General features: G+C 38.6%; 11 protein-coding genes and 2 long non-coding RNA genes across 32 annotated transcripts; 5 read left to right on the top strand and 8 right to left on the bottom strand.

The window, feature by feature from the left end:
• The first annotated feature begins 1,792 nt into the window (after positions 1 to 1,792).
• On the top strand, positions 1,793 to 15,000 carry LOC101163348 (uncharacterized). Of its 2 annotated transcripts, none has more exons than XM_078930582.1 (32): positions 1,793 to 1,945; positions 3,217 to 3,278; positions 3,772 to 3,822; positions 4,546 to 4,611; positions 5,455 to 5,523; positions 5,633 to 5,703; positions 5,791 to 5,897; positions 6,066 to 6,096; positions 6,172 to 6,209; positions 6,285 to 6,415; positions 6,494 to 6,572; positions 6,999 to 7,078; positions 7,349 to 7,390; positions 7,480 to 7,550; positions 7,647 to 7,678; positions 7,771 to 7,810; positions 8,867 to 8,901; positions 8,993 to 9,117; positions 9,197 to 9,317; positions 9,417 to 9,631; positions 9,766 to 9,967; positions 10,686 to 10,842; positions 11,240 to 11,401; positions 11,542 to 11,664; positions 12,516 to 12,561; positions 12,648 to 12,751; positions 12,844 to 12,968; positions 13,088 to 13,459; positions 13,552 to 13,835; positions 14,083 to 14,184; positions 14,361 to 14,510; positions 14,617 to 15,000. In XM_078930582.1, the coding sequence occupies exons 1-32, from the start codon at positions 1,881 to 1,883 to the stop codon at positions 14,715 to 14,717; spliced, it is 3,459 nt and encodes a 1,152-aa protein (XP_078786708.1). In that variant the 5' UTR covers positions 1,793 to 1,880; the 3' UTR covers positions 14,718 to 15,000. The 2 variants fall into 2 exon arrangements, with proteins under 2 accessions (XP_078786708.1, XP_011481790.1); XM_011483488.4 differs by having other exon boundaries at positions 4,546 to 4,617.
• Positions 15,001 to 16,925: 1,925 nt separating this feature from the next.
• sms (spermine synthase) lies at positions 16,926 to 25,173 on the bottom strand. Of its 2 annotated transcripts, none has more exons than XM_023962611.2 (11): positions 24,838 to 25,173; positions 23,314 to 23,434; positions 21,218 to 21,305; positions 20,225 to 20,289; positions 19,961 to 20,136; positions 19,685 to 19,839; positions 19,366 to 19,455; positions 18,967 to 19,081; positions 18,769 to 18,848; positions 17,910 to 18,025; positions 16,926 to 17,822 (listed from the first exon to the last, which is right to left on the bottom strand). In XM_023962611.2, exons 1-11 carry the CDS (start codon positions 24,881 to 24,883, stop codon positions 17,792 to 17,794), a joined length of 1,083 nt encoding a protein of 360 aa, XP_023818379.1. In that variant the 5' UTR covers positions 24,884 to 25,173; the 3' UTR covers positions 16,926 to 17,791. The 2 variants fall into 2 exon arrangements, with proteins under 2 accessions (XP_023818379.1, XP_023818378.1); XM_023962610.2 differs by having other exon boundaries at positions 24,820 to 25,167.
• A 2,961-nt stretch (positions 25,174 to 28,134) lies between these two features.
• Positions 28,135 to 31,893, bottom strand: LOC105355618 (uncharacterized). The gene is made up of 5 exons (XM_011483491.3): positions 31,693 to 31,893; positions 30,815 to 31,073; positions 30,502 to 30,535; positions 29,870 to 30,041; positions 28,135 to 29,783 (listed from the first exon to the last, which is right to left on the bottom strand). Exons 1-5 carry the CDS (start codon positions 31,793 to 31,795, stop codon positions 29,443 to 29,445), a joined length of 909 nt encoding a protein of 302 aa, XP_011481793.1. The 5' UTR covers positions 31,796 to 31,893; the 3' UTR covers positions 28,135 to 29,442.
• Positions 31,894 to 32,126: 233 nt separating this feature from the next.
• LOC101167142 (ryanodine receptor 1) lies at positions 32,127 to 87,958 on the bottom strand. Of its 7 annotated transcripts, none has more exons than XM_011483492.4 (107): positions 87,757 to 87,958; positions 82,004 to 82,123; positions 81,818 to 81,916; positions 81,651 to 81,671; positions 80,026 to 80,100; positions 79,840 to 79,918; positions 79,633 to 79,745; positions 79,449 to 79,548; positions 79,272 to 79,368; positions 78,194 to 78,268; positions 77,960 to 78,116; positions 77,719 to 77,883; positions 77,508 to 77,629; positions 77,220 to 77,406; positions 77,001 to 77,136; positions 76,443 to 76,538; positions 76,173 to 76,291; positions 75,968 to 76,101; positions 75,194 to 75,435; positions 74,921 to 75,113; positions 74,619 to 74,835; positions 74,366 to 74,470; positions 74,190 to 74,293; positions 74,025 to 74,108; positions 73,778 to 73,937; positions 73,518 to 73,665; positions 72,698 to 72,903; positions 72,445 to 72,619; positions 72,157 to 72,365; positions 71,701 to 72,059; positions 71,493 to 71,622; positions 69,988 to 70,148; positions 69,706 to 69,868; positions 69,537 to 69,623; positions 69,208 to 69,434; positions 68,693 to 69,131; positions 68,081 to 68,620; positions 67,504 to 67,704; positions 67,287 to 67,398; positions 67,034 to 67,177; positions 66,648 to 66,921; positions 66,442 to 66,556; positions 66,236 to 66,368; positions 66,057 to 66,151; positions 65,848 to 65,983; positions 65,574 to 65,760; positions 65,147 to 65,258; positions 64,940 to 65,060; positions 64,638 to 64,807; positions 64,323 to 64,543; positions 64,153 to 64,243; positions 63,931 to 64,071; positions 63,679 to 63,842; positions 63,513 to 63,591; positions 63,246 to 63,335; positions 63,025 to 63,165; positions 62,855 to 62,932; positions 62,714 to 62,789; positions 62,503 to 62,626; positions 62,082 to 62,197; positions 61,327 to 61,394; positions 61,106 to 61,227; positions 60,917 to 60,966; positions 60,678 to 60,738; positions 60,468 to 60,594; positions 60,263 to 60,374; positions 60,100 to 60,181; positions 59,888 to 60,018; positions 59,494 to 59,814; positions 59,171 to 59,411; positions 57,692 to 57,779; positions 57,514 to 57,606; positions 57,068 to 57,082; positions 54,395 to 54,565; positions 54,244 to 54,303; positions 54,029 to 54,163; positions 53,714 to 53,826; positions 53,540 to 53,636; positions 53,348 to 53,457; positions 53,211 to 53,262; positions 53,028 to 53,120; positions 48,174 to 48,273; positions 48,021 to 48,100; positions 47,860 to 47,936; positions 47,679 to 47,752; positions 46,070 to 46,087; positions 44,571 to 44,651; positions 44,397 to 44,485; positions 43,647 to 43,775; positions 43,464 to 43,568; positions 39,424 to 39,505; positions 38,028 to 39,337; positions 37,825 to 37,907; positions 36,198 to 36,357; positions 36,013 to 36,099; positions 35,631 to 35,903; positions 35,429 to 35,559; positions 35,281 to 35,323; positions 35,073 to 35,206; positions 34,922 to 34,982; positions 34,700 to 34,846; positions 34,493 to 34,627; positions 34,259 to 34,415; positions 34,115 to 34,179; positions 32,999 to 33,099; positions 32,875 to 32,926; positions 32,127 to 32,783 (listed from the first exon to the last, which is right to left on the bottom strand). In XM_011483492.4, exons 1-107 carry the CDS (start codon positions 87,802 to 87,804, stop codon positions 32,688 to 32,690), a joined length of 15,225 nt encoding a protein of 5,074 aa, XP_011481794.1. In that variant the 5' UTR covers positions 87,805 to 87,958; the 3' UTR covers positions 32,127 to 32,687. The 7 variants fall into 7 exon arrangements, with proteins under 7 accessions (XP_011481794.1, XP_020564539.1, XP_020564540.1 ...); XM_020708880.3 differs by having other exon boundaries at positions 53,046 to 53,120; XM_020708881.3 differs by lacking the exon at positions 46,070 to 46,087.
• LOC144983633 (uncharacterized) lies at positions 81,840 to 85,266 on the top strand. The gene is made up of 3 exons (XR_013647367.1): positions 81,840 to 81,974; positions 82,088 to 82,163; positions 85,062 to 85,266. It is a non-coding gene; the product is annotated as an uncharacterized LOC144983633 (long non-coding RNA).
• A 927-nt stretch (positions 87,959 to 88,885) lies between the features above and the next one.
• Positions 88,886 to 98,169, top strand: nfrkb (nuclear factor related to kappaB binding protein). Of its 4 annotated transcripts, none has more exons than XM_078930581.1 (26): positions 88,886 to 89,004; positions 89,759 to 89,903; positions 90,010 to 90,211; positions 90,347 to 90,474; positions 90,551 to 90,722; positions 91,025 to 91,129; positions 91,204 to 91,277; positions 91,357 to 91,438; positions 91,515 to 91,710; positions 91,946 to 92,057; positions 92,145 to 92,271; positions 92,366 to 92,443; positions 92,519 to 92,595; positions 92,693 to 92,739; positions 92,834 to 92,894; positions 92,977 to 93,151; positions 93,229 to 93,335; positions 93,471 to 93,594; positions 93,682 to 93,761; positions 93,904 to 94,097; positions 94,183 to 94,453; positions 94,547 to 94,726; positions 95,832 to 96,548; positions 97,037 to 97,143; positions 97,288 to 97,423; positions 97,597 to 98,169. In XM_078930581.1, exons 2-26 carry the CDS (start codon positions 89,778 to 89,780, stop codon positions 97,735 to 97,737), a joined length of 3,819 nt encoding a protein of 1,272 aa, XP_078786707.1. In that variant the 5' UTR covers positions 88,886 to 89,004; positions 89,759 to 89,777; the 3' UTR covers positions 97,738 to 98,169. The 4 variants fall into 4 exon arrangements, with proteins under 4 accessions (XP_078786707.1, XP_011481796.1, XP_004076478.1 ...); XM_011483494.4 differs by having other exon boundaries at positions 97,285 to 97,423; XM_004076430.5 differs by having other exon boundaries at positions 93,901 to 94,097.
• tmem45b (transmembrane protein 45B) lies at positions 98,160 to 104,173 on the bottom strand. 2 transcript variants are annotated; one of them, XM_020708877.3, is made up of 7 exons: positions 104,034 to 104,158; positions 102,097 to 102,215; positions 101,579 to 101,776; positions 101,284 to 101,496; positions 100,996 to 101,180; positions 100,151 to 100,293; positions 98,160 to 98,416 (listed from the first exon to the last, which is right to left on the bottom strand). In XM_020708877.3, exons 3-7 carry the CDS (start codon positions 101,766 to 101,768, stop codon positions 98,305 to 98,307), a joined length of 843 nt encoding a protein of 280 aa, XP_020564536.1. In that variant the 5' UTR covers positions 101,769 to 101,776; positions 102,097 to 102,215; positions 104,034 to 104,158; the 3' UTR covers positions 98,160 to 98,304. The 2 variants fall into 2 exon arrangements, with proteins under 2 accessions (XP_020564536.1, XP_004076411.1); XM_004076363.5 differs by lacking the exon at positions 102,097 to 102,215 and having other exon boundaries at positions 104,034 to 104,173.
• Positions 104,174 to 104,910: 737 nt separating this feature from the next.
• On the bottom strand, positions 104,911 to 106,251 carry gng8 (guanine nucleotide binding protein (G protein), gamma 8). The gene is made up of 3 exons (XM_023962405.2): positions 106,113 to 106,251; positions 105,407 to 105,546; positions 104,911 to 105,174 (listed from the first exon to the last, which is right to left on the bottom strand). The coding sequence occupies exons 2-3, from the start codon at positions 105,488 to 105,490 to the stop codon at positions 105,046 to 105,048; spliced, it is 213 nt and encodes a 70-aa protein (XP_023818173.1). The 5' UTR covers positions 105,491 to 105,546; positions 106,113 to 106,251; the 3' UTR covers positions 104,911 to 105,045.
• A 3,828-nt stretch (positions 106,252 to 110,079) lies between these two features.
• brd8a (bromodomain containing 8a) lies at positions 110,080 to 118,594 on the top strand. 2 transcript variants are annotated; one of them, XM_023962318.2, is made up of 20 exons: positions 110,080 to 110,419; positions 110,607 to 110,703; positions 112,058 to 112,127; positions 112,222 to 112,271; positions 112,376 to 112,498; positions 112,575 to 112,655; positions 112,965 to 113,029; positions 113,144 to 113,286; positions 113,887 to 114,078; positions 114,220 to 114,310; positions 114,425 to 114,562; positions 114,743 to 114,891; positions 115,721 to 116,153; positions 116,232 to 116,275; positions 116,410 to 116,672; positions 116,817 to 116,909; positions 116,980 to 117,048; positions 117,127 to 117,409; positions 117,772 to 117,816; positions 117,932 to 118,594. In XM_023962318.2, exons 1-20 carry the CDS (start codon positions 110,401 to 110,403, stop codon positions 117,989 to 117,991), a joined length of 2,508 nt encoding a protein of 835 aa, XP_023818086.1. In that variant the 5' UTR covers positions 110,080 to 110,400; the 3' UTR covers positions 117,992 to 118,594. The 2 variants fall into 2 exon arrangements, with proteins under 2 accessions (XP_023818086.1, XP_078786704.1); XM_078930578.1 differs by having other exon boundaries at positions 110,088 to 110,419; positions 112,376 to 112,502; positions 112,579 to 112,655.
• Positions 118,595 to 119,611: 1,017 nt separating this feature from the next.
• dnajc18 (DnaJ (Hsp40) homolog, subfamily C, member 18) lies at positions 119,612 to 128,940 on the bottom strand. Of its 2 annotated transcripts, none has more exons than XM_078930579.1 (9): positions 128,780 to 128,940; positions 128,378 to 128,615; positions 124,851 to 125,019; positions 123,736 to 123,881; positions 122,691 to 122,897; positions 122,410 to 122,525; positions 122,068 to 122,177; positions 121,803 to 121,975; positions 119,612 to 121,000 (listed from the first exon to the last, which is right to left on the bottom strand). In XM_078930579.1, exons 2-9 carry the CDS (start codon positions 128,502 to 128,504, stop codon positions 120,876 to 120,878), a joined length of 1,173 nt encoding a protein of 390 aa, XP_078786705.1. In that variant the 5' UTR covers positions 128,505 to 128,615; positions 128,780 to 128,940; the 3' UTR covers positions 119,612 to 120,875. The 2 variants fall into 2 exon arrangements, with proteins under 2 accessions (XP_078786705.1, XP_078786706.1); XM_078930580.1 differs by having other exon boundaries at positions 128,785 to 128,922.
• A 1,498-nt stretch (positions 128,941 to 130,438) lies between these two features.
• On the bottom strand, positions 130,439 to 159,491 carry ppp3ca (protein phosphatase 3, catalytic subunit, alpha isozyme). 2 transcript variants are annotated; one of them, XM_004076366.5, is made up of 14 exons: positions 159,044 to 159,491; positions 153,388 to 153,588; positions 149,199 to 149,323; positions 148,986 to 149,097; positions 148,322 to 148,467; positions 148,095 to 148,234; positions 141,779 to 141,856; positions 139,858 to 139,952; positions 138,800 to 138,925; positions 138,634 to 138,711; positions 138,233 to 138,317; positions 136,505 to 136,602; positions 135,667 to 135,717; positions 130,439 to 133,158 (listed from the first exon to the last, which is right to left on the bottom strand). In XM_004076366.5, exons 1-14 carry the CDS (start codon positions 159,096 to 159,098, stop codon positions 132,980 to 132,982), a joined length of 1,569 nt encoding a protein of 522 aa, XP_004076414.2. In that variant the 5' UTR covers positions 159,099 to 159,491; the 3' UTR covers positions 130,439 to 132,979. The 2 variants fall into 2 exon arrangements, with proteins under 2 accessions (XP_004076414.2, XP_011481800.2); XM_011483498.4 differs by lacking the exon at positions 135,667 to 135,717.
• A 9,283-nt stretch (positions 159,492 to 168,774) lies between these two features.
• Positions 168,775 to 197,879, top strand: cxxc5a (CXXC finger protein 5a). 5 transcript variants are annotated; one of them, XM_078931324.1, is made up of 4 exons: positions 168,775 to 168,912; positions 168,978 to 169,156; positions 179,068 to 180,066; positions 196,512 to 197,879. In XM_078931324.1, exons 3-4 carry the CDS (start codon positions 179,272 to 179,274, stop codon positions 196,551 to 196,553), a joined length of 837 nt encoding a protein of 278 aa, XP_078787450.1. In that variant the 5' UTR covers positions 168,775 to 168,912; positions 168,978 to 169,156; positions 179,068 to 179,271; the 3' UTR covers positions 196,554 to 197,879. The 5 variants fall into 5 exon arrangements, with proteins under 5 accessions (XP_078787450.1, XP_020564532.1, XP_078787451.1 ...); XM_020708873.3 differs by having other exon boundaries at positions 196,509 to 197,879; XM_078931325.1 differs by lacking the exon at positions 168,978 to 169,156 and having other exon boundaries at positions 168,802 to 168,912.
• An 8,713-nt stretch (positions 197,880 to 206,592) lies between these two features.
• On the bottom strand, positions 206,593 to 220,531 carry LOC144983640 (uncharacterized). The gene is made up of 4 exons (XR_013647382.1): positions 219,388 to 220,531; positions 217,196 to 217,265; positions 212,538 to 212,611; positions 206,593 to 207,111 (listed from the first exon to the last, which is right to left on the bottom strand). It is a non-coding gene; the product is annotated as an uncharacterized LOC144983640 (long non-coding RNA).
• Between the last annotated feature and the right edge of the window lie 5,656 nt (positions 220,532 to 226,187).

Below are 226,187 nucleotides of genomic sequence, written 5' to 3'. Positions count from 1 at the left end.
TTTTAGTTTCTCTCTGTGAAAGTTAGCATTGTTCAAAAGCTGCTCTACGCTAAAACAAATATAGAAAAAAGAAAAATTTCAAAATAAAAGGTGTATTTTATAAATGTAAAATTTAAGAGTTGACATCTAAAAGGGCCTAAAAATATTTAGTTGAATACATTTATTTAAAAAATGAGGGAAAGTAGGAATTATAAATCTAGAATGGTTTTGTTTCTCAGGTTGAATCCTGACCTGCTTGAGAACAAAATATACAAAGTTTGCTTGTTGAGACTAACAGAGCTGCCTTCAAACACAGCTGTGAGGACATCAGTGTAGACACAGAACAACAAGTCTATCTGTATTTTTACAATGATGCTAAAAAAGGTGAGTATTTTTTATGCATGATTGAGAGACTGGCCTGCAAAGAAAAGCAGCAGACAGACAAAAATGACAAACTGTTACATTTCTAGACTACAAAAGGAAGGATCACTTTATTTGTCATTGTCACATGTAGAATGAAATTAAAAGTGCCTCCTGGTCAGTGCAACATTCATATATATATATATATATATATATATATATATATATATATATATATATATATATATATATATATATATATATATATATTTATATATATATATATATATATATATATATATATATATATATATATATATATATATATATATATATATATGTTTTAAAAATAATAAATAATATTTAAAAAACTACTAACTATTTAAAAAACTGTTTTAAAAAATTGTTTTAAAAAACAGAGAACTGTTTTGTTACGACACCTATTGTCTATCTTTGCTAACCAATCTACATCAGTTCAGTCTAAACAAAGACGACTACAAGATCTATCATCACAGACATTATTGTCTTCAAAGTTAGGAAATGTTCAAGCATTACTTCCTGACTGTCTGCAGTTTATATTATGTAACATGGGTTGTGAAGGCGCATGCAATGCAAACTGAATTCAAATAAAAAGATTATAGGATTTTGACAAACTGGATGTATCTTTAAACTTTTGATCTACACAAATTTGAATGCATAACATAGCCTAAATTTAACAGGCATTTGCTTTCCTTGTGTTTTTTTTTCTTTTCATTTTGAATTAAAACCCTTCAATCCCTGCTGGGGGTTTTTGACACATGGTTTTAAAAGGTACAATTTTGGCTTAAAAAACTGATGTTGTAATTCAAAATCTTTATAAATGTATGAATTGTGAAACCAAACATTATTCTCTTGCTTATGTACATAGAAAACATGTTGAGTAAGGTTTTAAAATATAGATTTAAAAAAAAAAGTAAGTCAGTCAGTAAAAAAAAAAGAAAAGATCTGCAGTGTGGAACTTAAACATTCATGAACAATAGGGTTATGATTTGAAAGATATGAAGCAGCCGGAGTTTTCCCAGACAATAGCCAGGACTCAATGCCTGTTTGAGCTTGTTGTCCTGGAAACGTGTGTCATGTCAATCATCAAAAGGAACTGGCAAGGTTAGGACACACCCTGAGGCACACCTTAACTGCTAAGCAAAAATAGAAACACATTTCTGAATTTTGCAACACCAACATAAAACTTTAGGGAATAAGAAAAAAGTACATTTTCAGGGTGTAACAGAGACCCACTTCCTCCGATCAGGTGTTAAAAACCTTTCTTTTCAGGTTGTGGTGGATTGTTGGACACCAAATTCTTCAGGACATTTGTCAAATCTGAGATGAATGTGAGTGACGTCCTTGTGTTTGGAGTGACGTTTGAGGGGCGTGCCACATGCGGCAGCTCTTGATTGCCTAAAAAGAAAAACCCAAAGTGAACTTCAACACACAGCTGCAGCAACAGCCTTAAACAGACAGAAGCATGTACATGTAGTTTTGTTTGGACCACATGAGAAGTTATGAGAGCTCCAGGAATGACTTTCTTCAATGGTTCATGTCAACACATGCTGGCGCCTGTGATCAGGTAAAGGAGTTGGATTTGTACCTCTTTGGTTGCCGGATTTTACCTCTGAAGAAGCTAATGGAAAACAGAAGCCACTGTTGTGAACCAAGTTTAGATACGTGCATAAATTTGCTCTGTTTTTGCAGTTCTTCACTTTCAAAGACTATCTAATTTGATGATAAAAATTATTGAAACAACTTTGACTTAATTACTCATTTAATTAAAGTGTATGGATGCTTTTAAAAAGGACACATCAACTTTGCATTTCAGTGATTTTTCTGCCACCATGATGACTTGGGCTGAACGTCATTTTGTGATAAAGTGTCTGTTATTTGGCTCTTGTTCCTTCATAACTTTAACAAGGATGATAGAAATGAATGAACAAATGAATTCATAGTAACAATTGCTACAAAACTCGGTTTTTCCCAAGACTGAAGCATAAAGAAACATCCAATAAATGCAGAACAACAGTTAAAATGGTTTTGTTATTTACCGGCATTTCAAATCAAACATCAGTTATATAATATTGATCAAACTAGATTAAAATGAAACAGAACACACATTCAGGCTGGAAGGAACTGTATAAGATTTCTCTTGTTAAAGCTGTTATGCCAAAGGTCTCTCATGTTAGATATGTAGTTAGGCTACTAGTAAAGCTTTTATTTTATCCTATTTTTTTCCGCAAGAGATAGTCTTTTTTTATTCTGAGATGGGTAAATCACTGTAGTTTTGCCTATTTCTATATGTGATAGCATCTTTGACCTAACAGTGCCTCTCTCTTATTTTCCCCTTGGTGTCATGACTCATATACTAACTTTCTTTTTACCACATGATCTTATATTTAGATGGTATGGATGCAATTTTTTTAAACACCCCTGAAGAAGAAGCTTGTGTAAATGACAAATGAATGAGTAAAGAACTGAATTCATGTTTTTGTTTTTGTTTAACCCAACTGGAAAAGAACCAATTATATAACATCCTTTGGTGAATAAGTAGAATTTGTTTAGGACAAGACTAAATTAAACTTCAAAAATGTATTTGCTAATATGAAAATTAGAATGTGCAAATCAGGCCAAATGTCCCGCTTTTGTAATTGAAAGAAATTTTGTATTTAAGGCTGTCATTACATTATACAATCAAAAAACAAAAGGATGAATTGGCAAAGCAAGCAACTGTTTTTGCATTTTCCAGGGAAATCTTCAGCTCATTGATTTACACGCACGGCATTACAGTGTATCCTTCAATGCAGTCAGTTTCAAAAAGGGAGAATAACTTAATTAATTGTATTACAGAACAAAGCAGCTGGGTTTCTTTAACAGATGGGTTCTCTGCCTGCTTGCCATCCTTTGGACAGGTAAGCTTTGACATCAACTGGAAAACTTTACACTTCTTTGTTGAAAGGCTAGGAAGGATGTTGATGTAATCCAGCCAAACAAAACTAAATGCATCTCTTGACACTCTCGTGGAGACAGTCACCCACACACACACACAAATGAGTTGAGTTTCTTTATTTTTAATTTCTCCCAGAACCTGTTAGTCTGGTCTTGCAGTTTCAGAAGGCTGAAGCCGTGTGACTTACTTTACAAAGGAAAACAGAATTATGGACAGTAGTTGATCTGACATTTAATAATACATTTCACATTTGCTAAAGGGAATTTCAACAACATAAAATTTTGCTTTCTTCAGTAATGTTCAATTTCTATTTGCTGTGCCAAAGCCACATGTGCTGCAGAGAAACCTTATAAAGTCTGATTGCATATCTGTTATTTTCAATAACTGCTCAGGTCATATCCTTAAAGAGCAAAACATTCCAGTTTAGAGTTGTTCTATCTTTTAAATATTTCCAGTTTCCACGGCTCAGAGCCCTTCGACCCCCAAAACACCAACAGGAAATGCAGGTAAATGATTCACAAAATCATGTCACTTTCTAATAATGTTGACTTCTTTTTTCCCTCGTATAGAGTGGCTGGCAAAAATTCACCTTTTCACTTACAAAAAAATAGTAACAGTTACACACACAGTGTGTAATGAAATCAGATTTTCAGTCAATCCCATCAGCATACAGGTGAACATTTCTGCCCCCCTTCTCCCCTGTCCACCAACCTCAGCCTCATTTTTTGTCTTGATCATATTTAGAATCCTTATAACATGCAGGTCACTGCCTTCAATCAAAATGCTAATTTTATCTTTCTTTTTTTCCAAAAAGCATAAATAATTCTGCTATCTGCGCAGCTTTGAGTTATGCAGATCTTACAGACATAAACAAAGCAAAAATAAAAAATAAAAAAAGATTTAGATCAGCCAGACAGATTACCTGTTACCAGTAAAAGCTTCATCTTCTCTAAGGATTTTGAGGAAAATGAAGGCCAAAAACAAATATCAGGCTAAAGTACCTCTATTTAAAAGTCAAAGTACTAGTTGTCACGCCCCTAAAAATCTTTGCTTTAAAGGAAAACGGATCAAATTTGTTTCACCAGAAGTAGACCAGCCCTTCACCATTTCAGACTGATTGCTTTTTAATCCTCACCAGCTAAATTATTTTCAGACCACATGTTAAATAAAAATGATAGAACGGTGAAAACTTTCAACAACAGTGTTTTCCTGTTTGTCTTTTTTATCAGGTCACAGCCCCACCTCACCATTTTCTACTTCACCACCACCTCGTTCAACAATAAGAGCGTCTTTAGGTACCAGTAAGTGCCTCACAGAATCCTCTCATTTGTTGGTAATTTATTGCAGTATTTTACTGATGTTGCATGTTCCACATGTTTCCATGTCCTCCTAAAGGTCATGAGATTTTTCTCATTATAAAAATTCAGAACAAAGTTAAAGGAAAAAGCATTTGAATTCAAGGGGTTCGCATATTGAACTAAATCATCAATTATATTCAAAGAAGAGCTTCTACAAAAATTCAACTAATGACTTTATTTAACTACTGTCGTGTAGAAAAGTAAAAAAAGATAATACTTATAAATTCCTAAGCTTTGATGGTATTCTCAACTATGTTTTGATGTTTACATACTCCAAATTATTTTAAGTGACAATGTGTGTTGTAGACGTACTTTTTGCTCTTTTGTTGAATGGATGCATGTAACAGGGGCAGAAAAATACCTTTTTTCTTCATTCTGTTCCCTTTCATTTCCACCGCATAACATGTCTTGCATTGATTTTAACGTAAACGTTTTTTGTGAAGATGAAATAAAATAAAAAAACGTATAATAATAAAATGAGTTTACCCACTCACATTGCCAAAAATCACATCACAAGTCAAAAATCCTTCCTTTTAAAAAAACATTTCAATATGTTTTACCAGACAGACCAGCTTTCTGTGTTTTTTTACACATTTTCTAAAAAGCTCAAAAGATTTCTTGTTAAAAGACAAAAAGAGACTTGGTAAAAAAAAATACATATATATCTGTTTTTAACTCTCACCAGTTAAATAATTTTAACCTCCAAGTTACAAATGAAGATTATTTTTTAATGAAAGGGTGAAAACTTTTTAACAACAGTGTGTTTTTCCTCTTTTTCAGGGGAAAGCTCCATTTCTCCAACTTTTGGCACTTCTCCTCCCCATCCCACAACAGTAGGTCTCCCACCAGGTAAATGGTTCAGGAAATCATTTGGTCAATTTATTTTATTTGTTCTTCAGCCCATTGTATAAGCTTCATTACTGATTGTACTCATAAACTGATGTTCATTCTCTGCTAGGTGTTTCTTACTTCATCAGCATCACTGTGAAGGCAGTTGGACCCAAGAATGAAACGGAAATTACTGGCTTGGTGTGTGTTGCTGCTATTTAACAATCAGAATATGAGCTGTATCATGTACATAAATTGAGCGTCTGATTGATTTGGTGTCTTTCTTAGCTGAGGGATATTTTCCAGAGCAACCTTCAGAAGTGCATCCTCCCAGAACCTCCAAGCACAGCCGCCGCTGTTATTACAACTTCATCCTCTTCAAACCCAACACAAAAGTCAGTGCTACTTGATGCTTTGCAGATTTTTGTGAGCAAATTTCAATGCAGAAAAACTGCATGTTAGCAATAAAAAATTTGCAATTGAAAGTTTTCCCTTCAATTATGTACTTTAGTAAATCATTTGCAAAAGTGAAATCTAAACGTTAACAGTAATTTCTGTTTTAGGTGGGAAGGAAATAATACTTCTTTATTTCAAGTAAGTTAATTATCATATTTTTCCATTTGATAGTTTGAACAGAAGCATTGTTTAACCTACTTCGATTTTCAACAGGGAGTGGAAGTGTCATGTCTTCCTAAAACGTCATTTACGTGAGTGAAATACCTTTTTTAGTGTTTGCCATTGTTGTAGACGAGTACGTCACTAAAACAATTCTTGTGCTTTAGAAATAGCACATGCACTGCGACACTACGGCTAAATCAGACGGTGCCGCCATGTTGCATCCTCCGAACACTTTGTACCGCCACTAAAAACTCAACAGACATCTCTCTGGTGGGAAACAAGGCAGAGAGACTTAGTAAGTATACAGTTTCTCTCACAAGTTACACACTTGGTAGGTTGCTGCTTCAAAACAACTGTCTGTGCTCCTAAACAGGCCCTCTTCAGACTGTGTGCAGCACTCCTCAAATGGATCAAACCAGCTGCAGTTATTCTGGCTCAAACCAAACCAATTGGTAAGGTGCTCTGTCATGGTTTTATTTTTGTATGCAAAAAGGGAGCAGGCGGAGGCAGGAAAAAAAAACCTAACACTTTCTGTCATTAGCTGTCTTATATGCAAATCCATGCATTGGTTTTAAATAAACTGCTATAGACAAAAGCCACAGATTTGTGTCTAAATAGTCCAAGAAAAATTGCACTTTTTAATCTTTGCTTAGTTCTTTCCACAACAGCTTTTATGTTTTATTGTTGTTTTTTTCATAGTTGCTTAGAAGCTTAGTGGAGGCAAAATTTGTTTAATTGTTTCTTTAATTTATATCAGAATTTTAATTTTTTATTTTATTTTATTATTAAGCCTTTTCAGTGGAAATACATAACTTGCAAAGCTGGAAATACAAGACGTTGATCCACATAAACATTTTGGCATGTCAATCTTTCAATAGCGAGGAATTTGTCCCTGCAAATGAGGTTCCACAAAACAACTCAACCATCTGTGGAACTGCGAAGCCCCAGAACCACACAGGTAGTCTCAAACCAATACATTTAATTAACACTAGTCATTGCACCTCTCAATTTAGCAAACTTCCTTTCCGTCTATATATTTTTTAGTTCTCTACCTTTTTTTGGCATCATTCTGTATGCTTTTTGCCAGATCAATTCAGAGGGAACAGAATGTTTACAACATGTTAAATATATGAACGAATTATGTTAATTCCGGAAGTTAAACAAAGATATTATGTTCAAGAATTCGAAACACAAAAATAAAATATGTTTGTTCTTTGACTTTATGCAGGAAACTTCAGCTGTGACTGTTCTGCTTACTGCAATGGATCAGGTCAGTGTTTTATCAACCAATTAACTATCTGAGAATGTGTAGTTTTACTTTGAAAACCTCTAATCAGATAATTTTGTTTCTGCTTTTAGATGCATTCTACATGTTTTTTGTCTCAGTTGAAAATCCAAACATAAACTGTTCACAAGGCTACAACACACTGGTAACATCTCAGTCACTCTCAGACCAGTTGTCAGTTATGTTACACCTGTTTGTTTTTACAGTAATACATTTTGTACTTTTTTTTTTTTTTTTACAGATTTCTGAGTTAAATGAAACTTGTTTCACAAAGTGAGTTTGGATTTATGACAATCATGGAAAAATAACAGTCAGTGGAAAGATTATTGTGTCAAATTGGAAATAAACTCCTTTTTTATTTTCAGTGAAACATGTCGACCATTTGTAAATGGATCCCAATACAAGGTATCAAGACAAGAATCACACAGCTTCTTTTGTAACCCTTCATGCTGTATGTTGCTAATTTGCAACAAATCACTGCAAAAACACAAAATCTCAAGTATTTTTGCCTGATTTTTAGTTTAAATATCTTATTGGACTTGATTTAAAACAAAATTAATTTACTTGTAAATTTTCAAAAAGAAGATCTTAATGAACATCGTTTTGTTTTTAAAACATCTTATTTTAAGGAATATCTTTTTTTTTAAGTTTGTTTTTATCGTTACTTTACACGATATTTCTAATATATTTGTACGTGATAAGTGCTCTAGAGATTTAGGGAAACCTGGAAGTTTTATTTGATTCACTAGATTTTGTACTTTTAAATGTGCAATTTTTGTCCTTTTTTTTAGGATTAATATAGTCTGTGATGTAGTGCTTAAAAGGGAATATTTTTGGGCGAAAAAAGTATAAATATGTAGGTTTTACATACTTTAAACATATAAAACGTTTTTGAGAAATACACACTAATTTAAGAAATTAATATTTCCAATTACCAGAGCAAAATACCTGTTATGAGTCTTTATGGCAAATTTTCAGATTGTATTTTGTTTTAAAAAGGGGAGAACAACACAACTTCTGTTACAAAATCTTATAAAATGATTAGTTCTATTAAATTCCAAGTTCCATTGGCAGATGTTTTTACTTATAACATGGAACATAAATAACTTTTTTGAGAAGAACATTTTTCAAGTGTACCATGAAATCCATGAAGATACACTGACAACGTATTTTACATAATTGGAAATAAATTCAGGCATGAAAGGGATAATAGTTATATAGTTTAGATAATAGTTTCTGTAAGAAAATGTTGTAAAATTGGACTTTATTGCCTGAAACAATAATTTTACTGTATCGTATCTAAAATTGTGTTTTTATTCAATACTTTGTGAGATTAAAATATATTGGAGAATAACTAATTTGAATGCTTCACTGTATGTTACATCTAATATTAAAAAGTACTTGTTAATTTGACTGTTTTTAAAGTTACTCTTGCAGCTAAACCGTTTTTTTTCTCTGCAGGGTGCCAATGTGGCTTGTGAGGTCCCAGCAAACAGGTGAGTCTCTTGTTTTTTCCCACTGTACTTTCATTGAGATTAAATATTTTAAAAATATTCAACTCATTTTTTTGCTTTTTTCACCCAAAAGCCAACTCTGCAGAGTGATTTTAGGATTTACCAGTGAAGTCCCACTATGTTCCTTGCAGACCGCTGTAAAAACAGTATCTCAGTCCCTACAACAAATCAAATTTGATGGGATGATCAGACGAGCAGGTGTGTATGTCACGAAAAACAAAGAAATAATTCTTTAAGAGACAAGGTTCTCAATGGTGTTTTGTCTTTTGTTATACAGCAATTTGTGGAAACTTCACGATAGAGGATGATCTGCCAAACCCCCAATTTACCTGGGCTAACACGTCCTCAAAACCTGTCAACTTTTGTGAAACAATAAATGAATATAATATCAGTACATGGTTAGTGTTGCTTTCCCTTGTTTTACAAAAACTTTGAACCCGGTTGCAAAATCAAAAGTAGTTTAACCAACATCCCTTTGTGTTCCCTTTTTATTGCAGTGAAAACAAAACAAATGTCATTGAGGAGCTGGATGAGTGGTGCTCCAACACAGGAAGTGGAGGTTCTTCATCATCAAATACTACAACAACACAACCTACTTCCACCGTAACCCAAAAACCCACGACTGCTGCTAATGTCACCCAGACAACTACGACAACAGTAACCACAAGCAACACCAGCACTTCCACAGTGACTACGGCCACCACAAACTCAGGTAACTGAGGTTTGCTGTAAATATCCAGAACAGATTACTATTAAATTAATTAAAGAGTTAGGAAAAAACAAAGACGGATACAATTTTACTCTTTCACTATGGAATGATTTGAATTTTGGTTTGTTTGATTGCAGCTGAAAATCTAGCTGCAGCACTGCTTAAACGGACAGAGAACATATCTAATCTGACATCCAGCGACATAGATCAGCTGGTGTCGGATCTGGAAAACCTGCTGTCAGGTCCAAACATCAGCCTGACTCTGGGAAACATCTCTGTATTCATTGTCAACAACCTCCTGGGCGCTTCACCTGAGAAGCTGTCAAACTCTTCCAGAAGGTAGCTCACTTGCTTCTTTACCTTTACACAATAGAAGAACCTGGTTCAAATACTGGCAGCATCCTTCTATGAAGTTCTGTGTGGAGTTTGCATGTTCTCCTAGTGTACAGTATGTGTGGCTTTTCTGCAGGCACTCAGACTTTCTCCCACAGTCCAAAAACATGCTTCATAGTTTGATTGGTGAAATTGTTCCCAGTTGTGAATGTGAGTGTGTGGTTGTGCAACCACGCAATAGACTAGTGACCTAAAAAGGTTGTACCCCTGCCTTTGACTAAGATAGGATAGGCTCCAGCAACCCTGTGACCCCAACAGGGATTTGGCAGGTTTGGAAAATGGATAGATGGATGGATAAATACCTTTCTACCATCTGGAAAACTGGAAAATAATCAACACTTGAATTCTATGTAAACAAGTACGTTCTTCTGCGTTCAAAACTCATTTGTGTGTCAAAACGAACATTTGTACGACTGTTTTCGAGCTCTGCGTACAAACAATGCGGTCACTGAACATGCGTTGAGAGTTAAACCAGGTCAAATTGTGACCAATTAGGGACTCAGATTTGTTAATGACGTATATTGATATACCGGTACTTAATTCATGGAAGTACCAAGGCTGCTTTATTTACGCTGCACCTTTCACACACAAAAGCTTTACAAGGATGTCCAAAGCTTTGTGCAAATCTTTCACAGTATTGCTTTTTTCTCTTTGACCTGATTAGGATCATCCGGATTGTTGACACTGTGGGTTTTAAGCTGGTTCTTGGAGCAAACTCTAAAAGTCTGCTTGCTCCATCAATTGCTCTGTCTGTTACACCAGCCGATGGCACAAACTTCCAAGAGACCTCTTTCTCCATAACAGATCCCAATAACGTTCAGGTGAGAGTTTCTAATTTTATTCAGGTTTTTAGGAACGAGTGCTTTAATTTTCAGAAAAATCCTTCTTATTCTTTAAAGCTGATGCAACATTTATTTTATTTTATTTTGGGGGGGGGGGGGGGGGGGTGTTATAATTTTTAAGTAAAAAAAAATAAACACACTAAAGGATTAAGCCATATGACCCATTTCTGTTTGTAAAAAAGTGCAGTGAGGTGAATGAGGTCATAAATTCTGGCTGCCAACCTACTTAACTTGTTCACAATGACAGACTTCTGCACATGATTTGAGTCCATGTCTGGATTGCACTTATTGTTTGTGTAACACTAACGACAGATGTCAGCTGCCCCAAATAAAAATCTGTTTGTTAAGCGTGTCTGTTTGTTCATGTGTGCTGCAGGTCCGTCAGCTGTCGAGGGTGTTGAGGTTGGGGGCTGACTCCTCCGGACCACAGGGCTCTGTCAGTCTGCCCCCCTTTCTCACTCAGAACCTGACAACTGAAGAACAGAGGCTCGTGTCCAGAGTCCATTACAATTTCTATCAGAAGAACACACTGTTTCAGGTGTTTATGTTAATTTATCATCAGTTTCTGCCAAAGCATGGAGTCACTTTCAGAAAGTCACTACAGAAATAGCTTTAATTTTGCATGATTTGATGTTATGAACTAACATTTTGCTTTTTGTGCTGTCTATGAACACACAGGACCAGTCATTGGGAGATCGTAAACTCAACAGTGGTATCCTCGGAGCAAGTGTGGGCAATATTTCAGTCAGTGGATTAAGACAAAATGTCACAATTTTCCTGAGACACACTGAACCTGTTCCAGTAAGTCTGCTTTGTAGACAAATTTTGTCCTATTTTCTTTTCTTTTAAAAAGTCACTGAAGCATGTATTCTAGTACAGGACTCAAATTCATCATTTCAAGGATGCCTTTATTTTTGACTGTATATGAAAACAAGACTGACTTAGTGTAAAGTCACAAGTAGAAAATAGTTTACTTCCAGATTCAATGAAATTAAATCAATTCAGTCGCCACATTTTTGTGATATATGGACGCTGCCATGTTGGAGCCAGACATCACCGGTTACCAGTGATTGGTCTGAGTCAGTTTGAGTCAACATTTCTGTGGCAATGAAGCAGAGGGACAATTGTTTGAAGGCCACAGCCCTACCACTTGAAAGCATGCAGGCTCAGGAGAATCTGTTAATCAAACGTTTTGACGTAAGAAGACATACTTTTATTGAGGCATCTGATTGGCTTGTTATAACTTAAATAACCTGCATTACACACAAAAAGAAAACGAGAAAAAAAAACCAAGATTAGTAAGAGAAAAATGTAGCAGGGCTGGTTATTCTGACAAATAGAATGACTGAGTAATAACTGGCTTCTTTGCTAATTTTGGCTTCTTGGAACCAGCAGATACTTCCTTTTTTGGAACACGGGGGGGCACTCAGTTCTCTTACAGTTAATAGTCCATGACAAAATTGAAAATAGATGTCATGCATGATGTCAAAAATGTTTTAGGCTTATTTCCCAATTTATCTTCCAAAACCAAAAATGACTCTACAGTACTTTGACATATTTTCTTTTTAAATCAAAAAGTTGAACAATAATATTGCAGAATTTGTTTGCACACTTCAAACTAAGATAAACTTGAGTCTTTTTCCTCATTGCAGGCTAATTTTGTGGCAACATGTGTTTTCTGGGATTTTACACTAAACAGTAAGTTTTCTTTCAACTGGTATTCAGTAAATATGAACAAGTCAATGTGTAAACACTTATGATTGAACTTTGTCATCTACCTGCAGGTCAATCAGGCGGTTGGAATTCAAATGGTTGCTTTGTTCAAAACACGACAAAGGATAACACAACTTGCAGCTGCAACCATTTGACCAGTTTTGCTATCCTGCTGGTAATGATCATCCATCACATTCTTGTAATTCATTTTTACTTTTGGTGTTTTTGAAAGGAAACAAACACTGTTTTCCATATTTTCTCCAACAGGACCTCTCTAGACAAAATTCAATCAGTGCTGTTCAGAACACCATCCTCACCTTCATCACATACATTGGATGTGGAATTTCTGCCGTCTTCTTGGCCTTCACTCTCCTCACCTACCTGCTCTTTGAGTGAGTTGGTGTGTTGTGGTTTTGTTTGAAGTCACAATGTTCAGATCTGATGTAAAGTTGCATATCATCTACATAAAAGCATCACGGTTTTGATCCTTCTGAACTATTTGATTTTACAGGAAATTACGCAAAGACATACCATCCAAAATCCTGATCCACTTGTGCTTTGCTCTGCTGCTGCTCAACCTGGTGTTCCTGGTGGACGCGTGGCTGGCGCTCTACACAGACGCAGTGGGCCTATGCACTTCCACTGCCTGGTTTCTTCACTACTTCCTGCTGGCGTCCTTCACTTGGATGGGACTGGAAGGCGTCCACATGTACATGGCTCTTGTGAAAGTCTTCAACAGCCACATACGACACTACTTGCTAAAGTTTTCAGCAGTTGGATGGGGTGTTCCCATGGTTGTTGTTATTATTGTCATCGCAATTGATGTCGAGAACTACGGTCAAGTGTCTTATGGCAAATATACAGACGGCACTAGTGATGAATTGTGAGTCCTCAGACTTTCTCACTGAAAAAACATAATTTAATCATAAATACAATCTCACTAATGCATTAATATCTTCCATACTGTTTTCCCAGCTGCTGGTTGAAGAACGACATTGCTTTCTACGTAGCCGTGGTGGCCTACTTCTGTGTTATTTTCATCTTTAACTTTTCCATGATGATCATCGTCCTGGTCCAACTGCAGCGGATAAAAAGGCAGAACCCTCAAAACAACCAGCACCGCTCCACACTGCAGGATTTGCGGAGCGTCACAGGAATTACTTTCCTGCTAGGCCTCACTTGGGGCTTTGCCTTTTTCGCCTGGGGTCCTGTCAACCTGGCCTTCATGTATCTCTTTGCCATTTTTAACTCCCTGCAAGGTGAGGGGGATATAAATCAGTAATTACAGGAAAAAAAGAAGGTTAAAAGTTATATACTCTGGTTTGTTACACCACAAGAAAATTGTTTTGGTTAATTATTTTAGTAAAAATGACCATTTGAACTTATTTGTGCAAGAATTTCCCTTTGATGCATCAGCTGTTCCATCTATTTCACATCCTTTATTGCTTGTTGCTTAGGTTTGTGTCTATTTTAAATTTAAATAAAAAAAAAACTCTTATTTTTCAGGTTTCTTTATTTTTGTGTTCCACTGTGCAATGAAGGAAAGTGTGAGGAGGCAGTGGAGCGCCCACCTCTGCTGTGGGAAACTGAGGCATTCAGAAAACTCAGGTGAAACATTTTCGCTTCACATTAAATGATTCCAGTCTTACAAACAAGTTATCATGTAACTTTATAAATGCTTCTGTTATGTGTACTCCTGCCCTTTCAAAGCATTTCTCTTCCATGATAGTAAATATGATTTGTACCTTTTTAAGTTTTAAAAAATTTTCCATTTCTCCTTACAGAGTGGAGCCACAGTGCCACAAAGAAGAATGTCAGGAACCTCTCCACATCCAAAATAGCGTCTTTTCACTCCTCAAAATTGTCACGTGTCCAAGGCTCGCCCATGTCTTCTCGCTTGGTCAGCAAAGCTTCAGACCAGACAAATGGCATCAGTAAGTGGAAGGGGAGGCACCCCCAGTGACATCCCTTCAAAAGATCCAAGCATAATTGACTCACTTTATGATTTGATGAGGTATTCACAACAGTGTTGCATTGCAGGCAGTCCATTCGATGACCACATTATCACAGCTGATGAAGATCCAAGCATGGATGTTGTCCTCAATGAAATCAACAGGCAATACAGAAACCAAGACTCATGATGGACAATCAGGAAAACCATCTGACCAAAGGGCTGTCCTTCAAAATAAATGTAAATTAAATTACTTGTATGTTTGCTAAATGATAATTGATTGAGTTTCTATGTCCGTCATGTACTACCCCAACACAATGTAAGGAGAAGGAGGGCAGAAAGCTTATTTTGTACAAAATCAAAGTTGTTTTTCTCAAAATGCAAATTTATCTACATTGATGACTTTGTACAGTTTTGTTACCAATGTTTTTTTTTATACACAAAAAATAAAGTATTTATGGAGTTTGTAAGATATTTTCTACATGTTGGACACTTTTAGATTAAGATAGTTTAGTAAAGACAGTTTGATCTACCATTTGTGTTGTCTTATCCTCTCTAAACGTGGTTCATTATCAAGTTAACTGAGGCCCTCGTTTTTAACAGACCAGGACCTGCTTGTTTGGTTTGTGACCTTTAACACCTGCTCAAGGAAACAAATTATTTGTTTCAAAGTGCCCTTGGGCAAGACACTGAACCCCCACATGGCTCCTTGTGGTCTGGATGTCATAGCATGGCAGCTCTGCCACCATTAGCGTGTGAATGTGTGTGCATTGGTGAATGGAACTGGTAACTGTAAAGCACTTTTGACCTTAACGAATGTAGAAAAGCATGGGTATGCACCATTTACCACCTTGACAGGTCTCATATATACAAAAGCTTCTCATTTGGGGACATTATTTTTAATGAAAACCAAAGGGGAACTAATGAGGAACTCACTGTATCCTTGTTCTGCATAGTTGTTCCAAAAAGTGAAAAATCTGGAAATGACTTATGGTGACAATCCAGTTTGTTATTAAAGAAGTTGGTTGTGTGTAGCTGAAAATTGTTCTTCTGAAAATGTGTTTAGATGGGGCATTTAGGAAACTAACTCACCTATTCCATGCCTGACACAGAGTAAAAGCCAGACATCAGCTGCTCTAAATAAATAAATGCTGTCCATTCCTTTAAAAGTTTAAAGACTGGTTGCAGATTAATCTCTGAATATTTATTTGGTTAAACTGATCTTTGCTTCATAACAGCTTCAGTCGTTCAATGTCTGAATGTTTTTGCAAGGTGATGGTGCGTCATCTTCTGGCTGGAAGTAGTATTGCATGTCAGTTTGAGCTTTTTTTGCAACCCTTTTGCTATCCTAGGCACTTTAACGTTGGGAGTTGGGTCATCTAGACCCACTAGACCAGGGGTGTCAAACTAATTTTCACTGAGGGCCAAATCAGCATAGCGGCTGTCCTCAAAGGGCCAGATCTAACTTATACATGTCAATAAATGTAATGGAAAAAAAAAACATCTTTGCTTGTTACTCTAGCATAAATTCTTTTACATTTGATTCTGTCAGGTTAGGTTATATGGACAGTGTTTAAGTCCTAATGTATAGTTGGTCAATCTGATATTTCAAGTCCAATTCCCCCTAGATATGAATAAATACACACACATTTTTATTTTAAGAATTTGAAAGCTTTTATGCTCTCGTGGGCCACAGAAAATGACATGGAGGGCCAATTTTGGCCCCTGGGCCTTGAGTTTGACACATGTGCACTAGACAGTGCTCTGAACCTGTTTTCTTCAATGATTTGTGATCTTCACTGGTGTCCATGGATTACATGAAATCTTCCCACCTTTGTCATGGTAGGGAGAACACATCATTCTAATCTTGGACATCCTGCTCCTGTACAATAAAATGATCCAAGATAATACCTGGAAAACTGGAAAGAGGCAAGATCTCCAGATATAACAAATGTCCATTAAAAAAAACGTGTTCTGCATTGTTACAGCTAAGGATTTCCTTAACTGAAGCCCACATATTTAGAGGATTAGCTCAAATACTAGCTGGGGTCTTAATGGATAAATATAAATGACTGAAACTCAGATTAGCAAAAAAAAAAAAGTTAAAATATGGTCTTTTCTAATAAAAAACAAAATATACATTAAAAATGTATACCTAAAAACTAATTCTTAGTAATCAAAGTATTTATTTGCCTGATGTACTCACGAGTTACTTTTAATGATCTTTTATTTCTTTTTTTTGTCTTGCAAGTGTGAGTTTAGCCTTTAGTGTAGCAATCGTTTGTTATCGTTTGATTGTAATACAAATAAAAATATTTTAAACTTCACACAGTAAATTGGCACATGAACATTTTCCATATGAAATTTGTTTTACGCAGTAAAGTCCAACACTTCAACCTTTTCTACTTAGGACAGTTTTATTTCAGATGTTCACAAAACTTGAAGTAGAACAGAACAGCATTTAGTGAAACTTTAATGAATAAATAAATGTCCTGCAGGGTCTTTCAATTGTGCTGGTATCTGTATACATAAGCAAGCTTCATTCACCGTCCTTTACATGCACCTAATTCAATCACAACATCAGGAGGAATCAAAGGTGCCAAGAAAAAAAGAACATAAAAACCACACAAGGACATGTGTGGCCTTACTGTGTCTGATGTTTCCCTTTTTTTAATTTTAATTTTTTTTTTTTTATGGACTTGAACACTTTAAGCCTCAGACGGCAGGATCACACCACCTCAGGACAATCCTGGAACAGGAAGCTCACATTTTGGTAGCAGTAACAAAAATCAAGCTTAAAAGCATCACGTCAGGTAAACCTAAAAGCTCAACATGAAGAGAAAAGAAAAAGCAGTCACAGATCTAGAGTAAATTAAGCTACAACATATCATCAGTGTTTCAAATCAGTGTATCAACATTAACAGTTTCTTCAAAGCACAAGCAAATGAACATATAAAATATAGACAAAATTGAAATACACTTTTAAAGCAACAAATTTAAAACACAACTAAAACATCGGGAAGAAGAGGAAGAGGCAGTCTGAGTATGGATTTTGGAGTAGAGAGGGCATGGAGCCCGCTAAAACGAGAACCAGGTTAAAAGGAAGAGAATGGACAAGTCAGAACTAAATCTTTTTAGCTTACATTTTTTGTGTTGACATGACCATCAACATCTTTGGAACTACAGGAGACATTTAAAAAAAAAAAAAAATCCTTCCACGCGTTTACATTTCAGCTGCTGGAAAAATCCTCAGAACGAAAGTCTTTACTTCTTCCATGCTGTGTAGAAAACCCATCTGATTCAATAAGATGAAGGAACACACGCATCCAAAAAACAAGTATCATTTGTACCAATAAACATGTGGGGCTTATTTAAAGGATACTGCTCCAGGTAGGAGGGCACACACACCACCTGTTTATGGAAGTCCACGGGACATGAGAGTTTTCCCAGCTGCTCCTCGTACAGACTCAGTGCTTCAGTCAGATTTGCACTATTACCCTGAGTACCGGTGATTGAGGACACCAGAGTTAAAGTCAGAACGAACACGCTATTAGGCTTCTTGCTTTAGTCAAAACTGAAGATAAAAATAAAAAAAAACTTGAGAGCGGGCTCAGGAGTTCGACTTGAGACCACATACTTTCATTGAGGCAGAGACTGACCAGTTTATAACATGAATAACATGCAAGTACAGAAAAATATCTTGACAAAAATAAGGATTAAAAAGAATGGTTATTCTGACAAATATAATGACTGAATACTAGCTGTTTATTTCTCAAAAGAAGTCCATGGTTTATTTTTTTTTCGAACCAGCAGGTACTTCCTGTTTGGAACACGAAGGGGGAGGAGTCACTGAGTCCAGTTCTCATGTACAGTCAGTGGGTACAGCTCAAATTAGAGTCTGCTCTGTGAAGCCCCGCCCACCTCTACCACACTGCCCCAAGTAACCACCAGAAGGCAGCAGAGTATAGGCAGTAAAAGTCTGGTCAGAACAAATCCTTTTTTTTTTAATAATAAATTGTTAATGTTTTTAGGAAAAACGAAGCAGCTACTAATTTTGTAATATTTTGATGTAATAAAGGTGTTAATTCATTTTTAAGTAGGTAGTTTATTCACCGATTGAGGTTCAACTAAAAATGTGTCATTAGAATTCTTTATTCAGCACGTATATAATGTTTTAAAATAAAATGAGGAACATAATAAGGACAAAAGATGAGAAGCAAAAAATGAATTATTTTTCTCACCTGTGTGAAATATTTTCCCTTTGGATGTAGGACACGAATTGACAGGTCTAAAATGAGACGAAGGAACTCCCATGTAGAATCTAGATATACACACACAAAAAAAAAGTCAACAAACATGTCTTTCTAATATACAAATGTGATACAATGACAACTGATTTAAAAAAATAAATAAATAAATAAATAAATAAATAAAACAACCTTCCTCTGGCGATGTGGATATTGGGATTGCAGTGAGGTCATTTATTACGTAATCAAATGTCCTGCCTTCCCGGACATATTTCTTTAGCAGGGGAACACAGTCTTCAATAAATATCTGTAATTCAAGAACATGACAAGTTGCAGCTTCCTTATTCTTTATAGAGATGTTGAAAAATCCCACACGAACAAAAAAAAACAACAAAAGACTTAAAGCTTGATTAAAACAGAGTTTAACGCGATTCCCTTTTTGTTTGCATTTAAATTCAATTCAGTTTTATTTATGTAGCCCAATGTTAAAACACAGGTGTCTCAAGGGGCTAAATTTTTTTATTTATTTTCAAACTGTGCTATAATTACAAAATACATCACAAGTGCAAACAAATAATAACTAAGCGTTACCTGATAGCAGTCTCCCCTCAAGGTGTCCAGGATGTTTCCACAGGTTTTTCTCATGTGCGTCTTGCACCCATCTATCACCTTCTGGTCAATGTAAACGCTTAGTTAGGGAAAAGGTTTTTAGGTTTAGATAATTGGAAACATTTTAGAAACTGTCATTACCCAGTACACTGTGTGAAGCAACAGACTTCAGCACGACTATGAAACGCTAAGAAGAAAACACCAATTATTTGATTTATAAAACTGGCCACCGATATAAAGTTACACTGAATTAGAGGATCACAAACATTAGTATCACTTGACCCGACGCCATGAAGGATATCTCCACCATAGTGATCATCTTTGGCTTATGTTTGACCAACTCAGCAAGGATCCCTCCGTCTCCTCCTCCTAATATCAGAACCTCTTTCCCAGCATAATTCTCTTTCCCGTTCCCTGTAATAGCCTGGGTGTAGGCATAATCACTCTCTGCCAGATCTGTAAGAAAAAAAAACATTTTGCATTCAATTACTAATTGATTTCAATTACTATTAATTTTATATCATTTTTTCCCCTACATTTTTCGTCCTTTGTTTACTGACATGTTGTAAACACTTACTGACGTCGCCATCCAGCACTAGGATGTTTCCATACTGCTTCGAGTGCAATATCTTTATGTTTTGGTATGGAGAATCTTCTTCGTACACCACCTTGTCGATATCGTACTCCACCAGTCTGCCATCAGCTGTCGGCCAGTATCTGTCGACTTCTGCTCCTCGCACCAGAGGTGGCAGCCTGCAAAGAAACGGCAAACAACGTTATAGATGTTTGTGCAGCACAACATCCAAAAGTCTGAGCACAAAGAGGCAATAATTGAACTTACTTTTTAGTCCTTGCTATGTTTCCATTCAAAATCACTTTTAACTTCTTTTCCAGAGAATTCAAAAGCTGGGAGATGGAAGCAAACAGAAAACAACTAAGGTCAACACATATGAGAGATGTCTGCAGAATTTATTTTACCTGTGCTTTCCAAGCAAATACTGATGCATTGTTTTCATTCATCTAAAAAACTGATTTTCTAAATGATGCACATGTAGAACAAGACATTTTAGCAGTCTCTTCTAGCAACACTCAGACACAGTTTGCTGTAAAGACCATTTGTTTGGTCTATGTGACATTGGGGGTATTTGGGCAACCAAAGAAATGTTCAGGTGGGTCACTTCCTTTTAATTCCATCATGACAGCAGGTGGGGTAGATGCAGTGTTGACATACCGTAACACGATTGAAGCAAAGAAAAGCAGCCTTGCGTCTATATGAAAAACAATACTCTAGTAATGTGTTGCATAAACCTGGTTTTCTCCATATCAGAATCATGGAATTCAGAATTCATGTTGATGGCGTAAACCAGGGGTGTCAAACTCCAGGCCTCGAGGGCCGACCTCCTGCTGGTTTTTCAGAAATCCTGCCTCATCTGCTGTTGATTACCTGGATCAGGTGTGTTTAGCCAATAAGGAGCTTCAATGGCAGGTTGGTTAGAAAACATGCAGGACATGTGTCTGACGGTTCAGGCTTTCACGTTGTCCGTTATGATAAAGTGCACCTCGTCAGGAATTATCCACTTAGTGACAGCCAGTGTAAACCACGACTCTTACTGACACAAAAACTTTAGCTTGGTTTCAATTGATCTCATACAGTAAAATAACACGCATAAAAAGCTATTATGCTGGTTCTTTTGTATGTTTTTATTAGAAAAAAATAGTTAATAAACACAATTGTCTATTATTAATAACTGTAATGTTGCATCACAAGTCTTTCATATGTAAAATATACCCTGTGGAGCTGCATGTTAGAAATTTGAACTATTCACCGACTTACATTGTCTAACTGTGCAGCATTATCCTCTTCATAGCACTGCAGATCAATGGTCACCAAGCCATGGGAGTGCACACGCAGAATGACAAGTCTGGAGGAGAAGCAGGAACAAAGTGATGCAAAGTACCAGCCTGGCCTAAGCTATTTAAATAGACAGCAAAGCATTTTGGGAGTGAACCAAAGTTAAAAAAAACAAAAAACCTTCAGCTCAGGACACAGGAATAATGAGGCCATGTAAAATAACAGCACTCTAACAACACAACAGTAAATCACTGTGGGTCAATCGGAAGTGTGGGCTCAAATATATTGAAAGAGTGTATCGAGGCCACGTGTCTGCACACGACACCGTAAACAAGTAAAACAACATTATTTTTAAGCTTTGCAAAGAAATGATGACAAAAAAGAAAAAAAACAGCAAGGTAGCAGTTTATCAGACAACTGTTTGTTGTGTAAGCAACACACACACACTCCTACGATCGCCCTACTTTGAAAAGAGGGATCACTTCAAGGACAAACTGCAGAGAATAGCAGCATGGAATGAAGCCTTCCATGCATGTGCAGCATGCAGAGATAGTGTTATTAAAAGTCAGTCAATGACTTCACTGTAGATCAACTGTATAGTTGACTTTGCTCCTTGAGTGATAATAATAATAACATTTAAAAAACTGTTTAGTTTAAAGGAGAAGCAGCTTCAGTTTCATTCTGTCTGTCTGTCTGTCCTCCAGCTACAGCACAGCCAGAGGGGCTGTGACACAAAACCAAGACAAGTTACTGACTGAACTCATTCTTGAAAGGTTGGAACAAAAACAATTGGACAGACTTTAGTCACCATGGAGACTTCATCTGCGTTTCCTGAGCTGTGATTCAACCCACAGACAGCTGCAATTACACAGATTATGTTAATAAAGTTGCTACGTAGATTCCTTCTACAAAGTTAGACTGGTCCAGAGCAGGCTAACTTCTAAACACGTCAATCCTATTTCCCTGCTACTTTGGTGCATCACTTTAGCAAGTATGTTGGAATACTAGAGGCAATGTCCTTGTTTGATTAATCTTAAACAAATAATAAAAGGGTTTTCAGAGCAAAAACATGTGCAAAGGCAAACTAAAAAGAAGAAAGAACACAAAGTTTAAAAAGGAAACTATTTTGAAGATAACGCAAGAATTTGCAAGTGTTCTTTTTTTTATTCTAAATACCACATAAGAAACCCAGAGAATGACAAATGAGCAGTTTTTGGATTTTTCATCAATAAAAAGCCTGGAATGTCTCTGTCACTGCAGCAGAGGTGATGGACACTTGTCCCTTGTCATTTTTACAAGTTTTTTACAAGTTTTAACAATAAAATGACATAAAAAGTTTCTAATCTTTTCTGAAGATCCACTGATGAAAATCGTTTTTTTGGTGTTTTTATCACGTCCTTATGACATTGTTTTGATGATGAAGGACATGTATTAAAAAAATCAGGCATTTCTAAGTATTCCTTTGATCAAATTGTTGTGGATCAGACAAAAGAAAGACATTTTAAAAAATGTTTGTTTTTGACATAAAAACAAAAAAATGCTCGGTGGGCCACAAGCTCCCCGCAACAAGGAGGGGGGGGGGGGGGGTGTCCACGCCAACGTTCCCCCTCCCTACTCAGAGGTGATTTCCCATCAAAGAACTGCAGCTAAGCAGAAACTATGTCCTCAAAAGAACAGCAAAGGTCTTTTTAATTTGGTGCTACAAACTGCATATTCATAACTAAAGAGCATTGGGAAGGCTTTTACAATAGATACTGACTTAAAGATCATCTCGGTCTTTTCTAACATGTTACGTCATCATACTGTGCGACATAGGAAGCTGAGGCTGCTGTTTTCTGGTAGAGGAGTCTCCAGGACATGCTCTGCTCATTTAAAACTGCACTTCTGCATTTGATACACCTGACAGGGCTGCAGAACTAATGGCTCCAATAAGCCCCCCCGGACTATACATTACTTTTTAGGACTTGTAACCTACTTTAGATGCTTAAATGCTGCAATACATTCATAGCACTGATAAATATATCATAGTTTATGCATTAGAAATCACTGTGACATACAAAAGAGTGTTTCTTTCTCACCGGCCATTCTTCCCAACAAATGTTGCAAGGTACCCGTGCCCATTTGTGTCATGAATGGTCTCCGCCAACTCCTGCTCATGGAAGATGGACAGCAGACCAGGAACTACCGAGGCACACTCAACTGGAGAAAAAAGAAAAAGGACATTAATGCAGCAAAAGGCTCATTCACAGATTTGTTTTTGATTTTAATTTAAAAGAGGCATTAAAAAAAAAAGAACAAAAACTTTTCAAAGTGACATTTTAGTTTAGAGGAAAAACTGAATATACATCATAATTTATGGTTGCAGATACAATTCATAGGCGGATTTGGTTCATTTTGATTGATCTAATTGACTGACCTAAATGGTCCTGTATGGCCACGTCATTGCAAACTTCAAAGTATTTCCACACATTGGACTGTAGTGATGGCTCCAATTAGTATTTTCCAATATCGATAGTCGATATTTAATTTTGAATTTTTTTTTACCTGATTTGATTCAATTAACAACTTGTCTCTGATAAATCTGGTTGGATCGTAGAAATAATAATCAATTTACCAATTAAGCCGATTAATCATTATACTCCTACTATTACCTCAAAGTACTATATTAGAGTCACAGTGTTTTCAATAAAGGATGTTACAGGGAAAGTCAGTCCTCATTAGCAGCCAATTCCCTCCTAAACCCTGAATGTTTTTGTTCAAAGGTGCACCTTTGATTCAGATTTTTTCTTCTCTCTAGTTATTTTAAACTTAACCTTCAATTTGTTTTAAATCAAAATACCTCAATTATTACTCTTAAACATAAGTTAACGTAATCGCTCTTTTGCAGATAGAACATGACACAATGAGACTATTAAGTATTAGGATTGTCACATGAGTGAGGTTCAATAGATTGCCTGAAAGGCAGTGGGAGGAAGCAAACGTATAAAACTGTTAAAAAGGCTTTAATGCAGATGATGTAGTCATAATGCCCAAAACTCAGATATTTTTCACCTTTAGTAACGTTTTGACATGTTAAACCTAAACACTTTTATATTCTTCTTATTGTTTGTTAGGAACATGGTTAAAAACAGCAATTTCAAAGTTTGTTTTTCCAGTTTATGGCTCAGCCGTTGAGAACTAACCTGCAATTCCACTTTAAACTAAAATAAACTACAAAAATGGCCGCGAGTGCACTACTAGTACTTCCTATGCGACAGACTTGAATTGAACATGCTTTATTCACACCATTAGCTAGACAGGTACTGAGCATTCTGAGCCGCACTCCAAACAACGTTAATATCTACAATAAAAGCATTTAAATGATATTGTAAAATGCATTTAATGTCACTTCGAATATTTAAATCGTAGTTTGAAAAGTGTTTAGAGTACATTCTGAAAGCACGCGCCACACTGTACTGTTTTGTGAAGGGCATTAGACTAGCAGGTAAATGCTAGCAGGCTAGACCGTTAGCAGCAAGCATGCAGAACTGATGAAGAAGGGGGGGCTCAAATAATAACAATAAAAAGATCCGGTAGTGACGCACTTTCTGTGGCTGTCCTACCTGCCGTGGAGAGGTTAAAATCGAGAGTGTAATGTCGCACTGCCATATCGTACTGCAACCGACATCCATGCCTGGAAAACCGGCTGCGAATATTTAACGGCAGAGACAGAGGGAGGGCCCTGCTACTGCCGCAGCTTCAGTAACTCACTCCGCGGACCGAAGAGGAGGGCTGGACCGCCGCGAACGGGACTTTCACTGGCTGCGGCTCGCTGGAAGGCGGGGACAAGCTCGACTCCAATCGCCGCGCATGGTCTGTGGGAAATTCGGTGAGAACAGCAGTTAGAAAGTCAGAGCGAAGCCAAATAAACACTAAAATATGTTGCCACTCCGTTCTGTGTTTTTCCAGTTGCACGTGTTTCACAGTTGACCCATTTCTCGAAAACACTCCAAATCAAGTTAAAAACGAATCACAAAGGGCCTATTACTGTTATTGTTGTTTGGTCTTATTTGTGTGTTTGATATTAGCAATTGTTTTATTTATTGTGCAACTGAATGTGAATTTGTGTAAATTAAAAAAATGGGCAATATAGTTTATTTTGGAAAAATAAATTTAGTATACTAAAAGTAGTACTTAAATAGGGGCTAGCTAGCTCATTTGGCTGAGGCCGTGTCACACAGCCAGTATGTTCATTTTGTGCATTTTCCACGTATAATAATTCACTTTATTTCAGACTCGGGTGCGGTCCATAGAAGAAGATACAAATACAACATACATAAAAATTAAAAAGAGTATAATCGCTGTTTCCAGTGTTTCCTCAAGGCGAAAGTGTAGCGGCAGCAGCATCTTTTGGGATCAGTCAGAGACATGATAATTCAATTCTTAGATTTGTCCAGGCGTTCCATGAGGCTGTATGTAAGCTTACATAGTAGTGATTCACAGGTGGGGATGTGAGCATCCACAAACAGCTGACTGGCTCTGTACCACCTGGGCACCTGTAGCAGAAGCCTAAAAGCATCGTTATAGGCCACTAAGAATTTACGGAATTTCCCACGCCCATAGTTCCACCAAAGAGCAGCCATATACAGAGGAGTGCAGTAAACTCTGAACAGGGAACACTTCACTTGAAGAGAACACATACTGAATTTTCTCATCAGCATATTTGCCTGAGCATAGAGATTACAGTACTGTAACCTCTATGCTCTGAATCCCTCCAATCATCAGTAAGAAGTGTCCAGCGTATCCTTTTCCAGTTTATTAAATATTTTATGTTCTGTCACATGCAAACTTTCTGTGTGGAGTTTGCATGTTCTCCCCGTGCATGCGTGGGTTCTCTCCGGGGTCTCCGGCTTCCTCCCACCATCCAAAAACATGCTTCATAGGTTAATTGGCAACTCTAAATTGACCATAGGTGTGAGTGTGGGAGTGAATGGGTGTGTGAGTGAGGACATACCCTGCAACAAACTGGCGACTTGTTCAGGGTGTCCCCCCTGCCTTCGCCCACAAGTGGCCGGGATAGGCTCCGGCAGCCCCGTGACCCCGAAAGGGATAAAACGGTATAGAAAATGAATGAATGAATGTTCTGTCACTATGCCTGGTCTCCTGCATTTTGGGTCCTCCACCACCAGTTCCTGACAATACTATTTTACATGTATTTTACATTTACCTATACGCAAGTACTACATAAATATTGCACAGTTGTGCATGATTTTTAGGTGGCTTTCCACAACTGTTCCATATATGTCTAATGGACTTTTCCCGGATGTACCACCGATGTATAACTGGTATATTGTGTATACGGCGCACGCCGTGTTAAAATTACCTAAGTGATGCACGATTCACCAATGAATTGCATATAAACAGCGCAATAATCATGCATGCCTCGGGTTCTATGTTGATTTATGTGTTCTTTGCGTGGTTTATTTGTATTCCGTGGTTTTAACGTGGTTCATTTGTGATGCATCTGTGAAATTTTCTTGTAAAGACCACAACTTTTCTCTGTTTTTCCACATATATTCACGTCTGACCAATTTTCATCCGTGCAATATGCGCAAAATATGTGTATGTAATGACTGTGTGACATAGTCTTTATGGACTGGTACATGGGAAACCACAGTTTGATACCCAGGGGGTGCCAAAAACTTCATCCAGTGTGGCTCCTTAGGCAAGACCCTTCGCGCAACTGCCTAACTGTTTGGCCACAAGGAGTCCCGGGTCTGAATACCTCTGTACCAGTCCCCAGCTTGGATAAATACAGCCTTGTCTCAGGAAAGCTGTAAAAATCCGGCGTAAAAATCTCTGCCAAAACCACCTGTGCGAATCAATGAAAAAGCAGATTTGCTGTGGCGACCCCTGAAGGGATATGCCGAAAGGTGAACACACTAACAACACTTAAATAGACTACTTTCTGCTGAGTGTTTCTGCAATCTTACTTGTTTCAGTTTCCCAGCAGTTTAGCTAATATGTTCTTTTCTGTTCTTTGCTTTACTTTTATGCTGTTCAATATTTGTGTTTCTGCCTGAATGCATTTAAAACGCCATTGTAAGGAAATCACCTCAACCAAGCCTGGACTGCGGAGCACTTTTAGTGCTTTTTTTCACTCACCAAGGGCTTTAAACATACCAAAGAAAGCGGGAAGTTAGTTGTAATTAGGGGTTTAAGGGGAAACCATAGTCTACAACAGGGGTGGCGAACAAATTTGACACCAAGAGCCACATTTTTTCACTGTGAAAGTCAAAGAGCCACACCACACACTGACCTGCCAAGACGTACACACACAAACACGCAATTAAAGCCGTATTATTTTCCATAACACACTCCTCTCCCCACAACAGAACAGCAAGTATTGTACTTGTGTTTATTTCAAGGAAAGTGTCCACCCTTAATACACACATCAAATGCAGCTTAGCCAGAGTTAACACAGCAACTACCCTGGAGGTCAGATACCCCCTCCACAGACACTGGCACCTCTCTCTCATCTCATACACACACACCCACACACAAACAAACTCTCTCTCTCTCTTTCTCTTTCTCTATCTCATTCTTTTCTCTGCATCTCTCTGACACACACTACTACTCAGTGACGGGCGGTGAGGTTGATGCTGGTGAGGCACTGACTCCTCTGAAGTCAGATTTACGATGATAAAAACTGAATATTTCATCATTCATCCACCAGTTTTTAACTGGTAATTCTTTGTATATCAACATTCCCCTTTCAATGACCCTTACACCAACAAATACACAAACATCTGGACAGAGCATCCTTCTGGTGTCCAAGTGATAAATGTTCACAACAAACACATTAAATACATTACATTTCAGTTGTGTGCAACTTAAATACATTTTTACCTTCATTAGAATTTCTTGCTTTTTATGTTTTTTTTTATTTAAAATTGAATGACTGAATTTTTACATCAAAAGCAAATAATTTATTTAATGTTAATACATTGCAATGACTCAGTTCATTCTTCAGCATAGTAAGCAAACAAGTAACCATTAAACATAAACAGCTTTAAAGAAGCTATAATATGTCATTCCTTGTTTTTGTTTTGTTTTTTTTCTTCTATAAAATTATGATCATACAGGACGAGTTCACAAAAAACATAAATGCATCACATCAATTACACAAACAACACACCTACATCAAAACATCTCTTTTACAAAATGACAAAAGGTTGAATTTAACTAGAAAATGATTCATTACATTTACACAAATAATTACAAAAGACGATGTTCATAAGTTCATAGATTTGAACAATAAACCTTGTTTTCTTGCAGTGACATGCTTTTGTCAGAAGAAAGTGCTGCAGAATTTACCCCAATCCACTTTCTACAGCATCTCTGCATGTTTTCCAGTATTTACATCCCAATTCTTTTAATATGTTTGTGTTTATCAATGTAAGCGTCTGCTTCCAGATCAAACACAGCTAGAAAATGTCCTCCTCCTGGTTTGTATCTACACTAAAGAGGCTTAAAACAAAATTTTGGTTCGTATAAAACTTGGATTTACATGACAGAAACAGAACTAAAAAATTTAAATAAGCTTTGGGGTTTATTACACAGGGAGATCACCGTGGACATTTCCTGCAGATCTCTTTAAATTCAATCAGATTTGCACAATATGTATAACACTTCTTAAAAGTATGCAATGTGCCAATAATTACAGTACTCCGCATGACATGCATTTTCACTGTTTAAGTTCAAAAGAAGCCAGCCTCATGTAAGCTCATTCCAAATTAAGTTACAAACTTAAATGTTTTTTTTCTCTGCTAAGGTATTGCAAAAGTTTAATTAATCAATCTGCACTATTATCAAAAAGATTGAAATTTAAATTGAAATAATAATCAATAAAATGATGCAGTAATGATATGCAGTGCATGTCCAAGCAATCCGAAATCTGCACTATCTAACATTATGAAATCCAGAGTGAAAAGCAGATCCCACATGATATTTTCAGATTCCTGTTAGTATTTTCTGCCACTGTACTTCTTAAGCCCAACTGCAACTTTGGGTTTACAGTTTGCTATTAAGCAGAGAGCATGTTGATATGAAAGCTGCAATATGCTTTGATTCAGTGAAATCTCAGGAAAACATTCAAGTTGTATGAAGCTTTAGATGTGTGCTGTTCAAGGGAACCCACGTGCAGACCGTTTTAGCAAGAAGAGTAATTAAAAAGTAAATCCACCACAATCAAAAGCATCAAAATCAGAGTCTGCCACTTCAAAGTCAAAGCTGTTGAAGTGAGGAGACTCCAGCGCGGGGCCTCCGAAGTGGTATGCTCCTGCTGCCCCCGAACCAGAGAAATCTGCACTGAGAGGCATGTCAGCTTTGACCTCCAAATGAGTGGATGAACACGCACCGAGGTAACCCATGGCAGAGGAGGCAGCTGCTCCTCCCATTAGTAGGTAAATTGCCCTCATCGCCTGGGCATTACTGCTGGTGCCGTGACGCAGACACCCCACGGACTGTGTGCGTCCTTGGCAATTCTTTGCACTGGGAAAATTCCTGCCTGGTGGGTTGAGCAGTTTGGAGACAAACAATAAATCAGATCCATTTTTAATATAGATAACAATGTTTAAAAGCTCTAAAAGCCACCTTTGTCCCGAGGAGAAGCATTAGATGTAAGACATGGAGAGGAGAACTCTGTGTCACTGACAGGCGGGGTTGGTGGATCTTTTTCCAGGATTTGCTCTGACACCAGATCGTGAAGTGCAATGGTCGGCGGCCGGAGCTGATGCCTCTTACACATACTGAGAGGTGATGATGTCTGTTGAGATAAAAATTAATAAATACTGAGAAATAAATGAAATATTCTATTCTGAAGGGAGAACACTGCTTTTATTTAATATAATTTACACTTTTGGTCAGTTTATGTAAAAAACTTAACAACTGTTAAGTAAAAAAATAAAAAGAAGTTTCATCACCAAATAAAGGAGATTTTGAAAGAAATTTTGAAAAAAAACTGCATTTCATCAAATTGAATTGCAAATCAAGTTGTATGCCAAAATTAAATTGATGCAACATTTTAGCAATGGTAATGGAATTCAAACTAAGATTTTTATCATTTATTTCTAATAACATCCTTCAGCTTCAATATATTAATATATTTTTCAATTACTTTTCTTTAACTGCAGTTATTTGTAATATTTTTAATGACAATTATCCACAAGAATGTAATGATAAACCTTACAGTTTCACAGACTGTAATTAACATGTAAGTTACATACCTGTTTAACTTTTTTCAGAACATTCAGCCACTGACTAAAAGAAAAAACAAAACAAAGGAATTGGTTCAGAACTATCAAACACTAATAAACATATGCATGAATTGTATGAAAATCAAACATATGAGAGATTTACTAGACTGGAATGAACATAAATCATGATGTGTTTTTGCAGCATTGATTTAGGATAAACTGTGACAGACATGAGATTTCCTATGAGGCAAAAGAGAAATGGCAAACACGTCTAAAATAATGCTACAATATGGGTAGAAAATGTGGTTGGATTAAACGTAACAAAAGAGAAATATAATCTGACCAGCAGTCTGAAGGGGTTTCAGCCAGCAGCAACAGGTACTTATTCTGTGGAAGGATCAGGGCAAAGCAGCAGTCCCTGGATGCCCCTGAGGGTAATTTAGGCAAATCCAGGATCTCCTTGCCCTGCACAATTGCCTCACAATTGCTTTGCAACTGAATCATTTGGTGAGGGAGAGATAATGCATCATGGCACAAAAGTAGTTTGCCCTCAGCTGTCAAGTGCAGAAACTGTTTTTTCCATTGTTTGAAAATGAATCCACCTGGAAAAGAAGAGCTGGTTTGAGGACTGATGCTCAGAGCATACTGATGGCATTAGGCATGGTTTTGTTGGTTGTGGGAGCAGTATGAGCTATGTACATGCAGATTAAAGAACGAACAGTGTCATTTAATCATCCCGGAAGATTAGATTAGAGGCGGTCAGATGGTGGGAAGATCAAGAGGCTGCGATCAATCAGCGCCTATATAGAGAGGAATTTATCCAGCAAACTTTCTAAGCATTTATTTTCCTATTTTCACTTTCAGCTCACATAAAAAGTTATATATTATTAAAATTTTAAATGATAAATTATAATAATATTTTTATTGCTTTGTTTTCTTTCACACAATTGAAATGTTCCTTTTCATGATCAAAATGCAAACTAATAAATATTAATAATAATCTCACATTTTTATTAGATTTCTTAACATAATTCTATCTAGATTTTCTGCCTGATTGTCACTTTTTTAAAATGCTGAATATTAAACTGCTTACAAACAAAAAGATCAGAATTTATTGAACCTTAACATGCAGTTTTTTGTGAACACATGCACAGATTTCAAAACTTTTTTAAGTAAACATATTTGCCAAAATAATCCACTGTATCATATGTCCACACTCACCATACATCCTGAGCATGCCACGGTGAATCCCAGAGATATTCATGTTTGTGCTGATGCAGGTTTGGACCCCGACGTTAGAGTGCTGGATGCTCACAGAGCACATGAGGCTGAATGTGAGTTCTAATGCCCATCCCTAATCCCTGGTCAGCTGGGATGTTCCAGAGCTGTGCATCAGCAGCTTGCTTTGGAAATAGGCTGTGATGTTCCAAACTGCAGCTTGGAAATGACTTGGCAACAACAATTTGTGTTGCTGTGTAAAGTTAATCCAGTTTTACATGCTCAAAATTGAAGCCAGTTTGAAAATGTTTTCCCCAAGCAAGCTGTGACTTCTATTATACAGAAAAGGTACACTGAGCACATGGTGAATGGTCAGAAGCTTTTGAAAAAATAAATAAAGAGACACATCACTTTTATACATCACAAGATGGACAAAATGGTTCAAGACTTTATTTATTGAAGAAGAACATCATTTAAAATCAAACAAGGATTACATCAAATAAACCACACGACTGGTATAACAGTCAGAACAAAACAAAATTATTGTAAATTGAAACAAAATAGAAAAAAGAAAAAAATAGACAACTACGTAATACCAGCCATTAACCGTCTTCCAGAATATAATGTAAAACGTGCATTATTATACTGTTTTAGTTTTTTTCTTAATTTATAAAAGATAAACCTTAAATTAACTTTTATATACTCAGACAAACATTCCTTTTATCTTTTGTGAAGTGCTGAGTTACCTTTTTTAACATCAGATTGAATTCATCTGATCATTTACCTAAAAACAACCCCTTTTTATTATAGTTTTTATAAAGCCATATATTTAAATGACCTGAAAGGGATCTCAGTCTAAGGATGATAGTTCTCAGCAAACACATTTTAATTGATCATTTATGAAAATCAGAGAGCACTTTTTAGACAAAATCAGGGTTTTAGAGAGCTGGGATTCAACAGTCGCTATTTGAGTCCTCATTGGGGAAAGACCTGCAGGGCTATGAGAGCAGATCTTCATACTGTTTTCTAAAACAATCTCCAGCAGGAAAGAAGTCCCAGCATCGCTCCTGGTACATCTTCCACACGTATGACTCCTGAAGCAAAGTATTAAAAGAAAAATGTCAGAGCTGGATAGACGGAGGGATGGATGGAACCATATATAATCACATCTCTCCTCACACTGACCTGCCCAGTATGCTCTGTCTCATCTTTGTTTATCAAATACATCAGGAAAAACCTGAAAATCAGAAGAATTGTGTTTTTTCTTCTTACCTTATTTTTAAAAGCATGCACCTAAATATCTACTTACAAGTAATTGGCAAGGTTGTGTTCATCAAAAGTGTGGGTCTCAAAGCCATGCGGCGTCGTGTCAAAGTAGTCACTTCCGATGCCACATATGAAGCACTTTGTCTGCATAGAAATCAGCAGTAAAGATTACAGTATTTCCCCGTATTCGCAGGAGTAAGGGACAAGAGACACCTGCGAATCCACAAATACGGAGAACCACCCCCCAACCCATGGCTGAAAACCCTTCTGAAACATTTCTAATGCTTTGTAAAACGTTTTTTTAAAGAAAATTGGACTATCGCTCAACATGATGTTTTTTTTTTATTCAGAGCAATTGACCGTACCATAGCGTACTTTAAAAGCACATTAGGAGTGTCACTCTGTCAATCTGTGCCTTAAAACCAGGAGTTGTGCTTCCCCCTTCATCAGTTAAGTGCGAGAAATCATCTTCTTCCAGAAGAGTACACCAGATCAGGATGATAATTATTCTCCGCAATTATCTTCCTCAGCGCTTCAGGATTTTTTCTGGCTGCTTGAGTCAGCCAATGCCATTTCTCCATGCAGGGGCACAAACTTTGGTCGTAGCAATTCAGGAATTGGTGGAAATAGCTGTTAAATATTCCTTAGCAACCAGCAAGGAAGCTGATGGGCCGGAGTGCTCTTCATTTCTGCTCCCCTCCTCCCCCACAGCACCTCCTTCAGACACAAAAGTCTCATTTAAGTTTCTTGAGTTGTCTGAGCTTTTGTGATGAACGAGAGGAGTCACGTGACTGAAAAGATCTGCAAATCCTCGAAACCGCGAATGGTGAAACAGGAATAAGTGGGGGAACTCTGTAAACCATTTTAACAACCTCACAAATTTACAGCTTAACCTTTCAAACCCGGAAATGTCGCTGGCAAAACATAAATAACACACACTCTTTGACCTAACATAACTCTTCGACCATTGATTCAATCAATGTGAACTAGTTGATTCTGAAATGGAGAAATTTTGGCTTTGGAGCGTTTGCAAAGCTGTTGTTCTCTGCGATAGAATCAGCTGATTGTGTAAACTGTTGAAGAGTTATCGTGGTCAAAAGAATGTCAACACTGGAGCTAAAGCTCTGCTCTTTAAAGAGTAACAATGTTACATTTTTACCTCCATATCCTCCTTAACCTGCTCCTGTTGGTCTCTGAGCTCTCCAAAGGCATCAATGATCAAACCTGCAGTTAGTGTGCAGCCCAATTTAGGAAAATGACACCAACATTTGAGTTACGTATTGAAAAACAGTTCCATCCTTACCCTGAATAATGGCTAACAGGATGACAATGACGAAGAAGAAAAAAGTGATATCAAAGACAACTCGATAAAGCTCATATTCGTCTCCAGCGGGATCCTCTATCTCATCACCAATGCCTCCACCTGCTCTCACGCCCACATACATGTGGAACAGGTAGCACTTGAAGCAAGGAAGAAAGACAAATGAATTAAACATTTCCAGGGAGATGATGCAGATATGAAAATGTTTGTACATACGGTCATCATGTCGTCACATTTCATGTCGGGTTCATCCTCGTCTTCGCTCTTGTTGTAAAACTTGCGGAAGAAATTGAAAGCGACCACAGTGTAAAGGTACACTACCACAGCCAACAAGCCCACTGTCATCATGAGCTACAGACAGACAGATGAAGAATCAGAAAACTGAAACTGAAGGCAGGATGAAAAATGTCTGTCCAAACTTGCCTGTTTGCCATTGTGAGTGACTGAGGACAAGATTGTACGAAGAGTCTTGACTCCCATAGCAATATCCAGAAGGTGACACGCAAAAAAGAAGTTGTTGTAATGGCCAAGCAAAGACATCACCAGGTACCAGCACAGATACAAGAAAGTCTACAAAAACAATATTACGGTTCAGTAGAGCATATTATGTTGTCCAGAATATTATAAATATCAAAAATGTCTTACACCGTCTGTAAACACAACCCCAAATTTCCAGATCTGGTACTTGATGTCAATGGAGATCACCCTAAAACATGGATTTTATTAAATGCAGTTTAGATTTTAGAAACAGTCTTGAGGGGCCTTCCTAAATTTTGTCTAATGAACTGTACTTTACCATGCAAACACAGAGTTGTCTGGCTCCCCCTGTTTCTTTTCATGTTGTTGACTCACATCCAAGGAGGCTAAGTCAACCCCTAGAAGCTCAGCGATTCTTTCTCGTCCATAGATATCTCCATACTTGTCTAGAACCTGAACAAGAACATAAAGATGACTAGTCTAAACCTTTCCAGATTCCACAGCGTAGACAATCAAGCTTATCTTACCTTGCGTTTCACAAATTTATCCCAATAGTTGTTAGGAAATGAGCTGCAAAGAAAAGAAGACACATTTACAACAAAAACATGATTTTTCATGATCTTTTAAAAAAAAACAGTTTGGAGAAATCCGATTTCTGAATGTCTAGGCCCGCACGGTGTATTGAGAACTAGTCGATCCCACTGGCCCTTAATGTCGTCATCCTCAGGTTGCTCAGTGATGTAAAGGCCGTCAAACTCCAGCTTTCTAGCAAGCTCTTTCTCCCTCTTGAAGATCACCAGTGGAATCTAAATAAAGTAAGTGCAAACACAGCTAAGTGACCATGTTTAAAAAGCAAATGACCATGATCTCCTCATACCTTCAGACAGTTGTAGCCAATGATGCAGATGAAGGAAATCACAGTGTGCAAAACAGCGAGGAAGGCCAACGTGGGCTGCATATATCCAGTGCTTTCTTCCAAGTAGAAATAAACTGGGACATCTTCTTCCTCCTCGTCTCCTCCTTCATTCATTCCAGATCCTTCAGTTTCCTCTCCATAATCTTCAAACAAGCCTGATCCTCCAAACAGCCCACTGCCCTCTGAGAATCCAGATCCCTCAAGTTCCTCCCCTTCAGGGGGAGTTTCAGACACCTTCAAAAAAAAAACAAGGAATGCAGAGCATCACCATGGAGTACATCTCAGCAACAAGATTTTCCTATGACAAAAACATGTAGGTCAAAAGCAAAAAAAACCTCTTTACTTTGTAGAATAGGAGAATGAAGTTCAGGGCAAATGCAAGAAACAGAGCCAGAAAACGCAGGTTGTAGAAGTTTCTGGATAGATAGTTCTACAGTGAAGAAATAACAGTTATGTGATATCTCAACATAAATTCTACTTAAGTAGGCCATAAATTTCTATGCAAACAAAGAATGAAAAATTTGTAACCATAAATTTGTTTCTCTGGGTTTCCAGCTCAGTCCAGATTTGAAATCCTCCTTCCCGTCTCAGCTTCTTTTCTTTTTTCGCTGCTGTTTTTTTCGTTGGTTTGGGTTCCTCTGTTTCCTTGCTTGGTGATTCCTTCTCTGGTTTCTCTCCGTTTTCAACACTAAAAACCAAACACACCTCAAAAACACTGGATCTATGCACATTTCAGCTCTCATGAAAACACAGATCTTGGTGAAGCAATTTACTGTATCTAGAAAAAACCTGCATCAATTTGCATTCGTGTGAAAGCAAATTTAATGGCAAACAAAGTAATTACTTAAAATGTGCTTGTGTGTTCTTCCAAATAACACACTTTAAAAGCAATCATTACAATTGTCTAACAGTATTCACACTTGACCCTATTAGAGATGGACCTGCAACAGACAACACACATTCACTACAGATTTTATCGTTGTAAACTTGAACAAAACTAATAAGGGGCAATAAAATAGAAATCCTAACTCAATAAAACAGTTTAAAATTGAAAAAGCAACCCTGTGTGATATTGGCATACAACCAATGAACAGAGACATGAAAGGATGTGAGAATAAGCTTAATCTAAAATATGAAAATGTTGTGCGTAAACACTATAAGTCTGAAAAAATATCAATGGAAAATTAGCTGCCAAGTGTACAATAACTTTATTAATAATTACAAAATGCACTTATCTCATTTAACCTCTTTTTACGGTTTTGTCTTGTATCACAGAAATCTGTGTTGCACCAAAACACACTCTAAACAATAGGGCTCAGCAAAAAAGATCTGTTAGAGACACTGATAGGTAAACTTGTGTAAAGATTCTGACTTCATTATGTATAACAGGCCTCAAAATAGCAGCTTCAGGATAGTAGAAGATGCAACAAATTTTACTCATAAGATTTAAAAACACTAAAGTCTTAGACCGTCATTCAGATTTCGAATCCATCTTCAGAACCTGCTGAAGACCTTTCAGGGAAACAGGATTGCTAGAGTCAACACAGCCATAGGTGAAGGTGGGGACACCATCATTTACAATTTAGAGATTCTATGAGATAAAAAAAAAAACCTCCTTTATTCAGATCTATACTCATTTCATTTAGGTAGATCAAAAGCTGTAGTAAATAAGCAAAACACACAGAAACTATTCCCCTGAGGCATAACAGCTACCAAAAAGGCTGCAAGAAGTATTCCTGAACAATACTGTGAACACTTAAGAAAAAAATTCGGACTGCCTGCTTTGATTCTACCAGGTGGATCCATTGATCAGAAGAAGTGAGAATGGTAGAAAAGGGCTACACAGTGGCATAGTGGCACTCTTCCCTCACAGCATGAAGGCCCCGGGACCACTTTGCGTCTTCCTCATGCATTTGTGGGTTTTCTTCGGGCACTGGTTTTTCTTCCATAGTCCATAACCATGCTTCATAGATTGATTGGCATCTGTAGATTGTACATGAGTGTGTCTGTGTGACTGCCCACATGGTCATAGTGTACCACCTTGCCTTCACCCAAGAGTAACTGGGTTGGCGCCAGCAATCCTGTGATCCTGAAAGGGATTCATCAGGTTCTAAAGATGGATGGATGGACTTGTGATGATGAGCTCAAAACATACTCAGCCTTTTCAGGTTCTGGTGGAACTTCTTCTGCAGGGGGTGGCTCTGCTGGTTTCTGGCTCGCATCAGTCTCTTCTGGTCCCTGTTGCAAGTTTTTATTTATAGGATATTGACACCTATTTACTTTTAACTCAGACTGAAATCCCTGAATAATATAAAAACAAAAATCGTGCAACACTAACACATTAATTTCCAAACTCACCATTTTCCTTTTAGTTATGGGAGTTCCCTCTGGAGTGGGAGGCTCAACGGGTGTTTCTACCCCCATATCTCCAAGGCCACCAGGAGCATCCATACCCGGCATCCTTCCACCTTCATTTTCTTGAGTATCCTCCTCTTCTTCTTCACCACTCCCTGGCTCACCGGGGTCACTTACCCCTCCAGTGTCTTGTTCTTCACCTGTTCTGAGCTCTCCTGGTCCATCCCCATGTACATCGTCCTGGGTAGGATCTGGCATGCTTGCTAGAATCTCTGTGACCGTGATATTTTTAGCCCCTTCGACCAACCCCCCTCCAAACAGAGCTTGCCAAATGATCATGAAGAAGCCTTTGCACACATTGTAAATAAAGTGCAGAATACTCATCAGGATGGTCCAGAAAAAAATGGAAACAGCCACAATAATCTCTTTGAAGGTCATCTTTCTAATTCTCCTGTACTGTCTGCGAAGGTTACGGAAGGTGAAAATATTGAGGAAGCTCAACATGCTGTTAATAAAATCAACAAAGGCAGAGGTGGATTCATGTTGCCCCTCTTCACCGTTACCGTCCTCTTCGCCTCCTCCACCTGGTCCTCCCTCACCTACACCCTCATCACCTTCATCGTCCTCTTCCCCCTTTCCTTCCTCCTCTTGTTCAGAAATCTGAGAAGCAATATTCATCTCAAAGATGGTGTCTTCGCAGAAATTAACAAACATCTCCATCTTCTCTGACTCACCACCCTCATTAACAACGTCAAATATGAATTGCCGTTTGGATTCTCTAACTTGAGGCATTTCCCACTGTCTGCGGTTGACTTCACTGATTTCAAAATAGATGCGTTCGATCTTTCTGCTGGCGCCCATTATCTCAATACGCCCAAGGAAAGGGCGGAAGTAGTTGAGCACACTTTCTGCTTGACCCAGAAAGTTCTGCAGCCTGGTGTCGTGAGGGACATGCTCAGACAGGTTGGTGAGCAGCACTGCAATATTGAATCCAATGTCCTTTGCAGGTTCTTGGTAACGACTGGCGAACTCCTCATAGTTGATCATGTCATTCTCATCTGCTTCTGAGCAGGACAAAAGAAACTGGATCTCTGAGGGAGAGTATTGCTTCTGACTATCCATGGCCTTTTGGAAGTCCTTTTTGGAAATCAACCCCCGGGGGTCTGTTATGTAATCACGGAAAGCATCAGAAGCTACAATGTCCTTCAGCTTTAGGAACATGTCAAAGAATTTGAGAATCATTTCTACGTTGCTGGAGGACTCCACCAACATATCCACCATCTGGCGTGCGATTGTACCATTTACAATATTTCCTAAAGAAATATATATTAATATTTAATAAATGTAATGACTTAAAGGTTTACTTGTTGAATAATTGTTCTTAAATGTACTACTTTACCTTCCAACAGTGACAGCAACATAACAACCATGTCTTTTTGGAGGTCAAGAAGTTCCTTTAATAAGACAATTTGACTGGAATCCTGTAAACAAAAACAAATTTAATTAAAAATTTCACAGACTTGTTGCTGCCAGTCTTATGTCAGTTCTTAATTGGGATGAAGCAGCCCATTTAAAATGCTTCAGCACAATTCTATCATGGAGCCCTCACATTCACACCAGACCCTTAGTCAGTATTGCCTTTGTATAAATAAAAATAAAAAAATAAAAAGCATAGAAAAACAGGTTAGGGCAATTAATTGTAATGATTGTTTAGAAGTATGTATCTAATATTACCAAAAATATTCAGAATGTCTAAACAAAGATTAAAAATATGTTATTTCTATTCTAGGAAGGGCAGAGTTCACCAGCTGATTCAGCAAAACAATGCAAGTTCTTCCTGAAAACACTGTCTGATTAAATATGTCGAGGCTGCCTGTAGAGCCGGCAGTTACATAACAAGGCAAAAGCTTTTTATTTGAGGAGAAGATTGGATTATTGCCACTGTGGTACAAAAGCTGGTGAGGGGCGAGATTTATGTCCCAGTAAGTGATTGGTGAGGACATTGAAAAGGGAGGAAATTTTCAGAGAAAAAAACAATAGTTTATGAAGACTGATGAGGTGCAAAGCATGCTTACAACTATTAGCGCACTGTAAAGTTCAATAATTGATAATAGTTAAAATCTACTCATCGGTTTTCCTATTTTTTCAGGTTAATGTATGTGAAAAAATCTTCAGCTCAGTTTTATTTTAATTGTTGTTTTTAATGCAGGAGTGTTTATGATAAACAGGAGCAATGTATTTTCCTGCTTTTGGTGCAAATTCCAGTACCTCTACATTTGATGAGGTTCCAAGAAAAAAGTGAGACAAATGATTGTGACCTGAAGTTTACTCTTAATACACCAGATTTACAAAGTAATGGATTGGTGTGTTTACAAAAATCTACTTTGTGTGTCTTTCTTATTGCAAATTTTTGAAATTTAAAGATTGGAAGAAGTCCACTTTTATAATAATTCCCCCATACTTAAACACAATAAATTAGTTATGGCAATACCAATGGACAATATAGAACATTCAAAGACTTATACTCCATAAAATATTTTGCTATTATTTCTTTGTTATAATAGTTTTAAATGTTTCTAATGTGTAATTTTACAGCTTAATTTATTGTCAGTGATTATTCCTAAACAATATGACTTGAGAAATGTATTCAATTTTTATATCATTTAAGTGGATGTGATATTATCTCCATAATGTTGATGTCACGGTTTCTCTTTCTTTGCCTTTGTGCTTTGTTTCCTTTTGGTTTTGGCATGTTTTCAGTTCACTTCCTGTTTTATTTTGAAAGGTTCCTGTGTTAGACATTGGTTGTGAGTTTTACTTTGGTTCTCCTCTGTCCTGATTGTTTCCACCTGTGCCTCGTTGTCTTGCTTGTATTTAAGTCCTGTCCTTCCCTTCCTCCTGTGCTGGTCCATAGTCTGTTATTGTATTGATCCCCTGTCTCTGCGTGGTTTTGATGTTTCCCCTTTTCGAGCTTTCTAGCCTTTCGAGTTTGCCTGCCAGTTGCAGTGGTTTTGTTTTTTTTTAGTTTCATTTAGTTATTAAACTCCTTTGTTACTGGAACTCCTGCCTCCTCTCCTCTCTGCACCTGGGTACGTCCCTCAACCCCCTGCCGTAACAGTTGACCCAACATAATTGCTTTTGTTTTATTCAAGTTAATAGACCTTTTATTCAGATTCATCCATAGTTTTAATTTCATTAGTTCATCACTCATTACATTTATGAGATCTGTTTATCACAAGAATAGAATATATTTGTATAATCTAAGAATAGAATGGAAGCCATCGACTGGGGTATGCTAGCTATATCATTTACATATGAATTGAATGGTTTAGAGCCCAATACTGATCCCCGAGGGACCCCACACAATACCCAGGCACCTTGATTCAAAGGCAGAATGTGAATTCTTCCCTCATCCATACATTTGGCCCTCCAAACGGAGAGTTGCAGAAAAATAATGTCTCCTAATAAATGAATGAGTGTTGGTATTAAAAGTGTTCGGCCTGCAATAAGTGTTCAGGGGCCTGACACTAATGATGATGTCACACTACGGTAGCCCCACTTGACAAATTACATAGCGTCCAGATCTGCTCAGGCTCTACATATTTTCGTTTTACGTTTCCTTTTGTAACCTAAAGCTCTTTTCCCTCATAAGTTGTGTCTGACGTTATTCTTTGTAATGTTTATAGAGAAATTTTGCCACAACCCACTTTGTAAAAAGATCGGTGGCTGTTAGAATGAACTGGCTGCTCTGGCTGAACTGACCCTCATCCCAGCCGCTTCACACTCGGCCGCAAACCGCCCCAATGCACGCTGGAGGTCCCGGCTTGATGAAGCCAACGAGGAAATTCTGTGGTCCCCAAACCAGATCCCCTCCGGCCCCTGGCTGCGCCTAGAAATTCTGTCCATAAAAACTATGAACAGAACCGGTGATAAAGGGCAGCCCTGCCGGAGTCCAACGTGGACCAGGAACAGGTCTGACTTACTGCTGGCTATGCGAACCAAGCCCCTTGCTCTGGTCATACAGACAAAAAGTCATTACTTACATTTAGATGTAAACTTCTGTTCTCCAGAGCACACCTACATGAAGTAAATAATTTCTCCTCCTTTCACACTATTTTGGACACCCCTATCCCTACAAATGCACTTACAATTGGAGGGATAGGGAGAAGCTGGAGGGGTAGGGGAAGAATTTGGATTCGGCCAAATTCTCCTATTTGAACAAACTGCTGTTTCTCTGTTAGATGGCATTTTTTTCCAATTACAAGCTTTGATAGTGATAAGCAGCCTCTTCTGGTCTCACCTTTTAAGAAAAGGGTGTTTATTTTGGAGGTTAAATGCTTAAAGCAATTGCTTACTTGCAAATATTAATACAAGTTTCATTTCGGGCCTGTATAATTAATTTTTTAAAGATTCTAATGAGCAAAACTTAAAATCAACGCATGCTTTTTATTTATTGATTGCTACTGATGTATTCTGTCATTACTGGTACTTTTGTCAGTTTTAGCTCGTTTCAGTGACCACTGAGTTTCTATCATTGAGGGATTGTGCAGATATGCCCAGTTATGGAGCATGGATAGTGGAAGCTCTGATGATCAGGAAAACTCAGAGTCAGGGCATGGTAACACAAATGCCCCCTTGTTTGAGCAAAAGTGAAAGGGGTAAAATCAAGCTTTTGAGGGCACACGTTATTGGAGAACCTCCCTCTTGTCAATACAGCTCTGCTGCAATGCAGCCAAAGCTGAAGCCAAACATTATTTTGTGGTCTGATGACAAACCAAGGATCTCAGTGTACTCCTTATCTGAAAGATTCCAGCATCAAGGTCAGTTTTTGTTTCAATGATTCTCAGGGTTCTCAATGTCTCACAACACTTCTGGCAGACATTTTCTCACAATCGGACGGGATAGAAAAACGGCAGAGCTTTAATAGATTCACCAGTGTTCTGATTAACTCTGCTATTGGGTCAATAGCTACAACATTAATTACTTCAGCCTTAAGCTAGCCAATAGTATTGAATATTCCACAACTAATGACTATACTGGGATATTAGAAAGCTGCTGTCAGTTTGTGCCTTGATGGAAAATGACCAAATTCATTTGTTTCTATACAATTTAGAAAAGGTTATTTCCTGGTTAGACAAACATCTATTGGGACTTGAAGATTATGGAAGTTTCAAACGTCACATTTATACTTAGTAACAAGCCACAAAATGATAAGACACAGAAAGCTGAAGTGTAACTTGGGAAAAAGGATTTATCGGGAAAGCACTCAACTCCAAAGAGCATTAAGTATTTTTTTTCTCATGTTTTAACTCTGATTCTCTAACTCTCCAAAACACAGCAAATGAGAACTGAAAGCCTTAGAGTCTGACACAAAAATATTACAGAGTCCAAGGAATTGAACGTAATTAATCTGATGAATTAACTCAACTGAGTGAGTACCTGTGCCAGCTTCATCATCATATGTGCAAAGACATGAAGGAAGCCGACGATAGCATCCCACAGTCTGCTGTGGGCCAGAGACTGCTGGTTGCCAGTGCAGGGGCCCTGAAGAAGGAAGAAGAATGCAAAACCACATAAATACCTAATACCAACCAAATTTAAATGAAATTGCTCTTACTTTACCTGTATATATTCAGTTAAACTGTTGAAAATCTGCTTTGCCACGGTCATAGCTTTAGAGAAATTCTTTTTGCCTGGATCATCAATTACATCTTTGCCAGAGTAATACCAGTAAAAATCACTGATAGATTCCTTAAAAAGGGATACAAAAGAAAATGTTAAAAACTCTTGTCATTGCTAAATTTGTTTTTGAGTATTAACGTTACGGTAAATTAACAGATTTGGACATCGAAAGCAGCGAAAATGAAAAATGTGACAAATGTTGCAGTTTTTGTATTCCTAAGTTTATTCGCAAAGGTTTTCATTACTTTGCCCTGAAGGCACATTTGAGTTTTGAATTGGGAAAAATGGTGAAGCTACATTTTATGCAGCTGGCAAAAATCCAAAATCCAAAAATCCTAATTGTTAATTGAACTGGTAAAATTCTTTATTTTGATCTCGCAAATGCACATTTTACATTGCAATTTGAGTAATTACAGTGTTTGTACTTATGTATCATACGATGTTTTGTTTAAATTAAAATGTTTGGACAGCATATTTTATGTAATCCTTCGCAATGGACGCTTAAAATTTCAAAGCAAACACAGCCCTCTGTTTTTCTGCATTAAAGCTCTTATCAACTAATCGAATTTGACAAAAAAAACCACAGAGCAAGTCCTTCCTCCAATGAACTAACACTTGTTAAAATCCATAAGAATTTTTTTCATGAAGTTCAAATCATATGCATGAACATGTGTGAATGTGATTGTGCACCTGGAGTCGTAGGAGGTAATCTACAGTGCAAATGATGACATTGATGGTGGTCGTGCTTCCTGTTTGTGTCCGCAAGTAGTTCTGAAAATCTGCAACAAAAAGAAAATGGGACATTTGTTGTCCATCTTACTGCTGTGAACTCAGTCATTTCTACAGAAAATCCAGGATTCTCACCGTTATTGTGCCCTTCACAGAGCAGCTGCAAGAAACGGAAAAGGTCGCAGGTGAACTCATCATCTGCCATAACTTTTTCATCTGAAAAAAGTCAGCAATATAACATCAGTGCAAAATTAAGCCCAACTTTCTCCACATTAAACAGGGAAACATGTCTTAATTGTATTTATTGAAAGTTTAGCGGGGAAAAGGCAGAGTGAGGATCATAAATACTATGCATTTTTCAACTTACTGTCATTTCTGAAACAGATTTAGTAACAAAATACCATTTTCTTACTCCTAATGTGTTGTTTAAATATGAATAGTTAATAAATGACACAACACTAAATTACAAAATATTAACCTAGTGATACAATAGATGTGGTTGAAGAATTGTTTGACAGTCAAATTCTAAAACACAAGTAAGAGAAGCCATGATTGCATGCATGTGTGAACAAGCTGACATCACTTATTGACATACAGCCACATTGAAAACAAAGACCAAAAAAAGCATTGCTACAAACACAAACATATAAAAAGAGAAGGGTATGCTGTATTCAGGTGTGGACTGATCAAATGGAAATTACAAAAAAGAGAAATAAAAGATGTGTTATCAAATACACGACTGAAACCAGACCTAAAAAAGTTGAAACTACTGTTTGGAACTGGTAATGTTACTTTATTTAGTGCAGCTGGTATCATCCTCTTAAGTAAAATTATAAGACAGAACACTGTCATGACTTTCCTATTTGTAATTTATTCTTAAACATTATGTTTTAGGAATAAATTGTTTAGTGTTATTAAATACCAGCTCAGTGGCCTTGTGGCCCTGTAACTGGAAGGTCGTGGGTTCAAACCCAGGCCGAGTCATACCAAAGACTCGGCCTTTGGGAGCCGAGTGGGAATGGGAAAAAATGGGACCCTGCTTGGCACTCAGAATTAAGGGGTTGGATTGGGGGGTTAAGCCACTAAATGGTTGTGTCTGCAGCTCACCGCTCTATTGGGTCAAATGTGGAGAACAAATTTTGCACACCTAGGTGACAGATTGTGGGATATTAACTAACTTTAACTAAATGATCATCTACAACTGAATACGCACAGAAACTAGTGAGGTAACACATTTCCTGTTAAATAAGAGAGATTGGCTCATTGTCCACCAAAAATGCTGAATGGAATTCACTGTGTGATAAAGTAGAGTCAAGAAAAACATTTAATTTTAGATCATAAAAGATGTCAAACTGAGAGTAGCACAGCAGGAGCAACAGAAAATATTCTATATTGCTCAGAACCAAAAAGCCTTTTAAGAACTAGAAATGAAAATCCTGAACTTTATCACAGATTCCATTCTTTGCATTTTTTTAAATGAAAACTGCACACATGCTACATGAATGTGACCGATGGACAAAGACATCCAATCATCTCATGTAAAATCCAAACGTTAGAATAAAACAGTGATGAAGGCAGAGGACAGAAAGAGGAATGAGAGAACAGAGAGGCTGATGGAGAGAAACATGATTTACCCCGATCTAGGTTCAAGTCTGAGGACCATAAATGGAGGGACAAGGGGAGAGGTGGCAGTGATCGTGGGGAAAGGAGAAAGGATCAGTGTGGTGACAACAGTTGAGGACTAAGAGATGAGGAGGGGAGATTAACAACATTCCATGGCAAATTCATTCAAGTAGAACTTTAAATGAACCTACAGAATTAGATGGTGTTTGGTGAAGTCCAATAGGCAAGTCAAACTACTTAACATTCAAAGTGAAAAACCTGAGCCAATATAAGTTACAATACAAGTACAAAAAATGGGTTTCTTTGACACTTTTTCAGGCGTTAATAATTCTTCATGTTAGAAATCGAATCATTCAAAGATGGAAAAAAATTAAACTATAACCATGGTTGTAAGCATTCAGAGAAAATAATAATGAATTTTCATTAAAAATGTCTTATTATATCTGTTTATAATAAAATATCAGTCTGCACTTACTTAGTTTTTCTATGCTCTGGATTACTACTTTGAACCCTTGATATTCTCTGCACTCACCAGTGTGTTTGCCAATCCCTTTGGTTGTTTACATTGACGTAAGAATGATGCAAAACCCCTTTTTAGTAAAGCTTTCCTTCAAAATTTCAAAAAGATTTTCAGCTTTAAAATTTTTGGTTTGAAACGAACATAACAAGAAATGTGACTCTTATTTTTTTTATGTTACTTAGAATAAATCCTTGGAATGATATACTTAAGCTGAGGTCTGCCTGTTTTCAAATACATTTTTCACATTGTTTTGACCTTGTCTCATACATTTTTTTACCCATATACATTTGATCTACAACAGTTTTATTGGAAAATTTGTGTTTTTTGCCATTAAAAATAACTAAATTTCCTCTTCATTTTTGTTTTTTTTGTTCCATTTCAGGTTCATGGTGGAATTATTGTGTAATATAATAAAAAACATCTGAAAAAAATAGGCTGGGGTTTTACTAATAAGATGGATGCCGAATGTTGCCACAAAAACTGTTTCAAAGTTCAAAGATTTCAGTTGCGTAGTAAAAATATTAGAACAAATTTTAAAGAAAACACTTGATAATTTAATTTCTTTAGCAGTACGATTAAAAAGGTTTATGTCTTATTTTATTATCTTTACAGGAAATTACTGATTAAAAGAAAAAAGAAATTCAAGTAAACATGTAAGTTTATGCAATTTTTATTTAGCATTTCATATTGACAGTTGCATTCTGGGAATGCCATATTGGCTTTTTTTTTCTCCCCTTAGTCTCCATACAATAACCAAGCACTAACAATTGTCTGACATTTCTCCCTGGAGTTACACTCTGTGAAACTGTGAGATTTGTCATTTAAATTTGCTGCAGAGAAAATGTTACCCAGTGCCTCAGCTAACCTTTAGCATTAAAGGTTAACCTGGAGGTTTCAAATTGTTTCTGAGCATGTCTGCAGCTCACTGGTCTATAAGGAGGTGAGTGAAAAGTAAAAATGTGTCTTTCAAATTTTCGTGTTCACATTTTAGACACAGGGGGCAGCATTTTGTCCACTTGAGTTGCTGCAGTGCAGTAAAATCCTTTAAATCTATGTTGTGTGGAAAAAAAAGGACAGTTATGAATTGGGACCAGACTTACTAGTTCCTTCCTCAGAAACCATCCCGAGCCCCTCAGCTTTGTTCTGCCTTTCAAAGGCATTAAGATCCAGGACGCTTTTTTCAAAACACAAACACACAATTATTGCGGCTTTCTATGCTTTACCACACAAAAACCTAAAAGTGTTTCCAAGTATGTTTGTTTCAACTGAATCAAAACTGACCAGCACGTCTGCATCAAAGCCTGTATACTCAGAAAGAAACCCACATCCTTCTTGTCCTTCAAGTATTCCAACATTTTCTGACAATAAAAAAATAATATTGCTTTTTTTCATGGTTGTTTAACTGGCAAAATAAAGGATGTATTTGATCGAGAAATACTTACACGCTGAACCTCGCTATTTCCACCATTTAGAATGGAAATGCCCAGTTTAAGCGTTGTAGAAACCATTGGACCTGTTTCACCTGCAGGAGACATGAAACCATCAACCCACTGCATTTGAGCATTTTATTGGCCTCTGATAAAAAGCAAGACTACCTTTGCAGGCACTAATCATTTGCAGTACCATCTCTGCAGCTCCACGATTATGCAGCCTGGACTGCTGGTACAGGAGCCTCTGCTTTTCCATTTCTTTCTCCTGTTTTTCACATGAACAGCATCAGTTTTTGGTCTTGTTGTATTTGTGATAGAATTTAAATTGATGGAACAGACTCTGCTGATCAGATTTCAGCTAAAAGAAAGAAAAAGCCTAATGACAAAAGACATAGAAAGTTCTTAAAAGTTCTTGGATGGCAGTTTAGCTCAGGCAGTAGAGCAGACGACCGAAGGGTTGGTGGATTAATCCCCGCTCTCCCCAGCCAGCTGTCACCCCCCAAGCCTGGCCTGTCTGCAGCTCACCGCTCCCCCCAGGGGATGGGTCAAAATGTGGAGAAGAATTTCCCCATTGTGGGATAAATAAAGTATCCATTTTTTTTTTAAAGAAGTCCATTCCATAAATTCACATTCTCAGTTTTTTTTCATATTATTTGACTTCAAATCCCTAAGCTTAAACCTATTTAAACCTAATTTTTGAAATGGCATCCTTTGTCAAAAAGGCTTATTGGATAATACACATAGATAAGTAAAAACATGTCATGCACTTACCGTATATTTTACAATAAATATTCAGACAGAAAAATGCTCTTATTTTTACATAAAATTTTTGAAAAATTTCCACTCTGCATGCATTTACAAACCTAGGATATAGTTGTAAAATAAAAAGAGCCTATCCGATTATTGTACATTTCACCTCACTCCCATTAGTCATGGAGTTATAACACTACTTCTTCACGTTTGCTGTCTGGAGCAAGCGTTGGACTACAGGAAACAGCCTCCATGTCTTTTGAGTTTTAGTTTCCAAAGTATCTTAACTGCAGCACTCCTGCAACTAAGACAGTTTGGCAGGAAAATGCTAAAATAAAAAAAATAAAAATTCATTAAACACTAAATGTTTATCCCAAACTTTTAAGATTTCAATGAAATCCTCTATAGGGTGATCAAAGGTAGTTTGTTCATTTGGTGGATCCTTTTTAATTCAGCCATACAACATATAGGGTAGAAGCATCCCAAATAATAAACAGCATAAAAAAAAACAAAATATCTTGCCCACCTCCCTCCCTCCACACACCCACCCTTTGTCCCTCCCTCCCACTCTCACATGTTTTGCCGTGCTCTACCCACTATGTGTCATGCAACCGTACCTCAGTCTAGTGCCGCTGTAACTTCAATGTGAAATGATCATGAATTAAGCATGTGTGCAAGCTGGCTTTTAAAAATAAGCCTATTCCTTTTAGGGTTGCACCTTCTGCCCTGGCTTTCACTGTAGTCTTTCAGTTTGCTATGTGAGTGGGGGGGGGGGGGGTGGGGGGGGCAACATTGATCAGCATTCAGTTAATACAGACTAGAGGCGATGAAGGTGACAGAGCGACATGCAGTCGTGGGGAAAGACAAAGACTGACAGAAACCACGACGAAAAGTGTTTGGCTGAAAATGGATCAAGAAAAATTCAAAAGGATGCTGTCTTCACAAGTAAATAAAGAGTCCTTTGTTTAACAGCCTGGTGGTGATTTGTAATTTTCACCTGTGATTTTATCGTTGACCCCACTTTAAATCAGAGGAGCAGTGTGGAGCAAACCAGAACCTTTCATCTGCATCTTTTTCCTCCTAACGCACCACAAAGCAACAACTTTGAGGTTTGCTTTAAAGCACTCACTAATTAAAACATAGATTTTTAGCTTTACTAAGAGTATATTCAGATTGGAAAAATCATTGGTCCGGACCGAGTCCACTTGGTTTGGTCTGGGTCGACTCCTGTTTGGTCTGTATTGCCAACCGGGCATTTCTGATTCAAACCAAAGCTTGTAAAGAAAAGCATGTTACGAACAATCTCTTCAATCATTGGCCAGGAATTACAAGGTCAGAGCAAAGCAACAAGAGAAAGAATACGGGAAGTCCTGTGCTTTGTAATCATTATTAGTTCATTTATTCAAAATGTATATTTCGCTGACCAGTCTTGAACATCTTGAACATCACCGCAGGTACGACGCTTGTTTGTAAATGTCGTACTGAGGAAGACGACGGCTATGATAAGTGTCTATGACGTATAGATTGTCAGAAAAATGGTGTGAAAAGCAACGTTTATCATGTTAAAAGTTGCTCTATGAGCCTGCATTCCTCCGACTAAATTTCAATGAGCTGCTGTTTCTCATCGCTGCCTCACGTTTCTCTGCGGCTCTCTGTTTACATCATAATGCTCAACTACAGTGGCTGTTTTGGTACAGTTGTTCCGCTCTGAGCACGGAGTATTTTCAGACTGAGGAAACTCAGAGTGAACCCGAGGTCAGTCTGATTGGAAATTAAGTGAGACCCCCTCGAAAATGGGTCAGAGAGCGGTTGGAAGGTTTAAAGTCCCCCTCCGATAAAAATCATGTTTTTAAGGTTTTTTGCATTTCCAAGAATTAACCCTACATAGCAAATGGTAAATCTGAACCCCTTAAATGCCTCACAAAAAATATATATTTTTAAAATTTCTATAACTGTTGTCAACCTTGACAATGGGAATTATCCTGAAGCTACCATTTTAAACTGCCTTTTCATTTTTTCAAAGCTTTTGTTTAAAATTGTTTCCCCAGTTTGGAAACAAAACAACAAACAAAAAATAATTAAAGGGCCTATACCAGATAAAATAAATTGTTTGAGCTTTTAAGTTTTCCTTTGAAAGGAAACCCCAAAGTGGTATTTTGATCCGTTGAGACATTTCTGAGTATTCTTCTTAAAACCCTTAAAACCCTCTGAGCTCCAGCCCCTCCCATCCCACAAGCGAGTGGGTCCTCACGAGCTGATGTAGACATGTGAGAACACACGGAGCTAGCGGTGATCAGCAAAAACGCTTTCCTTTTATACGCACAATATGCACATCCACATTAGCAAAAGTTTGAAAGGTGGTTTGTTCTTGTGGGCGAAAGACGCAGACCCACTGCCGGGTCAACCGGGTTAACTTTGAAAAATCATTATTTTGTGTGCCAAAGGTAATATTTTATCATATACATAAATGTTGAATACAATGAAAGGCTTAAGAGTCGCATGGTGTAGGCCCTTTAAAGGAAACCTCTACGAGCAACTGTACCAGATAGGTGCAGCTTGAAAAAATTGGTGAGTGATTAAATAGACTTTTCATAAATTGCTGTTTGTTCCTCCTCCTTGTGTTTGGTAGTTGCAAACAATATGTGCACATTGTTTTGTTGCACATTAAAATGCTGTAATTATCACAATGGTTGAAAAAGACAAAACAGAAAGCTAGAACAATAAGTAATTGTCATGCATGTGCACATACATGTAACATTTATGTATCATCTACACCTCTGCTTGCAGAGCTGTCAATTCTCCATATTTGTACTTAATAAATGCGCAACAAGAACAAAAAGCACCAGTACTGTTAACTTTCAGCGTAATGATAGCCTCAGCTGGAACGTGGAAAGCACTGGGACTAAAGGAGGATGCTAATAGTCTCCTCTGCTTTATCTGCAACAGATACAAAGATTTACAGATGTAGCATGCTACACTGACTTATATTTGAAACAGTATTTAGAAATTAAAGCAACTTTGAACCAAAATTCATCAGGTGCCAGAAAATGACAGCAATTCTTTTTCCTCTTGAATGCACATGGGAAGTTCTTTAATACCACCAAAGAAGCTTATATAATCCTTAATCTAAAGACCTCCAGTATATTTTTATTTTTTGAGGCCATTCTATAAAAAAAGTATGCATGTCATTTTGGAAATGCATAAGATTGGCTCATTCTTGTCCTAAATAACAGTTTGTATGCTGGAAAAAAGTGTCTTTTTGTAGAGTACAGTAAGTACAGTGTATTTAGAAACTTGACATAAAAATATCCATTAAAGGCCTAAGGGGGAGTAACTGGTGATGCCTCTTAAAGCATACTATAAATAATGGCCTTTGTTCTCTGCTTGTTCGTACTGAGTGGAATTAGATTTTCTAAAAAGCCACATTTTTTTGCTGACGTTTGGATTTTATGACACCATCTCAATTTGAGCTGTTTATTTGGCTAGGTTGATTGCAGCTTTAAAGAATAATTGTTAGTATTGCAGTCCATATGTTTAGACTCAATCCAGATTAACAGTTAAAACATAGAAATCAACGCCTTGAAGACCCACTCCAATGAAAATGGTGTTTTTGTTGTTTTTATCATGTTTTTCTGATGTTGGCGGACATACATAAGAAAAATTAAGCTTAAAATTGCATTTCTGAGTATTTCTTTATTCAAATCCTTGTGAATCAAGAGCAGAAAAAAAATGCTGTTTGAAAAAGAGCAAATTTGTGAAAATACGCTGGACAGGCCACATCCTCCTTGCTCTGAGCTCTCAGCAACGAGGAGGGGGAAGGATGGACTGGGCTGTTTCCTGTCAACGATCGCTACTACTGAACTCCTGCTTCTCTGCAGAAGCTATGTCCTAGAAAATGATTTTGATTTTGGCTTAAAACGGCATAATCATAATTAAAATATCTCAAAAGATTATCAGAGTGGGGCTTTTAGGCCATTTAAAACTTGATCGTTAACTGAGATAGTGAAAATAATATAAAGTCCCATTTGGAAAATAAGTTTTTGCATCTGGATTGGAGTTTTCAGTTTCAAAGCAGCAGAAACTGTTACTCAAAAAAACACAACATACAGCATACAAACAGCAGGGACAAGACAGGAAGAGGTGATGAGACACAACACAGACGAGGAGAGATGTGGTTTGAATGTGAGGCTCTAATGATGAGGCCACTCAATGCGTCGAGAGCTACCGCTCCACTGTGTTCCTGGTCCCCTGCCCCTGGCCGCCCATTACCAGTTCTGACTGTCGCACCTCAAAGGGCAACTCATCTTCAGAGTTTTCCATCATATCCTCTCCCCCTTCATCTTCATCACCAATGTGGCAACTCTAAAAACACAGGAAAAAAACATAAATGCAATCAAATAAACAGTCTGTCAACAGTTAAAACAACATTTGTAATCCTTTGTGATGCCTCACCTTTGCCATAATGTCTGCATATGCCATATAGAGATGGTCTGTGTCAAGTTTACTAGAATAGAAACAAAAACTTGATTAGTTATGTTTTTTGCACACCCATTCAGCGAGAGCTCTGAACGGGGCTGCTGCAGCCTCACCTCTTTTCAGTCAAAGCCGTACGACTGAAGTGTAGAATCAGCTGATGAAGGGGATCCGGCTTTGTTTCCTTCTCCTCCTCCTCATCTCCTTCCTCTTGCTCCATTGCTTTCTGGAGTAAATGGGAAATTGACAGGTGAGAGACAGGGAGAAAACACAAATAGATCCAGATGACGGGATTGCTCATCACTCACAGATAAGTCATCTATCATTCTGTCTTCAAATGAGAATCCCTCAGTGTGAAGCCAGTTACGCTTGTATCCCTCCAGAAACATGTTGGAGGCTCTGTGTCTGCGAGGACCAGATTTTTTAAAAAGAAACTAGCAACACAGTATATGCTGCATCAAACTTAGAGGCATTTTCATCACCTTGCAATGTTGTACAGGGGTGTCATCCTAAAGCAGGCGACCACGGCTCTGCGTCTCTGCTTGGACAGAAGCTTGTGCCACACCATCTTTTTGGACTTGAAAGGATGCTCTGTCTAAAAAATTGAGATAATTTCCTCTGTAACTGTCAGGTCTTTTAAAGAGTTAATTCTACTTTTACTTCATATTTGACAAATCAAAGTGGTGAAATTAAAGTGAAAGAAAATGATAGAATCAACAAAAATAGTTAATGGAATGGATTCAGGGGGGGAAAAATAAAAATGCAAAATGCTCTTTTTCCTGAAATCAGGTTCTCACCACTTCAAGGTGATAGAGTACAGCAGAAACCTCCTGTACTCTCTTCACAACCTTCATAGGAGCATCAGCATCTTCAGCCTTCCCTGCCATCTCTTTGTAAAGAGCCATTTGCCAGCGCATAGACGGATTGTCAACCTTCCAACAACAAAAGGAGCTTCAGAATTTTTCAAATCACAAACGCCAGCCAAAATGACAAGTACGAAAACCTCAGACACCTTGCCCTGAAGATGTAGGTTGTTCTGTAAAAACTCCCTTACTTCTTCATCAGTGTCTCTCTGCAAAGAAAATATAGGCAAGCATTACCAGTCCAAAAACAAATTCACTACATATGATTAATGGAATAATGTAAAAAATAGTTAAAACTACCAAAGAGTATCGGATTTTTGCCAAGTTAATGAGCTCTTGGTCGGCAGGAGAGCACATGTTGAGGCCTATGGGGAGCATCTTTTTCAAGGCAGCAACAATGAGTGATGTCTGGACAGAATAGCGATCGCCTCGTCTCTTTTTCTTTGTTCGTTCCGTATCTGAACCTCCACCCTGTGAACACAGATGACAAACAACAAGCATTCAAAGCATCCCATCAAATTTTGAAGCTGCAGCAACTTGGGTTTTACAAATTCTTCACTGTAATAGTAAATTTTTTATATTGTGTTTTGGTTGACTTTGGTGTGGGGTTGTCCAGTACACAATTTAAACAATTCAGGGTAAAATAAGTGTATTGAAACCCATAAAAGTTGCATGATTAACCACAACTACTGAGCAGCTAGCTAACCTTAGAGGTATTTCAAAACTGTCCAGTGCTGCGATCTGTTCTAATAACTCTGAAACCTGAAAAATAATTATTATTTAATAAATATTATACAGATGGGTATGAAAAGTTAATGAGAGCCTTCATTAAGAAATATTATTCGCTCACTCTCATTTGTCCATTGTACAGTCACTGCACTTTTTGCTCTCTGAGCTCAGAGTGATAAGTAAAGGCCACAGTGAGGGCAAATAAGAGGTATAGCTGCCTTAGAGAAAGCAAAGCTGCAAGGAATGGGTTTGTAAAAGGGCAAATTAGTAGTAATTTAATAAAACCATGCAACAGAAAATATGTCATCCAGATGAGACTTCAATAAATGGGTTTTACAAACAGAACAATTATCCAAAACAATTTTTCTTTCATGGTAAATAAAACGTGTTACAAGATGTAGGTAAGGAGCAAAACTCTTTTGGTTAGACCCATTAGCTGCAAGCTGACACGATAGAAAAAAGAAAAAAACTGCCCTCCCCATCTAAATTCCTTCTAGTTTAATAACAGGTTTTTTTTATTATTTCTTTTTCTTTTTTTAAATAACCTCCCAAATGTCAACTTATCTAACTGCAATTAAGCATCCATCTCTGTGATTATGTATTATCTATGCTATGTTTTGTACACTAATATGTTGGTTTACAGATTAAAGACCCACTCCAATGAAAATTGTGTTTTTAACATGTTCTTGTAGCATTTTTTCTGATAATGGAGGACATAAAAAAGAAAATTAACATTTAAACTGTGTTTCTGAGTAATTTTAATTAAATTGAGAATCATAGGAAAAAAATGCTATTTATAATAGCTTGTAGTTTTTGCATAAAATCTGCAATCAGCAGGCCACAAGCTCCATTCTGATGCATCCACTTGTAAACAGATCGATCCATCTAGGCCACATTTTTTCTTTCCTTGTCTAAGGTGGCTCAAAACTCGGCATCTGGCTGGATAGTTCCAATATTACTCATGATTTTTGTAAGCTAACAGGAGAGTGTGTTTAAAGGGATGATTAAGACAAATTATGACAAGTTCACTCTGCGGCAACAACTCAGAGGTGAATTTTTAATGAACTACTGCCGCCCTGCAGAAACTATGTCCTAAAAAATGACTAATTTTTTTTTATTTTGTCTACAAACAGCATAATCATGATTAAAAGGCCACTGGGAACACTTTTACAATAGATTAAAAGATGATTGTAGTGGGACTTTAAGGAGACTATAATCAACATGTCACTTAAAAGAGAACTTGTGCTGAAGGCTGTCGAATTCTATGACATTATCATGGTCTGCTGGGTTCATCAGAAGGATTGTTGTTTTTTTGAGAAAACTATTCTCCAAATTTAAATTTGAGGTTTAATCATTGATATAGGAAAGATAACCGACTAAGAAGGTGATACTCTGAGCACTTTATGTGTGACTTGGGGTCTCATTGTTATTCACAGCTGCCAGTCTATTAATAACAAATTCTTTCCCATGTGTGTTCATGTTATGGGAGAAGTTTAAAGGGTGCAAAGCTGTTTGGGGAATTTACAATTGCCAGTTAATATATAGGTTAGACTCGGGATACAATATTGAGAAATTTCTTTTGATTAAATGTCAAACTGTGTGTTAGTGTGGAAAGTTTAAGGAAAGTAAACCATGATGTGTCATGGGATTTAAAAAAAGAACAGCACAGAGAAAGCCTACACCTCCTAGTGGAGAAAAGCTACATTACAAAACTTACAGGTCACCTCCCTCCCCTCCCCTCCATGGAAATAAAAAAAAAAGTAAGACAAAGTAAAATACTTGTACATCTATGATTAAAAAAGAGCAAATGCAGTGAAAGCATGATGGCACTGAGCTCTCACTGCCACGTTGGGCTTTATGTAAAGCTCAGTGTCATGAGCCCAACTCTACAGCTGTGTACTTTCATCAAGCGCCTCCAGACTCCCCCCCTCACACACTGGCAGGACTGGGTTTGGCTTATACACCTGGCCTCCCCATTTGTCCATTGATGCTTTGTGCAAATAAAAGCAGTATCAAAACCCTATCAATATGTTTTCCACAAGATTGTGTTTAGACGTGCTACAAAGCATTTCAAGCATTTCTGCACAAGATTTAGAGCTCATATTTATATATATATTTGTGTGTCTATACATTAGGGTATATTTGGATCAGATGTGCCAGTGTGCTGGGGGGGTTGATGAAAAGTTCCCCCAAAGTGAGGTGCCATGCGATCAGCACAGCGGTCGTGCAGAAACAAATTCTAACCTCTGTGTCCCCGCCCTGGAAACCCAGCAGCAACCCAACAGAAGAAGACAGTGGACAGTCAGAGAGAGAATATAGTTAAACAAAACTGCTTCTTTTTCCTCCAAAAACTGGAATTCAAGTCAAACCTCAGACAGTCACGACAATTTAAACCAAGGCCATTGAACAAGAGATCCGGAAAGGTATGTTTGAAAAAACAAGAAGCCAAATTTTCAAAGGCAGTTTAGTCCTATTTTTGCTAATACAGATAAAAAAGAACATGTATTTTGATATTTTTAAACCTTTATTTATATATAAACAATTTACTAAAAAGCAAGAGGATTTCTAATCAAACAAAAATGAATAAAAGCAAAGAAGAATTTCTGGGACATAAGTTTGTCCTGAAGACCTAAAGATAGTAATCAGAGATGTAACGGTACACTGGCGTTTGGCCCGTTTGCACGTCTTACCTTGCTCATTTTGCTCTTGCTGTCAGCAGTGAGGAATGACATGTTATTAATTTCATTCATCACCACAAAGTTCTGCTCCTCCCGCTTGAAGTTCTGTCGAGCGCAAATTAAGAGGTGTCAGAAAAAGAAAGACTGCCTTTCTTCAGTTGTCTTTAAAAAGCAAAATGGAGAAGCTCACATGAGACTTGGACCAGAAAATGAAAACCTCTCCGACCATTCTGAAGAGTTCTTCTGCATCTGGGTCAGGACATGTCAGCCACCTCGCCCTGATGCAGAGAAAGTACTTTAAAAAATGTTCCAACTCATTACCTAAACATTTAAAATGAGTTATTGGCTGAAGAAATTTAACATGACATTGTCTCTCAAAAATCCTTGATTTGAAATTCCAAGAAAAATTGATTTCAAAGGTCATATATGTAAGTTGGGCTTCTGTGACTTTTTCATGTGAAGGGTCATAGTATAATTTTTATTTATTTATGTATTTATTTATTTATTTATTATGACAATATTTATCATAAAAACAAAATATATATGCACCAGTATAATCAGAACAGCATGGTTTCTATGTGTTTTATTGTTATTACAATAATCTATAAGTATTTCAATGTGCATTAGTGACAGTGGTGATGTCCTATATTCTATTCATGAAGTAGTCAACAATTTAGTTATGGTTGTACACCCACCAATGCTAGCTACCACAAGCTTTCCATCTCTGTCATTGGTGTTGATAAGTGTTCTTTTTTTAATTAAATGTCCCCATGGACCACCTCAAGCAAATACAAAAACAAACTTTGATCATGAACTCTTCAAAATAAAAGTGTCCCATGTGAACACAGAGCAAAGTGATTGAAGGATCTTTCACATTGCACTCCTTCAGATCCTGCACTGCACTTCACCTAAATTCTTTTTTCTTTATCTGAATTGCATGGCTCATTCCAGAAAGGATTTACCTTAGTCGCAAGCTTTTCCATGGGAAAAATCAATTGAATATATTTTAAGACTCACTCTGATGAAAATCATGCTTATGATTTTTTTGTGGCTAAAAACAGCAGCATTTTTCTGATGATGGAGGACATTTTAAGCTCAAAATTACATTTTTGTGTATTTCTTTATTCTAATATTTGTGAATCAAGTGAAAATGGAAAAATGACAGTAGAAAAGGATTGTATTTGGGATCTAGAAAATACGCTGGGTGGGCCACAAGCTCCCTGCTCTGAGCTCTTAGCAACAGGAAGGGTGGGGGGCGCGGGGTTGTTGCACACCAATGCTCCTTGAAAATGACGGGTTTTTTTGGGCTAAAAACAGCACAATCATTATTACCCAAGGAAGGCTGTTACAATAGATCAAAAGATGATCGGAGTGCGGCTGTAACCCTTGTGCTATCCTAGGCACTTTAACATTGGGAGTTGAGTCATCTAGACCCACTAGACAGCGCGCTGAACCTTTTTTCTTCAATGATTTGTGAACCTCACTGGTGTCCATGGATAACATGAAATCTTTCCACCTTTGTCATGGTAGGGAGAACACGTCAATGTAAGGGTGGGGTCATCTAAGATAGCACAAGGGTTAAGTTAAGAATATCCACCAGTATGGAAATATTTGGATTAATTTGGTTTTATTAGAAAAGAACAGAAAACAAAAACCCATTCTATTGTACCTGTTATTGTCCACGTAACGAATCAGTAGAGGATAGAGAGCATACAAGTCTCTACAGAGGACAGCAAACTCATCTCGTATGGTGCCATCCTCCTCGTCACCTTCTGTCTTCCCCTCCATGCGTAAATGGTCCTCCTCTGCCACCACCTTTGAGGTGCGCTTCTTCAGCTTTTCCATTGTTGGAATAAAGTGGGATTTAAGCATTTCTGGCTTTGCCCTGCTGACTATAGGCTGTGAAAAGACTGCATATACAGACATATAACAATTTTACCAGGAAAAAAATATATAAATGTGTCATGAAAAAGAAAATTAAAAAGTGCTCACCTGCCAGCCTCTTCATCCACGATGCCTCATCAATACCCAGGTTGTTGACTACGATCTTCATGATGCTGCCCAACAGTTGATTAAGATGTTCGGATGTCACCTCGGTGCAGAGTTGACCCTCCATTTCAGGAAAGTTTTCAAACCCTCTCTCCCACCAGCGCGGCAGATAATTACACAGCATAGGCAAAGTGATCTCAATGACATGTGGCATCTCAGTGTAGCGAGCCCCCGACTCTGCCAAGTCTCCAATTTCTTTAAGGAGAGCATCAAGCTCTGGAATGTCTAGACATAATTCTTGGACCTCGTTGGGAAGGCCCAGGACTTAGGATAGAGAAAGAACTAGAATCAAAACTTTGCTGGAAGTTACTATCAGAAAAAAAGGTTTTGAACTCACTAGCTCTCTCTCGAGGTGTCTTTGTTGTGTAAACAGAGAAAGCATTATATTTGTTTAGATGGGGTTCCAAGTAAGCCACTGGCATGGCTGCTGCAAGATGAGCGAGACACTCTCCCAAAGCTGGTCTCTGCCTGAAAACATCAAGAAAAGAGCAAATGTCCTCACGTTCTGAATACTTAAAGAACTAAAACAGCCTGTAATTCTGGAAATACCTTTCTACGTGTGGGTTCTTGACAGTCCCTAAAGAGTAGATGCTACACATAATGCGATAGCAGGACATCTGCAGATCATCCACTGAGACAAAACTAGAAGTGTCAGACAAAATGATTCAATCCAGAAAATAGCACAAACCTATATATCACAGAGAGAACTCACATATAACATCATCTCCAAACTGGTGTTGGGCAATATGATCAAACAGGGAAGTGAGCACGGGGAGGAGGGCGATGGTTGTGTAGTTGATGTTCTGAGAAACGCCTTTCACTTGCTTTAGAGAAGCAGAAAACAATGATAGTCTCTTGGTTGATCAAATCAGTATGCAATCAACTTTATTAATGGAAATATCTCAAACATTATAAACCTGGTTTCCTTTGGATACTTTGCCCAGTTTAAGATTTTCTACCATCTTCTCTATATCATCAGCTGCACTTTCAAAGAAGGACCGCAGACCTGCTTTTACAATCTCAGGCCCTGACTTCATGACCGTCCTAAAGGAAAAACCGTACACCTTATGTAAAACCGAAAGAAAACCAAGTGTGGAATCATGCTGTTAATTTTTGTCATACTAAACCTTGCATCCAGTGACCGAGCCAGTATATGAAGACAGTTAACGATAGCCGAAGCGTCTGTTCCTGCACACAGAAATACAGCTTTTCTAAAGACAAACCACCAAACACTTTATGTTCTGCTTTGGTCTACGTTGTCATTTTTCTTTTATTCACAAGCAAAGATTTTGCTCTAAAGGAAAGTATGACAGATGCAAAGAAGGTAAAGATTCCGAATCAGTATCCTTAAGAATAGGGACCTTACCAAAGAGAGAAACTCTGTGCCTCACCAACGCAGACATTTTACAGAAGATACTGTGAGGACGAGAAAAGGAAACAGGTGGAAAGAAAAGGGCAAAGCCAGGAAAAAAAGAAAGAGTTTCATTTCTGGAGGAATGAGGTGCATTTAGAAAAATACACCCACTCTGTGCTTTGCACCACAAAGAGTGTTCACCTTGCAATCATCTCCTTCTCTTTATTGGAGGAGTGACCCCCACTACCCAGAACCTTTGCAGGTGTTGATAAGAAGTAGAGGCAGTGGTTTTTAAAATACTGGTTGATCAGGGGCATCAAGATCTATAATAGAAACATTTAATTAACTCAATACAGCAAGAAAGTTGAGCTGTTTTTTTTCTTAAGAGTTTTCAACATGAGAACTCCACCTTGCAGACTCACCTTAGCAAAGAATTTGATCTCTTGTTCATGTGGAGACTTTTCCACTCGTCCACTGCTGACCACAGCCTCTGCAAGTCACATTGTACAAAAAATGTTTCATGGATACTTGGAGTTCTCAGCCTTTTATACATTCAAAGCCTTAGTCACAACCGCCCTCACAGGTGGATACGGGTTGTCTGTGAGGGAAAATGGGCAACAGTACCAGGCACACAGGTGACCCACAAGAAAAAACAAGGTCATACAGAAAATGTGCATGTGCTGCAGGTGAATACCTATACAACACACAAGGTTTTTTCAACCCCAAATCCTGCGCACTACACAAGGAGCTTATTAGTGCTGTTCATGAGATAAGTGCACACTTTTTGTGGGCTATTTTGCACTGACTATAAGAAATAGACAGAGCTTAGTTAATGTGGACATCCCAATAACATACTAACAACAAGAGTGTGGCATAAGAGCATTGTACCACGACCAACTCTAGCCTTACGAATACTTCACAATACCTTTACCTCACGCATGACAATTGCACATTCCATTTTTATGATGTCCCATAGGGTGGCCACACAAGTCTCAAGGATACTGCAAGATACTGTACCTGAGCTCCCCTTAAGATGCAGCCGCTCCTGTCTACAGCCCTCCATGAACGCAAACAACCCTAAAACCTGCAGCACCTGTACACGTCAACCCCCTGAACGCATGCATGTGTCAAAGGCCTAAGCAACAGTATTTCTTTTCCAATAGTTTTACAATGTTACCAAGATGAGCGATGAACTCTTGAGCAATTTCCATCCATTTCAACAGCTTCCGCAGGAACCCATAAGCAAACCTCTTCTCTATGGATGATATTTCTGACTCCATGTCTTTCAAGCCCCTGAGGAGAAAACAAATCAAATGTTTGAAATTCTTTTATTTAAATACTTGCTTAGTGTGTACATGTGGTTGATACTGGTTGACACTTTAACCCTGAAGAGATTTTTATAAAATAAATGACTTTATGATATATAGATATATATATTTGTTTTCATTTTTAGGAGTCATCTATAACTTTAGTTGAAAACTTTCATCTTTTTTTTTTTTTGTACGTTAAAAGTTGTTTCAATGTCTAACATCTGTTCAATTGGTCCACCTCACCGATATAAAAACAGGAATGGCATTTAAAAAAGTCTGGAATTTTACCGAGTGACAGCATATCCATTAAGCTGCAGGAACTTGAGCAACTCATAGGCCTTTTCTCTGTCTCGTGCCTTCTCTTTTGCTGTCAGTGTATCATAGGGAACCAGAAGAGGGTGTGTTCCTCCACCTTCCAACAAAACATTCAATCAGAAGCATTTAAAAAAAAGACTAATCTTTTGTTATCCATATTTCTTCAGGCATAAATATACTTCACCCTTGGCCTGCAGCTCCAACTTCTTCTTACGCCCCCATGTATTATGATAGTTTTCTGCAAGTTGCTCTGCCATTGACTACAAACAGATGTGAATGTTAAAAAACTAAAGAAAACTGAAAGTTTAAATTTATAGGGGCACACCTGCAGGTCTCTGGAGAGAGCCATGTGTGAGATGTCAATGGGCTGAGGACTGTAGCCATGGCTGGGGTCATATGTTGCCTGGAACATAAAAAAAAACAATATTTAATATGTTATAAAAAGTGCCGACATGTCACTTAAAATTAGTGATTTTTTTTTTTTATTGTTGGCACCTGAGCAGTTTGAGAGATTTTTCGAGCTGTTGCTTTCTTCTTCTCTGACTCCTCTTCCTCTCTAGCTTTTTCAATGTTCCATTCCCATGCCAGCATGGCCTTAATTGACTCTTTGATTGGCCAGCGGTAGATCTCTTTGTCCTTGTTGTCAAACACTCAGTTTCAGTAGAAAGAATTAAAATGACATAAAAGCATCAAGTCTTGGCTTTCAGTGAACTCACCTTCTCTGAAAAGGTTTTGTATGGTCTGAGCATGGGATGAGTTTTTGCATTTTCATCTAACACCTCCCCGTATGACCAGTTGTTCTGAATCTATAAAAAACACAAATTTACAACAGAAAAAAGAACTATTTGTGCAGATATTGTTCCTTTTTTACTTCACTGTCAACATAGATATAGTTTTTTGAAACATTTGTGTTTTAAAATAAACCAAAATGAATGCGTAAATTAATCAGAAATTAGTAAAATGTTATGAAAAACTAGATGTACCTTTTCAAAAGCCCATTTGTCATGTGTGTATTCAGCATACTTGTTGATGAATGGATCCAGCCTTTCTGGGATAATTGTGCTGTGGTTGGAAGAAGAACCTTAAGTAAGCTTTAACATTAAATTAGCAAGCATCCGTTGATGTTTTTAAGGAGACATATTTTCTCACTTTGTGGCATCGATTGGTTTTGGATCAAAGTTTCCCTCAGCATCTACCGATGCCTTTTTCTCCGTTTTAGGGCAGTAGCTGGCATCCACATAATCTGGAGGGATGGCTCCGGCGATGGCACAGATGCATGGCATTGAAATTTTGAATATTTCAGCATCAAATTTCTGGAATTATGACATAATAGTGTTACAAAATGTACATACATTAACTTTAGGGTTCAGAAAATATTTTTTTAATTCAATGAGAGTCCACCTTGTGAGCCAGTGACTCAAAAATCCCCCAGAAAAGTTTGCGGGTCAGATGCAGTTCCTCTTCTGAGGCAACTCCAAAGTTGGCCCAACCATTAGGGAGGCAATAATATTTCCAGCAACGCTCATAGTGATTGGTTAGAAGCTGCAAGAAAGTAAATCATTTACATTATTATTTAAAATTAAGCATAAATAAAAAGAAAGTTGACATAAAACTGTTTCCTACTTTGAGAGGCATTTTGGCATATTCATTAAGGATGGGCACATCAAACACCAGCCGTCTCAGCAGGTGCTGAAGCATGGATGGACGCAGATGCCTTAAGGGAAAGGTAGATCATGCTTACAAACCTGGCACAATAATATCACCAGACAGGCTCTTAATGGAATTCATTTTACTTGCACAAAGCCATGAGGCATTCTTCAATGATGTCTCTCTGAGCCTTTGTAAAGGCTCGCCCTCGAGACAGCCGATAGATGGTGTGGAGCATTGAGTCAATCATAATGGCTCTGTGGTCACTGCCAGCAAAAAGGGGCGCACACTTTGTGATGAGAGGCAACACAGCAGAACACAGGTATCGGTTCAAAGCCAGAGCCATCTCTGTGGTGCTGAAAGCAGCCTGTGGGTAAAAATATCCAAACACTTTGGAGAAAATCTCTAAAATACTGGTTCCTTATGGTTTCACATTACAGAAACTGGTGTATTTTGCTTACCGTGTCGAGAGAGGAAGCAGCCCTCATGTCTGGCAAAAAGCCCACCTCAAGCACATGGAGCAGGAAGTCCTGGTTGTCAATGCCATAAACTCTGTCCAGGAACAACACCATGGGAGCCTTGTGATCTGGCACAAAACTAGCTGACATCTTTGGCTCGATAATACTGTTGTCTATGCACGACGTGAAGAAAATATAGATGAAAAATCATCAAAAGGATGCAAATCAGTAGAAGAAACTTGTATAAAAGTCTAAAAATATTAATTAGGATTAAAAGAAAACTCTAACAGCCACTGCCTGCTTACCTTTCCCAAACGAAGGAATCTGCAGAGGAAGACTGACAACTCCCACCAAATCCTCAATGGGAACAAGAGATCTCAGGATGGCTCTGATTCTTAGGGCTTCTCCTTTGCCAGCTTGAATCAACTTTACGAGAAGAAAAATGACCATGAAATCAGAGTTGGTAATTCCAGCATATCACTTTCTGTTACTTCTCACTGCAAACTGCCTACATGCATCTCCGGGGCACAGCGGCCCAGCAGGTCTATAAGAGCAGAGTAGAAGGACATGATGGCATTTCCCAGGTGCACCCTGTTCTCCTCGTGTTGCTCCTCTCCTCCAAACCTACAATGATAAACAAACATCCCTATAAACTTACAACTGGACAAACAACAAAACTGTTAAAAAATCCACAGTTTTATTGAATAATTTCAGTTCTCAAATTTTCCAACTTAACTTGTACCATGGAACTTTCAGTAACTTAATATCCAGTTTGCATGTGTCACCAGAAATATTATATTTAAAGCAATAAATATTTCTTGTGAACATAAGCATCACATGTCTGCTAGTTTGATGTGTAAAACTTAAAGCATAAAAACTTTTAACTGGCACTGTGTTTTCTGTAATCAAAGTGAAAAAGGAATAGTTCTATGTGCTTACATGGGAAAACGTCTGTCTTTCTTTACACTGGGACCATCCCTTGCAGGGTCCTCTGATATTTTGATGGCTTCTTCTATGGCAGCCAGGAGTCCATTTCCACCCTCCCCCCTCAGAGCTGGACCAAAGCACTCAGGTCGGCGGATGAGAAGACGTACGACCACGTTGGCATTCTCTTCCACGCTTTCCCCTGAGGAGCAAAGACAACAATGGATTTAAAAACTCCCAAATCTTTGTATAGTAATGAATTACAGCAAGTTGAAAATTTGAATCTGACCGTTTACAAATACAGCAAAACGAAGAAAGTCAAGGTATTTTTCTCCACCACAGGGATTCCAGCCAATGTCAGGGTAGCCTTTAGACAGCAGCATGGGACAGCTCTGAAGTCCACAACCAGCCAAATACTTCACCACCTAGAAAAAATATCACCGCCTATCAAGTTTTAAGTCAAAAATATTAACTTGATAGGTGGTATTTTTATTTTACCATTTCTAAGTCTTGCTCCTGGAGAGCCAGTGCGAGTTCATTATTGTCGATGCAAGAGGCCGCCGCCACATCCAGAGGAGTGGAGCCTCTCATTCCTAAACACACACACTTCATTACAGATTAGTTCTAATAAGAGAAAGTTCTTGAAAAATGAAGCAGAATTAAACCAAGACAATCACCAAGACCAATGCCACTGTTCTGCAGAAGGTAGCTGAGGTGATCAAACATCGAGCGCTGGTTCTGACGACTAATGCGACAGAAATAGCAGAGAAAGCGACAGCAGTTTGTCACCACTCGAGGGAATCTGATCTCCTATTAAAAAACAAACTGTGTAAGTCTAAATTCTAATTTTTTTGTCATTATTTTCAACTGCATATACATTTACCTTTGAGTCCCCTCCGCCCAGCACATTAACCATGACTTCCATCACAGTTTCATGCATGCCCAGAGCTCGCATCAGGTTGGGGTGCTGATAGAAAACTCTGTTGCTCATAATGTTCCTTAAAAAGACAGAGAGTGCAGTGGAGCTGTGTCACACATATTCATCACACAATAGTTTAAAGAAAATACTATCAACTAAAAAAAACCAACCCAATGCTTTGAATTATGAGCCTCTCCTCTTCTGGACCCATCTGCACAATAAGCAGTGACCGGATCTGACCCAAGCATTCCAGCAGGTCCATGGTGTCCTGAATGGACACTTGATTGATGGTGTAAGCCTTGGGAAGGGCACGCATGAGCTCACCCAGCCCATCATACTGTCTGTGAAGGAGGCTGAACATCATACGCACAAGCTCTGGGTTCTGGATAAATGACTCTTGAGCCCAGTGGATCATGGTATGGGAAATCAGCTCCTGTAATGTGCCTGGTACAAAAAGACAGACGATGAAGCATTAAACTTGTAGTCATTAGTAACTTTGCCATGTGGTGTAAAGTGAAGGAAGGTTGTCAGTGAAATGCTAAAATAAGAGGCTCACTTGGTTTTTTGTCTTCCTGGGTTTCAGGCTCTATCTCCACCTTCTTTTCTCTGAATTTCTTTACTTTTTCCAGCAAGTGAAGCAAACGTCCACGGACAGAGTTGTCCACTACCTCCTCCTCCTCTTCCTCTTCAATGTGAACACCTAAAAGAATAAAAAAAAAGAGGTCTGAGACCTTAATTTGCTTAATTTTACAGACTAGAATATGTCAGTTTTAACAGAATTTGATTTTATATTAACGAAAAAAACAGACCACAGTGCAACAGTATGGCATTGTGAAAAATTAACAAGGATTCCCGGACGTCATCAGGGACTGGAGGTTCATCATCCTCTGTGCAATTTTTAAAGTTCATGAGCATGTTGACCTATAATGCAATAGTGAAATGAGGAGCAATCAACAATGAGCAACTAACTGAACATATTTGGTCAAAATGCATCACTCTTTAGAAGGATGCGGGTGTGTGTAGTACCTGCTCCTGAGGTGGTGAGCGAAATTCTCTCGTCTTGCGTGCAGTCTCGGCAGCAGTCATGGTGAAGGCCAGCATGAGCTCATTGTAGCGCTGCCTCTGGTTAGTCTGTATCTGATTGACAAACTTGTCGGAAAAGGCAATAATGGCCTCTACTCTGTGGCGAAGCTCGCAGTCACAGAAATACTGCAGAAGAGTGCACATCTGGCAACACAAAAACACTTGATCATTCGTCATATTCTATACATAACAAGTTTTCAAGTCATTTTTAATTTTCAAATGGGTTGTTTAGATTTAGAGTAGCATGATGGTTGCACCACAAGCATGTTTAAAACTCGAAAAGTTAGTGAAACAGTAGATTACACGGAGAAGAAGTATTCAAGATGAAAAATGAATTACTTTAATGCACGTATCTTGTTCTATGACTTCACAGACACGCTCCCCTTTCACTCCCGTTTAATTTTTATAACTAAAAGTACAGCAATCATTTATTTATTGACTACAAAGTTTGAGAGAATCACAAATGCCTGCATTAGAATAAATGTGTTTTGTCCTTCACCAAAAAAGTAACTGGTCGTACCTGTAGTTTGACAGACTCTGGTAACTTCATCTGGAAAAGGCCCTGTTCTAAATGTTCATCCTTAGCCTCCCCAGTGGTTTCAACAGGCTTCATCTCCTTTTCTGTTTCTTCTGCTCCTTTCTCACCATTCAGTTTGTCAGTTGGATCTTCAACTTCATGGTGTGAGACATCAAATGCTGCCTCGTCTTCCTCATCATCCATTTCTTCTTCCTCTTCGCCCAAACCATAATTTTCAAATTCCTCTTCTACATAAGTCTCCTGCTTTTCCTCTTTGACCTCTGGCACCCTTTGCGGCTCCTTTTCTTCGGTTTCCTCAGCAGACTCCTCCTGCTTCTTGGGATTAAAGACATTGGGCTCAATCATTTTCAGGATGTGTGTCACGTCGTCATCGTCAAACACCCCCATTATAAGGAGGGTGCTGATGAGTTTCAATATAGGAACGAAATGAAACTCAACACTGCCTCCCACGGGATCTCTCATGGCTTGACTCCCATCTTGCACTGCTTCAATCAACATATTGAGAGCTTTGATTTTTAGCACCTAGAAATACAAAAAAATGTCAGTAAATTCTGTTGGACTGGAAAATTGTCTGTAAAGGAGTTACAGACTTACCTGTAAGGGAATTATTGGACTAAGAGTGTAAATGTCTGGATTTGTTCCCACAAACCCAACAGGGGAGAAATGAAGTTGTGGGCGGAGACATGTGGTAAGGCCAACTCCTGGGAGAGCATGAGATTTGGCAGTGTACAGAGTGATACTACGTGTTTCACTAGTCATGGGAACTATGAATTCCTTGTTTGTTCCCAAGCGGTTCCGTTTTGCAGACTCAAGGTGCATGCTGATAAGCAAGTCATAGAAACCACTCCTCATTGGGCCAGGTAGGTAGGTGTTCTCTATGGCATAGAAAAGCTGTGATTCATCCACGTAGCTGCACAATGCATGCGCCACACGGTTGTTCCCCAAAGCGCACACTGAGCCGTACAGCTTGAGAGTATGATAGTGGAACTTAAGTAAGTCCATTCTTTCAGAGAGCTCCAGGATGTCAATGCATCTATACAAAAAGGAACTATTAGATTTTCGCAAAAAACAAAAACGTCTCTTGAATTAAAGAATTACACTGCTTCTACCTGTTTTCTTCTGGGATGTGGAGGGCCATCATGGTGAGAGGATCCTGACACTGCACCATCCAGCCGAGGCGCTCACTAACACGGCCAGTCTCCGGAGCCAAGAAATGGTTGGGCATTCGGCTCCAGATAACTGGAGTTAGCATCTGGACATCCAGTCGTGGAGGACATTGAGGTACAATATTTTTGCGTTCACTCCGGAACATAGCAGCTGAAATTGGCATGATGTTCTGGCATGAGAAGAAAGACAGGAAAACATACAGTTATCATTGCTGCACAGCTTGTGCAAAAACGATCAGTGCTAGAAACTAAAGTAATTCATGATATCTGACCTTTAGCTTGCCAAGTTCAAACTGGACCATATTCTGATTGGAAGGCAAAACAAAGACAGCTGGGAAGAGTTTCGTGTTTGGCTCCACCTGAAAGAAACAAGCACTGTTACTTTAAATGAACAGGACTTCATAAGTGATAGAATTAGTAGCTGGCTAAGAAGGGTGTCACCTGATAAAATGTGTTTATCTCTTTTCCATTTGCTGTGAAAGTCATGAGCCCTGTGTCCAAGTCAACAAGACATCCAATGACAAAGTCTTCCTGACTGACACGGGTCTGCTGGGAGCCGCTGAACTCCCCTGCCCACACCATGTAGCAGTTGCTGCGCTTGATGCTAAAGAACACACCAATAGATCAAGAATTGGAGCACCATAGCTGTTTTGGAGTCAGAATATCATTTTTTTAAGAGAACTTGAGATTTCTTGTCCTCTACCACACAAACAAGCAACATACCTATCATGAATGTTTCCTTTATCGTCACCAACAGTGACAGTGACATTTCTCACTTTGCTGAGGTCAAAGTGAAGATCATACTGATGATAGTCAGGAGTGATCCAGCCTACCCACACACCCCCTGGTTCTTGACCTGCGAAGATCCTCACCGAGTAATAATACTGGAAAACAAAGATGGATGGGAGAGATTAAAATTGCATAAAGATTTTCCACCTCAACTAATCAATGTGAAAAATTACGACCACAACCAAGCAAACTATACTTTAAAGTAAGGATGGGTATCGTTGAGGTTTTAACGGTACTACTACTCTTATTAATACTGCTTATCGATCCGGTATTTTAACGATACTCTTATTGATACTTTTTGAGGACGAAAAATAAATAAATATATAACAAATTAAGAACATAAAGTGTTTTATTTCCTCATTATGCAACAACATTGTTTTTTTAACAAAACATTTTACTTTACACATTTTTCCAACTTGAAAAGTAAAATACATGAAAAACTAAGTTATTTACAGAAAAATGAACAGCAACGTTTTGACACATTGCTGTCATGATGCAAATATAAAACAAATTAAATAAACTGTTTACTCTAAAATAAAATACACTTGCACAGGGCAACATGGTGGAGTATTCAGGTAGATTACAGAAAGTTGCACGTTCCTCTTTTTTGTTTTTGAAAGTTCTGCATTTTGTGCGTGATTTGAACTATAACAAACACATTCATCTTTGCTATTAATTTGCTTTTTCTGTGAGTCCTGTGTTCAAACTTCAAGGGCTTCTGGGGGAATTTCCATTGTAATCATTTCTATTATAAACTGCATGCGTTCTTGAGTACGTGACGCGACCGCCTGCCGGAGAATTTTGTTTTTGGGGGGTCCCGACACCGCGACTCTTGCTGCTTCATCACAGAGGTGATCAAAAATCCCACACCGTCACAGCTCTACTCTAGAGCGGTTTTATAACACAGAATCAATCACTGTTCTTCTGGTGGAAACCTTTTATTACTGTTCTCCTTCACTCCGTAACACCAAACATGAACATGAACGCACCCCCAATAGTTGTGCACACTCTCACTCACTCTCGCACGGCGCTCCTTCCTCTTACACACGCAGCGTGCTGACACACATACACCAACTCATTCTACAACACCTATATAGTTAGTTAATTAGTGGGATAGTTAGTAGTTACTGTTATCTGTTAATAAAGAATACTGCTTTGTAATTATGAATGGATTTTGTGTTCGGCGGCAGTGGTCACCGTCACACAGCGACTTCTGCTGCTTCATCACCCACACCATCACAGCTCTAGTTTATATCTTGTGGGACACAGAAAAAATGTGACTTCTCCACCGATAGCAGAACCGTTGAGGTCGGATCTTCCTGATACTGGGGTCTTGAAGAATGTTGCCCCAGGGCTCATTCAATACCGGGGCTCTGTATCCATCCCTACATTAAAGGCACATTATTCCAAACAACAGCAAATCTAAGTAGCAGCCCTACTGTTGTTGTGTTGAGGATGATGTCCATGTCATCCCTGTCGTCTGGTACAACATCCTCCATTAAGCGGGGCAAGGTGGGAACAACAGGCGGTGGTGTGATTAATGCAGCCTTCTTTGCCTTGAAAAGGAATCTAAATAACAACAACATTTAAGCCTCAGAGCTTTGAAAGATTACAACGTTTCCTTCATCGTTATGAGTAACTACATACCCTCTCTTCTTGCTTTTCTCAGTAGAAGCATCCTTCTCATTCTCTCCATTCTTGAAGGCAGGGGTTTCCTTGGGCACAGATGGCTCTTTTTTTTCCTCCTCTTGCTCTTTGCGAGATGCTGACTTCTTGAGTATCTCAAAGTCAGAGTCTGGGTCTACCTCTAAAACTTCATCTTCTGGCACTGTCAAGGCACGGGTCAGAAGTGTTGTACCAGCAGGGACTTTAAAGGTTTCATGGAACTCAATTGGCATGCTGAGTCGTAGAAACAGCAGATCTGTGTTGGCATTCTGAGACCCAAATGTTTTGTGGGTCACCTTGAGACAAGGAGGGGTGTCCACTGTTCCATCAACACGTGACACCTAGAGATGAAAACAACAGATCAACGGTCAAATTAAAAACATAAAGCTTCTGGAAGAAGAAATGAAGAAAGCACTATGAGAACAAATGCATAAATACCTCAATATGAGGATGATCGGTTGGTGTAATGATAAATTGGGGAAGGCTTTTGCTAAACCACATAGTAATATCTCTTTTCATGTTGATAGCAAAAGGTTCAAATCCTTCTTGCAAACCGCAGATGGTAAAATAACGCAAACTGCTGACATTCTGTCCCAGGTTAATTCTACCAACCTGGGACATGCCCAGACTGCACACGGGAATGAAACCTAGTAATATTTAGCACAAATGTAAGAGAAAATAATCCAGATTGGGCCTTTAACAATGAACGATGCTTTAAACACATACCTTCTCCTATCTCAATATCTTTAAAAGCCATCTCTGAGCCAGAATCGCTGATAAGCATTTCTCCGTTGAGTGTAAACATGATGTTCATCTCCACAAGGTCAATCATACATCCAACCACATCACCTGACTGCCACTGGCGGCCAAATGGCTCATTTCCCACATGCCAACGCTGAGCCTGTAAAGATAATGGTTAAAAAAATTGGATTGCAAGCCTCTGAGGTCAGCAAGTTTACAGATTATCTCTGTTTCTCACCTTGAAGCCATTGAAGACGTAGGCCAACTCATCTGCACCGAGTTCAGTGTGTGCGCAAACACTTGGCCTAGCCCAGCCCACTCTCATTTCTCCCACAGTCACAGCTTCAAATTCAAAGTACCACTTTCCCTGCGTAACAGCAAACGACTTTTCTGCTCTGAACAGTCTGATTTTATCCTCTCGAGAGTTGCCTGCTCCATGCCCACCTATATGATAGAAAACAGTGATGAAACCCTAAAAAAACATGGATTTAATCAATAAATAAGAAAATCACTTTTTCAGCTTTGCTCATGTTTGTAGCAGTTGGTTTTAGGAGATAGGCTCACGAGTTTTTCTGTGAGTTTCGTGATGTTTTAAATCTATACTATACGTTGATGAAGCCATCTATTTTCTGAGTACAAAAATACTGCAAGATGTCAAGTTGAGTGCAAACCAAAAAAGGAAAACTGAGTAATCTCATTCTGATCCAGGTTTGTGATGTCACAAAACCCTACAAATGGTAATGCTTCCTTTTACAGTTCAGTACTTACAGGGTATTTAAGTCGTACTTATAGGGTACTTTTGTCGTACCTACTGGGTACTTTCATGGTACTTGCTTTATATCTAGTTCGACAGTTAAATCTCCATAGTTAACAACCAAAACAAGTCATGCGTTAATTCTTATGGTCTTGTGTGTTTGTGCGTATGTTTTTTTAATTGGAATTATATTGTTACTTTAAATGTATGTAACAAAAGACTTTATTTTCACAATGTGTTCTATCTATTCGCCAATGGTGGTTAAATAATGGTGCCTTCTGTTGGTTCATTGGTGCAAACATACTGCTCTCCTGGTCGGGTGGCTCTATGTTGTAACCGTAACCAATGAGAGTGCGAACTGCTGCACAGACTGTCTCTCTGTTGGTCTTCTTAGTCTTTTCATCCAGCAGGTTGTAGGGCACCAAACGTGGATTGCGCTTGTTCATAATGTCCTGAAGAAAGTGCAGTAACAAACACTGAATGCACCATATATCAGAAAACACTTTACGTTTATTTATAGTATCACCTAGATCCCAGATGGTTCTATCAAACCAAATATGGTACCTGACCAATACTGTAAGTCCAGCCCTGGCGGACTCTGTCTCTTGCCCACACATTGTGTCCGTTTTCTGCCAGTCTCTCCACCAGAGTGTTTTGATTGGGGGTTAGCTTGACATGATTCAGGTCCAGAGGTGCTGGCTTGTACCCATTACTCTGCATGTACCTAAAAATTGTGTTTTATGATAGAATTTGACCTACAGCACAAATATTATCAGGAGAAATAATGTAAAGAAGTAATATTTTTTCTCACGTTTTGGGAAGCTTGGTCCTTTTCAAGTTTTCCTCTGCTTTCTCATCTCCCATACCGACATGACAGCCAAGAGCCAGCAGAGTCCTTGGTAAGAAACAACACAAAAAGAGGTTCTAAATGATTAACATCAATGGCCAATCCTGTTATATAAGGACTTAGACATACTTCAGTGTCTCCCCTGACATTGCTAAATTATAGTTCTTTTCTGGTTCAGGCAAACTCTGAAAATCCACCAGGCAGGGGTGGAGCTTCTTGTTGTCATCACGAAACTACAAAGCAAAACAGAAAATAAAAATTGTACACTGTTTGTAGAAAAGATGGGGAGCACTGAATACACCCACTGGTCCAAATGTCCATCCTTGTTCAATACGGGTAACAGCCCACAACTCGTGGCTGTTTTCTGCAAGTTTTTCTCTGATGCGCTCCAGATGTGGAGGAAGAACAATCTGAAAGACAGAATTAATTCGGTGTGGGTAGAAACTTAATACTAACAACTTATTATTCATCCAAGGTTTCACGATACTTTTTTTTGCCATCATCCCAATTATTTGTTCCTTTTCTGAGACATAAGTCTATGAAAAAATTAGGGTTTACCTGTATTGTGTCCACAGGGCAAGGGGTGAAGGCTGTGTGTGAAAGGGACTGAGTTGGCCCGAGCAGATTGCGGATGCCATTAAAGTCATGCTTATATTCCTTGATGGGCTCAATCCGCAAACGGTCTCTGGGCAAGACTGCTTCATAGCATGGAGCATAGCCTGGAGGTGGGAGGAATTTAAAATCCCCATGGCGTCCTCCAAGGAGAAATCGCAGCCTTGCATATGAAGGGGAAAAAGTGACATCAGTGATTTATTAACAAAAAAAGGAAGGCGGTTCTTGTGTAAGATAACCAGTCCTACTTGATGCCTGCAGAGAAGCTGACCACTGGGAAGAACAGACCGTCCAGGTTGAAGTTTTCAAACATTCCCTGAACCGGCTGTCCATTAATCCGGAAGGAGATACTGGGAACGCTCAAATCCAAACAGCAGCTGACTACATCGTCTGCCGCAAGAGTGTGCTGACTGTGAGAAGCAACCAGACGGGGAACACGCCCTGCATCCATGTATCCAGAAACCAAAAAGCTTCAGTAGGAGAAAACAAATATAAAAGCACTGAAGTCAAAGTGCATTTACCTGACCACAGATGAAGTCCATCAAAACTGTAGGAATGGAGGTCATCCCCAACCCCATTGCCCCCCCAGCCTTCTCCACCCCCAGGATAAGGACTGTAACCTTCAGTCAGTGCCCAGCCAACTCGTAGATGGTACGGCTGAGCAGTGAGGAAGGGCTCTATGTGATCCACCATGACCTCAAAATACCACTTCTTGTACTGAGTGGATCCTTCACAGGTTCCGAGGAAAATGTTGGGTCTCATGCTAAAAGAAACAAACAAAATGTAAACACAAACATAAACAAAAAGTCTATCCTGTCCCGTTACAATTAGGAAAGACCCACTGACTTCAAGAAGCCAAAATTCCTAATACTCAGTCCTGATATTTGTCAGAATAACCATTTTGCTCTGTTACCATTTTTTTGTACATATTCCATAATCCTAATTCTTGCCTCAATAAAAGCAGGTGGTCTCACGTCGAAGGGGTCGAAACATTTGATTGAAAGATTTTTTCTGAGCCCACTTTCAAGTGGTAGCGGTATGAACTTCCAACAAGTTCACTTCTGATTGGCAAGAGCAGTTGCCATAGATATGATGACTCAGATGGACTTGGACTTATCCCCACTTACTGACGTCTTCTGGTGGCATCCATGTTGCATAAAAAATAGCGACTGAAATGACTTAATTTTATTGGAGCTGGAAGTAAGCCGTTTTCTGTGAGTGATGTCACTCTCAGTCTAGTTCTCATTTGGAGTCAATGGGATGAATGGAGCGTCTACGCTTCAAAATAAACCTACCTAGTTACATAGTTGATGATACTGGTCTGCAGGAGGAGATCGCGACCTGGGAGGAGATTCTCCGTGATGAGATTCTGGTTGGATCTTACAGCAACACCGTTACACACACAGAGAGAGCACAACACATCCAAGACCTAACAACAACAAGCATCCATGAAGATCAGAAAACTTCAACTGCATAATCAAATGCTTGTTCTTATCTGACCTTGTGGTTGCGCCCATGCTTGTCCAAAAGAGAAATGATTGATTTGATGTGATTCTCCTGGATAATGTTTAGAACCTCTGGACTTTCAATGAGAACACAATATAAAACTTCCAGGATTCCTGTTTCAGAAAACACAGCATAAAGTGTAAAAACATACTCCTCATTGTTTGTATTTAAAATGCCCCTTGAGAACATCCGTTCCACTGTCATATTTAAATGGACTCTTTAACACTGAAGAGGCAAACAGAGAAGAGGCAAAGTCGCACAGACCTGACGAGGCTTCCAAACGATCCAGTTTACTAACAAGCCAGTCCAGGTTGTCACAGAAAAGAGCACAGTTTGCTCGATTTCCTCTGATCAGAGAGGCTTCATGATAGAAGATGAGGAGTAAAGATCAATAATGTAACAACATAAATTGTGATGATGCAACTCAGAAAAGGTTAAAGACCCACTCCGATGAAAGTAGTGTTTTGGGTGTTTTTAACATGCCATTTTTCTGATGATGGAGGACATATTTAAAGAAAATTAAGCTTAAAATTGCATTTCTGAGCATCTCTTTATTCAAATCTCTGTGAATCCTGAGCAAACGAAAAAATGCTGTTGGAAAAGGAATTTTTTTGTGACAGAATATACGCTGTGTGGGCTAAAAGCTCCCTGCTCCGAGCTCTCTGCAACTGGGAGGGGTAGAGGGGGTGGGGTTACACCAAAACAGCATTATCAGAATTAAAAGACTACTGGAAGCACTTTTAAAAAAGTTTAAATGAGGATCAGAGTGGGTCTTAAACTCATAAGAAACACAAATGTAGTTATATAAACAACTGAACGTACCTAACAATTCATAGAGCAAGTTAACGATCTCTTTCCATGACTCAGCAGCTTCTTCTCCAGCATACTCTGAGAAGTGGGCAGCTGTGTTGTACACATTGAGCCGATCAATACAGTCAAGAACCAAAGTAATCATTCCCTTAAAAAGCAATAAAAAAAACTCTTAAACTACATCCAGCATTGTTTTTCATGAAGAGTATGTTCTAATTTTCGCCAACCAACCTCCTCCTGGAAAAGGTTCTGTCTGTTCTTGAGGGAACGAAGTTTGAACTGTTTATCTTCATGCTCCAGTTCCTCCTCTGGGGGACGAAAGTAAAATATGAGGTCCTGCAGTGAAAGTGCAACAGCGTCCATAGGTAGAGATGGGGCATTGGCTGATTTATTTTTCCCACTGAGTGCATCCAGACCCCTGGAGACATGAAAACAAAAGCGAGGACAAAACAACTGAACAATGAAGGTTTCAAAAAGAAAAATGTGATATTCATCAAAAACTATAACACTGAAAAATACTTGATGAACTGGTTAAAGAGGCCCGTTGTGCTGTAAATCATTCTTGCAGCTTGAGATTCTTCAGTCTGAGATCTGGCAACTGTGAGGGCGTCATCCATGTGACCTTCTTTATGGAGTATGGCCTACAGATTCAATACAGATGTCCGAATGAATTTAAGCTGAAAGTTAACACTCACATGCATACTTTAAGAAGTGCATTATTTTTCTGAACCTTTCGCTTTAGGGGCCCCAAGCGCGCAGACTTGGCATCAACAGCTGCATATGTAAGCCAAAGGCCCGTTGAAACATGTTGAACAAAGCACATGGACTCTCCATACTTAATCTCAGGTGTCCCCATGCCTTCCACATCCCTCTTCTGTGTTACTTCAATTTTCTCCTGGAGTTTTACACAAATTGCATGTTAATTGCTGTTTATGTTGTGCAAAATGTCATTAAAAATACACGATGATGACCTTAGAAATCCTGAAGCAGAAGGCTGACATCTTGGAAACAGCTTTCTCAGGGTCCACCAGCAGAAGTCCTTTCTCCTCGTCCAGACACAGGTACCTGCCTGTTGTTATGTGGCGTATCCGGAAAGATTGGCCCCATTTGATGTGACCTCCGCTCCAACTATCATATGGCAGAAATTTAAAAATCTTTGTCATTCATAACATTAAGGGTGGCAAGGAAAGGATCATGACACTCACGCAATGCGCAGAGGCTCGAGTCTCCATAAGGACCGAGCGTGACTGCACACAGCTCCACCTTCATACTGAACAACTCTGAAAAAATAGAATGAAAAAAATAAAATAGATGTAAGTTCGGTATAACAAAAACATGTTATTTTTGATTATTTTAATAGGATGGGCAATTGATTTTGTCCCTATGCATGACTTTATTTTGTAAAGTTTTGCTAAATCAAAGACCCAAATCACAGCAGTGATGCAGCCTCTGGATGTTTCTCCCTATAGTTTTGAGTCATGTTACAATTAATTTACCTCAGGGCTGTGCTAATAAAAGCAAAAGAAGCATAGCCCATTAAGAAAGGTGGCAAAAGTCCTGATCTGTATTTTTTTAGATTCTGGTTGGACAATGTTTTTGGTAGATCTCCTCATTTGAATTAAAGCCAATCTTAATGTGTGTGGAGTAGGCAACATGTCACAAAGATATGGCAACTGCAAGTATTTTCAGACCAGGATGGTTCAGGAAAACTCTGTGTGAATGGGTACAGGTATTTGAAAAAATTAAAGGAGTAAAATCCTCAGCAATATTGTGTTTGGTCTCCTTTCAACCTGCACTCTAAGCAACTGATCTAAACTGCCTGGAATTGTAGCACAATTCTATCACCTGCTTATATGAAAAGAGGATTGCCTGAAAAGAAAAATGGCCACAAAAAAAAGATAAATGCCTTAGAAGGAATCACCTAATGCCAGTATCAAGAAAATCAACAAAAGTCATTGGTGTACCAACAATCTTATTTGTAATGCTTGTAAAGCAGCAGTGGTGTGTGCTGAAGTTTTTCTGCAATGAAGAAAAACAAAGGCGCCATTACTGCACATCAGTTACAAGGCCACATGTGTTTTTAGCATTTCAAATACTGGCAAAAAAGCTGAAATAGCAAGAAGTTTCTTTTTATTCTCCCCAGCAGTGTTGACAAAGCATTCAGATCAGTTATTTTGATGAGGACTAAAGTTCTCTAGAAAACACTACTAGGAAAACAAAACTGGACAAGGATAAAACTGAGAAGAATCGAATTGCCCATGTGCTAATCGAGAAACCAGTTACCTGCGCTGGTCGTCTCCTTGGTCAGCTCCTGGGATGGCCAGGCACTCATCCATGTGACCATGAAACAGCCTGAGCACGTACCCTCCAGTAAGGAACCCTGTAAGACAGTTGCATTTTTAGACTTTTAATTAATTCTTAATTATTTATGTATAAATTTAGCAACAACAATCAATGGACCTTCAGCTAGTTCACATCCAGACATGACAGGAGTCATGGTCCACAGGGTTTGCATGAAGGAGGCGTCCACCATCAAGTCACCACTTGCATATGATAGATGCTAAATATGAAGCAGAGGATAAAACAGGTTTGAATGGGTAATTAAAAGAAATCTCTAAAAATATTGCTGTGTTGTTATTGTTACCAGGTATCGCTCTGAAGAAACACTGACGAGAATGAGGTCATCTCCAACCCTGACCTTCTCGCCTTCAGACCTTTGCTTGGAGGCTGGATGTATTGTCCACCAGCAGGCTTCTCCTAGAATGGCCACGTGGATTAAGAACAGGTTTGTATGCATCTGCCTGTCTGTGCCAAATGTGTCAGAGAGTAAAAGGTAAAAATTTGGAATCACCTGTAGAGTCTTCCTGCAACCCAACATCAAAAGCCAATTTATCTGTCAGCGAGCGCGAAGTCGTCAGACAGCTCAGGTACTGTGAAGGCAGGAACAAGTTCAAGGGTGTAAAAATCATTTATAGTTGATTATGGTCAAAGGACATTGAAAAAAAAAAGTTGTCAGTGTGAATATAACTTTGCGCACCATGCTAGAGTGGGTGTGCTTCAGGAGGATGGCATGTCCGTATAATAGGGTTCGATGCCCCCCTCCCTGTGACGACTGGTGAAAAACATCAAGGTAGTCAAATGTTAATTAAAACATGGGAAAAATGTGCATTAAAAATGTTTTCCACAGGTTTACTGACTGTAAGACTGAAAAATTGTTGTTGGTTTTTTTTTTTTGTTTTGTTTTTTTGCTTATGAATTTTGGCATCATATGTGAGTTGTTGTTTTTTTTATCACAAACTCCCAGTCTTTAAGATAGTATTTCTTTATTTCCAATAAATTAAAAAGTATAAATATAATATAATTTATCATACACACTGTATACACTCATTGGCCACTTAATTAGGTACACCTAGTACTGAGTTTGACCCCTTTTTGCCTTCTGAACTGCCTAAATCCTTGGTGGTATTGAATCAAAAAAGCAATAGAAACATTCCTCAGAGAGTTTGGTCCCTTATTGACATGACAGTATCACACAGTTGCGGCAGATTTGTCGGCTGCACATCCATGATGCGAATCTCCTGTTCCACCACATCCAAAAGGTGCTCTATTGGGTTGAGATCTGGTGACTGTGGAGGCCATTTGAGGACAGTGAACTCATTGTCATGTTCAAGAAACCAATCTGAGATGATTCCAGCTTTATGACATGGCGTGTTATCCTGCTGGAAGCAGCCATCAGAAGATGGTACACTGTGGTCTTAAAGGGATGAACATGGTCAGCAACAATACTCAGGTAGGCTGTGGCGTTGTAACACTGCTCAATTGGTACTAAGTGGCCCAAAATATGCAAAGAAAATATCCCCTACACCATTACATCACCACTACCAGCCTGAACCGTTAAGACAAGGCAAAATGGATCCATGCTTTCATGCTGTTGATGCTAAATTTTGACCCTACCATCTGAATGTCACAGCAGAAATGGAGATTCATCAGACCAGTATACGTTTTTCTAATCTTCTATTGTCCAGTTTAGGTGATTCTGTGTGAATCGTAGCCTTGATTTCCTGTTCTTAGCTGACAGGAGTGGCGGCCTATCTTGTCCCATATGGCTCAAAGCTGGACGTGTTGTACGTTCAGAGATGCTCTTTGGCAGACCTCGGTCACTGTTACTGTTGCCTTTCTATCAGCTGGAACCAGTCTGGTCATTCACCTCTGACCTCTGGCATCAATAAGGCATTTCTACCCACAGAACTACCGATCATTGGATATTTTTTTTATCTTTTTTGGACAATTCTCTATAAACCCTAGAGACGGTTATGGGTGAAAATCCCAGTAGATCAGCAGTTTCTGAAATCCTCAGACCAGTCTGTCTGGCACCAACAACCAGGACATACACAGCCACTTAAATCACCTTTCTTCCTTACTCTGATGCTCAATTTGAACTACAGTAGATGGTCTTGACCATGTCTACATGCCTAAATTCATCTAGTTGCTGCCATGTGATTGGCTGTGTAGACATTTGAGTTAACGAGCAGTTGGACAGGTGTAGCTAATAAAGGGGCCAGTGATTACAATTTTACAATTTGCAAAAGCATAGCTATTTTTGTGCTAAGTGCTGTAAGACAAAAAGTGGACTGAAATGTGTGATTTAGCAAGAAAACTTACCCATTTATCCAAATCAACTGCCTTCATTTTGCACATTAAAAGAGGGATACAAGCAAAAAAGGAGAAAAAAGAAAGGTTCATCTTAGTTATCAAATCAACTTACTCTTCCTACTTAAAAATTGTTCATTTTAAACACCAGAATTGTATCTACTCAGGTTTTCCTCTACCTCATCTACAGAAGAGTTGGATAGCATCTCCTGCAAGGCTCTAACAGACAGAGATTGCTCCAAAATGAAGCAGCAGATAGCGAGGTCTGGAGGAACATTCTGAAACACGGGATGGTGCAAGTCAACCAGTGATCAGAGACAATGGAAATCCTCAAAGGTGACAGATGACATATGCCTTTCAGTAACCTGAGCGTTGGAGGTGGTTTCAAGGAAGCACAGCCGATTCCCGAAGCCTTCACATGACAGACACACTTTGATCTGTTCTTTAAGAATGGATGCTGTGCACTGGAGCACCACCTGATCGTCCTGAAGAAACAACACAAGCCACAAGTTAGAAGAAAGAATGGTTAGTATGCGAACATAAAGAAGCACATAAAAATACAACGCTGACTTGAATTATTTCATCGAACCTATCATACATTTTCAACATTAGTGTGCTGGAAACAAAGTTCATCAAAAAAAAGTCTCAGTGAGAAATTTTTTGTAGCTCTTTCAGGATCTCACTTTTTATTTTAGCAAAAAATGCTAATTTAGTTCTTTTTTTAAAGCAACAAGTCTTGTTTTTAAACATTTATGTCTATTTTTACATATATTTTATTTAGGAACAATACATCCACCAGTAAAACCAGCCTTCATGACTGGAGCGGTTCTCTTCATTCACCATTGGATTTTTGCATCATCAGTCTGAAAAGAATTGAATTAAAACAGTTCTTTTCATGTATTTGTGCCACAACTTTACATGTATTCATTTCAAATTGGGCTTTTAGTTAATCACCAAATGGGTTTAGCCTCATGAGCCAAATAGGTGATTCCTCAGAGTGAATTTTAATTACATGAAACCGATCCTAAATAGAATGAAATGTGTTCGTAAACCAACACAGTGTTGCCCATCTGCTTCAAATGTATAACTCTAACATGTTAGAGTTCACAAATTAGACTTTAGCTCAGAGGTAGATAATAGATTGCAAATCATTTTTGGTGCCCTTTACATTGCAACACACAAGGACGTATTTCCATAGTTGGTTAGCTTCATTAGCTGTCCAATATGACACTGAATAGTGGTCACTTTGCGTAAATGCCACTACATTTATAAGCATAGCCTTTTTGTCTTTGTACAAACCTTTTAACTGGCAGTTCAACCAAATGGTGGAACAAAATTTTAAAAACAATAATTGTGTGTATTCACCCAAGGCAATGAGCATTTGTTCAAAGTAGGAAGAGACCGGAACAAGACTTATCAACTTTCTGCAAAGATTAATTAGCAGAAATTGTAATGATTGCACACTGTTTGAATTTTTTGGCCTGTTTTTGGACGTGACTCTATAGTTTAGCCCTGTGCCTGGACCTGGATTATTGTGCTTCAGCCTGAACATATCAGCAGTATTGGATTCTCTGGCTGGTTTGACCCTGACTAATTGTGGATCATCACTATCAGTCTTCCTCCCTCTCATCCTCTCCCTCTGGACCTTGTTGTTTCTTTGCCTCTTGGAGCCACTAGTCCCTCATCTCCATGTAAGATACATTTCAGTCACCCTGCATAGTTTACTGTTCTTCCTATTCCAATCTGACTCCTCTTGAGCTTCTGGTTAGTCTGCCATCTGCTGATTGGACTACCCTCCCACCATGCTCCTGTCTCTCATCTAGATGTTCTGTATTCACCTGAAGTTCAGTTCAGAAACTACAACAGGAAGTAAAAACAAGTCTTATGGAGATTACAAAGGAAGTTTTCATTTCCATTATTGCAAAATTTAAACAATGACATTATGTTGGTGTTTTTCAGAAATAAATGCCTTATCTCCACGGGGGGGGGGGGGGGGGGTGTTCTACGGCACTTTAATCAACAGAGCCATGTTTTGATTTTAAATCAAATCAAATCAAACTTTGTTTATAAAGTAGCGCTTCTCCTGCATTTGCGCAGCTCGAAGCGCTTTAACATTAAAAACAGAAAACACACAATATTACAGTAAAAGCCCAACTTATCCTTCACCCTTTCTACTCCCCTCTGTTAAAACACAGGACCCATGGCCCCCACGTATAAAGAATAATGACTATGTAACTTTAAATAAAATAAATAAATAAACAAGCAAACAAACAAACAAGTAAGGCTTGTTTGATGCTTGAAGATACTTTTAACAGTTTTTAAAATGTCTTAACGTTCTTGCGCCTTCTTATTTATCCAATCTTTTAGTAAGGTATGAACCGTCGCGGACCCAGAGATCCTCTGGCACTGGTCTTCTAACCATTCCGACTATAGAAACCAAAACATACGGAGAAGCATCTTTTCAACACTATGGACCCCGTTTGTGGAACAGTCTGCCAGAACCGCAGAGAGCATTAAAGTTTTTAAGAAAAGGCTAAAGACCCATCTTTTTAACCTGGCTTTTAGCTAATTTTTTACTACCACTATTTATTTATTTATTTATTTGTTTTATTCATTTATTTTTATTTATCTATTTTATCCTGTTTTATGAACTTACACTAGATTTTAATGTGTTATTTTAATTTTAATTTACCTTATTTCAATGGTTTATTGTTTATTGATTTTATCAATATGTTTTCTTTTTCATTCTCTTTTTTATTTTTATTTTTTTTTATTTTCCGGTGCTTCCTCAGTTGGGACCTCTCATTCTGGGTCGGCTGCTGTTCAGCCACTGCGGCTCTGGATGTGGACCTGCATCACCTCTTTGCCGTGGTGGAGCGGTCCCCGCCTGTGATGCTGCATTTGGCTGGTCATGCGGCTATTCACAGAGAGGGAGGTTCCAATTATCAGCGTTTCCAACATCTTGTTTTCGTGCTCAGCCTATTTATTATTTCTCATTTCTCATTGTCTTTCCATATCAGTTAGGGGGTGGGAGATGTGAAAGAAGCAGGGGGTTGTGTAGGTACAAGGAGGGAGGCCCTGTTTTATTTTTATTAATACATTTTTGTGCTTGTTTTTATATTATTAATTTTGTTTTGTTTTAATGTAAAGCACTTTGTGTTTTACTTTTATCTGAAAAGTGCTTTATAAGTAAAGATTGATTGATTGGTTGATTGATTGATTGATTGATTGATTGATTGATTGATTGATTGATTGATTGATTGATTGATTGATTGATTGATTGATTGATTGATTGATTGATTGATTGATTTTTCTGCATGCGGAATGACTGCACAGGCCTGTTACTATTCATCCCTGTCTCTCGGTTCTAATCTTGTTGTCTATGTCATTCCAAGCCTCCGCCCCCTTTGCTCTCTATTTCAGGCTCCTGCACCTGCTGCTCACACATCCCTTTCTGGAAAGCTACAGGAATTTAAGAATTGACGGCCAAAAGCATTCCTACCATTTCAATGACAGCATTGTTAGTTATCCTGCTGAGCTGAGGAGTGGTTAGGATGATACTCATGAGACACACCAGCTCATAGATTCAAAACATGAACAGTTTTTTTTTGTAGTCTAAAGAACAAAGTGTCATCAGAGCCTGTAAAGTTCTTTACATGTGGTTTTAAGCATCACATCAGACAGTTGGGCTTTGAGCCTTTTGGTCAACCCTGCTTAAAACTGGAATCTTGCTGTTTGAAAAAAGTAATGTGTTACTGAAGCAACAGCAAGAAGGAAGAAGAGGCAGCTGCTCAGGAACAGCTGCCATGGTGACACATCACATATTTGACATTGCATTGTCTGACAGTTATCACTGAAAATAGCTTTAAGTAAATCATCATTAAGATTGTAGCTGTTCTACATGTGTTCATCTGACAGGAACCCTGTGTGTAATATTTGTTTGTGGAGACTTATTTATCAGGCTGTACTCAAAAGCAAAACTAAGTATGGTAGTCCAGCATGGTCTTATTAAGGATCATCATGTCTTAAACAAACATTTTTGACAGTCAGGAATGAGGAAACAACATATTTCAGTTGCTATGCTCCCAGAAAGTTGGTAAGCATCCTCAAAAATATGATCCAATCCGCCATTTAAGTGGAAAAACAGAAGGAACGTGTTTGCTTGTTGCTTGTCTTTTTTTCCACATTTTTACTCATTGTTATCAGCTTCTGTATTACTGATTTGTAGCAGTCATTTTTTCTGCCCATCTCCTGTATCCACAGCTGCAATGTTGTCCTGAAGAATGCAATCTGCAAATTTAAATGACTATTTATGTCTTTCACACATCTGTGTTTATAATGAATGACGATTTATTTAACCACAGTGGTTCTTGAGCAGTTCCATCTCAAAGTATAGTTTTTGTTTTCTCTTTCTTTCTGTTTGTTTCAATTGAATCTGTTGTCACAAAAGCATTTAAAACTGCAACTGCCGCTGCCACAAAGAATGCATGAAAGACCAATGTAGCTAGCAACTGAACAACTAATTTTTTTAAATGGTTCAAAGATCGTAAATGTAATATTTTTGAAATAATTGTTTTGGTATATTCAAAGAAGATCAGTTGAAGAGATCTTGTGAAACAATAAAAGTTGCCTCTATAAAAGGCTACTGAAGCCCATTGCTTTCAAAGACTTGTTTTACTAAATTGCCACAATTATTTTTTTTAAAAGCAAACAACTGTCTTTGCAGGCTGTAAAAGGAAAATTAAAAATAGAGAAGAGTGATTTAACTTTTTCTCATCACTGCTCCCTGCTGGTGTAAATGATGAACAATTAAGAGAATCCTCAATACTGTGATTTCAAACTTCAAGGCCTTGCCAGGTTTTCGTCCCACCACACATGTTATGATCACATCTTCTAATCTTCCCTGTGTTTTATCACAGAGTCTGGTGGTACTGAGACTAAGCTGAGGGGAGGTTCAAGTTAAAATGACTTGAAAATAGCCTCTAAGGTGAAACATTCAAGCAGTGAGGTTCTTGCATGGACTGGAGTAAGCAGCTGCTGAAATGATCCAAGCTTTGCAACTGTTAATCCTCTCGCTGTAAATTTAGAACTGTGTGGAGTTCAAGGGGAGCAGACACAGACTAGTGCATGTCTCACACATACGTATATAAAGCCACAGCTGACGCTTGTTTTTCAATTTTAGTATTAAAATTAAAGCTGTGGAATTTAACTTTTTTTTGTCATTTATTCATATAAATATTTTCAATCAACACATTTAATCAAACATGTGTTGATCATTTTAAATGATAATGGGAAGATGTCTTCAGATAATTAGTGTCTTAGACTTCAGAAAAGACTCGAGTGACATGAGTCTAAATAAAAAAGCTGTTGCATTAACACTGAGCTTGCACAGAAAGAGTCTTATATTACAGCCATGTGTTTACAAGGCCACAATGTCCTTTGACAGACTATGACAAAAAGAAAACCTGACGGCTCAGCAGCCAACGAGCTTTAGTTTCAAATAGTTAAGTGGATTTGTTTTTTTGAGAAATACTTCTCGTAAAGATGAAAAGGTATCCTGCTTTTGCTAATAAAATATTCAGTAATATTTAAAGAGAACCATGATCATAATGAGTCATTCATCTTGGGTCTACACCAACAAACTGCCTTTTCGTTCGTAGTTAGGTGTTTAATTTTTTTTTTTTAAATCAATTTCTTAATTCTAAAGGATCTAAAGGATTCTAAAGGATCAATTATTTTAAAGCTGAGCGGAGGGTTTTAACCCGTTAAATAATGTACACAAAAAGCACTGACCTAGGGTTTATTTAAATTAACACTTAGTTTTAAAAAAAATGAGGAAATTATATATTAATATAAGTATATTGATATATATATATATATTTGAGTGTTTTCCAACACTTATTGCAAATGAATTTTGCCTTTGTGACAACAAAGTCATATATCAAATGCTGCCAAGTTATAAATAGGGAACAGTGCTGACAAAAACCCAACACCCGTCCTTGTCTGTTAGAGGTTGACCTAAAAAAAAGAACTCTAAATGCTTTAATTTTCAAAGCACCCACTCTTCTCCATTGTTGAGTGCAGAAGTTGTTGGGAAATCTTTAACAGCATCACTTACTGTTCGCAGGAATTGGATCTCCTCTTCTCCATCAGCTCCTTCTGCCATTCTTCACAGCTGTCAAAGAAAAAACCTCAAGAGAAAAGGGAAACAGATTTGTTCACAGTTTGATGATTCCAGGGTCCTTTTCCATCTGCACCATGACGCTGGTTTCTGAGGGGATAGGATGTATCTCCAGCCTCCCCTTCCAAAGCTGTGATATGAGGCAGGAGGATGAACTGTTCATGTGTACAGCTGTTCATTACGGCATCATCAAGAGGTGGAGCAAGCTGACAAAACAAAAGCAGCAACTCGAATGGTTCTTTCCCCTCTAATGTTAGAAGAAGTTTCACCTGAAAAGATTAAGCAAGTGCGTGAAGGCAATGAGGAGGTCGGTGGACAAATCAAGGAGGAGGGTGGTTGACTTGAATGAAGAGAACACAGAGCTGTGATTCAGTTGTGATGATGTATTAAGGGAGCAGCAAAAACACAAGGAAGGACAAGATTTAGAAAAAAATAAAGACTTGCAAAAAAAATAGGTACAAAAAATGAAATTGAATCAATCAAATCAATCAAATTTCCTCAAAGCACTGTAATATCAAGAGAAACTGGGTCTAATGACTCCAACTTAAGAATGGAATACTAAACACCTAAAGAAGGTTTATCATTTTTTCAAAAAAAGGAAAATGCTACTATTAAGGCCACCGTAACAGAAGAAAAATAAACAAATATATTAGAAAACAGTTGTAAAATTGTGAGAAAAAAATTCAACAACTAGTAATTTTACATAGAAAAAGTCTAGCGTGTTCAAAAATAAAACTCTAAATCTAGCTTTTATGATGTTTCAACAAAAAAACAACCAAACAGTACCTGTTTTATTTCTTTTACAGAAAATTCAGGTAGATTCGATGGACAACACATTCAAGACTCAATTATTTTTTCTTTCAATTTTCAAGAAATCACAAAAAAAATGCAATTTTAATACATTTACAGTTTTATTCTCTTTAAAAGTTTGACTATTTCTTCATAATTTAATGACATTTTTAACATAACATAACATAATTTTATTACTTTACCAAGAAAGAAGTAATAAAAAAGGGGAGATGGGGGACTGAAGTAGCATTTTTTTTAAGCGCCGTTCCTTTTTCTGCCTGTAGGGGGCAGAACACGATGTGGACATATTTGCAGTAGAAGAAGAAATGTGTGCGTCCCCAAAAAGGTTCCTCCTGATTAAAAAGAAAAAAAGGAACATTTGTGAACAACTGCAAGGTAAGACCTCTAAGCTGTTTGTACTCGCAGTTTTTACTAACTATTCGCATTTTACTATGTACTAAATTCTGTTTTAGTGCAAATATGAAACGTTTTAATGTTTATTGTAGTTATATTTTAGCTAAAGAGCTAACAGCTAGCTAACATAGGTTATCGCCGTTGGTTGCAATCAATAGCAGTAAAATTATTTCCTCAAACAATTTAAACTCACTTAGCACCTGATGCTCATAGTTAAATTTCCCTGTCGGTGCATGCTTACTATAATTGAAATATGTGGGGTTTAAAAAAAAAACAACAACAAGCGGAATGAACACGAAAAAGTTATTAGTTAACTCGAGAAAATAAAGTGTATAATAATTAAACAAAATTAATATCGTGCATTAAGCGAAATAACAAGGCAGACATAGCGGTACTGGTTACTGCCTTCACGTTTGCTGTCAAAAACATTAAAGTCCGTATTTGATATGATGACATTTTCCTTTATCACCGCCCACTGCTCAGTTTATTGACATGCTGCAAAGAGTGGTTGTTTAATTTAGAAGTAGACATGGTGGTCTAGCAAATACCAAAAAGCCCTCTAGAGTTTTGTGCTTTGCGAAGATATTCTGTTACATATCTTGATTTTTTTTTCTGGTGAGTCTGATTTACTTTTTGACTATATACCCAAATTTGCTGACAAAATTCCCCTTTCACATAATAAATAAAGCCTTTTCCCACATCATCATAGGCTTCATTGTGTGTTTGTAATCTAAAGGTTGGCTTTAGGTAGAAGAATGGATTCACTTTCTCAAATGATGACTGGTCACCTTGATCCAAAAGAGGGGAATGATGGGGTGATCACAGAGGAGTGCATGCTTGGAAACTGCAGGGTGAGCCTTCCAGAGGATCTCCTTGAAGATGTGAGTTTTCTTAGAAACCCTACTTATTCTTTTGAAATCAAAAACCTATTGGATAATAATTCACCAAGGTCACTCTTTTTTATTTATCTTCTCCTGTTTTCTGCAGCCTGATATTTTTTTCTCTGTGTTGAGTAAAAACACGTGGAACGAAGTACTCACAGATTCTCAGAGACAACACTTGCGACACTTTTTGCCACAGTTCCCTGACAACAACCCTGAAGAGCAGGACAGCACCATCGCTGATCTGTTCAACAACAGAAATTTTCATTTTGGAAATCCTCTACATCTTGCACAAAAGCTGTTCAGAGGTGATTTCTGAGCCTCATTGCAGACAAGTCACAAATGAAATAGATCAGATTAAAGTCTTTTTGTGTGTGCACACCTCAGTGCACGACTTTTTAATCATGAAAGGATTTTTTAAAATATATTATAACCCTGTACAGATGGTTACTTCAATCCTGAGGTGGTGAAGTACAGACAACTATGTGCCAAGTCTCAGAAGAAACGCCACCTGCACGCCCTTCAGCAGTATTACCACAAACTGTTGAAGCAGATTCTTGTCTCCAGAAAGGTAGTTTGCTTTCCTGATTGATACTAAATTTGCCATCCAGTTTCTTGCTCAGTATCGGCATCTCTTTTTGTTTTAGGAGCTGCTGGATTTTGCCGTTCAGAATGGTTTGGACTTTCCACCAAAAAGAAGGCTGCCAAATAAGACGCAAGCTGAAATGAGGGAGACGAGGGTGAGAAGAAGATGGAGCCACATACTTAAAGAGGTCAAAACAGAGTGTGGAGACAGCATTGTATCCTCTGACGATGAAGGTCAGTCTTTTCTGTTAATTATGTAGCACTCTTTTTTTTTTTCCTCTTACAATTGCTGCGATTAAAAGTTGGTTTATTAATTAGTCTGAAAGATAAGGAGTTTTGAACTCCATAGGAAATAGTGATTTAAAAAGAACAACAACAAAACAAACCTGTCATATCAGACTAAAAGCCAGGAATTGACAAAAGAGAACTTAAACTTTTTTGAGATTCCGATCCCTAAATTTGTTTTTAAAAATTTCCGCTTTTAATTGTTTCATTCATATATCAAGCTTTTGTATTCTTGCCTTTTTCACCTGCAGAAATGGCGTTATGGACCCAGACTCCTCAGTCGCCTTCCTCTCCGTCTTCCACCGTGTCGCTCAGAGTTCTTCCCACCCTCTCCACCCAAGACATGAAGACCTCTGGTCAGTGACAGGTTCTGCAGTAACGTGTGAGCTGAAGAAACTTCGTCCCTTTATTTTTATATTTTTTGTTGCAGAAAAAGTAGAACTGAGCCAACTGGACTTGAAAGTCATGTTGCAAAATCATTGCGAGAAAAGAAAGCGCCAGCCTGTAAGTTATACCAGCAAAAGAGAAAAAAAAGAGATATGGCTGCCTTTGTACCTGGTTTTCAATAGATATTTTTTTTCAGGACCACCCTGACCTGATTACCTCTGATATCCAGCTGAGAGACATCCTTTCCAGATCGAACATTGGTCGAAAAGGGACCATGCGTAAGTAGAAAGCGTCTTGGCTTTTTTTATTTATTTTTTAATCACAAAAAGATTATGTTCCTTGTTTCTTTTTCAGCACTTTTTGATCTGTCTCTGCCCAAGAAGAAGATAAGAGATGAGAAGCGGAGGAAAAAGTTGAGAACAATAAAAACGGAGGCTGAAGATCCCTGTGAAAGTCTGCCCCTTTCAGAAGCCCTTTCAGCCCCACCAGCACACATCAGTGGCTCTCTGCCAGAAGCCCCCTGCACGCCACAAGCCATCATCAAGGAGGAGTATGACTTAACTGCATGTTGTAGCATATAATCACCACTTGGGGCGCCCTCATAAACAATGTAAAACAATTCTCTTGACTGGAAATGAGACATTAAAGGTCTAGCTTCATTTTTTTTTTTTTAGGTTTTATAGTCCTTATTGTGGCAAAATGAGCTGTTTATTTTATCCTCATTGTGTGAGAGAGATGCAAACTGGTTACCATGTGACACCATTAACCCCCCAATGTTGTTGCAGGGTTGTGGAGGACTGCCAGAGCAGCCCTGGAGCTGTGGAGGAAATAACTACGAGTTTCTTTAGCTTGTTGGAAAGCATCTTTAGAACAGAGGGTCTTGCCAGCACGTTAATGGTAGGTACTGTTGTTTGTAGTTTGTTTCACACAAGCAACATTTTTTGTCATGCACACTCTACAACACACGTGTTGTGACTTTGGCAGTTGGAGGAGAAGGTTCAAATGTGGCAAATGTGTCCAGCCAGCTCCCACAATCCCTGGTTTTCCTTTGCTTCATGCTGGTCTGACCTGGTTCTTCAAGCACTGCAGTTTCTAGCAGGAGAGACTAAAGGTAGCCAGCAGTAGTCACTCCCACAAAAAACGTATGGGGATCAAATAATCATCCATCTATTATTCTTTCCCCTGGCAATGTTGTCAATGATCAGATGGCATGATGGCGCTCCCGAGTGGATTTTTTCCCTTTGTGGAATTTGTTGATGAATGTCAGCAGTGGAGATGGATCGGTAAGAGGGTTCTGCTGTTGAAATAAGTGACACATAGTTTTCTGTAGACATAATTATGCTTCTGGTTTATTTTAGGACCCACTCAGGATACAGAGAAGGACCTCGGTGCACTCTGTCAGTTATGGCTGGACTCTAAAGATTTTGTTGTCAAAGTAATTTATTTTTTTTTCTTCCTTTTTTTTGGGAAGGGGAAGGGTAAAGCTTTGCCTAACAGTTTGTACAATGTGATATTTATGCTTGTTCTTACAGACAGAAAGTGAAGACATTTCAGAAATGATGTCTCCAATACCAAAACTGTAAGCTTTGCTATTCTAAAGCAAATGTAGAGAATTACTTGCACGTTTAGCCTTTTAAGTATTTGTTGGGAGTTTGATGTATTTTCTTGCATAGATCTACTGATTATGTCGTGAGGCCGAGTACTGGAGATGAGAGACAGGTGTTTCAAATTCAGGTGTGTTTGTGCTGCATCGCTATGGCATTTTGCTGTTTTATTTTGACACACGCTCCAAGTTTCTGCTCTTTTGCTGTTTTAGGAGCAGCAGCGATACAACGAGCCACACAAAGCCTTCACCTTCAGGATGCACGGCTTTGAATCGGTGGTGGGTCCTGTTAAAGGCGTGTTCGATAAGGAGATGTCTCTCAACAAAGCCAGAGAGCACACCCTGCTTCGCTCAGACCGCCCACCATACGTCACCATTCTCTCTCTGGGTTAGACATTCACTTATTTTCTGATTGGTGCTTTAGCAGAACACCGACTTCTATGCTCTCTGGACTCTGTTTTTCAGTGCGGGACGCAGCAGCCAGGCTACCCAATGGAGAAGGAACAAGGGCGGAAATCTGCGAGCTTCTGAAAGACTCGCAGTTTCTTGCCCCAGATGTCACAAGTGCACAGGTGGGAAGGTTTTCCATTGGCTAAAACATTCATTTAAGTAGAATATGGAAATGTCTTCTTTGCAAAGGAAGAATTAGCTTTTACGTGTCTTATATTTTTCTTATCCTACCGAGCTCTTTTTTTTTTCTCTTTTAGGTGAACACAGTTGTGAGTGGGGCGCTGGACAGACTTCATTATGAGAAAGACCCCTGTGTGAAGTACGACATTGGTCGCAAACTGTGGATTTACCTGCATCGCCATCGCAGTCAGGAGGAGTTTGGTGAGCAAAGAGCTTCAAAGAAGATTCTTGACTCTCTTAAAGTGTAAACACGTGACTTAATTCTTTCATTATGTTTCTTTAATTCAGAGAGAATCCATCAGGCTCAAGCCGCAGCTGCAAAAGCAAGAAAAGCTCTTCAACAGAAGCCTAAACCAGCTTCAAAGCCTGTACGCTCTCTTTTCAGATACATAAAACCGCTTTACTACAGCTTTTTTAGTGGTTAAGAAACCTGTGTCAGTTATTTGGAATGACAGATTATCCCTTTTAGCTTGGAGTGTCGAATAGCTCATTTTAATTTTGTTTTAGAAGTCTGGAAGCAAAGATGGAGGTGGAAAAACCCCTGGAAGTGTAGAGCCAGGGCAGGATGTGAGCTCTAACCCCATGTCTCCCATCTCTGCAACTCTCACCCCAAACACACCTGGGACACCCAAGTCCCCTCTACCCTTCACAGCCTCCACACCCACAAAGACCGGAGTCCCGGACGCAGTCAAAACCAGCCCAGGGTCAGCGCGATGCAGCAAGCAAAATCTAATTTTTTTATCTATCTGGTTTAAACTAAATGCCTGTTTGTTTGTTTTTCTCTTGTAGAGTTCTGCTTGTGTCCCCTCCATCACTGCCTCAGCTTGGAACCATCTTACCCACAAGTCAGGCTTGTCCTCCGGCCTCACAGCCGGTTTCGTCCCAGCACACGGCCCGGATAGTAAGTCACCTGGCTGCCAGCTCCCTCCCACAGGTGCGGGTTGTTGCTGCTCAGCCTGCTCTGGCGCCTTCAGCTGCAAGCCAGCAGACCACTCTGGTGCACCAGACCCCACACCAGATCCGGGTGCCTGTGTCTGTGGCGGCCAAGGGCATTTCACAGGTACCCTGAACGCCATCTGACATTCCCATGTTTGTTTAGCATGTTTCAAGCGTGTTGCTCTTTCTGTGCTGCGGTTGTTGTTTGAACAAACAGGCAGTGGTTTCTGTGCCTTTACGAAGTCAGTCCGGTACCAGTCCAGTGCAGGTTCCAACCACTTTGTCCATGTCAGCTGTAACCGTAACAAAACCTCAAACTGGATCTCCTGGCAGCCCTGCTAACAAACCAGCATCTCCAGCGGTGCTGCAGGGAGTCACCAGCTCCAACATCAAACAGGTGAGGCTTTCTCAGTGTTAGAAAATCCTTACAGGGCTTTACATTTGCTGAACTTGGTAATATTGTGTAGCTTTTTAACTTTATAGGATGTCAAATAAAAGCTCTTTATCAATAAGCCCTACTTTTTCCTGCAGGCTATTGCTTTAAACTGATTTATGGAATTTCATGCCATATTTCTCTTAACTCTATCTTGAATGGTTACCAGACTCTTGACTTGTCAGAGACTGACCTCACAACTTGGCCTAGTGTTTAAAGGTTAAAGAAGGTCAATTCTGGATGTTTTCTCTCCAAAACAGAATTTAAATAGAACCACCCAGATTAATGACTTTAAAATAAACTTCGAGACCGAACACCATGGTTCTAATTTGAACCGCGTCACAGCTTTATTGAAAGCAGGAAAAACAAGACCCAGCATTATTACCACTACCTCTGTGTTCTCCACTGTTGACAGTTAGGATGACTTCTGCAGCGTTTTGGCCTCCATTCTGTCTGCTTTAAAGACCCACTCTGTGACAAATTGTTTGTTTTTTTAACACATTCTTGTTGCATTTTTCTAATGATAGAGGACATCGTTGTGAATCGCATTTGAAAAAGGTGCGATGTAGAAAATACGCTGGGTGAGCCTCAAGCTCCCAACTCTGCTCCGCTTAGCAATAGGGAGGGATAGAGGGGCGGGGTTGCTTCATGCCGACAGTCCAGCCCACAACTCAGTGACCAATGTCTGAACTCCTGCTACCCTGCAGAAATGATCTCCTAGAAAACGACACAGGTCTTTTAATTTTGGCTAAAAACGGCACAATAATAATTAAAAGACCACTGGAAACGCTTTGAATATAGATCACAAGATGACCAGAGCGGGTCTTTAGGCTAATCCAGATCCAATCTGGACGTCTGTCGGCGTGTAGACCGATACCCTAAAACAGTTTGGCCAGCAAATATTTTACTTAACTTAATTTAGAAATGTTTAACATGTCTTCAAGGAGTCTAAATCAAACTGTTGATTTAAGATAACTTTTAATGTGTAGTTATGAAAGGGAATACGTCAGATTTTTATTCCTTTAAGTCAGTCTCAATAATTGTCTGATTACAATTTTTTTTTCTCCAGGTTTCCATCACCGGACAGCTGGGAATGAAAACTCCAGGCAGTGCTGGAATTCCAATAACTGCCACAAACCTGCGCATCCAGGGTAAAGATGTCCTGCGTCTTCCACCCTCCTCCATCACCACAGATGCCAAAGGGCAGACTGTGCTGCGGATCACCCCGGACATGATGGCCACTCTCGCCAAATCGCCAGTCGCCACCGTCAAACTCACTTCTGATTTCCTGGGCTCTGCCTCTGCGGGCAGCAAGAGCATATCGGCCACTCTCCACGTGACGCCTCCCCACCTTTCACCTTCCTCCGCCTCGAGTGCTCCCCCCTGCATGGGGGAGACCCAAACCACCAAAGCGGGCCCCATTTCCTCCACCGTGCTGAAGGCTGCGGGAGACACGGCTATTCGTTTGATGCCCACATTAGCCGTCAACGTGGCCGACCAGAAATCTCGAACTTTCTCCTCAGACAAGAGTGCCACTATCCGGATCATGCCAGGCCTCGGGGTTATACCACAAAAGCAGGGTCAGACTATCACGATGACCACCTCCACCGGCAACAAACCTCTGCCAGTGCCCACCTGTGCCAATGTGGTCACAATGGCTGCCGGTGTGGCGACTGTTACTAAGAGCATCACCGTAGCGCCTGGAGTATCTGCCGCCCCCCTGACGCTTGCAACAGCAACTGCAGCGGTGCGACAGGTTCCTGGAGCTGTGGTCACGACACAAGCGGTAAGCAGCCAAAGTTTACTAAACCAGCAGACCTCTCAACAAGAAATGTTTGATTTTAGGGAGACTCTAGTTTAAAGACCCACTCTGAGTTTGCCTTTATTCAAATAATGATGAATCAGGAGATGAAGACAAGAAACGCTGTTTTAAAAATAGCTCATCTGTGATGCAGAAAAAGTTCTTCCTGCTCTGAGCTCTCAGCTACATGGGAGGGGAATGGGGGCGGGGGTACTTTGTGCCAATGGTCCCACCCACAACTCAGAGTTGAATTTTTAATGAACCCCTGCTGCTTTGCAGAAACTATGTTCTATAACAACACAGTTTTTTTCATTTTGGCTAAAAATGGCATCCTCATACTTAAAAGACAACTTTGAAAATAGATCAAAATATGGTTGTAGTGGTTCTTTCCATTTTGTACTTGTTCTTGAAGTAAGATGTGACATGCACATGTGAAGGTCACTTTACGGATGAACTGGCCTGTTTCACTGCAGGGAAAGTTACCAGCACGCATCACTGTGCCTCTCTCTGTCCTCAACCAACCGCTGAAGACCAAGAGCGTCGTAACGACACCAATCGTGAAAGGAAGCATTAATACAAAGTAAGTGCTATGAGATTGATGTGATTAAAAACTTCTTAGAAAGATATCATAAAAAATAATTGAATTTTCACATAATTTTCCCCAGTCATAAGCTGTACTTGGAAACATATTTGCTTTTCTAAATCTTTTTGTCTATTTCAGCAGTATCAGTAGCTTGGGCAGAAACATCATCCTGACCACGATGCCTGCAGGCACCAAGCTCATAGCTGGAAACAAACCGGTCAGTTTTGTCACAGCTCAACAGTTCCAGCAGCTTCAGCAGCAAGGACAGGCCACACAGGTTTGTACATGACGCCGATGTGAGATAAAGACATAAACATAAACAACTTGCCTGTTTCATTATAACAATATTCATATTTTTTTCTGTAGGTTTTTGTTACATCACTCAGCCAAATCGTTCTGTTTTTTGACTGAAATGCAAACTTGTAACTGTGCTTTTTTTTTTTTTTTAAGGTTCGGATTCAAACAATCCCGACTCAGCAGCTCCAGCAGCACATAGCCACCGGATCTCCGAAATCTCTGTCAACAGTTGTTGTCACGACAGCCCCTTCCCACAAACCCGCACCTGATCCCCCACCTGCCCCCCAGAACTGATTTCCTTTCATCATTCAGCCTGGTGCTTTTAGAGTTCTTGTTTTAGCTGTAGTGTTTTTGACTAAAACTGGAGTTTTCAAGTTATTTTCAGGAAAGATTTCCGGCAGCAAACGTCGTTTCCAGGATGTTCCATCAGTCTAAGGTTCAGGAAGAATCCGAATTTGTTCAGGTGTATTATGAAACTCTTGAGTTTTACTTTAATTGTAATTATTAACTGGAACTTTGTAAATATTAAACTGTTAAATTAGCCTTTAATATAACAATAGGACTTTGCTATCTTGTATTTTGCTGCAATAAGTTGAAGATCTGTTCTCTTTTAATGGTCTGACCAATTTGTTTCACTTAAAGTGTCAGGTTTATTTTCGTTTGAGTCTGAATTCTTGTTTTTCTTTCATTTGCATTTCAATAATTGCAAATATACATTCAATGTGATTTATGATTTATTGTGGTTTTATTAAGAAAAAATGTAAATAATATCGTGCAAATTGGCAGACGTCACACAGATGCAGCAGGAGTTTGGGGACAAGCAGAGTTAAACCAGCTTTCAGTACAGCTGAACAAAGAACTTCACTCTTCTTCAGATTCTTCCAGCAGAGCTTTCTCTGAGTTTGTTTTGGAGAACGTGTTTCTCATTCCAATTTCGATGTCTCCCCTCCTATCCGAAAATCGTGTCAAAGTGCTGTAAGAACAAGAAAAAAAATTAAATCAAGTTCTTTTTTTTATGACAAAAACAGATTCAAGATGATTGAAAATTTAAAATGATCAAAGAACAAGACAAATCTTATATAAATATTGATTTTAGGTTAAATAAAATCATAAGTAGACATTTATAACATTCTGTGCTGTGAGAGGTTTTTACTATAGGAAAGTCTTCAATTGAAACAGTTTGTTCTATGTGGAACACACATTTGGTTTAATTACCTTTCTAGACTCAGTGATGCAATGGATCTAATGGAGTCATGCATAGGTTCTGAGGTTAATGATCCATCAGAATCATCAATATTTAAAAAAACATCTGTTGAATGTCATGACAAAAATAACTGTTGCTGAAACAAGGCTTTGGTATATTTGGAAAAATCCAAGCCCTAAGGGTCACACATTACAATAGATCAAAAAATTACCCATGTTTTATTTAACATATGAGATGTTAAAATGTTGCAATCAGCTAGTATTTACTGTAATAATACTTATAAATGACCTTATTTTTCCAATAAGGTCGTAAATTTAAGCTGTCTTACATCTGAATGGACACTGGATGAACTATGAGGTTTTATTTCTAGATATGATCAACCTGACGGGATGGAGAAGTGATCACAAGGAACTAGAGTGCAATATATCAACTCTGTAAAATGCTGAGTTCTATAACTTAGTACTTTATAGGATGGAGGAAGAAGTTGGCCACAAATAAGTTCATAAAAAAGATTAAGAAGAACAAAGTCCAAGATGGAATATTTAGCCGACCAGATATCACAGGAACGACAGTCAAGAAAATTCCTCAACGCATTGACACTGCAAGTAAAGGACAGGAGGAGGAGGAGGACTAGAAAGTCTCAATCTATGGGGTCATGTTCTCAGAAATGTCATTTTGGCAGACTGGAGAAGTGGCTAAAGCAGAGTTCCCCAACTCTGGTCCTCAAGATCTTCCACCCTACCTGGTATTCAGTTCTTCTTCCCCTCTTGTTGCTGATTCAGATGATTCAGTTTGTTGTTTTTTTTGTTTCAATTCTGATTGACTCAATTGACACACCTCATCAGCAGCAAGAATTGCAGGGAAAACTGGAAATAGGTGGGGTGGCAGATTTCAAGGACCAGGGTTGGGCAGCCCTGTCCTTAAGTTAAAAGAAAGGTGAGATGTCTCTGGAAAGCGTAGAATGAAAGATCCCAAAGAACTGAGCACAAAATTCCAGCTAAGATGGAAGAAGAAGAAGACAGTGCTGATGCAGCAGTGTAACATCGTTAAGAAACAGAACATGAAAGAATGGAAAATTTAAAAACAAGATGTGACAACTAGTCCCTTACAAAGGTCTGTGGTAAAGAACAGAACACCACTAGATTCACAGGAAAAGAGGATTTTGCTGTTTTTTTATGTTTTCTGCTAAATTCTATTTAGTTTTTTTCCAAAAATGTCTTAAGACACTGTGCATTCGTTTAGAGAATAGTTTTTGTGCTTATGTCAGAGGAACTCATTAAATTGCTGCATTCCAGTACTGGTTGAACTTGCTTTCTTTCTGAGACCTTCATTGAGAATGTCTTCATAAAATTTGTCTTTACATTCAGCAGGTAATCTATAGTGTTGGACGTTACAAAGAAGTTTCGTTGTATATTAAAAATGTCATACAGAGCTTGTTGCATGCATGCCACTCTGGAAAAACATTATGTTTAAACTTACAAATCTGAGAAATTCGATACTTACAACCAAACTAGGAAAGAAGTGCTGGCAACTAGAAGCAGGGCCATGGCTAGATGCCAGCAGAAGCACATGGTTACAAACATGATGTTGCCATGTTCGTTTAAATCCCAATCTGGTCCACTCAAGGGGTAAAGCACAAATCCAATCTGAAATGACAAAGTGTCAAGAAAGAAATTAAAAAACAAATCAAAAATTGTAACTTTTTTTATATAGGATACTTAAGGAAAATATTTGCTGGTCTTTCCTATTATCTATCACATTTAGAAGAAATAATTAATTATTAAATTATTAATTAAAAAAGATATAGGAACAGCAGCATTGAAGCTTCTCTGTGTTTCAAAGAGTTTTTCTGATGGACTCGCAGAAGAACTGTGACTGGGGGGGCAATAAAATACTCTATAAGTAGCAGAAAGCTGCAACCAAAAGAATGCAAGTGTGTTTTAGTGATCTTCCTCTTTACCATTTCCATTTCTTTTCATTTTCTTTATAAATGTATTTTCATTAGGGGATAAATTCTAGCAAATATCATAAATAAATTCAGCAACGTTGGACTGTTTATCAACCCAAATGCGACTATTACATAACTTCATCGCTAGCAGGTTTTAACCATCTCTCCATGTTGTCACTTTCTCTACTCTAAACGAATTCTAGTGAGTAAAAAGATTTGTTTGGTAGACAAAGCATATGAAACAGGAGGGGGAATCCTCCAGGTAACCATGGAAACTTCCTTACTTGACAAAATGACAATTGTGTGAAATCTGATCAGTCATCTGCTTCTGAAAAAGTGTAGTAGTGTGAACCAAAAATATATATTTTTTACAATAACAAAATTTGACTATGGAGATCACCTGGTAGAACCATGAGCCCTGCAGGATGAAGAAGCACGCTCCGAACAGCTCCAGAAGGATGTTGTCTTTTATGAACAACTCCAGCATGATGCTGGCTGACCCAGCGAAGACAGGAAACAGCAGCAGGGAGTGGATGTGAGCATCCAGGGGGGGTCTGGCATGCACATGAAAGTAGAAGAGAAATCCTGCAGGAAGAGACGGCAGTCAAACACACATCATGACTCGAGTTTACTGATAAAGCACTATGATAGAAAGATGTTAAAAGTGCTTAAGGTTTGTTCCTCCCACCTTCAACAAATAGAGCCAAGGAGAGAGCTACTCTGTCGATACGAGCTGGCACCAGTTTGGATGAAGTGCTGAGAAGCATGGCTATTCCAGAAATCCCAAAGAACAGATACATGGAGCTGTGCTGCCAGTTCATCAGCTTGACCCAGGACTTGTTTTCCTTATCATACAGATGTGCGTGCGGCCCATCCACCACAAACTGCTCCACCATAATACCTAAAACAGGACAGCAGTAGGCACATAAAGGAGGCAGGCACCAAGCTGAGATGATGCGGAGAGATTAGAAAGGAGAGCTGACCAACAAATGACGCAAAGACTTGCAGTCCTCCCTCGAAATAGTTTATCCTTTTAAAAAGAGGCGGCAAGATCTGCCTTGCTTTGGGCTGGCTCTTCCTCCAGTTGTGAAAAAGGACGTATTTGACCGTCAAGCAAAAGCCATAGAACAGGAAGAAACTGCCAGGAATGGCGTGCCCTCCAAAGTTGGCCATTGTTTGGCCTAAAAACAAAAGGAGACACAGCATGGCTTAGTCATACCATAAATACAAAGCCTGTCCCTCAGACTGGTTCTTCATAGCTTTCAGTTTAAAGTACAGAATCATAACTTAAGTTTACGTCCTTTATGTAAAGACTCATGCAAGAAAACCAGATGAGAATTTGTACATTCCTGGGATGCAGCCTGCATAATATACATGAATCAATTTTAGGTCAGGGAATCAGATTGTTCAAAATGATTGCTTACACCCCTAGTTACAATGTTATACTCCCTGACGCACAGCACGAAACAGCCTTGCTGCATTATTTCTTTGTTAGTGGTACCTTTGTTTGGTATGCGAAGTGAGTTGACATGTTATCCCTTTAGCGGTTTTCCGATGTGCAGCTCTAAGAAACTCCTTCTGAACAGAAATCCCGCCCCACGCTGCACTAAAAAAAAAATTCTAAAAAAAACAGACGCGCAGATTAGAAGAAATGTGCGCATTTCAGTTTGCAAAAGAAGGCGGTTGCCTTTTCCTCTATTTACTTTAAAGAAAAGCGTGAACCAATATACTGGCGTGGCGGGAGGGCTGCTCTCTGGCAGGTCTGGGCCTTTCACTCTCCGTGGTCCTGTGCCCCCCTGCGCTCTGGCGCTGGGGACCCCTGTGCAGGTCCTTTTGGCCTTGGTCTTGGGGGCTGATGTTGGGTAGCCCAACGGGCGGATTCCCCACGATCTGCTTTCCTGCGCTGGGGTCTGGAGGACCCTGGCTGTCACTGTTGCTTTAGCAGGGGTCTTGGTGTGGGGGTGACGAGTACTCCCCCTCTGTTTTACGTTTTTTATTTTTTACATTGCATCATGATGTAATTGGATCATTCCAACATCCACCACAGTAGTCACTCACCTGAGCACAAGTGCCACCTCACCTTTGCACAAATAGTATGCCTGACAGAATCATATCTGCTTGACGTGTTTGTGTGTTTGTTTGTTTTTATGTATAAATATGTGCGTGTGAGCTGTATAGGCGATGTGTATGTGTTGACATACATGCGTTGGAAGATTTTTGGAGCCAACAGTATGTTTGTAATATCTGAGTGTGTCTGTGGACAGGCTCCACGCTGTTGACATACACATGTTTTTCCTCATCTTTCTTCTTTACTATTATCCCCCATCTCAAACATCCTCTCTCCTTTTTTTCTTCTTTTTTTTCCCGTTCGGCCCAACAAGAAATGTATAAAAACACAATTAATATAGTAAATTGTAGCCTCAAATACAAAAAATGAGTTTATACAAATACACACCTCTTGTGTAAAAAAGATTCATAAGATTCATTTAAAAATGAATGAATGAAAATGAAATGAAATAAATAAATAAATAAGAATAACCAATATTGACTATGACTCATTTCAGAAACCACAAATTACCGTATATGAAATTCATTGTTGTTAAAAAGAATCGTTACACCTCCAGTGTCAAACATGTTGGTCTTTGTATCCACCTGCCAGATTTTTTTTCCCTCAATACAGCCCACAATCTCATTTGAGTTGTAAATGTGGCATTCAAATTCAAACTGGTCTGTTTGGTTAGTAAAGATACAAGGAGGGGAGAAAATGACATTTCAGGAAAAACACGTGACTAAAATATATAAAATTCCGTGAAATAAAATGGGAGGGGGGGAATCAATTGAAGCCATTTAAAATTGGATCGTTATATTTTTGTGTTACAGTCAATGTTGTGGTCAAATTTATTGTTGTTTTGAAGGCTGGGTGTAATAAAGCTCCGTTGAACATTACTTTTGGTCTGTTAGACTAGTTTTTCCTGACTGGGCCAGTTTGACTTCACGTGAAGCTCGTTTCCTCGAGACAAATTAAAGTCTGGACTTGTTTCAGGAACTTTCTTTTTGTCGCGCTTTCAGTTATACAAGGATTTGCTTCTGAAACGTGAACACACCGGGCCGCTCTCCTCTAACGCCGCAGCGCACGCGCACAACGCCTGATGACGTAGCGCCGCTCAAAAGCAAATCCAAAAACATTATAAATAATGAGCGACTTAAGTCTAAGAAATTTACCAAATAATAGTTGCGCTTGCAATAAAACGTCTCAAAATAAATTTCCTGAATAAAATCACTTAATATATATATTTATTTTTCTTTTATGCAGCAACTTTTCCTCCTTTCATATTTCACTCAACAACACACTTTCCAACATACCGGCAAAGGTGTTTGTTAGCAGATATTCCCTGTTAGGGTAGAGTTTCTGCAGAGACAAACATGAAAATAACTTACACTCTTGGTTGGTGCTTTCCCCCAAAGGATACCTGTGTGGTTATTAGCAGACAGGTGCCTCACAGGAGCTCCGTTCTCTGTGTAAACCTGCACACCTGTCGTGCGCTCCTCTAACCTGCACAGTGTCAGCACAAAGCCACACCCATCCATCTGTGACCGTTTGAGGCCAATCCCTCTGGGCAGGGGTGGAGAACACGCGGCTCTTTGCCTATTACCATATTTTCTACATACTGCATTTTCACGACCCTATGACTGTGGTGCGGTACGCCTAATGCGGTGGCGGCAGCGGGGGAAAAATCTGCGCCACTATTGGGTTACTATTATCTGTTATATCACAGTTTGTAGCGGCCTGGAACTTGTGAATCGCCGTCCCTGCAGCTGCACGCTCCTGTCTTCGAGAGGGAGCTGCGTGCGTGCGTGCGTGAGGAGGAAAGGGGAAGAAGATAAATGAATCCATGGTTCGCAAGAGGAGGAAGCTGTAAAAGGCGCAGCTGAAATAAAGCGAGGTGGCCCGAGACTGACTTGACTGAAGGCAGTTTGGGGAACTGGCAGAAAGAAGACACTCACTCTCAGATCTGACCTTTTTCTTATATCAGTTTTTTTAATTTGAATTAATAAAACACAGGTTGCAGATCACAAATATTCCGCTTATCAATATATATAAAAAAAAAAGACCTTAAAGCACAGACACCTGGCTGGAAAACACAGTTTATTACATTTTTTCTTTAAAAATAAGAACTGCAAAATGTAAAATGCTTTTGTAATTGTCCACAAGCCTTTAAGCATAAAAGGCTTTTATATGCTATTTGGTTAATAAGTAAACTGTGTGCACAAGTACAGGCAGCAGTGCTGTTTAAATAAACTTTGCACCCTTGTTTAATAAAGCTTTATTGCCGTCTCTACCTTTTCTCTTGTATGGATCGACTCAAAAGTACCGCCTTGATTTGCACTGAAACCTAAAAAAAAAAGAAGTTATTTTTGTGCTACATGTCCACTTTGGGGGTCTGAGGGGTCACAGAATGACACAGAAAAGCTTCTTTTCTCGAAAAGGGTTTTCTGAGGAAGGTACTGGTGTCACCAGTGGGTCCTCTTTGGCGTGAGATTCACAGTAGGCCATCAGCTCAGCTGCGGCTTTAGACACCTGCACAAAAAATGTGTTTTTTTGGGACAGAGAAGGTATTGGAAGTGAAGAATACGTAAATCATGCACACTTTTAAGAATTTCTCTATAGACAGGATGCTGGATAAAGAGGGGTTTTTTTATTATTTAAATCCATATACAATTATAGAAACTAGCACAGCCAAAAAAAAACTATTGTTCATGCTGACTTTTTTTTTTACTCTACTTTGCATTTCCGTCATGCGATGACTCACCATCATCCTCTCTATGTTGACCTCAAGTTTCAGTTGCTCCACTGTCTTCCTAGCATCTGCAATCTTGGCCATATTGTTGGACATCCTGCTTTGTCCTGCCACTAATGTCAGTCAGCCTGCAGCAAGCTAGACTGGATTTTCTGGTGCAGAAAAACAAAAACAACAAAGAGCCCGACTTAATGAGCAACATATCATTAAAAGGATCTTCAACACTGGTTGGAGTCTGTTTCAATTTGCTTGTTAATTCTGCTCCCTGGGTCTCAGCTGCAGGTGGTGCAGGGAAGGTCTCAAAGGAGGAGGGCAGAGGAGCGGAGGCAGAGCAGCCTTCCCTGGGGAGGGCGGGGGAATCCGCCTACCCAGAGAGAATGCACAATTTGCACGGACTCTCTACTTTCAATACAAGCGATACACCAGATAATTAAAGTTAAGTCGGTGCTATGTTTGCATCATTCTGTCTATGCAGCTGCAAAAACATCTACAAGATCCTTTTGACTGTAAGACTCCTTTAATGAGACTATTTCTTTACTTTGCCAGTTTCTGGTCAACAGATCCCCCCACCATCCTCACACTTCTGTGTGCCAGTGCAATACATTTGTGACATATGGTGATAAAATCAGCACACAGACAACAGAGATTTACAATCTGATGCAACTCCCATTTGCACCAAAAATAAACTGTTCAATCTGTCAAGATTTCCTCTACTCACCGCAAAAAAGGGTCTGACCAGCACTGGACTCTTGGAGTAAAAGTAGGTCTGTTTTCAGGAAGGTCTGCCGTTCCAACTTACTGTAACAAACAACGTGAGGAAAAGATGAGGAGGAAGGCTGGAAGAGGTTCCCTCCTTCAGATAATTACTGGCTCTGCCTCCAGGATGGGCTCTGTGCAGCAGTAAAGGGCAACATGTGGTGTGACCTTCAGCTGTTTGGTCTTTATTAGACCTTCACTTACGATTATACAGGAAATTATGTATATATATATATATATATATATATATATATATATATATATATATATATATATATATATATATATATATATATATATATAAACAATGCACAAATTGTGTGGCATTAAAAGTCAAACTCAATAGGAATGGAAAAATGAAAGAATCAGATCAGCGTGCATCTGAATGCTGCTCATGTAGTTTACATAGAAGTGAAGGATTACTAAAATAACCAAACTTTGCAAATTTATATGTTGATTCATTATTAATATATTAATATTTAATAGTTTGATTTTAAAATCAAGTTTTTTGGGCAAGTAAATTTCAGGAGGTTATATTTCATTAAAAAACTCCATGTCTTCTTTACTGTAATGCTTAGAAAATGTATTTTTTCTTTTTGCAATCTAGCATTAATTCACAATATATACATAATAAATATTTTGAATATAATGATCAGAAACATGTTAAAGGTAATCAGATAAAAACAGAAAATGTCCGTGTTAATTTGTGCGATAAATGATTCCGTTTTTGTAAGGGTGTGAGTTTTCCTTCTGCAATCGTGTCCTTTTTAAGGCTCCTGCAGTTTCCTGTAGGGATGCTGTGAGTTCTCAGAGCTGCGGGGGGTAAAGTGGCGTGGAGTTAAATGTCAAGTCCCTAATTAACATTTGATCCTCTGTAATAATCGGTTTCTTTACATGGGAAACACTTGACTGCATAAAAAGAAAAGCTACTTAAAACAACAACAACAAACTAAAGGCAACCTCTGTTGCCAAGACCACAACTTTTTAATCATAACTTTGAAATTGATTTCTCAAACTTTAAGATAGTACAGTATATTTTTCTTTCATTGATATCACTTTAATGTCACATGACAGAATAAAAAAAATGTCAACCCAAGAAGAATTATTGCATATAAAAAAACAAAAAATAGTGCACTGTCTGTTATATCATTATGTTTATATGCAAAGTGCTAAAGTCTAATGTAGCTTCTTTAAAAAAAAATCAAAAATATATACAAGTGTTAGCTAGTAAGTGATAAATCTGTGCAAATGGAGACAAATTTGCCGTTTTAGCCTGCTTAACTCTATTGATTGAGTTCTGCTAAGGGGGAACTCACTTGGTATGTATGTTTTTTCCTTCACAGCAAGTTACGTACATAGCAAGGAACTTTCCACTTCCACCACAGATCAACTTGATGCTGCTGAGCAAGTCCACTGGAAGGTGGGCGTTCCAGGGCACCACAGTGGAGAAAATACAGACGATCACTAGTGGACGGTCAGATGCCAACAATCCTCCAGCCAGACATCTATGTCACTAACCACTGTCCTTCTAAATAAATGCTGGGAGAGATGATTCTTTAATTAAAACTGCTTCACTGCTTTGATTTAGTTTATTTTGTTGTTGCTGTTGTGACAGTACACTATGTCACACACAATTCTTTCACACAACACCCAAAACTGCACAAAATGCAAGACAACTGATGGTCCAAATGTCAACACAACAAACAAAGCACAAGTCATACAGTGGGAATAATTCAACTAAAACATAAAAAAATTAAGAGCTTAAAAATTGAAGGGCTCAAAAAGGCGTCCATAGCAGAACCTCCAAATTGGAGACTGATATTGTGCCTGATGCTGGCGAGGCTTAGAATGATTTAATTCTCCAAAGTGTTAAGACATAGAATAAAACTATAAATAGGATTTCTCAAAAGAGCTGGGAGAGTGTTAACTCCTACACCAACAAACATCTCACTTGCACTGCACCTCGTGGTCTTTTTAATAAAAATACACAAATGCATTTAGCACTAACTGCAAAGCAAAGGATTGGAAGGGGCAGCGAGAAGAAAAAACATTACTTTTTTATATTACTTTATGTAGCTTTCTTAAACCCAGTTTGCATACTTAGTTTAAAAAAAATCTAAGGACATAATTCATAAAAGATATAACAAAAATACAACTTTTCAGATGATTTTCAAGATTTTTAAAGTTTGCAAAATGCATATTTTTTAAACAGAAAAATATCTGTGCAACCTTTATAGACATTCTGTTAAGCACTCCAAAGTTTTACACAGTAGCAGAAGAACACACTTGATTCAAAGTTGTTTGAGGAATATAATGTTTCATGTTTAATTTTCAATGATTTCCAGCTTCAGAAGTTAAGACAAACAACTTTTGCAGAGCCTCTGGCACTGTTCTATTTTGAAACCTTAAACATGTCAGGTTGAAGGAAGAACAATGCCTTTCCTGCAGCTATAGTGTTTTTGTTACATCATGACAGGATCCCCATGTTGGCACGCTCGTGCTGGAAAATTAGTAAATAAAAATAAAAAGTTTCCATTCCACAATTTTACAGCAACACACCTGCATCTCAAATTGTGATTTCTATCCAGTTTGTACAGTTTTCAAGCAGTAATAGAGCTGTTTTAAATAATTTTTTTAAGAAAAGAAAAAATAACTGTATACATTGTTAAATAGAAAAATAAGATACATATTCACCAATCTTAACCTGCTCTGCAGCCCCGGTACGGTAGAGGGATGAGATGACAGGAGGATAGGTCAGCCAACTGTTAATTTTATTTCATCTAGACTGTCGTCTGGAACCTTTAACACTATTTGGTCCAGTTTCTTATAAACTAAAACCCAGCGACTGCCACAAACTCCCACCTCAGTTTAGAAAGAAACACTTTGTTCATGTGTATTTTTACAAAAAGTAGCTTTCAAATATCTACAATAACATTTTTCTATATATAACACTTTTAACTGTTTATTTTTGACTGCTGGACAAGCAAGTTCCTTTCACAATATAATACACCATGTGGTCAAATAAGATCCTCCTGCTGCAGCAGATTTACTAAAATTAAAAATGTAAGAAAGTCAGTTTACATGGAATTTTCTATCTTTACGACTTTGAAGCTCCTTGATCCCTTTTCTCCTTTTTACTATTAAATATAAACATGACAACATTGGTGTAGAATCCAAATATGACCTAATCTATACAGGTACATGCTATTATAGACATTAAGAACTTTGAACAGCAGCTTGAACATATGCTTTCAGCTTCTCTAATATTAAACCTTAAATCCTCATTTAGCTCAGTTATCTGACATGTTAAACATCTAAACAGAAACGAAAAACCAAATAAACTTTTGAAAAATGAATAACCATAGCTAAATCCATTATTTATTCAAATTGTTCGCATTTTTCTTCAAAGCTAATGAGCAACATGTGACTCCAGAGCCTCAGGTTGCAGACCCCGTAAGCCATATCTTAGCCCAAACAAATGAGATCATGTCATGCAAATATGTGAGTGTGTGTCTAGTATATCATAGTGGATGTTTTAGTTTGCTGCATCACACTAAACAGAAAACCAGTTGTTCTACTTTGCAGTGGTTGAACACTTAGTCATAGGTGAATGATGAATGGATCAGCACCATCAAACACACATGATGAACTTATACTTTTTGTATTGATTAAAATTAGTTTTTCCTTATATTTGCTTGCAGTGACATTTATTTTTTTAAATGTAAAGTAAAACATAAAAGCAAATAATGTATTTTTATTTAATGCATATAGAAATTTTTTACAAATTAGTTTACTTATTTTATTTTCTCACAAGACTAATATTGCCGTACTTGTGTAAAAATGTCTGTAAAACTCAGTCTTGTCTGATATTGTCAGATCTGTTGAGGGTTAACTGTGATTCGGTCTAAAGTGGAGCCGCCTGCAGTCTCGGACGATCGGAACCGAGGTAGGCGGGCAGAGGAGTTCGCAGCAAGGAGGAGGAACCACCATCATGTGAGGCTAACGCCGGGCTCCTCTGAGGTCGCCCGTGGCCCAGAAATAGGGGGTGGGGGGGAGTCGGTTCCGATGGAACCATAAGCCTTCGTGCTGACTCGGACCGACGCAGCTGGTCAGAACTCAAACAGAGCAGCGATGATCCGTCGCGTTCGCTGACGACGCGCTGGAAACCGAACCGACTCTCGCTCCGCAGCGTCGGCCGTTTCCGACTTTTCTGTCCAGGAGGATGAGCGCCGCGGCGGGATGACGGCAGGATGGCGAGCGGGGCTGGAAGTGAGTATTCCGGGTTGGCTGCCGTCCTCGCAGGGAGAACATGTGCGCGCTGGTCTGCAGGCAGCTGCGGAGCGGGACGCACGCGTGCGAGGCCGCCCCGCAGCAGCAGCAGCAGCAGCAGCAGCAGGCCGTCAATCCAGCTTTGTTTAATGCAAACTAAGTGTGGTTCTTTGTGCCACATCTGCAGAACACAAGCTGCTGGTGATTGGACCTACAGAACCATGGACTGTGAGGGAGAAGCTGTGTTTGGCCACTTCAGTCATGAAGAGTGGCGACCAGAACTGGTGATGAACACCTCCCCTTCATCTGAGAGCTTAGTCATGTCGGGTAGAAATGTATTCAGGTGGATTAACACCTCCAGCTATATTCTCTTGACAATAAAAGCCTTAGGGGTGTAAGGACTCAGTTTAACAACAATTCAATTCATATCATAATTTTTTATTGCTGGTACCATTCCTAGTCGATATTGGTTCATTTTGAACAATCTGATTCACTCCCCTAACATTGATCCAGAACATCTTTAGCCAAAACTTCAACCAGTGACTCAGAGATAAATACCTACTAATGATGTTTTTCAGATTCCTTGTATTTCTTGTAAGATAATAAAGTGTAAATTAAATATGTGTTCAAACAAACAAACAAGTAAACAAGAATCAATGGCAAATCCATTCACATTTTAGTTTCATAAAGTTCAGCCCAATATATTGTTTTCCACATCACAATAATACAAATGAAACATTATTAGAACACTCTTCTACACTGTATTGTCATTTCTTTGCTAAATTCAAAGTGTTTCAACACATTGGACTGGAATGATGGTTTGATCGTTTTTTTCTGACATCACATGTGTGTTGTCTCCTGTGATGGAACCTGGTCGTCTTTACGTTATAGTAAAAAACAAACCTACTTTGCGTCAATCCAAATGGGAATTTCCAACATAATTATAATCAATTTATTTCCTTTTCAAACGATTAAATAATGACATAGGTAAATTAAATTAAAACGTTGCCCCAGATTGAAACGTATGAATAAAACATGATTTATTGCTTCATCAATTAGATAAAACATTGTTACAACCCTTCTTCCAACTGAACTGTACTGTCCTAATATTAGTGTGCTTGTTGAATAATATCATAAATGATGATATAATATAGTAAAACTGAGCTTCAACCCCCCCCAAAAAACAAAAGTATATTAGTTTTCACTGAAAAAATGCTACATAAATGATCAAATTCAGGTTCTTATAAAGGAATTTCTTGTTTTTATTGTGTGTGCTGAATGGCCATACTTTTATAAACAATTTTTACATCTTTGTTCAATTTAAGTAATTAGTTATTTGAAAACAGTTTTTTTCAAAGCCAAACAAAGAGGTTTTGGAATAAATCAGAATTTCCATTATTGTCATTGTATGCACAACCAAAATTGTGATGGCCTCCAAGTGTGTAAAAGAATAAATAAAAAATAAAATACATATTAAATAGGAAATATCAAATGCAAAAATAATATGTAAAGTCAAAATATGCACATCTATTGCCTTTTTCTGAAGCAAATGTTGCACGTTTGCCATGATACGTAAAATAAAAAGACATGAATAGATCACTGTCTTTACTGTTCTCACAAGAGCCTTCATCTCAACAGGGTTTCCGTCAGTCGAGCCATCAAACCGTTCGCAGAACCTGGTCGACCACCTGACTGGTTCTCTCAGAAGGTATGTCAAAATCTGACTTCACACCCAGAAAAAACAAGAAAAACATCCTCCTTGCTGTCTTGACCCATCATGCTTTGTTCTTGGATCCTCACAGCACTGCGCCTCCAAGTACTCAGAGCTCCTGGAAACAACTGAGGCACCAAAGTGAGCAAATATGAAACTTTAGTCTAAATTTGGGCTTTTTAGGGTTTATAAATGGCTATAAGGGATTGAACAGCAGCATGAGTGAACGTGTCTGTTACCCTCAGGAGGAAGCGTGGTGAGAAAGGTGAGGTGGTGGAGACGATTGAGGATGTGATCGTGCGCAGACTGACGGCTGAGAGGATCGAAGAGCTAAAGAGGTTTATCAAAGAAACACAGGAAAAGCACAGGCAAGTTCTGAACGAAGAAAAACCTGCTATCAAATCCAAAAGATGGCTTTCACAGCAGGAAATGTTGTTTTTCCAGGGAGCTAAAGAGGGAAGCTGAACTTATTCAGGCTGGACATCTAGATTCTAAACTGGAGGAGCTGTGGCATGAAATTCTGCGGTAAGATAAAAAAAAGATAATTCACATAAAAGATGTCAAAATGTCCTTGTTATTGTATGCCAATCAAAACCCTGCTATGCTAAAGTTAAACTATTCATTTACTAGAAATGAAAAACAATAAAAAACCTTGTCTTAAATGAAACCCCTTTTCCTCAAATATAAATTTAATTGGTTTGCTAATAATAATAAAAAAAACTATTAGACTATATGAAAGTGTCTAGAGATTTATTGACACTCTGTACCCCTGAATCAGTAACAATTTCAGATTTAAAAAAATCTTGATAGGATAAATATTTCTTTGAATTTCAGGAAAAAGAAGCAAGAGGAGGAAGAAGCTGAGTTAAATAGAAAAAACACAGATGCTGCATTTCAGGGTACCTCTTTCAGTTTCTATTTTAGTCTGAAAAAATAAGACTTTTCTAATTTAAGACAAAAACAAGTGATAGATAAGGAAATCCTCACCATGCTGCTGCTCCTCCATCTTCCAGCCAGACAGGTGGCAAAGAGCATGCCGAAGCGGACGTCCAGTGTCACCATGAACTCCCCCTCGGCCTGTGGCTCCCCAAGCCAGGAGCTCCCCCCAGGGGACCCAGCAGAGTCCCTGACCCTAGATGCTACATCCACTAATAAGGTCTGAAAGTGCCTATAGAAAACTGCACACGAATCCTGCTTTTTTGAGTGTCATTAGAGAAAGTTCAATTTTTGAGAGAATTGCAAAACAGATCAAACTGGCAACAAAAGAAGAACTTGTTACTCAGGATATCTGAACACATTTTAGTTAATTGGAAGTTCTTTCTCTTTTCACATCACCTTAAATTATCAGAAGTATGCTCAAATATAGGTATTCGTTTTCTATTTTTCCTTAAGGATTAACAAAGCATTAGTTAGTTGACTTGAAAAATACATCTTTCTAAGATACTTTATTCATTACTGGAATCTAATCTAATTTTTGGATAGAAATATAATAAACCTGAGGGAACCACATACAATATTTAAACATTTCATTTAGAATGTGTTTTTCCCCTTTTAAATCCTCTTTTAATCTGAGTCTTGGCATTTTCAGATGTCTTCAGTTCATGTTTTAACTACAAAAACTCTTTTGAACCAATATAATGTGTATATTCTGTTTTTTTTAAGTCATTGTTTTTTTTTATTAAAGAGTAAAACCCACTTAAGGCGCAAAAAAGACACAGCAGCCAAAGCCGTCCTTGGTTTCTCCTTGTGTCTGTAGGCTCCAGGAGCAGTCAGGTTTATGACACTTGCTGAGACCTCCGGACCTGAGAATGACCTCCTCGTCCAGGGAGATCTCCTGGACAACTCCACCCAGAAGCAGCTCTTCAGCCAGAAAGCTACACCGTCACTTTCTCCACTCCTGTCAGAATTACTGAAGAAAGGAAACATCTTGGCCACTAATTCCAGACTGGTATGTTGAAACTGAAAGTCACATGTACCTCTGTCTAAATTTACTACTGCTTCTACTACTGATGATGATAGTTTTGCATTGACTTAACTGCTAATGAGGCATGAGAAGATCAAAACTGATGCAAAAAAATCACGATTTCAGGTTGTGGAGGGCAATATGTCTGCAGGTCACATGACCGGATCACATGACCCACAGCTGACTCCAACGTGTCAACATCTTTCCCAGGCTACAGGTACACAGAGCATTGAGGAAAACCGAAGAAAACTTTATTGTTCTGGGTAATCACTGAATTTTCGCAGCTGTGGTTAGTTCACTCACCATTCTTCGTCTTTGCTTTGGGCGGCAGGGGCTCCGATGTTGTCCCGCCTCCTGGAGGCAGGCCCCTCCCAGTTTTCTCCCTCAGACGGTTTTATGACGAGTGCAGGATCCGCTAGTAGTGCTGCTGTTTCTGCTGCCTGCCCTGATCCTGTCCCAGCAAGTTCAGGTCTGTCCCCTCCACCCTGTGCAGTCCTTCAACAAATTCCCTGGTCAAATGATGCTGTTTTTCCTCGGGGTTAAAAATGATATTTGAGATGACATTGATATTTTTGCTCTGCGACATGCAAGTGGAGATGTTTGCAGATGCATCATTCGTGGTTTCAAAATACATTTTTGGCTGTGTTAGAGGCAGATGTGACGCCGCAGTCGTACCACGCCGTCCCTGCACAGCAGACAGGGGCAGAGGTCAGTGAAGAAGATGTGACCTTGTCCTACCTGGGAGATGAACTGGACATGAAGACAGTGGGGGACATTATTGCCATCATTGAAGAAAAGGTAAAGGGAAAAAAAAAAAGAGTATATAGTCAAGAACTGCTTTCCCATCCTTTGGTAGTTTGTGGATTTATGTACCAAAATTGCTCAGTTTAACAAAAATGATCACTTTGTTAAGAAGGAAAAAAAAGTGTGTATCAGGTTTTGATCATACATCTTTTGTTCTGCTTAGGTCCTAAAAAATGTTATTTTACAATCAGAATTACATCAAAAACTTCAATTTTAGTACTGGGGACCACTGCAGAATTCCTAAATCTGCTTGATCTCATTTTGATTTTTTTTTTACAATTTAATTGTATTTGATTAAACATGGATTTTATTTCAATTTTAAATGGATTTTCTTTTTATTCTGTTGTTGAAAGCCCCGCTGCGATCATTTTTTAAAAATCTTTTTTTAAAGCGTTCCCAGTGGTTTTTTAATTATGATGATGCTGTTTTTAGCCAAAATCAATAAACCTGTGCCGTTTCCTAGGACATAGTTTCTGCAGAGCTACAAGAGTTCATTAGAAATTTGCCTCAGATTTGTGGGCGTGACTGTTGGTGAGGAGCAACCCCCCCTCCCCTCTGTGCTGCCCGTCTACATTTCTGCATCATAAATAAGCTCTTTTTCTAACGGCTTTTTTTTCCTCTGCTCTTTATTTAAAACAGTTTTAAAAAAGAAATACTCAGAAATGTAACAGTGAGCTTGATTTTCTCTAATTTATGTCCTCCGTCAACTGAAAAATGCTACAAGAACATGTTAAAACCACCAAAAACACAATTTTTCATCGGAGTGTGTTTTTAAATTGTTTCCTCTGAAAGCACCATTCAGTTCAAAGTCATCTCCTTCCAGGCAAACGAGGCTGCAGAGGCTTTGGACGCAGCAGCGGTTGAGGCCGCCCTGTCTCTCTGTGAGGAGAATGGCCATGCCCTGCCTGCAGGCTGGGACTCTGGCCCCTTTCAGCCCAGAGAGTCCCAAGACGCGGAGACAGCAGCAGCATTGCAGCCCTCGTCTCTTTACTGCAGCATGGAGGCGGGCTCGGAAGCATCACTGATCTGCAACAGTAAGAACAACTGTCTGGCCGGGTTCCCTTTAGAACTGCGGAGCCCTCCTCCAGTCCCTTTATCCTCGTGCAACTCAAAGACTTTGGAACGCTGCCAGAGTTCACCCTCCATGCATTCTGAGGCACAGACACCACAACGAAGGGACACAAAGGAACCGGCACCAGAAGATAGTACTGTGAAATGTGAAAGCTATAGCGAGGCACCAGAAAATAACGACAGAGGTACTCGCAATCAGCTTAGAAATATATATATATATTTTAAATCAAATTGTTTTTTAATTAACTTCTTGTTATCATTAGACTCCAAAAAAGAAGACAGCCCTTCAGTGAAAGGACAACAAAAGGTATCACACTACACAATGGAAAAAATAGACACTAAGACTTCGTTTGTTGTGCTATATGGAAGAGTTTGCAGCTTCAGGGCAGTTCTGCAGTGTGATGTGTGCATTAATCTGCTCTGCTTTTCTTCCATTCACAGGAGGCAGAGGATAGAAAGGATGCTAGAAATGAGGAAAACGCTCCAGAGACTAAAGCAGAGAGCAGTGTGGAGGAGCCAGAGGTATGTGGAGAAGAGGAGGGTTATGGGATTGAGGGGTTCTTGTCAGAACCAGATGGGGACTTGGAGCTACAACCTGCAGCTAGTGAGAGTGAGGATGGATGCAGCCTCCACACTGCGTCCTCATCTCTGCAGCTCCACGCAGTCGCAGACTCCATCCCCAGCAGCCCCGCTTCGTCACAGTTGTGAGTGACACAAACTCAGACAGGAAAGACTGTCATGTGTGTCAGATGATGCTGAAAGGTGCCTCCTAGAGGGAGCTGCAGGTTCTGCTGCCTCACAACTTTTGCGTTTCTTCTACTCCCTTCTTTTGTGGCTTCATCGTGCAGCTCTGTGTGCAGCGAGGATCTGGAAGCTCTGCAGGCTCACAGGATCTGGAAGAAAGCAATTATGCTTGTGTGGCGTGCAGCGGCCAATCACAGGTCAGAAAATAGTTCTACACACCACCAAGCCGAGCAGAATCTTTTAACCCTTCTACTCGCACCTCTGCAGGTATGCAAATGTCTTCCTGCAGCCTGTAACGGATGAAATTGCACCTGGATATCATAGGATTGTCCACAGGTAAACACCGGTGTCATGCTTTGAAGGAAAAACAATGGAGCAGACTCATCAGCTCCACCTTCTCCTCCACCTTCACAGGCCCATGGACCTGGCCACCCTAAAAAAGAACATTGAAACCGGTTTGATCCGGACCACGGCCGAGTTCCAGAGGGATATCATGCTGATGTTCCAGAACGCTGTCATGTACAACGGCCTGGATCACGACGTGTACCACATGGCTCTGGAGATGCAGCGGGACGTGATGGAGCAGATCCAACAGTTTCTGGCCACTCAGCTCATCATGGAGACTTCGGAGTCTGGCATCAGCTCTAAGAGCTTGAGGGGCCGCGAGAGCACCCACAAACAAGACTCCACTGACAAGGTGATTGGTTAGAACTTTACATAAAGACGAGATGAGATTAAAAGAACATCAACAGATTTAAACTTTTTTTTTTCATTAAAGCAGCATTATATTGTTCTGAAAATGTTTTTGTGCCAACAGTATTATTAAAACTATTATTTTGTCTTGAATCTAAAAAATGCTTTTTTGGGAACAAATACTTCAAAATTGAATTTAAAAAGTAAAGAAAATTGACTAGTTGCACTCACTACTTTATATATATAAATATATATATATATATTTTAATTTTTCACCTGAACTTTTTCATCTGCTTCATTTATGCAGTGAAAGTGTTTTTAGCAGTTTTTTCAAAAGCAGAGGTGATATTTCCTCTCCTGTTACAGGATACCGTGTCCATGTCTTCACCTGCCTTCCTGCTCTCCCTTTTTGTAAGTATTCATCCAGTTACTAAACTGCATCCTTTTTATTTTTATGTAAGCCTGCTGTAAAAGCGACTGCTGCTCACTGATAGCACTGGGGTGTCATTTCTTCCTCTGCTTGCAGGATGGAGGCACCAGGGGGCGCCGTAGTGCCATACAAGCTGATCTCAAGATGAAGAAATAAATGTTTGTCTGATTCTTTTCCTCTCATCCCTGCATAAAAGGGCCTTCACCCTGCTCTCCGTATTGACTTAAAGCCTGTGGCGATGAGAGCCTCATTACCTCAGAGACGGTCACCCACAGGTGTGGATTACACGTCTAATCCTCAAATTACTGCTGGCAGTTGTGAATTGCTCCAAGCTTTCCTAAATGAAACTGCAGGCCCCTTTGACTAACCAGGCTGCACATGGCCGCACACTAAAGTTTGGAGTCAACGACTCGTGCTGGAGATGTACCCAAGCTCTCGACTTTTGCTGGACTTACTGACGGTTAGTTTTTCCTTTTGTTTTTCTTTCTTGGGATTTGAGCCTAAGATGAAAGGTCACATTTTATTTCCAAGCACTCATCGTCATAGTTGGTGTTCAACTATTCAATTTTTATCATATCTTAACTGATGTTTTTAAATATGGATGTATCATGTGAGCTCACTTGTTTTAGTCCTACTTACGTAGAGATTTTTGAAGTTATGTTAGTGCTTTTGACAAACTGTGATCTTTTTTTTTGTGAAGTCATTGCAAGTACAATAAAACTATAAAGTGATTCTTTACAACAGCCAACCTATTACAAATGTCTCAGCTGAGTGGTTACTTCTTTCTTGTACTTTTAGAAACTTTCAAAGATGTTTTCAGGCGGAGTTTGGTTCCACATCTGTGGAATCGTTCTCACAAATTTCCATGTGCAAGAAGAGGACTCCGCTATGAAAGAGCAATGAGGAGGAAGAATATTGTGGGTGTTGTGTAAACATGCCTCATAAATAAAACTGACTCATAACTTGGGACCTGACCAAAGACTTTCCAACTGTTAACTGTTTGTTGCTTTTGCCATGTTCTCCTTCCATTGTCCTGTTTACAGTAAATACACTTGATCATGTTCTCCTACTGAATGTTCTGGTTCTGAAGAATCCAGATAACAGATTTTTCTGTGTTGAATAATGAAAAGAAAGTAGGGGATTATGTTCGTTGGACACGAACATAACAGGCTGCAAAAGTAATCAACCACAAAGGCAGAAAATAAAAGTAAATACAAAATTGCATGAAGCAAAAAGCTTTAAACAAGAACTGAATCGGGAATACAGGGCCACTTTTACGGACTGTACCACTTTTGTTAAAGGTGATTGAGGCAACACAAATTTTAGTAACACAATATTGGCTTGGAAGATTTTTATAATGCGCCTTTGTAAATGTGGACTATTTATAGATCATCGACAAATGAATCGTGATGCATAATAGAGAGTCGGCATGGCGATCAATGACCAGAGCTGCATAGCTGCATTATCTAATATGGATCGAGACGAACCACAGTAAAGCTTTGGTCTCCATGCTGTGGGTTCTTATTGAAGCTAATAATTTGATGTGCAGCTGTATTTTTAAATTAAACTTTTATTTTTTCAGTTGTGGAAGTTTCCACCAATTATTTGAATAAGACCATAATCTAAATAACATTGAAGTTTAAGTTTTTGGTCAAATAAGAACAAATTTGAGTACCATCCTATATATTTGAGTATAATTCGAGTAGATTTGACTTTATAAATATGTGCAGAATGTTTTTTTGCTGACCAGGCCACAAGAAGCAAAGAGGCCAACTGTTCTCTGGTTACATCTTTAATTTTGTAGTACTTTTTGGCTGAAAGCTCCAGTCCATAGAGATTCCTTCCACAACCCTGATTTCTTTTTGTTAATCACAGTACAAAATTGACACGATATGCAGCTGGACAGTGTGTCGCTGTTTCCACTCATTTACAATGATACTGCATGTATTTACCAAGTTGTCTGCTTAAACAAACATGAATTTAGTTGTGTTTTAGCAAGCAGCTGTAACAAGAACAGAGGGAAATATTAACACAAAAATGTAACTCATAAACCTGAATATTCCATGAATTTGAGGACGGCTAAGGCAGTTTGGCATGACAGCAGGTAACGAAAGAATTGATGACAGCAGAGGGTCGACACAGATAAGATATTATAAAGTCAGCTTTCTATTTTTTAATGGGAAAAGAGCCATAATTCCAACCCCTTGACATTTATTCCAGCTTAGATTTTAGGAGCCTTCTCCAAAAGTGGGGGGAAAAAATACAATTAAGATGAAAAAAGGAAGCTTGTGCATGGCTTACATGAGAAGGTTTAGCATGTAAGTCCCAATACCCTGATGCAGATTTAAGCTCAAAATATGGCATAAATATTGAAGGGTGAATGCAAATTTGTTTTTAAAATGTCCTTAAAAAAGGAGGAGAAAAACCCGACAGATACCTGAGCAGTGGTTCAGGGAGCTGCAGCTGTCCTATGGTACACACAGCCTGAAAAAGTGGTCATAGGGTTTGAGACACTGCAGGTCAAGTTTCCACGTTTTTCTACTTTGAAGTTGGAGTAAAAATTCATCAAACAGAACCAACCTTCTATGATTTGTCCAGCTCTTCAGCTTAAGTCACTTTTTCCTACAGAAAAATATCGAGCCAAGACGTTTAACTAACATTCACTCTTTTAAACTACTAAATAAATACATCTAAAGACAAAGTAATTACATGAAAAACATAAATAAACTACAAACCAAAACCCATTAAACGTTGAGAACATACGTGTGCCTTTGTGACCCCAAAGGGAGACTGTGTAAGTCATGCCATTTCTATAAGAAAGTTTCAAGGCTCAGAGACGTCAAAACGTACAGCCACGCCACGCCGCGCCTGCATGTGGCGCTTTTCTCAAAGCCACGCCTGGCAGCCAACATGCAGCTGTTCTCCGCCTTCTGAGAAGAGAAGGCTCGCTCCTGTACCCAAAGAGACTTCCTTACAAAGTGGACGGATTGGATAAAAGAACACACTTGGCTAAAGAACAGCAGCTCGTTCCAAACAGACTTCATTTGACTCTCAGTCGCCCAACCAATCGGTGCAGTTTGTCACAGTTGTCCAGCCTCATTGACTCCGCCTTCTGCTTTAAGCGCTCATCCCGGTACAGCTGTCCCAGGTTCGCCAGGTCCGACTCTGAAAAGCGATTAAGTGGATTCAAATCTCTACTCTGACTTCCTCAGTCAAAACAATAAAACATGCAAACATTTGGAAAAATAACTTTCTGGGAGAAGGATGTGCAGCTACATATCATCAAACAATGAACATATCTCTGTCCAAACCGTTGGTATTTTACACAAATTTCCAAATGACCAAACGAAATTGTGGGATTGCTCTTCAGCAGCTTTGCTTAAATATTCCGTGGTTTACGAAAGTCTTTGTTTTGATAAAAGCCTTCCATATTAAGCCAAACTTGCAAACACACAAAGCTACACTTTTTTCCCCTAGAGGTTAAAAGCATCTTTTCAAAGCTCTTTGTGTGTCGGCAATCTAAAGTTTAAGGGATTAAAACACTGGACTGCATTTGTGTGACTCTCTTTTGTGTTAATATTTGATATAAAAAACACTCCGGTGAAAATCATGTTTTTAGTGTTTTTAACATGTTCTTGAGGCTTTTTTGTTTTTTTTTAATATGGAGGATATATATCAAGAGTAATAAGCTCAAAATTGCATTTCTGAGTAGTTTTTATTCAAATCGTGAATCAGAAGAAGAAAAAGATCCTATTTGTTATGTAGAAAATACGCTGGTTGGACTAGCCAGCCTTGTAGATCATGTCCTTTTTTAAAAAACATTTTAAGTTTGGTTTTTGGTCACTTTACTGTAGAATTATAGCAAGAAAGCTCACCCTAGGTGAAATGATTTTTAAAAATTGTTTTACCACATCTATAAAAGAATTTAAAGTACAATTTTGCAAGTTTTAGTAACATGAAAGCTCACTTTGCTGCTTCTCCTTCCAACAGCTGTTCTGCAGGTGCTCAATGTAGTCACTTTCAATGGATTTCTCCAGCTCCTCCAGTGCAGAGCCACGGTACTCCTTCTCAAAGCTCTTATCCACGTAGTATGGCACGCCCATATGCTGCGTTTCTCTGGACACCACCAGCCCCATGGACCTGTCATCGAAACACTCAGACCGTCAAACCACGGAGAAACCTGAGAGTTTACTGAAATGGTTTGGGGACAGAAAAACACTGTTTCCGCTCACGGCTTGTAGAACAGACTGTAGGGCGGATTGGTGGCCATCATTTGAGTGAACACTGATATGAGGATTAACATCAGCACTGGCAGAAGCTGCAGAAGAGCAGTGAAGGTGTTCTGTGGGAAGATAAAGCCAGCAATGATTATAAATAATCTAATACTGCATGTAGGCTGGTTCCACTCTTCTGTTTTTATCTGAGATGAAATTTTTCTGCACCATTAATGTACAAAGGTAAAAAAAAAAAGAAAGAAAAAAAGACAGGCATCCACAAATTTCAGTTTCTTCCCTGATTTTACAAGATCAATTATGATTCAACTCCTTGGATTTTGAGGGGGTCTTTTTATTGACCTGACTCTGGTTCTCTTCCACCACCTCCTCACGCCTCTCTTGATGAGGACGTCGACGGCGAGGCTGACAGAACTGGGCGTAGGAAGCTCCCCGGTTAGTGTAGACATGAACGTTTCCTGTAGAGTCAAAAAGGAGTCAATACTCCTACAACTTTGACTATACCACAGGAAAATTTGAAAAAACAAAACAGAGATTCTCTTTCATCCGTTTTCAAGTCACTAAAGAGAAGTTTTTATTTACTTAAATCTTCTGGTGCACCTGCATCATGGAAGGGTTCGTACCTGTGGGAAACCGTCCCCCAAAGAAAATGTTGAAGAGCTCCTCAGGGGAAATGTCGGCCTCAAAGTCTCGGTTGAAGCTTCGGTAGTGTCCGGGACGAGTGTGGCCCGAGTGCTGGGACGGGGTCGAGGCTGCAGATGCATCTCCAAATTGATCGTATTGCTGCCTTTTCTCTGCATTGCTCAGTACAGCGTATGCATTACCTATTGCTGCGGGGGAAAAACACACACAGGAAGCACTTAGCTGTAGCAGACATAGACAGCTGCGGTTATAACAGCAGTCAAGTGAGTTCTTTTCAATGATAGAGCAAAGTGAAGAGTGTTACATTAGCTCTAAGCGACATTTTTCTTTTTAGCATGTGCTTGCTGCACCTCTAAATGATTTAATGCTTTTCCTGCAGGAAAAACAAAGATCAGAGTTTGGCAATTTTAAAAAATTTAAAGTGGATTTTACAATCGGAACTAGGAAAACACCAACTCTGACTGCAGACCAAATGTTTTCTGCAACTAATTTAAACCAATGTTTTGAAAAATAAAAATTTCTGTGTGATTTTTGGTGTGGGCAGAACTAGTTCCCCTCCCCATTACTGAGAGCTCAGAGCAGGGAGCTGGTCGCCCCCCAGTGTATTTTCTATGTCACATATAAGCTCTTTTTCAAACAACATTTTACTGTTTCATCCTGATTCACAACGATTCAGATTTGGAAATATTCAGAAATGCAATTAATTTTCTTTATATGTCCAAAACCTTTTGGTAAACATAAAAAAGTTGATTCTTTTTAAGATGAGTTTCCTATTAGAAACAGGTTTCTGAAATCTAAGATCATACCCAGGTGATAAATGTGGTGATAGTGTCATGGTGAGGGATTCTTTTGCAACAGAGAGGGCAGTAAAAGTAGGTGTAGATATTTTTCTCTCCCAAAGATAAGCATTTTCATTATAAACTGCAATTCATCTTTTCTTTGTCTATTTCCATGAGTTGGTTAGGTGTGGCACTAAAGCTCACACAACATTCAGTCAAGACACTTTCTCTACTTCATCAGTTATACCTTTAAAGGCATCTGTAGCTCCTGGTGCAAAGTTCTTGTCTGGATGAAACTTCAGCGCCAGCTTCCTGTATGCTTTCTTCAAATCTTCATCGCTGGCATTTTTGCTAATGCCGAGGATTTCATAAAAGTCTTTACAATTCTTTATCCTAAAATTGCAAGACACGTTGGCTGTCAAAACTCAAGCTTGGACAAGAAGGCAGACAAAAGCACTGCATTTTATTTTGTTTAAGTTCACATGAATTCTGAATTTCAGGCATGAGAAATAAATAAAACACAGCAGCAAATAAACACAAATACTTGGACCACTAAGTGTTTTTTTTTTTTTTTTAAACTTGTTCTGTCCAACAGCTGAGCAAACAGATTAGAGCTGAAGGCTTTTTGTGTTGGACAGGTTTTACTATCACAAAAAGAGGTTATATAGCTTCGAGAAACCACTAAGTGTTACTTTTTAGAGTATAAGAAAGACTGCATGAATGTAAAAATCACAAATCCAACCTTAAAGCAGGAAAAGATATAAAAAGAGTGAATAACAAGAGCAATGTTAACGGATGGTTCCTGATTTATTCCTTAGCTTCACTTTAAGGACCTCGATAAAAGCAGCTGTTTTGCCAGTTTATCTGCAGATGGAGCATTCAGATGTGTGTTAACAGCATACCAAAAGGATTAAACAACATTAGCAGAGATTGTACAAAAGCAATTAATAGGGAAGCCTTCTAAATAAAATTTTGACAAAAACTGTTATAGAATTCCCAAGGAAATTCTTGGCAAGGTCAGATCTTATCAAGGACTGAGAAAGAGGGGAAAAAAGCCACACAACAGAGCAATTATGTAAAAAACTGTAGAACATTTACAACAGTATAAGGACTAAGGGGAACTAAGCTTCTGCCATGTTCACAGAAAACACAAATCTGGAAGGAACCAAATGTTGCAGTTCCGTAAATGCCCACTAGGGGCTGGTTTAGCAATTTCCCCATAAACTCTTGTGTTAAAAAGTCTGTACTGTACATTTGCTTCTAAATCTGCTCCATCTTGGGCCAAACCTAGTTTGCGGTGTGATACAAACGGACATATGATGTAGCTGGGATTTTAGAGTTGTAATGGATTAGTGACTGCACCTGAGAACACCCTGGCGTTGATCCTCAGTATACGTCTTCTTTTCATCACTATTTATGCTCCTCTGCTCCTGGTCGTCCATGTCCTCGTCTCTCCAGCCTGATGGAGGGGGTACATGGCTTGTTTCAGGTGGGGCGCAGCTTCCATTTCTCAGGATGGCATCTATCAGAACTATAAAACACAAAAACAGAGTGTGATTAATAGAGCTGTGACGGTGTTGGATTTTTCATCACCGCGGTGATGAACCACCAGGGGGCGCGGTGTCGCGGTTAACCGCAGCCCCCCCCAAAAAAAATAATCCCCCGGCGGCCGCATCATAAATACTAACAATTACAACGTAGTATTCTTTATTATAAAATAACAGTAACAACTAACTACTACCCAACTAATGAACTAACTATATATCAAACCCATATAGGTGTTGTGGATTGACTGTGACTGTGTGGGTCAGCGCTGCATGTAGGAGGAAGGTGCGTGTTGATCCCTCTGCAGCGGACCGTTCTCTAGCTGCACGCGAGCCTTCACCTGTGCTCTTTGGTACACACATCTTCTCAGAATATTAAATATTGCCCAGTAATAAACAGACTGCAGACACTTTGTCACTTTTCCGGTAGCCATGAAGAACACGGGGCAGGAGGCTCCGCCTTTGTTTATACAGACACGTAACGTTACGCTGCAAAAAATAGTTCCCAAACAAAACATGTAGTGTTATTCATGGAAATCTAACAGTGCGTGTTCATGTTTGGAGTGAAGGTGAACCCTAATAACCCCCCCCACACACACACACAAAATCCTCTGGCGGGCGGCCGTGCAGCTTGAAACGGAAATGACTACAATGTAAATTAACAATTAGAACGCAGTAAATTTGTCATATTTCCTCGCGAGACGAAAACGTCTGTTGTAGAATGAGTTTGTGTGCTTCTGAAAGCGCGCTCCTGTGTGTAAAAGGGAGCCGCGTGGCACATGCAGCGCGGAGGCACTGAGAGCGCGCGCCTATGAGAGAGAGCAGTGGGAGAGAAGGAGAAAACAGTCTGAAAGAAAGAAGGAAAGTCTGAACACAGGACTAGCAGAAAAAGTCAATTATCAGGAAAGATGAATGTGTTTAATGTGTTTATTATAGCTCCATTCACGCGCCATATGCAAAACTTAACAAAAAACAAAAAACGTGCGGTGATGCGGTGATGGGGCCATCACACCGCGGTGATGCGGTGATGCGGTTATCGTCACAGCCCTAGCGATTAACAGATCATCCAGGAGCACAATAGAACCTACTAGTGTAGTATGGCGTGAACAAGGGGGGCGCAATTCATCACAATCAAAAGAAAGTCTGGGTAAATCATAGGCCATTACAAAAGAAATGCATAAATAAATTGCCAATCATCATCCTCAGCGTAAGAAAAGACCAACTGATTGGCATGCAGAACCGCCAATCCAACATCCTCAGATACATATGTGACTGTAATTTAACTTTTAGCTGTGGATGTAGCTGATAATGTGCCTTATGTTGTCTTTCAACAGGCCAAAGGCCAATCACTTAAAAAGAATCTCAAACAAAACACACACAGAATGTTTCTAGCACACCGTGCGATGCAACGCCGTTGAGATGACAACCATGAACACACAGGTAAAATTCAACAAGCCGGCAAAGAAAAATGACAGAAGAACTTTTGATCATGTTGTAATCTTTCATATTCGTCTGAATTCATCAATTTATTTAAAGAATAATTGTCTGATTCACTTTAAAATCTGCTTTTGATAATAGGTCTGGGTATTGAAGTTTAACATGAACATTACAAATGATTTCATAATAAAGGATTTTACTCATTTGGAGCCTGCTGTTTCAAAGGTAAATGGTAGGAGGTAAATATACGTCTGTAGTGCTTTTCTACCTTCCCAAGGCACTTTACAGTCACAGTCCCATTCACACACACATTCACACACTGCTGCTCCGCTGCTGAACACTAGCGCCACCGGAGGCAAGGTGGGTTCAGTGTCTTGCCCAAGGACACTTCAGCACGTAGGCGGGCAAGGCGGGAATCGAACCTGCAATATTCCGATCAGGGGTCGACCGCCCTCACACTGCACCACGGCCCCCCGTAGTAGTTCGCAAGCAAATAATGTGGGTACCCCTGGCGTGGCCAGTCCTGTTTTTTGATCCAATCGTTTTCTACAACATAGTTTCAGCAGAGTGACAGGAGTTCATCAGGAATTTGTCTCCAAGTTGTGTTGGTGCACAGCAAGCTCACCGACACATCCCATGATCCATCTGTCCTCTGCTAGCTTACAGCCCCTCACTCCCCCAACCAAAGACTAGCGATTCAACAAAAATGGCGAGCAATATCGGAGCTATCCCGCCGTACAGTTTAGAGCCAGATACCAGCTCAGATAAAGAAAATAAAGACGTACATGGATCTAGTTGTCTGAAAGTGGATGCATCAGAATGTTGCAGAGCAGGAAGCTTGTGGTAGTAGCATCTACGTAAAAACCAACAAGCATCTTCACGTCTGCTCCTGATTCACAACAGTTTGAATAAAGAAATACTCAGAAACACAATTTTAAGCTTAATTTTCTTTATTTACAAGTCCTTCATGAGAAAACTGCCACAAGAATATGTTAAAAACAATATTTTTATGTCTAGGACTAGTGTAGCAGAATTATAAGGGATTTAAATAATAAAATGTATTAAATTATATTATTAAGGCTGCACGATATGAAAAAAAACTTGTGATTCGCGATATTAATGATCAAAATTGCAATGAGAATATAACTTGCGATACATGAACAAAGAGCCAAATAAATGCATCATTTCCATTTAAATAAGAGTCATACCTTAAACTATTCTCCAAATGACCCTCGTCTACATAGAAGGCAGAGGTCTAAGATAACAGGCTTCCATCCGATTGGTCAACATCGTGAAGGGGGTGCATCTGATTGTTCAAATTCATAAATGGATTTATTTGATTCGTTAAAAAATTCTAACTGCCATAAGATTGTTTTAGCACATTTAAGGGAACCATTCATTGCAATTTTGTGCATTGCATAGCTTGATATCGCAATAATGATAAATTTGCTAAATATTGTTCAGGTCTAATTAATGTGTATCATATTTACAATAAATGTGCACTGAAATTAAAGCGCAATGTTTTTTGTTTTTCATTTTTATATTGGGAATCTGTAATCATAGTTTGACATGAAAAGAATTTTAGTGTTTTGTGGTTCATTTATGAACTCATACAACGACCTGCTGACATCTGTGTAGACAGTGATGCTGGTGTGGTGGTCTTCAGTCACAGAGATCGTGTGTGATCAACGCTCTGCAGATCAACTAAAACACCTGAACGCTGACCAGCAGGTGGAAAGAAAAAAACACTGCAGGAGAGCTCCAAACAAACGGCCTTATCTGACAGGCTCGACAGTTATCAAGTCTTTAAAGGTTGAAAGCTGAAAGGCTGAAATAAGAGCAGCAGACGTGTAGCGTTAGCTGATCTCATCTGACCGCCGTTGCACAATGTGCGTCAGCTAATTTTACCTCTGGCCCGGCCGCTGGGGTGAACCCTCTGGGCTTCGTAGAGCAGCTGGAGAGCTCGGTCTGTCCGTCCCGACCGGAGGCTCAGCTTGGCCTTCTCTATTAGCCGCTCCGCTTCTTCTTTGTCCATTTCCGCGTTGCGGCGTCAGTCAGCAGGTCCAGTCCGTGGGTGTGCGGGTCTGTCCCGAGCTAATGTGGGTCAGTATCATGTGGGGGTAGACGAGCTAGCCTGGAACAGCTTCTGTACAGACAGTCGTGTGACGTTAGCGAAGCCCTTTAACTGAGATGGCAGAGGCTCGACTGCGAGTAAACTAGGAGCCGGTCCATTATTCAGACTCAAAAACTTGGAGTGCTACTGTTTTAAAATAATTTCTTTAAGTGAGGCTAGTTAGCAATCATACTGACTGTACATTTCTGAGACTCCTCTCCCTCCTTCCCCCTCCAGTGATGGACAAGCGGCGGTGGGCGGAGCGAGCAGGTAGATGTCACTTCCGGTCAAATCAGCTCTAAATCGATTTAACAAATGCTGGCTGGATTTTCCGTTAAAGCTAATATTTATTTTTGTTGTTTTGAAAAAAGACTGAAAAAAAACAACAACCTCTGTTCAGTTGTAATAAACGGTTAAATTGTAGCTGTTGAAAAAACCAACATAGACAAAAAAAAATCAATATTTGATGAAATCTTCTTTTATAAACATATCTGAACTTTATTGCATTGACACCTTTGAATCAATTTATTTGATTTGAATCAATTAATTTTACAATTATTGCAATTACCTGACAAAATTCAACCGTATTAGTTTGACATTTAGTTGATTACTGTCTATATATATTTAATTTTTCTTGATTAGGACTTCTTGTTCATTGTTGGTTAAATTACGTCTAAAGAGTAATTGGTTACTTTACAGATACTGGGTAAGATTGTGATTTAATTACTTTACTCATGACCCAAATTTGAAAAAAGTAATTTACTACTTGTTATTTAACTTGATTTTCACATACAAATTCTTAAGGGAAAAAAGCTTGCAGAAACAAGATACACCTGTTTTCCTTTAACTTTATTTTGTAAGCAATCACATTGTGCAGCGTGTAAACATGGTTCAGGACATAACCTGGGTTTATTAAATTCAGACAGCAGTGTGTAAATTCACACAAAAATATTGTTGCAGCGACCATGAGTATCATTTGCCTTAAGCTTGGTGTGGCTACGCGATCTTACTAGGATGGATTGCTCATTGACACTGTGGAAAGCAGATCATCTCTAGGACAGAACTTGCATTTAGCTCAATGTTTTGCTTTTGTTTAAAAAAAAGCTGGAAAAAATGCAAATATCTCCACTTGCTAAAATAATAATTCTGCTTTCTTCTTTAGATTAATCTCAGTTTTGTTTCATTTACCTGAAAGAAAGTGTCAGAGCTTAGTGTTTGTGCAGATTAAGTTGTTTTATTAATCACCTATAATGGTTTCACTGCACCAAAACGTGAGTAACAAAGTAATGCTGAGGGTTTCTACACTCTAGCAATTGTCATTTATTACTCAAATTTGGACAGTAATTTGTGATGTTCCTCTGTTACTAATTAAAGTATTTAAATGACAGTAGTTTGTTACTTTCTAATGCATTATGCCCTTTACAACACTAAATGGGATCATTTTGCAGTCCAGCGTCAACACTGCAGTTAGGAAATGTATATCAGATGTGTTTTTGTATCAAACTTATTCTAATGTTAAAATAAACTTGTCAAAATTTTCTAAATTGAAAAAGATCTTTTGTTTAAATTACTTTACCAAGATTCAGCACAGCAGATCCTCCCGACGTGTATCATTTGGTGCTTCCTTGTTTGCATCAAACTCAAGGAAAGTGACGACTTCAGCTGACTTTCACATCTGTGGAGGTGATGCATTTTTGCTGCGTGAAGTTTTAACTTCAACGCACTCTTGACATAGTAAGCCACATCTGAAACATGTATTATATGTCGATGTAGATACAGCAGACTTCTTATATTGCAGCGACTGTGAATGCTGGGAACTGTACCGGTAATGTCTGGATTAGAAAGAAAACCACATGTTTTGCTCATGCATATTTTATTCAAGAGTAAAAAATGTGATTTGTCCCATAGGGCATGCTTACAATGTGTGTATTATTTAAGAAGTCAAATGCCAAAACATATTTTAATTGACAATAAAAAATGGTGCAAGATTAAATTCATTATATTTCTTTGATGAAGTATGCATGTAAACCACACAAGAACCAGAAAAGGAGGAAGGAAAAGAACCATAAGCTAAATTGTAACAATAATAATATCAGCAGTAAATATAACCAGAATACAATATTTCCTGTTAAATGTAAGCGTGACACCTGATTTTCCTTGTGTCCAGATCATTTACATTTAAAAACCATGCTATCATGCTTTGGCAGCCTGGAAAGTTGCTTTTCACTGAGATTATATTCATTCACACTACTGAACATTTTCTGTACATCAGTACAAAAATAAAATAAAGTAACACAAGGCTTCACACTGTAAAAGGGCTTTTCTGCATACAATAATTCAAAAATATAAAATGAAAAGCAGTTGCTATAAATAATGAATTGAAAAAAAAGGTCAAAACAATCAAAGGAAGCCTACTTATAAAAAAATATAAAACAAGGCAAAACTACAAATATAGCTCAAAACAAAAAAGAATTCAAGTTTACTATTTAAAACACAACTATCACGATTATAATCTCACGTAACAATTAGGAACTTAATTGCATGCATTGATGCGTTCCATACCATAGATGCTGTGTTAAAAGTCACTTTTATGTACCCCCTCAGTTCACATACTTTGATCAATTGATACAAAGATAAAATACAAACTTGTAAAATAAAAATCTGATGAATGACAGAAAACTTGATTAATTTCTTTATGCAACCGGAGCTTTCAAAGATTTTAAAAAGTTTTTCTTTTACCAAACCAGAATGTTTGATGCTTAAATATTCTCTTGTTTGAATCTGGATTCTAAGGTGGTCACAGCAAATATCTCATGTCTGTATTCCTCTTTCAAGTATAATCTGATAAAATAAAGTCTTCTAAAGAAACAAGACATTACAAATTAAAGCATTTGGTGAATTTAATATGATAAACTCATAAACCTAAGTTATATGATGCCCAGAAGGTTTTTCTGATTGCCCTTTATCAATACATGATAAATCAGCAATAAATAATAATAAAAAAAGAAAACAAATTTGTCTTCCTTTGTTTAGGTTCATCAAATTTATTTTTTTACTTAAAAGATGCATATGTGTCTGTATGGACCTAAATCTGCATATTTCAAATAAATGATTTTCTATGATCTTTAACTAAAACAGATTGAAATAGTTTTACTTCATAAATGTCTAAAACCTCATTCTCCATTTGACAGAGTATCCTGTTATAAGTATAAAAAGCTCTTTGATTAGGCAGCACAGAAAAACGTGCAGAAACTTATCCGCTGCAGATGTACACGTGTGACATGATTGCACATATTCCTATGATCTCTGTATCTGGAAGCTGATGATGAACGACCGTTTAGCTTCTGGAGTGCTCGGTGAGTCCCAGATAGCTCAATCAGTTCTCATCTTAAAGATTCCATGTAAATGCGGGAGAAGTGAGATGATCCAAGGCCACCAGCAAAGTGAATTTCATCAAGGACCTGAGCGGAGGCAACCCAATCTGTAAAGCAACCTGCTGGATAGTTCGCTAAAGGAGGAGGAAAGAATTTTGACAGAATTCTGACCCACTGAGATTCACCTGATCATGCTGATGAACACAAAGGAGGGTCCTGTGATGTAATTAGATGCAAAATTTCTGTGCTGGTCTGTGACAACGAGCAACCTTCAGCAAGCAGTGGAATGCTCTTTTTATCCCCTCCTTCTCAATCCCTCACCTCCTCCAAGTTTGATCTTGCTGGGAGGTGGCTGACGTCGAAGGAAGACAAAGAAAGGAGCAACCGTGAAGATTACCGAAGCATACTCCAAGGTGGATCTTGATCTCAGACTCTGGCTATGTCCAATATGGGAAAAAAGAAGCACCTTGTCCTCAGTCAGTTGCAATTAAGTCAACAGATTTAAGTCACAACTTTTTCCTTCAGAAAGTGATGTCTAACATTAACAACACATGTTGTCCGCTTGATGTGAATTTGTGATCAATTCATAGTAAATACATTATAAAACACTAAGATGATTCGTGCGGCATGGACAGTCATCTGTTTGCCCTGGAATAAAGGAGCACGTGTGTCAGCACACAAACAACAGTCCCAGCATTTCAGTTTGCATTTGGGTTCAGAGAGGGAACAACAATCAGACATGACTCTCAGTTTCACTTCTTTGTAGCCAGGTTGCAGCCACCAGGTCTCTTTCACCCCCTGTCCATGAGGCAAATGCCAGACTCCCCCTTCCCCTACTGTGCAACGACTCACTGTCATGAAATAAATTACCTTTTCATCCGTTTAAAAATTTTCTGCAGATTTCAGGTTCTATCTGTGGGCCCTGTTGGATTTCTATGTTCTAAGGCCTGAATTTCTGATTTAAGCAAAGTCTTGCTGCGCAGAGCAGTGGCGGCGGCATGGTGCTGAGGCTCTGACAGCACATCACTGGATGTTGCTGTTGTCTTCTGTTCCGTTTGCTTCGGACATATTCATCTTGCCCATAGAGTTGCCCACATGGTTCACTCCATCCTTGCGTGGTGGCATGCGCTCGTTGATGCGGTCTAAGCCCTTCGCCTCCTCAAAGCTGGTGATCTTGTGCTGGGGGGAAAACCCACGGATCGCTGAGGAAGAAATGACACACATAAAAGGATCAGGATGGTGTAATGGCACAATCTCAGCATATTCCTAGGATTATCTCCAGATGTGGATTTCCCCCCCTAAGTTATTAAATGCTGCTGGGATTTCCCTGGAATGTTTCAAACAAAAAATTGTTTCTAAAAGTATGTTTTCAATAACACTTTTTTTTTTTAAATATGATGTCGCAAGTTAATAAAAAAAAAATTAATATGTACTTTTTTAACCAAACCCATGCAATCTTTTCTGTCCTGTAGGTGGGGCTAGTTTGCCTATTTTTCTTCAACCTTACAATTGTGCTCTGTTCTGGTCAATCCCACAACACATACCCAGTTTCAACATAAAACCCTCTAAAAAAAGGAAAAAAAAAAGTCCCATAGCTGATTGGACATTTTATTGTTGTTTTGTTTGGTAGCTGTTCATGTGCAATCATTCAAAAAAAAGTCAATTTTCTTGTCCAAATTTTTGCCTTATTCAGTCAAAATATTCAAACTGCTAGTGGTGTATGGAAACTGCTGTCTCACGCAGGTTTCTGAGTATAGATCACAATAGGAGTTTAGCCCTCAGGATGCGTATTTGATGTTGATAGTCCTCTCTTGTTTTCATGCATGCAACACTTCTTAGTACCAGATGGAAGTCATTTATAAGCCAAACCCCAAACAACGAGCGTTAGTTATGCATTCCTAGTAGCATTTTTCCTTGCAGGGTTTAATATATACTGAGCATTGTCTGGTACTTTAAAAATACCATCATTTCTTTTCATTTTTTTATTGTAGCCTATTTCACAAATGTGATATGAGACGCACATTTTTTTCATCAATCTACCAAAGTGAAAACAAGCTGTGCCCACACTGGTCTTTTGTTAATGCATCTCCTTGCTTCACTCAGCCTTGCGGGCAGCACTGACCATACATGCACGCTATAATCTTAAGAAAGAGCATAGTTTTGCTCACATTCTTAGTGATTTGTATTACAGGAAAACGATATTTCAGATGTTTCTGAGTATTATATAAATGATACACAGTAAATGATCATTATTATTCACACTTTAAAACAACCTTCATCCCAGTAATAGTTTTATTGTGGAAAATCATTCATCCCGGCCTTGAAAACAACCATATTTGCCAAATTTTACCCGATTCAATTACTTGATATTTGTATTATAACATTTTAGGTCAAGGCAAATTCTTTAAGTAAAGCCCTTATGACTGAGCAAAAATGACACAGAACAGCCTGGATAAAAAAGTGAAAATCCAAGAATCTAGATAGAAACGACAAGCCATCCATCAACATTGGCTCCACTGGTCATTTGTTTTTATGAACGCTTTTTTAATATCATTTTTGATATTGGTAATATTCAGATGAAACTGGCATATTCCGGCTAATCTATCCTGAATAATTTTTAACCAGAACATTAACTTTATGCTTTATGTGTGTTTACAAAGCATTTAGGGGAGTACAAAAATTTGAGTGTGCATGTAAAACATCACTGGCAAGAAGATTTATGTTGTGCCCTTGACATTCCTATTTTGCAAAGGTTTGGACAGATTGTACATAACTGACATGGCATTTTATAAATAAGATATGATACATTGAAGTTGTGAAAGTTATCACAAAATATGTATTTTCTGGAACAGAATGCTTTTGTTGTAAACTTCTGCACAACAAAGCTAACTTGCATGATCCACTGTGTTAAATAAAAGTGGTAACTGAAAAGCTTTTCTAAGTATGAGTACCATAACAGCAGTAGTCGCAGCCCCGAAAAACGTAAGTTATTTGATTCAAATACAAAAAAAAGAAAAAACAGGAAGCAACTAATTCTTGCTTGGAAAAAACACTCATTGTGGAGAGAGTCAGTAAGTAAATTGACTGGATTGTATTTACCAATTATATCCTTTTAAAGCTAATTTAATAGCATTCATTATGTGGCTCCAGGACATGACATTTTCAAAATAAAAGCATCATAACAGGTCATGTGTTTACCTCTGTACCATTTGTGCAGAGAGTTCTCTAATAATTCTGTAACATTCATGAAATAAAATTTCTAGAGTTTGATATTTATTTTCTAGAATCTCACATTTATTTTGAATTATTACTTGCTATGGTATCTTTTCTTATCTTCAGTAAAAAAGCATTCTTTTTTTAAATACATTTTTTCAAAACATCACTTGTTTATAAAAACCTACCACCTTTAAGCTTCATCAAAGGTAACCATTTCATGTTTAAAATTTTAAATTCTTAAAACTATTAGAAAATCTGTTTTTCTCTTCAAATTTTCTATAAATTGACCTAAACATTGACTACTATTTTGATGAACCAATGCATTTTGTGAATAAAGTTTAGTCACATCCGTTGCTTTTTTTTTAACGCAGCTTTAAGACACACCCTTTGGGGGTATTGTTTAAAGTACTGTGTGTTTGAATTTGACATGGGTCTCTTCAGCAGCAAATCCTGGAATATTATTGACATGGATGGGAGAATGAGCCCCGCTTTACCTTCTACGTCCTCATCATGCGGCTCGATGGCTTCAATGGCTTCAATGGTGGCTGAAGGGGGGAGGAGGGGAGGAGGTTACTCATGATGAAGCCATGCAGATGTACAGTGCAGCCGCAGGGAGAAGATAGCTCATGTTTTGGCCAGATGAGCTCTACATGTTCACTGCCAAACTCAGTGAGGCACCATGCATTGATACCGAAAGAACTACTGTCAATTCATTTAAAAAAAATAAACTCAAAAAAACGACCTTTGGAGAATAGAGAGCAACAAAGCTGTGAGGATAAAAAAAAATTGCTGAGATGAGTGGCAGAGTTTAAGAAAAAAGACTCGTACAGCAGTTTATGCTTTTGAAGAGGTCATAACCTCCACACATGAGCAAGAACTTACTCTTGAAAGTCCTGCTTCTCATGGGCCATTTTCTTCTAATGTGAGTAAAACACATTTTGTGTTTCTATTTTTTTTGTAAGAATACTTCAACTATTATTTTTGGAGATTAGCCATTCTATTTCAATCAACCAGTCAGCCTTAAAATGGGAATGTTTTAAAAAGACATCAAGACATTCACTCTGCAAACAGTCAATCCAGACTGCCAAATGATAAACTTTTTAAGACCCTAAAGGCGGTTTAGTTCTGAGCTTTCAGCCACCTGTACAGTTAATACATAGGTTTAAAGGTTAAAATATAATATATTAGAGTAAATACAAACGTTACTTATTGCAAAAGTTAAAAAAGAAGAAAAAGAAAGGGAAAAAAAACACTGAAATAGAAAAATAGCATTGCAATTGGGAAAAAAATCAAGGAGCAAACATGAAGACGGATGCTGAGCCTTGTACGCACCACTCTGCAGTGTCTGCCTGCCTCCAGACAGAACCCCACTGGGCAGCATGCCTGTGGGAGTCAGGCCCTTCAGCGTCAGCACATTTTCACTTTCCTCTCTGCAGGAGAAGCAGAAACAAGGAAAAAAAACAGGTTAAAAAATACATCTGTCAATCTACAGAAAGACAGCCCTCATATTTTCACCACACATAAACCATTGGCAGCTTCTTGTATTGCTGTGTCCGCGTGTTTTGGTCAGCAAAGATTATTTTTCAGTACTTTAAATCTTGTAACATTTGTTTTGATCCATTACAGCTTCAGGAATTTCATTAGGTAATTGTAGATCCTTAAATCCCGCACATTATTTACCATGACTGCAGAAAATGTAGAAAAAGCTGAATAAGCTGTTTTAAAACCTGACGGCTTGAAGTAAAAGTGCCCACACCTGATGGTTTGAGAAGGATAAGCTATAGATTTATTAAGATGTGGAAAAAAAAATTTAACGCAAGTTTGTATTTTTAAGCTAACAGGCTCTCTTTGCATCTCACTTCCACATTTCTACATTTTTTCTGGGCAGAATGTTTCACCTGAAACTCCTATTGAATGTCAACAAAACAGGAAATATAATTCTTCTGGGCTTTTGAGGTTATTTGGATTTTTTGGGGAGAAGCAGAAATTAACAGTGGCCAAATAACAAAAAAATAATAAAAAAGTCAATAAAAAAATGGGAAAATTTTAAAAATTAAAAAAGACAAAAACAGTGATTGTATTTGACCAAGTGGGTTTTTAAAAGTTAAAGTTTAAAATATGAAAAGGAAAAATAGTTTTTTTTAATTATTATTTTCTTAATTAATATTTTCATTTTCTCATTCAATATTGATTCATTTAACATCCAGCATTGGTGATCAAGTAAAATTATTTATAATGTTTAACAGTTCAAAATGTTAGTTTCAGCAGGGCAGTATAACAGTGACCTTATGACTTTCAGCTTTTCATTTGTGCCTGATTTTCATAGATTAATGCATCGTTAAAGACTGGAGGCACTAAACCATAGGGAACGAAGGTTTATCACAAATCAGTTCATGTTATGCCTTTCACATCTACACCCAGACAGAAAGTACCCAACATTGCCTTCAATTTCCAGTGTTGTCCTGATCAATCTCAGCTGCATCTCAAACTGTGATGAGGAAAATATGTTTAAATGCTCTTTTCTGTGCATTTAAATTAGAATGATCAATAAATCATAAAATCATATTCTGAAAAAAGATTCTAGGATATTAGCTCGAGCAACATCTGGCAAGAGATGTAAAAATATATAAAAAAAATTATGATTGGAAAGGAGCAGTATAAAGAATATGATTTTTATTTAAGAACAGCATTATCTAACCAAATCTCAAATGGATGTACCTACACTTACAGCCTGCACCCTGGAAAATTAAGTGTAACTTTTTTTTCTTTTTCTGTTAAGTGTTTCCAAACCTTATTTTTATGTTTCCTTAAAGCAAACCTTGATGTTTAAAATATAATATCCTATCAAAAATTCCTTGGATTATAAATTATCTGTCATTCCAAAGCCTTAATTTATGCTTTTGTTCCAAATCTGAGCAGGAGTTTCAGATCATTGAGAAGAGTCTTAGGGTACCGTCAAAGCAACCTAATCCCAAAAGGGTAAATCCTTTTTCTCAGACATCATAAGAAGGTGAGAACAAGACACACACAGAAACACACAAATTTGAAGGAAAAACCTACCTGAGAACTGAGAACATTTTGGCCATCTTACCGATAGCACGGATCTTGTTTCTGATTACTTCCTTGCGCTGTGCAGCTGCATTGGCTACAAAAAAAAAATAACTTCAATATTAGTATGTCCGAAAAAACTTGTGAGATATATTTTTAGTGATAAAACAAATACAACAAATACAAATTAAAATGCATCGCTGCCCATAGCTGTCATGGCACACGCAATAATAAACTCCTAAAGCAAAAATTTGTTATCCATCAATTTTCCATATAAATGCAGTGATCTAAATAGCAGCATGTAGGGTTCTCAGGAGATCTCGGTCCTCTTTTTATGTGGGACATGAACCTGCATGAAATAAGTAGAAAATTTAAATAACAAATTATCAATTGTTCTTCACAGAACTGCTCACCATCAAAAATTTCATCTTCATCATTCATGAGTTCATCATCGGAGCAGATACTCAGCACATTCACCAGCATTTCCGTGACTTCAAAAAAAAAAAGAAAAAGAAAGGAAGTCACACATGACACGTTAAAACAGCATTGAAGCAGCTGACCGATGTCAAAACGTCATACCCTTTTCTCCCACAAATGGCAGAGACCAGGTGAAGACGTCCATGAAGTTGGGCAGCCAGTAAGGGTGTGGTGAGCAGTTGAACTGCCGAATGTTCATCACATTGTTTTCATATTTCAGTACAGCAGCTGTTGGGGAGGCAGATGAGGGAAGGAAAAAATGGAGGCTTAGTTCTTCACACTTTGCTACTACATTGTGGTTCATCTGAGGCTGTGCTTCCTCCCTGCTAAAATCAGTTTTTGAAACGTCACAGTCGCGCAAGGGGGTACTTTCTTTTTAAATGCAAAATAATAAAAACACGCAAATGTGCGATCCAAGGGGAATTAGTGCAAATAATATTAATTATAGCACATAGAATGGTTAACGCACCCTCACCTTAAACTGATTTTTGTTTAAAAAAATGTCTAAAATGTAGCTAAATTAAAAACAAAAGCATTTTCAACCACTAGGAGGCCTAGCTGAGGCCAGGGATTGCTGACACTGTTACATCAGGAGGAATGAAGCCACATGGAGATAGTCAGCAGTGCTGACAGCCCTTCCCACGCGCGCCATCTCCCAATGCCTATGGCAACCAAGACACAGATCTGAGAAAACAAACAAACGGGGCTCCCTGATGTTTTCTGGTTGAAGCGCACAACTAAATGCACTCGCATTAATGCACACACTTCAGTTCAAAACATATTCACAGATAAGTCACAAGGAGCCCACGGCTGTCCCTTCATCATTCGTAGGTCTGCTTTATAAGGGTTCTGAAATTACTCATACCCCCTTTGAGATGTGCAGCTCCTCGTCTTTGCTGATCAAGCAGCTGCATGTGAGGCTGGCTTTCATCAAATCAAAATCAGTCACATTAAAAAGGCCAGGGGTACAGTTGTTACAGAAACAGCAGAGAAAGTAGCTCCTCCTGTCCCCCCAAATACATAAATTATGAAGGAAGAACAAAACATCTCAGCTTTCCCATGCAATAATAGGACACATACATAAAAAAAAAACAACAACAACAGCAAATTTAATTCAAATGGATTCAAACAAAGGGGTTAAAACTAAAGGATCTTCTGACCTTTGTTGTTGTAAACATCCAGGTAGTTTGGTGCAGAGAAGATTGTAATGAGGGAGGGGAACCCAGTGGTCTGACTCTTGCGATACATCCGGTAGCTTCAAGGCCAAACAAGCATCAGCTCAGACAGAATTCATTTTTAAACAGCAGGAAAAAAAAGAAAGAAAAAAGAAAGAAAAAAAATATTTTTTTTTACAATTTCTTAAAGGGAATTCAATAACAAAAGATACAAACTCATATTTATAACATATTATTTCAATTCCCTGCAATTTTCATTTTTAGAAACTGCAGGTGAAGAAATATTAACTTAACAAAGTCACCATCTTGATTTAATTAAGGTCTGCAATCTTCAACACTTCAACAGCCATTCAGTGATTTCCCACTACATCCCAGTAGGAGCCAGAAAGTCTTTCTTCCCCCTTTAGTAAATTAACATACTAATTTGTTTTTTATGTATTGATGCTATTTTGATGAATACGAATAAATTATTGTTCTTTGGCTTAAAGAAAACAAAGTTAAAGATAAAATACCTTTTAATTTAAAAAATATATATAAAATCGTTTAATTTTGACAGAGGTTCACATGACTTCCTTTCAAAATAAAAGTCACCCTATGTCACATGGAATCATGTTAATGCAACAAATATAGTAGTAATTAGTAGTAGTAAAAAAAAAAAACCTATACAGCTTATTTTACAGTTAGTAATTTTATATTTTTATTTTATTTTACCAACGCTGAACTAGAAGTTTTTGACAGATTTTACCAAGACATGTCATAATGTTTTAGTTCGACTTTGGTGACTTCTCAAATCTGCTTAATGGATTGTTAGAGCATCATGGGTACTGTAGTGATGAGCCTAACAGAGTGATTCATAAAGTCCGCCAACTATTTTTTCAATCAGCTGAATAGTGTTTGAGTTACTTTACTCTTTTTTATTTTACAACTTAATTTTTTTTTACTTTACAGTTACTTTTTAAAAGTAAAAACTATTTTTTAACAGAGAGCTACACTGGAGGAGTACAAGAGCCACATGTGGCTGCAAAACCTCAGGTTGTAAAGTCCTGAACAAAGAGAACAGGTGAAAGCATTCCAAGTTATTGCACGGGTTAGTGTTATTACCTGGTACTATGTTACTAAACCCAACAGATGCAAAGAGTTCACTTTTTTTTACAATTGTGTTGGACTTTCGTTGTCATGGAAAGGATGTTAATCTGTTTCAGAAGGGTGAAAATACTGGTTCTGGAAGCATCTGAGGAGACTCCTGAAGACTGCAAGTATAGTGAAGATCCTGCAGTTTTTTAAGAGGAAATGTGGTCTAAAAAAAGATCTGGAATGATGCCGCAGCTATGATTATTAGTCCAAAAAAAAGGTCTTCAATTGGCACAATGCAATGGGACTTCAAAGTATTGGGAATAAACAGCAGTGAAGCTTTAACCACTTCATTCCTTAGTTTACTTGCAATTGTTGTAAAAAAAAAACATGTTTTTGTGTTTTTTTCCGGTTAAAGAAAAAATAAAGAGGAGGCCTGGTTTAAAGACACCTTGCAAATCAGTGACAAACGTCGTGAAGGGTTTAAAAACTTGCCAGTGAGGGTGCCTTCAAGTTGCAATGAACAAAAATATGTAGCTAATTCACTATTTAATCCAGGACTCCACTTAATTTAGCAACACTTTGAACAAAAAACATTCTGCATAATATTTTTAGCATTTAATTGGAGATAAGGCCAGGCATGAAGCGGTTTAATGTTGTTCAATAGAATCGTAAGCATAAAATACAACAAAAAATGAGTGATCAAATGTAAGAGTAATTCCATGTAAAGTTAGTGTAGATTATTTGTAAATTAAGCAAAAATCTTTGTCATCCTTAATTGAGAAAAATGATTACTCTCAAAAGTCTAAAATAGTGTTTTGAGGCGACAACATACCCAGCATCTTGTGCTTCATGCGCTCGGATAATGGATAAAAGGTTATTGCTCTGCAGGAACTCGCATACAGCCGGATAACTGAAAACAAAATAGAAAATAGTGTTTTTGCAACAACCTTTGCAACGGTGCAACTTTGAAAAAAGGCACAATGTTACAATAAAGACACAAATGACATGTTCATTTGTGGCACAATACACTTTACTTAATAAAGAGATATGTATTAGAAATTTCTTATAAAACCACCAGGTAGTACTTCTGCACCTAAAAAAAATATTTTGAGTGGCAATAGACACTATTGAGGTGATCATATATAGAATTCTTGACATATTTGATTTGATCATTTGACATATGTTGTGCAACATACAGTGACAGATGAGGGGAAGAATCGTGGGTTCAACTGTGTCAACAGTTGTGTCTTTTCTCAAAGATGCACTACACTTTTATCTATGCATTTATTTATTTATTGCCTCACCAACTACCTCTCTTTGTCTTTCAGGTTTCTTTTTTTTTTTTTTTTTACCCAGACAGACATTAAATTGTTCCATGAGCAATCATGATGGAAAACATGTGATTTCCCACTTCCTGCTCTTTAAACCAGAGGGAAAAATCTAAAACAAAACATGGGTCTGATGAGTACCACATTGTTTCTCTTCAGAGGAAAAGAAAGCATTTGATCTGGTGAACAGAGATCATCAGACTTGAGTCACATTGTCACTCACTGATGCCTCCAGGCTGGTTGTTTGCTTAATACACCTTTCAGCAATTTTTCAACCAAACACAGCAATGACTCTCAAAGGTAACAGATTCTTACACTATTATTGGCTTTACATGAGTATAACTTGTTCAGTAAGTTTCTTCAAGGCTACAAATGTTAAAAATTTGTAATGTAAAGTATTTTTGAATCATCATTTATCACCTGCACACCCAGTGAATGTAGCATCTGCGGGTCAATAAGGAGCCAGTGGGGGAACCTTATTAACGGCTAGACACAGTAGTGGGCCTTAAGGGCCGGTGTGTCTGCATGTTTTCCGCACATATCCGCACCCTACTCATGGCTGAATACCTGGACCAGGTGTGTCCAGAGCATGGCAGAGCAGCGTATGTTTGAAAACAAGCAGGAATGTGGCGCTCAATGCCCATCCCTGGACAAGAGTGCGGCTTTAGGGTACTGTACAACAGCCTTACCCGCACGCCGTAAGTGGGTGATATTTACATTTGTAAAAGTACTTCACAATACCACATATACAACAATTGTACGTGCCATTTTGGATGGAACCACAAGACACACCTGCACTCCCTTTAAGGTGCGGCCGCTCCTCTCTACGACCCTTCACGGCAGATCAACCACAACCCAAATGCTCAACCTGGGTGCATGGCACTTAGGCTTAAGATAGCTCACTTCAATTGCTTTAGGCAGTTATAGTGATTATAACTAAAAGTGAGCATATAAAGTCATTACTAACAACTAAAAATGTTTAGTTTTTCTTTGTAAAGCAACGTGCCCCAACTCCAAGATTTACTGTCACCTTCTGCTTTGTTTCAATTTGCTAAATAGTTCTTGCAGCAATAGTAACAGCATTTTTTTTACATTTATACAACTGGTTTAAATAGATTTACAATGATGACAAAGTGAGAAGCAGAAATACACTCAGTGAAGCGTTAATGTGTTTGACAGTGCAAAATAAGATTACCAACAATTACTGCATCCCCATAATTTTTAGCCTTTGATTCAGTCAATTGAAAATGTCAAATATTGAACTGAGGCTAGTATTTACCAGTTATTCTTGTGTTGCGTTTTACCCGAAATCCTCTTACTTTGGTCAAACAATGGTTAAAAAAACAAAAACAAAGTATCAGTCCGGATGTTTTACAAAAGATAAAATAAAAAAACAGTAAAAATCTACGAATGAAACTAAATAACCTCTAACATTAGTAAATAAAGCATACAGTGAAAAAAAAAAACAATCCTCAGTAACAACGCTTTCCCATCTGAACATCCCAGCAGACCCACCATCCATGTACCCATCAAACTTTCAAAGATGCGTGAAATATTTACATGCTCAAAGGTTTGTGCCAGAAGAAAAAAACAGGGAGACTGCCATGCCCTCAGCACCTGGCCAAACTGTGCCACACTCCTATGTAACTAGGTCACATCCCTTACATTCCTTTAAGAGTAAATATATGTTGAAGAGGAGAGGAATAATGGGTTTTGAGCGTGTTTTTCTTCATTGTGTAACATTTGCACCTCACAGCATAGTGAAGTACTGCTCTCAAAACATGTTATGTAACTGTTTCTCAAAAAAATAGAAAGACGTTCACATTTTTTTCACCATAGTTATTAAGACAGTGTTTGCATGCTTTATAGAATGAAACAAAAGTTAAATGAACATCCCTACATCCACTAATGTACTCATGTATTTCCTGTCTGTTGGAATATATCAGCTTACTGCTGCAAGGGAGCAGAATCTGCAGACGGGGCTTGGGATCAGTCCTCCCTGTGTGAGAACACACGATGGAGTGAGAATGAGTGAGGAACTGGACCAATGAGAAGGAGTGAAGAAGGCGCTGCAGAGTGGAAGTGCTGCATCGTGAGTGTGAAACTGACATCTCTTTTTTTCACCAAAGATCATCCATCTGGGATGCCAGTGGTCATCGAATCATTTCTGACAGCTTCGCAACTATTGATCGTTTGAAAATATTTACTGTTAGTTCAGGGATTATAGAAAAGATCTATGCAGTCTTTGTATTTTTAATTAGTTTAGATTTTCTGGAAAAAATGAAGAAAATAAAAATTGAGGAAAGAAAGTAACGATAATGTCAAGGCATGGACTTATGTATAAGAATGGGCATTTTTACTACTCATAGTTATTTATAAAAGTAACCCCGTCTCTTCTGAATAATGTAAAAAAGTCTCTAATTAAAAAAAGAAAAACATCCTTGTGGTTTTTGTGTTTTGTGTTTTTCTTTTTATTAAATTGAATTTAATAAAAAGAACGGTGCACGGTGGAGCAGTGGTTAGCGCTCTTGCCTCACAGCAAGAAGGCCCCTGGTTCAAGTCCCGGCTGGGGGACATGAAAAATACATCAATGGGGGACCTTTCTGTGTGGAGTTTGCATGTTCTCCCCGTGCATGCGTGGGTTTTCTCCGGGATCTCCGGCTTCCTCCCACTGTCCAAAAACATGCTCCATAGGTTAATTGGCAACTCTAAATTGTCCATAGGTGTGAGTGTGAGAGTGCATGGGTGTGTGATTGTGGATGTTCTACCCTGCGACAGACTGGCGACCTGTCCAGGGCATCCCCTGCCTACGCCCAAGTAGCCGGGATAGGCTCCGTCAACCCCGTGACCCCGAAAGGGACAAAGCGGTACAGAAAATGAATGAATGAATAAATTGAATTTTAAAGACCCATTGTGATGAAAACAGTGTGTTTGGCATTTTTAACATGTTCTTGTGGCAATTATCTTATGATCGGGGCATATATCTAGAGATTTAGCTCAAAGTTCTGTTTCTGAGTATTTATTTATTCAAATTGTTGTGAATCAGGGGAAGAAAAAAAATCCTGTTTGATATAGATCCACGTGGGATCTATATCAAAAATCTATGTTTTCCTCATCTGAGCTGGCATCTGGATCAAAACTGTACGGTTGGATAGCTCCAATATTGCTTGGCATTTTTGGTGCACTGGTAATGTTAGGATGGTGGTGAGAGGGGCTGTAAGCTACAGGGAGAGAGTGTAAACTGATGGATAACAGAAAGTAGGGCGGGCTTATTACACACCGACAACTCAGAGGTGAATTTCTAATAAACTCCTGCTGCTTTACAGAATTTCCTAAAAAACAACAACAGTTTTTTACATTTTGATTAAAAACGGCATTATTATAATTAAAAGACACTGGTTTTACAATAGATCAAAAGATGATCGGGTGGGACTTGAAGGACTTGCTCCTCTGCAAAAAGCAGCAGGTGCACCCGACATTACTGTACAGTTGCATACCAGCTCTGTGCTACCGTTAGATCTGGTTTAGTCATTTATAACTCTGGGGAAAAAGCAATTTCATGGCTCCTTATGAAAAATGCTCACAATTGATTTATGTGCAAGTGCAAGTATTACTCTTTGTTGTTACCTTTAAGGGAAATAACTGCATTACGTTTGTTTGAACTGTTCCTGTGCAATCTTTCTGCATCACCTGCTTTACCAATTTTGATTTCATAGAGATTTTCTTGCTTTCCTGAAAAATCGCTAGGAGAGCGCCATACCTCTGCTGCATACATGCAACATGGTTGGCAAAAGACATAATGATGAAGAGGTAAGTTTGAGAGTGAAGGCAGAACAAAGCCACAGGGAGATAGATGACTATAATAGCAGCATCCTCCACACATCTACTGAATAATCCTCGCTGAGCTCCTACCTCACCCAACAGCGAGCACTACCTGATCATTTCACAGCTGTGAATGAGGAAGCGGTTTGTCTTCATCTTCTCTTGTCTCAATTATATGAAATCTTTGCTTTGATGTTTTGACAAACATTTTCCCAACAATGCACTGATGGTTTGATGTCCAACCTCAGTTTAATGGCAGAGGTTGTTTCAAATCCTCTAATGGTGCTTATTTTGTTTCTTTTTCTGAAAGAGTGGTTGTTCGAGATCAATGATCACAAAGGAAGTATTTCCACATAAATAATGCATGTTTAGGAAAATCTTGAAGAGGAGAAGACAGTTCCTGTGCAAATAATCTGTCTTTGCACTGCAAAAAGGCTCCTTAGAAATAAATCAAAATGTTTTACCTAATTGGCAGATTTTCTTTAAATAAGCAAAACTATCTGCCAATAGGGTAAGAAAGGTAGCCTTACCAATAATTCTAATTTAAAAAAATGTATTTTTAGTCACTAAGACATTTCTTCTCAAAACAAGATTATCTTGCTATTGAAAAACATTCTCAATAAGTTTATTTTTCTTGCAAGACAAAAAAAAGACTGTTTTTCGTGAAACAAGGGTCTTTTTACTTTCTCAAGATTCAGTTTTTGCAGTGTGGAAGGAGACTTTCTACAAACCGGATCCGCAAAAAGAACAGGATCGAGAGAACAAGGACATTGGCATGACTGTGAGGATAGTTGGCATCTGCTGCCTGCAACAATTACTTTACCTTATCTCTCAAGTTCAGACAAACAACAGCTTTGAGACTTCTATGAGGGCTCACAAACACACCCAGATGAGAATTAAACCTTAGGTCTAATATGATTGAGTTTTAATTACTGTGTACACCTTGGCCAGAATACTGTTTCCTCATGGAGAGAAATGCTCAACGTTACTGCTTCTGATTTAAGTAGATCTCCTGAAGAGACCCGAGCTGTTTCCCATTAAGAAAAATCTCACTATAATCTTTGCCCCAACTTTCTCCCCCAGCCATCCTCCATCCTGCTGTAACATCAAGACGGCTCTCTGTCGCTGTTTGCCACAAAAGACAAGATCTACAAGCTTCCTGCATATTCACTGATTCCTGCACTGTGTCCTTTTTAAGTGTGCTCCTTTTTGAACATCACTTTTGCTCAAACATCAACAAATGTTTTATATCTATAAATAATTTAGAATCGTTTCATCTATTTTTGATATCAAAGACTCATTGCATAGCTTCCCAACAGTCAACTAATCACAGTTGATTAAAGTCACTTTCTACAGCAGGAGAACTTCTAATGTTCATATCTGATCATGCCATTCTCTCCTTCGTCTTATCCACTTCATCTCCTAAATCCACAGATTCCTTGAAAAGAACAAGAACATTTTATAATGACCCATCCAGCTCAATGTGTCCTTATGTTAGCCTACTTCTATCAATCACGGTTTACTTTTGGAAGACGCACAGTTTGAACTGAAGCTTTGAGGTGCATTTGCCAGACGAACACAGGAGGGATAGCAAAGTGGAAAAAAAAGTTAAGATGGAAAATACTAATGTTCTTTTACGCAGTAAATCCCACTACATCAAAGAATTGACCAATCAAATTTATTGGAATTAAGCTGTTTTTTAAACTCTGATGAAATCCACAGTAAAATAAATTTCCTATGTTATTCCTTTGAGAGATATAGATGGTATAGATTGTGATATAATGGGTAATTTGGTAAGTTTCAGCTCACAACAATGTCAGTTTAAGAGGAAAAAATATTTACTAAACCTTATTTACTCACTGTCTCAGAATTGATCCACACATTAGTGTAATTGTATTATAAAGAATTAATTATCAAAAAAGAATGCATTTTTTTTAATTCAGCAAGTAGTTTAAAAAACTGGTGCAAACCAAACAGCAGCAGACAGAAACATCTCACCTGTAAAAGTAGGAGCAGCCTCGCACTGTGTTGTGGCTGAAGTACTCCTGAGTTTTCTCATTGCCAAAGTCTTCCAGAGGATCAGACCAGAGCAGGTCACACATTGGCCCAAAGGCTGGTGGCTCTTTGAACCGATCCAACTTTATAAATATATATAGGCAGAATGTTTTAGGTGCAGAAGTTAGACAATGAAGTTGCTCTATGATGCTGAAGCCATTCCCTCTCACCTTTTTAATGTCGTCTAAGGTTTGTATTTCGGGTGAGAGTCCACCATGTACACAGAGAAACTGTTGGTTCATGAGAGCTGCCAGAGGAAGGCAGTCAAACGCATCCATACACGAGTCATACACTTGCTCTGAGTACTTGATTTTACCTGACAGAAAAAGAAATAGGGAGAAAAGAGAGCATCGTTTCCATTTGGCAACTTTGACATATATGCCCAGAAGTTACACATAAACTGAGCATCCCTGAAATGCCAGAAAAGTCCAGGTTAAATCTCTACCAAGGTGTCTTGAGGATAGATTTGTTTTTATCAATAAAACAGTATGACAGGCCTGATTAAAAAAACACTAAATGATGCGGTGTATCTAAAATAATAGTTATTTTTTTACTCTAAGCAATCAAAGATGCAAGGACTAAAAGGAATAAAAATCAACTTTTCTATGCATTTATAATTGAAGATACATTTTATGTTGATTAAATCATTAACAGTATCTGTTTTGTTCCATTTAAATTGAGTTGACAAAACAGGTAATGCTTAAAATAATATAGACTGCCATAAACACCTTAGTTTTGACTGTTAACCAATAACAAGAACACAAACAAAGATGTTATTTTATTTTCACCGGAAAATTAAAAAACACAACCTGCTCAATACCAGAAGGTACTCACATTCTTGTTTGAAGGTGAAATATTCTGTCAAATGTCTACATTCATGATTTCCACGAAGTAAAAATAGTGTCTTTGGATAGAGGATTTTCAGTGACCAAAGGTATAAAACACACTGTAACGACAAACAAACAAACATCTTATTTGTTCAATGTGCAACTTATGATGCTTTTTGAAGTTTGTTTCCCTCTAAAAAAGGATTTACGCTGTTCTCACCTCGATACTGAAGTAGCCACGGTCAACATAGTCTCCAAGGAACAGGTACCGCGTTGTGGCTGGTGATCCTCCAACCTCAAACAACTTCATGAGATCAAAGAACTGCCCGTGGATGTCCCCGCAAACTGTAGAAAACCAAAAACACAAAAAGTCTATATTGTCCCAATGAAAACCGCCTTTTGTGGGCTTCTGTGTGATTGTGTGTACACCATTTTTTTGAAAAATTAACTCTATTGTTTTGTCCACTTCTCTTTTTGTGGAAAAATGTGTTCAAACATGATGGTGTGAAAAGAAAATGATCCTCTTTCATTTTTATAGCTTTGCGGAAAAAGATGCATCACAAAGCATCTACATAACCAGGAGATCAATGTAGATTGATATTTTCTTAAATAACCAATATTATAAAACATACCACATTTCAAAATTAGTAACTAAAATAACTTGATTTGACAAAACAAGATCACAATATTACCCATCTATTACCACATTTGCCTGTCTCTAATGAAACGTTTGAGTTGATGTGGATGGTGTTGTGCATTATGACCAAACAGTCTATCTAAAGCTTGCTGATCCAGGTTGTCGTACCTAATAATAAAAACAGGTTAGCAGTAGAAGATTTGTGAGTACACACAATATGCAAAAGTGATCCTCTGGTAAATCCTTATTTAGATCAGAGGACAATTCACTATGCATCTCAAGCAAAGAAAGCCAGATCTTCCCCATAATCTCTTCTAGGAGAAGACCAATATGGTCCTAGACCAGCCTAGATGCAATCTCTTCAGGGTGTCTTTGTCTTGTCTTTGTCAATTTTGAGCATGTCAAAAAAATAAATAAAGAAGAAAAAAGGATTCTGACTAGATGTCCAATCTCCAACGACTATGATAAGATAAGGTAAGTCAAGATAGCATTGTAATTGTATATAAATGTGAGTAGTTTTTACAATTATGTATCAGATAATGTATCTTCTGTTCAACCATCAGAACACAACAGAACTGACTGTTGGCAAGTTTGTTGAGTGTTTTTTCTGTGTCTGCGCTTTTTCCCTGAGCGACAGACAACAGTGAAAAGGACTGCAGAGGCCACCAAGGAGTGTCCTGTGAGTTAAAGCTGACTCAGTATCTTTCTGTACAGGGCATCAGAGACAAACTAACCCAACCAACTCATCTTGTTTTAGACTATCCCAATGTGTGATTGTACTTAGGAAAATAAAGTTAATTATTCAGTAAACTCAGTAAACTTTGTCTTTTGACTATTTTTTACAACAGCTGACCAGTCATCATAACTTTGGATATTGTGCTAATCTGTCTTTAACAATGGGTTGAGTCTTTATTCCTTAACCCTTGTGCTATCTTAGATGACCCCACCCTTACTTTAACGTGTTATTCCTACCATGACAAAGGTGGATAAAGGTGGAAAGATTTCATGAAATCCATGGACACCAGTGAAGATCACAAATCACTGAAGAAAAAAGGTTCAAAGCACTGTCTAGTGGGTTTAGATGACCCAACTCCCAACGTTAAAGTGCCTAGGATAGAACAAGGGCTAATGCTCCACACGAGAATAAAAAAACAAAAAAACAACTCTGAAAGAATTATATTTCACCTTCTATTGCTGGGCTGGCCATCCTTCAAAAGTCTTCAAATGCCAAAACCCTGCATGTTTTACAGCTCCCCTTTCGGCTGCTTGATGCTGACAACCTGAATCAGGTGTGTTCAGTCGATCAAGATATGGAATTGCTTGAATCAGCAAATCAGCAGCAAGCTGGTCAGGAAGAACTGGAACACAGGCAGGGTCGCTCTTGAGGACCGGGGTTGGCCAGGCGTGCTAAAGGCCAGGCCTGCTACTGCCACTACCAGGGTTGGCCAGGCCTGCTAATAGCAGTAGCCTATCCTAACCCAGAGAGAACCACGGTTTTAGACTGGGAGGTGCTGGTTCTCATCCAATCAAATCTCAGAAAAAGCTAAGTGTCACAGCTCTATTAACCCGGTGGGAGATGAAATACTCTTAACCCTCTCAAGCCCTCCATTGACTTTTTCCATCAAATCCTGGAGGAGTCTAACACCCCAAGCCCCCTTTAATATTGGCAAGAAAACCCATCAGCCCGTATCCAAAGACCTACAATCAAATACTTCTAGATCAAGGTCAATGAAACAAAACAAACAAGAACTATCACTTGAATGAAACAGATGTTAAGACAAAAGCCTGGGTAGTATGTAATTCTTTTCATCAAATCCTTCATATTGATAACTGCCTCTTGTCATCACTCAACCTCTTCTCTTGAGCTTTGCTTTTTTTTCTCTGCATTTGCACTGTGTTCTGTTTTCATTTCAACTTGAAATGCCCAATGCTTTAGCCTTTTTACCTTTCGAGTGCTCTATCTTTATTGACACTGTAGCTAAACTACACCAAGCTTCATATCTGCCAAACAAAGTGGAGTATCCAAGGAAACAGACTCTGGTGTGGACTAAATAGAACTGGTCTGACCTTACAGCAGGATGATTAAACCCACTTAAACCCATCAGACTCACTATGAGTGGCCTGTTTGTTTTTTGTTTGGCCAATATGGTTCTTTGACATGTTCATAGGCTGGGACAAATAGCAAGTTTTTATTATTTCAATACTGTGTTGTTCAATTGCTTTTTTATATAGATTTACTTTGCTCAAAATACTAAAGATGCCTGAGGGAACAGAGAATCCCTGTATACATTAGCAATAATGGAACCAACTGAGCATTTGGATGTGTTGGTAATGAGATGTATTTAAGGCCTCTGCTTCTAAGAAATGAGAAGCTTTCACCTCAAAAACGTAGAAGAATCTCAAACCCCTTAGGGAGGCATATAACTCTTTCATTGTGAACACCATGGCCATAGTGTGCAAACCTACATCTCATTTCCTTGCTGCCTTCAATTTTTCATCATCATCTCTCCCTGTCTCCTTTTCTCCTTCTCATTCTCCCTCTCTTCTCGCTTTTCCGTCTCCCTATCAGCTCCACAGTGGCCTTCGCCCACTCAAAGCTTAGAGCAATGTGAGTGGGAGACTGCTTGTGTGACTAAAGCAATCAAATGTACACATGCGCACATGGATACACAAACACCCATGGAATGCGATCCATGCAAACTGCATTGAAATCCAAACACCTCCCAAGCTCACAAAAGCACAAACAAACAAACTTACAAAAGCACTATAGTCTGTTCATCATACATATTTAATGTTCAGCACCTAAAATTTTTATTTAAAAAGATGCCTAGGACAATGTCAGTTAAAAATTATATGCATTTAAAGTTATTGTTTATGTTATGTTGATATAACCTTTCTTGAAATGTTGCCTTTTTACTCCTCAATGATCCATGCAGACAAATGGCTTAAAATAAGAAAGTTTAGCCATAGACCAAATCCAATGTGTACAGAGCATGTATACAGTATTTTTCAGACTATAAGTTGCTCCAGAATACAAGTCGAGGAAACCCACACATGCACAATAAAGGGGAAAATATATTTATCTGTATTGATAATGCACTCACATTCCTCTAAAATATATTTTTTATATTTTATTAAAAAATTATATACATAGTGCATGTCTTGCTGTCCACGACTTGTATTCTGGAGCAACTTATAGTCAGAAAAATACTGTATAATATAATTCTTCATCCTCTGTGTTTTTGGAACTATTCTGCCAAGACTTTTTCTGTACTGCTATCAGTAGCAAACAATGATTCCCTTTGCACAAATAAAGGCCACTGTTGTTGCTATACATCATTGTTTTAAACCACATATAAGTCTCACCGGAGTAATACATGTAGTCACACCCCCAGCATTACTATCCAAAAAACCATGACTTATACTCAAATAAATTCAGAGTTTAAAGTAAGTTTTTGTCTTTTCTGGAGCTCATAAAAACAAATGACATCAACCCAAGTCCAGATAATAATTATTTAAAAAAGAGAACTGTCAAATTTTGTTTTAGCATACACTAAATGATTTATCCATCTAAAAAGATTAATGTGTAATTATTGTTGAAGGCTAGAAAAGGCTACTTAATGAGCTTTCAGTCATATTTTTATTCAGTATTAATTCACTTTTTACTTTTTCATTTTGCATATTACTTTCAGATCAAAAGAACCAAAAAGACCTCCATATTCAGGATTGTCCCTATGTAGCTTGACATTAAGCTTGTTAAAAAAACAATTACCTGTGACTGGAGCCTCTATGTCTAATATCGTTTTTTCCTGACGGAGGATGGCTGCTCCCTCATTGATGATTCGGAGGGCCACGGGTTCCTCCACACGGCCTTCCTTGGTCAGGTGAGCCTTCAAAAGATCCACACGAGGTTTTCCTTCGCAGTCAAACACTTCCTTCATTGTAAGGCGATGGCTCAAGGGGAAGGGGACAGCTGAGAATAAAATACATAGGCTTTTAGTAACATACAAGCAGTGGAGAAATTGCAGTTCATGTTTTCTTTAGAAATGTGATTTTCTACTCTGTTTTGTGACCTTTGCAAAAAATCTGTTCACCAATCAGCTAAACCATCATTTATTGCCATTTCAGTACAAAGGTAGAGTTTGTTCTTTTGTTTTGTTTTTTCTCGTGTGCAGCATTAGGGAATAAAGTGATGTTAAATGCAGCAGTAAAATCCCAGCAGTCATTGAAACTGTGAAACCAGGCTACAGATTATTATTCAGTGGCAGCAGCAAAGGCTACATTTTTGAAGCCGGTGCCATGACTAGCAGTTTTTTCAGGATCACGAAGGGAAGCTAATCTCAGGATTGCCAGGTTTAACATAATAATCTTTTTCAAAGTGTCGACATAACACTTGAAAAGAAAATGAAGTTCATAGAAGTCCAGATGTAACATCACAGTAGGCCAAAAGTTGAGACGAAGACTGAGCTTCCCAGGTTTTTGACCACCTCTCTGCAGAACACCATGAGGCAAAGACACAGAGACACAGAAAGTAGCAGGTCATGATCATGATGCTCCACAATTCTGGATGATATTCTCAAGAGATTTAGAAATAATTGCTCCTGGAATCAGGATTCCCAGCAAGGTAAAGCTAATGAGACCAACATTTTCACAGTATGTAGTGTGTATCTGTGGCAGTGATGTGTACTTTCACACTTAACCAGCAAGTACAAATTCAGCACAGTTAGAATGGAGAGGAGGTGAATGAAGCAATGAGCTACAGATGGACCCACTTAGAAATTTCTCTCCCAGACAGTTTTTCTATCCTAATCTCAGAAGTGGACACAATTTTTATCTGATGATTCTGAGATTTGGCGGAGAGACGAAATATAAACTGACGTGCATTTTTTGTGACAACACAACTGGAAAGTATCTGACATTTGAAAGAAGATAAACAAACTGATATAAGGAGAAGCTTAGCCTGTGCAGAAAAATACTGTTGTTTTGGCTAAACATTAACAGAGCTTCATTTAAAAGTAAATTGTTTAATCTAAGAACTTTTTTCAGGCAGCCTATTTTTGTGATTAAGCTGACAAAAGGTCCCACTCTAATCATCTTTTCATCTATTGTAAAAGCATTCCTAGTGGTCTTTTAATTATGATTATGTCGTTTTAGACAAAATCCAAAAACCTGTGTCGTTTTCTACGACATTATTTCTGCAGAGCGGTAGTAGTTAATTAGAAACTCACCTCTGACTTGTACTACATTCTTTCCCACTAGCTTACAGCCCCACACAACACCAACCTAACATTAGCAGTAAAACAAAAATGGCGAACAACATTGTAGCAATCCAGGCGTACAGTTTTGAGCCAGATGCCAGCTCAAATGAGGAAAATGAAGATGTACCACTTGATGGATCTATTTGTCTGCAAGTGGATGCATCAGAATGGAGCGGAACAAAATAGCCTTTTTTCATCTGCTGCTGATTCACAATGAATAAAGAAATACTCAGAAAGGCTATTTTAAGCTAGTTTAAGTCCTCCATCATCAGAAAAATGACACGAAAACATGTTAAAAACAATAAAAACACAATTTTTATTTGGAGTGGGAATCATAAGATTCAACAAGATACTAAGAGAATATATGTTTTTAAAATCAAAAATCATATACTGACAAAAGTATTAAATGATTTAATTAACTAGCCCTAATCTGTATTTTTTTCTGGTATAGAGATTAGCATCTAAAAAAAATATATAGGGCTTTGGAAATGTTTTTACTACTAATGTTTTTACAACTCACATTTGAGTTCATGATAATCCAGTGTTTAAACTAGCACCGCAACCAACAGACAACAGTGAAACATTTGGGAAATGTTCGTCATGACACTGGACAAAGACAACTCGCATGGAGCAAAAATACCAATGCCCTTGGTAGCAAAAAGGGGCCATAAAGCCCGTTTACCAGCTGTGACATTGATGTCAACAAAAAAATGCTGAGGAAGCATCTATACAACCATTTTGTCTTAGGATGCAGGCAAAAAAATTAAAATGTTGATTTTTAAACGTTACTAACATTACTTATTAAGTCGTAGATTTCAATAATTTTATTTTTATTTTTTCCAATAAAATTATAAAAAACCCCAATCCAGATTCTTCATCACTCTTTTCCAGAAACACAAATATTGACAGAGATACAGTGCACAAGTAGAGCACACTGATAAACATGTGTGCTGCAGAGATGAAACGCTGACATCTGCTCAGCACTCAGCTGAACTATGAAATACTGTAGGTTGCCGAGCAACAGCAGCAGCATCTGACTGTTGGAGTACAGCCAGCAGTGCCAGGGAAAACTGCTATTTGCATCGGAGGTTCTTATAAATGCAGCAGTGTGTTGGAGATACAAACATACAGTTGACCCAGAAAATGCTTGAATCCCACTCAAGATGTCTTCCCTCCGAAGTTTAGCCTTGTGTTCCTTAAATGTCAAACATGTTCTGGATCAGACATTCACACTGAGGGGTTTAGATAAACTGATACTTTAAAGAGCCACCCTAGTATCTGACAGGAAATGCTAGACCTGCTGCACAGGACAAGAATACCTGTTCGTTTTTTATGAAGAAACTAATAAACTCTGATCAGGCTTTGGGAAATTAAATAAAGCTATGAGTGTTATACTAGAATCCACCTTTTTTAGGTGGCTGAGCGACTGGTCTCTGTCAAAAGAAGACAGACCTAAGGAATATGAGGTCCGAACTGTTCAGCCCGACGAAGCTTGAGTTTTAGGTTTTAGGGTGCGCATATGTCAAGCACAGGTGGACTCACAGCATTGTGCATATGGATGCTTCCAGAAAGCAAACTGCATAGACCATTAGATAATCAATAGCTCTGTCATATTAAAACTTCTAAGAGAAAAAAAAATACCTAGAAATCTGCTTTGGCTTAGGTTTAAATGGTGTACACAAGACTGAAAATAGCCCAGAGAAGCTGGCGGTGTCTGTGTTGTTACATGTGCGGCACACGCTAACTGCAGGAAGCGTCAGTCTCTGCATCAAGATTGCCACTGTCATGATAGCTTCCTTTGATCACCTGATGGCTGCATGATTCACTTTCTTAAGACAATTTTTCACATTTAAGCCCTCTGGGGGTTGTCAAAGAGTCCTAGCTTTTCAAAGTAGAGAACAAGAATAGAAAAGAAGATGAAAGCTACAAAAGGAATATCTGCGCTCCTGTCAAGCAATAATGAAAGACATTAGCATAAGTAAGAACATTTGGCAAACGATACAAATATAGATTTGTAGAAATTCATAACTTTTTTCTAGCGGTTGATCGTTATGTCAACATTGGTGGTAAAAATTGGATATCATCCAGTGAAGTTTCTCAATTACTCCGAAGAAAGTCAGATCAGCAACAAAAAAATACAACACTTCTAGGATGCTGAAGTTACGGAATCATGGTACAAAAAAAACCCATCTGAGTCAGATCTCATGGCTTGTTGCCCTTTTTGAAATAGGTCTTGTGTTTGTCATAATTTTGACTCACTGCATCTTCAAAATTTCATTATTCTTTGATAACAGACTCATGTAGACCATCTTCTCTCATTTGCAATTGGAGCTATTGATTCACAGACAGCTACAGTGTTTAGAGGACAGGGAATAAAATAATTGTTTTCTAAAACAAATGTGTGCTTCTGTCCTTATAATCTTTAAAACCTATATAGTCTGTTTTGCTGGAGTTGTGAGAATCATCATTTTGACAGATTGAGTCATTTAGATTATTGAAGATCTTCACCATGAAAATTATAAAAGGCAGCAATTTTTGCTCTTTTTCACATCAGATAATATTTTTGATTGCAATAATCAAAGACCCACTCCGACCATCTTTTGATCTGTCGTAAAAGCATTCACAGTGTTTTTTTAAATTATGATTATGCCATTTTTAGACCAAATTTAAAAAAAAAACTTGACGTTTTCTAGGACAGAGTTTCTGCAGAGCAGCAATACTTCATTAGAAATTCATCTTGGAGTTGTGGGCGGGACTGTTGGCGAAGCGTAAGCCCATCCCCATTCCCCTTCATCCATGTGGTTTACATGCTATCTTACAGCCCCTTACGACCTAAATTTAGTGGTGGAAAAAAAATGGCTATCCATGTGGAAGCTACCCAGCCGTGCAGTTTGGAGCCAAATACCAAGTCGGACAAGGACAACAAATGCATACATTGATCTAAACGTCTACAAGTGGATGCATCGGAATGGAGTGGAGCAAGGAGTTTGTGGCCCCTCCAATCAGCACCTAAATGACACAGCTACAGGCTGTTTTCATTTTTGCATCTGCTCCTCATTCACAAGGACTTGAATAAAGAAATACTTAGAAATGCAATTGTAAGCTCAATTTTTTCTTTATGTCTTCCATCATGAGAAAAATGTCACAAGAACATGTTAAAAACACAAAGAACGTGATTTTCATTGGAGTGTGTCTTCAAGGGAAAACTGTGAAAATGTGGTCGTGCCTCAGCAACAACAAAGTATTGTCTTTCATACTAAACCATTATTGTGGAGCAATTTTCCTCTCTTTCTAAAAACTTTGGTTAAAATACAAAGGTTTAAAAAAAAATTTCCATGCTCTGGTAAAATACTTCTAAGGTTCTGATTCTGCACACGTTATGTTCCTGGACCTTGATACAACTAAAAGGGGCTGGACATTCTATTTTCACATGACTGCATCAGCTGTGCCTGCAGTCATTGTCACAGAAGTGTATCTCAGCGGCAGATTAGTCCGGGTTTCTGCAACTGAGGTGCCTAAAAGACAAAGTTGTTAATGCTGACTGAGCTGCTCGGCCATTATGATAATTCACTGACTGTGGGTCTGCTCGTGCACAGCGCTGCCTTGTGAGCTGATCCAAAAAAAGAGCTGGGCTTTAAGTGAGTTATGGCAGCTGAGAGCACTTCATCATCTTTCACTGATCAATTCTATGTAGGCCCCTCTTTCTGATCAGATTAAATCCTGAGTCCCTCATAGTGAAATATAGCCCATTCATGCCAATTTCGTGCCCTCTCCATCTTCCTCAAAGAAATCCTGCTGCATCACTGCTCCATCTGTAAAGCTGGGACAATTCAGCACCTCTTCCTTCCTATTTCTCGTTACGTTTGCAGCTCAGATGACATTAAATCGCCATAAATGCAATAGATTAGGAGTCATCTGGGCTTTTTTCCCCCTCTGCGTGATCTCCATCGGGCCGCGCGCTCTCAGAAAACGCGATTGTTTATCAACATCGAAGCGCTAACTGCTCACTATCATCAGCACCAACTTGACAACTGCATCTGCAGCATCAATGCACAATTTAAAAAGAAGGTGAAGCCAATGTCTGCAGAACCGAAACACCGTAGATTGTTATGTAATTAGAGCTGTAGCCGAGCAAAAAAAAAAAAAAAAACATTTAATGGGCTGACTTACATTTCACCACCCGATCGGTGGGGTTTAAGACGATGTCAGCGTTAGACATCTTCATGAGCAGTTGCCGTTTTCGAGGCTGAAACGTGTGATTCTCTACCCCCCTTCCTGTAGGATCTACTCTTTCTTGTCGAAAGAAGGCGACTGAAACACTGGCATCACTCAGTGGAGGCGCCCCCTCCGTGCGTCGGTGCTGCACCGGGCTGGACTGCTGCTCCCCAGGCACGGATGGATGGATGGATAGATGGATGGAAGGAAGGAAGGATGGATGCTGGAGGCAGAACGAGATGCTTCTGCAGCGCTAAGCTGTTAATATGGGGGAGGATGCGCGTAGACGGAGAGAGAGAGATGTGCACTATCCCGACATGGCGGTGGAGGGAACTCCCACGCAAATGTTTCACGGGACTGCCTAATGCTGCCATCAGATGGAGGCTTGCTTGGGGTTGCCCCCACGCACGATGCGCAATTTTTCGGTATTCTGGAAATTTGGTTACGCCAGATGAAACACTGAACTGTCTTTTTTTTATTGCATCATTAATTAAGAAGATTTGAGATTTTTTTATATTGACAGATAAAGATCAAGTTTTTTTTTCTTAAACTTAATGTCATTTAATAATATTTGCTTTTTATTAAAATCAAAAATAGGATTTAAGAAAAAAAAGAAGATTCTGCTGAGAACCAGCCCATTCATGTATGTCTTCTGAAACATTTGTTTTTGAATCGTATCCTTTGACTCATTTGAAGTTCTTTACTAAGACCTGGTGGGCTTGAATAACGACACCCCTGCCTTTCCAACAATATGTGTAGTTTGGGTGGGAGAATGGGAAGTTTGGTTTCCTATGGGGAAATAAAATTGATTCTATATGGAGGTCATAAATTGATGGGTTGGTTCTCATGAGGATAGACTTCAATATTCTAAATAAAAACCTGTTTTGTGCTTTAAATTGATATAAATTCCTAGCTGGAGCCTGACTGAGTGCACTGCAAAAACTGAATCTTAAGGAAGTAAAAAGATGCCGTTTTCAAGAAAAGAAATCTTATTTTCTGTCTTGCATGAAAAAGAATCTTATTGAAAACGTTTTTAATAAAATGTCATGGTTTGGGTTTCTTTGTGTTGGTTTTTGCTTTCCATCTTGTTTTTGTCATGTTTGAGTTCTGTTTCCTGTTTTATTTTGAAAGGTTTCCTGTTTTGTGGTGTTCTTGAGTTTTACTTCCTCTGTCCCAATCTGCCCTGATCATGTTCACCTGTGTCTTGTCATTCCTGTTTGTATTTAAGTCTTGTCTCTGCCTTCGTCTTGTGCTGGTCCATTAATGTCTTTCATGTAATGTCCGTAACGTCTTTATCGTCGCTTCCCTCCTGCCATGTATTCATGTTTTGCTCTCTGTAAGTTTACTTTTGTGTTCCTGCTCTGCAGCACCTTTTGTTATTTAGTTTAAATCCCCTTGCCCTTGAACCGTGTGCCTCCGTCTCTGCATTTTGGGTCCTTCACGCTACCACAGTCCCCCCAACCTGACATAAAATAATCTTAATTTGACTATAATTTTTAAACTAAAAACAAATTCTTGGTAAGAGCAGTGGCAGATTTATCCCTTTTTTTGTTTTGCTTATTTAAAGAAAATCTGCTAGTGTTGTAAGAATTAAGGATCCCTTAATGTTAGTTGATGCATAATTAAGCATGAATTACCTATTAACCCTTTTGCCATCTTGGCTGACCCCACCCTTTCATTACACTACCATGACAAAGGTGGATTAAGGTGGAAAGATTTCATGTAATCCATGGACACCAGTGAAGATCACAAATCATTGAAGAAAAAAGGTTCAGAGCACTGTCTAGTGGGTTTAGATGACCCAACTCCCAACGTTAAAGTGCCTAGGATAGCACTAGGGTTAAAGTGTTAACAGTCACAGTTTTATGGATTTTTTTCATTACTAAATGTATTATTGAATTTCTTTTTTCAAAATGCGGGGAACGGAACATAACTTAAAAGATGGATTATTATTAAAGTTAGGAAATAACTTAAAACTTAGTTTGAGGCAAAAAAAAAAAATAAAGTTAATTGCCTTACAACAAACAAATGAGACTAAAGTCAAACTGATTTGTTATAGAAAAATGTATGAAGCTCTGTTGTCTGGAACAGTTAAAACAAAAAAGGTTACAAGTGAGCTAATATTATAGAGTTAGGTCTTTTTCATGACTTAGCTTTCTTATTTTTCAGAGGATGAAACATTTCTGTTCAGGTTGTTTTTAATTAGGTTTTGGGTTTCTCCCAGTAACAGTCACATCATTTGTCTTCTCCATTTCAGATAATTATCTGTCAGTATAAACATTGATCAATGCATAAGCAATGCATAGAAGAGCATTGATAGATGTTATGCCCTTTTTATGTCTAGGGGGACCTATGGAGCACAACTTAAAAATATAGTTTTTGCCCTGACTTACATTAATAACAAAACACCAAAATGTTGTCTCCATTTACAAATAAATTCATTTACATATAAATAAATTCCCAACAACAATAACTTAAAAGGTGAAGCAAAATGGTTTCAGGGTGAACCAAGGTCAAAATAACAAACAAAACCCCAACTAACTGAAATCTGAAATCTTACCTGTGAATGAAAGAAAAGGGAAATCAATGACAAAATACTAACCTCCCTAGACTAACATAAATAGGAGTAAACATTTATGGGAGAAAATGAAAGAAAATGGCAGTTCACCCCTACAGCTTCACTTAAACATAACTACAAACAGAAGGATACACAGAGTGAACACAAAGCGTAAAGCTCCTTTCTCAAAGGCTGGAGGTCCACATGGTGCTTTTAAAGGCTACCTCCATCAGCTTGGGTCCAATGGGAGCGACACCCTTTCCAGCTCCACACCTGAAAGACATCAGACAGACACACAAAGATCCACAAATACACAGAAATCCCACTTTGATACAGAAATACAGTACGTAAAACACAGAACAAAAAGAAAGAACAAAACCAAATACGGCCAAACACCAACTCTTGGTTGACAGAAGAGTCACTCAAGACTGCAGGTAACGACACACCCATCTACTAGCTGGATCGATTACAGGAAAGTTTATGACTCAATGCCTCAGACATGGACCACTGAATGCTTGGAGCTGTACTACATTAACAAAACCTTCACTGTACACTCAATGAGGTTGCAGAAAAGCCAATCGTAAGTCAGCTGGCAAGTTTCAGGGTGAGCGTGACATTGACTCCCTGATCCACACCACCAGGATCTACTGTACTGACATTGGGATGTAATTTGGGCTCGAGAAATGCAGCCGGATGGTGACAAATAGAGACAAGGTAGTCCACACAGAAGGATGGAATGCGTTCCAGCAAGTGGGGCGGGGCAGCCTCCCCCCAAACGAGTGAGACTGTCGAACACTCATTTTCTTCCAGAACATTTTCTTTTTTTTTTGTAAGCAAGACTGTGGGACTTGGGTTTCAACTGTGGGTTTTGTTTATATCTTGGACTTTGGGAAATTGGGATGCTTGTATTCTGAATGTTGGGCGTGGTGTTTATCCGTGTAAAGTTTATCATTTGTCACGCACACAGAATACACGGCTGCGCAAACAAGCGGTTGTATGAGTTTTTATTGTTAATATAAGAGGGCAGGTTGACTTAAATTTGATGCCCCAGCCGTAGAACGGCGTTGTGACGTTCCCCTCACTGAGTGGAGGGTGAATTGTTACAATTTGGTAGAGAAAGAATAAACAAATCTACGATATTTTAATATCACTAACAGTTGAAAAAAACAAAAATATTAATCATGTAATAATGTAGTTAGGTTAATCAATTATTCCAAATTGTCCCTAGGTTGAATGTGAGGCCCTGCAACAAACTGGCAACCTGTCCACGGTGTACCCCTCCTTTGCCCAAGAATGGCTTGGACAACCTCCAGCAACCTTATGACCCTGACAGGATTCAGACGAGGGATGGATTATTTAATGAAGGAAGCTCATCTGTTCATGAATTTGTTGTTGAGCTTTCTGCTTTCCTCCATCTTACTCATAACCCTCATAACCTTTTATCAGGCTGATTTTTGTAAGGATTTCAAAACTCAAGCATGCATCTTCATAACCCACTGAATCCTTTTCAGGGTCACAAGGCTGCTGGAGCCGATGTTAAAACCAAATGTTTGCCTCCTTCTAATTGCTGAATTCCAAACTATTTTATTCTGGGATTTTATGGTAAGGTTCTTTTAAGTTTTATTTTTTTTTTATTTTATGATTCAATGTGGTCTTCTTTTTGGGGGTAACTTTACCAATTATTTTTTCTTTAATCAGAATTTTGATAGAGAGACCCTGACCTCTTTCTCTACCCAATTCACTCAATTTAATTTTAAAACTAAATGAAAACATCTCAGATAGCTGTTATTTTGTTTTTGTAATTATCGTCTGATATGCTATTTTGCACAAAATCTCTTCGCACAGCTGTATTTATTGTATTAAGTGCTTTTATTTAAATTGCACAAAGGACAAATAAAGAATTTGAACAGACATTTTTGGGATCAAGATGTGCACAGCAAATGCAAACATCCATCATAACAAGAGAAAATTTCTTGTTAGTTTAAAAAAACGGAAGAAGTAAAAACTGATAAAATGTTTACGTTTTATAATAAAAACAACAAAAGTTTTCTAAAAGTAACACACAACTAAATTCATTCTATTTTTTACATGAATTTATCTGCAAAGATGTAGATAGGAATTTCACATATTCTAACTTAAATTTAATGAAATTATATGAAATGTTTATCAGAATATTTTGCAGCCACACCAAATGAAAAAAAAAATTGTCGTGTCATTTCCACAAAAATACCGCTAGATGGCGACCTAACCTTTATTTAATCATAAGCAGCAGCTGGTGTTTTATTAGAGAGGACATAACTACTTGAAATTATGAGATATTCTAACTTTTAAAATTATTTTTAAATTTACATATAATGCTTAACCCATCAGATGATTGAGGGTTATCACTTTGTTTTTCTTTGCTGCTCTGTTCAGTCTCTTTTGCTTACTGAAAACTTGTGTGGCAGGGGTCAGAAGGGAATTTTAGAAAAAAACCAAATGTTGGTCAGTGAGTCTCTGCAGCTGTGCGACTGATTCAAAGTGTGGCTGACTTGTGCTAGTCCGATGGAACAGGAAAACACACTCCAGAAAATTCCAAAACACTTCAGGGCCTTAGTTTGGAGCAGATAGTCCAACACCTGTCCTGGCCGCTTATGCATGTCCTTGAAGTGGCCAATGTTCAGAGATAAATCAGAGTGGTGCTGAAAGTCAGGGGAGGCTTGAAAAAATCTCTCTAAGCTTGGTCAACACAGCAAAAATTGAAATAGGTGCATTTTGCTTTTTTTGTTAAAAAAAAAATAAATCTCCAACTTGGTGCTCGGAATTACTGTTTCTATGACCAAATATTCTTGAAAGTCTCAGCTATAACAGAAGAAAAAACATGGCAGCTATGTTTTAAATGAGACGCACTTTTGGTTTCTTATGTGAAAAGGGTTTTTTTTTTGGTGGCAAAGATGTGCTGGCAGCCACATTTACTGACCCCTCCTTTAAAAGCTGTTTTTGCTGGCATGTGGTCCTGGCACAACGCTGGGAGGAACTGGCACCCCAACCATGTCCAGCACTGTTTCCAGCAACTTACCCAGCTGTGAACTCCCACATTAATATAGTTGGTTCTAAATGAATAAACAAAACACCTCATAAGTACACTTCAGTTAAAAAGCACAAACTAATTGTCAATTTTGCTTAGTTCATTCTTTTTTCACGCACTTTCTTTTCAAAGATCAACCTTGTGCAAAGGGGGGATCCCAAAACAAGAGAAATGTTTTTTCTCTTGCTGAACTTTTTGATTTGAAAACTGATGAATTGCAGAGAATAGCACATTAGTATCCAGTCAAAAAAAACAAATGACTTTTCATTTGACCCAAAACATAAAATAAACATTGTATAGGATCTGTGGATCTGGATGCCCGTTTATTCCAAAATGTGTTCCCTTTTATATTCCTGTTAATCTGAGACAATATCCAGTTTAAAGGGCAATAACAAAGAGTTAATGCTTGTATTCCTGCTTGTATGATAGCTTCAGGTCACAACAGTTTATGAAGTTATGGAGTCTGCCTCGTCTCCAAGTCTGTGTAGTTTTATTGATTACAGTGACACATCAGTTTCTTGTGCAGCGATGCCCGAAGACCCACACTCTTCTTTACCTTCCTCAGCACTTTCTGAATCTTTCTGTAACACAATGTGCTGTAAATCAGGAGGGTCTTTAAGAATTTAAAATGCCTGAAATAGATTTTGGGGTTTGAAAAATCAAACCTTTGAATTTGAAAGAATTTGAGAAAAAGTGAATTAAATAGATGTAAATGAGGAGTGTTTTCTGATATCATTTTATTTTACGCTTATCATTACTATTCCTTGATGTTTTGGAGTCTGTCCCAACACCTGCTGTTGATTTTTTTAAATAATTTAAAAAATTTAATTAAATAATTGTTTTTTCACGTTATTGATGTTATTGCTTACAGAAGGACAGTTTCCTTATTTTTTTTTAAAGATTTGTGAGGTTAGATTGGAATGTAAACATTATTGTAATTAATGATTATTTTTGTTCTTGTTATATTTTGATCAAAAAAGGAGAAAAAAAAACAAATCCTTCTACCAGTGTCAAAGTAGTTCTAAATGTGCTGCTGTGCTTCTCTGAAAGGATTTCCCAAAATCTGAGATGGAAAAGCTGATGATTTATGCTTCTCCCTGTTCCCCTTGTCCCATATGTGGCTGTTTTGGGGCCATTTTGTGGGATTTTCTTCCAGCGTGTGTCATGGGTGCAGCTGTGGAGGCCATGCGACGTTAATCCTCCTCCCAAACTCAGAAAAGTACCGTGCCTCCATGTGCTGAATGAAAACAACAAAGAGCTGAGTGTGGTTGCAGCCTCCGGGGTTCAGCGCACCCACCAGAACTTGTACAAGAGTCACAGCTTGCTGCTCCCTCCTACCCATCTATCCATGCATGACTTTCCTTCTTTCGCTTCTTTTCCTCTTCACTTTTGTTTTTAAAGTCATGACAGGCACTTACAGTTCTTCATCCACAGATGGGACATAAAACACCAAAAGGGAGGACATACAAAATACTAAAAGAAGTAACAGGTCTCTTATGTGGTCTGGTCATAAATGCAACAATTGTAAAAGAAAACAAAGATAAAATATTACCCACTACGTATTTAATCTTAATAATTCCACTTTTTAAAATAAATATTTAAAAAAACCACAACAAAAATAACAATGTTAAATTGATTTGTTTGATCATCCATTCTCTTGTACTCCTCTCTTTGTAAGCCTCTGTGGATGTCTGATGTTTCTGTTGGCGTGTCAATCACTTCCGGGTTGTGACGATGTCAGAACAGCTGCGTGGTGATGTCAGAAAGTGTCATGTGTTAATAAAAAAGGAAAAAGAGAAGAAAAGTCTCACATCAGAGTGAAGTTTCTGTGAAACGTTGGTGTCACTGCGCGTTTATTTAGACTTTACGCAAATTAAAATTTGTTCAAAGCAACACATAACAGGACTATTGTGTGTGATGACTTCAGTTCAGTTAATGAAACATACATCTATGGAGATTTTAGTTTAATTTAATACACCAGTTTATTGTGGCCTAAATAAGTCTGGATGAGTTGTTACCCATTTCTATTCCAAGTACACCTGCTTAAATAGCGTTGAAACTATGTAGAGAACACGCTTTGAATCATACATAGATACATGTGTATTTTTATCGCATTCCCTTCATGTTGCTCTTTGAAATGTTCTATCTATACGCACAAACAAATGTCAATTTAAATGGACCAGAGCGCAAATCCTATGCGTAATTACGCTTCCAGTGGCTTTTTGACTTCAATGTTTTCCGAGGAGACCGTCATGCTAATGAGAGGCAGAGCGCATTTATTTGTACGAGTGTTTTGTTGGCTACGAGCTCGGATAGTTGAACAAACCCTCCCCTCTCTTTCTCTCTCTTCAGCTGCCGCGATATTTTCCGGCTCTGGAGCCTCGACTGCACAGCTCGATCGATTCGCATTGATTGTCCCTGACGAGCTGCTCCACTTTCTAGCCAATGTCAGCCAGTCTGCGATCGGGAAGGAGAGAAATGAAGGAAAATCTCTGCCGCCCTGGCGGTGTCATTTCCACACACTTGGGCTGGCCGCCTGCCAGCAGACAGGACGGACCGAAGAAACGGAGTGGAGTTTTAGTGGGCTGCCGGGATGAGGCTTCAGTCAGCTTTATTGTTGTAACTCCGACTTGTTCACCCCCTATCATCTGTAATCCCCACACGATCGCATTAATCACTTTAGCCAATAGCCAAAAATAATAGCACCTTATAGTCCCTTAACCAAAAATGATGAGGCTATTATAGAATTAGTTAGGGGGTTGTTACCAATGTTGGGTGAGAGTTAAAAAGCGGTGAATTACTGTAAATTACTGACTTTTGTCAGTAATAGAGAAATGTAACCATTTACAGTACAAATTTCAGTAATTAAATTAAAACTATTAAAAAACATTTCCATGTTACTCATGCTTTGGTGCAGTGAAACCATTGTAGGTGACTGATAACACAAATTGATTTGTGTAAACACTAAGCTCTGACATTTTCTCTCATCCAAATTAAACAAAATGGAAAAGTAAATAGAACAATAATTTTTAAATAATCGAGTTACTGACACACACACACTAATGCAGGGTTGGAGGTCGATTGAAGTAAGAAGAAGGAAGAAAGTAGAAATGTGGATATGGACAAATTTGTATTATTTTCAATATGTTGAAAACAAAGCCAAAATATTTTAGTTAAGTGCAAGTTATGTCCTGAAGATGAACTGCTTTCAATGAGGAGCCTGTCCAAGCACTTGGCAAAATCGCACTGCCACACTAAGCTAAAGGAGAGAGATACCCATGGCAGCAGCCATGATATTTTTGTAAATTTTCACACTGCTGATGGAATTCCAATGAAGCCAGGTCATGTCCTCAACCATGTTCATATACTTTGGACAAAGCTATGGGAGGGAGGTCTGTTTGATGGGGGACAGCTGCCCCACCATCAAACAGCTTTGCCCCCTTACTTGTCCCCCAAGTCTTGAGTCAATGTTAGTATCGTTATTAATAGACAAATATTACGGAGCCATCAATACAATCTTTGATAAGCATTGCAAAGTTAACAAAAGCAATATTTTTTGTGAAATCTTGAGCCCCTAGTATTTTCGTTAAGCCCCTGCCATTTTGGCCTTAGCCAAAATCTGCTTTGTTTTCATGTAGGGCAAAAGGAAATACCTATTTTTGGAACTTTTGATCTTTGAAAAACAAAAAGTCTTCTGCCCACCTCTTGTCCCCCTCACAACATATTGTAGCTCCACCACTGCTTTGGACAATGTCATTACTTTAAAAATAAAGTAAAATGAAAGATAAATGTTTGTTTAAGACATAGGGAAAAAGTAAAGTATCGAGTAGTATAGTAAAATAGGTGAAGTATATAGTAATTTCAATACAATTTTATCCATTTATTGAGGTAAAGTAATCAATCACTCTTTACAATTAATTTACCCAACTTCGGTTATGACAGCGTAAGTGGATAGTGCGTCCTTTTAAATCCCCCTCTTGTTGTTTTAATTTGAAAGAGCGTCTCTTTCTCTTCCTCTCCTCCTCCTCTGAGCGCACTCCCGAAGCGCGCGTCTCGCTGACGATCCAGTTCGGTTTTTCCCCGAAGCTCCAAAAATCTATGAAATGTGTTTGCATGTTCCTCGCTGCAAGCGAGGATGTAGAGGTGGGTTTGCAAGGACTGAGAAAGCTCGGGGAACCCACGCGTTCAGGCTCTGAGAAAGTACGTGTTTTCCTCCACATTATTCATGGTCATTTATTTTTTCTTAAAACTAATTCTTTTTCCAGTTGTCAACAAACAGACACTCCGCTGGATTGTTTAATTGGAGGAGAAGCTTTTTTCTCTTTTGCTGCACCTTTCTTTTTTTTCCTTTTTTTAAAAATTCACATTACCTCCACGGCGCGGAAGGCTGGGAGACGGACCGCTCGGACTGTCTGCGCCCTTCCCTTGGCTCGGATGTGCGTCGGTAGGTGCCAGTAACACGGACCGGCGTTTGCAAATAAGCATTGAATACAATAGATTTGGCCGGCTTGGAGGGGGAATCACACTTTCTAAAGTGCACTGAAAGTTGGAATTTCCTCTTCAGATTTGAGTCCCAGCCAGGCGCATCAGAAAAGCTCAATGTGTCGCTGCAGACTGTTGGTACCGCAGACTGGCTGCTGCGCTGTGGTCCCGGAAAAAGCCTCCCGTTGTGGTACTATTGGAATAAACAAGCGGATGTCAGGCAATGCGCTGATGCTTTAGGACACTGCACATAAAAGAAAGACACGTCTTTAAAGTCTAAAAGTGTTCAGAAACGGCATGTTTTTGCTTCCACCAGCTCCAGTTTGGCACAGAGCAGACAAACGCGCACAAGCCCGCAGGTTTTTTTTTAATGAATCAGCTGTTGATACCATGAACTAAAGTTTCATTCGCAATTAATCACGTTAGTTTTCCTAGTAGTTAACTGAAACTTTGATCTTCAGTCTGTATTTCTTTGTAAACAAGTTTGCTAATTGGATAACGCGTGCGTAAAAATCAAAATCAGATTAAATGATTTTTCTCCTATTTCTCGTATTGTTTTATTAGAAAGTTGGCAGCGCTCTTGACTTGACGCGCTCCTCACAGATTCACCCTCCACAGCAACTCTCTGTCTGTGGACGAGTCATGTGAAGTCACGGCGCGCGCTGCATGATTGTTTCCTCCGAAGTTTTCATGCGCGCGGCGTCCTTAGGGAGACAAGGGCGCTGCAGGTTCTGGACAAAGGGGCGCAGCTTTGAATCTAATTATTGCCGCCACGGCTTTACAGTCCGACTGGCGCTTTATGTGCCCATAATGGAGAGCTGCGTGTGCGCGTCCGTCTGCTGGGGAGCTGCTCCGGACCGAACGAGTCAACGCAAAGCGAATCAGACAATGCTCCTCCACCTCCGCTGGAAGCTTCAACCTGGCACCTGCGCATGCAGTGACGTCAGTGATGGCCACTCATTCGGCAATGCTCTTGTGATTTGCACAAGGAGTCATGGACTTTAGAGGGAGAAGCTATAGAAAACATTGATTTAAAGATCATTTGATGGGATTTTAAACACAATTTAGAAGTTTAGCCCATTGACAGAGAGCATACCTCTACTTCTTTGTCCTACCGGGGTTTTTCTAAGGTCTACAGCTTCTATGTCTCTAAATATGACTTAAGAATTAAACCCCTTAACAGGAATATTGGATCTTTGCTGTCAATGCTTCCTCTTTTCCTCCATCACTTTTGATTACATTGAAACCAATGTCTCAAGGACATCTCCATCAAGCTCACATTTAACTGTCTGTGTTTTGGCATCCTAATATCTGAGGGAAAGCATGTTTAAGTCATAAATATGCATTTAAAAAGCTTGTCATGTATTTAAAGCTAAACATTGGAAGGTAACTACAGTTTAGGCATCAATGATGACATCATTTTCTGGGAGAAAGTGGATCTGACTTGTTTAGGTGCTGAATTTGAATGAAAAACAAACTCATCATTTGTGCTTTAGGGGTTTGGTTTTAAAGTTCTGCCAACTTTTTTTTTTTACATGACATGACTGATGCAACTCTGATGGAAATGCTCTGACTCACTCAGGTGTCTTAGGGGGATCTCTATAAAAGTGATCATTTTTGCTTAAGATATAATTCCTAAAACTTTTCCTTTTCTTTTTTGAAGTTACCAGAATGCGGATAAAGCATGTATGTAGTTTAAAGACCCACTTCGATCATCTTTTGATCTATTGTTAAAGCCTTGTCAGTGATCTTTTAATTATGATTATGCAATTTTTAGACAAAAAAAAAAGGACAATTTCTAGGACATATTTGCTGCAGAGTGGCAGTAGTTCATCAGAAAATTCGTTTCTGAGTTGCGGGCAGGACCGTTGGCGTGGAGGTAAGCCTCCGCTCATTTCCCATGATCCCTTAGTTCACACTCTCTCCTGCTAGCTTACAGCCACTCTCAAACCCAAGCTAACATTAGCAGTGCAATAAAAATAATATAAGAGCTAGCTGTACAGTTTTCAGCCAGTTGACAGCTCAGACGAGGAAAAAGAAGATGCACGTGGATCTATGTCTGTAAGTGGATGCGTCAGAATGGAGTGGAGCAGGGAGCTTGTGGCCAGTCGATTTTTGTACATAACAACTACAGGTTTTTTCAAACTGCATTTTTTTCCTCTTCTCTTAAATCACCACTATTTGAATAAAGAAATACTCAGAAACAAAGTTTTAATCCTAATGTTTTATACACGTCGTCTATTATGAGAAAAATGCCACAAGAACATGTTAAAAAACACCAAAAACACAATTTTCATTAGAAAAATATCTTTCATCACGTTGAAAATGATACTGAATTCCCACAAGTGTAAATAGTCAGCTAAGTTCACAACTCACACATTTGGAAACACACTTCCAATAGCTGGTGTTAAAATGGGCAGCAGAGGTGACAGAGCACACAATGCTCACTATAGGTGAGGCGAGATTGAGTTTTTGGTTTGTTCAGGAGGGTTCGTTGCTAATCGAAAGGATTTGGAAGAATCTAAGTGGAAGCCACGATTTTGGCTGTAAATTCTGAAACTCCAAAGCTTTGACTTTCTTTGTTACCTCAATCTGCAATAAAAGTGGTGCTACACACTTCTTGAAGAAAAATAAAGTGCAGCCATCCTGTCAATGTGGCTTTATATTTTCATAACCAGTGATGGGTTTTGTAAAAATCATACTAATCCACGCAGCAAAATATGACAACAGGAGAAACACGGGAAACTAATTCATCTGATTGTTTCACTTTTTTCACATTCCTATTTAAAGTTTAAAAGATTCATAGATTTTTCTTGTATCCATAGTTTAAAAATAATGTAAGAAAAAATCAGTTCATAAATGGATGTAGCTGGCAAATGAAAAAATATAGATAAATGCAAAGTTAACGTGTCATTCAGCATATGATTATATAAATACATTTTAAAATTTAAGCCACAAACAATATTTTTTAGGAGAAATTTAATTTTTTAATTAAATTAAATGTTTAAATGCTAAAGACCATATTCTTCCATCCCACCACAAATCCTTGATATATTGAGTTTGGGAACCACATTTCAAGGAAAATTATTTTTAAAACCATTTGGAGTGACCCACATATTTATTTAGGAAAAAACAGGTTTTATAACATTTTTTATTTAAAAACTTTTTTTATGATAAGTTTTAAAGTATCTTGACCTGATTATGTAAGGAGAACAACAGTTTTAGAGGGAGACAGACTTCACTTTTGTCAGTTGCATTTTCCGCTGCTTTGTCTGTTTCACAACTGCATAAATCCACACTTAATGTTAATGTTTTTATCTCCATCCACACTACTAAAAACTTTGTTCTGTTAGACATCATTAGATTGACACAGTTTATCTAAATGGAGTCACACATCTGATAGAGACCGCAGGCTTACTCTACAGACCCACTCCGATGAAAATAGTGTTTTTGATGTTTTAAGCATGTTCTGATGCATCTACTTGCAGACGACTAGATCCATGTACATTGTCTTTTTTTTGTCAGAACTGGCATCTGGTTTAAAACTATATGGCTAGATAGCTCCAGTATTGCTCGCCAGTTTTGTTGCACCCCTAATGTTAGGTTGGGGATGTAAAGGGCTATAAGCTAGTGGGAGCGTGCAAACAGATAGCTCAGTTATGGGTGACAGGAAGAGGGAGTGGGGTTTCTTTGCACCAAAAGTCACAGTCACAACTCAGAGGCAAATTTCTGGTAAACTACTGCCGCTCTGCAGAAACTATGTCCTAGAAAACCACACAGTTATTTTTAAATTTTGTCTAAAAGCAGCATATTCATAATTAAAAGACCACTGGGAATGCCTTTACAATAGATGAAAAGATGATCGGAGTGGGCTTTAAGAAAAAACTGGCAGCTGCCAATCAGATTGTGGATAATTTGGTTCCTTGCCCTAACAATTGGATGCATGCATCCACCAATGAGTGCAACATACCAACATACATGTCAAATGTCATCCAAATGGGTTTTTTTTCTAAAAGGATTCAATAGTGAAAATCAAGTGTAAAATGTCTTGACAGCATTTTGAAAGCTAAAACTGAAACAGCATGTAGCGTTTCTAATTATTTAAACATACTTTCTGAATAGAACACTTCCCCTACAGCAGCACACTGCCGTTATATGGATTGTTTATAAAGCTGTTCCTGTAAAGGATCATATTATAAGAGTTTGATAAATCAGGCATAGCAGATGTGACCAGTCTGGACCTGTCAAAGCAGCTAGGAGTACACACTACACCTGAGTTTTGGATCTAAAATGTGGTTGTTCACACATCACCAACGCACAATGGCCAACAAATTGTTGGAAAGAATTGCTGTTAAACCATTTCAGCCCAAATTATTGGATCATACATCAATAGCACATGTGAACACTACATTACCCATAAACACTAAAGATAAAAAATTAAAAGGAAACAATAAACTATCTTAGATACTGTCTATTTCTTGATCTATACCTGTGTTAAACCGGTCTGTATAAGCTAAGATTTGGGGTCAAAGAAGGACTAGGCTACTAGGAGAAAAAAGTGATGAAATTAGAGGTCAGGGTAATTCACAGGACTATTTTCTGCTCAAGTAGAGATGTAATTGTTCATTAGACAATGTGCTCATAAGCCCTTTCTGTCATTGTTGTGTTGAAGGGACATAAGAGGCCATGATGGTGGAAGTGAAGAAAAGTAATTAGCTGAAAATTCTGCCATGCTTAAGATTTATGATGATAGAAAGAGTGTGACTGACAGGGGTGAGGGATATGTGGCACATCAACAAATCAGCAGTGAAGGATGAGGCTAAAAAACCGTTGTTGCCTCTGCTTTGAATTCTATACTCTGAGAAAATCCATCAAAGTTTAGCTTCTAAAAAAATTGTCATTCTCGTTGTATTACTATATTTTTGTCATCCAACACATTACTGCTGAGAGTTTAAAGCACTTCCTGTTCCTAAAGTTTACAATTTTAAATGCACTACACTTTAGGAACTGGTGTTGTAGGATCCAGTGTGCAGTAGACCAGGCTTGGTGTCAGAAACCTAAATGTTAAATTAATAAAGTAGACGATGGGATAACCACGGACGCAACAAAAAGGTGACAAAGCATATGACTTGACAATGAAGAACTGAAAACCAGACATTTAACCCTGTAAAGCCAACTATATTAAATTGTTTTGGAGTTCAGGTGTTTTTTAAACCCTTTAAAAAATCCACTTATTTATTTATTTATTTATTATTATTATTATTATTTTTTTTTTCTTGCAATATCACATTTTTAATGATATAGGCTAGCTACTATCAATTATGATTGGTTGGGTGATCCAGTACATCTTGGCCCACAACAACGTAAGTTTGGGACGCAAAAATATTGACATAAGTCTTCAGGATTTGTCTCAAATTTGATCCACACATTTTTAGCATGGTGTAACTGTATTATAAATAATAATTATCAACATATTTTACAATCTTTAAACACAGCAACTAGTCTTTTAAAATAAATTAGTAAAAATAGATGAGTTAGTCTCACCATAAAGTTCTGAAAATTAGAAAAACCTTTCCAGGAAGAAGTGAGATTTCATGGGAGCAGTCATTTTGAAAAAAGCAGGGAAATACCCTCTACTACCTCTAGTGGAATTATGATGAATACAGGGGAGAAAACAGACCATGTTATGTACATTGGGATTTTAAGGAAAGCTTGGATCACGCTAATTAAATAAGAGTCTCAAAATGTGTGCTTGAGACAAGTGGTTGTACAGGGTTAAATAAACTTAGGGCAATTAACATTAATCAAGACAGTTGTGAACGATTTACAACGTAAACCTGGTGTGGCTGACAAAGAAACAAGAACATGACAAAAACAGAAGAACATCACAAAAGTCCAAGTGCAGAATCCTCACATGGATTTCATTATTATGGACAGCAGGTCATCTACTGGACTAAAATCGAGTTTGTTTTCCTTCTTTTCATAAGCAATCAGTGTACATTCAGAACATAACCTCTTTCCGGACGTGTCATCTTTGAATCAAGAAGCTCAGGTTGTGTTGGTTTGTAGCTTCAGTCACTGTTTGTGGTTATGGTTTAAATTGGTTGATTTTTCTTAAATAAACTTTTTTTTTTGGTATATAATTATTTTTGCACTAACATATCAAGATATATTTTACTGTTCTGCAATTAACTGGTAAATCATCCATGGTGTACCCTGCCTTTGTCCAACTGTGCTTAGGATAAGCCCCAGTATCATTGTGACCCCCATAAGTGACCATGTAGATTTGGAAAATGGTAGCTAGGACGTATGCTCCCCAACCCCTTATAACATATGTTTATCCCTGAGCCAAAGAACAGTGTACATATATTTAAATCACTGCTGTTTATGTTGTATTTTCTATCACAGTGATAGAAAATATTAATAGGAAAGGAAAACATTTTAACAGCTCCAACACTAATTTTAAAGGCAATCCAAAAAGAGGTTGGTCATCAACAGTTTGTTAACATTTTTTTTTCATTCTGTGGAATGACATCAGCATGCACAGCAAAACAGGGTAAGAAGGCGGGACCAACAAGTTTGACAGCTGGATCCCCCCTCCCGTAAAACCATTGTGGAGCTGAGAATTGAATGTGACCTGTCACCATGCTTTCATTTCAAATTTTAGGGTCAAATATAACCTTAAATAATTCAGTATACAAAGATCTGCTGCAAACGGTGGGCTAGGGTTAACTATCTTTTATATTGTCAAGTACCATTTTTTATTAAAGGATATGGGTTCTGCCTTGCTTGGGGAGTTACTGAGTAATTGCACTTGGCTGCAGATCCTTACATTTTTAAAGTAAACTTGATCTGGAAGTCAAAGGGTTTTCCTTTTCGGTCAACGCCATGATTGTCAACTGACTGCCGATATTCTCAGAATTACCAAAGACACTTTTGTGGGTGCATTTGCACCACAGTCTGTGTTTGTATCCCAAAAGTTAGAAAAAGTTCTGAAGGTTTATCAGACACTGCAAGTGGTAAAATACCAACAACAAAAAAGAAGCGATAGATTAGGTAGTTTAAACTGATAAAGGGCATCCTTGATCGGGTTTTCTTAAATCTTCTTTCAGAGCTAATTTCTGTCAACTGTTATTATTTATACAAGCTGTAAATTAAGCTAACCATCAAAAAAAACTCACCAATGAAATTTAATCAACAAAGAAATGCCACAATTAGGCTTAAATCCTTCAATTTTACCCACACATCATCAAAGTCCTTTATCCGAGTTTCCAAATTCATCGTCATTATGGATTTTTACAGACTCCGTTAAGCAAAACTAAACATGCCTTAAATCCCTGCGTTAATGAGTAAAAGAGAATCTAGCTTCGTGTCATCAATGTCAAACAAGTAATTATGCAGCAGCACAGTTTGATTCATTCATTCTTTACAGCCTCAGCCATTAGTCAGGCCATAGATATTTTTCTGAATATCACATTTCGTCACCGCCATCGTGCTGCAACTGTGGTAGGACTGCCATAAAAACATCAAAGGTATCAAAATTTAGTAACATCTCATTGACCTTTATATTTTGGAGGAATTTTTCAGGGATTAAGAGTGATTGGAGGCCTGTAAATGTGCTCTCAAGTGTTGTGTTACAGCTCATCTGGTTTTATTCATGCTATAAAATAAGAAGTTCCTTAACGATATAGGTTTAATGACACAGATATATTTAGGATGTGATTTGTCAAGAGTTGTTTATTAAAGGCAAGTAGAAATATAGTTTTCTAAATGCAACAGTAAAAAAAGTTTGCATAATTCCACAAAGTTTTGTCATATTTCTTAGGGTTTCTCTTGCTTTTCATCCACACTTTTGAGCAGATGATGTTGGAGGTTTGTTTGGAAGCTGGACTCTGGTCACTGCAGCAGGGTGAGAAACGGAAAGTGCTGAGGCTCTGAGGTGCTGGCTCTGGTTCGCTGGCGCCACATCCCCCTGAGCTGCTGAGAATGTGGGGGCTGTGCTCCTGCCTTTGAAGCTTTACCTCCCACTAATTCTGGCCTTCCAATTTCCACACACTGCACAGACACCCCCCACCCCCCTTCCATCCTCTCTCCCTCCCTCTGCCTTTGTTTCCCTTATAAGGACTTGCCTGGCCATTTCCTCTAGTTTTCCGTGGGAGGTGGCGTGCTTGTTTGTGAGCACGGACAGGTCACAGGACTAGCTGTATCATCGTTCTTTTGAAAGCAGGAAACTTCTGTTGGATGCATTCCTCTCCATCCACTTGGGAGTCCCTTGCTTTTATCGTACTTCCCCACAGGTTGCTCATCGTTTCAAGAAACCCATTTTGAGTCATCGGGCATGGGTTTAGCTGAGTCAAGAGAGCATAATAACAGAATCTACTTCAACGAAGGCTAAAATGAATAGACTGAAGAAAGACATTTGACTGACAAAACTGGACATAAAAACCAATCAGCAAAATTAAAAACTCAGGTTTCCAATTGAATAGACCTTCAATACATTACATTGGGAAAGTGTAACAAGGTTTAGATTGATTTTATTTCTCCTATTCTGATTCACAGGTTGGCACAATTAGATTAATAATAATCAAATTGATAGTCAATGAAGACAACATTTTAAGGAATTACTGAACTGAACCAGGTCACTGCAATTCATTTGAACTAATTCAATATTAGGTTGTTCACAAAAAGGATGAAGATGAAACCCCATTGATAAGAGATTTCTATGGATCAAAATATTAACTCGTGACTGAAGGAATTTGCATGTAAGTAATTGACAAAAAAATGTAGATGTGTTGTTCAAAAAATATGAACAGAATCGATGTAATCGATGCAACCATTGACTGTAGATGAGAACTATGACTCCTCCCACCCAGGAAGTAGCCACTGGTTCCAAGAAACCTATTATTTAATTTGAAAATGTATTCAAGTTATAAACTGACCAATCAGAAGGCTCATGTTGAACATTCAAAGTGTCTGATTGACACTTTCAAGTGGAAAGGGTGTGGTCTTCCAACTAGCTCACTCGGTGAGAGTGGCTGCCATAAAAATGTTTACTCGGACCAATCACTGTTTACTGACTTCGTCTGACTCCATCATGGCAAAGTCCATAACACGAAAAAAATGGCGACTGATTTGACTTCATTGTATTGGAACCGGAAGTAAGTCGTTATCTATGGGTGACATTACACCCACTCGGTCCAGTTCTCATATACAGTCAATGGTCACAAAGGATTAAAAGTCATGGAAAATCCACAAAAGTGTCTGAACAAACCCTTGATTCATACAATCAGAATGAACCAAAACATGCGAGTTCTCTTCAGTTACAGAATGATCTTTTGTTCTTAGCACGTTATTCATTAAATGTTATTATTCTAAAATAACATTGATTTACTGGATTTATAGCATGGCTTACCTGGTAATTTCTTTGCTAACCAATCAGAGAAGCTGCAGGGGAGCAGGTAGTGCGTGATGGACCCAGTGTTTAAAGTTTGATTAGTGAATTGATGCAGGATAAGAACAGCCTTTGGCCTCCATGAGATCTGCTGTAACAAAGTCATTTAGAAAATAATTTCTTCACAAGTGTTATTTGACAAAGGCACTATAGATGTGTTCAACGTGCTGCTGCATTTTCTTTAAGCAGCACTTTGCTTCTCACCCCTTTGCCTATGAAATCTGTAGTGTTGTTCATTCTCAAATTGGTGATGATTTCATTTTTCCATCGCACAACGCAGTGATTAACTCCATTACTCAACAACACCAAACTGAGTGGGCAGTGTATAATCCATTAAGATGTGGACAAGAACCTTTGTTTTCTGTTTCCACAAAGGGATTTTTAAAAGTCTTCCATGTACGCTTGTCTCTCCCTGTCTTAAGCTTCCTGAAGGCTGATGGAAGAACGTGGATGAGGGCTGCACTGTAGAGGGGCAGAAGGCTTTGGGGCCTGCCTGTCATCGGCTGGCTGATTCATCCATTTCAGTGAGGCACCACTCTCACAGGGGGGCACAAAACGGACGTTCGTGGTTTGTACCTGCCCCCTTTCCACCTTTACCCCAAACCCAGGCACGTACGCTCTGGACCATGTCTAGCGGGCTGTCGGAGGGGGGCCGGACAGAGGACCTGGAGCAGAGTAGCTGCAAGCAGGAGTCTCCTATTACCGAGCGCAGGAATCGCAGCGGCATCATCAGCGAGCCCCTCAGCAAGAGCCTTAAGAAGTCCCGTACCCTGTCCCAGTACACGGCCGTACCTTCTGCCACCACCAATGGACACACAGACAGTAGTGCGGCTAAGAGCCACACAGCCAAATCTCAGCCACCCCCACCACCCCAACCCACGGTTTCTGCACTGACAGCGGCAAAGTTGGACCGAACCTTAGAACAGGTTCTTGAGGGACAAAATGGCCTGCTGCATTTTGCCCAGGCAGCAGCATTGCTAAAGCGAGCCGGTATGGAGCACATGCTCCTGCCTGGGGGCATGGGAGTGGGAGTTGGCGGTGGAGACGCAGGCTCGGGGGCTAGCGACTTGGAGGGTACGTCTGTCACGGATGCCGTAGGTGGTCCTGTTGACTTCCCATATGGAGTAGGGGGTGGCTTCCCCTTCAACCCGGGGCTTTTCATCATGACGCCGGCTGGAGTGTTTCTGGCGGACAGTGCGCTGCACATGGCCGGCCTGGCCGAATACCCAGCACAGAGCGAGCTGGCCTCTGCTATCAACTCCGGTAAAAAGAAAAGAAAACGCTGCGGCATGTGCCCACCTTGCCGAAGGCGGATTAACTGCGAGCAGTGCAGCAGCTGCCGGAATAGAAAAACGGGCCACCAGATCTGCAAGTTTCGTAAATGCGAGGAGCTGAAGAAGAAGCCTTCCACTGCTCTGGAGGTAAGAGGGTTGCAGTTACTATACTGTATTTCTTTGTTAGCAGTTCTCTAGGGTCAAAATCATTTACTTTCAGAGGTATATTTTCTTCAGAAGAGTGATTATAAAACTCCAATCAGCAATAAAACCTGTCTTTGAGTACAGTTTCCAATAAATTATTATAGGGCAGACATAAGATAAACTCACACTTGCAGATGAAAGATCACCAACAAACGGCTAGAATGCTCCTTCCCTGTGCAAGAAATGATGGGTGGATGTCTCTACATGCATTGGAATGACAGGTGTAATGAAGTGCAGGGGCAGGTAGGGAGTTATGTTACTCTCAAAAGTATTTTGTGGCTCTAAAATAATGTCTGCATATATAAATACGTTTTGCAATTCGCATCTACAAATAAAGTTTGTGCTTTTATAAAAAAGAGAAAAAAGGGCAGAATAATGTACTTATGCAATACAAATTTCTTGTTTTGCTGAAATGATTTGTGGCTGTAAAAATATAAATATGAAACATGTGCACTTGTGTAAAAAAGATGTATGGCTGTAAAATGTTTTGCACACTATTTTTTTCAGGTCCTCATAACAGCACATAAACATGTATGTGTTCACACACACTATATAGGCACACACACACTGTCACACAAATACACACAGATCCACAGATATAACATATTTTAAAATACAACAAATATTCATTCATTCATAACTAAAGTTAAAACCTTGGGCTTTTTGACACAAATATTTATTTTAAACTGATTAACCAATCAGCACCTTCCTCCTGTCAGCCACCAAGTAGCGCGCCGGCCAATCAAATGACCAAAATAGTTTTTTTTTGTTTTGTTACTGACGCATGATATAAGTTTCTACTGTCAGTCTATCATACGTTCAGTGAACCAAGCCCTAAAAAGGATCCGTAAAGCCAGACTCACTTTCAAGTCACCGTGGTTTTTGTGATGATTGTGAGAGACTAAGCTATAAAGCAATGTCAGCAGAGGCTCCAGAGCTCTTAAAGTCCCATTTTCAATTTGTTCGATTTATTCGATTATTTTATAATTTATTCTGAAATAATCTTAAAAAATATAGGTTTAATTTGTTTATTTATGTTTTTTAGTTCAAAATCACCTGTCATTTAATTTTTTCTAAGTTGATCTTGTTTAAATTATTTCCCAGCAGAATTGTATTTTGAAGTTGTAAGGTTATGTTTGGTAATAAATCATAGTCACACACAATGGCTTATAACACTGTTGCTCTATTTGTTAAAACAAATATTCATACATTAAAAAGGGGTTTTCTTCTCGATGTTAGGAAATGTGGCTCAGTGAGATGATCCCAAACGCACAGATCCAGTTCAAAAGGAAAAAACAAAGACATACTATGATAAGGCTGATGTTTCTCTAGAAAAATGGAGACATCTAAGATCTGTGAAGTTTAAAAGTCATCTTGATGACCGTCTGGGTTGACTGACCCTTATTTACCCCAGCCATGATGACTGACATTAAAAAGAAGCTCTATGTTTAATCAACAAAAAATTACCGAAAGGAAAAATGGAATGATTTTTTTTGATTGATTCTTGTATCATTTTTTAAAGGGGCAGCACACTAATTGGATCCTGACATGAGAAAGATTCTGATTGGTTGATCAATTTAGACTGAATATCGCTGTACTTATTCCTGTCAAAGTCCAAGCCTGTAATAAGGTTTTATGTTTACTAAAAACTCATTTAGAAACACTTATGCATGTTTATGTGCTGTTATGAGGACCTGAAATATTAAATATTAATACATATAAAAAAACAGAAAAAGAAGGATTTTGATGTGGGCATTTTTAAAGCTCAAAATCTAGGCTTTTTTTCCCCACAAAAACATCTTGTTATAATTCAATGACAATTTGTTTTAGTTAATGAAAAACATTATTCTATTTTTCTATTAATTTACACATTTTTACAATTAAAGAACTTATTTCATATATGTTGGCAATATTTTAAAACCACAATATACTTTTTGAATGGATATAACTCCATGGAAACTTCAAGGGTCTCTTTTAACTGTCCACCATCGCAGCATTTTTCATGCAGAACACCGCTTCACTTCCTAAAAGGAAAACCTGCACTTCTTATATTTCTCATTACTTTGCCTCTCAGTGAAATCTGATTACTTTCAAGTTCCGCTTGTCCTCGCTTTAGCAAAGGCAACACAAATGAACGGAGGTGCGCGTTGTGGTAGAGTGGCAGTAATTGTGAACGTGTGTGCAGTATGTGTTTGCCTGTCAGCATACACGTGTGGGCATGTCTGTGTATGCGGCTGCATGTAATGAGGTCCATCTGGCTGTCATCTGGAGCACCAGGTGTCAGTGTGGCACACGCACCCCCTTTTTTGCTGCCGCTGTCCTTCTCTCCGGTGACACTCAGGCTCATCTAAATGTCCCTCCATCTATCCTGTCGGCTGCCTCCATCACACTCAGTAGCCTAACTAAGCCTGGCTGCGCTGATAGAACGACCCTTCATGAAATCAATCTGAGCAGACGTTACACATCAAAGAAAAGACTTTTATAGACACTGGTGTCATTTTGCCACAATATAATAAATTGACAGACATTTAGCTCCGTGTGAATATGAACCAGTGGAGAGACTAATTGACGCAGACTGTGTCTGTGCTTCCAACTGCTAATGGCTTTACTACGATCTCCTCATGACGTTGATTGACAGTGACAGGTTGGCCTCATGGCTGCAAGCTGACAGGTTTGCTGTGCAGTCTCAACGTTTGGCCCTTCTTTGCAAAATTCTCCACAACTGTGAGCCAAATAAACAACCCTGACTAAAGCAGACACTTTTATGTGTCTTTGCACTATTAAATACAGTTTAAGGCAAGTTGATTGATTGTCTGAATCATTCTTGTTATCATCCAAAGGCAAATACCCTTTAAAGTGCAAGTTAAGTGATCTGATATGGAGAAGGTGAAGTTAATGTATGTCCAAGGTGGGCCAGATTTTTTTAACTCTTTCTTTATTTCCGAATTTTTTAATGTCAATAAATGTCCTTTTCTTCTCTGTAAATTTTTCATTCGAGGTCTTATCAGACTAATATTTATCACTTTATTCCTTAACTTCAGAGTTCACTGATATTTCATTACAGAGGAATTAAAGCTTCGAGCTGCTCTGGTCAGAACACAGAATTGTAGGTTGAAGGTATATATTGTCTGATCAGCTGTTTAAAGAAATAAGGTAGATCACTGAATTAGTTAGGAATAATTAAAAACATTTATTTGTTAAAGAATATTTCTCCTCTTGTCAACCAAGCTAAGGAAAGTTTTAAAAAGCTAAACATGTTTTTATATCAATCAATCATTATAACTTACTCTTTACACAACTCTTGTGTCTTTGAGTGTCAGTCTTTCAAATTTAAATGCACCATAGTTCAGTCTCTTTTGGGTCAAAATGTGTTCCTGAAGGATATTGATTTATTTTTTAATGCCTTGTGCATCAGTTTTGTCCGTTTTAGCTGGGATTTAATTTCTTAATATAGTTTATTTATTTATATGGCGCATTAACATGACCAAAGTCAAACAAAGCGACATCCAATAAAATCTACAAGCGACAAAAAACAACAATTAAAAAGTTACAATAATTTAAAGGTAAGATAGCAAATTATAAAATAAATGCAATGGTAAAAGAAAAAAATGGCAATAAATTTGGTTTTAATATGTTGTTTTAAAAATGGACTGCGAGAAACCAAAGCTAATCAGGACAAAGAGCAAACTAAGAGCGAGTAACATGGGAAACTTCAATATTCCCCCAACATTCACTTCAGATGTTTGACATGGCTTCACCTTCTCTGTTAATCGATGCTGCAACAACATTTTCCCATTTATTCTGCTTTCAAACTCCTGTTGCATTTCAAACAGGTTGGATCCTGCAAAAGACTGCTAAACTATCCACGTAAGGAAGAAAAGCATCCACCGTAGAAGACAGTAATTCATCTCAAACAGAGTTCAGAGTTCAAATTTACTGCTCTTTGGAAAATTAACAAATGGCTGCAGATCATAACCAGTATCCAGTTATGTGCTGATTTTCAAAGAAAGGTCCAACCAGTCACAGGTTAGAGTCGTTAACAAGCTGCACCATTAATGATCAAGAGTTTATAATTTCAATCAAAGTTGCATCTATTAAAGCAAACTTAGATAAATCAAAGGAGATGACGTGAAGCAGCAAAACGTTGTGCTGCAGTGGGATTTCACATCATCTCGGATATCCTTCGTCTCAGCTTGGAAAGGTGTGTCTTGTTCTTCCTCTTTGGGCTCTCAAACTCCATTTGCAGTTGAAAACCTCAGCGATGACCGCAGCCACCATGAGTGTGAAACTGAAATGTGTTGCCAGAGACAAATTAAGGTGCGCTCAGCTGTGAATCCCGAGCTCAAAGGTTAGTCTGTCTGTTCTTAAAGAGGGGGAATATCAAGAGTGCAAATGCAACAAGACCAAACACAAGAAGCACCATGTCCACACCTGTCAAGTGCTAAAATATCTTGAAATTTGGTTATTAAATATCTTTGACATCCCAGAAAGCTATAACCTTACAAGCAAAACAGTGCACACAAATCAAACATCAGCTTTCCAGTTTCTTAATGGCCTGGGTCAAGAAAGAAGAAGTTATGTTTTAGCTGCAAAGGACAGTACGTGTGTCTCTTCATTCACATTGTTGTTGTGATGTGTTGAAGAGTTGTTATGTGTTTGTGGCTTTGGTTAGTGTTATACAGGTCATCGTTCATATTCGGTACTTTGTGATTCTTTGTGGCAAAACATAGCCCACAGTTTAGGAGGCTGCAAAAGACTCAAACTGTCAATGAAGGTTCTCGTTCATCCAGGTGGTGTAGTCTGGAGGTTGAGTCATCAGCTGGACTGAAAATGTAAGTCCAGCTTGACATGGGAACTGTTAATATATTTATTAATCCCATACAAGCAATTTATAATAAAAAGAAAAAAAAAATTGTTGCACATTATGCCATTTTACTAGGATTCGCTTTCAGTAATGCAATAAGAACATATTGCAAATATCAAATACACATATGTATAAAAAACAAGAAAAGAAATAGAAATAAGCTGGGGTGGGTTAAACTCTACGAGAAAATGTATAGAATCTCTCACATATAGACAAGGTTTTGATTGCTTCTTGCTTCTCAGTATACTGATTTAACTCAGAAAAGAATACAATGAAACAGGGTTTTCGACCAGTGAATTTACATCTATGAATGTGAAATTTGAATGTGAAATTTGGCCAAAATGAGCAAGAGATTTAGAAGTAAACCACAGTCCTTTTGTTTATTTTTTTGATATTGGACATCTTTGATACAAGACATCTTTCCAGAATAAAACCAAAACAAGAATCAATTTTATCCCTAATGAAATCACACATCTTCTGCCAAAACATAATTTTAAGACAATACCAGAAAAGATGGATGACTGTTTCAGGGGAATTGCAGCAAAAACTATCAATGTTGTGTGTGTATCAATGTTTAATTTAAATCTATTTTAAATAAACATTTCAGCTAGGTAAATTCTGTAAGCAATTTATAAATGGCTTGGAAAGATCACCCCTTATTTGGTCACTTTCGATTGGAGGGCTGCAAAACACTCAATAAACTGTTAATAAGAACACTGTTAATATATCTATTAATCCCATACAAACAATTTATAAATAGCTTGTGAATAGGATTAAAATATGCTAATAAATGTCTTTATAAGCAGCTTAATACCACATTACTCATGCTTGTTAATGTCTTATAAGTAGTTTATTAAGGAATATTTTAATGTATTTATAAACAGCTTATTTAAACTTGTAAGTCAGTTGTAAGACATTTACAAATGCTAATTAATGTACTTATAAGCAATTTACTAAAACATTACTAGTGCTTGTTACTGTCTTATTAATAGTTTATTAAGGACTCTTATTATAAAGCGTTACCAAATATATTCTATTTACAATAAAGAAATATAGTATTGCTGAAAGTTTTGTGTTAAACTTTACAAACACAAAACTTGGGAGACGTTTGATCTTGTCACATGTTTGTGAAGAAACCTGCTTGGAAGCATTTTTCTGTTGGACTAAGAGTCTGCTAAAATCTTTGATTTTAGACTGGCATCACTTTGTTACCTGGCTCTCCTCTATTTAGAAGTTTGACAGTTTCTCCACATGAAGCTAAGTTTTCTGAAGTTGATCAGGTCACGTTTGTTCTTTCTCTTTGCAGTGTTTACACTGAAATTCAATCAATTCATTTCAGAAGTAAAGAAGTGAGGTGTCCATTATCAGAATTAATGGACGACGCAGAGACGTAAACCATCTGACGCCAAGTGCGGGGAAATTGCTTCTGCAAAGTCCAAAATTTTCTGATAATAGACGAGGCGTCTATTATTGGGCATGATCACGCTCATACTATGGCCATATACAAAATAAATAAATATTAAATCATTTATTAGTACTTTAATCGAGTAATTTTTAGGCTTAAATCATTTTTCACAAGAGACTGACTATTTGATACTCATTGTCATGGCATCGACCCCGCTCTGCTGCAGTGGAGGAAAGTGGTTTACAGTTTCCCCCTGTATTTTGCAGAGGTTTAAGGACCAGAGACACCCATTAATACGCAGAATCTGCAAATGCAGAGAACCACCCCTGCAGCCGAAGAATGTCCATCACCAATCCTTACTCTTCAAAAACCCTTCTGAAACATTTCTTATGCTTTGTAAAACAATTATTAAAGAACACTGGAATATTGCTCAAAATAAAAAGAGTTTTTCTTCATTCGGACAAATTGATCGTACGGTAGCGTACGTAGTAACGCACATTAGGAGTGTCACTCTGTCTCTCTGTGCCTTAAAACCAGGAGCTGTACTTCCTCCTTCATCAGTTAAGTGTGAGAGGGACTCTTCTTCTAGAAGAGGCTGGTTTTATCCGTCATCCAGATGATTATTCTCCGCAATTATGTTCTTCAGCGTATCGGGAACTTTCCGGCTGCCTCTGAGTCAGATAATGCTATTTCTCCATGCAGGGGCACATACTTTGATTGGTATCGATTCAGGAACCGATAGAACCAGCTCTTGCTCGCTGTGAAATATTCTTTGGAAGCCGGGAAGGAAGCCGGCAGGTCGGCGTGCTCTTCCTCTCCGCTCTCCTCCTCAGAAATTCCCGCAGCACCTCCTTCGGACGCAAAAGTCTCATACAAGTTTCATGAGTTATCTGAGCTTTTGTGATGAACCAGAGGATTCAAGTGACTGAAAAAAGAATCTCCAAATACGGGAAACCGTAAATATTGAACCATGAATAAGTGAGGGAACACTGTATAAGCTAATCGTCATTTTAAGTGATACAAAGCATCATTTCAGAGGGGAAAGTTCACCTCTTACAGCTTGTTTTTACCCAGATAATGAAGTAAAAGTTTGTTTCAAAAAACAAAGTCCACAAGTAGTTTCCTAGATCCCATTTAACCATTAACTCTGATCATTAAACAATCAATTTATTAATTAATAATGTATCAACATGTTTTACTCTGTTTCAAGTAATTAGGTAAGCAAGATAGATAGACAGGCAATGAACTTTTTGAATTTAAATGCAACATTGCAGCTGATCATAACATCTAAAAGAAATACTGACATGTTTTCCACATGTCAGAGATAATTTCTGTCTTGCTGTTGTAATCATCTGTGCACATGTCCACCTGTGTTCCATTATCTATTATCACAGACAGGCGTTTAGGTCAACGCAATGATATAGAACATTCTGGCTATGTAACCAAAACCTCTTTTTTAGGTGTCCATTATTACTTCCATCAGAATCAAGTATTCACCCACATCAAGGTATAAACCTGCCTGATCCCTAACGGGGTCTCAGGATGCCTAGAGCCTCTAAGCTATTATTGGGTAAAGGATGGGTACACCCCAAGTCAGGTTTGCTGTTGGTCATAGGAAGCATTTTTTTCTTTCTTTTAATGACTGCACTAAGAGATTGTTTATTTAAGAATTACACAGTGGACAACCATTGACCAGCCTGATCCTCACGACTTCAGGACCGACTTTCTTGGTCCTTCAGACCTGGATTCTCTCTTTGCTGCAATGGACAGAAAAGTCTGCTAACACAATACAACTAGAACAAATCATGATAATATTAATGACTAATATTTACTTACTCACTCGTTTGTACTCTTAATCAAATGCAATGAAGATCCCAGAGTTACTTTAAATGTGTCTTTTTTCACCACACTTTTAATTTTTAAAGGTTGCAAGTTTCAATTTCAGTTTTTAACAAAATGCCTATGTATATTCATTTTCTTTTATTTTGGAAGGATATTTCTTTGTGATCATAACAGCTCTGGTTCTGTCAGGCAGTAATTATAAAATGTACTTTAACTGTAGTTTTCTTCCTTTACTCCCTTGAGCAGAGGAGTAGCTGTTTCTGAAATTCGTTATTGCTCTCGTCTCTGATGCTTTCCCAGTTAGCAGACTGTCTGAAAAAACTTTATTTGGAAGTCAACAGCTCTTGTTCTGCATGTGATTCGATCACAGAATCCAGGCACCCAGGCTGCACTGTCAGCAAGTTTGATGCTACTGTTACAAGCTAAATGTCAGAGGGGGCGATTAATGGCAAATGTGCCATGTCAAAGAAATAAATAAAAGGGGGGGATCTAAAAAGTCAGAATTTACAAAAAATGTTTTTATTAATTAAGTTGTTAGCTTTTCTTATAATTTCTTATTATTTTTAAAATTTAACAATCATAGAAAATAATGGAAATGTAGAATCAAAGAATATGTTCTGGGTCTTTGGACTGATGTTTATTTAGATGATGTGACAACAGATTAAATCTGACAGTGATGGTATTTAACAAAAATAATAATAATAAAGTGCAGTGTGGGGAAAAAAGGATGTCTAGCTCCCTATAATTACGGTCAGATGCTCAGAGGAAAGTGAAACCCAAAAGCGATATCTCAGATTCTCCTGAGCCACTAACATGTTAAACAAAAAGGTTCCTAACTCTACAAATAAACAGAATTAAAACAAATGTGGCTATTTTAAAAGAACTGAAAAGAAGTAATAACCCATTTTTGCTATAAAGACTTGTAGAACAACCATTTTTGGAGGTAGGAGACCAATGACGACACTTTTGGAAGAAGCCAAACTAAAGTGTGGTGCAGTCAATGAGTCAACCATAAACTGATTTGCATAGAGGGTTCTTGAGTCAAATGTGACTGAAACTGGGTCACACAACCTCACAATGATCCCATGTATTTAATGCAGCAGAAAAATGAAAAAATAAAAGTTGAACAAACGTAATTGGGCAAAATGTTGCATGATGAGCTGCCAAGAATTTCATATGCTGTTCCTGCATTTTATTTTGTTTGGTCAAAAATGACAGTCATTTTGAATGAAAGTGGATCTTTTCTCTGCATGTCTGAGCTGTGTGCAAACATGGCTTCTGTCGAAGAGATTTTTGTTTTTAATCAACGGCTTCAATGCATATTCAGAGTAAGTCGGGCACCACCTGCGCCAGAGCAGCAGATCTCCTGGCTCTCAGACTCCAGTGAACTGCAGAGAGCCTCAGCTGCAACTCAGACAGCCCCCTCAGAGCCACGCTCTCCTCCAAACAAATATGGCAGGCTACATCCCCATCTGACGTGGCTGTCAGAATCTGTGTGCGCTTTCAGAGAGGGCGTGATCTCTCACTTCACATATGTCTTTCGCTGGACTGTTTCGATGGCTCCCGCTGCAAATCCTTATCGGCGCCCGGTTGCGAATGAGAGAACTTGAAGCTACATTTCACCCTTCTTCTAACTACATTTGCATTGAAAGGTGCTGCTCAAGTGTTTTGCACGAGTCTGTGAACGTGCACACGTCAGTACACAAGTGCGGTCCAGCAGCAGTGTGCTTATTTTAAGGGTGTTGACGGTTTTCCATTGAAAGCTCATGGCAGCTCAAAGAGAAGCGTAAAATTGGCAAGTGAGGGGGAGTCAGCATGCTGAGGCCTTTGCCACTTCATAGCTCACTGGCTGAAGATGTCTGCATTTATTCTGGGAATGCTACATTTGAGAGGAATAAGTGGGAAGGCTGTTCCTTTCTGCTCTATGTCTGAATACCCTCCAGGGTGTCAGTCTCAGAAATGCTGCTCAGTGCAGAAAGAGAAGCAAAGTTGGGCTTTGGAAGTTTTTGTCTGCCTTGTTTGTGTCTTAATTTTGTGAACTTTGATGTTCTGTAACGCCTGGTGGCTAATATTTTAAACTTTTCTAAGAAAAGTCACAGATTTTTTTCTTTTTTAAAGATGACTACAAGTTGTGTCAAAGACTTGTTTGTCATAAGCTATCACCTGAACACATCGTTCTCCACCGGGAGCCACTTTGCCAGCATCAGATGCCGAGATGGGAGTAGTGTATTCCCCCCTGGACTTTCCTGCCTTGCAGACACTGTACGCAAGACAGTCAGGGCGGAGACTTATAGGAGCTGACAGGCATGCAGACTGACATCAAGATACTTGGATATTTGAGCAATGGCTGGGTAGTCTGAGTTAGAGCAAACCAGGTAGATTAAATGAAAGAGACAAGCAGAGATGGCACTGCGGAAGCTCGGGTGGCACTAGTGAACGTTGAACCTAAAGAAAAAGCCGTAACGTCAAATTTAAACCAGGTTTAGTGAATTTGATGAATATGAGTATTCCCTCCATTTTTTTTAAAGTTTGGGTTAGGGGTGTAAAGATTAATTGATTAATCTTTTCCTACGATCCAACCGCATAGATTTGTCTGAGGCAAGTTGTTATTCGAATCGACCTATACCATTTAGAAATAGTTTCTAAATGAAATAAATTCATTATATTGCTTTTGGAGAATACCATTTAGATTGAGGCAGACTAGATTTATTTTACTGTAACCTAAAAACGACCAGGTACCATCACAGCGGAACAACACACATGTGATGTCACCAAAAAGGGATTTGTCCATCATTCCAGTCCGATGTGAGGAAAGACTTTAAATTTAGAAAAGACATGTGACCATGCAGTGTGGTATAATATTCGAATAATGTTCCGTTTGTATTATTTTGATGTGGAAAAACAACAGTGGGTTGAACTTTATAAACTAAAACGTGAATGGATTTGCCTTTAACCCTTGTGCTATCCTATGACCCCACCCTTACTTTGACGTGTTCTTCCTACCATGACAAAGGTGGATAAAGGTGGAAAGATTATATGTAATCCATGGACACCAGTGAAGATCACAAATCATTGAAGAAAAATGGTTCAGCGCATTGCGTTGTGGGGTTAAGATGACCCAACTCCCAATGTTCAAGTGCCTAGGATAGCACAAGGGTTAAATCTTGTTTACTTGTTTGTTTGTACACATATTGAATTTACACTTGATTATCTTGCAAGAAATACAAGGAATCTGGAAAACTTCACCTGCACTGTTCAGTACCAGGTATTTATCTGAGTCATACTGGTTGAACTTTTGGGTGAAGATATCTTGGATCCATTCTAGGTCAGTGAATCGGATCATTCCAAATGAACCAAAATCGACTATAAATTGTATCGTCAACCACAAATTATGATTTGAATCGAATCAATGTTAAAATAAATCGTAACACGGCTAGTTTTGATGTACATGCAATCACCGGAGGAAGTTTCTTTCTTAAAAACTGCTTTTATACTTTATTTTCTTTTAAAGAAAACAGAACTTTTCAAAATAAAAGACATTTATGCAAAAATTCTATACAGCTGATGAGATGAAGACCATGGCACTCTGTGAAGACAACTTTTTCCTGTTCTGTTTAGTGTGTGGACATTAAAACTAGTTGTTTGCTTGGGCCTAAAGGTTTGTGCATTATGTCAATGCTGAATGTATCCCTATTTAAAAATACAATATCAAAAAGTCTTTCCTTTTGGTGTCAACTTTTTCCTAGCAGTTTTTGAGCTTATACCTCCAAATTTAGGGGGCTTACAGCAGTTTGGAGAGACAGCAACATATATTTTAGATAATTAATCAGATTAGTGAATGTGAATAGAAGTGAGGGGTAAAACAAAAAGCAAATTAATTTCTCTAGCAGTTCTATTTATAGCCCTATTCCAGATCTGTATAATTAGGTTAACACAGGACACATGGGTTGAACTAATGGGTCAGATTGTGCACGTCTTTTGTTTCCACACTGCAAGAAGTGCTCAAATGCTGCATGAATGTATATGGAAGTGTGTCGCCCCATCTAGAAGACACTCAGTGAGGGTTTGTGTCAGCTGGAGGTCACTGGTGTTTTCATTCAGTTGTTTTGAAGGGTTGTAACCAGCACAGTTGTCCCTTCCCTCCTCAGTAGATGCAGATGCTTTCTGTTCATTCAGTCTGTCTGCATTTATTCTGTTTTATTCCCCAAGGAATTTTCCCTTTTTTTAACCAAAAAACAATAGGCTGAATAGAAGGGTAGAAACACCCAAGAGGAACCCGTGATTTTTCTTTTGTGGAATATCACAAACACTGGATTGTGTGTTTGAAAAAACACATCATTGATTTTAGTGATTGGCCGCATCACACCCACGGATCCCATCTGTGTGAACCCGTGCAATCAGCATTTGGGAGGGAAGGAGCTTTTCTATTCCTGACATGCTGCCATTTTTCCATTGATTGCACATGTTTGATAATGAGGAAAAACTGTGTTGCTGCTCAGTCCATTGCTTTGTTATCTTTCCTCCCACACGTTGCATCACGGTCCGTCCAGCACTTACCAGCTTTTTAACATTTGTGGCGGTGGCAGAGGTCCGCCATCTCCGTACCGTCTTCAGCCACTGAGTGCTGCTGCATAAAGGTCACCGCAGAGATGGACAGAATCCCAACACTCATCGAATCAGTTCTGTCAAATGTTTACCTTCAGGCCTGTGTTCCCTAAAGTATATCCTGAAAATGTATGATTTAATAAAATAATGGCAGTGTGTGGATAGCGATACTGTAAAAACAGTATTGTAAGAGGGTTAAAAGACCTTCGTTTCAAGAAAAAACAAGAAACGTAACAATACTCAACAAAGTTTTTCAATGGAAAAATATTTTCAGTTTAAGAAAACGTTAGTGACTAGAATTGTTTTGAACATGTTTGAAAATTTTTCTGGTTTTTAGAATCTGATTGGGGCTGTTTTTGCAGTTTTCAGGGAAATTGGAAACAAAAACAGTCGATCTACAGCAGCATTAATGTGGATGTAACCCGTGTCCTATCCTTGACACTTTAACGTTGGGAGTTGGGTCATCTAGACCCACTAGACAGTGCTCTGAACCTTTTTTCTTCAATGATTTGTGATCTTCACTGGTGTCCGTGGATTACATGAAATCTTTCCACCTTTATCCACCTTTGTCATGGTAGGAATAACACGTCAAAGTAAGGGTGGGGTCATCTAAGATAGCACAAGGGTTAATGTGGTTAACTGTCAGATGAATCAATGTTTAAACACCCTGCAAGCTGAATGTGATTCAAATCTCATTGCTTTACCTGCTGAAATATTATTTTTTTAATGTGATCAAAACTTCATTTGTTTTTTAGGACTTAACACTCAAAAATGGACTCCTTAGAACTTATTTCTGGCAGAGGTTAGACTTAAAATCACCCAATTGTGTTCTCTTGATACACTTTTGCACGTTCTGAGGTGAATGAATATATGTGAACCTGCAAAACAACTAATGCCCTGCAAAAACGTAATCTGAAGAATTTATTTTCAAGAAAAAATAATCTTATTAAGAAGGTTTTTCTTAAGAACACACTTCTTAAGTGTGTGTGTGGACGGGCCCCGCCCTTTTTGTACTGCATTTGAACCTTACCATAATGATTAACAACCAGTAAACTTGTTGCTGTATGCTGCTTCATGGTCTTATCCCCCTTCCCCTCCTATTATCACCCCTACCCCCCCCCTCTCTCTAGCGTCCCTCTCTCTTCTTCCCCTCTTCCCTTTTCCGTCCGGTCCAACACCAAAGATTTTCAGACATGATTGAAATTAATAAAGTTTGGCCTCAATTACAAAAGGGGTTTATTCAGACATACCTCTGGTTTGTCAGAAGATTAATAACCCCTCTTGTTAAAGTAAAATATGTCCAACTCAAGAGGCCCTCAGCTCTCATCTGTCTGCCCAGCTGTTGGACAGGACAAGTTAAAAAAAAAAAAAAAAAAAGAACACACTTCTTAGTGACTACATTTAAATTTTTCTCACTCCCTTGGCCAATTTTTTCAAATAAGTAAGAATTTTTAACTTTTTTCCAGGGGCCCTTTTATTTCTGCAGTATGATGATTTTCTTTTCTACATATTTAGTGAATTAATAGACTATTTGGTTCAGTCTTGTCTCTGTGGAAAAACTTGTGACTTGTCTGCGGCTGTTTTGGAGAGCGTACAACAACACAAGCAGAAAAAAAGAGAAAAATCAGATCCAATTCAATGAGGCAACACAATTATTTTAAATTTTACTGAAATTGCAAAAGCAACTCAGTTTGTCTCAATCTCTATTTAAGACTTCTGTTGAGCACTGAATTAATGCTGGATGGGATTCCAGCTTGCATGAGAATTTTAGTTCCATCTCACTGTTTGGTGTGACTTCGGGGGTGTTCTGAGAGAGTCGGTTAACGTGCCACTGTGTGTGGAGGTGTGCGACTGCCCTTGAATACATATCGGTTCAGAGTGAGAGTGTGTGTGTATGTGTGGGTGCACAAATGTTTGCTGAGCTCCTCCTGCCTCGCTCCAGGCGGAGCTGGCGAACGGAAGAATCCCCGCTGCAGAACGGAGCTATACTTGCAGGAAGCCAGCCGTGCTGCAGCCCCGGTGGTCAGAGCTGAGCCCTGCAGCTGCATGCATGTGTGCCACTCCTGGTCGGTGTAGCCAGAAGCACTGATGACCACAGAGGGAGAGGGAGGTGGGAAGCAGAATGACCGCTGATGATGATGTGGGAGAGCAATATGTGCAGTGACTGTATAATAAATAGGGTTTTATTAGGTTTCCTATTATGTCAAGCGGTGCTGTTGTGGAGCTGAATAAAGAGTTTCTACACCTGCAGCTCACCTACGATCACAGCCGGCTCATTTATTGGTTGCTTGAGTTTAAACTTCAACCTAAAAATCTTTTTTTGAAATATTTTTTTTCCATGTTAAGCAGGAAAAATGACTGAAAAGCAAAGGATTGCACTGCATAACTGGTAGCTATGGTGGCCCGGAGGTTTAAATCACATCAACAAATCACTTAACGCAAAACCCTATTAAACATCACGATAAATAAAGCACAACATGTAACCCTTGTGCTATCCTAGGCACTTTAACATTGGGAGTTGGGTCATCTAGACCCACTAGACAGTGCACTGAACCTTTTTTCTTCAATGATTTGTGAACCTCACTGGTGTCCATGGATTACATGAAATCTTTCCACCTTTATCCACCTTTTTCATGGTAGGGAAAACACGTCAATGCAAGGGTGGGGTCATCTAAGATAGCACAAGGTATAAAGAAAACATTATATTTTAGAAATAAATAAAAAAATTCTAGAAACCAAAACACAATTACAAAAAAATGGATGTTGATATCCATAATTGCTTCATGCCAAAAAACGTTTGGTTAAAATGCTGAACAAACGTCATCATCCAGTCAGCGATGTCCGATAGTACCCACCGTTTCCTGTTTTTCTTATTGTGTTTCATATTCTAGCATTTTATTTTGATTTCTGGAAAATGTTTCCAGAAACATTTAATTTCAATAATGAGAGATTGTAGATGTGTAAATGAAAGATTTAACAGTTAAACAGGGATTAAGCATGAATAATCAGTAGCCCAGAGACATCTTGAAACCTTGGGATGACCTCGGACCAAGTGAAGAGACCCCAGAGTCCAGACGCTGATGGTGGTTAAAGCAAGATTGTGCAGAAGCAAAGAGCTATGAGAAAAACGGGGCAGAGGTGGGCCGGCAAAATGCGAATAAGCTAATTTCAATGAGTTTGAAGGCAGGAACTTGATTATGATTGGCTGTGAAAAAAAGTGAGCACTTTAGCCGTTGGCTCAGAATGAAGACTAATTGATAGGTGACGTGTGGAGTGAAGAATCAGCAGCCCCGGGCACCTGAATATGAGGTCGATCTTCCTTGTTGAAACTGCGCCATAGCTTCACTTGAATTTTTTTCAGGTTTTTGTTTTTGAAGTTTTTTCTGTAATTTTGTTTTGATTTCTCAAATAGAATGTTGTTTTACTTTTTTATTTGCCGTTGTGATCTTTAATATGTTTTTGTGTTGAGTGATTTGAGTGTATGCTTTGCACTTCAGGGCCACAGGTGTCTGTTAACAGTTAGCTTAATGCGGCTTATCCAAAATTTTGAATCTGTTCACCCTGTTGTCTAGTGGAACTACATCTGCAGACTGATAACTGAAGACTTGTACGTATGATCTACTAATCCACCCTTCTTTCCTCTCTCTTCTTGTCTTCTGTTTCTCCAAGAAGGTGATGCTTCCTACTGGAGCGGCATTCCGGTGGTTCCAGTAGGACTCCTCCTCCTCCTCTCCCTACCCAAAGTTCTGCCATCAAGTGCAATGTCAACTCCTGGATTGTCTCCGGAACAGACACCGGCTAATATACAGCTAGCAGCAAATAAAGTTATCAGTGAAAAGGAAAAAAAAAAAAAAGCTGAAAAATAGTCTGTTGGATAATGGATGCACCTACTTATTCCTTGAACCAAAAATGAAGCGCAAAGAAAAACATCTTTGACAACTTTTCATTCCCTTTTCTATGTTTTCATTTTGGTACCTTTTGTCTTATTCCCAGCAGTTTTTATCTGTCGCTTAAGCATAAAACTGCTCATCGCCAGAAACAGAAATGATGGACCGAGTGTGGACAATCAACTAATTTCTGTGTTTGGTGTTAATGTTGTTTATGTGTGGAAAGATACAGTACTTGTGTAGAGAATGTAAATTTACGACTATATTTTGAAACTAGTGGCTAATGGCAAACATTATTGTAATTCTTCACCGTTACATTGCTGAAAGCCTTGTTTGCTTTATGAGTCAATGAATTGAAGGGTCAACTTTTTGAGATGGGATGATATATGACCTTGGAAAGACGAGAAAACGTTTCCCATAATGATGCTGTCAGTTTCAGAGTGAAATTGAAACTGAACACTATGTTTGGCAAAGCCTTCACTGGCTTGAAGCTGCTTTTCGCCAGAGCCGCCACTACTGTAATCTCCTCAATAAGCCCTCCTTTGCATTTCCAAACTTTTCCTTCTTACTCAAACTGGCAGCCTTATTTACTGTGGCCCTACTGAGCATGTGCCAATACTGCTCAAGGCAATAGCACCAAGAGACAGCACTTGCTCTGAGTCTACCCTACTGAACGCACTGAGAAAAGATTGCATCTTTTTTTTTTATTGTGTGTTTTTTGTTACATTTTCATGATTTTGTTATGTTGCTGGGTAGCTTTTAAAAATAACCAATATTTGTATTTGTTTAGAAAATTGGACTGGTTTTGTGAATAAAAAGGAATGCATGTATTTGTGTCAAAATTTACAATTCTGATGTTTGTCTGATTGCCTACCTGCATGTTTTGTTTAAACAGCTGTTTTGACTGACAAACAAAGGTGGAACTCCACTGGTTGGAAGAAATCTTCTCTGTACTTTTATAATCGGATGGAAGAAAATTCCAGCAAAAGTTTGTTGGAGGTAGGTCGCGTGGTGGTTTCCTACTGATCACCATGCTGCCCCAGTTTGACTGAGCTCTCTTGTTGCCTGTAATATCTTCATATAGTGAACTGATGGACCCTTGCTTTGGTAAAATGTAACCAGAATGTTTTTAAAGAGATTTGCTTTTGAACTATTTGGATTGCTGTGTTTTTTCACAGTGCATGAAACCTTCGGAAAGTCCCAGCAGGTTTATCCTCTTTCTGGTTAGTGCTTCTTTGCTTTTGGTTACCCAAACATCCAACTGTTGTTCTTGATACTGTCCTGGTGGTTTGGTCTGCTCTCAAAAGTGCAGTGTGAAACCAAGGGAAGATAGGAAATTGTTCCGCTGAGCAAACCACCAGTTTACTGTGAAGTTTGGGAAAAGACGATCGTCCGAATTTTGACCAACAGTGTCAAAGAGTCCAAGGATAATTCCTGATTTCAGCCTCTCAGGTCTTTGAAAAAGATCAGCGATGAGTCCTACAGGTGGGGATTTGTTTATTTTTCTCATCCACTCTTCCTCTGAGGTGTGGGTGTGGACACATCCCACTGTCAAAGTGTAAAGTCACCTTAATTAGCAGCTATCCAGAGTGCAGAGGGAGCAGTATGGCAGGCCTGCATATGAGCTTGTGATCAGTGTTGTAAATGGAGAGTTGGAAAGATCAGCTTTATTCCCCCCCCCCACCCCCCACGCCCCCACCATATCCACCCACACCTCTCCCTCGGTGACAGTGCTGGGCTAGTGCCATCGCCATGGCGATGGGGGAGGGAGTGTTTTGTGTGTGTGTGTGCGTCTGGGGGTGGTGGCTGAGGCCTTTCATTATTAATGTGCACCACGGCGTCCTTACCTCCTCGGAGCCCGCACAGCTCACCGCCTGACCTGCCATGCAACGAAGTGGGAGATGGAGGGGGGGGGGGGGGGGGGGGTACAGAGGAGGAGGCAGAGATAAAGAAAGAGAAGCGAGCTGGAGAGAAGCGAGAGATGCAGCTTGACTAAAATGTAGTCTAACGGAGGCGCACAAGTGTCCTGCACCACTCACTTGTATTCCAATGATTCTCACTGTGGAGGTTTCTGGGTGTGTTTGTGACTGTGGCTCCAGCCTGCTGAGGTGTTGGAGCCCTGGGGGCTCGGGAGGCAGTGAGGGTCATGTGGTGATGGCTGCGGTCGGCTCTGATGCGGAGAAGTGTACGGTTGCTGAGCAGGCCTGTCACTTTGGAAAAATCCTGGAATCTTATCACCGCCTCGCAGACACTGAGCCGCACTGATCTATTCACCCTTGTTGCCAGCAGACGTACCCTTCCCCCCATCCCAGTGCCCGAGCACAGGCTGGCCCCTTCTCAGCTCTGTCGCCACCTTTGTCCAACAGAGAGATAGCAGCAACCGATGCACTGAGGAGGGAGGAATGTGGTTTGTAAAATGTGACTGTCTGGGGGGAAAATAAGACGTGCGAGCGAGGACACTGCAGAGAACACACGAATCAAGACAAACCTTTGTTTCTCCGCATCACAAAATTAAAGATTTTAATAGACAAAGTTGACTTTGTATATCAAGCAAAAGTACTTTGTGCTGTTAAAAGCACCAATCCTCCAAAGCTATGTTCACTCCAACCTTGGCAACATCCGTTAAAGTGACCACTTCCAATGAGAAATCTATGTGTAAATGTTCGTTTTTGGCGTCCAAGTTCAAAATTCTGAAGTGCTGAGAACACACGTTGAAAGTCAAACCTGGTCAAAATTTGACCAATCAGGGGGGTTAGATTTGGTAGTGACAAATGTATGGCATCACCTTTAACTCACAGAAGCCAACCGTTTGAAAATTGATCATGGAGGAGAAATTAATATTTGCGGTTTGTGCCCATCGGGAATTTCACGACGTCAAGTCGTTCATATATCGGAATAGAGCTGTGAAAGAAAGCTCCTGACACGAGATTTGTGCCACTTCAACATTTTGCTCCTGCTATAGGTGGAAGACACACGCTAGTAAACACTAAAGAAAAAGAAAAAGTCCCTAAACGTGCATTAAATAACCCGCATTTAATGTGTTCAAGAACGTGTTTCACATGCCCAGAGTGAGCCTATGTGGCTCTATGCCTAATGGGACTGAGATAAGTTATGATTAGCTGTTATTGTATTAAATATAAAAAATATTACTGGTTATGAAACAGAACAGTGCCATTTGTGGAGACATGTTTATCTTGACTCTTTTATTTCAGAATAATCTATTCATGACCATCATGTGTTTTAGTTTAGCTCGCAGGTCACGGAAATGATGACATTTACTTTATAACATGTAGTGTGGTTTCAAATGGGGTGTTCTGTCATACTTGAATTTCATTTGATCTAAAACCATGATGGGCTGTGTTCATTTGTCTTTCATCAACAGTGCAATTGTTCTGAAACTGTTTGAAATTTTAATCAGAACCTTTCAACCATTTTAAACCTTTAGAACAGGAGATTTCACTGGCGACAACTAAATAACACGCGCTCTATGACTATGTGATCAGTGTGAATCAGCTGATTCTGATGTACGGGACAGTAGCTTTGCATAGATATATAACGGCACAAAGCTGGTTTTCTCCACGCCAGAATGAGCTGATTTAAATTGACTGCATGAGCACTTTACTACACCAAAGGGTTGGACATCAGCTCAAAGCTGCTTTTCTCAGAGTCTACTGGAATTACGTTAATTGTGTAAACGGTTGTAGAGATACAGCAGTTGAGAGATTATCAACTCTGGATCAGAAGTTCCCCTGTTAAAGGGTTAAACTCACTAAAAACCCATCACATGGTTAAATAGTTTTACTCAAACCTAACTTAGATCCAGCAGCTATCTCCTACAGAGTGCCAGCACTTCTACTTTGCTTACACCCAACACCTGCTAGTGCTCACTGTGGTGTTATGATCAATCACCATGGTAAAATGATTTGACATTGCACTTTTCTACCTTTATCGAAACCCAAAGTGCTTTACAGTCACAATCCCATTCACCCATCCACACACTGATGATGGCTCCATTGCCCTACATGACGCCAACCTATAACTACCATTGACTGTATATGAGAACTGGACTGAGTGGGTGTGACATCATAGAAAATGGCTTACTTCTGGTTCCAACCAAATGAAGTCAATTCGGTGTCATGGATATGTTATGGTGGTGTCTTACAGACACAGACGTGATGACATGACAAGATGGGGCCAGATGAGGTCAGAAGCAGAGATACATTGAGAAATCTGAGGTTATAGCTTTATAAATCGCAATATAGAAAAAATATCATTAAAAAATGTGGATTACCAAGAACTGTCAGGTAAGGGGGTTGACGAAGAACCCAAAATGCAGAGACGGGAGGCAGGTGGTTCCAAGTACAAAGGGATTTAAATTCTATTTAAAAGAAAGCACTGCCAAGCAGGGAGAACAAACTAAACCAACTCTCGTGGTGACAAGGTAGACAGGGAAACAGACAATCAGGGAAATGACAGCATGGAAGAGGAAGGCAGAGACAAGACATATGTACAAACAGGATTGACGAGACAAAGGTGAAATCGATCAGGAGAGATTGGGACCAAGGAAGTAAAACTCAAAATTAATACATACAGAAAACCTTCAAATTAAAGCAGGAAGCAGAACTCAAACATGAAAGAAACAAAACGGAAGCAAAAACTAAGGCAAAGAAACCCAAACAATGACAAGAACATGTTAAAAAAAAGGATCAGAGCTAGAATGGTTAATCTGACAAATAGAATGACTGAGTAACAGCTGTTTGTTTCTCAATAGAAGTTAACGGGATTTTGGTTTCTTGGAACCAGTGGGAACTTCCTTTTTGGAACGCTGGGGGGTGGGGTCACTCTGTCCAGTTCTCATATACAGTCAATGGTAAGGACTAAAAGCAGTGCTTGTTTGAATGTCTTGTCCAACGAATTGAAAAGCGAACGTGTGACCTTCCGATCAGAGATCGACCACTCTAAAGGCAGCACCACGACCTCTCCTCTCTACCTTGAGGTAGGTTATACACTTAAAATAATTGGAGCTGAGTCAAATCTCTAAGTAACCACTAGGTGACTTGTACACAAGCAAGGTGATTCTCAACTTTATGACAGAAACTTACACATCCTGTTTATTTATATGAATGAATGGACAATCTGGCATCCAAAGTGGGGGAGATTCATTTAAAACTGACGTGCTTTATTTTAAGAAAAAGTTAAAAAACATTTGACCCCCTTACAGGATGTTTTTGATTGACAGGTGACCATCAAACTCTCAGCTCTTGTTTCTTCCATTTATTTTGAATTTTTTTGGTCATCATATTTAGGTGTGATGACAAAGTTCAAAAAAGTAGAGAATTTCATATCTCCTTTGGTCAATCTTTTTATATAATGATTGAGTCTGAACTCGTGATGGCCTCAAGCCCCTCAAAAGTAGAGGGGTTCCTTTAGTGCAACATTTAAAACAGTACTTCCCGTGTGGTCTAAAGGAGGCAGAGGCGGAGTCCACGTGAACAATCTCTGGTCCATTACAAAGACCTTCAACCATTCATGCTCACACTCCACACAAAAAGAGAGAAGAGAAAGCGTGAAATTTAAATCAAAAACCTGCTGTGAGCAGAAAGAGCTGACCACAGCGTCACTAAACTGCCAATAGTCCACCGAACGTTGTTATTCTGACAATTGATAATGCCCAAGAGCAGACCCAAGACTCAATAAAGAGATCATATCCGCTGGAAAGCAGAGAACACATCAGCGTCCTGCCACAGTGGTGGGATGAGATTGCTGATTGGGGGGAGATCTAAGGGTCTCTGTTCAAATGTGGGATGTATATTGTTTTTTTTTAAACATACATAATTTTTTTCTGTAGGTTGAGGCAGTAAAACTGTAAAGAGTATTAAAAGCACAGCAATTTCTCAGATGTTATACAGCAATTTGTTAGAGAATGTTTTTTTTCTTTGTTTCATGTCAGTTGTTTTCTGAATCAAAAAGTCTATAAAAACTCATTCCTTCCTGTTTCATCATGTAGACTTCCATTAGTAAAATTAGCCAAAATTGTCATTAGGAAAACAAGATTTGATCAGAGGTACGTCACCTGACTTTTCATCTAATTTTTTTTTAGGTATAAACAGTACTGGATTTTGAAAGCAATAAAAGTTTTAAAAAGAAACCTCCTGAGCCAATAAAATAGCGAGCATTGTCAAACAATTTCTGTTTCTAAAGGTAGACAACAGAATCTAAATATTACTTAAAGGGTTGTAGATTTAAATATTTTTTTTATAAAAATATAAACTAAATATAAAAATGACACAAGAACGTATATGTGCAGTAAAAACATGTTAGTTAATTTGTTAAATTGATTTATCACATTAAATATGTAAATAAATGTTAATAAATAGATTTTTTTTACCCTCGACCTTTTTAAAATTAATAGAGGTCAACAGATAATTTACCAAAATGGAAAATAAAGAATGTATGCCAGTAAAGTTTGTATACCTTCAAATATTATGACTTTTTTTAGCTTTCTGTTTTTAAAATGTTAAGGCCCAATGTGTGGACAGAAAAGCTGTATTGCACAAAAGTCAAAAAAAAAAAAAAAACAAAGTTGAGAAAAAACGACTTTGACACTCAGCACAGCCACAATGGTTGTTCTTAAGAAACTATTTTAATTACATTACTTTAAATCTAAATTTTACAGTAATTCTAGCAACTTAACTGGGCACAATTACCCTTAAATTTTAAATCTTAGTGTCAGAAAAATATGATCCTGGACGCTTCTCGTTTACATTGAATTATTACTGTCAGAGACAACACTGAATCAACACACTACCACCTCTGTGTTTTGTTATATAGTTAAACATGGAGGGGAGAATGTGATAATATGAACTGCAGAAATAGTGCTAGAAAGATCACTTTTCTTTTCGTTATGAAATGTCTACACTAAGACCAAAAAGACAGTACTTACTGTAATTTACTCTTTGCAAACATAAACTAATTGACATTTGTGTGGATTGTGCATGGATTATTTGAGGTCTTTTGAGAACTGAATTCAATCTAAGCAGCTCCGGATTTCAGAGGGTTGGCCATTACCAAGAAATTTAAATAGACTGTGAGCATTTTACTTAACACTGCCAAATGCAACATTTCAATTGCTAGATCAGTGACATTTGGATGTTTAAAAGCCAAATTAACTGTTGAACTGCTATAGGCCCAATTATTCTTAAAACTTAAACTTAAGAAGACAGCCTCTTTGGTGATTATGATGTTGTTCACCTTTTGTGTTGTGTATTGGGGAAACCTTTACTCTGAACTTGTACTTTATTTAAAAAATGACAAAAAAAACTGAATACAGTTAACAATTAATTAAAAACACATTTTCACTAGCAACAGTTCTGTTTAAGAATTAAAGCTCCAAGTTTAAAGTGGCCTAGAAGATTGCATTTAGTTTCATTTATTTATTTATCTATCTGTATTAGCTTGTTTTATTTACTAACTAAAACAAATCAATATCTGTGAATTTAAATTATATGTGAAATGTTCACCTCAGAATGTAGGTGACTTACCTCATGTTTACATCAAGAAATGTAACTTTTTTTAAATTAAATTAGCTTCTTCCAAGTGTGATGCCTTTTAAATAAAAAAAAATGTATTGATAAAATTCAAAACTGATTGAACAAAACACTCAAAATCTTATTGGTAAATCAAACATAAATGCAAAAATGCAATGACAATCTTTTGACATTAGGGTTTGCAGCAAGTTCTTATGTGTCTAATGGATAAACAGTTGTTTTTTTACATGATGTATTTAATTACTTATCAAAGCTTTTCCTGCCAAACTTCCATCACAGTTTCCCGAGTATGAATACATTATTAATGAGCACAAAGAGTGTGTATTCATCATCAAAAAAAAAAAATTGAAGGGATCAGCACAATTTACAAACAGCCTTGCTCAGGGAATCTTTAAGCCATTACCTTTTAATGTTTGTCACTCATCTAGAAAAGCATAAGTTAAATGAAATATTAATAAATATATGTCTGCTGCTTTTAAGCAAACTCAAAGAGGTTCATCTGTTGAGGTGAATGACTTTTGACCTTCAATGAGAAAATGTGCGACACATGAGTCTATCCCATTTACAATGTGAAACAGCAGATTCAAAGTATGGTTTTTTTTAGACCTTGTCTCTGTTCTCTCTTTATTTTAATACAAAATATCATTGTGGATTAGTCATTACAGAATAAAACAAGATAATTTTCTGGTGAATTTACATATGATTAAGCCTCCAAAAAACATAACTTTAATTAAAATCATCTTAGTTTTAAAAGTTTCAATGCTTTAAGTCAGTTTGTTATTAAAATCCCACTCGGATCATCTTTTGATCTATTATAAAAGCATTTCCTTTGGCCTTCCAATGAGGATTATCCCATTTTTACCCAAAATTGAAAAACTTGCGCTGTTTTCTAAGACATAGTTTTAGCAGAGCGACAGTAGTTCATCATAAATCCCCCTTTGAGTTGTGGGCGGGAACTAAGCTTGTGCTCATTTGTTCATTTTTCCTCATCCTCCGCTGTCTTACCGCCCCTTCCCCCCCACACCCAACTTATAGTGGTACAACATAAATGGCGCACAATACTGGAGCTAAATAGCCACGTTTGCTACAAACACATGATAGAACAAAATCTTTTTCATCGGAGTGGGTCTTTTGACCTGTAAGATATGCTAACATGTTTTGTCTTGTTTCTCAATGACAATTTTATTGAGGATAAAAATAGTCTTGAGGTATTGGCATCAAAATGGTTGAGAGTATTTTCTTTTTTGGGTTTCAAAAGTCTTTTTAATGGAATCTAACAGTTTTGTTTTTTAGAGAATGAACAAATAAATACACATATTTATGTTTAACCCTTTAACACCGGAGCTTAACAGTTTACATTCTTTCAACTACTAACTATTCAACCATGTTTATTACAATCGACCAATATCGGCAAAGCTGTTATGAAACTCCACTTTTCTCCATATCAGAAGTAGCAGCTTCAAGTTGATCCAGAAACAGACGATTACGGTATATGTCAAAGATTGCGTGTTATTTAGGTGTCACTGGTAACATCTCTGGTTTTGAAGGGTTATTCAAAGACACGTAGAATACACATGTTGGATTTGGAACGCTGTTTTACTGTCTTTTTCTTTGGTTTATGAGTTGATTGGTTATAGATCCATGCTTTTTAGGCATTAAGGAAAGCTTCCAGAAGCGTTTTCTGCCAGTGTGCAAAAAAAGGTTTATAGTACATTTGCTGGGATGTCTTAGTCAAAATTAAAACTTCTTCTCATGTTTAACCCTAAAAGTCAATATAATATAATATAATATAATATAATATAATATAATATAATATAATATAATATAATATAATATAATATAATATAAAGTGTATAAATATATTTTACATATAAACTGAAACATTTTGTTTTTTTTTGAAAACTGTAGACGAACCACTTACACACATGCACCCATACACACACAATCAAAAGGTGCCTCACGCACAAACCCGCTCGTACGGACACGCAGGAACAGATTAAGTCCAAATCAATGGCCTCGGCTGCACTGGGAGAGAGAGATTTCAGGGTTCTCGTTAAGGTCTGACACATGCGGCAAAGGCTCCAGGGAGTGTTATTACCAGGGTGATGGTTGATAAGACACTCGTTTCTCCACGGTGCGTCCTGCGGGAAAATGCGTCGTGCTGCCATGGAAACCATAAGGTTAGGTGTTATGCTATAATTGGGGCAGCGTTTCTCGCGGTGCAGCTGCACCGGCAGGTACGCCACCGTCTACAAATGAGAAATTACAGTGGAGCCGCGGCACAGAAGAAGCAACCAATTCAGGAGAATTCTCTTCGCATCGTTCCCTTTTGGTGTCTTTAATCAAACACTCTTCTGCAGACATGATAGAGCATAAAATCATGTTCCTGCACATATTAAGGTGCAAAGACGTTAAAGTACTTAAAAGTGAAGAACCAAAACAACAGAACAATTTTAAGCAGCAAAGCAAAGTCTGCTTTTAGTTGCTGACAGTTATTTCCCTGCAGCTTAGAGGAAAACTGCATCAGGAAACGCTGTTTAAGATGGAGGTGGATGAGGGAAGAGGAGGTGGACAGACCAGGAGGAGAAGAAGGGAGAGATGGTTGTCGGCCAATCCGAGCTCAGTCTCTGTAACTTGGTTGATTACGATCAATTTCCCCCGTATCGATGGGCTCCCTGGCCCTGAGCTCCACTCCCTCCTGCATTTTGCATGCTACGTGCTCTGTGTACCGTGAAACACTCAACATATCTCCTCCAGCCTGTGGCTCGACCACCTGCAGTCCTCCAATCCCTGCCCTGAGAAAGCTGTGCAGCTGGGTTACCGGCTTCTGGAGGACGTCTGTAAACAAGCATTTCAAAAACACAAATGTTTCGACATCTTGCTCTCAGAGTGGATGAAAATCCAGGTTGCAGAATCCCCCCCTCCCCAACTGACTTCTAAGTGTGGTAGTTGTGAAAAGTTTGTGTGGTACTACTGCAGCAGTAAAAAAAAAAATCCTGTCAGGGCTGGTGAAGGATTGAGCCAAAAAAAAAAGGAAAAAGGAAAAAAATCTCAGGCAGACAAGGTGGAAATGATGAGATGGGGTTTGGTCACGACGTGCTGGGCCGAAAGCCCCAAATCTGTATTTGTTCTGGGGAATGTGAAACTGTCCTCCCTCCGGCATGTGCGAGGGCGCATCCCGCTTCCTCTATCTCTGCAAACTTGGCACGCTCTATCCGAATTAATTGCATCTCTGCAAGGGAGAGAGTGAGATGGATAGAGAGGCACAAGTGAGGTTTAGTCCTTCTGTTGGGCTGGTCTTGCTACAAGGGGAGTCATTTAAAATTCTGCCTCCCATGTGGCTCCTGGTTTCTACTTTAATGACATCCGTTCTCTTCTACCAGATGACTTCCATGGATTTAGAGCTCCAAGCTCTGTATCCTGTGGTTGCCTGGTTCTCATGTGCATTTTACTCATTCCTTTTTTTTCTTCAAATACACCTTTTTTTTCATTTGATTTTTGTTTCTGACCAAATCCTGCCTGTCCTTCTCTGCCTTGCATGAGGCAAAAGCACCGTCACAACCAAGCATAGCTGCCTCGAATGACACAGCTCTCTGATACGTGTGTTTACCTGCCAATTACTGTTTTCCCAGAGAAAACAGCAGCTACACCTGTTGTCAGTCTGAGGGAATTCTGAATTAGCATTTCACTGCTCTGATCTGTTTGTTTATGACATTATTCCCATTAAAGTCTCATCCAAATTATATTTTTATTCTATTTTAAAAGCTTTCCCATTTTGCTTCTAATCATGTTGAAGCCGTTTTTAGCCAAAATAAAAAAAAATGTGTGCTGTTTTCAAGGACATGGTTTCTGCAGAGCGGCACAAGTTCATTAGAAATTCTCCTCCTTCTGCGCTTATTTCCCATCATCCCTCTGTCTACAATCTCCCCTGCTGGCTTTCAGCCCCTCACAACACTAACCAGTGCACCAAAAATGACGAGGAATATTGGGGCTATCCAGCTGTACAGTTTTGAGCCGCATTCCAACTCAGACAAGCAAAATGTAGACAAACATGGAACTATTTGTCTGAGTTTTTTCAAACTGGATTTTTTGATGTGCTCCTGATTCACAACAATAAAGAAATTTTCAGAAATGAAATTTTATTTCTTAAATTTTTTTCAAATATGTCCTCCATCACAAGAAAAATGTTCCTAAAATACGTTAAAAACACCAAAATTTTGCATGGGAGCGGGATTTTAAACTTGCCTTCTTATTACAGGAAGATCACAAAAAAATTCTCTGACGCAGCTGTTAATATGTATGCGTGCGTGCAGAAGGCCCTGGGTTAGCTGCTGCAGTGTTTCTGGGAAGGCGTCATAGAAGACACGATAGGAAATAGCTTCAATAAGATAGAGCTGAGCTCCCGGCATGGTTCCCAGCAGGGGTCTCTGCCTCCCTTTCCCTCTTTCACACACACACACATACATCTCTGTGGGTGAGGTGGGGGTAGAGTGGTGTGGGCTGTAGGACGGCGACGACCCACAAGGTCAGAGTAGGCAGCGTATGAGGTTGTTTTTCTCTGTTTTCCTTTCCCTCTCAGCGGTGGAGCTGTGTGCTGCATCCCCGGGTCTCTCCTCTCTCTCTGGTCAATACCACCACGCAGCTCCTGACGATCAATGGAGGGTCAATACCTCTCAGACGCCTGCCTCTTTGTGCTCTCTCTGATTTAGCTACCACCTACCCTGGCAATCTTTTTTTTTCTTCTTTTTTTTTTAATGACCCAAAGGTCTCTGTTTAAACCCATCAACCCCTACTAAACTGCAAAAACACTGCAGTAAAATCTTAAATGCTGCACAAAGTGTCTTTTTTTTTGGTGTTAACTCTGTATTTATTATTTATCTGCAGTCCCTTATTTTTATCAGACGTATTGGATCAACACTTTTTTTGTGCCAGAAAATAGGTTTTTAGAGTGTAAACAGCAAAACTCTCAATTGAAGTGGTTCTTGCGGGGAACTCAGTCATGCATGCAGTCAGCTGACCAACAAGCAGGCAAGTTACAATCAGATAAAGTTGGTCTGTTGCTCATTCCTGCTGCATTTTCTCACTGCTGCTGCAGACGGCTTGTTTTGGTGACCCTTGTCTGCACCACTTTGCTCTGTCTGCATTTGTCCGGTCATTTTAGGACTACTTTTAAAGTCTTGAAACTTGACATCGTTGGCCAGTGAAATACCCACTCTGGTGACAATTGTGTGTGTGTTTTTTAACATATTCTTGAAGCATTTTTCTCATGATGGAGGACATATTTAAAGAAAATTAAGATTTAAATAGCCTTCAATCGGCAGGCCAAAAGCTCCCTGCTCCGCTCCATTCTGATGTATCCACTTGCAGACAATTAGATCCATGTACTTATACATTTTCCTTATCTGAGCTGGAATCTGTCCCAAGAGCTATTTGGCTGGATAGCTCCAATGTTGCTAGATATTTTTGTTGCACCTGTGATGTAATGTTGAGGTTGTGAGGGGCTGTAAGCCATTTGGACAGCTTGTAAACATGGGATGGGAGGTGGGGGCAGGGTTGCTCTGCACCAACAGTCTCACTGACAACTTTCTTATAAACCCCGGCCGCTCTGCAGAAAATATGGGTAACGCTTTCTTTTACAGTACAGTACTTACAGTGTACTTAAGTGGTATTTACATGGTACTTATTGTGTAACTACTGGGTACTTTCAGGGTACTTACATGGTACCTTTTATGGAATTTACTGGGTACTTACAGTGTGTTTACATGATACTTTTTATGGGACTTTACTGGGTACTTACATGGTACTTTTTGTGTCTACTCTGTACTTACATGGTACTTACTGTGTATTTATAATGGTACTATTTGGTTAATATCTATGTGGTACATACTGGGTATTTATAATATTCTTACTGGGTATTTACATGTTGTGCAAAGGTGTCTTTTATGGTACTTACCACATGTAAAAACAAGGTAAGTACAAATAAAGAAACTTGACCGTTAGGTCTGCACTCGTATGTTTCATAGTATTTACCATGAATTTACCACAGAAACTACCCCTTAAGTACACTGAAACTGTACTGTAAAAGAAAGTCAGTCCTATTTCCACTCAACTACATGGTACTTTCATTACTAAATACTGGGTATGTTCACTTGAATATTACTTGGTACTTACCCCTTAAGTACAATGAAACTGTACTGTAAAAGAAAGTCAGCCCTATTTCCACTCTATTACATGGTACTTTCAGTAGTAAATGCTGGGTATCTTCACGTATTACCTTCCTGTGCACTGTACATACACACTTGGTCTTCTGACCTCACCAAATGAGACAATGCCAACTTGTTGGTAAAGGTAAAGTAACTGCATTGTAAAAACATGTTCTGGCCTGATTACTTCTTGTAACATGAGGCAAGTTTAAAGAAAAACAAGACAGCAGTGAAAACAACAATCTTTAATATGATACATGTCTGCAGCATACAGTGTCATCACAATGAAATATGTTTTAAGTACAAAACAGTACAAAGGAGCATTCCAAAAAACACATTATTGGCCTGAGGGTCGTGCTTTTTGTCCGTCAAAATTCCTTCAGCAGAGTTTAGTAATGGTACAGGACTTCTTCAGGGTTTGTAACTGCAAGAAAATTCACAATAAAAGCTCAAATGAAAATAAAAAGCATTACGACTTTGATGAAATACAAAATAAATTTTACTTATTTAATCATTTCTGTAATGAGTTTGATAAATCTCTGTGAATTCTTTATCGCTTTGACTGTAATGCTTGAAATTAATCAATTATCCTCATTTATAAACATGATAGATTATTCACAACTTTAAATTTTATTTATATAAACAAGAACAAAAAAGAAATCAAAGAAAAAAAAATCAAAATTGCCATAAAAAATCTAATTTGTTTAGACAAAGAATGACAAAAGTAATGTTTTAATTACCGATTGCTGTATGTATTTCTTCTTTATAAATACATATCATATTAATATCATATTAATATTAAAGATATAATATTAAAGATTGTTGTTTTCACTGCTGTCTTGTTTTTCTTTAAGTTTGCCTCATGTTACAAGAAGTAGGAATATGTTTTTACAATGCAGTTACTTTACCCCAACCAACAAGTTAGCATTGTCTCTTTTGGTGAGGTCATAAGACCAAGTGTGTATGTACATTGCACAGGAAGGTAATACGTGAAGATACCCAGCATTTACTACTGAAAGTACCATGTAATAGAGTGGAAATAGGGCTGACTTTCTTTTGCAGTCCAGTTTCATTGTACTTAAGGGGTAAGTACCAAGTAATATTCAAGTGAACATACCCAGTATTTAGTAATGAAAGTACCATGTAGTTGAGTGGAAATAGGACTGACTTTCTTTTACAGTACAGTTTCAGTGTACTTAAGGGGTAGTTTCTGTGGTAAATTCATGGTAAATACCATGAAACATGCAGCGAGTGCAGACCTAACGGTCAAGTTTCTTTATTTGTACTTACCTTGTTCTTACATGTGGTAAGTACCATAAAAGACACCTTTTCACAACATGTAAATACCCAGTAAGAATATTATAAATACCCAGTATGTACCACATAGGTATGAACCAAATAGTACCATATAAATACACAGTACCATGTAAGTACAGAGTAGACACAAAAAGTACCATGTAAGTACCCAGTAAAGTCCCATAGAAAGTACCATGTAAACACACTGTAAGTACCCAGTAAATTCTATAAAAAGTACCATGTAAGTACCCTGAAAGTACCCAGTAGTTACACAATAAGGACCATGTAAATACCACTTAAGTACACTGTAAGTACTGTACTGTAAAAGAAAGCGTTACCAATATGTCCTAGAGAACAACATAAGTCTTTTTATTTTGGCTAATAACTGCGACATTATCAAAAAAAAAAAGAACACTGGGAATGACAGATCAAATACATTAGATCAAAAGATGATCAGAGTGGGACTGATGATCACTACAAAAAAAGGGGTTTTCAATTTGTGACTAATGAATTTCATGTCATAAGAACCAGTCAAACATAGGACAACACACCAAGTGGTTGTTTATCTATCAAAGCAGAAAAAAAGGTGGAAAGCAGAAAATACTGCAGACGAGTGTGAATCCACTTTTGGGAAAAGAGCTGAAACTTTAATAGGGACATAATTGGAAAAACTGACTGCATTCATGACAATATTACACAAAAAACTGAATGATGAACATGAGCTATAAGACTATTGACATCTGTCCATCCGTCCATCCTCTGTACCTGCTGAATCCCATCTGAGGTAACGGGGTTGTTGGAGCCAAGCGGAGTAACATCCTGGACAGGTCACTTGTTTGCTGTAGGGGCACACAAGCACACATTTAGACCTATGGACAATTAGAGACATCAGTTATTCTACAAAGCATGTTTTTGGACTGTGGGAGGAAACTACAGTGAGAAAACCCACACGTGCACGAGGAGAACATGTTAACTCCACACATTAAGCACCCAGTAAGACTAAAAAAACAGACTTTTCTCAATGTGGGGCAAGGGGGCTAACCACCATGCTACTGTGCAGCTGATTGGCATGTGTCATAGTTCATAATTGGCACATATTTCATATATTGTGACTCTGCTAATGTAAGACACATCTGGATTATGTTTAAACTTTCATGTCACGAGACACAAGTTCCCCTCTATTCTTATTGGGACGAATATTAATTTCATCTGTTGTATTTTGAAAGGTGCATGTTATATGGTGTAAATAAGTGATTATAAAAGCGAATTATTGGGTTTATTTAAAAAAAACATGTCTCAATTCACTCTACGACTTGAAAAAGTTGTTTTTTTTCTTGGTAATTTTATTTATGGTTTCAGAACAGCACATCATTGAAACAACTGCACCTGACATACAAATGTGGCTGTTTATTTTCTCACCCCCCATTAATAAATAAATAAATAAATAATACACAGAAAGAATGACATGACTCAGAACAATTGGATATTGCAAACAGCTAAAATATAACTACAATGTTGCACAAAGTTCATTGAAACTATGCTTCAAATGAGACTTAGTTGCCATGTCCTCGGAAAATCACTGTTTCATATGTGATGGGAAAAAACGCCCATCTGAAAGAGGAAATGTCATTTGCGTGTTGCACTAAATATTCCTTTTTTTCTTATTTTTTTTCACTAAACAAACAGTTTCCGCAAAAAAAATTGTCGTAATGCGAAATTACTGAACATGTACTCAGGACTACATCACAGAAAAATTAAATAGTAATTCCTTAATGAGTTACATAGAAAAGTACTGCTGCACTACGTTACTTTTGTAATGAGTTATACTCTCAACTCTGCATAAAGGTATTGTTTTAGAACAGACAGCTTTGTTGATTTTATTCTGAATATTCCGGTGTGTGTGAAGGATTCATTCGAAATATGACATGTATTTGAAATCTTTTGATGACTTTTCCCATCAGTTAACTGTTTGCTAACTCCCTTCGGCAGCCCGTTACAAAAGCTACAAATTTCTCTAGTGATTTTTAAAAGCGTACTCTGTAACCCCTTGTGCTATCCTAGGCATTTTGACATTGGGAGTTGGGTCATCTAGACCCACTAGACAGTGCGCTGAACCTTTTTTCTTCAATGATTTGTGATCTTCACTGGTGTCCATGGATTACATGAAATCCTCTCCACCTTTGTCATGGTAGGAAGAACACGTAGGATAGCACAGGGGTTACATGAAATACTTACCAAATTTCCCTCTGGGAATTAATAAAGTTATATATTGTTTCATCTCTTCAACAGGTTTTTGGTTCTTTAGTGCACATTAATAATTTTTTATCCAAATACCAACAATAATGATCCACAAATCTTAATATTTTTGATATGGTACTACAGCAATGAATAAAGTAAAAATATATCTTTATCTGGTTAAAACAAAATACATTTATACTTCAAAGTGTATGTGACTGACAGGTGTTTAGTCAATCTTAAGGAGAAAGCAATGTAGTCAGCAAACAATGAACAAATCTGTGATTCTTTACATACGGTCTAAGCCTTTGCTCCTTAAACATTTGAACATATTTTTTCCATTCTGTAGGCAGAGGTGGGGGTTGTAATTTCACTTCCTGCTTGCTTGTTTAGGGTCACAGTTTAAGCTTCAGCCATCCATTCTCGAGACAAAGTGAAGCCCACCGCCAGAGCCAAGAAGCACCAAAAAAACATGAAATCTGGTTCTCTAATAAAGAAATCATATTTAGCCATAGTTTTTAAAGATTTATTACAGCATTGTTATCTACATTTTTTTATTTTCCAATCAGATTAGATTCAAAATGAGATATATTTGATCAGTTAAGTTGTTGTCTGGTTATTTCTTAATCTTTGTTCATTAAAAAAACATTTTTTTTAAATGGGATTTATCTAAATAGCTGGGCACCTCTACACAAATGACCATTATGCACAGTGGAATTTGTTCTACAAATGGTGCACAAACAAACAAACAATAGCACAACAAAAAAGGAAAACTGATTTGTTTAATACAAGCTGAACACAATTGGTTGTGAAAGCATGCAGAGTCCTTTGGCATTGTTCCTCCTGAAAGCAAGCTTTCTTCACAAAATCCTCATTTGGGAACAAAACAAACAAACTGAATCCTAGCTTGACCAAGTATCAATCCCCTGATGGTGAGTTGATCTGAAGTTGAAAAATGAAACCGTTGTTGGCATGACACCAAGTGAAGGCTGTGTCAGGCTAATCAACAATCTTTTAAATGTGATGTTCCATTTTGCACATATGCATGTTTATTTGGAAATTCTAAGATCTAGTACCAGATATTCTATATTACAATTTGTACTCAAATATTCTAAATAGGAGTAGAATCTCTTGTCTGGATCCACTGGATTATTTTTTTCTTTTGGTTTGAGTTTTAAAAACTAAAGTCACAATTTGCTTTTATAAACCAGTTGTCCTTTTTTAAGTGTAAATTACAAAAAAAAGTGTTCTTGTTTTTTTTATTTTGGTTAAGACCTGTCTAGTAGATTTCTGTTTCTGTGCTTCCCTTGTGGCGCCACCTGGGCTCAGTCAACCTGGCTCAGTTTCTATTGTGTTTTGTGGCTGACAGATTATTTTCTAAACCTCTGGTTAATTCATGCTTCAAGTTTTTGGTTTGACACGTTTTAGTTCATCACTTGCTTTTTGTCATAATAACATTCACTTGTGTTTTTGCCTCCAGCATTTGGCTCCTCCTTCACCACAGTGACATAAGGATGTCTGGCCACTCTAGACCCTGCAGGAGATTCTTTTCTGCAATGGCAGCATATTTACCACTGCAACCCAGTTCAGCCACATGGAGCCACGTTAAGTTACCTGCAGACTCTTTGTGCTCCCCTGTTTCTAAGGAGGTTGTTCCTCCTTCACCTATCTGTTCTTGAGGGGTCTGAGAGAATTGCTGAGATGGCTTTTACCGCCAACCCGATTCCACCTTTTGTGGCTGCATGGTTTTGGTGCTTGGTTTTGTAGGTTTTATGTTTCTGCAATCCAGCTTCATGGTTACTGCATCTGGTTCCTCCATGCTACCATTTACAAAAACCATAATTTACATGTTTGTAAAGAAACTGCATTGAATTAATACAATATTGAATCACTATTGATTACACCACAAAGGAAAAACACATAATAATGGCTTCCAAGGTGTTTTCTTTGGAGCATGTCTCGCTTTGCTAAATTCTGCATTATAGCCAAGCAGGTCAGCAAAGGTATTCCTATTCCTTCATGGTGGCTTGATGATTCTACTTTTGGCAGTACAGGACTGTAACCTGTTGGGATCTGCTGGATCCCACCAGTAAGACAACTTACAACAATCCAGCCTCTAATCTCTTTCTTCCACTCCAGTCATCTTTTGATCTATTTTCAAAGTGTTCTTTGTATCTTTTAATTATGATTATATTGTTTTTAGCCAAAATCAAAAAAACTTGTGTTATTTCCAAGGCGACAGGAGATCATCAGAAATTTGCCTCTGAATTGTGGGCGGGGCTGTTGGTCCAGAGTAAAAACATCTCCACTTCACGTCACCCATCAGTTTTGAACCAGATGCCAGCTCAGATGAGGACAAAAAATAGGTACATGGATCTATTTATCTGCTAGTGGATGCATCAGAATGGAGCAGAGCAGGGAGCTTGTGACCCGACCGTCGTATTTTCTACGTCACAAATACGATCTTATTCTAACAGACTTTTTTTGTCTGCACCTGATTCACAAGGATTTGAAAAAAAGAAATTCAGAAATGCAATTAAAAGCTTACTTTTTTTTTAAAAACACAAGAACATGTTTAAAACACCTCATCAAACACATCATCAGAGTAGGTCTTTAAAAATGACATCACAGCATTTCATTTTGATGCATTCGCTTTTTTGAAAAGTTAGAAAAAAATCTACAAGCTGTCACTTTCTTTTTGAAGTTGTAAAGTTTAGTATTTCATGTTTCATGTTTTGTCATTCAGATTACACAGGTACTGATGAGTTATGTAAAACTCTGTCACCTACCTGCTGTTATCATTTTTATATCTTGTTGGAAAAAATGTTTTTTGTCAGATTTGAAAGACAAAAAAATGTCAATGGAACCATTAAAGCCCATCCAAGCAAAGTGTGTTGGATTTATTTCCCTTTCAGAGATCGGTATGGTTCAACCTGATATATGAAGAGAAATATTTTTGTATGAAAGTTACAAAATAAAGGAGCACTGAATCCTGGGATGTGATCGTGGTATAGCTTTATGATCCTTTGGGAAGACCTTCATCCAGATATTTAATTTTTTCTTTTTTTTTTTTGCAGTCCACTCCCATTTTCAGTCACAGCGGCAGAAGTCCCAAACCCCACCCCCCACCCCCAGAAGGCAATACAAAACCGACAGAAAAAAAAACCCCACAGCAAATCTTCACTTACCCTCTAAAGTTCCACTTTGCCAACCTGACGGGATTTGATGGCGTCCATGGGGAATGAGTAAATAAGCTGCCTGTGAAATGGAACAGACTCGTGTTCTGGCAGAAAATCACATTCAATTAAAACAGCAACAAACCACCATAAGGAGCACCAGATTCATGTTAATATGAGATATATAGTTTACAGCCCTTCAAAGGTTGTCTGTAGGAAACAAATAAACACCAAATTTTGAACTATAGATGAGAAAAACAATAAACGTCCACCAATAAAGTTTGTTTGCGGTCCTTGAGGAAGCAAAGATTTGGGGGAAAAAATTCTGGAGTAAATACTGGTGTGCGTTTTTAAAAAAATGTGTTGCAGAGGGATGATTAAGAAACGGGTTTCAGAGTGAGGAGGTATCATAATCAAACGTGGTGTCGCATCCTTTTAATCTACAGCAGCAGTTGACTAACATCCCATTTCCCTAAATGACAGATGATTGGAAGGCCCCCGTGGAGCCCGCTGACATTATGGTAATTGTCATTACTGGGGGTTGGAGTGCGTGCGTGACTGACGCCATTAGAGAAAGTGCAATTACAGTAGGCTCTGGTGACCTTGCTGATGAGTGGAGGTCAGAGCTTCTCATTAGAGCACGGTGGAAGGCAGCCCAGTGTCTCCACTGTGCCAATCAATAAGAGCGTTGCTTGGTCGGCGCTAATCATAGCTTCGACGCAGCCTCACGCCCTGCCACCCCCCCCAGTGCTGCATATCCTCCCTCTGCTCCACCTTTTAGCTCCCTTGTTTTCTCCCAGCACCTAATGGCAAAATGAGTTTAACCACATAATATCAGGTATTATGCATGCAGTTAACCACATACAAGGAAAACATCTGTTTGCAGGGCCAAGCATAGTAATATAAAACAGTTGTAGCATGTTAGTCTAAAAAAACAAATCATTCATGTAAAATTTCATTTTTTACCAAAAAAAGAATTAAAAATTCAAAGATTTGTTAGGTCCAGTGGTGGAGTTAGGTAAGAGTGGTTTATGAAATGTTTGTTTACTAATTGGGTCAGCTTGGGGGCAAGTTATCATTTCTTTCTCAGGCTTTTGTTCCGCTCTGTAGTCTGTGTTTGGTTGTGAGACTTCCCTTCAGATAGCCCTCAGTGCACAACAGCTGATGCAAGTCTGCCTGTTGCAAATACAAAGAGTACAGATTCAAAGCGGAATATAAAACGTGGAAAACAAGGCAACTGACATCCCACAGCCTGCTGTGGCCAAAAGTTATAAAAAAAAGTAACGATGCTACTGCTACTGGACATTGGCTGTTAAGTCTATATACTATACAACAGCAAAAAAAAATAAAGTTTGGGTTGGTCTAAAAGTATGACGGAATATTAGTGTGACCGGAGCTTCTTTTTTAGGTGTCCATTATCACTGTGGATTATTCCTTTTTAATCCGAACCCAGCAGCCAGGTAGAATTAAGTATTCACCCAGAGCTTGGTATCAAAACTGATAATTAAATAAAACCTCTTGTTATAATTATGCATCAAAGGAAATTGTATGTCTTACCGTGGTGAAATTCTGTACCTCTTTTACTCTTTGGCCCATTGAGACATTCATATAAAGGTAGATGAAACTTTTTGCTGCCTTTCAAGTAAAATTCAAAGTAAACAGAGACTGATTTTAATAAACAACAGCATGTCAAGGATCACTTACAGTAAATTAATTGAAGCACCAGCTGTCTTTATAGAAAACTACTTGTGTGTGATACTTTTGTGTTTGTCCATCAGACAGCGAGTTTTAGAGCATCCGCTGTCCCTCTGTTGGGTAGCAGAGAAGCGGTCTCCAAATGCAGAGGAGTCGACTGCGTTGCCATGTTTGTGTACGTGTGCAGCAGCAGGCTGCGTCCTGATGGTGTGAGGTATGCGGTGTGGCTGGAGGGCAAGCAGTCAGCAAACAGGCGGTAAGCCAGTTGTCGAGTTGTCTGCAGAGACGTGGGGGGGAGGGGCGAGCAACTCCTGAATCGCCACGGCTCTTTCTTCACTGTTTGCACTCCAGTGGTTTAGTCACCGGACCTGCCTATTAAATCAAGGGCCCCCTTCGACCAAGACTGACAATTAGGCCCCGAAGTGCTGCCCTTCAGTCCCGCTCCACATCCTGGCCTTTTTGTGTTGAGATCAGGTTTTTTTTATCTACCGTGTTTATCATTCTCTCACCATTCTCTCCTTTGCTCCCTTTGAATTATTTTTGCAGGTATGGTCAGATGGGAAAATGTCTGCAGCACCTCAGGGTTTCTCTCTGTGTGCACCTCACCTGAAGAAAAAAGAAAGACATACAAAAGGTTTTCCTTTGGTGATGGGAACACTAATTGTGGCTGAGCCGCCGTGTGACATCGGCATCATGGGACCAACGTGGCTTTGTGTTTTAGTTTATTAGGAACAATTCCGTCAATTTGATCAGTAGGGATAGTAGAAGTGCAATTTTTACATAAATGTGGCGCCGTTTGTGACGGTGGAGCTCAAGTTCTCCTGGTTTAAAAATAAAATAGACAAAAACATCTGTTCATTTTTGTAAAACGATATATTATCCACCAAAAGAGGTAAAAATGAATATAAGGAGATGTATAAAAGGATAACATGGATGAGAAACAATGTTTTTTTTTTCATCATTTATATTGTCCAAGTTTCATAATAGCTATTTCTATCTTTTTTTTTAACCATGTCCAACCTTCTCCTTGGTTTGTTTTTAACACATTTTTGTTGTAATTTATTTATTTATTTATTTTTTGCTTTCATTCATTGAAAAAACACAATAATAAGCTTTGAACAGTGCTTTTAAACAATATTTTAGCTAGCCTCTATGAACATTATTTGTAAAAATAAAAAAAATGTTAAAGTATGGAAAATAAAAACAAAGCACAAACAAATTGACCAAAGAAAGTCTTAAAAATGAGTTTTAGGGCATGAACAGTGACCCTTTACCATTGGAGATGTCGTTAGGGACGCCTAAATAACACACACTCTTAATCTAACACACACACCACCCTCGTCAACGCTCGTTCAAGATACCACTTTCAATGAAAGGTTAGTGTAAATGCGCGTAAATGTGTGTTTCGGCCTTCTCCAATGCTATGCACAATTTCAAGACTATTTTTGGGCTATATGTACAAAAAGCGAAACCAGTAAAAGCATGTTGAAAATTTAACCAGGCCAAACTTTGACCAATCAGGGATATTTGAATGGCGTCCCTTTTAACTCCATGAAGTGACTTGTTTGCTTTTTTCAATTTATCACAGACGAGACATAAAAAATTACGATGTGTGGTCGGCTAAAATGTATGAAACGAAGGCTTTCATAAATATTGGTATACAGCTGCAAAAGCCTGGAGAAAGATTTGCCATTTTTGCACCACTTTGATATTTCACACCAGTTTTCTTCCAGCTGTAGGGTTGGACATGCTCTTAACAGTGTAAACAGCACAGGCTAAACCTGCGTTCAAGAATCTGCATCTAGCACGCTCTTGAACGTACGTCACATGCCCTGTGTGAATGTAGCCTTAGACATACAGTAACCCTTCGATCGTTTACGTGATCAATGTGAATCCGCAACTTCAGATGTGAAGAAAAGCGGCTTTACACCAATATGCAACACTTTACTATCCTAAAGTGTTTCTGATGTAAGGTATTGTGTAACACAATCAGCTAATTTATGTTGGTGACTTAAAGTGTACTTTAAAGTGTTGCATAACAGTGCAAGGCAGCTTTTCTACGCTTCAGAATCCAGTGAAATTATATCAATTGTGTAAACACTTAAATTATGGTAATCGAAAGAAAGGAAAACAATGGAGTCAAGGCTAATTGGTTAGTGAACAATTAGTCCTTTTTTTGGTAAAAACTAAAATTTTCTAATAGTTTGTCAGAAGAGCCACGGTTAAAAACTGGTCTTAACATTGGACATGTACTGTCAAAAACAAAAGCCTGGAGTAGATTGAATGTAGCTGAGGACATGTGTTAGCACAGCCATAAACCCAGCGCCACTGCGTGAGTTAGAGCTTGCTATTTTGTTTTATAAGTTCTGCCAGAGGAAAGGTAATCTGCTAACGCGTGAGGGAACTAAAGTGTGAACGTGAGTGTGTGAGAGCAGAAGCTGCAGAGGCTGCTGCTAACCACAAACACTGAACATGCAGCAGGATTTTTTTTAACAGTCACTCCACTGCGGAATTGCGAAATAACAAGGAGGTGGCAATGTTAGATAAGAAAAAAAAAGTTGTCTTTTTAGTTTTAAATAATTTCATACTGGATTTCTCATAAAGTGGGGGTTTGAGAAATCGCCCATGAATCTCTCACGTGTCAGTGATATGCAGCACAAATGTGTCCTGAAGGGAACAGGAATGTACTGAATATAACAATGTCAGGTGATAGTGTTTTGCTTTTCCAAGGTAGTTTTCTTCTTGTTCTCTCTGTTGAGCCTTGAGTTGACCTCATTTGTGAATGAAAAATCTAAAATTCACTGAACTCAAATGAATAATCTCAAACGGGTTGAATGGTTTTTCATAAATCACCGCTTTAACCAGGTAAACATGCGGTAACAAAGCTTTATTTCATGATAAGACTGAGTGAATTGTAGCCTCAGTTTCCTGTTCTTAGCTGACTGGACTGAAGCCCTATGTGATCTTCTGTTGCTGTGGCCCATCTGGCTCAAGGTTCGACGTGTTGTGCGTTCAGAGATGCTCTTCTGCAGACCTTGATTGTAACGAGTGGTTATTTGAGTTACTGTTGCCTTTCTATCAGCTTGAACCAGTCTGGCCATTCTCCTCTGACCTCTGGAATTAACAAGGCATTTCTGCCCACAGAACTGCAGATCACTGGACATTTTCTCTTTTTCTGACCATTCTCTGTAAACCCTGGAGATGGTTGTGGGTGAAAAACCCAGTAGATGAGCAGTTTCTGAAATTGTCTTCCCAGCTCATCTGGCACCAACAACCATGCTAAGTTCAAACTCACTTAAACCACCTTTCCTCTCTATTCAGATGATCGGTTTGACTTCAGAAGATTGTCTTGACCATGTGATTGAAATTTGCGTTAAAATGGGCTGGACAGGTGTGCCTAAAAAAGTGTTCTGGTAAGTGTAAAGAATCTGTTTTAAAGTTTTATGCCGTCTTTGGTCTTGTCTCATAGAAAGATATTAGATAATGGGAAATTTTAAATTTCTTCCCTTTTCTTCTTATCAAGGTATGCCTTTGTATTACGTTCTTGTTTCTGTACAAAAGTGTCTAATTTGACCTAAAAGTATAAAATGAACCCTTTGTTGCTTTCAATGACACGATCAAATCTCCCTAACAAAGAGAAAACGTTCAGTTGTTGCTTCTTCACGTTGTCATGAGAACCTGAAGATGGAAACGTAGTGTTTCACCTCCCTTTGGTGACCCTATTGATCCATCTCCCATTTGGAACTAAATCTGAGTCCATAGAGGTAAACAGCTGCTTTGTCAGACTAGTTTCAAGTATGAAGCTCTCCATATGGTTACGTCTTCATATATGTGGAGAGTGTTTAGATTTAATGAGGCAATTGGAAAGATCAGCTTTAAGTGAGCTCTTAGGGGTGGCATTTTGGAAGATGATCTTTCACACATATTCTTTTTGTCTGACCACCCCATGAAGGCTGAACTCCTGAATAAAACTTTGATAAACAGTCTTTCAGAAAAACTGTGAATATCACACCGCTTTACACTCACAGTAACAGATTGTGGCCACAAAGACTTTAACGTTTGAACAAGGTTAGGAATACACTCAGAACTCTTTGCAGACATAGTGGGATTGCAAAAACTCTATGGATTCAGGCTAAAGACGGAAGCTCTGCGCCACAGTCAACATAACTGTCATTTATTGGCGTTGCGCAAAAGAGTCTACTGTCAGGAACAAGTATAAGCGAATATAAACGAGTTAATGTCTGCTAAAAATGAGAACAGAATCTTTCATAATGCTACGGTCACAGAGAAAACTGCCACCATGCGAACAGGAGGCATTGGTAGAATTTTCAAGATTTGCTGCCGCTGCCCAAGATTTTGAAAAATGCCTCCCAAGACACCCAGCAAGTTCCCAAAACGAAGGTCCAAGTGGTTCAACCAAAGCAGCAAAAGATTGCCAGATTAACGTCTGGCCATCGCTGGGCTCCCTGCCCATGTCAACAGCCCTCGTCAAGTACCCGTGCTGTTACCGTACTAACAATCGGACAGTGGCAGTGGGTCGTCAGCACGAGGGTAGGGGCGTGGCAATCTAAAATCGGACAATCATCAGACGATTTGGTGGACCTTTTCCTGCCACGCCCCTGTCAGTGGACTGCCACCGCGTAATCTCCAAATGTGCTCAGGCGGCCACGGACAGATTTGAAACAATTGTCCGGTCAACATAAAATTGTAACTTCTTCTTAAAACCTTAGTGGTCTCCACGCGGCGAGTAAAAATGCGACTGCTGCCTCCGGATTGCGTTGCATTGCATTTGAGTCGCCGCGCGACCTAAATAGGATATGTGACCTAGGTTTAAGGGACTTGTTGTAAAGTCACTTGTATATTTTTGTTTTTAAAATCTTCATAATTTGATTTGCAGTTTGGCCAAATTGTTGGCTTTCAAGATCATCACATCATGGCAAAAAAAGGATTTGCATGCTCACAAATCTTCTTTCTCTTTCGGCTTTTCCCATCAGGGGTCGCCACAGCGAATCATCGTCCTCCACCTCACTCTATCATGGACATCTTCTACCCTAACACCAGCCAACTTCATGTCCTCTGTTAAGACATCCATATATCTCCTCTTTGGCCGTCCTCTTGCCCTCCTGCCAGGCAGCTCCATCTCCAACATCCTTCTACCAATATATCCACTATCCCTCCTCTGAACATGTCCAAACCATCTCAGTCTGGCTTCTCTGACTTTGTCCCTAACACAGGCAACATGAGCCGTCCCTCTGATGTACTCGTTCCTTATCCTGTCTAACCTGGTCACTCCTAAGGAGAACCTCAACATCTTCATCTCCGCTACCTCCATCTCAGCCTCTTGTCTCTGTCTCACTGCTACCGTCTCTAACCCATAGAGCAGAGCTGGTCTCACCACTGTCTTGTACACCTTTCCTTTGAGTCTTGCTGACACTCTTCTGTCACACAACACTCCTGACACTTTCCTCCACCCGCTCCAACCTGCCTGCACTCGCCTCTTCACCTCTTTTCCACACTCCCCATCACACTGAACTGTTGACCCCAAGTACTTAAACTCCTGCACCTTCTTCACCTCAGCCCCCTGTAACCTAACGCTTCTACCTTGATCCCTCTCGTTCAGACACATGTATTCTGTCTTACTACGACTGACCTTCATGCCTCTTCTTTCCAGAGCAAACCTCCACCTCTCTAGCTGTTCCTCCACCTGCTCTCTACTCTCACTGCAAATTACAATGTCATCCGCAAACATCATTGTCCAGGGAGATTCCTGTCTTACCTCGTCTGTCAGCCTGTCCATCAGCATAGCAAACAAAAAAGGACTCAAAGCTGATCCTTGGTGTAGTCCCACCTCCACCTTGAACTCCTCTGTCTGACCTACAGCACATCTCACCACCGTCATACTTCTCTCATACATGTCCTGAACTACTCTGACATACTTCTCTGCCACTCCAGACAATCTCATACAGTACCACAGCTCCTCCCTCGGCACCCTGTCATACGCCTTCTCTAAATCTACGAACACACAATGCAGCTCCTTCTGACCATCTCTGTACTTTTCCATCAACATTCTCAAAGCAAAAATGGCATCAGTGGTGCTCTTACGGGGCATGAAACCATACTGCTGCTCACAAATCTCCACCTTCTTCCTAAGCCTGGCTTCCACTACTCTTTCCCACAGCTTCATTGTGTGGCTCATCAACTTTATTCCTCTATAGTTGCTGCAGTTCTGCGTGTCACCCTTGTTCTTAAAGATCGGAACCAGAACGCTTCTCCTCCATTCCTCGGGCATCTTCTCACTCTCTAAAATCCTATTGAACAACCTCGTTAGAAATTCCACTGCTGTCTCTCCTAAGCACTTCCATACCTCCACAGGTACGTCATCAGGACCAACGGCCTTTCCGCTCTTCATCCTTTTCAGAGCCTTCCTAACCTCATCCTTTCCAATCTCTGCTACTTCCTGCTCCACAACAACCACATCTTCCTCCCTTCTTTCCCTGTCATTTTCCACGTTCATCAGCTCCTCAAAATACTCCTTCCATCTTTTCTGTACACTCTCCTGGGTTGTTAGCACCTTTCCATCTCTGTCCTTTATCACTCTTACCTGTTGCACGTCCTTCCCATCTCTGTCTCTCTGTCTGGCTAGTCTGTACAAGTCCTTCTCTCCTTCCTTTGTGTCTAACCTGTCATATAGCTCATCATAAGCTTTCTGTTTGGCCTTTGCCACCTCTCTCTTCACTCTACGCTGCGCTTCCTTGTACTCCTGTCTACCTTCCTCAGTCCTTTCTACATCCCACTTCCTTTTAGCCAACCTCTTCCTCTGGACGCATTCCTGTACTTCCTCATTCCACCACCAAGTCTCTTTACCGTATTTCCTCTTTCCAGATGACACACCAAGCACCTTCCTACCTGTTTCCCTGATAACCTCTGCTGTAGTTTCCCAGTCATCTGGAAGCTCATCCTGACCACCCAGGACCTGTCTCAACTTCTGCCTAAATTCCTCACAAGTTTCTTCATTCTGTAGCTTCCACCACTTGGTCTTCTTTTCTGTTTTCCCTCTCTTCTTCTTCCTGACCTCCAGAGTCATCTTACACACCACCATGCGGTGCTGTCTGGCTACACTCTCTCCTACTACCACTTTGCAGTCATTAACCTCTCTCAAATGACCTCGTCTACATAGGATGTAGTCCACCTGAGTACTCCTACCTCCACTTCTGTATGTCACTCTATGTTCCTCTCTCTTCTGGAAGTAAGTGTTGACTACAGCCATTTCCATCCTCTTCGCAAAGTCCACCGCCATCTGTCCTTCCAG

This window comes from Oryzias latipes, chromosome 14, assembly GCF_053564925.1.
Source record: "Oryzias latipes strain Hd-rR chromosome 14, Olatipes_Hd-rR_3.1".
In the NCBI taxonomy this organism is placed as follows: domain Eukaryota; kingdom Metazoa; phylum Chordata; class Actinopteri; order Beloniformes; family Adrianichthyidae; genus Oryzias; species Oryzias latipes.
The sequence above is the reverse complement of the archived record's forward strand: the minus strand, read 5'-3'. Positions and strand labels throughout refer to the sequence as shown.

Coding starts and splice junctions, on each gene's coding strand:
- LOC101167142 (XM_011483492.4), bottom strand. CDS start 87,804: ATGGCAGAAGGAGCTGATGGAGAAGAGGAGATCCAATTCCTGCGAACA. Junction 75,436..75,967: donor ATCATCAACTATGTAACTAG/GTAGGTTTATTT, acceptor TGTTTCTTTTAG/CATGAGACCCAACATTTTCC. Junction 34,416..34,492: donor AATGTGACGACATGATGACC/GTATGTACAAAC, acceptor CCTTGCTTCAAG/TGCTACCTGTTCCACATGTA.
- LOC101163348 (XM_011483488.4), top strand. CDS start 1,881: ATGAGAGCTCCAGGAATGACTTTCTTCAATGGTTCATGTCAACACATG. Junction 1,946..3,216: donor ATGCTGGCGCCTGTGATCAG/GTAAAGGAGTTG, acceptor ATTGTATTACAG/AACAAAGCAGCTGGGTTTCT. Junction 12,969..13,087: donor CTCACCTACCTGCTCTTTGA/GTGAGTTGGTGT, acceptor TTGATTTTACAG/GAAATTACGCAAAGACATAC.
- tmem45b (XM_004076363.5), bottom strand. CDS start 101,768: ATGGCCAACTTTGGAGGGCACGCCATTCCTGGCAGTTTCTTCCTGTTC. Junction 100,294..100,995: donor AGGGCTCATGGTTCTACCAG/GTGATCTCCATA, acceptor TTGTCATTTCAG/ATTGGATTTGTGCTTTACCC. Junction 98,417..100,150: donor ACTTCTTTCCTAGTTTGGTT/GTAAGTATCGAA, acceptor TTGTTCTTACAG/CACTTTGACACGATTTTCGG.
- brd8a (XM_023962318.2), top strand. Junction 116,154..116,231: donor ACCAGAAAATAACGACAGAG/GTACTCGCAATC, acceptor TGTTATCATTAG/ACTCCAAAAAAGAAGACAGC. Junction 116,673..116,816: donor AGCCCCGCTTCGTCACAGTT/GTGAGTGACACA, acceptor TTCATCGTGCAG/CTCTGTGTGCAGCGAGGATC.
- nfrkb (XM_011483493.4), top strand. CDS start 89,778: ATGGATTCACTTTCTCAAATGATGACTGGTCACCTTGATCCAAAAGAG. Junction 91,278..91,356: donor AGAAAAGAAAGCGCCAGCCT/GTAAGTTATACC, acceptor ATTTTTTTTCAG/GACCACCCTGACCTGATTAC. Junction 94,098..94,182: donor GCAGTCAAAACCAGCCCAGG/GTCAGCGCGATG, acceptor TTTCTCTTGTAG/AGTTCTGCTTGTGTCCCCTC.
- gng8 (XM_023962405.2), bottom strand. CDS start 105,490: ATGTCCAACAATATGGCCAAGATTGCAGATGCTAGGAAGACAGTGGAG. Junction 105,175..105,406: donor TCAACATAGAGAGGATGATG/GTGAGTCATCGC, acceptor TTTTTTGTGCAG/GTGTCTAAAGCCGCAGCTGA.
- sms (XM_023962610.2), bottom strand. CDS start 24,883: ATGGCAGTGCGACATTACACTCTCGATTTTAACCTCTCCACGGCAGGT. Junction 21,306..23,313: donor TTTGTTGGGAAGAATGGCCG/GTGAGAAAGAAA, acceptor CTTCTCCTCCAG/ACTTGTCATTCTGCGTGTGC. Junction 18,026..18,768: donor AGGGAAAATATTTCACACAG/GTGAGAAAAATA, acceptor ACCGGTACTCAG/GGTAATAGTGCAAATCTGAC.
- LOC105355618 (XM_011483491.3), bottom strand. CDS start 31,795: ATGTGCTCTGTGAGCATCCAGCACTCTAACGTCGGGGTCCAAACCTGC. Junction 31,074..31,692: donor TGGCATGCTCAGGATGTATG/GTGAGTGTGGAC, acceptor CTTCTTTTCCAG/GTGGATTCATTTTCAAACAA. Junction 30,042..30,501: donor TTCTGAAAAAAGTTAAACAG/GTATGTAACTTA, acceptor TTATCTCAACAG/ACATCATCACCTCTCAGTAT.
- ppp3ca (XM_004076366.5), bottom strand. CDS start 159,098: ATGAAGATGTCTAACGCTGACATCGTCTTAAACCCCACCGATCGGGTG. Junction 141,857..148,094: donor GGCTGCTCCTACTTTTACAG/GTGAGATGTTTC, acceptor TTTTGTTTTCAG/TTATCCGGCTGTATGCGAGT. Junction 133,159..135,666: donor GCATGATGAGGACGTAGAAG/GTAAAGCGGGGC, acceptor TTTCTTCCTCAG/CGATCCGTGGGTTTTCCCCC.
- dnajc18 (XM_078930579.1), bottom strand. CDS start 128,504: ATGGACAAAGAAGAAGCGGAGCGGCTAATAGAGAAGGCCAAGCTGAGC. Junction 122,526..122,690: donor TGGGGGACGGTTTCCCACAG/GTACGAACCCTT, acceptor TTGACTCTACAG/GAAACGTTCATGTCTACACT. Junction 121,976..122,067: donor TACAGTCTGTTCTACAAGCC/GTGAGCGGAAAC, acceptor TTTCGATGACAG/GTCCATGGGGCTGGTGGTGT.
- cxxc5a (XM_020708873.3), top strand. CDS start 179,272: ATGTCTAGCGGGCTGTCGGAGGGGGGCCGGACAGAGGACCTGGAGCAG. Junction 180,067..196,508: donor AGCCTTCCACTGCTCTGGAG/GTAAGAGGGTTG, acceptor TGTTTCTCCAAG/AAGGTGATGCTTCCTACTGG.